This window comes from Rhinoderma darwinii, chromosome 4 (genome assembly GCF_050947455.1).
Source record: "Rhinoderma darwinii isolate aRhiDar2 chromosome 4, aRhiDar2.hap1, whole genome shotgun sequence".
NCBI lineage: Eukaryota > Metazoa > Chordata > Amphibia > Anura > Rhinodermatidae > Rhinoderma > Rhinoderma darwinii.
In genome coordinates, this window is record NC_134690.1 from 315,160,429 (window position 1) to 315,448,786 (window position 288,358).

The following is a 288,358-nucleotide window of genomic DNA, read 5'->3' on the forward strand; positions in this document are numbered from 1 at the left end:
TAAATTATATGACCAGCATGTTATGTGTGCACAAATGCTTTGCTATAATCATTACAGCATCAAGGCAGATGAATGCACTGCCATTCCATAATGAAATTCACAGAGAGGCATACTGTGACGTGCTTTTCATTAACTCAACATAAGCCACTGGATAGGGACGCCACTGTGTTAGGGCATTAGGTATCAGTCTTCCTGCAAGATAATGAGTTAGAGACTGTCGCTATATCAGTATAGCTGCACATATGCATGTACCTAAAGTCAGGGTTGGACAAATCTGAAGGGACAGGTAACCAATGTGCCTAGATATCTGCTATTGACACAACTTTCTGGATTGTTTTCTACGGATGTCTGTGAAAATTATGACTGTGGTCAATGAACGAAAATAGATCTTGAAAATAGTGTGGACTTAAATCATTAAAATTCACACAAAAATATATTTCTAGTCTGTGGGCTGTCCCATACGTGTCACTGGGGCTATTCACACATTAGTTTTTTCCTCAACGAAGTGTGTGTACCTTGTGAGAAATTTACAACATGCCCTATTCTGGTTTGTTTTTGCGGACCAGATTCACCCATTGAAACCAAGTAGTGTTTGTATAAGAGAAAAATGGATGACATGCGGAAACCACACGGACGCAACAGACATTGAGAAACGCTCGTGTGACTAAGGCCTAAGTATATGATAAAGGTGCATAACTTTTCATTATACAATAGAGATGTCCAAACATTCTCGTGTTTTGATTGTAATTCACCACCCTTGTTTTGGTTTTGCTTCAGGTTCTTGTTTTTTATGTTAATATTTTGGTTCTGTTTTTTTTGTGTGTGTGAAATGTAAAGGGAGCTTAAAAAAAAACATAATAAAAAGCGGCTTGTGGTATTTATAGGCCGTCTTAGGCTGGGTTCACACAGAGGTTTATGTGGCGTTTTTCGCATAGTTTTTCGCCCATGGCCATGGAGCGCCGCGGGCAAAAAACACGGCGAAATACGCTTTCTCTGCCTCCCACTGATGTCAATGGGAGGTCAGAGACGTAAACGCCCTAAGATAGGGCGTGTCGCTTCTTTTTCTCGCGAACCGGTTTTTCCGTTCGCCGGAAAAAACCGCCTCCACCTCCCATTGAATTCAATGGGAGGCATCTTCGGCAATTTTTTGGCGCGTTTTCTGAAGCGGTTTTCGCGTCAAAGAACTCAGTGTGAACTGACCTTTATATCTATGCCACCGTATTGCAAGTAATTGAAGTGATAGTAAAAGGTATGCTAGGAGATGATGTTTCTTAAACTGAAATGCTACTACACATTATCTTGCAGAAGACAATACAAGTGAATTCAAAACTGATCCGATGCAGTCAGAGGGCGAATAAGCAATGACATTTAGTGACTCACAGGTAGCGCTTTATCGGATTCTGGAAGTTCTCGCTACCTTTGATTTACCATTCGAACTAGACAGACACAATCTCTTCTCTGGTCCACAATTTGTTACTTGCAAGTTTTCCGCACACACCTCTGTGGCTCCTCACTTTCCCAGCAGATGCTCACCCTCTATATAGCAAGACAAATTCCTCAGTCTGATGCTACTGCCAAGACTATGCCTGCCAACAATACTGCTAGATGTACTGTGCTGCCATATGTGAATCAGAGGTATAGTACATAGACTAGATCCCAAAATATATTCAGATCCCTCTAGACTGCACCCCAATATAAATACAGACCCCAGTACATACCACATAATGAATTCAGGCCAAACTCCTTTATTTACTTACAGTTCCTTCCTGCAGTCCTCTTCACTACCAGGTGCAACCGCACACAACTTCCTGATGTTGGCAAGGTTCAGGGCATTATGTATGGCGGCTTCTGGAAGTGAAGGGTATCCCAAGAGAAAGGAAAGGTAATCAAAGTGCCCCAAAAAATAAACCGTCAATGCCTTCTTTGTCTACTGTTAAAGTCCAACAGGACCGCTTCTGGCGGATGTGATAAAATTTTACAAATGTCCAGGGTGTTGGTTCCTCTCAGATTAACCCAAATTCGGACCTTTCCTTTACATTATACAATGACTTACAAGGTTTCTGGTATGTGCCTCACGTGGCACATTCGCTATTGGCTGCTGCAGTCTCGCAACACAACATTATGGATGACATGTCATCACGCTAGATTCTAAACAACAAGTGGAAAATACCCACAGAGACTTTTTTTTTATAGTCTAGGTACACACAAAGTTTATTAATCCCTCTGGGGAGAGATTTTTACCATTATTTATTTACATATAGTTTACAGAAAATCACTTTAAAGCCAGTTTCAGCCCAAAATAGAATAAAAGCACATTGCTAAAAGACATCTTATCACAATACCAGAGCAGGAAAGACAAAGTCCTTACATCCTTAAAACAGTCATATAAAGAATGTCTTAATACATCTAAATTGACCCTTAACATTAAGCAACCTGCCTAAAATTGTCCCCCTCTTGCCATGAAAACATGTCTAACCCATTGAGGCATGGACTCCTCAAGACCTCTGAGGGTGTCCTATGGTATCTGGCACCAAGGCAACAGCAGCAAATTCTTGAAGACCTGTAAGTTGCGAGGTGGGGTATCCATGGTTTGGACGTATTTTTCCAGCACAAACAACAGATGCTCGATCGACTTGAGATCTGGGGAGCTTGGAGGCCAAGTCAACACCTTGAACTCTTTGTCATGTTCCTCAAATCATTTCTGAACAAATTTTGTAGAGTGGCAGCGCGCATGAGCCTGCTGAAAGAAGCCACTGCCATGAGGGAATACCATTGCCATGAAGGGGAATACTTGGTCTGCAACATTGGTTAGGTAGGTGGTGTCAAAGTAACCTACACAGAAACCTGGCATTCATATGGATAACAGTGCTCACATAGTGAACATCGTGGTGCCATTTTTTCTCCTTATGTAAACAACGCACACGCACTCGGCTATCCACATCATGTAAAAGAAAACTAGATAATGGAGCAATAAAAAAGGTGGCCCGGTCTGTTGAATCTTGTTTTGATGCTCACTTGCCCATTGTAGGCACTTTCAGCAGCATGGCACTCTGACCAATCTGTGTCTACCATCCCCAAAAGCAGCAAGCTGTGAAGAAGCACTGTGACACATTTATACAATGGCGGATTATAATATGGGCGTTTCGGGCGGTCGCCCGGGGCCCGAGGCTACCAGGGGGCCCATCGAAGCCCGAACCGCACACTATCTTAAAAAACTATGCAGCGCTGCTAGCTGCCGCGCTGTTCGCTTCCAACTGAATCTGCGTCTGCAGGACGCAGATTCAGTTGGGTTGAATGCTGGAGCCTCGCTCCAGCATTCACTCTGCCGTGAGCGGCTCGGTGCAGGCAGGTGCGATGTAGTGACGTCATCGCGCCTGCCTGCACGGAGTCACTCACAGCACAGCACAGTGCAGAGGAGAAGAAGCATCGCATCCCCCACCGTCGTGGGAACCGGGATAGGTAAGCAATTATGTTTTTTTTATTTATTAGGTACGTACATATGGGGCATTATGCTGTGTCAGCTATGGGGCATTATACTGTGTCAGCTATGGGGCATTATACTGTGTCAGCTATGGGGCATTATGCTGTGTCAGCTATGGGGCATTATGCTGTGTCAGCTATGGGGCATTATGCTGTGTCAGCTATGGGGCATTATGCTGTGTCAGCTATGGGGCATTATGCTGTGTCAGCTATGGGGCATTATGCTGTGTCAGCTATGGGGCATTATACTGTCAGCTATGGGGCATTATACTGTGTCAGCTATGGGGCATTATGCTGTGTCAGCTATGGGGCATTATGCTGTGTCAGCTATGGGGCATTATGCTGTGTCAGCTATGGGGCATTATGCTGTGTCAGCTATGGGGCATTATGCTGTGTCAGCTATGGGGCATTATGCTGTGTCAGCTATGGGGCATTATACTGTGTCACCTCTATGGGGCATTATACTGTGTCAGCTATGGGGCATTATACTGTGTCAGCTATGGGGCATTATACTGTGTCAGCTATGGGGCATTATACTGTGTCAGCTATGGGGCATTATACTGTGTCAGCTATGGGGCATTATACTGTGTCAGCTATGGGGCATTATACTGTGTCAGCTATGGGGCATTATACTGTGTCACATCTATGGGGCATTATACTGTGTCAGCTATGAGGGCATTATACTGTGTAGCAGCTATGGGGGCATTATACTGTGTCAGCTATGGGGGCATTATACTGTGTCACATCTATGGGGCATTATACTGTGTCAGCTATGAGGGCATTAGGGTATGTTCACACGGCCTATTTACGGACGTAATTCGGGCGTTTTTGCCCCGAATTACGTCCGAAAATAGCGCCTCAATAGCGCTGACAAACATCTGCCCATTGAAAGCAATGGGCAGACGTTTGTCTGTTCACACGAGGCGTATATTTACGCGCTGCTGTCAAATGACGGCGCGCAAATAGACGCCCGCGTCAAAGAAGTGACCTGTCACTTCTTTGGCCGTAATTGGAGCCGTTATTCATTGACTCCAATGAATAGCAGCGCTAATTACGGCCGTAATTGACGCGGCGTTCAAGCGCCTGCACATGCCGTTACGGCTGAAATTACGGGGATGTTTTCAGGCTGAAACATCCCCGTAATTTCAGCCGTAACGGACGCCCTCGTGTGAACATACCCTTATACTGTGTAGCAGCTATGGGGCATTATACTGTGTCAGCTATGGGGGCATTATACTGTGTCACATCTATGGGGCATTATACTGTGTCAGCTATGAGGGCATTATACTGTGTAGCAGCTATGGGGCATTATACGGTGTCAGCTATGGGGCATTATACTGTGTCAGCTATGGGGCATTATACTGTGTCAGCTATGGGGCATTATACTGTGTCAGCTATGAGGGCATTAGGGTATGTTCACACGAGGGCGTCCGTAACGGCTGAAATTACGGGGATGTTTCAGCCTGAAAACATCCCCGTAATTTCAGCCGTATCGGCATGTGCAGGCGCTTGAACGCCGTGTCAATTACGGGCGTAATTAGCGCTGCTATTCATTGGAGTCAATGAATAACGGCTCCAATTACGGCCAAAGAAGTGACAGGTCACTTCTTTGACGCGGGCGTCTATTTACGCGCCGTCATTTGACAGCGGCGCGTAAAAATACGCCTCGTGTGAACAGACAAACGTCTGCCCATTGCTTTCAATGGGCAGATGTTTGTCAGCGCTATTGAGGCGCTATTTTCGGGCGTAATTCGGGGCAAAAACGCCCGATTTACGTCCGTAAATAGGCCGTGTGAACATACCCTTATACTGTGTAGCAGCTATGAGGCATTATACTGTGTCAGCTATGGGGCATTATACTGTGTCAGCTATGGGGCATTATACTGTGTCGCGGCTATGGGGGCATTATACTGTCGCGGCTATGGGGGCATTATACTGTGTCACAGCTATGGGGGCATTATACTGTGTAGAGGCAGCTATGAAGGGCATTATACTGTGGGGGCAGCTATGGGTGGCAATATACTGTGGGGGCAGCTACGGGGGACATTATACTGAGCAATTACAAGAGCTGTGTAGCACTATATACGAGAGGGGGGATTGTTGTATAGCACTATATAGAAGGGAGCGCTGTGTATCACTATATCTAAGGGGGATTGCTGTGTAGCAAGAGGGGGAGGGCTATGTGACGCTATTTACAGAGGGGGAGGACTGCGTAGCGCTATTTACAGGGGGCTGTGTGTGGTGCTAGCTACAGTGTTTGACACAATTATATTCAGGGGCACAGTCTATGGTGCTATAATATTTAGGGGCACAGTGTTTGTACTATTTTATTCAGGGGCGCAGTGTTTGGTGCTATTATATTTAGGGGCACAGTGTGTGGCACCATGATAATATTATCTTTGTTTATAGGTGTGGAAATGTTGGAAAAGTGAGGAGCCAAAGACATCTGAGTGGCAAATTCTGCAGAAATGGGTCATGGCCGGGAAAAGTCGTCATGAAGTCTGGACTGGATGGAGAAGAGGAAAAAAACTACGTCGTCACCTGTGAGTCACTAAATTTATAGACAATTTGTCATCTTTACTGACATGTTTATTATAGGAAATCCTTGTATTTCACAAAGTCTTTGTGCAGTCCAGGACTGATAGACAAATAAGTGTTACTATTCCCCTTGTCAGGAGAATGTGTCCCTACACGGTGCGATACTGTCAGCAATGGTTGGAGACTTGTCAGTATGTGGGGACACAGCCTTTTGACAAGGGGAGTAGTAACACCCATTTGTTAATGTCTGGACAAAAAGGAAGTGTTAACAATAGTTACAGGGCGGCGGTGGAGAAGGGGGGCCCAACTATGGGTAACAGCCCAGGGCCCATGGTCTACTTAATCCGCCACTGCATTTATATCATAGCCAACATTAACTTTATTGAGCAATGTTTTGCTATATTAGTTCTTCTGTGGGATCGAATCAGATGGGCTAGCCTGCTCTCCCCACGTGCATCAATGAGCGTTGAGCCGCCATGAACCTATTGTCGGTTCACCAGTATTGTTTAATGCTCTTTAAATAAAACAAGTTAAAAAAAATTGTGTGCAAATGTTATCTGCAGATATACGTCTCGAGAGTAGGCAGAGGAATTGCTCATGAATTGACAAGGTAATTAGAGATATGCGGTACAACTGGGGTAGATGCGGCTGTCATACCACATATAAAATAGCAATTAGGATCATTGTAAATTAGTAACACCAATCTGATACCCTAAAAAAAAAAATTAGACCAAAGACCAAGATTAATCATGTAAAATATTTTTTATTTTTTTAAATTCAACTTGGAAAGGGCAAATTAACTATCCACAGATAATTATGCGGCAACAATAAGAACAAAAGGAAGCACAGGGTGACACTGATGAACACAGACCTAGCTGTGACAACCTGATATTTGTGCCTAATCCATACAATATAGCATCTTAAAAAAATGTTGTGTCGCCAATTTTACCATCATACTTTACTGTTGCAATATTATTTTCTATTTTAAATATCTTTTCTTCTCTAAATAATATATCTTAGAGCTTACAATGATGTATTCAGTCTATTAAGATTTTCCTGAAGTAGTTAAAAAATGTAAAATGTAGGCGCAAAACAATGCAAATAATACATGGTTTGATCTAAAAGAAAATTTCAAAAATAAAAATAATAAAAAATCGCAATGCAACAATTCAAGACACCTCATTTGCTATATAAACATTAACAAGGAAACAGGTCATTATTACATATCTTAACACGTCACAAACAGAATGGCAAATTCTCATTAAACTAATCAAACAAAAATAAATATATTTTACTATGAAAAATGCACTGGGCCAGCCAGTACCAACACGTACAGAAAGAAAAATATATTACCCTTGAAGACATGATTTATAATGGGTTATTCTAATTGTACGAATTTATCCAATTTGTGTAAAAATTATTTCATGGGTAAAAGATCATTGCTCACGTGACATCTAGCACCCATACATGATGTCTTGTATTATCAAAGCGAAGAAAAAACAAAAACAAATGTTATTTAACAGGAAGATGGAGAACAGATTAGTATTTTTCCTTTAAAATAAAAGAAAATCTACAAATTTACATCATAATCTAAAGGCTGATTGACAAATACACTTTGCTCTTCTGTGGTCTGAACACTGAAACCTGTCGCAAAACAGAAATTAAAATGACACAAAAAGAACCTAAAAAAAAAAAACACACAAAACCAGCGGGGTTTAACTCTAGACAAAACACAGACGCATTATATTAAAATGAAAGTTGTAAAAACAGTAGGTGACTTGTACATCTTCAGTGGTTTTACACCAGTCGTTGTGGGGAAACGTCTGCCATGGTGAAAGCATAAATAGTGTCCCCCAGTGGCTATAGTTATTTAAATTTCTTATTATTAATTTCAAATATTACAGCATAGACATCTTTTTTTACATCTTTAAATGAAATGTTTATAGAGTTTATAATCGGTACATAAAATCCATGTGTGAGGGAAAAAAGGAGGCTCTTTTCTGTTATGTAATGAACAGCCAGTGTTTTAACTCCTCCATGCCCTGTACAGCCTGAGTGTAGTAAAAGTCCATGTTTGCAGTAAAATCTTTACATACAGAAGACTCCATGTCGGCAAATGTGCAGTACAATGCAGTCCCACCAATGCTAAGAATCACAGTTGCAAGGCAAAGTACGATCAACAGAATGCAGGACCCCCCGCCGATCTCCTCTGAAATAAAACACATATTGATGTTCAGATGTCTGGTAGTGTGAACGACATTTTAGGATAACAATAAATCTTTAACATTTCCGAATACCCAGGCAGAAGCATAGACTTAATATACTATAGACTTAATATACTATAGGGATTTACATTGTGTTTACAGGCCTAAATCTTTACATCTGTGGCCAGCTAGGAGATCTGTTAAAGATTTAATCTGGATGCTTTTCAGGAAGGAGTTTGTACAAGCAAAAATTAGAGTTCTTTATCCTGGGTATATCATTCCCATAATTGACAATATTATATAAAATGGACCACATGAACAGTCTCCACCGATACCGGTTCCGTATCATATATGTAAAGATTTGTAACTTGGGAGAGGTTATTACGGATAGTCATAAGGCAGACGTGTCAAACTCATTTTCAACGAGGGCCACATCAGCCTTCTGGTTGCCTTCAAAGGGCCGATTGTAATTGTAAGACTATATATATATGCAACAGCTCGCTTAACTGTTGAGTAGTTACATTTATATTAATCCACAGTGCCCTAGATGGTAATAATGATCCCTCAATGCTCGACATAATAAAAGTGCCCCCTCAGTAACTGTCACTTCCTAAGAGATGCCAGCATTCAATTCTGCCTGGCTTCACTGGGTCCTGTAGGGTGCGTGCGCGCGCCCGGCATTAAAGGGCTAGTGCGCATGAAAATAATCTCTAATTAGCTCATGATCACCCTGGACTATAAAAGGGGCTCCTCTCACGGAACAGATGAACGGAAAGCCCTAGTGGAAGGCAAACAATGATGTGAACAGGCCCTTACTGACAAGCAGAGAAGGCAAGTCCCATTGTCTGGTGGCAGTTGGGTGGAACAGATCGATCATGCGCGTCCTCCCTCATTCTGATCAGTAGGGTACGTGCACTATACAGATTGAAGATCAGGAGGTGCAATTATAATGAAGTTAAGGGAATATTTGCAACTGCAGAATTTTATAACATGAGGTATAACTTACAACACTAATTACTTTTTCATTTTGAATTATATTGCAGTCACATTTAATACTGGGACAACCCTTTTAAGTGTGCAATGTGCCAGCTACAATCCAACAGCTACGAAAAGTTATAAATAAAGTTGCATACAAACCTTGGTCAAGAACATCTTCTGTCTCCAGAAATCTCACTTTTCTCTTTGACTGCTTGTGATTCTCCCCATCATTACCATTACGCTTCTTCAAAATAGAGACCAAACCAGCAGCAGGGCTCACCTAGTCAGAAAAAAAATGCAAAGGATAATTTCTTGTATTTTAACCCCTTCAGGACTGAGCCTGTTTTGGCCTTAAGACGAAGCCGATTTTTTCAAATCTGACATGTGTCACTTTATGTGGTAATAACTTGGGAATGCTTTTACCTATCCAAGCAATTGAGATTGTTTTCTTGTGACATATTGTACTTTGTTAGTGAAAAAATTTGGCCGATAAATTCCATATTTATTTGTGAAAAACACCAAAATGTAGAGAAAATTTTGAAAAATTAGCATTTTCTAAATTTAAACGTATCTGCTTGTAAAACAGATAGTAATACCACACAATATAGTTACTATTTTACATATCCCATACGTCTACTTTATGTTTGCATCGTTTTTTGAACATTCTTTTCTTTTTTTAGGACGTTACAAGGCTTAGGGTATGTGCATACGCTTACTAAAAACCGTCCGAAAATACTGAGCTGTATTTAAAGGAAAACAACTCCTGATTTTTAGCAACTCGCGTTTTTAGTGGAATTTCCTAATAAAATTTAATTTTAGCTCAGATTTTTCAATTTTCCCAATAAATACAGGAGAAAAATACCCCAAAAACACCCCATATTGCCACATATCGGGTATTGATGAGCAAAGCAAAACCCCATATGTGGCAATAAACGTCTGTTTTGACCCACGATAGAGCTTAGAAGGGAAAGAGCACCATTTGGCTTTTGGAGCTCAAATTTTGCTGGAATGATTTGCTGCACCATGTCACATTTGCAAAGCCCCTGCGGGACCAATTCAGTGGAAATCCCCAAAAGTGACCCAATTTGGCAAACTACACCCCTGAAGAAATTTATCTAGGGGTATAGGGAGCATTTTAAACCCACAGTTTTTTGCCGAATTTAGTGGAATTAAGCCATGAAATTGAAAAGCTAATTTTTTTCAGATAAAACGTGGACATTTTCAATTTTTACAAAGAATGAAGGACAAAAAGCATCCCAACATTTGAAAAGCTATTTCAGGTGCCATATCACATTTCAAAAGCCCCTGCAGGGCCAAACCAGTAGGAGCCCTCCAAAAGTGACCCCATTTGGGAAACTACACACCTTAACCTCTTCCCTCTTTGGCTACTTTTGACCTTCCTGACTGAGGCTCATTTTTCAAATCTGACATGTTTCACTTTATGTGGTAATAACTCCGGAAATGCTTGTACTTATCCAAGCGATTCTGTTTTCTTGTGACACATTGGACTTTATGTTACTGGCAAAATTTGCCCGATACATTCAGTATTTAATTGTGAAAAACACCAAAATTTAGCGAAAAATTGCAAAAATTTGCATTTTTCTCAATTTAAATGTTATACCACACAAATATGTTGACAATTAACATCCCCATATGTCTACTTTAGTTTGGCATCATTTTTTGAACATCCTTTTATTTTTCTAGGACTTTATAAGGCTTAGAACTTTAACAGCAATTTCTCACATTTTCAAGAAAATTTCAAAAGGCTATTTTTACAGGGGCCAGTTCAGTTCCGAAGTGGCTTTGAGGTCCTTCGATATTAGAAACCCCCAATAAGTCACCCCATTTTAAAAACTGTACCCCTCAAAGTATTCAAAACAGCATTTAGAAAGTTTCTTAACCCTTTAGACATTTCGCAGGAATTAAGGCAATGTAGAGGTGAAATTTACAAAGTTCATTATTTTTTTCCAGAAATTCACTTTGAATCAATTTTTTTTGTACCACAGAAGGTTTTACCAGAGAAATGCAACTCAATATTTATTGCCCAGGTTCTACAGTTTTAGGAAATATCCCACATGTGGCACTAGAGTGCTACTGGACTGAAGCACCGGCCTCCGAAGCAAAGTAGCACCTACTGGATTTTGGGCCTCCTTTTTATTAGAATATATTTTAGGTACCATGTCAGCTTTGAAGAGGACTTGTGGTACTAAAACAGTGGAAACCCCCCAAATGTGACCCCATTTGGGAAACTACACCCCTAGAGGAATTTATTTAGGGGTGTAGCAAGCATTTTGACCTGCCACTTTTTTTGCAAAAATTTTTCTTCAAATAAAATGTAGGTTTAGCTAATTTTTTTTTTCATTTAAAAAAGAACTAAAGTAGAAAAACCCACCACAACATTTGTAGAGCAATTTCTCCTGAATAAAACAATACCCCACATGTGGTCATGAACGGCTATTTGGACACACGGCGAAACTGAGAAGGGAAAGAGGGCCATTTGGCTCTTGGAGCTCAAATTTAGCAGGAATGGTTTGCGGTGGCCATGTTGCATTTACAAAGACCCTGAGGGGACAAGACACTGGAAACCCCAAACAAGTGACCCCATTTTGGAAAAACTATACCCCTTGAGGAAATTATCTAGGGGTATTGTGAACATTTTGACCGCACAGGTGTTTTGCAGAAATTTTTGGAAGTAGGCTGTGAAAATGAAAATCTACATTTTTTCAAATAAAACGTAGGTTTAGCTAATTTTTTTTCATTTCCACAAGGACTGAAGGAGAAAAAGTACCATAAAATTTGTAAAGAAATTTCTCCCGAGTAAAATAGTACCCCACATGTGGTAATAAACGGCTTTTTGGACGCACGGCGAGGCTGAGAAGGGAAAGAGTGCCATTTGGCTTTTGGAACTCAAATTTAGCAGGAATGGTTTGCGGTGACCATGTCGCATTTGCAAAGCCCCTGAGGGGACAAAACAGTGGAAACCCCCAACAAGTGACCCCATTTTGGAAACTACACCCCTTGAGGAAATTATCTAGGGGTATATTGAGCATTTTGACCCTACAGGTGTTTTACAGAACTTATTGTAAGTAGGCCGTAAAAATGAAAATCTACATTTTTTCAAGGAAAATGTAGGTTTAGCTAATTTTTTTTCATTTCCACAAGGACTGAAGGAGAAAAAGCACTGCAACAATTGTAAAGCAATTTCTCCCGAGTAAAACAATACCTCACATGTGGTCAGAAATATCTGTTTGGACACACGGTAGGGCTCAGAATGGAAGGAGCACCATTTGGATTTTGGAATGGTTTCTGGGCGCCATGTCACATTTGCTGAGCCTCTGTAGTACTAGTACAGTGGAAACACACCAAAAGTGACTCCATTTGGGAAACTGCACCCCCTGAGGAATCATCTAGGGGTATAGTGAAAATTTTATCCCAAAGGTTTTTTGCTGAATTAATTATAATTAAGCCATGAAAATATATATTTTTTTCCAATAAGATGTAGTTTTAGATCAACATTTTTCATTTTTACAAGGAATAGAGAAGAAAAAGCACCCCAACATTTGTAAAGCAATTTCTCCCGAGTACGGTAACACCAGATATGTGGTTATAATCGGCTATTTACATATATGGGAGCATTCAGAAGAAAAGGAGCGGTATTTATCTTTTGGAGCATAGATTTTGCTAGAATGGTTTGCGGACAGCATGTTGCATTTGCAAAACCCCTGATGTACCAAACAAAAATGACCCCGTTTTAGAAACTACACCCCTAAAGGCATTTATCAAGGGATGTAGTGAGAATTTAGACTCCACAGGTGTTTTTCAGAAATTAATACGCAGTGGATGGTGCAAAGTGAAAATTTGCAATTTTTCCACTGATCTGCCTCTTCACCGAACGATATGTTGTGCCCCTGGAGAATCTTACCCCATAAATTGTTAAAGAGGCTCTGTCACCACATTATAAGTGCCCTGTCTCCTACATAAGGAGATGGGCGCTGTAATGTAGGTGACAGTAATGCTTTTTATTTAAAAAAACGATCTTTTTTCACAACGTTAGGAGCGATTTTGGTTTATGCTAATGAGCTTTCTTAATGCCCAAGTGGGCGTACTTTTACTTTCGACCAAGTGGGCGTTGTACAGAGGAATGCATGACGCTGACCAATCAGCATCATGCACTCCTCTCCATTCATTTACACTGCACTAGCGATATAGTTATATCACTATGTGCAGCTACATACACAAGCCCTAACATTACTACAGTGTCCTGATAATGAATACACATGACCATCCAGCCTGGACGTCATGTGTACTCAGAATCCTGACACGTCTGAATCTTTTCTGTGAGATTTACAGCAACGGATACGAAATCTCGTTTACCTCGTAATCTCGCGAGATTTCGTATCCGTTGCTGGAATCTCACAGAAAAGAGTACACATGACGTTCAGGGGTTAATCAGCCGGATCGGAGAATAGCTCCGGTCCTGGCAGTTACAGGAGGGTGCCAGCTGTATAATACAGCTGTCACCCCGCGGTGATGGTGCCGGCTCTGCTTCTGAGCCCGCACCATCACTGCGACGTAACTGTATTGCGGTTTGCGGGAACACCTTCCCGAAAGCGCCGTATATATACGGCGGATGTCGGGAAGGGGATAAGGACGCAGCCTAGTTTGGGCTTTATGTTAGTGTTAAAATTTGGTCCTTACATTCAGTCTTTTGTGAAAAATTGCAAAATGTAGAGAAAATTCTGAAAAAACAGCATTTTTCTGAATTTAAATGCATCTGCTTGTAAAACAGATGGTTATACCACCCAAAATAGTTACTAGTTCAAATTTCCCATAAGTCTACTTTAGATTGGCATCGTTCTTTGAACATTCTTTTATTTTTCTTGGAAGTTACAAGGCTTAGAACATAAGCAATTTCTCATATTTTTAAGAAAATTTCAAAAGCCTTTTTTTAAGGTATCTGTTCAGTTCTAAAGTGGCTTTGAGGGGCCTATGTATTAGAAAACCCCATAAAACACAACATTTTAAAAACTAGACCCCTTAAAGTATTCAAAACAGCATTTAGAAAGTTTTTTTTAACCCTTTAGGCATTTCACAGGAATTAAAGCACAGTGGAGGTGAAATTTGCAAATTTCATTTTTCTTGCTAAATTTCAATTTTATTCTATTTTTTTCTGTAACACAGAAGGTTTTACCAGAGAAATACTCCTAAATATGTTTTGTCCAGATTCTGCCGTTTTTAGAAATGTCCCACATGTGGCTCTAGTGTGCTCGTGGACTAAAACACAAGCCCCAGAAGCAAAGAAGCATCTAGTGCATTTTGGGGCCTCTTTTTGAGGTGCCAAAAAAGTAGGAAACCCCCAAAAGTGACCCCATTTTGGAAAGTACACCCCTCAAGGAATTCATTGTGACCATTTAAACCCCGCAGTTTTTTCCACAAAATTTGAATTGGGCTGTGAATGAAAAAAATTTAATTCTTTCCAATAAGATGTAGTTTTGGCTCAAAATTTCTTATTTTCACAGGGAATAAAAAATACCCCATTTTGTTGCCCAATTTGTCCTGATTGTGGCAATACCCCATTTATGGTGATAAACTGCCGTTTGGGCCCATGGGAGGGCTCAGAAAGAAAGGAGCGCTATGTGTTCGTTGGAGTCCAGATTTTGCTGGATTGGTTTTCAGGTGCCATGTCGCATTTGCAGAGCCTCACACGTATGAAAGCCATGAAAACCCACTAGAAGTGATCCCATTTTAAAAATGACACCCCTTAAGACATTCATCTAGAGGTGTAGAGAGCATTTTGACCCCACAGGTACTGTGTAAAAGATAATGCGCAGCAGATGGTGCAGAGTGAGATTTGCAATTTACTATATATATATATGCCATGTCAGTGTCCGATATATTGTGCCCAGCATGTGCCACCGGAGATATACACCCCATAAACGGTAATGTGGGTTATCCCGGGTACGGCAATACCCTACATGTGACCGTTATCTGCTGCCCGGGCACATGGCAGGGCTCAGAAGGGAAAGGTGAGGGGGATAAGCTGTGCGGAGTGCATCAGGGTAAATTAAAATTCAAGGGATGTATGATAAATTCTTAAACAATCTTTCATACAGAGCCCTGGTTTTTCGGGACAAGTGCGCATTGGTATATTGTGTCCTTCCTTATCCCCCTCTTTGAGCAAACTCTGCACCTCTTTTGACTTTTTCCCTTCTTGCCAGTTTGGGGAACTTCTCCTGGAAAGTGTTGCCCTGGTACGATGCGTGCAGTCTCGCTTCCAGAAGTACTGGGTGCCCCCCCTTCCTGGTCCCTAAAGATTCGATTTTTGATAGCCACCTCTTGAAATTCCAGGAAAGTTCCCCTTCTGGCCTGCACATCGACGTAGCACGTACGCTTTGTACAATGCCATCTGTATGATGAGCACGGTGTGGCCATGTGTTGTTGTCAATACAAGGACATCTCTCTTGGTTTGTACTTGACACACAATATGTTGCTGCTAGTTTGTGCCCTGCTCTCACCCCTTCTGAGTGTTTGCCCAAGCAGAGTCTTAGGGAGGTCTCTCAGGTTTTTTCTAGCAGTGCCGCATGCCACAGTACTTCTTGAAGCGAAGCACTTGAAGAGTTGGACGCTGGTATAAAAATTATCCAGGTAGAGGTGGTAACCCTGGTCCAGCAGTGGGTGCACCAAATCCCATACAATTTTTGTGTTAATACCCAGTAAGGGGGGTGGGGGCATTCTGGGGGCTGAATACTGCAGTCCCTCCCTTCATATATTCTAAATTTGTACGTATACCCTGATGCACTCTCGCACAGCTTATACATTTTCACGCCATACCTTGCCCTCTTGCTCGGCAGGTACTGGCGGAATTGAAGCCTCCCTTTAAAATGTACCAAGGATCGTCAATAGAAATACACTTCTCGGGTGTGTATGCTTGGGCAAACCGGGCACTGAAATGGTCTAATATGGGTCTCAGTTTATACAAATGGTCAAAACTGGGGTCATCTCGGGGTGGCCACTGCTCATTATCAGCATAATGTAAGAAGCGAAGTATTGCTTTAGAACGCATCCTGGACATGGCCATGCAGTATATCGGGGTGTGGTATAACAGGTCTGTACTCCAGTAGGCCCTAATGGACGGCTTTTTCATAAGCCCCATGTTCAAGAGCAGTCCCCAGAACTTGCCCAACACTGCTGCATCTACAGGATTCCACCTATGGGATTGGGCATAAAATGATGTGGGGTTCTTAGTAATATACTGTTGGGCATATAAATTTGTCTGGGACACCATAAGCTCTATAAAATTAATCAGTGAAAAAGAACTTGAAAAAGTCCATCTCACGGAGCCCTTCCGTATTAAATTTTATCCCTGGGGTGCCTGTGTACTTGGTGATTTGGGGGTCGTAATTGTCTGGTGTGGTGGTCCAAATGGGATCACTTCGCTCGAAGGTTTCAACTGTGGTGGAGGTCGTGGGGCATCTCCTAGGGGGTCCCTCCTCTTCATCACTGGATGAGGAGGTTGATAAATAAAAGAGAGTCTCACCATCTGACAAGTCCATGTCAGAGGCAAGAAACGCATAGGCCTCTTCCAGAGAAAATGACCTTTGGGACATATTTTATTATTTATATGTTTCACGTGTAAATTGTGTGCTTATACACGTGTATTATGTATACAGCAAAACGTATTCTCCTCCACAGCACTTATTACTACTAGTAGAAGCAATAGAATGCTTTTTTTTTTTATGGAATGATTCCCTGACACTAAGAAACCCCTAATACTATCTGAGATGCTGCAGATAACTAAATATCTAAACATATATATATATATATATTTTATTTTTTTATAGAACTAGTGGACTTCCCTGACACTAAACCTAACTAGGTCAAGGGTTCCTAACACTAAAGCTATCTAGATTTTATTTGAACTTCCCCGACACTAGACCTATCTACGGCGACGATTCCCTGACAGTAAACCTAACTAGATTATTCTTTATAGCTTTTCTGACACTAAACCTAACTAGGTCAAGGGTTCCTAACACTAAACCTATCTAGATTTTATTTGAACTTCCCTGACACTAAGGGTATGTTCACACGGCCTATTTACGGACGTAATTCGGGCGTTTTTGCCCCGAATTACGTCTGAAAATAGCGCCTCAATAGCGCTGACAAACATCTGCCCATTGAAAGCAATGGGCAGACGTTTGTCTGTTCACACGAGGCGTATATTTACGCGCCGCTGTCAAATGACGGCGCGTAAGTAGACGCCCGCGTCAAAGAAGTGACCTGTCACTTCTTTGGCCGTAATTGGAGCCGTTATTCATTGACTCCAATGAATAGCAGCACTAATTACGGCCGTAATTGACGCGGCGTTCAAGCGCCTGCACATGCCGGTACGGCTGAAATTACGGGGATGTTTTCAGGCTGAAACATCCCCGTAATTTCAGCCGTAACGGACGCCCTCGTGTGAACATACCCTAAACCTATCTACGGCGACGATTCCCTGACAGTAAACCTAACTAGATTATTCTTTATAGCTTTCCTGACGCTAAACCTAACTACGGTGGCGGGTGCCTGACACTAAACCTATCTAGATTATTCCGAGCTTTCTTGGCGCTAACAACCGATTTTACGCTAAACCTAACTACAATGATCGATCCCTAATGCTAAACCTGACTACGGTGACGGATTCCGGACGCTGAACCTGACTATGGTGATGGATTCCTGACACTAAATTCCCTGACACTAAACCTCACTACGCTTTTTGACGGTTCCCTGACACTAACTAACCCTAATACTAAACTAGCTAGATGATAACTTTCTAAACTAACTTTTTTTTAATTTTAATAAATTTTTATATTTTTTTTTTCTTTATAAAATACAAAAAACTAATATAAAAAAAATCCACAGGGACTAAGAAAATTTGGCCCTGAAGACTAAGTAGTGGTCAGTGATAGGAGATCACGGACCAAAAACGGGGGGTGACAAGGGGAACACAGGAGGAGGACAGGTGTGCGAAGTAGATGGAGCAAGTGGGAAGTACAAAAAGTAACTTTTTCAAGTTTTTCTAAGACAATGCTCAGACAAAACCGCTCTGAACAACTCTCCAATGCCAACAGAGAAGTTCAGAGCGGGTGCGGATGTGACGTCTGGGGCAGGGAATGATGAATGCGATCGCTGTTATTGGTTAGTAGTCACTGACTAACCACCAGCAGCGATCGCAGGGGCGGGACCACTGCAATTGGTCCTGGAGTATTGAGCGGTTATAGCCTGCTGTCGGAAACAGCAGGTATCACAGCTGGATAAAGCGCCGGGGGAAAATGGCGATGCATTTTCCCCTGGACGTACTATTCCGTTGCTGAGCGCGAACGATGCACTTAGCGCAACGGAATAGTAAGTCGCTGAGCGCAAAGGGCTTAAGGAATCCATCTAGTGGTACAGTGAGAATTTAAACCCCACAGCTCTTTTGCAGAATTTATTGGAATTAGGCGGTAAAAATTTATATCAACGTTTATTCCACTAAAAAGTTTAATTTTTTCATTTTCGCAAGGGATAAAGGAGAAAAAGCCGCCCAACATTTGTAAAGCAATTTCTCCCGAGTACGGCAATATCCCACATGTGGTCATAAACTGCTATTTGGATACACAGCAAGGCACTAAAGGGAAGGAGCGCAATTTAGTTTTTGGAGTGTAGATTTTGCTAAATTAGTTTTCGGACACCATGTTGCATTGAGCTAAGGTACCAGTACAGTGGAAAGCCTCAAAAAATTACCCCATTTTGGAAACTACATCCCTAAAGAAATTTACCTAGATGTATTGTGAGCATTATGACCCCGCAAGTGTTTTTCAGAAATTAGTGCGCAGTGAATGTTGCAGATTGAAAATTGCCATTTGACATCTGTGACCAATATGTTGTGCCCAGCTTGTGCCACTGGAGACGCACACCCCATAAATTGTTAAGCGGGTTCTCCAAAGTACAGTAATACCCCATATGTGGTCATAAACAGCTGTTTGGGCAAACTGTCAGGCTCAGAAGAACCGCCATTTGGCATTTGGAGCGCAGATTTTGATTGGTAGTTCTTTTGTTTGGGCTTTTACTGGTATTTCAGTTTATAGTGTGGGGGCATATGTAAGCTGGGCAGGGTACATCAGGGGATATGTAAGCTCGGTGGAGTACATCAGGGTATATGTAAGCTGGGTGGAGTACAACAGGGCATAATAGGATGATGTAATAATGGGGTGAATGAATAACAAAATGTATAATCCATGGATTGGTGTAGTACGCTTTGAACCAATCCCTTATGCACAGGCCGGATTTTTTGGGTATTGTACAAAATATCTGCGCTCCAGTATTGCATAATCTTTGACTTCTTCGCTAGCCCTATAAGTCCCTAAAGTTTCCTCATGTCCGCTGCATCTACGGGGTCCACCTGTGGGGACTAGCAAATGATGATGTTGGGTTTTTACTGAAAAACTACTGGATCTAAAAAATTAATCTGGGCCGTCATTTAGCATCGTTTTGCATCATTGCGTTTTGAGAGTCATAACGTGTTATTTTGCAATTGACGGAGTTGTGTGAGGGCTTTATTTTTTGTGGAATAAGCTGTAATTTTTATTGGTTCCATGCGATTTTTTTTAATCACTATTTATTCCATTTTTTAGGAGACGAGGAACCAAAAAAACAGCAATTCTAGCACTGTTTTGTTTCTTCTTTTTTACCTTGTTCACTGTGCAGTTAACATGTTAACTTCCTTCTGTGGGTCGATACGATTACAGCGACACCAAATTATATTGTTTTTTTCCGTTTTACTACTTTCCCACAATAAAAATACTCTTTTCTAACAAAAATTATGTTTTAGTGTCGTCATTTTCTGACAGCCATAACTTTTTTTATATTTCAGTTGATATCGCTGTGGGAAGGCTTGTTTTTTGCATGACAAACTGTAGTTTTCGCAAGTACCACTTTGGGGTACTTACGACTTTTTGATCACTTTTATTACATTTTTTCTGAGACAAGGTAAGGTGACCAAAGAAAGAAATTCTGTCAATGTTTCTAATTGAATTTTTTTACGGCCTTCATCGTGCGGTAAAAATAACGTGATATTTTTAACGTTCAGGCCGTTCCAAACGCGGCAATACCTATTATGTATAGTTTTTTTTTCATTTATAAAAGGACTTGATCATGGAAACAGGGCGATTATTGTTTTTATTACCTGGGGACTTGAATATCTGATCTTCTGATCCCCAGTACAATACACTGCACGACTTATGTAGTGCAATGTATTGTAAGGCTGGGTTCACACGAGCACATTAACGTTCGTAATGGACGGACGTATTTCGGCCGGAAGTCCCGGACCGAACTCAGTGCAGGGAGCCGGGCTCCTAGCATCGTAGTTATGTACGACGCTAGGAGTCCCTGCCTCTCCGTGGAACTACTGTCCCGTACTGAAAACATGATTACAGTACGGGACAGTTGTCCTGCAGAGAGGCAGGGACTCCTAGCATCGTACATAATTATGATGCTAGGAGCCTGGCTCCCTGCACTGAGTTCGGTCCGGGACTTCCGGCCGAAATACGTTCGTCCATTACGGACGTTAATGTGCTCGTGTGAACCCAGCCTAACTGTCATTTTCCATCTGACAGTCAGCAAGACCTAATAGGCTTCAGGCTTCCATACCTGGCAGCCAGGAAGCAGTTGCTAGGCTTCCTGGTTGCCATAGCAACCATCGCCACCCACGATCAACCACTTCAATGCAGTGGACTCCATTGACCGCCACATTGAAGGGGTTAAACGGCGGTGATCAGCGGTAACTTCCATCGCCGCCGTTGCAGCGGGATTTCAGCTGTATGTTACAGCTGTCACCCGCTGAAGATGAAGCGCGCACAGCTCCTGTGTCTGCTTCATCTTCATAACGGGTCTGGTACATCGGATTGCGGGAAGCTGCCACATACCGGACCCATCATTTTGCGGGAAGGGGATAACATATTGAGTACAGATAAATATGAAAAAAAAAGCAGATTATATACAAATTCAGTATATATATATATATATCGATCTATCTATACACACACACACATATACATACATACATACACAAACACACACACGCCACAGAAATAATTGGATAATTGTCGATATTGGGAATACCACTTTAACCCCTTAACGACATGATACATACATGTGCGTGGCGGCCATTAAGGGGAAGTATGGAGCGGGCTCATGGGCTGACTGTGCTCCATACTTAGAGGGTGTTGGTTGTGTAATACAGCAGACACCTCACTGCAATGGGCGTTTGTCCCCTTAGATTCCGCAGTCAATTACGACCAAGGCATCTAAAAGCGTTAGAATGAGAGGGCAGCCCTCCGACATGCTATCAGACTATGAGTCCCCCCCGTGATGCAATTGTGGGGTGATGATGGTCATCATGGCAGCCTGGGGGCCTAATGAAGGTTCCCAGGTCTGCCATCTTTGTACACATTAAAAGCAGTGAAGTTTCTTTTTACTGTACCACAAAAAAAAAAAAAATTACAAGTTAACAAAAAACAAAGGTATCGCCACGTTCGTAAAAGTCTGAACTATTACAATATATAATTATCTAACCCCCTAGGTGAATGCTGTAAAAAAAAAAAAAAAATGCCCATATTGCTGTTTTTTGGTCAGCTTAGCTCTCCCAAAGAAAAAAGTATAAATAAAATAAAAAGTGATCAAAAAGTCCCCCAAAATGGTAGCAATAAAAACTACAGCTTGTCCCGCAAAAAAAATTAGCCATCACTTTGTTAAAATTGACAGAAACAAAGTTATGGCTCTCAGAAGAAGGCAACACAATACAGCATTTTTTTCTTCCATAAAAATGGTAAAACAAAAAAAATGAATTTGGTATCATCCGTAATTGCATTGAACCGTAGACAGCATTTACCGCACAATGAACGGCGTAAAAACGAAACCCAAAAATTTTTGGCCCAGTACTTTATTTGGTAGATTAAATGGTGCCATGAAAAACTACAACTTGTCCTGCAAAAAACAAGCCCTCAGACAGCTATGTCGACGAAAAAAAAAAAGTTATGGCTTATGTAATGCAGGAGCAAAAAAAGAAAATAAAAAAATTTAAATTGGCCGTGTCAATAATGGGTATGGGGAGTTTTTTTTCTATGACCTGTTTTTTAGTTTCTGGAATAGTTTTATGGTCCTTTTTTTTTTTTTTTTTTTTTTTTTTTTTAAATAAAGACAAAAAAATTAATAAATACAAAACATACATGTGAAGAAGGCCTAAATGCAAGGAGTTATACAATTTGGCCTTAACCTCTTCACGCGCTGCTCCGCAATAGTACATCCTGCAGAGGGGTTAGTTCCCGCATCCAGACGTACTATTGCGGAGTAGTTCCTGGCGCACACTGTCCTAACGGACAGTATCCGGGAACCGGGAGGTCAGCTGTCCCCGACAGCTGACACTCCAGCCTTGCCGGTCAGCGGACCATCGCCGCTGATTTAGGCAATTAACCCCATAAATGCGGCGACGGATTGCCGTCGCCGCATTTAAGTGGTTTGAAGCACATCGGCAGCCCCCACAAAGTGATCGTGGGGGCTACCGATGCTTGTCGTGGCAATCGGAGGTCAGACAATGACCTCCGGGTTACAAAACCTATAAATTGGAGTCTGACACACGAAAAGTTAATTAAAACAATGAAAGTTTATTAGATCAATTAAAATAAACAAACATATAAAAACATAGAGATGATGCCACAAGAAAAAATGGACAGCCAGAATATACATTACAGAGCGGCACTGTATGGACAGACTACACACACCTGGTCTAATACAAATGCATATTTGAAAAAATGGTGTGTAAGAAGCACACTATATATCAATCCCAAGTGCTGAGTACAGAATGCAACAACGATGCGTTCGCTATGTAGTTTCACTGCATGATATATCTGGGACAACAGCCCATATGTGGTTACAGTGCATTACAAGAAAGGGTATCCACATCGCAAGTGAAAAAATAACTGTTGCACGTGTAAGAGTGTCACTTACCCATCTCAAAGTACAGATGTCTGGCGTCCACCCCGACGTGCGTTTCGGCCCGGAAGCCTTCGTCTGGGGGTCAAAGTGATCGTGGGGGCTACCGATGCTTGTCGTGGCGATCGGAGGTCAGACAATGACCTCCGGGTTGCCATTTACGGAAGCCTAGGAGGAGCAGCCTCCGCCGGTCCTCCGAGGCTTCCTGTCAGTGTGACCGTCACGTCAAAATGACAGTTGGAATGCATTACACTAGGTGTGTAGTGTAATGTATTCCAGCAGCGATCAGAGCTGCAAGTCTAAGTGTCCCCTAGTGGGACAAGTGAAAAAAGTAAAAAAAAGTAATAAAAATGTTTTACAAAAAAGTGTCAAAATAAAAGTTCTATAAACAAACACTGCTTTTTTTTCCTATAATAAGTTTTTCATTATAGGAAAAAAAATGAACACGTTAAAAAAAGTACACATATCTGGTATCACCGCGTTCGTAACGACCCCAACTATAAAACTATAATGTTATTTTTCCCGCATGGTGAACACCGTGAAAAAAAATCAATAAAAAACTACACCAGAATCGCTATTTTTTGGTCACCACCACTCCCAAAATAGAGAATAAAAAGTGATCAAAAAGTCGCATGTACCCGAAAATAATACCGAGTTAAACTACAACCCGTCCCGCAGAAAACAAGCTCTTACACAGCTTTTTTGACTGAAAAATAAAAAAGTTACGGCTCTCAGAATATGGTGACAGAAAATAAATGTTATAAAAAAGTGATTTTATTGCGCAAACGCGGCAAAGCAAAAAAAAACCTATATACATATGGTAGCACCGTAATCGTACCGACCCGCAGAATAAAATATAATGGTCATTTATAGTGCACGGTGAACGCCGCAAAAAATAAACGAAAAAACATTGTCAGAATTGCTTGTTTTTGGTCACCCGGCTTGCAAAAAAATGTAATAAAAAGTGATCAAAAAAATCGCATGTATCCCAAAATGGTACCAATGAAAAGTACAGATTGTCCCGCAACAAATAAGCCCTCACGCAGCTCCAGTGGTGAAAAAATAAAGAAGTTCTGGCTCCCAGGAATATGGCGATGCAAAATGTGCAGTGTTTTCTAAAAGCGGTTAACATCCGACAACATTTATCAGTGCGACACCGGCCACATATCTATGAATAATTATTTATTTACCGCATTATGATACCCTCTTATTATATACCCTGATGTACACCGCACAGATTACATATGCCCCCACATTATAAAGTGAAATACCAGCGAAACCCAAAACAGAAAAACTACCAAGCAAAATATGCGCTCCAAAAGCAAAATGGCGTCCTTCCCTTCTGAGCCCTGCAGCGTGCCTAAACAGCAGTTTGTGCCCACATATATGGCATCGCCATAGCCGGGAGAACCCGCTTAACGCTTTGAGGTATTTGTCTTCAGGGGCACAAACTGGGCACAACATATTATGCACTAAAATGGCATATCAGTGGAAAATTGCAATATTCACACCATCCGCTGTGCATTAAGCCCTTTGAGCACTATGACTTAATAGCACGTCATGGTGCGGGGGTGATGTATGGAGCCGGCTCACGTGCTGAGCCCGCTCCATACGCTGCGGGTGTCGGCTGTGTATTACATCTGACACCCAGGACTAACGGACAGGAACAGCGATCGTGCGGTTACAGGAGTCTGTAAAAATAACAATATACTGCAATACATTAGTATCGCAGCATATTGTACCCGCGATCCAATGATCGCTGGTTCAAGTCCTCTAAGGGGACTAATAAAATGTGTAGAAGAATTAAAGTTATTAGTAGTGAGACAGAAAAAAGTTTCAAGTTAAAAAAACAAAAACCTTTTTCCATTTTTCTTCAAAAGTAATGTAAAAAAATAAACAGAATTGATATCCCTACGTCCGTAAAAGGCCAAACTATAACAATGTACCATTATTTAACTCGCACGGTGAACACCGTAAAAAACGTAAATAAGTTAAACCGTCAAAATCGCTTTTGTTTTCGTTTTTACCGCACGGCAAAAGCTTTAAAAACTAAAATCCCCAAAAATGGAATCAGATTTTTTTCCTATATTACTATAATTTCCTATTTTTTTTCAGTTTCCCAGTACATTTTATGGCACTTTAAATGGTATCAATAGAAACTACAATTCCTCCCGCAAGAAATAAGCCCTCACATCACTCTAGTGACGGAAAAGGAAAAAAGTTATGGCTCTTGGAAGGCGGGTAGTGAAAAACGAAAATAAGAAAGCAAAAAATGGATCAGTCCTGAAAGGGTTAATTCATTTCTAATGAAAAAAATGTATGACCACATGTGGGGTATTTCCGTACCCGGGAGAAATAGCTTTACAAAAATTGGTTGTTTATTTCTCCTTATCCCTTGTGAAAATGAGAAAATTGAACATTTTAGTGGAAAAAAATTGTGATATTAATTTTCTCCGCCTAATTCTAATAAATTCTGCAAAAGACCCGTGGAGTCTAAATGCTCACTATACCCCTAGAAAAATTCCTTGAGGGGTGTTTCCAAAATGGGGTAACTTGGGGGGCTTCCACTGTTTACGTCCCTCCAGGGTGTTGCAAAGGCGGCATGGCACGGAAAAACAATCCAGCAAAATCTATGCTCCAAAATCCAAATGGCACTCCTTCCCTTCTGAGCCCTGCTGTGGGTCCAATCAGCAGTTTATTACCACATATGGGATATTGCTGTAATCAGGAGACATTGCTTTACATATGTTGGGGTGCATTTTCTTTATTATTTCTTGTAAATATTAAAAATTTCTATGTTTTTTCAGAAAAAAGTAGATTTTCATTTTTACAGACTAATTCTAATAAATTTAGCGAAAAACCTGTGCGGTCAAAATACTAACTATACACCTAGATAAATTCCTTGAGGGGTGTAGTTTCCAAAATGGGGTAACTTTTGGGGTGTTTCCACTGTTTTGGCACCACAAGACCTCTTCAAACCTGACAAGGTGCCTAAAATATATTCTAAAAAAAAGGAGGCCCAAAATCCACTGGATATTTCTAAAAACTGCAGAATCTGGGCAATAAATATTGAGTTGCATTTCTCTGGTAAAACCTTGTGTGTTACAAAATAAAATGTATTAGAAACGAATTTCGGAAAAAAATATTTTTTTTGTAAATTTCACCTCTACTTTGCTTTAATTCCTGTGAAATGCCTAAAGGGTTAAAACACTTTGTGAATGCTGATTCGAATACCTTGAGGGGTGCAGTTTTCAAAATGGGGTGACTTATGGGGATTTTCTAATATATAATGCCCTCAAAGCCACCTCAGAACTGAACTGGTCCCTGAAAAAATAGCTTTTTGAAATTTTCTTTAAAATATGAGATATTGCTGCTAAAGTTCTAAGCCTTGTAACGTCCTAGAAAAATAAAAGGACGTTCAAAAAACGATGGAAACATAAAGTAGACATATGGGAAATGTTAACTAGTAACTATTTTGTGTCGTATTACTATCTGTTTTACAAGCAGATACATTTAAATTTAGAAAAATGCTAATTTTTGCAAATTTTTTCTAAATTGTGGTGTTTTTCAGAAATAAATACCAAAATTATCGACAAAATTTTTTCACTAACAAAGTAAAACATGTCACGAGAAAACAATCTCAGAATCGCTTGGATAGGAAAAAGCATTCCAACGTTATTACCACATAAAGTAACACGTCAGATTTGAAAAAATCGGCTGGATCCTGAAGGCCAAAACAGGCTGGGTCCTGAAGGGGTTAATGACCAAGTAATTGTTTTCGTCTTATTTTAAGGGTAAGGCCACACGGAGCGGCCCTGACACGGTTGCAACGCGGCCAATAACCGCACCTTTCACTATGTAGGCGCGGCTGGTTACATGCTCATGCGCACTGCCGCTCCATTCATTCTCTATGGGAGCGGAGCGCCGGAGATAGCAGAGTGCAGTGTTCAGCTTTTTCCGGCACTGACCTAGAGAATGAATAGGGGGTAACTTGTTGTAACCTGCAAAATCGTGCGCCCATAAAGGGTGTATTAATTCATGGCCGCATGATTTTGCAGATAAAGGGACAGTTTACCCACATTAACGGGCGGCCACTAACAGGCTGTTTGACAGCCGCACTGAACATGGTGCAGGCGCGGTTGTTAGCCGCATAGCGAACGTGTCAGGGCCACTCCATGTGGCCTTACCCTAAAAGCCATATCTTTTCTTATTTTTGTTGTAGACATAGCGAGGGGGGGGGTTGGGCAACTGAAAAAAACATGCAACTCCACCATTTTTTTGCGTCTTAAATATACGCCGTTCACCGCATGTTACACATAATTTATTAGCTTTATTTTGTGGGTCGTTAGGATTATTGAGATACCAAATTTTAATAGCTTTTTTATGTTTTACTGCTTTTGAACAATACATATTTTTTTTTTTTTAAGTAGCTGTTTTTGTGTGGCATATTCTAAGAGCTATAAAAATTTTATTTTTATGCCGATGTAGCTGTATGAGGTCTTACTATTTGAGGGAAAACTTGTCTTTATTCGTACCTTTTTTGGTTACATATAACTTTTTGATCGCTTTTTATTGCATTTTTTGGAAGACAGAATAAACAGAAAACAGCAATCCTAGCATTGTTTTTAATTTTATTTTTTACGGCATTCACCGTACCGGTTAACCCGGGGCAGATTGGGAGCTTAAAGTGGCCCTGAAAAAAAGTGGCTCCATGTTGCGAGTGGGGCCAGCACAAGTGGGCGGAGTCAACAAACTGTTAGCTGTAGCCACATTGATGATAGATCTAAGGGTATGTGCACACACACTAATTACGTCCGTAATTGACGGACGTATTTCGGCTGAAGGGCAGGGGATTCTACAAGGGGCGGTCTGAGTGTTAGCCAGTAAAAAGGCTAGTATTAACCCCCTATTATAAGCCCGATACTCACTGCCACCAGGAGTACCGGGAAGAGCCGGGTACGATCCAGTACCCGACCATCTGAAGTGAAGGGAGAGTACTGGGGTGGCTGCAGGGTGGTACGATAAGGCAGGGAAGGGCCAAAAACCGTGGCCCTTCCCACCCTGGTAATGCTAGGCTGCTGCTGCTTTATTGTATCTGGGTGGTTATGAAAAATGGAGGGGATCTTTTTATTCAATTATTAATTTTTTAAAAATTATGTGGGGTTCCCCTCTATTTTGCATAAATAGCCAGATACAATAAAGCAGCAGCAGCTTAGCATTACCAGGGTGGGAAGGGCCACGGTTTTTGGCCCTTCCCACCCTGATAGTGCTAGCCTGCGGCCGCCCTGCTTCCTAACCGTCGTTTCACATGGTTGTGTACTGGATCGTACTCGGCTCTTCCCGGTATCCCTGGCGGCAGTGGGAACCGGGGTAATAATAGGGGTTAGTGATAGCCTTCTTACTGGCTAATGCGAAGCCCCAGCCTTAGTAATTGAATGCTGTCAATCAGACAGCAGCTATTACTAAGGCCATAATAAAGTATTAAAAAAAAAAAAACTGATAAGAATTTTTTTTTATTGAAATCAAAAATCCCCCATGCAACCCTCTTTCACCATTTATTTATTTATTTTTTAAAAATTAGATCATCGTAGTAGTCCAATGAATCTACGACGTAGTCCAAATGGTCCAGCGGAACCTACCAAAAAAAAGTTAGCAGTATAAAAATAAGAAAAAAAATTAAATTTGCCACAATAGAAACTAGAGGTCAAGGAAAAGCAATTCCCCTTCATGTAACTCTGCTACCTATCAACTGAAAAGTCATCCACCAGAGGGAAAAAAGTTTCCCCATGGCGGAGTACAAGAAATTCTAATTCCCAGGTAAGGCTTTCTTGTACTCCGCCATCAAGAAACATTTTTCCTCCTGGCGGATGATTTTTCTGTTGACAGGTAGCAGAGTTCTTCCTCAGCGGTGTTAGGGGGCAAACTCGCCAATTGCCCAGTGCCCCCAGAATGGGCCAGTGCTGTGTGCTTGCCCCCAGACTAAAATTTGCCAGCCAACCCCTGGCAATTGGCTCCATGTTCCGCCATTTGCTCTTATAGGCCACAGCCTGGTTTAGGCCTAAGGCCTACAAGAGATCAAGATCTGGAGCACGCTGATGACGTCAACTGCCCGGCACAATGACATCACTGCATCATGCCTTCCACGCCGGGCCACTGAACTCCGTTAAAAATCATAAGTCAATTAGGTAATAATAAGGGGGCATAGATGATGTGTTAAACCATTTTCAGTGTTAATGCTGCGTTGTTGATCTACGATACTAAAGTAATACAGTAAGGCCGGGATTCACACGAACGTGATTTGCGTCCGTGCAGCCCGCATGATTTTCACGCGGCTCGCGCAGACCAATACAAGTCTATGGGGCAGTGCAGACAGTCCGTGTTTTTTGCGCAGCGTTAGTCCGCTGCGTAAAACTCACGACATGTTCTAGATTTCGCCGTATTTCGCGCATCACGCACCCATTGAAGTCAATGGGTGCGTGAAAATCACGCATGCCCCACACGGAAGCACTTCCGTGGCACAAGCGTTATGCGCGCAACAGCAGTAAAATAATGAATGTAAACAGAAAAGCACCACGTGCTTTTCTGTTTACAAACATCCAAACGGAGTGTCATAATGACGGCGGCTGCGCGAAAAGCACGCAGCCGCGCATCCATATGAACAGGCCACACGGAGCTGACACGCGCGCAAAACGCAGCATTTTGTGCGCGCGCTAAACTATCACGTTCGTCTGAATCCGGCCTAAGAAGAATTATTCAAATCTTTTCTATACTTCAAACAGCACTTTAACCCCTTCCCGAAATCCGCCGTATATATACGGCGCTGCCGGGAAGGTGTTCCTGCAAAGTGCAGTACAGTTACGGCGCAGTGATGGTGCGGGCTCAGGAGCAGAGCCGGCACCATCACCACGGGGTGACAGCTGTATTATACAGCTGGCACCCTCCTGTAACTGCCAGGACCGGAGCTATTCTCCGATCCGGCAGATTAACCCCTCAGATGCTGCGCTCAATAGATTGCTGTGGCAATTGGACGCCAGAAAATGGCGTCTGAGTCTGCCTTGTACGGGAGCCAATGAGGTCCTCATAGGCTTGCTGTCAGTGAATAACTGACAGCGCTAATACTCTGCACTACGTATGCAGAGTATACTACGTAGCGATCGGGGCATCAGGCCCTCATGTCCCCTAGTGGGACAAGTAAAAAAAGTTAATAAAAATGTGGTAAAACAATAAAAACACACACATAATTATTTCAAATAAAAATAAAGCTAAATTGACTTTTTTCCCCATAGTAAGTCTATTATGGGAAAAAACTTAAAAATTAAAAAAACTATACATAATTGGTATCGCCGCGTCCGTAACGACCCAAACGACAAAACTATTATGTAATTTATCCCGCACGGTGAACTCCGTAAAAAAAAAAAAAACATGAAAAACAACGCCAGAATCTTTGTTTTTAGGTCACATCTCCTTCCAAAAAATGCTATAAAAAGTGATCAAAAAGTCAATTTTACTCCAAAATAGTACTAATAAAAAACGACAATCCGTGCCGCAAAAAATAATCCCTGACACCGCTTTGTGCACGCAAAAATAAATAAGTTATGGGTCTTAGAATATGTCAACACAGAAAACAAAATGATTTTATAAAAGTGATTTTATTGTGCAAAAGCTGCAATACATAAAAAAAACTATATAAATTTGGTATCGCCGTAATCGTATCGACCCGCAGAATAAAGCTAACATGTAATTTAGGGCTCACTGTGGATGCCGAAAAAAAAACCAATAAAAAACTATTCCAGAATTGCTTGTTTTTGGTCATTTCCTTTACCAAAAAATGAAAGAAAAAGTGATCAAAAAGTCGTATGTGTTCTAAAATGGTACCAATAAAATCTACAGCCCGTCTCGCAAAAAACAAGCCCGCATACCGCTCAATCAACTGAAAAATAAAAAAGTTACGGCACTAGTAATGCGGTGATGAAATAACATCTCAATGCGCAGGCCGGAGGGGAACATTCCTTCAGTTTCAGGGCCCTAGTATTTAGGAACTAGGAAAGGGAATGGACATAGCACATGCGCTGGAAGCGAGGCCGCCCGTATTATACCAGCGCAAAACTTTCCCAGCATTATTTCCCAAACTACGAAGGAGAAAAAGTCCCCAAAAGGTGCAGAGCCTTACAAAAGGGGGATAAGAAAGAAAACCGTTTATCAGTGTGACACCGGCCTGTGCATAACGGATCGCTTCACAGCGTAACACACATCTATGGATAATTGTATTATTTACCCCATTATTATATCCTCCTATAATACCCTGATGTATTCCGCACAGATTACATATACTCTGATGTACTCCGCACGGATTACATATGCCACCACATTATAAACTGAAATACCAGCAAAACCCCAAACAGAACTACTACCAAGCAAAATCCATGCTCAAAATGGCGGTCTTTCCCTTCTTAGCCCTACAGTGTGCCCAAACAGCAATTTATGTCCACAAGTAAGGCATTACCATACCCGGGAGAACCCGCTTAACAATTTATGGGGTAAGATTCTCTAGGGGCACAACATATTGTGCGGTGAATGGGCAGATCAGTGGAGAAATTGCAATTTTCACTTTGTATCATCCACTGCGAATTAATTTCTGAAAAAGACCTGTGGAGTCTAAATTCTCACTACACCCCTTGATAAATGCCTTTAGGGGTGTAGTTTCTAAAACGGGTCACTTTTGTTTGGTACATCAGGGGTTTTGCAAATGCAACATGCTGTCCGCAAACCATTCCAGAAAAATCTACGCTCCAAAAGATAAATACCGCTCTTTTTCTTCTGAATGCTCCCATATATGTAAACAGCTGATTATAACCACATATGGGGTGTTACCGTACTCAGGAGAAATTACTTTACAAATGTTGGGGTGCTTTTTCTTCTCTATTCCTTGTAAAAATGAAAAATGTTGATCTAAAACTACATCTTGTTGGAAAAAAAAAAAGTATTTTTCATTTTCATGGCTTAATTCTAATTAATTCAGCAAAAAACCTTTGGGATAAAAAATGTCACTATACCCCTAGATGATTCCTCAGGGGGTGCAGTTTCCCAAATGGAGTCACTTTTGGTGTGTTTCCACTGTACTAGTACTACAGGGGCTAAGCAAATGTGACATGGCGCCCAGAAACCATTCCAAAATCCAAATGGTGCTAGTTCCATTCTGAGCCCTACCTTGTGTCCAAACAGATGTTTGTGACCACATGTGGGGTATTGTTTTACTCGGGAGAAGTTGCTTTACAAATGTTACTGTGCTTTTTCTCCTTCAGTCCTTGTGGAAATGAAAAAAAAATACCTAAACCTACAATTTCTTTGAAAAAATGTAATTTTCATTTTTACGGCCTACTTCCAATAAGTTCTGTAAAACACCTGTGGGGTCAAACTGCTCACTGTAACCCTAGATAATTTCCTCATGGGGTCACTTGTTGGGAGGTTCCACTGTTTTGTCCCTCAGGGGCTTTGCAAATGCGACATGGCCATCCGCAAACCATTCCTGCTAAATTTGAGTTCCAAAAGCCAAATGGCGCGCTTTCCCTTCTCAGCCTCGCCGTGTGTCCAAACAGGCGTTTATTACCACATGTGGGGTACTGTTTTACTCGGGAGAAATTTCTTTACAAATTTTATGGTGCTTTTTCTCCTTTAGTCCTTGTGGAAATGAAAAAAAATTAGCTAAACCTACCTAGTTTCAAAAATTTTTGCAAAAAAACTGGCCGGTCAAAATGCTTGCTACACCCCTAAATAAATTCCTCGAGGGGTATAGTTTCCCAAATGGGGTCACTTTTGAGGGGTTTCCACTGTTTTAGTTCCACAAGACCTCTTCAAAGCGGACATGGTGCCTAAAATATATTCTAATAAAAAGGAGGCCCAAAATCCACCAGGTGCTCCTTTGCTTCTGAGGCCGGTGCTTCAGTCCAGTATCACACTAAAGCCACATGTGGGATATTTCCTAAAACTGCAGAACCTGGGCAATAAATATTGATTTGCATTTCTTGGGTAAAACCTTCTGTGGTACAAAAAAAATGGATTCAAAATGAATTTCTGGGAAAAATAATGAACTTTGTAAATTTCACCTCTACTTTGCCTTAATTCCTGCGCAATGTCTAAAGGGTTAAGAAACTTTTTAAATGCTGTTTTGAATACTTTGAGGGGTGTAGTTTTTAAAATGGGGTGACTTATTGGGGGTTTCTAATATCTAAGGACCTCAAAGCCACTTCACAACTGAACTGGCCCCTGTAAAAATAGCATTTTGACATTTTCTTGAAAATGTGAGAAATTGCTGCTAAAGTTCTAAGCCTTGTAACGTCCTATAAAAATAAAATGATGTTCAAAAAACGATGCCAATCTAAAGTAGACATATGGGGGATGTTAGTTAGCACACATTTTTGTGTGGTATAACTGCCTGTCTTACAAGCAGATACATTTAAATTGAGAAAAATGCTAATTTTTGCAATTTTTTGCTAAATTTTACTGTTTTTCACAATTAAATACTGAATGTATCGGGCAAATTTTGCCAGTAACATAAAGTCCAATGTGTCACGAGAAAACAATCTCAGAATCGCTTGCATAGGTAAAAGCATTCCGGAGTTATTACTACATAAAGTGAAACATGTCAGATTTGAAAAATGAGGCTCTGTCAGGAAGGTCAAAAGTGGCCAAAGAGGGAAGGGGTTAACAAACAAACACCAAATGTTTTCCTATTTAAAAATATGTATATACTGCGTGTTTGTTGTGTAAAGCTAGTAATGAGAAAACTCGAATAGATTTGGGGGGGGGGGGGGGGGGGATGGGCATCTTTTTATAGACTGCCTCAGGGAGCAGAAGGGCTAAATTCATCCCTGGAGAGGAGGTGGAAAAAAAACAAACATGGAGATCACCAACACCCCATGATCTGAAATAGACCGGATTTAGCTAAGCCATCACAGGTGCAGTGAATGCTGAATGGGGCTTACGGGTTTATTTTAAGGTTACACATCATTTGAAGTCAAAGCCAGGACATAATAATCTACTGGATTTTGAGAAGTGCTGATTCTATGCTCAGCAATGGTATGTAAATCGGGAGGGCACAGTACAGCTGCAAAGTATTAACCCAGGCACTATAAGGCACTGTTCACACAGTGCAGATTTGATGCAGATTTTAAATGCATTTTTTTTTAGCCAAAAACAGGAACGGAACCTATACAGAAGAAATATATAAAGGAATGAATTAACAAGGGTCTCCTTTACTGCATCCAATTCTGGTTTTGACTTTAAAAAAATACATGCAATAGCTGCGGCAAATCTGCACCGTGTGAACAAGTGATCTGAATGGAAGTAATTTTCAGTGGCAGTAATTTCTGCAACACAATTTGCACAGTGTATTCAGGGGCCTAAGGGCTTATTTACACGAACGTGTAATACGTCCGTGCAACGCACGTGATTTTCACGCACCTCGCACGGACCTATGTTAGTCTATGGGGCAGTTCAGACAGTCCGTGATTTTCACGCAGCGTATGTCCACTGCGTAAAACGCATGACATGTCCTATATTTGTGCGTTGTCCGCGCATCATGCACCCATTGAAGTCAATGGGTGTATGAAAATCACGGTCAGTACACGGAAGCACTTCCGTGTGACGCGCGTGATTCGAGCATCAGCAGTCGAAACTATGATTAACCCCTTCCCCCTGCTGGCATTCTGGGCCCTAATGTCCAAGCCATTTTTTAGATTTTTCCATTGTCACATTCGAAGAGCTGTAACTTTTTTATTTTTGCGTCGGCATAGCTGTATAAGGTCTTATTTTTTGCGGGACGACTTGCAGTTTTTATTGGTACCATTTGAGAGTAGATGCGACTTTTTGATCACTTTTTATCACATTTTTTTTAAGTCAGGATTAACAGAAAACAGCAATTTTTCCATTGTTTTTTATTTTATTTTTTACGGCGTTCACAGTGCGGGTTAAATAATGTAACAGCTTTATAGTCGGGGTCGTTACGGACGCGGCGATACCAAATATGTGTAACTTTTTTGCTTTATTGTAGTTTTTTTTAATAGTAAAGCATTTTGTAAGGGGAAAAGCTGGGTTTTTCATTTTTTTTTTCACTTTTTTTTTTTTATTAACTTTATTAAACTTTTTTTTCTTTTTTACTAGTCCCACTAGGGGACTTCCCTATCCTCCGATCGCTATTATAATACACTGCAATACTTTTGTATTGCAGTGTATTACTGCCTGTCCGTTTAAAACGGACAGGCATCTGCTAGGTCATGCCTGCGGCATGATCTAGCAGGCATTCGCTGCAGGCAGACCTGGGGGTCTTTATTAGACCCCCGGCTGCCATAGAAGACACAGACACTCGGCGATTTTATCGCCGGGTGTCAGTGGGATGAGAGGGAGCTCCCTCCCTCTCTCCAAAACCATTCAGATGCGGTGCTCGCTATTGTGCACCGCATCTGAAGGGTTAAACAGGTGAGATCGATACTAATATCGATCTCACCCGGCAGAGCAGGGACGCCCCCAGCCCTCAGTTGCTTCTGGCAGCTGAGAGCAGGGAGATTTCACGGCTCCCTGCTCTGTTTACTTTATTCTACAGCAGCGACGTAGTTTGGCGGCGCTCTAGAATAAAGCCCACTAATGACCGCCGTAAAAAGACGTATCGGCGGTCATTAAGGGGTTAAAAACAGAAAAGCACCACGTGCTTTTCTGTTTACAAACATACAGAGTGTCATAATGATGTCACGCAGCCACGCATCATACGGGGATGACACACGGAGCTGTAAAGTACCTTTTGCGCTGAGCAAAACGCACACGCTCGTGTACATCCGGCCTAAGGCTGGGTTCACATTGTGTATTTTTGTTGCATTTTTAATATGCTTTTATTGTTTTGGTAGATAAACTCCAATGTCTCCCTATGCAAATGACCGTAAAATCGCCAGTAATTACGGATACATTCGTTTCTACAGCTGACTGGCCCATATATTTACGGGAAGGTGTCTGTGCCGTAGAAACTTGCCGAAAAAAAATAGGACATGTCCCATTTTTTTATATTTTACGGACCATGCTCCCATACTATACAATGGGAGCCCAGCCCGAAATAAAGGGACGGCTGTTCGCGGCCGTCCGTGCCCGTAAATACGGGTCGTAATTACAGGAACAGTAGTGTGCATGGAACCTTAAGCCCGCCGATGCACACAATTTTTTTACATCCATCCTCCGTAAATACGGAACGTAGTCATTTATAGTCATCCGTAAATCATCCGTATATACGAAAGGGTGGCCGTAAATACAGTCCATAGTGCATCCGTTTTCACGGATCCACAAAAAACAGGGAGGAATCTAGGGCAATCCCCAGGCGTTGCATAGCAATGCTTCCATAAATTACGGACAGCTACGGATGCACATCCGAAGCCGTCCGTAATTACGGAACCACCCATAGACTTCTATGGGGAGTCTGTGCTGTAATTACGGACAAAAAGGACATGTTCTATCATTTCTACGGCATGGACACCCACCTATAAAAATACGGAAAGGTGTCCGTAGCCCATAGAAATGAATGGGTTCGTAATTATGGTCCGTAATTTCGGATGAAAAATACGGTCATGTGCATTGGTCTTTAGAGTCCATTCAACTGCATCTGAAAGCATGTGTTTTTACTGCAAATTGAAGCATTTTTCTGTACAGGGTTCCTTTCCCTGTTATTTCTATGCAATTGAGGGAAAAACTGCACCACATCGAAATCTCTGGTGAGGCCACACATCATGGAATACTCGCTCAAATTGTGGTAACAACCACAACGTGTGAAAGAACACAACGGAATGGTGTGCGGAAATTCTGCAGCATTTACAATAGCAGCAAAGTGGATGAGATTTAGAAAATTTCATGCCCATACTGCGGAAAAAAAACCGCAGTGTAAACGTTAATAAATTGACCTGCGATGAGGAATTTAAATCCACAGCATCTCAATTTATGCTGCGTTTTTGTTGATTTTCCCCATGGAATTCAATGGGGATACAAAACCCGCAACAGAAAGCCAAGTGTTGCGACTTTAGTGGCGTAATAAAAAAAATCGGTGTAAATATTTTCATTATACTTTTTGAGTGCTTTGGACCCACTCCTGGTTCTGTTTTCCAAATACTGATGCTAAATATTAACCAGTAGGCTAGTTCACACAGGGCTGACACGCTGTGTAAAAAGTACACAGCATATCCAGCCTGGTCCCCGCAGGGAATTCTGGCCGAAAAACCGCACCAAACTGTGGTGCAGTTTTTGTCGTCCGGAATGTCCACGGCAGAAAACAGCAGGTTAATAGCTTATAATTAATTACCCATAGCCATGGCGACGTGTCCCTCTGATGTCCTGCAGCCCGGCCTTCTGGGATGTCGTTTTAGACCATCTGACTGCTGCAGCCTGTGATTGGCTGCAACAGTCACATGGAATGAGATAGAGAAGCATATAGATCTGGGTAAGTATAACCTTTTTTGAGAGTTGCAATTTTTGCAGCAGAATCGCAGCTTTTCCGCCGCAAAAAATCTCAAGATATGCTATTTTCTGCAGGTTTTAACGTTCCATTGAATTCAATGGGGAAAACCCACAATAGAAAAGGAGCTATTCTGAAGCATAAATGGACATGCTGCGGATAAAAATAAAATAAAAATAAATAATAATATTAACCGCAGGTCAATTTCTGAATCTTTGTTTTTTTTTTTCTGCGTATTTTTTACGCAGCGTGTGGTGGAGACTTGTTTAACCCTTTCAAGACCGAGCTCATTTTGGCCTTCAGGACCAGCCCCATTTTTTCAAATCTGACATGTGTCACTTTATGTGGTAATAACTCTGGAATGCTTTTGCCTATCCAAGCGATTCTGAGATTGTTTTCTCGTGACATATTGTACTTTATATTAGTCGAAAAATTTGGTCAATAAATTCATTGCTTATTTGTGAAAAACACCAAAATTTAGAGAAAATTTGCAAAAATTATGATTTTTCTAATTTTAAATACATCTGCTTGTAAAACAGATAGTAATACCACACAAAATAGTTACTATTTCACATATTCCATATGTCTACTTTATATTTGCATCGTTTTTTGAACATTATTTTATTTTTCTAGGACGTTGCAAGGCTTAGTACTTTACCAGCAATTTCTCACATTTTCAAGAAAATTTCAAAAGGTGATTTTTACAGGGACCAGTTCAGTTCTAAAGCGGCTTTGAGGGCCTTATGTACTAGATAGACCACATAATTCACCCCATATTAAAAACTGCACCCATCAAAGTTTTCAAAACAGCATTCAGAAAGTTTCTTTTAGGCGTTTCACAGGAATTAAAGCAATGTAGAGGGGAAATTGACAATTTTTATTTTTTTTGCTGCAATTCATTTGTAATACATTTCTTTCTGTAACACAGAAGGTTTTACCTGAGAAACGCAACACAATATTTATTGCCCAGATTCTGCAGTTTTTAGAAATATCCCACATGTGGCCCTAGTGTGATAATGGACTGAAATACCGGCCTCAGAAGCAAAGGAGCACCTAGTGGATTTTGTGGCCTCTATTTTTTTAGAATATATTTTAGGCACCATGTCGGGTTTGAAAAGGTCTTGTAGTGCCAAAACAGTGGAAATCCCCCAAAAGTGACACGGTTTTGGAAACTGCACCCCTCAAGGAATTTATCTAGGGGTATAGTTAGCATCTTGACCCCACAGGTCTTCTACTATATTTATTGGAGTTTGCCTGTGAAAGTGAAAATCTACTTTTTTTATGAAATTTTTTTTAAAAAAAAATAATATTTGCAAGGACTAAAGAATAAAAATCACCCCAAAACTTGTGAAGCTACTTCTCCCGATTACAGCAATACCCCATATGTGGTAATAAACTGCTGTTTGGACCCACGGCAGAGCTCAGAAGGGAAGGAGCGCCATTTGGATTTTGAAGCGCAGATTTTGCTGGATTGGTTTTCAGTGCCATGTCGCGTTTGCAAAGCCCTGGAGGGAGCAAAACAGTGGAAACCCCCCAAAAGTGACCCCATTTTGTAGACTACACCCCTCAAGGAATTTTTCTAGGTGTATAGTTAGCATTTTGACCCCACAGTTTTTTTGCTGAATTTAGTGGAATTAGGCAGTGAAAATGAAAATCTACTTTTTTCTGAAAAAACATAGAAATGTTTAATTTTTACAATGAATAAAGGAGAAAAATCAACCCAAAATCTGTAAAGCAATTTGTCCTGATTACAGCAATACGCCATATGTGGTAATAAACTGCTGTTTGGACCCACGGCAAGACTCAGAAGGGAAGGAACAATATTTGGCTTTTGGAGCTCAAATTTAGCTGGAATGGTTTTCGGGTGTCATGTCGCATTTGCAAAGCCCCTGAGGTACCAAAACAGTGGAAACCTGCCAAAAGTCCCTTTAGGGGACTGGAACAAGCAATCATTAGTTCGCTGGTACAATACACTGCAGTACTAATGTATTGCAGTATGATATCATTTTTACAGACTCCTGTAACAGCGCAATCGCTGTTCCTGTCCATTAGTCCCGGGTGTCAGCTGTAATACACAGCGGACACCTGCAGAATATGGAGCGGGCGCAGCGCATGAGCCCGCTCCATATAACCCCCCGCACCACGACATGCTATTAAGTCGTGGTGTGCGAAGGCGTTAATGCACAGCGGATGGTGCAAAGTGAAAATTAAAATTTTCCACTGATATGCCATTTTAATGCACAATATGTTGTGCCCAGTTTGTGCCACTGAAGACAAATACCTCATACAATGTTGAGCGGGTTCTCCCGGATATAAAATATCATATATGTGGATGTAAGCTGGTGTTTGGGCACGCTGTGGGGCTCAGAAGGGAGGGAGCGCCATTTGGCTTTTGGAGCGCAGAGTTTGCTTGGTAACTGTTCTGTTTGGGGTTTTGCTGGTATTTCAGTTTATGATGTGGGGGTATGTGTAAATTGGGCAGAGTACATCAGGACATAATAAGAGGGTATAATAATTCGGTAAATAAATAATAATCAGCAGATATGTGGCCAATGTCACACTGATAAATGGCGCCCAATCTTATCAGCTTTTGGACACTGCACAATTTCTGTCGCTATATTCTGAGAGCCAGAACTTTTTTTATTTTTTGTTCACCGTGCGGGAAAAATAGTATTATAGTTTGGGTCGTTGTGAACGCGGTCATACCAAATATGTGTACTTTTTTTTAACATTTTTATTTTTTTCTTATAATAAAAGTTATATAAAGACTTATTATAGGAAAAAAAGCATTTTTTGTTATTGTAACGTTTATAACTTGTTTTTACACTTTTATAAAACATTTTTATTACTTTATTTTTTACTTTTTACTTGTTTTACGTGAAGACTGGCAGCACTGATCGCTGCTATAATACATTACACTACCTAGGTAGTGTAACGTATTATAAACTGTCAGTGTGACGCTGAGGCTGGGTTCACACGACCATGTTACGTCCGTAATGTACGGAACGTATTTCGGCCGGAAGACCCGGACCGAACACAGTGCAGGGAGCCGGGCTCCTAGCATCATAGTGATGTATGACGCTAGGAGTCCGTGCCTCGCTGCAGGACAACTGTCCCGTACTGTAATCATGATTACAGTACGGGACAGTAGTTCCACGCAGAGGCAGGGACTCCTAGCGTCGTACATCACTATGATGCTAGGAGCCCGGCCCCCTGCAGTGTGTTCGGTCCGGGTCTTCCGGCCGAAATACGTTCCGTACTTTACGGACGTAACATGGTCGTGTGAACCCAGCCTGAGAGTTACACTGACAGGAAGCTTATGAGGACCGGCCTCCGGCTGGTTCTCGTAGGCTGCTGTGCATGGCAGACCCGGGGGCCTGTACTAAGCGAAACATTCGGGACTGCTTCCATGATATCTGACCATTGTTCTTCAGAGATGGGACCCATATCCCGCTCCCATTTTTGAGAAGCAATCAAGGGATCCATATCCAAAAATGTACCGAGCAACAGCTGATAAATGGTTGAGATAACCCCCGAGGTACCACTCCCAGTATGCAAGACAGCCAATAACCCATCTGTATGTATATTCAAATCAACAACAACCTTCTTTTGGGCATCATATGCATGTCTTATCTGTAAATATTGGTAAAAAGAACTTCGAGGCAACCCAAATTCCTCCTGAAGCTGTTGATAAGTTTTAAATATATCATCATGGAGCAGCTGCGACACACGGGAGATGCCCTTCGATTGCCAACCCTCAAAGCCTTCAAGAGAAAAGAACTCCTGAAGTGCCCTATTACCCCATATAGGCGTAAAAGCTGTGCATACCCAGATATCTCTAATGGACCGGACCTTATCCCAAACTTTGCACATTAGCGCATATGTGGGCATGTTCTTACCCAACATCAAAGAATGACCCGCTTCCAAGACTGACAGTAAAGCGGATGAACCAAACTGTAACTGCAAAATCGTACCATTAGATCCATTCGGTATCATTTCCCCCCATCCCTTAAAATGCTGACATTAGGATGCAAGGAAGTATAACCAAGGATTGGGCAGGGCCAAGCCACCGTCATGCTTTGCACATTGTAGAATTTCCCATTTAAGTCTGGGGTGACCCTTACGCCATATTAGAGCCCTAAAAAGTGCATTAGCATAGTAAAAGTAGCGTAAAGGAATCCATACAGGGAGTTATGCAAAATGTACAATAATTGCGGCATCAGGATCATCTTGATAAGATTAACCCTACCTACAACTGACAAATATAACTTACACCAAGCCGATATTTTCATTTTGAATTTGACCAAGAGGGGTTGCAAATTAAGGGCAATATTATCAAGAGGAGAAGCCGAAACCACTATCCCCAAATATTTAAAGTGCTCAACACACACTACAGAAACATCATGAACCCTTGGGGTAGAGCACATTGGATCCACAGGGAGCAGGTGTGACATCCCAATTTATTTTAAAACCAGACAATGCACCAAAATTCTCAATTAGGGATATTGCTTCTGCCAGTGATCTACCTACATCCCCCAAATAGAGAAGCATGTAGTCAGCATAAAGCACCACTTTTTCCTGAATGGAGCAATATGAAAATCCCTTAATATCAACAGACAAGCATAGGAGCGCTGCCAGGGGCTCCACTACCACAGCAAACAGGAGGGAAGACAATGGGCACCCGTCTAGTTCCTCTTTCAAGAGCAAACCGAACAGATAATCCACCATTTGCCCGTATTCGAGCTGTAGGACAAGAATACAGGACCTTAATCCATGCTATAAAGGACGATCCAAAACCCATAGCCTCCAAGGTGCACCAAAGATATTGCCACTCTACGCTATCAAACGCTTTAGCAGCGTCCAATGAAAGAATAGCTCTTTCCCCTACATTATCTACCTTCAGCTGAAGATTTAAAAATAAGCGTCTCAGATTGTGGACCTAGCACGCAAAAAGCCGATCTGATCCGGGTGTATAATGGTAGAAATAACTTTATTCAACCTCAAAGCTAAGGCCTTCGCCAAAATCTTAACATCAGTCGTCAGTAACGAAATCGGTCGGTAAGAATCAGCTAGTTGAGGATCCTTCCCGGGTTTCGGCAAGACCACAATAATCGCCTCTTGCATAGAAGCCGGCAAAGAGCCATGGGCCAGGGAATGGTGAAACACTTCTAATAATTTGGGTAATAGCACCTCAGAGTATTTTTTATAAATTTCAACTGGCAACCAATCCACCCCAGGCACCTTATCGTTAGCCATCTGTTTGACCGCTTCTTCCAATTCCTCCAGCGTAAGTGGAGAGTCCAAAAGTGCCTTAGCCTCCGCTGACAATTTAGAGTTGTGCTTTAGCTAAGAATGAGGAAATATCATTTGTGGATGGATGCAACTTGGCGGCATACAGATCAGAATAAAAGTCCCCCAAAAGCTCCGCCACAAAAGACATGGCTTTCAGCAATACACCAATTTTCACAGAAGTTTCCTAAAAATGCACAGAAACATGACAGGTGTGATCAGTGGAGTCATTGAACTGGCATTTGTCTTTTTTAAGATGTTGATACACCATCAAACACACTACAAGCCATTACAGTGTACAGTACGATGTGGGAAAACTTTAAAACATAACATTATGTAGACAAAAAAAAGGAAGAAAAATCAAATAAAATATATATTTTTTTAAAAATGGCTGTTTCAAACCTGGCAAGACATTCTGTTCATGAAAGCACCAAAATGCACAATGATTTCATCCACTGGCAAAGATTTTGTGCGTGAGAATAGTAACCGGTTGTACTGCATAGTGATCTCATCTCTGCTTCCATGAATAATTACTACTCAAAGCAAGTGGCATTAAAAAAGGGTTGTCCGTACTAGTTGCGTTAAATAACCATGGGTTAACTTCCAAAGAGCTTTTGAAATGTCAAAGTGACATGTCAGAAGTTTTAATCGGTAGGAGTCCAAGCACTGGGACCCCCCACTGATCACTAAAACGAAGCAGCAAAGCGCATAGGTGGGACCCACATCTATCTGGCATTTATGACATATCCTGTGTATATGTCATAAATGTTCCTCATGGGAAAACCCATTTAAGAAGAAATAAGAGCAAAGTTGTATAGTGAGAGAGTTTTAGGCTAGGGTTACACGGCAACTTTGACCGTGACACAGGTCGGGTAGCCAAAGATCACTGTGTTGCCCTTCATTTTGAATAATGAAAGATCTGCAGAAAGTCCCTAAAAGCCGTGTCTGCAGCTGGTACCTCGGACATATCAAGCACCGGGAGAGGAATTCGTGGGTGTTGGCTGTAGACAATGAAGAACAGTGTCTTCTGTGTGGACTCGCTGGTGTGATTGTTGTATGAGAATTCAGCCCACGGAACCAACTGCACCCAGTCATGCTGCTTGGAGATGAAGTGGCGTAAGTTGTTCTCCAAGATCAGATTGATCCTCTCGACCAAACCATTGGACTGAGGATGGTAGGCAGAGGAAAAATAGTGCGTCTGCGTGGTCTCTCCTTGGTGGATAGCTTACATTGGTCCCTCCTCACAGACTCCTTAGGAGGATCGGCATCTGAGGACGACAAGGGTTGCTGGAAGGTAGGGACCAGACTAGGCAGACCTCCCTCCCGACGAACCTCTTGGAGCCGTTCTCGGAGCCTTCTATCAATCCGGGCAGCCAGTGAGGTCATCCAGGGTAGATGGCAGGTCTCGAGCGGCAAGTTCGTCTTTAATTTTAGGAGACAGTCCATGCCAGATTGTAGCCACCAGGGCCTCATTGTTCCACAACAGTTCTCCCGCCAGGTTGCGGAAGTGGATGGTGTACTCGCCCAGAGAGATGTCTCCTTGGCGTAGGTTCAGCAAGGAAGCCAATGCAGAGGAGACTCATCCAGTCTCCTCAAACACCGTGCGAAATTTCCGGAGGAACCCCTGGAAGTCACGGGTCTCTGTTCCTTGTCTCTCCCAGATAGGGTTCGCACATGTAAGGGCCTTGCCAGTAAGAAGAGAGATGATGAAAGCGACCGTTGCGCCATCAGATAAAAATGCCCTTGAATACAGACTTGAGTGGATCTGGCACTAGTTCAATAATCCACGACAGGTACTTGCGTCTCCATCACAGCGGTCAGGAAGTGGCAAAGAAAAGTGAGGATCAACACTGCCAGGAGGTGTAGTCTGAGGAAAAGTACTGCTAGGAGGAGTAACGGCAGCTCTGCCTCCTGCCGACGTGCAAGAATGTTTAAGGCCTGGAGGAGTTGGTCCTGTCGAGACCGGAGGTCTAGCATATTCGCCCGCATCTCTTGTGACGTTGTCATGGACTCGGATCGACCAACGGGGTCCATGGCCTGAGCGTACTGTCACGTTGGGTTCGTGGACCCACTGGGCCATACCGCCTTGGCGGTATGGCAGCTGGCCAACAGGGTGCAGATCACAGTTCGTATAAGGTACCTGTGGCAGCTCGGACAGTAGCAAGGCAGGCTCGGCTGGGACTAGGCAGCGGGTAGATGTCAGGCGTGGAGCAGCAGGACAGGCATAGATACAGCACAGCACGACTACAGCACAGCACGGCACTAGAACTGGATAGCACGCGATACAGGATACGGGATACAGGAACAAGGAACACTGGAACTGGAAAACACTAGGAGACCATTTGCTTAGACAAACTAGGATATGACAAACAACGCTCAGGCATCGAAGCAAGGAGCTGGGCCCCTCTTATAGTCCAGGGCACTCATGGGCTAATTAAAACATTAAAGTCTGGTGTGCGCGAGCTGCCCCTTTACGAGCGGGCATGCGCGTGCGCGCACACCCTACGGGACCCGGCCGAGGTGAGTGGAAATGAGCGCTGGTGTCTACTGAGGAGGAGACTGGGGCCAGCGCTCGCAGAACAATGGCTGCGGCCGTCAGGGGGAGAGTGAACCTGACGGCCCGCAGCCACGGACATGACACAGACAATAATAAAATGTCAGGAAAGGTGACAAGTTTCCTTTTAAAGAGGACCTGACTACAAGGCAATTCTTCCAGATGCTCAAAAATGTTAACTATCAACTGTCCCTGCGCCCATTGGGTACCTGGTTCTCCTTTCAGACATTCATCAGGGCTCAAAGGCATCACATGATACAATTCCCTAGTTTCTTGACCATTACTTAGGAGTGGTGAGTTATTTCTTCTGCCACTCCCAGTAGGAAAAACCGTAGCCGCTAGTCCAAATTACTTTACAAATACGCTCATCTAAACCCATCCTGTGAGAGGTTCCCTTTTAAATGAAATCTTGGTATGCAAAGGGTTCTATCATAGCATGACACCAAGTGTCCAATTGTGGCGCTTTAGTTACAAAAACTTTTCAATGTATAAGATGCTTTGTATATACTCAAACCATAATTCACATGGAGTTTTTTGCAGGCAGAAAAAAATCTGCTTCAAAATTAATAACATGCCTGCGCGTTTTTCGCCTGCGGCTATTAAAGCTAATGCAAGGACCGCAAGCAAAAAACTGCGAAAAACTTTTGGAAACTAGTACCACAGTTTTGTTCTGCCTTCCATTGATTTCAATGGGATGTCAGAGGCGGAACCACGGAAAGAAAGGACATGACACTTTTTTTTACCCGCGAGTGGCCAAAAGCCGCTTGGGAAAACAAAAACGCATCTGTCTGCCATTAAAAACAAAGGAAGGCAATTTCAGAAGTTTTTTGGCGTCGATTCAGACGCGGTTTCCGCATAAAAAAAACCTCCTTGTGAACAGGGCCTAACCCTACCATGATCTGTAGTGACATTAATACATAGTAGTTATGGACAGATTTGCTCTTACTATAGTATTCACACATATTCTGGTACTATACAATAACTTACCTTTACCTCATACGGACTAATGTCCTTCCTCATTAAGTAATGTGACATATACAAGCTGTAGCTAGGAATCAAAATGTTTGCACTGTACCCGTGGAGCAGTATGCCATTCACCCAGATTGGCATCCTTGGAGGGTGGAATGTTGACTTATTGTTGAATGCACTAGAGTGTCATAAAGGGCAGACTTTAGACGCTGCACTTTGTAACCCTTTCATTATCACACGAGACTGCTTCATTAAAAAGGTTGTACAGTAATAGGTAAATGATTAATGTACAATGAATTTGCATTTCTTTCATATACGGAGTGTAGCAATTCCTAACTGTACTCAAGATCTCTGCTTGCGGTCGGAACCATGGGAACTTCTTGGTTACATTCAGGAGGCTGAAAACCTAGTCTTGCTCACACAGTTGCAGTTTGTTACAATGTATATAAGTGTAGGTAAGAGAAATCCTCCTTGAGTCTAGAACAAGAGAGATTTCTGCTGCTGATGTATTTAGCGCACAAGGGATTGACCGAATACAATGTGCATAACGCTCATTTAATGTATCTCAAAATTGGCACTTCACTTAAAATAATTAAAAACACTACAGCAAAGCCTGAACCTGTACTATGTGTACACAGGGTAGTGCCACCCGTTCTGTACACAGGACACAGATATGTAAAAAATGTCTTATCAATTTGCAAGCAGTTATAAATTTATATTTGCTGTATTAAATTAAGACTTCAAGCAAAATAAATACATTCCCAAGCCCCCCAAAAAAAGTTCAGAGCAGCACTGAAATACACTCAATCTGCAGAGCAGGTGCATATCCCAAGATCTAGGCCAAGAATCTTCTTACAATAGAGTGAAGCAAAGGCAACACTCCAAATTCCAAGTCTGAAAAGAGGTTCTATACAGGACCGAAACGTCACATATGGAACAAACCACTTTTTTTTTTAACTTTTGCAAATTTGGAGTGCTGCCTTTCCTTTATTCTATAAAACATAATAATAATATATATTATATACCACTGTCGTAGTGACAGTGTCCCCTATCTATACATCTATCTATCTATCTTAGGGCCTGTTCACATCAGTGTTGCCTTTATGTTGAGGGGATCCGTTGGAGGTTTCCGTCAGGTTAACCCCTCAACGGAAAGGCAAACTGAAACCTTAGGTTGCGTTTACCATCACCATTGAGATCAATAGTTTTGCAAAGGTTTCCGTTTGTCACCGTTGTGACAGGGTTCCGTTGTTTTGACAGAATCAATAGCGCAGTCGATGGAGATCAATGGTGACGCAAATGGAAGCTAAGGTTTCCGTTTGCCTTTCCGTTGAGGGGTTAACTCGACAAAAACCTCTGACGGAACCCCTCAACGTAAAGGCAACGCTGATGTGGACACAGCCTTACAGAGGAACGGTCACTAGGACAATCTCTGGGCGGCTCATGATCATAATAGCTCCTCATAGTCCATGCCTCTGAACAGGATTTCTAAAAAAATGTTTTAATAATTTCAAACATATTGTGGCAGATTTACTATCCATATGTTGTGCACCACCTTTTAATTTATTTGTAGATTTTGTTTAATTTTTTAGACACTTTCTGCATTTAGCTTAACAATGGCATAGCAGGGATGAAACGGTGTCTACCAGAAAGAGGCGTGTCTTAAATGCACCACCGTGTCACAAAATCGTGCCAGAATTTTGTTGCAAAAATCTGGCGTTAACTAAGCTAACCAAGAGGTAATATAAGGAAAAAATGTCTAATATGTTTAGCAAGATGCGCCAAATTTATCATACAACATGCACCACGATGACATGATTTGGCGCATCTTCTGACTGCCTGGTCTAAGTCCTGTGGTTCACCAACATATAGCTTGGTGATCAGATGAAAAAAAATGTTTTTTTTGCCCGATAGGGTGATTAATACGACCAACAAAATGGTGTAAACAAGGGATGTGCTGCCTGCAAAATGCACCCCCTTCAAAGCAGCTGATCAGTGGGGGGGGGGGTCCCGGGAGTCAAACCTCGACCGATCAGCTGTTGATGGCCTATCCCGAGGATAGGCCATACATTTTTAGGGAGTGGAAAACTCAGTTAATGTCTATGGCCCACTTGCTTTTTATCAGTCATTTTAAAAGTTGGCCGGCTGGTGCACCTTTCATTCCATATGGAAACATTTGAAGGTTGTTGCAGTACCTCACCAATAATTACATATACATGATGAAACAATCAGCAATATGTTATTCTGAATCCGTGCTGATCACCCGAAGACACTCCATAGGTAAACACCTCACAGAATAAACAGCTCTGGCATCACACACCATGTCAGTGCTACATTTTATGTAACCCCCTTGACAGTGCTCATCTCTATAAGAAATCAATGCCGCTTGTTGCAATGTTCCCTTACTGTCTGCAACGCTCATATTTTATATTCTTCATTCAGCACTTGCACAGAAAGTCACGACACGCTAGAATCCAATGGCCTATCGGCTGGCACAAGCTGTTTTATGGCAGCCTGAATTCATCTGACAGCTCATTTCCAATCACAGATCGTTTCATATGACGAAGTGCGTAATATCTTCGTTATCAAGTGTGCAAAGATGGAGCTTTACTGGAACAGCATTGCCATGTCCTCATCTGTCAAAATATTTTTTTGTATATATAAACTTTTTCTACCTTTGTGATAGAAAATGAACAGAATTCCATGTATGATGCCAATAACATTGCTTATGTCAGGCTGGAAGATAGTTGTAACATGCAAGGACCAAGCTGCTGCTAGAATAGCGATATAAATGATTTTGGTATCATGCAAGGAGTGCTGTTTATTGTTAATAGTATACCACGGGGGTTTCTGACAGTAGACCCTATGAACGTGCACCCCAAGGGTATGTTCACATGCAGTAGCAAAATACGTCTGAAATTACGGAGCTGATATCGCCTGAAAACAGCTCCTAAATTTCAGACGTTTTTGTAACTACCTGCGTTTTTCGCGGCGTATTTTACGGACGTTATTAGAGCTGTTTTTCAATGGTGTCAATGAAAAACGGCTCCAAAAACATCCCAAGAAGTGACATGCACTTCTTTGACGCGCGCGTCTTTTTACGCGCCGTCTTTTGACAGCGACGCGTAAAATGACACCTCGTGGGAACAGAACATGTTCTTTTCCCATGAGGTGTCATTTTATGCGTTGCTGTCAAAAGACGGCGCGCAAAAAGACGCCCACGTCAAAGAAGTGCATGTCTCTTCTTGGGACGTTTTTGGAGCAGTTTTTCATTGACTCCATTGAAAAACAGCTCCAATAACGATACGCTGCAAAAAACGTCTGAAAATCGGGAGCTGTTTTCAGGCGAAAACAGCTCCGCAATTTCAGACGTATTTTGCTACTGCGTGTGAACATACCCTTACCCTAAGCTAGTGCTGCTTATGGATATACCCTGACTTCTAATAAACAGCTCTTCAGGTTTCTAGCATGTCGGTTCTGCAGAGAAGAGTGTCACTTACGACTATCAAGATGGGGCATATGTGGCCAGCTATTTTAAAGTAGGGAGGCTATTTAGTCGATGTAGCTACTTACCTGCAAACGCCGATGCTGCTGCAGAATCAACTGTAGCCTCTGGTGCCGATGTGTCCTCGCTCGTCCGACACGATGCAGGACCTGTGAGTGACATCACAGCGTGATCTCTCGAGAACACGCATTGTGTCTGCACTGCCAGAAGCTGGGCGTTCTGAAGAGAAGTGGATGATACTTCTCGTCAGAACGCCCAGCTAGTAAAAGTAGTAAAAACGCCCCGATGTACGCACATAATACACGCCCAGTTGGACTTTTACTTTAAACACGCCCACTTGGACTTTTGCAAGCCTCATTTGCATAAATACAAAAATGGTAATAACTTGGCCAAAAATGCTCGTTTTTTAATAGCAGATACGGGTTGCAAAATCTGGTGACAGAGCCTCTTTAAATTGGGGCCTCTAGTCTAGAGTTGTTAGAACATCTGTAAGATGCTGAAAAATAAAACGTATCTGCAAGTGAATCTGGTTCCATTGAAAAGGGTCCGGGCACCATAAAGATAAAGTATATTATCACATGTCATTAGAACATGTGAGAAGATGGCATTTATGGGGATCCGTGAACTGGGCCCCCATCCAAGAGACTGAAATCAATGAGACTATACTGCACACATTGATTTTTACAGGAGCACAGTCAGCATAACTGGGAGATACATGTAAGGCCAGCATGTTGTGCAGATTGCAACAGCCCCGTTGTATTAGAGCTAGTCTCTGGTCCCAGCTCACGAACCCCCATTGATGTCGTCTCCTGACCAGTCTCAATGACTTTACAGAATATGTTCTAACAGTGCAGAGTAACTTCTATGTTGTGCCCTTTATGGAGCTTTTCATGTCTATCGTGTAAAGCTGCCAGATGTAAAACACGTGTGAAAGACCAAGAAGACCTAGAGACGGCAGAGAAGGACAACTGTGAGCAGACCGGTGGCATGGGACCAGAGGTCACATTTTCCTGTTGCTGAATGCATGTTTCTGCACTTAAAGAGGCTCTGTCACCAGATTTTGCAACCCCTATCTGCTATTGCAGCAGATCGGTGCTGCAATGTAGATTACAGTAACGTTTTTATTTTTTAAAAACGAGCATTTTTGGCCAAGTTATGACCATTTTTGTATTTATGCAAATGAGGCTTGCAAAAGTCCAACTGGGCGTGTATTATGTGTGTTACATCGGGGCGTGTTTACTTCTTTTACTAGCTGGGCGTTCTGACGAGAAGTATCATGTGCACAGACACAGCGTGTTCGAGAGATCACGCTGTGACGTCACTCACATAGCAGATAGGGGTTGCAAAATCTGGTGACAGAGCCTCTTTAACTATTCTTATTATTCTTTTACTAGAATATAATGGACATGTTAGAGCAGATTTTATGACAGCGAGTGAGTAATAATGATAGGACCTTCTTTTTGACTGAGGACATAACAGAATTACAAAAGCACATTCCTAGGTCATGATGTCCAGACATCAAATATATGTCATTGTATCATACGATTCTAGTTATGTACCTTTCGTAGAACATGTGTCCTGAACATCACAGCTTGCACATGTATGTAGTCTGCCAGAATTGCAGACGAGACTTCTAATAACAATAGCCGTCATAAGAACACGTATTAACTATTCTGTTGTCATAAGTAGAAAGCTGTAACGCTACATATAAATGGTGTATTTGCAGAGTTTTGAGACGTGACCTCCAAAATCCTGATTGTTGTAGCTCGGTATCGAACTAAAAATATCGAACTTTCCCAGCAAGCGTAACTATGTGATGTGAGTGGCAATGTCATGTGACAAAGCTCAGTGACCGTGGACTTGTGCCTCAGGTTATATCATAACGTTTCTTTGCCTACGTTAGACGTATACATCGGGAAGAGTTCCTGGCCTATACGTTAAATGCAGGCTGACCAATGCCTAAACAGTGGCATCTGTCACCCGTAGACTACAATGGTATCCGTTTAACAGATACATCATGAAAAGGGGTCATGAGAGTTTATGACGTATCCGTTGAAGGGATACCATTGGAGTCTCAGAATGAAAGATGCCACTGTTAAGTCATGAAAAGCTATTGAAAAGCTCATAAACGTATCTGTTTAACGGATGCCTGTGGCTGATGCCACATTGTGGCATCCGTCACCCATAGGCTGCTATGTTAAAATAATGTATACTTTTTTTTACGGGACTCTGCGTGATGAAATAGCGTAGTCTACTACTTTAGTCCATACTTCTTCAGTCCATGCTCACTTCTAGCAGTCAAGCAGAGGCTAAAGGAAACTCTTTTGGCCTATGTCTAACATTTAGGCCCTATGGACACGTCGGGAGTCCAGTTTGAGGCTGCGTTCAGATAACCGTAATACAGCTCTGTATGGGAGATGTATATTTAGTGCCAAGAATGGATCAGACCTGTCAGTAATAGAGAAACCTTTCCTAAATAAAACCTTTGGCAAAGGTCTCCCTGCATTGTCCTGATGGAAATCAAACTTATCTAAATATATGGCTCCCATACACGGCCATATTATGGCCATCCAAATGCAGCCTTAGCACATGGGTTGCTGTCACATTAGGACAATGACATCTACACTGACATCTCAATGGTGAGATAAGAATGGTGAACTGTGCGGCTCTTCTCAAGCTGTACCTGCCCCAATTTAGACTGCCATATAAATTACCGTAGATTTTTTAGAAAGATCTAGAAAAGAGAACCCGTTTAATTGAGAATAATTTAAGGGGAGCGCATTATTCCTGTTTTATTCTATCTTAATTCACAGAATGTGCTCCAATAATGTCATCCTGCAAGGCTGCACAAAACCCAGAAGCTACTTAGCAAATGCGACAGTACTGGTTATGGTTATTTTCCATTAATGTCTATGGATGTTTTTATTGCATGGCTACTGACTTTAAAGCAATAGTGTTTATTTTTTACAATATTTGGCATAGGATAAACTAACTTTTCAAGAATAAGAAGGCATTGAGTTATAAGCTTTTGACCGGTTCCAATAACAACCAGAAGTAATGATAATACAGATCTTGGCTATGATAGATGAAGTAGCTCAGGATAGGTACAAGATAGATAATGCAAAGCGTTTACAGTTATTTAATTATTATGTAGATTATATCTGTATGGAAACTGCAAAATAGTCTTCAAGAGCGGACACCATCTTTTCAGCTTCAGAACACAATATTAGTAGTTATTTGATACTTCTTCGGATATTGAATATACATCTAAAGGAAATTTAGCATGGTGGAGAGGCCGCAGACTATAACCTACACTATTGTTTTCGCTTAAAAAAAACAAAAACTAAAACCTTACGGAACGGAGACAAACGGAAACAATTTGCAACGGAAGCATTAGCATTGAAATCAATGGTAATGCAAACGGAAGATACGGTTTCCTCTTGTCTTTCCGTTGATGGGAAGGTCTGACGGAACCCATCAATAGGAACCCTGACGCTGATGTGAATAGGCCCTAAGAAAATATAAACCCAAACAAGACACATAATATAAAATAATAAATAATCCAAAAACACAATAACGTACCTCCTCTATCTCTATCCTCTTTGCTAGTTCATCCAGTGATAGAAGATTATCCCCCAAGACAGATTCCCCTGGGCTTGGTGACATTTCTTCTTCAGAATATGTCTCCTCCTGGAAGTCCAAGTGAGCTAGGAAATTCTCACTATCTTTCAGGTCCCCGTTGAGGAGACTTGCTATAAACTCAATTGTTGCTTGACGCTGAGACTTGTTCGGTTCTTCCAGGCATTTCGGATTATCATTGCCTTTTTGGCAAAGTGATTTTTCATCTTCTTGGCTCTCTGTAGTAATAATCCTTTTTGTATCGGCATCTCCTACAGCTGAGTAAAACTCTTCTGAGCTTCTCACAGTGTGGACAGTTTGGATGAAAGTAATGCATTCTAGGGAACTACTCCCTCCAGTACTGTCATCCTGCGTTTCCAAATCACAATCTGAGTGAAGTACAGATGCGGTCATTAATTTGTCTACCATTGGGTTACCGGCTTGTTCTTCTGTCCTGTCCTTGGAGATCGGTCCTATTTCTGACACATTATTGCCGTGTGGTGTTGCTTCTGGTTGCAGCAGGTTGTTATTCTTCCCAGCATCCCCAGAAGGAAAGCTGCTGTCAGGATTAGCTCTGCCTCCTGTCCCTGTAGACTGGGTGGGTGACTCCAAGGTTGATCCACAACTGATAAACTGCTGCTCCTCGGTGTGGCTCTTCCCGAGGACAGCTTGGTGGTCAGCTATACTGGACAGGTTGCCTGCTGTGCTGACATCAGGAAGTGAGTGCTCGGTCATCTCTGCCATGCCAGGCTTCCTGCCTGCTGATGTCTTTATACCAGCTCCACTTTCTCTATCTGAACAGAAACAGGAAGACAGTTTTAGTTTCTTTTGAAAATTCTGCCCGACTGCATGGATTAAAAACACAGCACACCAAACAGAAACTTGACAAGTACAGACCTCATTGTTTAGGGCACATTGTATCCTGAGCTAGCCATGACTAGACTATAGCTAAATTTAGAAATCTGACAATTAATAAATAATGAGTAGCCTCTCTCTCCTGCTATCCTGGCACGTGTCATTTGTACAGATGTGGGATAATGTACAAATAGCAATGACACATTACGGGATCATCACAGCAGCAGGCACTTGCTGTTCAACAGCTGTGCGAAAATGTGCCGTTCCCTCCCACCGTGTGCCGTTCTGCCCTGCTTTCATCATAGCAGTTTCCTCATTATGCTCGCACTAAACAGTCCAATGGAAATCGATACTGCTGTGAGATGCAGACACGGTACAGAGCAAAGGTCAAATTAAATGGAACAAGAGAAATATTATTGGCTCCCTGTCAGCTAAGCATATATCACAAGATAAAGCCTCATATAAAATGGCATTTCCCATAATGTTCTCAATTTTGTTCACTTTTTATTTTTTAACTTTAAGTGATTTAAGCCATAGATGATGGAGGCAATGTTTAACAGGTTAAGGTTTTTACGCCTTATCTTTTGTGACAAACAGGTCTTGATTTCGAAGTTTGTAAGGGAAAATTAATAACTAAAGAGTAACATTATTCAATTCGTTTCTAACTAAGCTAATTCCATGCATCCAGCATTAGGGTATCTGACTGATACTCAGCAGTTGACCTCAGCATTGAGATACTCCAAGACAGAGACAACATAAAAACAGTACTCCACAGGTAAGGCCTGCGTTCATGCCCGGATGTATATGCTTAATCATGTCCATAGAGTTGCATTGGCTTGACGGAGACCAAAAGAGAGTATTTTTGGCCTCTATCAGGCCGGTATACCTTTTTTTGGAGGATGGAATACGCTATTCCATCCTGAAGGATCCTGCAACAAAAAAACAAAAAAAACAAAAAAACACACCATGTACAGTATACCGCGTAGTATTCATTTTTTTTTCCTCTTAACATGGGAGCCTGTGTTTGACAAGATACGACAATGTCTTCCGTCAGAATTGTACATTAACCATATCTCAGGAAACTTCCCCGAGCCGGAGTCCTCGGTCAGAAAATCACTCTGGCCGAGGACTCCAGAACTGGAAAAGCCCTTGACCTCACTGTCCATATATTGACAGTGACGTCATGGGCTTTTCTAGGGGCAGGATTCCCAGCAAGAGCTCTGCCGATGCACTGGCCGGGGATTCAGGCATCGAAAAACTCCTAACATCAATGTCCATATATGGAAAGTGACATCAGGGGCTCCTCCAGAGTCAGAGTCCGCAGCCAGAGCGCTTCCAACACTTTGGCCAGGGACTATGGAATTGTAGCTCCTGACATCATTGTCCATATATGCTTTGTCTAGAGGGTTCGGGGGACATATCTTACTGTATATGTCTATACCGTCGGATATATACGTTCGAACTCCTCCCAACGTATACCTCTGACGGAAGGAAAAAACATGATGTGAATGAGGCCTAAGCTCCCTTTCACACTACATTTGAGGTCTCCATTTGACATATACGTTGGGAAAAGCTCCTGACATATGCGTTAAACGGAGGATGTGGCAGATGAATAAAGGCGGCAACCGTCACCCATAGATGGTTATGGCATCCATTAAGTGGATATGTCATGAACTCTCTTGACCTTTTCATGACTTATCCGAAAAGCTCATGATGTACAGTATATATTAAGCAGATGCCTTCCTTTGGCTCCCATGTTTAAAAAAACAAAACCAAAAACTGTATACTGCGCAGCATAGTTTTATTTTTGTGGGATACCTCTGGAAAGAAAATGCTCCTTTATTGGGAATGTCCAATTTGTTTTCTCCCTCTGGTCAATTACCTTCCGGCTCATCTCTACAATCTTGAAATCTAATGTAGTGGCTTTTCCTGGATTGGCCTTGTGCTTTCTGGGTTTGGAGCTCCTTCCTGCCTTTGGGCGTATAGTTATGTCGCATGTTATTCTGATGCGAGACTTATGATAGAGCGTAAGTGGAAGATGTCTGATCCTCTGACTAAAGCGGAGTTAATCAGGTTCAGTTTTCCTATCATATGGAGAAGTCATGGGCTACGAAGACCCACTCGCTAGCTAAATTTGAGAAAGCCTGAAAACCTTCGAGCGAATTTGCTCTAGCCCCGAATTTGATCTGAGCTCCACTTTCCCTTTTGCTTGATTCTGGGTGTAAGGTCTATATTTCGAAGGTTGTCAGTATATTCTGTATTGATTTGTATCCGGTCATAAATATGTGTTATATGTTAAACAGAGTTGTTGTTCTGTATAATTTACTTGATTACATATGAATCCCTGTAATGGCAGTGGCCAAAACAACACAATTTTAGCCTCCGTCTGTATAATTGGAGCCTATGGGTATGGTTGAAGAATGCCCTGGGAGCTTTACCGATGCATGTCTCAAGCATTCTGGGAAGAGACAGTTTTTAAGGGGCCTAAGTGCATATGTGATACAGTGTGTTATAATTGGGGCTGCATTTTATGGTTGCTATGAAGACAAAGAGTTGCATCAAATAGATTATGCAACATGTGCCGCTTTGCGAAATTTTACACAATTTCCGCCAATTTTTCAGACAGAAATTGTTGCATGCTACAACACCACTGATAAATCTTGCCCCCATTGAGTTCATCTGGATTGAACAGCAGTGACAGAAGGTTGGGCATATGGCTCAATATCTTCTGATGCCTCAATCTCTACAGTGACATACTGGGCCAATGCTTCAATGGCAGGGATTATCGCCGGGACATTAACATATTCTTCTGACACTAAAATGATATCGCAGGTAAAGCCGTCCTAGTTCTGTGTTGAGAATATATTTTCAAATAAGTCCAGGGGTATTGCTTTTAATCCATTCCAGCTACAAGTCTACTAAATTACTTGGTGCCCAAAGCTTGGCAAAAACAAGAGCCTGTTGCGCTCGTGCAAAGGGAGCTCTGAGCATGAAACCTGCGTGATTAATGTTGATCTTTTTGGGATTAAGAAGAAAACACCAGCTGCTGTTTCTGACTGCATCCAGTGTAGTCATGGTTAGCAAGCAAAAACAGTTGCTGAGCACAAGTGATAGTAACAAACAAGTGGATGTTTCATGCTGTAGAATAGGAAATACAAATAGCATAACAATGAACATCATCACTGAAGTTTATAGAGGTGAAGAGATTTCCTGCCTCACGATGAGCATTTGGCAAAGAGCACAACTACAAGAGGACTCAGCTTCTGAAATTTCTATCTCAAAGCTAATGCTCTATTCACCTGGTGTTATTTTAATGCAGGTTATATGAACGGTTACATTTTCTGCATTAATTATTCAATTTATGGGTTATTGACGATAATAAAAAACACTAAGCAGATCAGTTGCATACGCTTCAGGTAGTAATTTGGAGAAGTTTTCCAATAGACCTATTAATATATGCCGTTTTGTAACAAACTTGACTAAGGAATTTAAATCCTTTCAGCAAAAAGTATAATAATAATAATAATAATAATAATAAATAATAAATAGTAGTGACCCCTTATGGGGATTTACTTTTAGATATGAATTTTTAAAGCGCATCTGTTTGCAACAATTCTATGTGGAAGAGAACACCATAACGGTCTTGGATCAGTGAAGGATGCAAGTCGGTACTGTTAACAGAGCCTAAGAGCATGCTAGAAAACATAGTCCTGCATTATTGGGTCTACCGATTTTAAGCTCCAAATAAGAAGCAACATAATGTTCTGGCTATAGCATATAGGTGCACATAACTTTGTCAGGATATTAACACAGAGGCTTCCGAGAGTCAGCTCCCTCATTAGAGACAGAACACAAAGTCCTCGCTGAAAGGTTACAAAACACTGCTTCTTGTATTCATAGATGTTCTAGCCAGAAACAATGTTTCAGATAAAACAAAAAAATTATCTTGTGGTCTATAAAAATCTTACAAGCATACAGCCAAAATCACAAAAAAAAGTCATACACGGAAGCTACAAAAAGGAAGAACCACGCAACCCCAAAACCTATCCAGAAAAAGTGTCAAAAATCTTTAGAATTGGAATCGGTTTAGTTTCTATTTTACATGAAGCTTCTCATAAAGAACAGTTATATCTCATGCCTATGGGAGATCCAAGTTTTTAAACCCCTGACATTTTTGCTATCCCAAGTGTACTCTGACTCCCTTAGAGAAGCTGTGTTAGGTGTTTTGAGCATAAATTCCTTAATTTAACAATTCAAGATCTCTGCTTGTAGTCAATAAATTGTTTTTTATATCCATGAGGCTGAAATTCTGCCCTGCTCGTGTGATGAGCACACAGATATTCAGAAGTGCTTACAATTCATTCCCTGGAAGTAACCAATAAAAGGTTAATGGTGCATACAAGCAGAGATATTGAGGAATTTATACACAAAGTAGATTAGAAATTTCCATAATTTCTATCATTATACAATGAATAATTGAATAAAATTTCCTATATAAGAAAAACTCTGGGTCAATGAGACATTACAATGATCAGTGGCCAGCTTTTGTGTGCAAAACTTTCATTGATTCAGTCCTCCCTATTACCAATTTCTCGTTCTACCGCTTTCAAGCCATTATTTTATGAAGGTACCTTTATATTGCAATGGCTTCATTTGACATATTGCATATTCAATGTATTGTGAAGATTATATCACCTAGCCAGCCCCGTCAAAAACCATAAACATGGAAAAAAAAAAAATCTAATTAAAAAGACAGAAAGTAGTCCCAATTTTGCTCATAAGTTATAAGTGATATGTCATATAGGTATCTATGAAATTAAAGGGGTTCAGACAAAATGTAGCAAAAATGTATAGATTAGTGAAGAAACATGTAAAAAAATGTATTGTCTAAAAAATGGAAAGAATTTTTTTTTTAAATATTATATTATTTTTCAGATGGAGACCCGTCCTGCTTAATGGTATAAAAGCTGCAGTAACCGAAACCAAAGATCAGAAGTGTGGGCGGAGATCTGCAGGGCATTGTAACCAGCTGTCGTCACAGTCATCACACTGTAACCAGCCGGCTGTCAGTCTGAGCAGGAGGGTTATCAGTGAGTATTCGGCAATATCAAATCCCCTTGTTTTCCAATGTTTTCCTTTCTTTCTCTACGGGAATCCCACTGCAAGCTTCAGTGGTCATCATGGTCTTGAACGCTTGTGAAGAGCAATGCAAATGTACCATGGAAATACATGCCTAAATTATTCATGCACTGTGACTGTATGGTACGGTTGTTTTGACTCATCATAGGCGCTCACAAGATAGTTAAAAAATGTCAAATGTACCATAACAATCAGTAACTTTGTCACAACTGAACCTTACAGTGTTGTAGTGAATCACAGATGAGAACCCCACTGATTTCACATGTTTTCGTTTTTTTTAATTTTGGAAAAAAACATATGGACAAGGTGCAGGAACGGATCTTCAAGTGCCTTGTACCCAGTAAAGAAGTGGGTTCTCTCCCTTCAATCACCCAAAGTGCCTATACTATGAGGGGCTGCTGTTCCTCAGGCTTTGCCCGTGAGTATATAATGCCTTGTATCTACTTTTCTGTCAACCTTATTTGCACTTTATAATATTTATTTCCTGCAGATCTGAAGGCAACAATAGTGGAAAAGAAAAACCTGAAGCCAGGGGCCCCTAAAGCGCAAGAGAAGCAGCAGCAGAGGCAGCCCACTCCACTACAGACAGTAGTGTCCCTAAAAGGGGAAGAAAGAACAGGCGTCCCGCGCCTCCATCCACACAGGTCCACCCCACACAAGGAATCTGAGAAACCTCAGGACAACAGACAGGCAATTTGAGGTAAAAAGTGAGGCCTTATGCAAAGGATAGATTTTGACTCATTTTTTGAAAACGAGATAACGTCACGCAGTCACCAGATGCGTCCCAAAGTCTGAAATTATTTCACGTCGTATGTCTATGCCGTGATGACAGACTTCGACTCTGCAGACTCCCTGCCAGAACTCTTAGACCTCATCAAACACTTTAGGTCGGTCACTAGCCTCAGTGGGGCTCCGCCTCCTTCTGAGCAGCCAGAGGTCGTGTCCACCTCCACACAGATATACCCCAATTATTTTCCATGACAATCCACGTGACAAATAAGAAACCTGCATAAAAAACATCTGCACAAAATAGTGTGGATTTCTGCCGAAAATTCCCTTGAAATCTGTTGAGGATTTTCTTCTTGAAAATCCTCAATCTGTGATCACTTTCTTTCTTGACACATGAAAGAGCACACACCATTCATTCAGAACATTAAAACCACTGATAGATTTAAATAAAATGTATTATCTCATTACAAGGGCACCTGTCAAGGGGTAGGATATAAAAGGCCGCAAGTGAACAGTCAATTCTTGAAGTTGGTGTATTTTAAGCAGAAAAAATTGTCAAGTGTAAGAATCTGAGCGACTGACAAGGGCCAAATTGTGATAGCTAGAAGACTGGGTCAGAGAATCTCCAAAACGGCAGGTCTTGTGAGGTGTTCTTGGTATGCACTGGTTAGTACCTATCAAAAGTGGCCCAAGAAAGGACTACCGGTGAACTGGCGACAGGGTCATGAATGCCCAAGGCTGATAAAGCACTTTATTTATTGGGAGCAGACGAATCTTCAGAGTCTTCTTTAGTATACAGTGTACAGTAAATCATAAAATGGAGCCCCTTTTATTTGGTGTCCAAAGAAGCAGCTTGTTTTGGTACAAGTGGAGAGCAGTACGACATGTAGAATTATACTGTACTAGAGAGGCACTACTAGACAGTCAGTACATTAACTTCACTCCTGCTGATTGGCTCGACTTGCTTCTAATGGGATAAGCCGATTGGTGGTTCACTATGGCCAATCACAGGCACTTAACCCGTGAAATGTGCATGCCGATTAGCTCGGTCTTTCAGCCAATTGCCTGCCTGGGCATTTTAAGTTAAATTTGGTTTTGCTTTACAATGGCCTGAAGCTCAAGAATGCTTGGCATGGGCAAAGGCTAACCAGACAACAAAAATGGCCAAAATAGAGTATGCTTTTCCGGCCCCTACATCAAGTTTCTTTGAGGCGAGAAGGTGACTAGGTTTCCCAAACGGTTGACATTTTTTTCAGGAATTTCTCCTTGGTAATAAAGGTTGGGAATCATGGCTTTAGAAAATAGGCATGGTGTTATCTGATGCTTTAACCATATTTGCTTTCAGCATTAAAAATTCCAACATTAAAGAGGCTCTGTAAACACATTATAAGTGGCCTATATTGTACATAATATGATCGGCGCTCTAATGTAGATTACAGCAGTGTTTTTGATATAGAAAAACAATTTTTTACCTATATTAGCTTTATGCTAATGAGTTTCTCAATGGACAACTGGGCGTGTTTTACTTTTTGACCAAGTGGGCGTTGTACAAAGGAGTGTATGACTCTGACCAATCAGCGTCATACACTTCTCTCCATTCATTTACACTGCAGATAGCGATATAGCAATATCGCTATGTGCAGCCACATAAACGCACTATAACGCTACTCATGTGTCCTGACAATGAATATACATTACCTCCAGCCAGGACGGGATGTGTATTCAGAATCCTGACCACTTCTGTAGCGTCTGTGTGAGACTACAGCACAGCACAGCGAGATCTCGCTGTAAATGACCGCTTATAGCATAATCTTGCGAGACTACGCCTGCTATGCTGTAACTCACAGAGAAGTGGTCAGGATTCTGAATACACATCACATACTGGCTGGAGGTAATGTATATTCATTGTCAAGACACTGCAATAATGTTATAGTGTGTTTATGTGGCTGCACATAGCGATATAGCTATATCGCTATCTGCAGTGTAAATAAATGGGGAGTAGTGTATGACGCTGATTGGTCAGCGTCATGCACTTCTCTCCACAATGCCCACTTGGTCAAAAAGTAAAATACGCCCAGTTGTCCATTGAGAAACTCATTAACATAAAGCTAATATAGGTCATAACTCCGTCAAAAATGATAGTTTTTCTAAATAAAAAACACTGCTGTAATCTACATTACAGCGCCGATAACATCATCTACAAGATAGGGCACTTATAATGTGGTGACAGAGCCTCTTTAACAAATAATTTTGCCTGGATGAATAAAAATCAATCAAACCCAAGTCTTAATTTCCACTTTCAGAAAGGATTATAGATCTTTCCAAACTCTCAACAACATTAACAGGCGTCTGGAAATAGCTTGCCTGGAAGAGGCTGCAGCTATCATATTGCACTGTGTGTTTTTTGTCCAAGAAGGTATCAAGGCAAAGTAAGTATAATCTGATGGTATGCTTAGTAAGGCTTCGGAGCGGTGACCTTTATATTTCGAGACTTATTGTAACATGGTCACTAAAATTCCTGTGGAATATTCACCCATTATAGACTGTAAAAACCAGTACTAGAGGGTCCAGGGATAGAAATGGATTTAGAAGAGGTCATGTTAGAACGCCTGGAATACATTGTACTCATGCTATCATTTTCAGAACAACTTATCCGATGGTTCCCCGAACATCTCCTTTTTCTTAGGCCTCGTGCACACTTCCGACACCGTTTTCACGGCTGTTTTTGATGGATCCGTGTGCCCGTCTTAGCGGCAGTGTGCACTCCCGTGTGCACTCCGTGTTTCCATTTCTGAGCACCGAGCATGGTACTGTCCAGGGTGATGAAAGAGTTCATGGGCTGCACTGATCGGCGGTAAGTTTTTCAGCACCCTGGATAGTACCACGCTCGGCGCTCGGAACATACAATTTTAATGAAATAAAAAAATAATAATAAATAAGTTCATACTTACTTTCCTCCTGTCCGGCCTCCAAGGATGACGTTTCATCCATGTCACCGCTGCAGCCAATCACAGGCTGTAGTGGCGGTCACGCACGTCAGGATGACGTCAGAAGGCCGGCCTCCAGGGATGACGCTTCATCCCACGTGACGGCCTCTGCAGCCAATCACAGGCTGCAGCGGCCTCTGCAGCCAATCCAAGGCTGCCGCGTCATACAGGAAGGTCATACTGGAGGAAGAAGAGGTACTCGTCACCAAGACAACGACCGGGTATATATGAACTGCTTTTTATTTTATTTTTAATTAGCAGCCTCTTTTCTCTATCAGTGTTTGATAGAGACAAGAGGCTGCCGATTAGTGTATTATATCTGTAATGTATTTGTGCCCGCCCGGCCGTTGCTAGGCAACGGCTCCGTCACATACGAACAGCACACGGATGCCTTCCGTGTGCCTTCAGTTTTTTTGACGGCCACATTGACTTGCATGGACCTCACTGTCACGGAATCTCGGACCAAAGTAGGACATGCTCTACTTTGGAACGGAGCAACGGGACCGTCAAATAAACTGAAGTGTGCATGGCCCCATTGAAATGAATGGGTCAGGGTGCTAGCCGTCAGAAAAACAGCTAGCACCCTGAAGAAAAACACTGAAGTGGGCATGAGGCCTTACTCTTTCCAGTTCACCTCTCAGCATTAAAAGATCAGATAAATGTAATTGTGATCTAGCTAATAATCACAAGTATTCTAGTGCTGCACAGATGTCATATCATCCACCCCTTCATCCTCACCGCTTTCTTCCTACATCAGTTTAAAATAAACGTCCCTTTTTAAGGAGGAGGACAGTTTGAATTGAATTTGGACAATTGCCTTGAGGACAGTGTGGTGGTACGGGTCACAGCATCTCCAGCACACCCAGTGCTCAAGACATGTACACGGCAGAGACAGGTCAGAGATCAGAAGAAACTCAATATTAACTGGATATAAGCAGTGCTGGACTCTCAGCCCATGCAGAAAAACAAAGCATTTTGTTATACACGTTACTACATTTCTCGGTTTATACCCCTCTAAACTTTGAGCAAACGTTACCCAGAAGTGGAGGCTCGCTTTGAAACTTGATAGGAACCTCACATCACTACTTTTTTAACACACTCTCATTGATTTTATTTTCAATTACCCTAGATTCATCTATCGGATTCTGATGCTGCCAGTATCACATGTAGAACCGGCCTTCCCAAAATATTCATGCAAGTGTTGCTGTCTCCAGCAAATATCCACACCTTCATCTCTTATTGCTGTGACTAGTCTTATAAAACGATTGGATGTATTGGTGGTTCTTTTCCGGTTAGATGATCTAAAGATGGAAACTGAATAAAACGAGGAGCTCAGAGCTTATAGAACTTCAAAATAATAAATCTGAATAAATAGTCTCCACTGAACTTCAGGTCCTGCTGTAGACACCATCCATGTTATATGTTGTGTGTTAGATTATAAAATAGATTGCTTAACATTTTCAGAAAAAAAACTTCAGTACGGATTTGAGATGTTATCTAAACAATATACATTCAAGTATAAAATGTATCACAGATTTGATGCTATCCCCAGTCTTACAAGGCAGGCAAGACTAGACATTTAGGAGCTCAAGTTTCACTTGCAAGTGAAAAACTCCCAAAGCTTTTCCCAAATGTGTCCAGAATAAGTAAAATTATTTTAAATCAGGGGTGCAGAACTTTTTCTGGTCCGAGGGCCTCATTGTCCGCTTTTAACACTTCCAAGGGCCACAGTAAAACTTAAAGGGGAATTCTCATCGATAGTATATATCATAAATGTCTGAGTGGTGTAAGGTCCGTGGTCGCTGACCACAAACACCTTCCATCCAGTTGACGCCCTTCTCTCAAGAGATGTCTGCACATACGACCGTCCTGCTCCACAGTGACCACCAGGGTGCGCTCACGAGCTCAGTCCAGACTTTAGAAGCCAGAGCGCAAGCATGTTGGTGATTGAGCTATTTGGTCCAGAGCACCCTGGGCTATAAGAAGGTCCCAGCCCCATCCTCTCATGCCTGAGCTTTGTTGTTGTATTCCTAGTCTGTCTTGCAAATGGTCCCCTAGTGTTTCCTGTCCCTGTAATCTGCATCCTGATCTAGTGCTGTGCTTAGCTGTAGCCGTGCTGTGCTGTATACGTCTGTCCTGCTTCTCCACGCCTGACGTCTACCTGCTGCTTAGTTCCTGCCAATCCTGCCTTGCTACTGTCCGAGCTGCCACAGGTACCCTATATAAACTATAGACTCTGACCTGCGCCCTGTTGGCCAGCTGCCATACCGCCAAGGCGGTACGGCCCTGTGGGTCCACGAACCCAACGTGACAAGTGGTGGGGTTTCAACTATGGACTAGCCCATCAGGAGAATCAGAGGAGACAGAGGAGACTTGGTGACTGTACATGCACAATGCTATCTCCATTGTAGTTTATAGGACTTACAGAAACAGCAGAGTGTTTCACAACTCCCTAACTACAATTGAGAGAGCCACACGCATGCACAGCCCCCCTCCTCTTTTCCTCTGTGGACTGCCTTTTCCTGTTGATATACCATTAATATTTCAGTTGGAAATACTCATTTAACCCCTTCCCGACATCCGCCATATATATACGGCGCACGTCGGGTGGGGGATGGGGTATGGAGTCGGCTCACAGGCTGAGCCCGCTCCAAAGAGCTTGCGTGTCGGCTGTGTGTAACAGCAGACACTTCAAGGCAACAAGCAGGATCCCGCTAGTTTAACTTGTTAAATGGCGCAGTCAATAGAGACCGCTGCTTTTAAATTACTAGAAACAAGGGGGTGGCCACCTGTAACGTTCCAACGTTGGCATGGCAGCCTGGGCGGCATCTTTCTACTCCGACAGGGCTCCATAGGAGAGAGTGTCAGTATTATGATATACTGCAATATATTGGTATTGCTGTATACCGTGCAAGCGATCCAACGATGGTTCAAGTCCCCTAGGGGGACAAGTAAAGAAAAGTTAAAAACCGTGTAAAAGAAAAAAAAATTCAAAATAATTCCCCTTTTCCCTCAATCACAAAGTTAAAAAAAAAAATTAACATAACTGGTATTGACGCGTCCGTAAAAGTCTGAACTATTAAAATATATCATTACTATTTTTTTCAAAATGCTTTTATTTAGTTTTAACAAAGCTTTTAACATAACAAGGGTAGGGAAGGGAAGGGGAGCGGAAAGAGGAGGTAAGACATAAATTGATATTGATGTCGAACACTTACACACCAGGTAGTCAATCAAAATATCTCAAATAGTAAGAGCATCATAACAGATAAGTCCAAACATGAGCTCACACTAAAAACAGCACAGAGAAGAGTATTGTGTATCATTTAGATATAGATCAACCATAGGGGTGGGAAAGAAGGTTCAGCATATGAAGGAAGACGGGCGAGCCATTTACCATGTGAGTGAAAAGGCTTATTCATCAAAGTAGTGTAGTTCAGGTGATTACACAATCTTTTATCATACAGTGATTGGTGGAGCCCCAGCTACTGATTGTCCAAGATACCATGTGGTATATTGAAAGCAGTCATTAAGTTTTTGTTTGATCCTGGGTGGGAGCGTGTCAATAAAGAATTCCCATAAGTAAAATAATTTTTTAACTTTTGTTTCTTTATGCAGTGCAGCCTCTACTCTACTAGTCCATCCTGAAAACATGGCAAAGTTTTTCCAAAAACAATTTTAAGGGTGAGGCCTGAGGCAAAAGCCAGTCTTGTAGGATGGTCTTAACGAGCTGCACTAGAAATTATAAAAACATTTTTGTTTTTGCATTGGAAGCGCACGGAGGAGCGTCTGAATCCAAAATACCAAAAATTGTCCAAGCAGGAGAGAGCGGTACAAAATTAACGAAGTGTTGTAGTGCAAAGTTTTCAACTCTCTCCCAGAACTGGTGGATAACGGGGCAGCCCCAGAAACAATGGTAGAGGTCAGTGTTCAATTGTGATGATTTTAGGCAGGCTGACATAGGAATTCTGCCCATTAGGAAATTTCTCATTGGGGATATTTAGCCACTTTGGACAATTTTCAGTGCCATATCCCAGTAAGAAGCTGATGGAAGAAACCACGATGCAGTGTAACGTAAAAAAAAGTGTTGTAACCAAGAGTGTACACCTGTCGGAGGGTTAGTATAGTCAACAGCAAATCTCAGGAAGTTATAATACAACGATATTATTCTTCTGGTATTTTTAGTCTTGAGGATTAAGTTGACCACTAGGTCTTGGGTGAGATCAGGGGGCAGATTAGGTATGATTTTTCTTAAGTAGCTAGAAGCCTGTAGGAATGGAAATAGTGCCTGAGAAGAGAAGTTAAATTAGTCTTGAAATTCTCTGAATTCTAATAGTCGAGTGACATCTGTCAGCATCAGATCAGCGAGATATCTCACACCCCTCCTCTCTCAGTGGGTAAATATTCCAGCAGGGTGTCCATGTTGAAAGTCAGGATTACCCATAAATGGTAGTAAGAATGAAGCATGGGGAATGAAGTTGGCTCTTTTGGGCAAAACTTGCCATGTTTTGATAACTGTGGAGAGTAGAGGGTTGAGGCGCACCTCGTCCGACAGGTTTTTACAAGGGGCATGTAGGATGTATAATAAAGACTGGGGTTTGACAAATTGTGTCTCCACGATAGGTTCAGAGTAATGTGAGGTGTTGTGTCCAATCTGCCACAATTCCCAAATTAGCCGCCAGGTTATAATCTCGAATATTTGGAAAGTTCATGACCCCATTAAATTTTGTTTGTTGGGGAACTTTCATGGCTATCCGAGGTCGACCCCCATTCCAGATAAATTTTCTGTAATGGGCCGTGATTATCTTTTCATCCTTTGGTTTTAAATATATGGGGAGGGATTGTAATAGATACAGAAGTTTTGGGAAGGCCACAGATTTAAATCAGACTGGCTCTGCCTGAGAAGGAAAGGGTGGAGGATTGCCAAATGAGTAGTAGGTGTTTTAGGTGTTCTATGTGTGCGTTTACGTTGTCGGCATATAGATTTTGCGGGTCCTTGTGAGGATTGTCCCTAAATAGGCGATGTGGGATCTCGACCATTTGAGTGGGTGTCCCGCAGCCCAGGAGGGTGGGGATGGGCCCTTGAGGAGTAATGCCTCTGATTTTTGTACGTTAATGGTGAATCCCGATTGTGGTCCATATGTCTCAATAAGTGAGAGGGACAGAGGGGAGCGATTGTCTATGGTTGGAAAGAAACAACAATACGTGGTCAGCAAACGCCGAAACAGGTATCTCCTGGGAATTGACTTTAATTTCCTGGATATCTGCATTAGAGTGTAACAAGCGTAGTAGGGGGTCTAGAGATATGTTAAAGAGGAGCGTGCAACCCGGACGTGTTCCTCTAGGAGGTCTCGAGAATCGGTATTCAGTCTATTTAAAGTGAAGGATGTGTATACATCAGTTTGCATCAGTTGTACAAAATGTGAAAAAATGGGCCCAAAGTTTCTGCAGTGGAGAGACAAGTTTATGAACGTCCAAGAGACTTTATCGAATGCTTTCTCAGCATCTAGGCTGAGAAGCATGGATTGGGGAGCAGATCTAGATTGAGCGGCTATGGTGCTTGCTATTGCTAGTCTAATACCTTTAGAAGAGTGGTGGTTTTGCAAGAAGTCTAATTGGAAGGATGTGAGAAGTGATGGGAGTATTTGTTGCAATCTATTAGCTAAGATTTTAGTGAGCAGTTTATAATCCTGATTAAGAAGGGATGTGGGTCTATAGGATTACACTAAAGTAGGGTCCTTGGCCGGTTCAGGGATCAGGATAGTCCGGGGGTCATGAAAATGAGGAATTGGAGTATTGTTTACGGAAATTAAATTAAATAGGGACACGAGTCTAGGTACTATTTGTGGTTTGAGAATTTTATAGTATTCTCCCGATAGTCCGTTCGGAACAGGGGATTTGTTGTTTGGGAGATGTGTGATGGTCGATTCGACCTCCTCTTCACCTATTGGCTGGGAGAGCAAGGTTTGCTGATCTGAGTTCAATTTAGGAAGGGACGTGGCATTTAGTAAGCTTTGGGTTAGCTAGGGGTCCGGCACTGAAGACGAGTATAGTGTTCAATAATATTATAAGAATGTTTGTTGGATAGTGACAGGGTCAGTGGTGGGGGAGGTCACTTCATTCGTTTTTAGTTTTAGAATTCTATAGTTAGATTTGTTTTTTTTTATAAGATTGGAGAGCAGACATCCCATTTTGTTCCCCCATCAGAAATATTTGTTTTTAACGTAGTCATTAGACCATTGTGCCTCTCTTAGTAAAAAGGTGTCAAGTAGTCGATGTGAGTCCAGGTAATGTTGTTTCATTTCCGGAGTGGGGTTAGCTATGCGCTGGGCGTGAGCGTCCGTCAAACTGTCATATAGTGAGTTATACTGGGCAGTCCGTGCACATCTCTTATGAGAGACATAGGCTATAATACATCCTCCAAAAGAGGCTAGTTTCATCCACATGCTGTAAGTTGTCATCTGCATAATTCGCCCACTCTCGAATCAGGAATTGTTTAAAATCATCGGAGTCCATCAGATATGCCGGGAAGCGCCAGTTCCTGCTAGTGGTTTGGGTAGCTCTGAGGTTAACGGTCAGTGATATGGGTGCATGGTCCGATATGATTATATTATGTATGGTAGTGTCTAATATGTCAGAGGATAGTGAAGTGGATACAAGGAAATTATCTATTGTAGAGTGGGAGTCGTGAACCGTGGAATAAAATGTAAAGTCTTGGGCTGTAGGGTTATTGATTCTCCATGGGTCACAAAGTTGTAGAGGAGTCAGCATAGATGCCAAAATCCTAGCGGGTGGGGCATCGTGTGTGGAGTTATTTGAGCAGTCCAAAGAGGCGTCCATCATTGTATTATAATCCCCTCCCGATATTATTGTAGAGAGTGGTTTGGTTAAGAGGAAATTGTGAATGTGGGAGAAGAAGTCAGCATTGGGTGAGTTTTGGGCATAAATGTCAAGGAGAGAGTATCTCCGGGTATTGATTGTGATATCCACAAAAATATACTTGGCCTCGGGGTTCACAGTATGTATCATGTATCACATATTCTACGTTTCTGTTTATGAGCCCAGCTACTCCTCTGGTCTTGGAATGAAACGAAGCCGACAGACATTGACCTATCCATGGTTTTTTTTTTCTTTATCAAAGTTTATTACATTTTTCAGTACAAACATATAACAGTGTTATTGCACATAAACGGGTGGCAGTTCAACTTAACCACTTCAAATAAAAAATTTGAATACAATGCAAATGCAATACAGAAAGAGTATATATAATGTCAGCATCAAGAAGTGTACATTAGCATATGAATCATCAAATGGGAAGCAAATAAAAAATAAAAAAATAATAATAGAAATATAAAAGAAAAAAAAAAAAAAGGGGGGGGAGCGGGAAAGGAAGGAAGGAAAGCAGAGCAGGTAAAAGGTGGAGAGTGGAGAGGGATGGCCGCTACCCAAGACGTAGGACTGACAAAAGAAATTTAGGTGTGTTCTTCCAGCCAGCGTAGAAGGGCCTCACTCTCCGCAAACAGAATCCAGCTCCTCCATGTAGTCATGAATCTGTCTCATTTGCCATTGTCTCCTGCCAAGAGGTCCTCCATTCTCATGATGTGATTCAATTCGGTTACGCAGTCACGAAGAGAAGGGCATCCCATAGATTTCCAGTGTCTAGGAATCACACACCTAGCTGCAGTGAGAAAATGTCTGAAAATACCTTTTTTCAGAATTGTGACATTGCCTGGCAAAAGGGACAATAGTCCAATGGCAGGTTCAATAGAAGTTTGAGAATCAAACAGCACATTATACAGTTTGAATATGTTAGTCCAAAATGGGGACAAGATGGGACATTCCCACCATATGTGCAACATGGTTCCCAAAGCTGAAAGGCAGCGCCAACATTGATCAGACACGGAGGGGAAGGCTCTATGTAGCAAGACCGGGTATCGATACCAACGGGTGAGAATCTTAAAATTCTTTTCCTGGGCGTAACAGGCTGATGGCAATTTATGGGTGAGCAAAAAAATTTTTGGCCAATCCTCATCCTGTATATGAAACCCCAATTCACGATCCCACGCCTGTACGTATCTAAGTTGCGAAAGCTCGGGGCAGGCTCGTAGGAAAGCATGTAGTGTTGATAAAAGTTTAGTCAGCATAGAGGGTATCAATAGGAAGGTTTCCAATGCTGTTTTGTCCAAAGCGAGAGCCTCACACTCTGAGAAAGAGGAAATGTATGCTCTAAACTGTAGATATTCCATCCAAGATAATCTTTTGTGAGGGCAAGATTCCCTCAGGGACAATAAAGTGGGAAGCTCATGAGTGTCTGCAAGTGTGGAAGCGAGTCTAACATTGTCCTGTTTCCTCCAAGAAAGAAATTCCTCAACTCCCACCGCTGGTGTGAAGTCTGGATTGTCAAATAAAGGAGTGAAAAATGTTGGGTTAACAATGGTAGCATGAGAGTATTTCTGTGCTGTTTGGCAATCCACGGGAGAGATGTTAGTCGTAAAGGTGAAATTTCAAATTCCAGGTGAACCCATTGTTTGTGAGTAAATGATCTAAACCAATCAGCAATTCTCATCAACAATGCCGCAGAATATTATTTTTTAAAATCCGGTAACCCCGCCCCATCCTCCGATTTTGGTCTGCAGAGCACCTTCATGCTTATTCGAGGTTTTTTAGGGCCCCAAATGAATTTATTTATGCCTCTGTGTAGTTGACGAAAGTAAGATTGAGTGGCCAGAATCGATACCGTCTGAAATACATGTAAAAATCTAGGTAAAATATCAATTTTTCACCGCATTGATCCGGCCAAACCCGGAAAGGCAAGCCGAGGAGTACTGCTCTACATCTTTCAGTGTGCGATGCAATAAAGAGATGTAGTTCAGACGGAACAACGCTGTCAAATCCTTTGGGATATGTATCCCCAAATACTTTAGAGACTCTTGTTGCCATTTAAATGGGAAGTTTTGTTTTAAGTATTCAACCAACTCACTGCTGAGGGAAACATTTAAGGCTTCAGTTTTAGAGTAATTAACTTTGAAATTGCTGAGCTGACTAAAACGTTCAAATTCCTTAAGTATGGATGGCAAAGTCACAATAGGTTCTGTTACATACAAGAGGAGGTCGTCAGCATACAAAGCAAGCTTGGTATGCAGTGATCTCATGCTTATTCCTTTTATGGAGGAGTTATTTCGCAGAGCACTAGCCAAATGTTCCATGGTGAGAACATATAGAATAGGGGACAACAGGCATCCCTGCCTAGCACCATTTGAAATATGTAGTGGATCCGATAATAGCCCGTTCAAATGGACCCGAGCTGTAGGCTTCGTGTATAGAGACATGATTTTCCCGAGCATATTGCTACCCAAACCAATTTGCGACAATGTCCTCCGAAGGAATTGCCAACTAACCCTGTCGAACGCCTTTTCGACGTCCACAGAGAGCAGGCATGTAGGAATATGCTGTCGTTGTGCATAGGACATGAGAAGGATGGTTTTGTTCGTATTACCTCTTGCCTCTCGCCCCTTAACGAATCCCACCTGGTCGTCATGAATGAGAGAAGGCAAGATCGGAGAGATGCGTGACGCAATGGTCTTCGCAAATAGCTTGACATCCACATTGATCAGTGAGATCGGGCGGAAGTTAGGGCAAGACGTAGGATCTTTCCCAGGCTTTGGTAACAATGTGATGTGTGCCTCAAGTGACTGTTGGGTGAAACCGCACGCTGGAGTGATGGAATTGAAAACCCGTGTTAAAAAGGGAATTAGTAATGTTTTATAAAATGTATTATTGAAACCATCAGGGCCAGGACTCTTTCCCAATGGAGAATCCTTTAACGCTTGCAGCACTTCATCTTCCGTGAAGTCAGATTCCAATGTATCAAAGTCTGTATGGGAAAGAGTAGGGACCGGGGTCTCGTTTAAATACTCATCTATTTTGGACTGTAGCGCTTCAACCGGGATGTCATGTAAACGGCCTTTAATATTGTATAGCGAGGAATAGTATTCTTGGAAGCATGTGGTAATGTCCTTTGGATCAGAGACCACCTGCCCCGACGCTGTATGTAATTTAGGGATGTAAGCAGCCTGCGACCTAGGATGCAGCGCCCTTGCAAGAGGTCGTCCACACTTGTCAGCGAATTCATAAAAGAACTTCAGATTCCTGTCTCTGTACCTCGTGTAAGCTTGATCAAGAAGGGCCTTGAGTTGATTCCTCTATCCATGGGTTTTAAGGGTGCATTGATCCCCCCCATCTCCAATGCGTCTCTTGTAGGAAGATGATATGGTGTTTACATTTATGTAAATGTGTGAGAACTCTCTTTCGTTTAATCGGGGTATTCAATCCCGCTACGTTCCAAGATAGGAATTTTAGATTCAGATGTGTCTTGGTTGTTCTGATCATGTGTATGGTGAATAGCCATTAACCTATACCAGTGCGAGAGAAGAATAAAAGATTAATAGATATGTATGACCCGAGATGTCTGTCCCAGTCAGCCAACTCCTATGGTCGCGAATGGATGAAAGGTGACTCACGCATGATCCTAGGAAAAAGGTTAAGGGGGGGGGGGGCAAAAAAACAACAAATAACAGATTGGAACTGTGATAATAACGTAATGGAGTTTAGTGGACATCATGTTCTCCAGCAATGTAGTAAGCACTAAAGCGCATGGTCAGTCCAGAGAGCGCTCCTTGTATGATAAAATCAGCCTTCTGGGAGAAAGTGACTTTCAGCTCTAGACGGGTCATCAAACAAAAAGGTGCGGCATTCCACAGTTACCCGTAACCTGGCCGGATCCCGAGGTTGAAATCTGATGTTCTTCTCCACAAGATATTTTGCAGATATCGGATCAGGTCTTTCTCTTAAGGGCCTCAGATGCTGAAAAGTCCTGAAATATTAGAATTTTGTGAGCTCTTACTTCTAGATTTCTTATTTTCCTGTAATTCTGAAGAATTCGTTCCTTGGTGAGAAAGTGGAAGAATTTGGCTATTGTAGGGCGGGGGTTGTTTCTATGGTTGTCCGGTTCTTTGCCCAGACGGTGGGCCCATTCAATGGGAGGCATAGGGTGATCTGTGTGTAAGCCGAGGGCTTGCATGAGGTCTTGTGATAGAAAGAAAAACAGGTCGTCTCCTTTAACCGACTCAAGAATTCCAATAAAGCGCATGTTGCTCAATCAGTTTCTATTCTGAAGGTCCTCCAATCGGTCAAGTAGAAGTTGCGCCTGCTAAAACTTGTTGAGCGGAGGACTGTTGTATAGTGTGGATGGTGTCCTCGCAGGTACTGAGCCTTTGTTCAGCTTCTCCCCATCTTTGGGAGTTGGAAGTAATTTGAGACAGGGCGTTATTGATGGATGTGTGAAGTACCCACAGGCGTTTGTCGAATATCAGGATGAGGCGGGAAACTTCCTGTGCCACTGAAGCTGCCTGGTTTTGGTCAGTAGGAGACCGGTCCGCAGTGCTGGGCAGAGGCGTTAATGAAGGCGAAGTGTCTGGGCGAGAGTTAGCGTGGTTTGAACGAGGTTCCTCCGTCTGCGAAGGCATGGTTGTGGTAGTGCCTTTGCACGATTTCAGTTTTCCGGCTTTTTTACTTCAGTGGGAAGAACTTGGAGTAATAGAAGACCTACTGTTACGTTTGTGCACAACACTAGCTGATGGGTGGAAGTATTTGTCCATATCTAGAAGGCAGTGGGTATATGACACGAATAGCGAGCTCCGACAGACCGCCTGCGCGTTTTTGTTATGGCGACATGGTGTCTAGAGTTTTAGGCGGTTGAAGAATGGAAGGTCCACGAGAAGCAATGTGGGCTCTTCAAGTCGGGGAGGGGACAAACTTTGTAGAGTGAAACTCTAGGGTATCTAAGTCATCGTATATGAGGTGTATCCCAGGTCAGGAAGAGAGCCGAGCAAGGGTGTTTCAGTTAGTGAGAGTAATATCTCAGGCTTTTCCAGGTGTAAAGCAGAGTCTGAACTATTGTAGTCCTGTATCAATATGTGATCTCAGCCTTGTAGTCCTAGTAGAAAAGGATCCTTTGCAGTATATATACCGCCGGGTAGGCGTGCGGGGTCTGCAAGATATGGTTTTGGAAGGTCCGTTGATGCAGGGTAATTAAACTGGCAGAGTGTCAATGAGTTGGGTGAGGGGGGGGTAAAATGGCCGTCGACTGTTGGCGCCAAGGAAGTGAAGGCCATGTAGCTCTCGGACCCCGGGGAAAATGGGGCTGTTGTCGTGCTCAGCTCATCCGTCGATGAAGTTAAGATGTGTGGAGCCGAAGTTGCAGTCTTGCAATGTGTAGGGCTCGTTTGGTGGGGAGCTGGGATCGCAGCCAAAGTAAAACGCGGCCACTCTTGAAGGTACCGCCCCCTGGAGTCCCAAAAGTCAAAGGATTTATCAGATTATAACTTCTTGTATTTGTGGCCTAGAGGATAGCCCTGGGTCAATGTGATCACTGAGGCTAGAGATGTGAAGCCTCTGCTGGGGTGTCCAGGCTTCTATGCAGGCCTGCAATGGGAGCACCAAGATGGCGGCCTTACCTCCAGTTCACCACTTTGTGGGGTCAGAGTGCTTTTTGGGGTACTCACGTGGACCCAGGGGGGTGTGTGGAGAACTTGGAGGGATTCTGGATCGTGTCTCCTCACTCTGTTGTGTCAGGGGCTCCGGAAGAAGCAGGCCATGGGACTCGCATGTGGAGGAAGCCGGTAATCCAGCACACGGCTTCGGCGTGGGAGGGCCCCAAAATAAAATATTGTAGATTGGGCCAACATTGTTCTCCATTTGTGCGGTCCGTGCAGACTGTAGCCTCAGAACCCTCAATATATAGTCGTAGAGGGGAGGATCGTTGTGGATTCAGTCTGCTTCCCAGGAGCTCACGAGGAATGTGTCCGTCCTGGTCTGCTGCTAGCCACGCCCCCAAAATATATAATTATTTAGTCCGCAAGGGTGAACGCTGTAAAAACGAAACAAATAATAACGCCAGAATTTTTTGGTCACTTCATCTTCCACAAAAAATGAAATAAAAAAGCGATCAAAAAGTTTCATGTACCCCAAAATGGTACCAAAAGAAACAGCTCGCCCCCCAAAAAAATTAGCCCACATATCGCTCAATCAACTACAAAATAAAAAAGTTATGGATCTCAGAATATGGCCGAAAACGTAAACTTTATTTTTAACTATCAGTTTTTTTTCCTTGTAAAACATAAAAAAAACAAAAACTATATGAATTTGATATTACGGTCATCGTATTGACCCGCAGAATAAAGTTAATATGGTGTTTCTTCCGCACGATGAACGCCACAAAAACAAAAAAAATCCACACGAGATTGAGGAATCGCTGTCTTTTTCCCTATTCCATCACACAAATATTTTTTCTTCCAGTTTCCCACTACATTATATAGTACAATAAATGGTGCAGTGAAAATCTACAACTCGTTGCGCAAAAAAAAAGCCCTCATACGGCAATATTGATGGAAAATTTTTAAAAAAAGTTATGGCTTTTGGAATGTGGGGAAGAAAAAAGTGAAAATACGAAAAATGCCTACCGCAGGAAGGGGGTTAAAGTAGCGATCTGGGTAAAATTGATGCACTGTTATGACTAATGCAGGGCCTGGGGGATGGCGCATGACACAGGGCTTGAACTCATACAGCCCCACAGAACCTTCATAACTGTGCCCGCCATTCAGTGTCCCCTATAAGAGTGCCAGCCAAACAGTGTCCCCTATAACAATGCCATACACACAGTGCACCATTAGTACTTACCTGCCCCTGCTCACACGCAGCAGGCCTCTCCTCGCCACTTTCCTCACTGACATGGAAGATGCATGTAAAAAGTCACTAGAGGGTGTTCAGATGTATCGTCCAAGTTCTACACTGTTATCTACGATCAATGAAGGGAAGAGAGAACGGAGCTAACCTCTTAATGGCGATACTCGTTGTTTTGGATAAGAATATTGCGGCTGTCTATTTACAATTTGTTCTTAACCATCAGGATACAGACAGGTATGGAGGCCGAACAAAACATCATCGTGGGCCACAGGTTGTACACCATTGGTTTAAATGAACAATTTCATAGTGCACTCTCTTTCAATCTTGGACAGTTTTAGGTCATGTTCACATTCTGCAGTAGTGACTACAGCAAAAAAAATTAAATAATTCAAATAAAATAGTGAACCTCTGCATCAACAAATCATAAGGCATGCTGTGGAATTAAAACACTGCAGCATGGAAAGAGGTGGCCGCGGACGCGGTGGAAGGCCTAGTCGTGGATGGTAGAACTGACAAGTCAAGTGTCTCCGCTCCTGATGTAGATGACCCTGAGGCTTTCCCAGCTCTGTTGTAAACTGGATTACTAAAAGTCCCATCCTGGTGCCCTTGTGGCCCCTCCCTTCTACGAGGCTTGCATGTTAAGGATCCTAAACAACTACAAAATGAAAGACTGTTGATCATACCATTCACACCTATGGACTTTATTTTATTCGTTTTAAAAGAAAAAATAATTTTGACTTCTCTCGCTACACAGAAGCAACCATACGGTAGTTCAGTTTTGTATTTAGATAAGTACTGGTAGCAGGGACGTTTTCAAAATTTTTCCAGAGATTATGCATTCTTCATGGATTCTATTTTGTATGGCTGCTTGAAAATATGCGTTTCCAAACTTGAAATATAGGTGTGAAAAGTGTGTACCAGTTAAAGCTTAAAAAAAAAAAAAAAAAACACTGTAGCATGCTCTCAAAAACTTATGCCTACAGCTACATTTTTTTTCTATGTCCTGTTCATTGCAATGTAACATCTGCCTATTGTGGTAAATTACTGCAGCATCCAAGTAACAAACAAAATAGGACTTACAAACCTACCTGGCTAAAAAGTTACATAGCTATAAAACATCTCCTACCCAAGACAAGAGTCTTCATGGTCGAAAATGAAGTAACGTCTGACTCCTGCAGTTTAAAAAGGGGTATTCTGGTTTCAGCAAATCAAGGCTATTCATTATAATGAAAAGTTCTAAAGTTTTCCAATATATTTTCTGTATCACCTCCTCAGTTTTCAAGATCTCTGATGGACCTGGTCATGTGATGGACACAAAAGGTACTGGACTAACTACAGGTACAGTACAGTTATCAGAGCTCTCTCTTGTAATAAGCTATTACCTCTAACTGTATGGCATTTCCTTACACAAAGAAGGACCTACCTTGACAACTGTTCTCAGGCCACGGGTACAATGGGGGCTCAATCATTAAATTTTCAATAACAAAAAAAGGACAATTGCAACGTGGTCCCTCATCACGTTGTGCAAAGTCAAGTCCTTATTATCAGAAGCACTGGATGGTTCCCTAAACACAGAGACTCCGCTAAAATATGATACCATTATGTTGACGTGGAAGTCTCTCTTTACATTCTATATGCTTAAGTTTTGACATCCAGAAGTTGTATATGGAAAAAGCTGTAGTATCTACTGAATGAAACTAATTAAATCCCAACACAAGTAAATATTTAGGTATAGACACCCTCGCCATCCTTTGAGGTTGATATCCATTGATATCACTCAATAACCCAATAAAATATTTTCAGAAGCATCAAGCCATATACAAATTCAAAAATAACGCAAGCTAATAAATACACATTTAGGCCTCATGCACACGTACGTGCTTTTGCGGTCACAATTCACCCGCAAATCTGCGGGTGAATTGCAGACCCGTTCATTTCTAAGGGCCCATGCACAGGACCACGGTTTCCACGGTCCATGCATTGGCCGGATGCCCGAACCGCAAAAAGATAGGACATGTCAATATACGAGCCACATCTGCGGTCTAGGCTCATTGAAATCAATGTGTGCATGGTCCGTGATTTGCGTGGGGCCCGCAGATGATACCTCGCGGTCGTCCGTGCTACTATCGAGTGCATGAGGCTTTAAAGTTATTTTCTCAGTGCAAAACAACAGAATAATTAATCCTACAACTTCAAGATAACCCAGCAAAATTAGAATCAAAAATACATATCAGGACACTCACCAGGTAGGCCATCAACATCATCTTCATCTGATCCCTTTAACTGATGGAGGTTTTGACTTTTCTCTGCAGTAGGCAACTATAAACAAGCAACAATGAAAGCAACATAAATTTAAAATTCAGATAAAAATAAACTAAAAAAACTTGCTACAATTCCTATACAGAACATAGCAGTAAACTGAACAAAAAATGTCAATGAACGATGCACTTACCTGCCATTTAGAGGCCTGAGGGCTGTGAGGGAGAAACAAAATGAACATAATCAGAATGGATTTTCATACCTACACTTCTTACACTGCACAGAAACTGGCACGAATACTACAAGCTCTACATTTCCTGTCTAAAATTAGAATGGAACTTGTCCAATACTGAATATTAGTACTGTTAAAAACCAGCTTATATGGAACAGCTGTGCCTACTGCTTTAAATCATATTATTTCTTAGTTTTATTCTGTTGAACAGTGACTATATGTACCATGGTATAAAGATTTTCAAAAATGTGGTGCGACGCACAATGAAACGATCTTTCATGTGTTAAGGAAGCCTGTCACATTGACCATGCTGTCTATGGGTGGAATGTTATACAGCAGATTGTAATATAATGGGTGGTTCTACTCAGTGACTGTGCGCACAAATCGGAGAGAAGGCTATCAATCATTCAAGGAGACCGCCCACTGGACTCAATTCCAGTATTCACATGTGTTTAAATCTATAAATATTTTCTAAACAGTGTCCTGCAACCTTGGTTTACTTCCCTAAAACCTCCTACTAACCTTCTAACCAGTTTCTCTTTGATCTCAATCGTGAGATCTCAATCACGGTCCATATATGGACAGTGATGTCAGAGGCTTCCCCGGAGTCCCAGAGCAGAGCCTATACCAGCCCACTGCCCGAAACTCCGGCTCTGGGGAAGCCACCGACATCACTGCCCTCCTATCTCGTATTCGACACCCCTCCTCCTTCGGAGTTCCCTCACTGCCTGGCCGCTGCTTCTGTCCTTGTACACACCTCCTCCTATTCTCTCATCGTCCGCGCTGCGGCTAGGCAGTGAGAGAACTCAGAGAGAAGAAAGTAGGGGTGTGAACGACGAGATACGAAGAGGAGGGGGCATGTACTTTGAGAGACGACGCTCCGTGTCTTTGGAACCAGAGGCGGAGCTCTGAAGAGCTCATGAAACATCCGCCCGGCCCACTGCCTGTAAACCTAGTTGAAGACGCGCCGTGCCTCTGCTGAGCTGGAAGTGCTGGCTGAGAAAAGACACGGAACATCACAGGAAATGAAAAGTTTACTCTGGATGTGGTCACATAACCGCTAATTAGAAGGAAGTAGCCGCTCCAAAAATAAAAATACATTATATTACAAAATTTATTGTACATGTCACCATAGGTTAAAATAGAAATAAAATATATTCCCGGCCAACCCCATGTGAGACATTTATGACATATCCACAGGATATCAAGAAAAAAAGAATTTTTGAAGCAGCACAAGTCAAGCCAGGCAAACCCACTCCGGCATGATGTAAATTCCAAAAGAAATAGTAGGACAACAGCACACGTCTCCAAATCTTCAAAGTGGTTTTATTGTCAAGACATCCACAATAGACAGGCAACGTTTCGACCCATAGTGAGAGAGGGGTCTTTGTCAAGCCAGGCTTGACAAAGACCCCTCACTCACTATGGGTTGAAACGTTGCCTGTCTATTGTGGATGTCTTGACAATAAAACCACTTTGAAGATATGGAGACGTGTGCTGTTGTCCTACTATTTTCTTTGGAATATCAACAGGATATGTCATAAATGTCAGATAGATGCGGGTCCCACCTCTGGGACCCACACCTATCTAAAGAACGGGGCCCCCTAAACCCCGTTATAGCTTTGTCTGATCTCGCTGACTCCCGGGACTTACGAAAACATCATAGCACGCTGAGCTACGCTGTTTCCGTAAGTACCATTCAGTTCTATGGGACTTACGGAAACAGCATAGCTCAGCGAGTGACTCCGTTTTCGTAATTCTCGACCATATAACAGCTTTTTCATGGTCGGAATACCCCTCATTAAGCCGCAACACAGAGTGGCTGAAAGGGTTTAGGGGGACCGTTCTGGAGATAGGTGCGGGTCCCAGAGTTGGGACCCACATCTATCTGACATTTATGACATATCCTGTGGATATGTCATAAATGTCTCTCACGGGAAAACCCCTTTTATCTTTTTTCACTTTGTAATAAAAGCTTACCTAACTTTTCAGAATAAGCTGTCATGGGTGTATGTACAGGAGGAACAAAACAATTTCTGGCCATTATAGGACTTGTCTGCATTTTTTAGCCGTTTCCCCCTCTGAAGGCTCGGTCTCTAATTCTTATTTGTCTCTGAGCTAGTGGGCGAAGTTCAACTGCTTTCATGTCTTCTATACACTTCATACAGAGAAGTGGAGAATCCTACTCTTTTATCACATATACAGTTAGGTCTAGAATTATTTGGACAATGACACAAGTTTTGTCATTTTAGCTGTTTACCAAAACATATTGAATATACAGTTATATAATCAACATGGGCTTAACGTGCAGACGCTCAGCTTTAATTTGAGGGTATTCACATCTTAATTTGAGGAAGAATTTAGGAATTACAGCTCTTTAATATGTAGCTGCCTCTTTTTCAAGGGACCAAAAGGTAATTGAACATTTATCTCAAAAGCTCTTTTATGGGCTGCATGGGCTATTCCCTCGTTAATCCATCCTCAATTAAGCAGGTAAAAGGTCTGGAGTTGATTCCAGGTGTGGCATTTGCATTCTGAAGCTGTTGCTGTGAACCCACAACATGGGGTCAAAAGGAGCTCTCAATGCAAGTGAAACAAACCATCGTTAGGCTGAAGACAAAAAAAATGAAGAAATTCATCAGAGAGATAAAACAAATGTTAGGAGCGGCCAAATCAACAGTTTGCTAACTTCTTGAAAAGAAAAAAAAAAAGGAGCGCACTAGTGATCTTGTGAACTCCAAAAGGCCTGGACGTCCACGGAAGACAACAGTGGTGGATGATTGCAGAATCCTTTCCATGGTGAAGAAAAACCCTTCACAACATCTACCCAAGTGAAGAACACTCTCCGGGAACTAGGTGTATCAGTATCTAAGTCTACCATAAAGATAAGACTTCGTGAGAGCAAATACCAGAAGGTGCAAACTATTAATCAGCCTCAAAAATAGAAAGGCCAGACTACACTTTGCCAGACAACATCTAAAGAAGCCAGCCCAGTTCTGGAACAGAATTCTTAGGAGAAATGAACTAAAATCAACCTGTACCAGAATGATGGGAGGTAGAATGTATGGAGAAGGCTTGGAACGGCTCATGATCCAAAGCACACCACATTCTCTGTAAAACATGGTGGAGACAGTGTGATGGCATAGGCATGCATGGCTGCCAAAGGCACTGGGTCACTAGTGTTTATTGATGATGTGACTTGACAGAAGCAGCCGGATTAATTCTGAAGTGTTCAGGGATATACTTTCTGCTAAGATTAACCCCTTCCTGACATTTGATGTAAGTATACGTCATGGAAAGCCAGTGCTTCCCGCAAAATGTCGTATACTTACGCCAAATATTTGGCACCGGCTCAGAAGCTGAGCCGATGCCATCATCGCCGGATCTCAGCTGTATCTTACAGCTGACATCCGGCTGTAATGGCGGGTACCGAAATTAGCTTTGATCCCCGCCATTAACCCCTTCAATACAGCGTTCAAACGTGATTGCTACATTTAAGCTGTTTGCAGTTCATCGGAACCCCAGCAATGAAATTGCCGGGGTTCCGGTGACTGCAATGGCAACCGGAGGCCTAATACTGGCCTCCCGGTCTACCTAGCACGGAAGCCGGTCAAGATCCGCCCGGCGGCGGAGCCTGACCGGCTTCCATAGCCTCCAGCAAGATTGTGCCGGCTCAGGAGCTGATCCGGTATCATCAGTGGTGGAAGTCAGCTGTATGTTACAGCTGACATCCACCTGTAATGGCAGGAACCGGAGCTAGCTCTGATCCCTGCCATTAACCCCTTCGATGCAGCAATTGAGACCGATTGCTGCATCGTAGCGGTTACTAGCAGATCGCCGGCCCTGACAGGCAATCAGGACTGGCGACTGCTGCTATGGCAACAAGAGACATAATGGCCTCCTGCTCTGCTATTACGGAAGTCGATTAGGCCCCGTCGGGAGGCGAAGCCTAATCGGCTCACTGTCAGTGAATAACTGACAGATCTAATACATTGCACTTCGTAAGTAGTGCAATGTATTAGAAAAAAAACATCAGACAGTTGGAACTTCAAGTCCCCTAGTGGGACCTGAAAAAAATTGTACAAAAAAAAAGTATAAAAAAAGTGTAAAAAAAAAAAAGTGAAAAAAATAAGAGTTTGAAAACAATAAAAGTTTCAAGTTATAAAATAAAACGCAATCTGCCTTTTTCCCTTATCAAGTTCTTTATTATTGAAAAAAAAAATAATTAACCATACGTATTTGGTATCGCCGCGACCGTAACGACCTGAGGTATAAAAATATTATATTATTTATTGCACGCGGTGAACAGCGTAAAAAAAAAACATAAAAAAAAATATACCAGAGTTTCTGTTTTTTGGTCACTTTGCCCTACAAATATTGGAATAAAAAGTGATCAAAAAGTTGCACGTATCCAAAAATGGTACCTATAAAAACTATAGCTGGTCTTGCAAAAAACAAGCCCTCATACAGCTCCGCCAAAAAAAATATTTAAAAGTTATGGTTCTCACAACTTGGCGACAGAAAAAATAAATTCTTTTTCCAAAAGTAAATTTTATTGTGCAAAAAGTTGTAAAACATAAAAAAGTTCTATAAATTAGGTATCGTCAGAATTGTACTGACCCGCAGAATAACGTGAACATGTAGTTTATAACACATGGTGAACGCTGTATAAAAAAAACTGAAAAGAACTGGACAGAATTGCAGTTTTTTGTTAACCTGGCCTCCCAAAAAGTAGGATAAAAGGTTATCAAAAAGTCGCATGTACCCCAAAATGGTACCAATAATAACTATAGCTCGTCCCGCAAAAAAAAGCCCTCATACCACTACGTCTATGAAAAAATAAAATTAGTTAAGGCTCCAATAAGTCAGGAAATAAAAAATATGCAGTTGTGCCGGCCCGAGGGGAACATTTCTTCTGTTTCAAGAGGCGATTTATCAAGGACCTAAAATTAGGGTACCAGGAAGGGTAGGGCCCAAACATATCTGCTGGAAGGGTGCCCGCATTATTGCAGGACAACACTTTCCCAGCAAAATTCCCCAAACGGCAAAGGTGCGGAGTGTGGACCAAAAGGGGCATAAGAAAGGACACCATATATCAGTGTGACACTGGCCTGTGCAGAAAGGATTGTGTCACAACGTAACACACATCTATGGATCATTTTATTGTTTTTTTACCCCATTATTATACCACCTGACTATGCCCCTTATATACTCCACCCGGCTTACATGTACCCCCACATTATAAATGGAAACACCAGCAATAATCAAACAAATCTACTACCAAGCAAAATCCGCTCTCCGAAAGGCAAATGGCGCTCCCTCCGCTCTGAACCCTACAATGTGCCCAAACAGCAGTTTCCCTCCACATATATGGCATAGTCATACCCGGGAGAACCCTTTTAACAATTTTTGGGGTGTGTGTCTCCAGTGGCATATCTAGGGAAAAGTATAAATTTTTAATTTGCACCATCCGCAGTGCAATCATTTATGGAAAATACCTGTGGGTGAAAATGCTCACTACACCCCTTAATAAATGCCTTGAGGGGTGTAGTTTCCAAATGGGGTCACTTCTCAGGGGTTGCTTTTTATTATTTCACATCTGAGCCTCCGCAGTTGTGAACCAATACTTTGTAAATCCCCAAATTAGGCCTCAATTTTACATGGTACGCTTTTACTCCTAAGCCTAGTCGAATGTCCAGGCAAAAGATTAGTGCCCCATGTAGGGTGTTTCTAAAACCGGGAAACACTGCATAATAATTAGAAAGCTGTCTTGTTATGGTGGCACAAGCTGGGCACCACATATTGGCATATCTATGGAAAAAAATCCCATTTTCACTCTGCAACATCGAGTGCACACTAATTTCTACAAAACATCTGCAGGGTTAAAATGCTCACTACACCCCTAGGTAAATGCATTGAGGGGTGTCATTTCCAAATTTGGGTCACTTCTGGGGGGTTTCCACTGTTTTGGGCCCACAGGCTCCCAGAAACCAATCCAGCATCATCTGCACTCCAAATGGCGCTCCTTCCCTTCGGAGCCCTGCCGTGTGCCCAAACAGCAGTTTCTGACCACATATGGGGTATTGCCGTACTCGGGAGAAATTGCTTTACAAATGTTGGGTTCTTTTTTTCCTTTATTTGTTGAGAAAATGAAAAATGTTGCACTAAAGCTACGTCTTCTTGAAGAAAAAGGATTGTTTTTATTTTCACTGCCCAATTCTAATAAATTCTATGAAAGATTTGTGGGGTCAAAATGCTTACTACACCCCTAGATGAATTCCTCAAGAGGTGTCATTTCCTAAATGGAGTCACTTTTTGGGCGTTTTCATTGTTTTGTCCCCTCATGGGTTCTGCAAATGTGACCTGGCCTCCGCAAACCATTCCTGCTAAATGTGATCTCCAAAAGCCAAATGGCACTCTTTCCCTTCGAAGCCCTGCTGTATGTCCAAACAGCCGGTTATTACCCCATGTGGGGTATTGTTTTACTCGGGAGAAATTGCTTTACAAATTTTGCGGTGTGTTTTCTCCTTCAGTCCTTGTGAAAATTAGAAAAAAATTAGCTAAACCTACATTTTCTTTGAAAAAAATGTAGATTTTTATTTTCAGGGCCTACTTCCAATAATTTCTGCAAAAAAACTGTGAGGTCAAAACGCTCATTATACCCCTAGATAATTTCCTCAATGGGTGTAGTCTCCAAAATGGGGTCACTTGTGGGGGGTTTCCACAGTTTTGTCCCCTCAGGGGCTTTGTAAATGTGACATGGCCTCTGCAAACCATTCCTGCTAAATTTGAGCTCCAAAAGCCAAATAGCGCTCTTTCACTTCTAAGCCCTGCCGTGTGTCTAAACAGCCGTTTATTACCACATGTGGGGTATTGTTTTACTCGGGTGAAATTGCTTTACAGATTTTGCGGTGCTTTTTCTCCTTTAGTCCTTGTGGAAATTAGAAAAAAAATCACTAAACCTACATTTTCTTTGAAAATATGTAGATTTTAATTTTCACTTCCAATAATTTCTGTAAAAAATCTGTGCGGTCAAAATGCTCACTATACCCCTAGACAATTTCCTTGAGATGTGTAGTTTCCCAAATGGGGTCACTATTGGGGGATTTTCACTGTTTTGGCACCGCAAGAGCCCTTCAAACCTGACATGGTGCCTAAAATATATTCTAATAAAAATAAGGCCCCAAAATCCTCTAGGTACTCCTTTGCTTCTGAGGCCGGTGCTTCAGTCCAGTAGCACGCTACGGCCACATGTGGGATATTTCCAAAAACTGCAGAACCTGGGCAATAAATATTGAGTTGCATTTCTCTGGTAAAACCTTCTGTGTTATAAAAAAAATTGTATTAAAAATTTATTTCTACAAAAAAATATGAAATTTGTAAATTTCACCTCTACTTTGCTTTAAATCCTGTGAAATGTCTAAAGGGTTAAGACATTTTCTAAATGCTGTTTTGAATACTTTGAGGGGTGAAGTTTTGGGAGTTTCTAATATATAAGGCCCTCAAAGCCACTTCACAAGTGAACTGGCCCCTGTAAAAATAGCCTTTTTAAATTTTCTTGAAAATGTGAGAAATTGTTGCTAAAGTTCAAAGCCTTGTAACGTCCTAGAAAAATAAAAAGGATGTTCAAAAAACTATGCCAATCTAAAGTAGACATATGGGGGATGTTAATTAGGAACAATGTTGTGTGTTATAACTGCCTGTCTTACAAGCAGATACATTTAAATTGAGAAAAATGCACATTTTTGCAATTTTTCGCTAAATTTTGGTGTTTTTCACAATTAAATACTGAACATATCGAGAAATTTTGCCAGTAACTTAAAGTCCAATGTGTCACGAGAAAACAAATCTCAGAATCGCTGGTAAAAGCATTCCAGAGTTATTACCACATAAAGTGAAACATGTCAGATTTGAAAAATGAGGCTCTGTCAGGAAGGTCAAAAGTGGCCAAAGAGGGAAGGGGTTAAACTAAATGCAGAAAGGTTGATTGGACGTCACTTCACAGTACAGATGGACAATGACCCAAAACATACTGCGAAAGCAACCCAGGAGTTTAAGGCAAAATAAGTGGAATATTCTGCAATAGCCAAGTCAATCACCAGATCTCAACCCGATCGAGCATGCATTTTACTTGCTTAACCCCTTAATGACCGGGCATGTTTGTACCTTAATGACCAAGCCAGATTTGTCAAATTTGGTATGTCTGACTTTATCAGAGAATAACTCTGTGAAAGTTTTAAATATCCAAGTAATTCTGACATTGTTTTTTCGTCACATGTTGTACTTTATTTTAGTGGTAAAAGTAGACTGATACAATTTGCGGAAATAAAAAAATAGAAAAATGGAAGAAATTTTGTAAAAATTACCATTTTTCCCTATTTTTAACTGCAATATGTCACATATGTACACACATACTGTACAATTTTTTTAACTAAATATATATTTCCATCTCTTTACTCTATTTTGGCAGCACTTTTGAAAAAATAAAATAAATTTTCAGCAATTTATAGGACTTACAAATTGAATAATAATTTTAGAAATTTTGAAGTACATTTTGTTTTCCTGCACCAAGCCAGGTTTTCAGAGGCTCATAGGTCTCAGAGTGACAGAAACACACACAAATGACCCCATTTAGAAAACTAGACCCCTTAAGGTATTTATCTAGGGGTATAGTAAGTATCTTGACCCCACAGTTTTTTGCTAAATTTAATGCATAACAGGTGAAAAAAATAATTATTTCACTTTTTTTCATAAAAGTATCAGTTTGAAGAACGATTTCTTTGTAAAGCGAACAGGAGAATGAAGAAACACACCCCAAAATCTATCACCCTGTTTCTCCTGTTTTCAAAAATACCCACATTGTGGCCCTAATGCGCTGCCTGGACACACGGCAGAGCCCAAAAGAAGGGAGCACCCGGAGGCTTTCAGGACTCATATTTTGCTTGAAAATGTTTTAGGCCCCACTGTACATTTGGAGAAGCTTTGAGCTGCCAGAACGATAGAAACTCCCCATAAACGACCCCATTTCGAAAACTACACCCCTTAAGGTATTTATCTAGGGGTATAGTTAGCATTTTGACCACACAGGTTTTTCGCTAAATATATTGGAATTAGTCTGTAAAAATTAAAATGTACCTTTTTTCTGAAACATAGAAATTTTTAATATTTACAAGGAATAACGAAAAAAATGCACCCCAACATTTGTAAAGCAATGTCTCCCGATTACGACAATACCCCATATGTGGTAATAAACTGCTGTTTGGACCCACAGCAGGGCTCAGAAGGGAAGGAGCACCATTTGGATTTCTGATTTTGCTGGAATCGTTTTCGGTGCCATGTCGCATTTGCAATGCACTGGAGGGACCAAAACAGTGGAAACCCACCAAAAGTGACCCCATTTTGGAAAAACCTTCAAGGAATTTTTCTAGGGGTATAGTGAGCATTTAGACCCCACGGGTCTTTTGCAGAGTTTATTAGAATTAGGCCGCAAAAATTAATTTCAAAAATTTTTCCACTAAAATGTTTAATTTTCTCATTTTCATAAGGGATAAAGGAGGACAAAAAACCAACCATTTTTTTATAAAGCAATTTCTCCCGAGTACAGAAATACCCCACGTGGTCATACGTTTTTTTCATTAGAAATGAATTAACCCTTTCAGGACTGATCCATTTTTTGATTTCTTATTTTAGATTTTCACTCCTCGCTTTCCAGGAGCCATAACTTTTTTATTTTTCCATCAATAGAGCGGTGTGAGGGCTTATTTCTTGCGGGAGGAGTTACAGTTTTTATTGGTACCATTTTTTGGTACATAAAGTGATTCAAAAGTTGTATTACCTTTTTTTTTTAGAGCTAAGGTGACAAAAAAAACAAAACAGCGATTTTGGCAGCTTCAATTATGACATTTTTTTAAGGTGTTCACTGTGCAAATTAAATAATGGTATATTGTAATAGTTCGGACTTTTACGGACGTAGCGATACCAATTTTGTTCATTTTTTTTACATTACTTTAGAAGAAAAATGGGAAAAGGTGTTTATTTTTTTTAACTTAAAAAAAAATTATTCTCACTACTAATAACTATAATTCTTCTACACATTTTATTAATCAATCCCCTTAGGGGACTTAATACAGCGATCATTGGATCGCTGGTACAACACACTGCAATACTAATGTATTGCAGTATACGGTTATTCTTACAGGCTTCTGTAACAGAGCGATCGCTGTACCTCTCCGTTAGTCCCGGGTGTCAGCTGTAATACACAGCTGACACCCGCAGCGTATGGAGCGGGCACAGGACATGAGCCGGCTCCATACATCAACCGCCGCACCATGATGGGCAATTAAGTCATAGTGCGCAAAGGGGTTAGTGCACAGTGGATGGTTCAAAGTGAAAATTGCAATTTTCCACTGATATGCCATTTTAGTGCATAATATGTTGTGCCCAGTTTGTGCCACAGAAGACAAATACCTCATAAAACGTTAAGCGGGTTCTCTCGGGTATGGCGATGCCATATGTGTGGGTGCAAACTGCTGCTTGAGCACGCTGCAGGGCTCAGAAGGGAGAGAGCGCCATTTTGCTTTTGGAGCGCAGATTTTCCTTGGTAGTAGTTTTGTTTGGGGTTTCGCTGATATTTCAGTTTATAATGTGGGGGCATATGTAATCTGTGCGGAGTACATCAGGGTATAATGAGAGGGTATAATAATGCGGTAAATAAATAATAGTTCATAGATGTGTGGCCGGTGTCGCACTGATAAATGGCGCCCGATCTTAACCGATTTTGGAACACTCTGCACATTTTGCATCACCATATTCTGAGAGGCAGAACTTTTTTATTATTTTTTCACCACCGGAGCCGTGTGAGGGCTTATTTGTTGCGGGACAATCTGTAGTTTTCATTGGTACCATTTTGGGGTACATGCACATTTTTTTTTTATCACTTTTTATTCAATTTTTTTGCAATCCTGACAAAAAAACAGGAATTCTGACACCGTTTTTTAGGTTTTCTTTATGCGGCGTGCACCGTACGCTATAAGTGACATTTTTACTTTATTCTGCGAGTTGGTACGATTATGGCGATACAATATGTATATAGGTTTGGTCCTTTTTTTTAGCGTTTGCACAATAAAATCACTTATTTATAAAAAAAAACTATTTTCTGTGTCACCATATTCTGAGAGCCATAATTTTTTTATTTTTTAGTCACAAAAGCTGTGTAAGGGCTTGTTTTTTGCGGGACGGATTGAAGTTTTTATCGGTACTATTTTCGGGTACATGCGACTTTTTGATCACTTTTTATTCTTTATTTATGGAGCGGTGGTGACCAAAAAAATTGCGATTCTGATGTAGTTTTTTATTGATTTTTTTTCGGGTGTTCACCGTGCGGGAAAAATAATATTATAGTTTTATAGTTGGGGTCGTTACGAACGCGGTGATACCAAATGTGTAATTTTTTAAACGTGTTCATTTTTTTTCTAGAATAAAAGTCTTATTATAGGAAAAAAAAGCATTTTGTATTTATATAACTTATAAACTCATTTTTACACTTTTTTTTTTTTTTTTAAACCTTTATTACTTATTTTTACTTTTTTTACTTGTCCCACTAGGGGACATTGAGACTTGCAGCTTTGATCGCTGCTAGATCACATTACACTACACACGTAGTGTAATGTACTCTGTCATTGTGACGTAACGGTCACTCTGACAGGAAGACGAGGAGGACCGGCCGGAGGCTGCTCCTCCGAGGCTTCCGTACATGGCAACCCGGAGGTCATTGTCTGACCTCCGATTGCCACGACAAGCATCGGTAGCCCCCACGATCACTTAGTGGGGGCTGCCGATGTGCTTCAAACCACTTAAATACAGCGACGGCAATCCTTCGCCGCACTTAAGGGGTTAATTGCCGAAAGCAGCGGCGATGGTCCGCTGTCCGGCGAGACTGATGTGACAGCTGTCTAGGACAGCTGTCAGCGCGAGCCTGTCACTCTGTGTTTACACAGAGTGACAGTTTGAAATACTGACGAAAATGAACGCATGGTGTGGGAACTAGCAGCCGACCATGACGTTCATTTTTGCCATTGGTCGTGAAAGGGTTAAGACAAAACATAAGGCAGAAAAACCCACAAACAAGCAACAACTGAAGACAGATGCAGTAAAGGCCTGGCAAAGCATCACAAAGCAGGAAACCCAGAATTTGGTGATGTCCATAGGTTCCAGACTTCAGGCAGTCATTGGCTGCAAAGCATTCTGTACAAAGTATTAAAAAAGATTGATTACTTACCGGTAATCGGTTTTTCATAAACCTATGACAGCACCCCTGGAGAGACATCCCATTCACTGGACAGGAAGCCTGAAGATATAAAAAAGGACACATCTCTCCACACCCACCCAGTCTTCGGAATAACTCAGGATGAGAATTAGTTTATTATATATATATATATATATATATATATATATATATATATATATATACACACATACACACACACACACACACACACACACTACCGTTCAAATGTTTGGGGTCACCCAGACAATTTTGCGTTTTCCATGAAAACTCACACTTATATTTATCAGATGAATTGCAAAATGACTAGAAAATATAGTCAAGACATTGACAAGGTTAGAAATAATGATTTTTATTTCAAATAATAATTTTCTCCTTCAAACTTTGCTTTCGTCAAAGAATGCTCCATTACAGCAATTACAGCATTGCAGACCTTTGGCATTCTAGCTGTTAATTTGCTGAGGTAATCGGGAGAAATTTCAACCCATGCTTCCAGAATGCCCTCCCACAAGTTGGATTGGCTTGATGGGCACTTCTTGCGTACCGTACGGTAAAGCTGCTCCCACAACAGTTCTATGGGGTTGAGTTCTGGTGACTGCGCTGGCCACTCCATTACAGATAGAATACCAGCTGCCTGCTTCTTCCCTAAATAGTTCTTGCATAATTTGGAGGTGTGCTTTGGGTCATTGTCCTGTTGTAGGATGAAATTGGCTCCAATCAAGCGCTGTCCACAGGGTATGGCATGGCGTTGCAAAATGGAGTGATAGCCTTCCTTATTCAAAATCCCTTTTACCTTGTACAAATCTCCCACTTTACCAACACCAAAGCAACCCCAGACCATCACATTACCTCCACCATGCTTGACAGATGGCGTCAGGCACTCTTCCAGCATCTTTTCAGTTGTTCTGCGTCTCACAAATGTTCTTCTGTGTGATCCAAACACCTCAAACTTCCATTCGTCTGTCCATAACACTATTTTCCAATCTTCCTCTGTCCAATGTCTGTGTGCTTTTGCCCATATTAATCTTTTACTTTTATTAGCCATTCTCAGATATGGCTTTTTCTTTGCCACTCTGCCCTGAAGGCCAGAATCCCGGAGTCGCCTCTTCACTGTAGACGTTGACACTGGCATTTTGTGGGTACTATTTAATGAAGCAGCCAGTTGAGGACCTGTGAGGCATCTATTTCTCAAACTAGAGACTCTAATGTACTTGTATTGTTGCTCAGTTGTGCAGCGGGGCCTCCCACTTCTTTTTCTACTCTGGTTAGAGCCTGTGTGTGCTGTCCTCTGAAGGGAGTAGTACACACCGTTGTAGGAAATCTTCAGTTTCTTGCATGGAATAGCCTTCATTTCTAAGAACAAGAATAGACTGTCGAGTTTCACATGAAAGCTCTCTTTTTCTAGCCATTTTGAGAGTTTAATCAAACCCACAAATGTAATGCTCCAGATTCTCAACTAGCTCAAAGGAAGGTCAGTTTTATAGCTCCTCTAAACAGCAAAACTGTTTACAGCGGTGCTAACATAAGTACACAAGGCTTTTAAAGTGTTTTCTAATCATCCATTAGCCTTCTAACACAGTTAGCAAACACAATGTACCATTAGAACACTGGAGTGATGGTTGCTGGAAATGGGCCCCTATACACCTATGTAGATATTGCATTAAAAACCAGACGTTTGCAGCTAGAATTGTCATTTAGCACATTAACAATGTATAGAGTGTATTTCTGATTAATTTAATGTTATCTTCATTGAAAAAAAACTGGATCTTTTCTTTCAAAAATAAGGAAATTTCTAAGTGACCCTAAACTTTTGAACAGAAGTGTGTATGTTTTGTATTATTTTTTTTGCACCACCCAAGTGGAATTACCTCACACCTTCATACAAGGAATCAATTTGTATTCATGTTGGCGGACTATATCCGCTACAAGAATTAGGGAGGGTAACAGAGGGGTGCTGCCATAGGTTCATGAAAAACCGATAACCGGTAAGTAATCAATCTTTTACCCTTTCACCTATGACAGCACCCCTGGAGATGTACAATAGAAGTCAATATTTAGGGTGGGACCACAACTTGTAGTACCTTTCTACCAAAGGCCAAGTCAGGGGCTGTATGCAGTTTTAATCGGAAATGCTTGAGGAAGGTGTGAGGAGAGCTCCATGTAGCAGCCTTGCATATCTGATCTAAGGATGCCTCTGCTCTCTCAGCCCAGGAAGTGGACACAGCCCTGGTGGAGTGGGCTCCAAAGAAATCTGGAGGCTGGAGATTCTGACTTACATAGGCTAAATGTATAGCCGGTTTAATCCATCTCGCTATAGTGGATCTACTGGCTGCCAAATCCTTGTTGGGACCCTAGAACTGGACAAACAAATTTTCTGAGGTTCTTAAATCTTTAGTGATTTCTAGGTATTGGACTAGGCACCTCCTTACGTCCAGGCAGTTAAACTGCTGTTCCCTCAGATTTTTCGGTGAATTACAAAAAGAGGGAAGAATAAATACTTGGTCTAGATGAAACGGAGAGACCACTTTAGGAAGAAACCCCGGTAAGGTTTTTAAGATGACTCTGTCATCTAATAGTAGAGTATATGGAGGAAAAGCAGAAAAGGGCCTGAATCTCACTTACTCTACGGGCCGATTTAATGGCTAACAAGAATGTCATTTTGAGTGTCAGCATCTTTATGGTTATAGAGTTTAGTGGTTTTAACGGTGGATTTGTCATGGCCTGGAGAACAATATTTAGGTCCCAAGGAGGAACGGAGGATCAAATCTGGGGCTTAAGTCTAGAGGAGGCGGTCAGGAATCTCCTATACCAGGGATGTTCCACCAATCTGAAATCAAAGAATGAACTTAGTGCGGATATCTGAACCTTTAGGCCACATGAACACGAACGTGCTTTTGCGGCCGAAATTCCCCCGAAAATCCACGGGAGAATTGCGGCCCCATTCATTCCTATGGGCCCATGCACACAACCATGGTTTCCACGGCTCGTGCATGGCCATGGAGCCCGGACCGCAGAAAGAATGGGCAAGCCTTATTACATCAGTATTCTGCTGTCCGGGCTCATTGAAAATAATGGCCGCGGCCGTGTGCACAGCCCGCGATTTGCGGGTGGCTCGCGGCTGACACTCCGTGGCCAGCCGACCCGACAAACGCGGCCGTGCACACGGCTATGGTCGTGTGCATGAGGCTTTAAGGTGCTAGGCTTGAGGTTCTTATTTAATCCTGCCTAGAGAAAATCTAATATCAAAGGGATATCTGGTTTGGTTAGAGGATTTATGTTCACCCCTGCAAAATTTGTACATACTTTTCAGGCCCTTAGATATATTTCAGAGGTAACCTTTTTCCTACTTGCTAGCAGAGTATAAATGACAGACTCTGAGAACCCTCTGTGTCTAAGGATTACCCTTTCAGTCTCCAGGCTGTCAAATGAAGCTTTTCTGGGTGCATGACTGGTCCCTGGTATAGGAGATCTGGTGTGGTCGGGAGAATCCAAGGTTTGTCTGAGGATATTTTCCTTAAACATGTGAACCATGGTCTCTTTGGCCAAAAGAGGGCTATCAGGATTATTGAAGCTTTGTTTTCCCTGATTTTTCTAATCACCCTTGTGAGAAGACATAGGGGGGAGGCATAACCCCTCTCTTGACTCCAACATGGGGGGAATGCATCTATTGATGTTGGGTGTTCTGATGGATCTAGGGAGAAGAATCTCTTGACCTTCCTGTTTCCTCTGGACGCAAACAGGTCAATTGAGGGAATTCCCCACATGTAAACAATCTTCTGAAATATTTCTGTATTCAGAGCCCATTCTCAGTTTGGGAAGTCTGCCACCTGGTTGTCCCTTCCCTTTAGGTGGACAGCTGAGAGGGTCAACAGATGGTGCTCTGCCAGAGAAAATATCTGGGAAGATAAATCCTCCAGTGCAACAGATCTCGTTCCCCCTGATGATTTATATAAGCAACGGTCGTCGTGTTGTCTGAATATATCTTTAAATTCTGACCTGAAATTGCTGGTATAGAGTTTCATAGTTTGAATCAGACGATTTTTTTAATAGGTCATCTAGTGGGGGCCCAAATAAATAATCACCAGAGCAGGGAAAAGCACATAGCTTCCCTATTGACCCAGTGTCCCCATTCCAGGTTTTTAGCCAGATAGCCCTCCTGGCGGAGTTTGAGAGAGACGCTGATCTGGCAGAGAAGCGCAAAGACTCTAACGAGGAGTCAGCCCAAAAATATGCTGCCTTAGATAACATTGGAAGGGAGGAAAGGATCTGATCCCTAGAAGTCTGATCTCTAAGGTGGGGCTCTAATTTTGCTAGCCATATCTTTAGAGACCTAGCCACACAAGTGGCTGCAATGCCTGCCTTAAAAGCTAAAGCCCCCGTAGAAGCTTCCCAGGTTCTCTTGAAGTAGTAATCGGTTTTCCTATCCATGGGATCGGATAAAGAGCCTAGATCCTCAATGGAAGAGCATTCCTCCATGATATTTTTGCCACTGGGGCGTCAAGTGTAGGGGTATTATCCCAGTCCTTGCAGACCTCTTCCTCAAAGGGATATTTTCTCTTAAGACATTTGGGATTACCAACTTCCCTTTTAATGAGGCCTAATACATTCTTATGAATGGGAAAAATTGTGTTTTCTAGGCCCCAAGCCTTCAAACATTATGTCCTGGACGGAACGAGGTTCTTTAGGGTCATCGATGTTCATAGTTGCTCTTACGGTTTTAAGAAGCTGGTCTACGTCTTCTGCTAAGAACAAATTCCCCCCGTCCTTGTCCGATGAATTATCTGAGGAGCTCAGCTCTCCTCCTAGCTGAAAACCTCTTCAGCAGAGTAAGCTGATAGATCTACCAAACTAGAAGAGGTGCATGGAAGATCCTTCTTTTTCTTTAGGGAGTTTAGGGAGTTCCTAACTTCTGCCAATCTCTTTAATGCTTCAGGCCAGACTTGTAGATTCTTCCGTGATGATTTTATCGAATCAATTCTGGCAAAGTCTTTAATTATAAGAGGCTGCTAGTTTTTTTTATTACAAACTCTGCACTCCTTGTTACAGGTTTTATCCAGTTTTTTTCCTAGGACCTTCAATGGCCTAAACATATGTACAAGAGAAGAGAACATTATTAGCAAGAAATAGGTTTTATTTGCCATACCCTGTAGTCCTGCCTTCTCCTCAAGTACCGGACTGGAGGATCTTGTGGCATCCGAGCATTCAGCGCGTCCTGTTGCTTCTCCTGGCGTTTCCATTATGGAAGAAGATGCTAGAGACTGAGGCTCCAAATCGTTCAGGCGTAAATAGGCCTTGGATTAGCTGGGTAGGTCCTCTGCTCCGGACACCTCGAGCCCCTCCTCCCGGTTGGGGCCGCCGGAACCAACGCTTCCTGGAGTGTAGCATGCGTCACCTTGCCGGAAGTGATGCGTTGCGGCAACCATAAGTTTTTCAGAGTGCACTGGAAGCCGCCAACACTGGGCATGCGTGCCGGCCCCACTAGGGAACAGAGTATGACCCTGGGAGAACCGCTCTCCCGCCAGAGGAAGGTCTCACCTCGTGGAACCTAAAACCACCTCCAGTGAGGGAAGCGATGGACCGGGAGAGGAGGGAGTAACCGAACCCAGACTTAAGGTTGCTCCCTCCAAAGGAGACTTACACCTTTCAGAGCACCCCTAGGCAGAAAAGGTAAGAACCTTGCTAGGGGGTCTGCAACCCATGGAGAAGTGCTTCTTTTCCTAACAGGACAATCCCATTCAGAGGATAGGAGACCTGACTGGGTGTGTGGAGAGGTGTGTCCTTTTTTTATATCCTCAGGCTACCAGTCGAATGGGATGTCTCTCCAGGGGTGCTGCCATAGGTGAAAGAGTAAAAAATATATTTTTATTTATGGTAATGTTAATTTGTCCAATTACTTTTGAGCCTCTAAAATGAGTAGACTGTGTAGAAAAATGATTGCAATTCCTAAACATCTCACAGGATATTTTTGTTCAACCCCTTGAATTAAACTTGAAAATCTACACTTCAATTGCATCTCAGTTGTTTCATTTCAAATCCAATGTGGTGTCATGCAGAGCCCAAATCATGAAGATTGTGTCACTGTCCAAATAATTCTGGACCTAACTGTATAAGAGCTGCAGCAGCATGGGGGACGATTATACAGCAGTACAGACCAGTGTAGCCTAGAATCCAGCACTGGGGTGATATAAAGCTTACAATCAGCCTGCGACTTTCTCACTCTACTCCGGCTTACTCCCCCTGCTCACCCCTCCCCTCTCAATAGACTTGTATGAATTGTGTCTGTTGCTAACTCTCTCTGCCTGCATATAAAAAAATCTATGGAGAGGGCAGGGGGGAGCAGGAGGAGGGTTCAGTGAACAGACACACCCCCACCATTTGCAATCCATCTCCTCCGCTCTGTTACAGATGGGGAGACACCCTCTGCCACTACGGAAGACACCTAGTGGCAGTAACTTCACACAGAATTTGCATGGTTGAAACAACTACATTTTAACAATAAGTAAATTACAAAGTCTAGGTATACTATTCTATTAGAATAACTTGTTTAAAAAGTTAGGGTCCGCCCCTCATGTCCAGCCGACCTCTTCATCCTCGTTGCACCAGGGGTCTCCCCCACATCGTTGGCCCTTACCTCTCTCACATGCCCACAGCCAGGGCTCCAGGATCCTTGCTCCAATTCACCGTGGTCTGGACTCTACCTGCAACCCGGACTACATTCCGTCCGTTTTCAGATTAAGTCATACAGACCCCTTATCCGTACCAGCCTGTGAAAATAGACCGGCAACTCTTTCTGATATTCGTCAGATGGTTCAAATGCTACCCACTAGGTCTGATATGACTTCCTTTGCCAAGCAGATTGTGGAAGAATGTAAATTGGAGTTTACCCAGTTCGAGCTGTACTTTCCTCACTTTCTACGAGAGTGGATACCCTCGCTCATGACCGTGTCACTGACAATGCAACGCTTGCCACTATGCAATCAACTCTGCAGCATCATTCTGCTCAATTGTTCACTCTGCAACAACATCTTGACGACATTGAGAATCGTAATCGGAGGAACAACCTCCGTATTCGGGGTCTGCCTGAATCTATTCTTGCATCCGATCAGTTCTCTACATTGTCTACCATCAATAATTTATTGGGTCGTCCACCAAATACCCATACTGAACTTGATCATGCCCAAGGAGCCCTACGTCCACTAAGTCTTGATGACCAGCGGCCCAGAGATTTAATTTGCAGAATACATTTTTACACCATAAAAGACGCTATTCTGCAAAAAACGAGACAACAGCCCACCATATTTCATCAAGGGACGCAGATACGTATATTACCGGATCTGTCTAGGCACACCCTGGCGCAAAGATCAGCTCTCAAACACCTTCTGGATGTACTTCGGAATCGTGGCATCATCTATAGATGGGGCTTCCCCTTTGCGTTAATGGTCAGACGCGACGGTCACACCTATACTTTGAGCTCTCCACATGACTTGCCGGATTTCCTCCAGGATCTAGGCCTTCCTTCCAATTCAATACAAGAGTGGCCCTCGCTGTTGTCTTCTGCTGGCAGAGGATCCAAAATAGGACGCCCTCCTTATTTACACCCGAATTCTATCGGAGGTCGGCCCCCGAGAGTTCCCAGAAGATGGTCTGGACGCGGACGGAACCGGGAACTACACCGCCTGATGAGACTGCCCGTTCAGCCTGATGACCTGAGGTGCACGGTGCCATGTTTGTGTACTCCAGGACTTATTTTGCCTTAAGTAATTTTTGGAGTTCCTGGAAGTCCTCTTTTGTTCTTGCTTAATGTGGGATGTCTAGTTTGCTTTCTGCCTTAGGCATTGTACTTTCTGCTGTTACAACATGCCTTCCCCTCTATTTTCAATACGTCTATCATAATAGCGGTTTATATTTATACTTATATTATTATACGCTGGGGAGCATGAGTTGCGCTTATGCGTAACGGTCACCTTCCCCCCGTAGGTACTGGATCAACCCGGAGCGCAACGGACGCTTCATGGTCCTTCACATTTTTGTGCTTAGCTTGTGCGGCAGTGTCTATTTTGCTGCCTTTTTTGTTGATCTTTTGGTTTATCTTTCATGCAGTGATTTCTCTCCCTAGACTGTCCCTCCCCCCCCCCCTTCTCTTCCTTGTGGTGATCCTGGACTCCTGCCTTTCCTGTTTTATCCAGAACATTTCAGAGGGCGGTTCTGCTTACGTCCATGGCTGACCTAACTATAGCCTCCTTCAATGCGAAGGGGTTGAATACGCCTAAAAATAGAGCGCAAACCCTCCAGCACCTCCATAAGCGTAAGGTACATATTGCATGTTTCCAGGAAACTCCCTTTAAAAGGAGGCTCACCCCTGCTATTAGACATAAATTTTACACACAATGGCATTTTAGTAACAATTCACATTCCAGATCTTGTGGAGTTGCCAAAGCGCTTCATAAATCCCTCACTCACCAGGTCGTCAATGTGGTCACTGACTCGGAGGCTAGATTTATAATCCTAGTTCTAAACATTGGTGGGCGCGAGTTCACTGTGATTAATGCCTATGCCCTTAATTCTGGTCAGGTCCCTTTCCTTCTTCATCTTATAGACACTGCCCTTCCGGTGGTGCGGGGAACTGTGGTATTATGCGGGGACTTTAATCTTACTTTAGATCCGACTGTAATGATGGGGTAGGGAGACAGACAGGTGAGCCCTAATCTACCCGCCACTCAGTCCCTGCCTACTTGCACGGCCCGTCCTAGGCGACGGTCCCTACGCTCAATATGTGCACGATAGACAAATAGACAAGGGTACACAGAAGCTAAGGGAAATGGGGCAGTTGCCCACGGCAACACCGTGAGCAACAAGAGTAGTGAACAAGCCGAGTCAAACCAGGAGTGTACGACGTACCAAACGCAGAGCAGGAAAGTAGTCCGTAAAGCCAGGGTCAATATGAAGCAGAGGTCGATAGCACAAGCAGCAGCAGCAGAGCCGGGAAACAGGCAGAATCACAGGCAAAGGAGGAGCAGGAAATGAAGGTATAAATAGACAGAGGGCGGGAGCTAGCTCCGTCTGGCCAGGCTCTCCCACTTCTCAGCCTCCCAGCCCGAGTGGTAGATGATCGAGTCACTCTATCAGACTTAGGAGCAGGTGCAGACTGATTAACCATGGGCGTCGACACAGAAGCTGTGTCTGGCAGATCCTTTACACCGACACTGGATAATTCGACTGGTCGCTCCAGTATTGCATATAATGCTATCAAACGGGTGAAACACGCCATTTCACAGCTTCAACTCTGTGATGTTTGGCGCCTTCAACACCCTTCTGACAAAGATTATAGCTTTTACTCTCATCCGCATGGCACCTACAGTCGCTTGAACTATATCCTCCTTCAACATCATGACCTTCCCTGGGCTGTGTCCACGTCCATTGGCAAGATATTATGGTCTGATCATGCCCCGGTGTATTGTACCTTACACCTCCCTTTTCTCATTAAAGGTTTCTGGTCCCTGAGACTAAATGAGTTTTACTCCTGATGGGGTCTGCAGTGCTGAACTGCTGCAAACGGTTGAGCACTTCACATCCGATCATATCCATGATACCACATCCCCTATGATGGGAGGCCCTTAAATTTGTGTGGAGCACGCCTTAAAAGAGAAAGGGTCCATTCCCTGAAACATGCTCTCCAAAAAATTAGCTCCCTTGAACTGGCTCACAAGCATGCGCTTTCTCTTCCGCTCTTACGGGAGTTACAGAGTGGCCGACAAGAAGCTTGACGTCTGTTAGACTCGCCCAAAAGAGTCTCCTTCAAGTCTGTCGGAGCAAGTTTTACGAATTCGGTAACAGAAGCGGGTGCAAGTTAGCCAGAGCGTTAAAGGCTTAGTTGGCCCAATCCCATATACGAAATCTTCCTCTGGCCCTGTGGTCCATACGACCCCCGAGATTCCTTATTGCTTTCACAAATTTGATTCTGACCTTTATAACCTTCGACCATCCACTGACTCTTCCTCCCCGGACCGGGCCTCTCTCCCCACTCCTTTGTCTAGTGAAATGGCTGAGGAGATGGATGCGGATTTTTCCTTGCCGGAGATCCTTGCAGTTATGAAGGACCTCCCGGGGGAAAAAAAAAAAAGAGTCAAGGACCGGATGGATATACTGCCAAATTTTATAAAACATTAACGGACTGTCTGGCACTACTTCTGCTCCAAGCCTTTAATGTTATCTCTCCTAAAGTCTTGTTCCCCACTGGCTCCACCTTGGCCCATGTTACAGTCATTCCTAAATCGAGCAAATATCCTCAGCTCTGCTCCAGTTATCGCCCCATCTCCTTGATAAACGTAGACCTAAAAATCTATGCCAAATTGCTTGATAACAGATTGAATATACATCTCCCTAACTTAGTCCATCCAGATCAGGTGGGCTTTGTGCCTGGTCGGGAGGTGCGTGATAATACCCTTAAAGGGAATGTGTCGCTAGAAATTATTTGAAAAAATTTCAGTTAAACAATTAGTATTTAAGTGATTACACATTGTGGTAAAGCAACGTCATTGATGTATGCTGCAAATTTGGGGTGGACACTCTCCTCAAGTGTCCTCACACAATCCCCCCATCCTTCTTCTGGCTAGTAATACACGAACATAATATACACGAACATAATACACACAAACATACACAAACATAAATTACCTGCTCCTGCTGCCGCCTCCGCTGGTCTACGCTCCTCTTCCCTGCGCCTCCGCTTCATTGAACATATGGCCGGAAGCTGCGGCCGGAAGTAGTCATCTTACTGTCCGGCAGCGGCTTCTGGTCCACATGAAAATGGCACCGGATTTCGCTCTGCAAACTAGCTTCGTTTTGGTCTGTGTAAGAGCGGCGCATGCGCCGTTCCCACACAGATGGCGCACGCAACTGAGAATGGAACGGCTCCCGTTCGCATTCTCTATGGGGTTGTATGTGCCGTATTCCATCTCTGTATGTGTTGTTAATCGACACAGAGATGAAAAAAAAAAATTACAGCCCCCATAGAGAAGTAAAAGTCAGAAAACTTTAAAAAGAGTAAAACATGAGAACGCAATTAAATAAAAAATTATAAAATATTATATTAAAAGCAATATGATAAAAAAAAATACAAAATTCATGACACTTTTCTTTTAAAACCTTAGATATTATCCATCATGCCCAGACTCCCCACATCCCCCTCATGATCCTGTCTCTAGATGCCGAAAAGGCGTTTGACAGGATATCCTGGCCCGCCCTTCAAATTCTTCAACATATCGGACTATGGCCTTCCATTATGAGTAAAATAATGGCCCTATTTCATTGTCCATCCGCCCAATTAAAAATAAACGGCTCCCTCTCTGCACCATTTGCTATTCATAATGGTACCAGGCAAGGGTGCCCTTTATCCCCATTGTTGTATGTCCTCGTTATGGAGAATCTCCTGGCATCCATTCGGAGCAGCACGGATATTAAGGGTATTCTCATAGGCGGGACGGAATAGAAGTGTTCTGCATTTGCTGATGACCTATTGGTTTATCTCACTAAGCCGCATATGTCTCTTCCATCGTTGATGTCCGAGTTGTCCCATTTTGGAACATGGTCTAATTTTAAGATTAACTTCTCCAAGTCTGAGGCTTCGGATTTATCCCTCCCACCCTCGACACCATCACTCCTCAAAAGTAATTTCCCCTTCTCCTGGCTTGAGGGGTAGAACATATCTTGTAGTACGAATAAGCTCTGATCTCTCACAACGGTTTACTAATAACTTCATCCCCTTACTGGCCAAATTTCACACAGATCTGGCCTCTTGGCATAAAAGGGAATTCTCCTGGTTTGGCCATATTAATATTATTAAAATGTCACCCCTCCCCAGATTGCTGTACCTCCTGCAGACAATCCCTATCTCCATCCCATCATCTTATTGGGTACGTATCCAACAATGTTTTGGATCCTTCATTTGGCCAACGGGTCGTCCCCGCCTGAGTAGGACAATCCTAACTCGCACAAGGGACGCAGGTGGGGTTGGTCTGCCGGACTGTCGTCTTTATTATCGGTCGTCGTGTCCTTAACTTTTTCCACAATCAGGATTTTAAACCCTGCGTTCGTTTAGCCCAACAACTCTGTACACGTACCCTATCAACTCTGCCGTGGACCCTGCCTGAGAATAGACTGACTCCCGCCTCCTTTGTTGTTTTCCACACCCTCCTGGCACTGTGGTCCTCTGGGATAGGGGGCTCACTCATTGACCCACTGGGTCCATTGACCCCTATTACTGACAACCCTGCCTTTCCTGCTGGGGAGGTGCGTCTCTCCTTCCTGGGTAGGTCTTCCACCAACCCCATGTACTTCACTCAGGTCCTCTCTGATTCTTCTCTACTCCCATTAGCCACTATCGGCCCAGCTGCTACGCCCTCACGTCACATATTTGAATACTCCCAGTTGAAACATATCTAAAGTGTTACTAAGCGCCAGGCTCACCTTCACCGACCACTTACTGACTTTGAGCGCTTATGTGTTTCCACCCTGTCCCCTCTCTATAAACTACTCCTCTCCCAGCGATCACCTCAAGGCTTGTGAGACAGAATTGAACACGACATTCTCTGACGCACAATGGAGACTATGTTTCTCCCTTTCCCAGAAAGCCTTGATAGCCATAGCTACAAAATTATCTCTAGGTGGTATTGGGTCCCCAATGCCCTGCATAAATGGTATGTACCTGATACGTGTTGGCGCTGTGGGGCTCCAGGTCTCATATTTGGTGGAATTGTCCCTCCTTCCAGAGTTTATGGGAGGTGGTTCTTAAAATTATATTGGAAGTTACTGGGGTCTCGGTCCCGAATTTCCCCAAGGTGGTCCTTTTATTCATGCTCCCTATGCCGCTATCCATTTACAAAAACGCCCTAATTAGGCACCACCTCCAGGCTGCCAAATCGGTTATCCCTCTCAGGTGGAAAACGGCAGTCCCTCCACTGTTGGATGAGTGGTTCCAGGAGGTTGCATTAATGCAGTGAATGGACCACCTCCTGGCTCATTCCCCGACTGCTTCTACACAATACCAGATACTTGGTCTCAATGGCTTACGTTCCGCTCTTCTTCCACATACCGTACTGCAGTGACTTGAGACACAATACCCATTCTTTCCCATGAGACGTCATCTGAGAGAGGACTACATGCGGGTGCATGGGGGTTTGCTTGCTCCTCCCACATCTCTGCCAGGTGCATAGCTGCTTCTTCTTATTTACCCATGATGGTCGGGAACTGGAGTCCAGGTTCACCAGAAACTCTCCTTTGCCCTGGTTTGTTTCCCGTTCTATCTTTTCCTTCTCTTCTTGTGTCTATTTTAAGCAGTCATTTGCTTCCTGTGATTGTGCTCATCTATTATTACCACTGCATTTTAGTATGCATATGAAGCTGAATTATTGTATTTCTATTTCCTTTTTTTTTTTTAAAGTAATGCTCCTTTCCATTATGCTTACTCAGACTGCTGTCGTATTTTGCGCTTCTCATGGGTTGGGATGTTCACCCTCCTATTTGAGCTGCGCCCTTATTCGTCATGTTCTTATCATTATAGGGACACATCTTCCCCAACTGTGTTTGTACTAGTTTATATTGAAACCAATAAAAATTACATGGCCCGAATTGGGCCGTGTAAACGAGTGCCGATTAATGAGACAGCTCGTTGATCGGCATTTGCTCCTTTCACAAGAAGCTATGATTGGGGATGAGTGATCATTACTACTTCTACCACGATTACTCGTCCTCATGTATTTCTTTCATATCAACGATCATATTTCTTGCAGCATAAATGAATCAAATCAGCCATTGAATGCGCGTTTATTAGTTAATCGGCTGATCGTTGCCCTGTTTACACAGGACAATGATCGGGAATGAACGCTCGTTTGCTCGATAATTGGCCCGTGTAAAAGGGCCTTTAGGGTCCATTTAATCTGCTCAGCTACTCCTTCGCTATAAAATGCCTGCAGATGGCAGCATGTTCAACATGACAGGTTCGCTGGTGACTATGACAAGGACAGGTCTGCCCTTACCCTCCATGCGATATTGTTCGCCTTTACAAAATGCATGTTAGGAAATGCAACATTTCAGGCATTTATACACCATTTTATGGAGTGCTACACATTAATACATGTGTCCTAATGTCTCTGTACAATATGTATGTTATATGGCTGCCTTTTCTCCAAATGTAACAATACTCAATACATTTCTTCTGCTGTGAGTGGTTGTATGAGATAGACCTGTAACAAGCACATCTACATATTAAGCAGTGAGTAATGAGGTCACCACCTTTTCTTGAATGAAGAACACACTTATCCATATTACACAACAGCATTCTGTAAATTAGATGGATATTACCTTCAATTTTTCAATTATATCAAGGAGCATGTAGTTTTTTTTTTACACCTGAAAATCGCTAGAGATTAAGATTATAGCTTTTATTTCAGAAACAGATCCCTACGATGCGAATAGTCCGAAACATTAGACCGGCGGTGAGGCTGGTATTTGTTGGTCATAATACGGGCACTTTTTTGTTTTTTTTGGCTCTTGTAAAATTAGCTATAGGATGAAATCACACCTTGAGTATTTGGAGCCAAAGCCAGGATTGGATCTAAAAGTATAAAGCAAAAATGTATACTAAATTCCTCTGTTTTGTATCCACTCGTGAATTTTAGTTAACAAAAACTGCATGTGTGAATTCAACGTTAAAAGGGGTATTCCAGGTCACAACAAATAATCTATCCGCTGGATAGGTGATAACTGTTAGAAGGGTGGGTGACCAACTGCTGGGGCTCCCACCAATAAATAGAAGGGGGAAACCTTGTCCCCGTTTCCCCCCAGCCGAAAGCCCACTACCAGGAGGCGTTGATTGGAGCGCAGGTTCGGCAAGCGCCCTGACGCACAATTTAAGCCGTTAGTGACCACTCATAGATGTTATTACGGCAGGCTTTGTTCTAAGATGCGGCGGTCACTATTGACCGCTGCATCCCAGTGGTTTTAGGGGGAGGGGGCTCCCTCTCTCATCCCATCGGCATACCATATCGTGGAGTGAAGATTGTTTTTATGGCAGTCGAGGGCCTAACACAGGCCTACAGGTCTGCCTTTAGTGAATGCCTGTTAGGGCATGCCAGAAGCATGTCCTAACAACTGCCTGTCAGTTTTACACTGACAGGCAATAATACACAGCAATACAGAAGTATTGCAGTGTATTACAAAATCGATCAAATGGTCACATAGTGAAGTCCCCTACCCTAGTGGGACAAAAAAAAAAAATTTAAAACCCACCTTTTTCCCCTTGCAAATTGCTTTCTTATGAAAAAACTAAGTATAAAAAAAACCAAGACAAAAGTACCACAAGTAACATTTAACCCGCACGGTCAACGCAATAAAAAATAAAATAAAAATGCGGGAATTGCTGTTTTCTGTTCATCCAGTTTTCAAAAACATCCTTCATAAAAAGTGAACAAAAAGTCGTATTTACTCCAAAATGGTACCAAAAAAATTACAAAGTTGTCCCGCAAAATAGAAGGCCTCCAAAAACACGTCAGCAGAAAAATAAAAAATGTATGGCTCTTAAAATATTGTGACACAAAAACAAATATTTGGAAAAAAAGACATGTTTTTTACTGTGTAAAACATAACAAACATAAAAACACTATATAAATTTGGTATTACCGCAATCGGAATGACGTGCTGAATAAAGTTATGATGTTATTTGTACCATACAATCAACGGCATTAATTTAAGATGCAAAAAGGAATGGCGAAATAGTTTTTTTGTTTGTTTTTTTCTATTCCCCCCCCAAAAAAAGTTGATCAAAATTAAATCAATAAATCATATCTACCCTAAAATGGTGCTATTAAAAAAACAACAACTTGTTCTGCTTTAAAGAGGCTCTGTCACCAGATTTTGCAACCCCTATCTGCTATTGCAGCAGATAGGCGCTGCAATGTAGATTACAGTAACGTTTTTATTTTTAAAAAACGAGCATTTTTGGCCAAGTTATGACCATTTTTGTAGTTATGCAAATGAGGCTTGCAAAAATTCAAGTGGGTGTGTTTAAAAGTAAAAGTCCAAGTGGGTGTGTATTATGTGCGTACATCGGGGCGTTTTTAATACTTTTACTAGCTGGGCGCTCTGAAGAGAAGTAACATCCTCTTCTCTTCAGAACGCCCAGCTTCTGACAGTGCAGATCTGTGACGTCACTCACAGGTCCTGCATCGTGACGGCCACATCGGCACCAGAGGCTACAGTTGATTCTGCAGCAGCATCAGCGTTTGCAGGTAAGATCGACTTACCTGCAAACGCTGATGTGAGTGACGTCTGGTGCCGATGTGGCCGTCACGATGCAGGACCTGTGAGTGACGTCACAGATCTGCACTGTCAGAAGCTGGGCGTTCTGAAGAGAAGAGGATGTTACTTCTCTTCAGAGCGCCCAGCTAGTAAAAGTATTAAAAACGCCCCGATGTATGCACATAATAAGATCGACTTACCTGCAAACGCTGATGCTGCTGCAGAATCAACTGTAGCCTCTGGTGCCGATGTGGCCGTCACGATGCAGGACCTGTGAGTGACGTCACAGATCTGCACTGTCAGAAGCTGGGCGTTCTGAAGAGAAGAGGATGTTACTTCTCTTCAGAGCGCCCAGCTAGTAAAAGTATTAAAAACGCCCCGATGTATGCACATAATACACACCCACTTGGACTTTTACTTTTAAACACACCCACTTGGATTTTTGCAAGCCTCATTTGCATAACTACAAAAATGGTAATAACTTGGCCAAAAATGCTCGTTTTTTAAAAATAAAAACTTTACTGTAATCTACATTGCAGCGCCTAGGATGTTACTTCTCTTCATAATAAGATCGACTTACCTGCAAACGCTGATGCTGCTGCAGAATCAACTGTAGCCTCTGGTGCCGATGTGGCCGTCACGATGCAGGACCTGTGAGTGACGTCACAGATCTGCACTGTAATCTACATTGCAGCGCCTAGGATGTTACTTCTCTTCATAATAAGATCGACTTACCTGCAAACGCTGATGCTGCTGCAGAATCAACTGTAGCCTCTGGTGCCGATGTGGCCGTCACGATGCAGGACCTGTGAGTGACGTCACAGATCTGCACTGTCAGAAGCTGGGCGTTCTGAAGAGAAGAGGATGTTACTTCTCTTCAGAGCGCCCAGCTAGTAAAAGTATTAAAAACGCCCCGATGTATGCACATAATACACACCCACTTGGACTTTTACTTTTAAACACACCCACTTGGATTTTTGCAAGCCTCATTTGCATAACTACAAAAATGGTAATAACTTGGCCAAAAATGCTCATTTTTTAAAAATAAAAACGTTACTGTAATCTACATTGCAGCGCCTATCTGCTGCAATAGCAGATAGGGGTTGCAAAATCTGGTGACAGAGCCTCTTTAAACAAGTCCTTATACAGCTATGTGGAAAAATAAAGTTATAGCTCATTGAATGCGACAATTGAAAAACTTTAAAAAATGCTGGTCATTAATTCCTAAAATAGGCTGGTCACTAAGGGGTTAAAGTCTATGGAACTAATGGAAATTGCAGAGTGCAAACGCATGTTGACGATCGAATGACAGAGCGGAGTCTCCATTCTGTGTCTAACCACTTCGAAGCCACAGTTGATAGTAACTGCAACATTGCAGCAGTGTATCAGCTGTATGTTACAGCTGACACCCGCTGCAGTTGGCGTGGGCTCAGTTCCCTGCAACAAAACTTACGCCGCAGCGCGATAAGGGCTTAAAGGTTAATGCCCACCCTAAATATTTATGGCATATCCACGGAATATGCCATCAGTGCCTGATAGTTCTTCAGCCTGGTGCGGTGGCCACCGCATCCAGAAGGAGAATGAATGGAGAGGAGGCTGCTCATGTGCGCAACTCTCTCCATTGATGCCTAAGGATATTACGAAAACAGCAAGGCAAGCGAACTTGCCATAAATGTTCAAGGTGGGAATACCCCTTTAACTGATTTTAGACAAAAAAAAATACCAAAAACTTTTTACATAAAATGAAATCCCTTGAAAAAGTACAAATCAACAATTTAAAAAAAAAACACAACATAATTAAAATATAATAATAATTTGCCCCTTAACCCCTTAATAACAAAAGGTATTTTAAACCTTAATGACCAAGCAATTTTTTTAGTTTTTCCATCGTCGCATTCAAAGAGCTATAACTTTTTTATTTACCCGTGGACATAGCTGTATAAGAAGGAGTTGTATTTTTTAATAGCACCATTTTGGGGTATAATTTATTGATTAACTTTTTTGGTGGGGTAATCGAAAAAAAACCTGAATTTCACCATCCTTTTTTTATGCCTTAAATTTACGCCATTTACCGTGTGGTATAACTAAAATAACTTTATTCAGCGGGTTGTTATGATTGCGGTGATACCAAATTTTTTTATATTTTACTACTTTTACAAAAACCGGTTGGGAGAGAGAGGGAGCCCCTTCCCTCTAAAACCACTCCGATGCGGCGGTCGCTATTGAGTGCCGCATCTAAGGGATTAAACATGATCAGAGACCACTGCTAGTAGTTTCCAATTGATGCCCAAGGCTGTTCGCAACAGCCCGTGCTTTAGGAGCAACCCGCCCGATGCGGGAAAACTTCCTCTGAAGAACTGACTTCAGAAGAAGTACCCTTAACGGCTGACGTAGAACAACACTATACGCCGGTCGTTAACCCCTTTGTGACCATAATACACTTATTCACGGCGGTCACTAAGGGGGCTAGGCCGTCACCTTTTCACGGCAGCCCAGTAAGTCCTGCACAGGTGACCCGTGAAGGCTGGAGCCGGGGCTTGGCTGTCTGATCACAGCCGGACTCCTACTCCAATGGCCGAGATCGAAGTTTACTTAGATTGCGGCCATTTAACCCGTTAAATGCTGTGGTCAATAGCGACTGTGACATTTAACTTGTTAACAGAGGGAGGGAGCTCCCTCGCACACCCATCGGCGACCCGCAAATGCAATTGCGGGCCTCCGATGGGGTGCCAAGGCAGCCCGGGGCCCTGATAAAAGCCCCCAGGTCTGCCCTGGGCATATGCATATTAGGACATTCTGGAGGCACGTCCTAATATATTGCCTGTCAGATTTACACTGACGGGCAATAATGATATGGTATACTAAGTATACCAAAGCATTATAGCAGCGATCTAAAGATCGCATGGTAAAGTCCCTTAGTGGGACTAAAAAAATAAGTAAGTAATGTGAAATAAAAATTACATTAAAAAAATAAATAAAACCATTTTTTTCCTATAAAGTGTTTTTATTTAGTAAAAGTGTAAAAAAGAAATTAAAGTACACATATATGGAATCACCGCGACCTTAAGGACTCAAACAATAAAGTTAATATGTAATTTAAACCGCAAGGTGAACACCGTAAAAAACAACGCAAAAAAACAATGGCGAAATTGCTATTTTTGTTCATTACCCCCCAAAAAAGTCATAACAAAAGTTAATCAATAAGTCCCATGCACTCCAAAACAGTACCAATCAAAAACTACGTCTTGTCCTGCAAAAATCAAGCACAAAAAAAAAGCACTACATTGACGGAAAAATACCAAAAATTACTGTTCTTGGAAAGAGACTATGCAAAAACAAATAATTTTAGTTCAAGTGTTTTTATTGTGCAAAAGTCGTAAAACATAAAAAACCTATACATATGTGGTATCGTCGTAATAGTACCGACCCATAGAATAAAGATAACGTGTTATTTACACCGCACAGTGAACGCCGTCAATTTAAAATGCATAGAATAATGGCGGAATTCAAAAAGTACAACTAACCCCGCAAAAAACAAGTCCTCAGAAAGCTATGTCAAAGGAAAAATAAAAAAGTTATAGCTCTTTGAATGAGACTATAGAAAAACTGAAAAAAATATCTTGGTCATTAGGGCCTAAAATAGGGTGGGCACTAAGGGGCTAAGGAAAATAATGTTCTTTTTACAATATATTGTCTAACAAATAAAGGACAAAACAAATCTATGTTTAGGTCAAATAAACTTACTTTTGATGAGATCCACAAATATTAGACAGTAAATCTAGCTCTTGGTGGCTTAGACCTTTCTCCAAGTTCTGGGGTGAGGGCAGTGATGGAGATTTGGTTGTCTTCCATTTTGTTTCTATACGGTTGAAGGAAGAGCAAGATTTCAGCATTACTAAATAAATCCCAAATTTGTAAGTTCTGTCTTTATTGAATTCTACAAGCACTTCCAATGCAAGGCAAAAGGTATACATGAATTAAATTTATGCAGGAAAAACCAGAAGGCAAGATTAGAAAGCAAATATTTCATAGTCCACCCTGAAAAGGAAAAAACAATAGTAGCATAAAACAAGTATACAAGAGCCCTCAACACTACAAGGGCCAATGATCGGGTAAAAAGAGTTCAAAGGCTGGTACGTTCCCAATCATCTCCCAAACCAAAATGCGGTTCACAAGGATAGAGAGGTTTTCCACCTGAAAGACTAGTTATTAACATCAACATTCTCACCAAGACTAACAAGTCATTTAGATCAGTAGACAATAGGAGAGTGGCCAAGACGCAGACAGGGACGGATGTCTTTTAACAGAGCTCCGCTGGTAGACCGGGGTGTCTGCTCCTATCCTTCCTCCATATGTCACCAACGGAATCACCCCTATGATCGCTAAGCTTCTCATCTCTGGTGGAGCATTTTGAGGCCCTCCTTGCCCGGGTCCGAGAACCTGGGGAGTGGGGGCATAGTTGGCAGGCCGGATCCCCAAACTAAATTTTATAGCAGCGTGTCGCTGCAGCAGACATGCACTTGTCTGTGGGTGTTGGGAGACACAGTAAATCAGTCGCGGGCCTGCCCAACATCCTCCCTATCTGCTCCAGGATTCACCTTCCCTGCACAAACCACCGTAATTCCTGAACTGCAACATGTATATGTATATATCTCTATCAGCCTCAGCAACCATATTGTGCTGAACAGAGGAACAGTTGCTCCATTGCATACAGTCTAGTGCCTGAACGCTGGAAATTAAAGGGTGTAATTGTGCCCTAGGAAAGTTGCTACCGCCTGCTGGGCTCTAGAGGACACAGACTTGATTTCTAACATTTGCGTCCCTGAGGGCCTTTGTTCTGACCCTTGAAATATGCTGTAATACCTGCAGGACTTTTCCCTCTTCCAATGCTGTTAATCATCTGTATATACCATCTTGTGCGCCGGCCTGAGTTTTATTTTTAAACTTTTGCGTCCTGATAGTTGCCTTTTGTAGACCTATAATGGCTCCCTCTAAATAGTCCAAAATTACTGACAAGCTGGATAAGAAGTCTGGCAGTGCAACTGGACCCCGTACTTCCACTTCCACCTTGAGGCTTCCACCCCTACAATTTTGCTGAATCGCCTGCAGAACGATCCATGTTGGATGTCCCAAGGGCCATTACTGACTCTCGTATGGTGCCCACCGAAAAAATAGACACTTTAGACAGACTTTGGCCTCCTCAGGGCTGATGTCGATACCCAGCAGGAGAGAGCTGCAGAATCGGAGCATCGTATAAATCTGATCTACATATAGATCCCATTCGCTCTAAAGTTGATAATTTGGAGTCTCAGCACTCCGAATGGCCAACCAAGATCGACGACATGGAGAACCAATTACAGGGATGTAATGTCTGCTTTGTTGGTCTACCAGAAGGCATGTAGAGACTAAACCCTACTGCTTTCCTGGAGGGCTGGCTTACAACTGCTTTTAGACACAATGCTTTATCCCCTATGTTCTGTGTGGAACGTGCTCACCTATCCCATCGAGGGCCTCTCACCCTGGTGTGCACCCGCACACGTTCATAGCCAAGTTCCTCAACTACAAGGACAAGCTGCTGGAACTAGCAAGATGACGAGTTATTCCTGACTATTCTCTGGAAGTGCAAAAGCAACGCCAAAAATTAGTGGAGGCAAAAGAAACATCTGAGGGACAAACAAATTCCCTATTTTATGGTCTATCCTGTGAAGCTCAGGCCAGTGAACAATGGCTCTACAGTATTATTGGACAAGCCGGAAGACATCTTCACCTGGATGTTGGAACGCAATGTAAAACCGTTTGTAACGTTTCTGATCTCAGGAGATCTTGTCGCTTCTCACTCAAGTCTTCCACTCTGTAATGGTGGTGGGGCCATTTTTCTTTTACAGTGCTCTTTGACAAGTCGGGAGATGCCTCTACCTGACTCTCGAAGGACTTGTGCTCCGATGCCATCACTGCGTCACATATTCTATTTCTCGGTTGTCTCAAAAGTAGTGCACTGCATTTTATATTGGTGTATTCTTATGCTCCGGTCATCCACGTTATAGTATTACAATTTTTGTGTTCTTTACTCCCTGATAGGACGATGTTACTTAGGAAGGGGGGGGGGGGGGTCGCCCCCTCATTTAATCTTACTATTTTGTTCAGTTTCTCACTGTTTTTATACGGTACAGGTCTCGTTGTGCTTTTGGGTATGCATGTCTCCTGTTCGGGGTGGGGGGAATGTGTTGGGGGGGTTTGTTTCAGCTTTTCAAACTTTTATGCTCTACCGATCGTGGTCTTTGAACTCTGGTGGACACGTGGGTCGATCTCGTAGTTATTGGTAACCCCGATTATGGCTACAGACCTGACTCCTACGTATTTTTTGTCTTTTGGGGCTTCTCCTATGCTTCCATTTACTCTTTTATTCCTCATTGAGTCACTGACACATCTTAAGATCATCTCATGGAATGTTTGGAGGCTTAATGGTAATTTTAAAAGGTCTCTGGTCTTTCATTTTCTCTTCTTATAGCCCACATGTGTTTTTTTCTTCAAGAAATGCATTTATTGGGCTCTAGAGTATAAACCCTCAGGCGCCCATGGGTGGGTCACAGCTATCGCTCGGTTCTCTCCAGCTACTTCCCTGGGGTCTCCTTCCTGGTCCACAAATCTCTTCAATTTGCCGTTACCTCTGTAAAGTTAGACCCTTGGGGTAGGTTTTTGGTGTTGCCATGTCAAATATACTTCAATTATTCTTGTCAATATTTCTAATCCTCTGCCAGCAACCACTCAACTGCACCTGATACCGGGTGATTTTAATCTACTACTCAACCCTGTATTAGACCATTTGGGGAGCGGGGGGTGGCGGCTAGTGCTCCAACTCCTCTGACACATTGGGTTACCACTTACCACATTCAGGAGGTGTGGCGTACTAGTCATCCCCTCTCATTTGCTTGATTGTGCAACTCTCCTGGCCACAGGTAATTCTCTCGAATTGATCTATCTGTTGTGGATGCCCAATACTTACCCTGGGCTATCTCAGACCAATCCCCATTAATGGTCACTCTAGGATTCCCGGAAATGGCAAAACGTAAAATTCAGAGGTGGCGTCCCCTATGGTGATCTTGTAGAGAAGAGGCAAGCTCCCTAGAGCGTGAAACAATTTTGGGATTCTAATATGGGTATGTCAACTCCGGAGAGGACTCGGGTTGCCTTCAAGGCCTATACTTGAGGGGTTGTCATTCGTTGTCAAGACTGCATGGGGAGACTGAACAAGCGGCCGTGGAAGATAATTTACGTTCTAGGGAACCCTTAACCTTCTCCCTTTTCACGGCGAAGCAACGCGACTATAATTTGTTGCTCACCAAATTCACTAGGAAAAAAGCATTGTGTAGCGTCCATGCCCGCGGGCCGTCGGGTTTACTCACCTCCCGACGCCAGCAGCCATGGATCCTTCCTAGGAAACGCCAGCACTCATTTCCACTGCGGTCTGCTGTGTCCCATAGGGTGTGGGCGCACATGTGAAACAATCATCATCAACTACACATGATTCCTGGACTATAAGAAGGGCACTGCCCTTCTGATCCTTGCCTGAGCGTTGTTAGTGTATCCCAAGTCTGTCTTGCAAATGGAACATGAGGCTGGATTCACACGAGCACATTACGTCCGTAATGGACGGAACGTATTTCGGCCGCAAGTCCCGGACCGAACACACTGCAGGGAGCCGGGCTCCTAGCATCATAGTTATGTACGATGCTAGGATTCCCTGCCTCGCTGTCCCGTACTGTAATCATGTTTTCAGTACGGGACAGTTGCCCTCTTGCCTTCTTCTACTGCTCCACCCGAGGTTTCGATGCTGGTGGATCGGCTTAAACTGTCCATTGAACAGCTGCTATGCCACTACGCGGTACGGCCAAGTGGGTCCACACCCCGCGCTGTGACTATTGTGGCCTAAAGGATAATTTTGTGCTCCAATGCCCACAGAAACCGGGAAACTCCAGTACCTAGGGTTGGCTGGAGACGCAACTCTAGGTGGGATGTCTCAAAATGTTAAAACCTCTTCCAAATGATCAATTCCTGTGGCCATAGTCTCCGGAGAGACGTCACATCCCTCCCCCACCTATCTGGACTGCGGAGCAGCTGCTAATTTCATCCATCAGGATCTAGTGGAACGTTTAAATCTACCCACAGTTCTTCTGGAGAGACCCCTGGGTGTTGCCTCTGTGAATGGTCTACCATTGCCCGATTCGATCGTGTTCATCACGGAGCTGTTGACACTACGGGTCGGAGCTCTTCACTTGGAGCAGATCGCCTTCCTGTACTACCTAAGGCTATCAATCCTATCCTGCTGGGTCTGCCATGGCTTCGCCCACACGCCCCGGTTCTTGACTAGAGTTGAAGAATTTCTCCGGAATGGGGTCCCAGATGCCATAGCCATTGCCTGTCACAATTTCGTCCTGTTATGCCACCTCTGCCTCAGTCACTCTCCGATCTACCACCATCTCAGTATGCCAGTTTTGCAGATGTCTTCAGCAAGCGAGAGGCTGAGACGTTGCCTCCACATCGGAATTATGACTGTCCCATTTAACTGGTTCAAAAAGCTTCTCTTCCCCGTGGACGGGTATATCCTCTCTCCTTGGAGACTTTATCCATGTCAGCCTATATCAAGGAGAATTTGGAGGGGTTTTAATACGAAAATCTTCCTCCCCGGACAGGGCCGGGTTCTTCTTCGTTAAGAAGAGAGACAGATCTCTTCGACCCGGCATTGACTACCGTGGTCTCAATCAGATCACGGTAAAATACCCATTACCACATATCCGAGCGGTTTGACCGTATACGAGGAGCTCGAATTTTTTTCAAAATTCGACTTGCGCGGGGCTTAGAATTTGATTCGAATCCGCCAAAAGGGACGAGTGAAAGACCGCGTTCAATACCAGAGACGGGCACTACGAATACCTGGTAATGCCATTCGGACTGTGTAACGCTCCCAGATCTGATGACCCATCGGAGGCATGTCTGTCAGGTTCTACTGCGACTAAGGGAGAATCGCTTATATGCCAAGTTGGAGAAGTGATTCTTTGAAAATAAGTCTTTGTCCTTTCTGGGCTACATCATCTCGGATCAAGGTCTTAAGATGGATCCAGAGAAACTAAAGTCTGTCCTGGAATGGCCACGTCCTCAAGGCCTGAGGGCCATACGGCAATTCATGGCATTCGCCAATTTCTATCGGCAGTTTATTCCAAACTTCTCATCTTGGACGTCTCTAATCTCTACCCTTACCAAGAAGGATGTGAACGCCAAGGTATGGACTCCAGAGGCAGAGTCCGCATTTATTAGCTTCAAGAAAGCCTTCATTTCAGCCTCGATCATCCTGATGTATATAGGCAGTTCTCATTGGAGATGGATGCTTCTTCTGTTGGTGCAGGTGCAGTTCTGTTCCAGAGGAGCTCCAAAGGAAAGGCAGTAGTATGTGACTATTACTCGAGACTATTTTCTTCTGCAGAGTGCAATTACTCTATTGAGGATCGGGAGCTACTGGCCACCAAATTGGCTCTGGAGGAGTGGAGACATCTTCTAGAGGGTGCGGCTCACCCAATCTTGGTCTGCACCGACCACAAGTATCTGCAGTCCGCTCAACGACTAAATCCTCGTCAAGCCAGGTGGTCACTGTTCTTCACCCGTTTCCAATTCGTGCTCCACTACCGTCCCGCTGACAAGAATGTGAGGCCCGATGCCCTGTCCAGGTCATTTGAGATGGATGGCACGGTGGAGTCCATTCAAAGAATCATAGACCCGTCCTGCATTATCACTGCCAATCCTTTGCAGGTTAGAGACATCCCCCCGGGGAGGACTTTTGTGCGGTTGGCAGACAAGACAGGAGAAGGATTCTCCGATGGCGACACAGTTCTAAACTGGCTGGACAACCTGGTGTTCGGAAAACCCGAGACCTGATTGCTTGTCTCTTCTGGTGGCCCACATTACCCAAAGATGTTGTGGACTTTGTCTCTTCTTGCACGGTGTGTGCTTCTAACAAGGCTACTCACTCCAGGTCTGCCGAACTACACCAACCTCTGCCTGTACCCAATGCCCCCTGGCAGCACATTTAGATATAATTTGTCACAGACCTTCCTCCCTCAGCAGGATGCAGCACTGTCTGGGTGGTGGTGCACCCGTTCTCGAAGATGGCACATAAACTCTGTCTCCTATAAGCTGCAGCTGCCTCCTACCCTCAGAATCCCCAACTCCTTTCATGTGTCCCTCCTGAAACCAGGGGTCCTTAACCGCTACAGTAAGACTTCCAGTTCCACAGTTGCTCCCAGCGGTTCTTCTGATGTGTTTGAGGTGAGGGAGATCCTTGACTGCAAAAGGGTAGGAGGAAGGACTTTCAATTTGGTGGACTGGAGTGGGTTTGGTCCTGAGGAGAGGTCCTGGAAGAGAACCTCAGTGCCCCTGTTCTCATTAAGAAGTTTCTTTCTCACTCTGTTCCCAACAGGAGGGGGCATAAGAGGGGGAATACTGTAGCATCCATGGCCGCAGGCCATCGGGATTACTCACCTCCCGACGCCCGCAGCCATGGATCAGTGAGCTCTGGCTTGCATCTCCTTCCAAGGAGACGTAAGCGCTCATTTCCGCTCCAGTCCGCTGCGTCCCATAGGGTGCGCGTACACGCTCGTTCCCGGTCTTAAATGGCCAGCGTGCGCACATGTGAAACAATCATCAACTATACATGATTTGTGTACTATAAGAAGGGCACTGCCCTTCTGATCCTTGCCTGAGCATTGTTAGTGTATCCCAAGTCTGTCTTGCAAATGGTCGCTTAGTGTTTTCCCGTTCCAGTTGTTACCCGTATCCCATGCGGTGTTCTTGTTTCTGAGCCTCTTCGTGTTGGAGTCGTGTCCTACTGCACCTGCTGTCGTTTTCCACGTCCAGTGTCTTCTGCCACGTCTTGTACTGTCCGCCACGTCTGGCGCAACCTGCTGCACCTACCTCCATCCATGCTGAAGCCACAGCCACTGTCTCGACTAGTTCAGGTACCCGTGTGTTACAAACTGCTATAGACTTTTGTATAGACTGTGACTAGACCAGCTGCCTCTCCGCTACGGCGGAGCCGCCTAGTGGGTCCACATACCCTGTGATCGTGACACATTGTATTCCCAACAAATAATTTTTGACCAAGAAGATAAAAATGGGCTGCTGCTAGCATATTTACCCAGGGATGATATAGACCCACACCACATTATTGAGATATCCTCAAGGGAAGGAGAGTTCATCACTGATCCTCTAGCTGTAAACCGTGAGTTCGCTCAATTTTATAAAGATTTATACTCCTTTAAGGTGGCATATACCCCATCTGACCTGGAAGATTTTCTGGACACTATACCCTTTACAGCCCTAGATAGTGAAGATATTAGTTTCCTTGAGGTGGAGTTCGATATCCAGGAGATCACTGCATTGGCTCTTTTCCTAACAGGAAGACTCCAGGCTTAGATGATTTACTAATTGATTGGTATTAGGCCCATTTTGAGCCGATTGCTCCTTGTCTCCACTCCCTTTTCCACTTTATATTTGTAGAGGAGGCCCTCTCCCCCTCCATGAAAGTGGCACTCATTGTCCTTATTCTCAAACTTCACAAAGTCCCTAAAGAATATGGATCCCATATATCCATATCACTTCTCAATTGCGACATCAAAATCCTGGCAAAAGTTCTAGCCATGAGCTTGCAAAAAAATAATTTCCCATATTATCCACCCTGATCAATCAGGCTTTATGCCAAATAATGCAACGGTTATCAATTTACACAGATTTTTTTTTTTTTACAAATTTATCGTTCACTCATACTAATTCTCGTACCAGAGTCATTGCCTCATTAAAATTGAAGAAAGCCTTTGATTCAGTGGAATGGCCGTATCTCTGGTATGTTTTACGTAGAATTGGCTTTGGTCCTAAGTTTATTCAATGGATACAGCTTCTATTACCAAACCATAGCCAGTGTTGTACCAATTCCCACATGTCACGAAGGGTCTGTGGATCCACTGGGCCGTACCACCTTGACGGTATGGCAGCTGGCCAACAGGGTGCAGGTCAATGTCTATAGTTCGTATAGGGTTCCTGTGGCAGCTCCGACAGTAGCAAGGCAGGCTCGGCTAGAACTAGGCAGCAGGCAGACGTCAGGCGTGGTGAAGCAGGTCAGGTGTGGTATACAGCACAGCACGACTTTGGCTCAGCACAGTACTTGACCAGGATAGTACGGAATGCAGGGAACAGGAACACGCTAGGAGGCCATCACATAGACAAACTTAGGAAGCAACAACAACAACACTCAGGCATCGAAGCAGGGGGCTGGACCACTCATAGTCCAGGGTATTCATGGCCTGATGTTCATCAAAGTACGGTGAGCGCGCTGCCCCTTTAAGAGCGGGCACGAGCATGCGCACGCACCCTACGGGATCCGGCGGAGGTGAGTGGAAGCGAGCGCTGGCGTCTCCTGAGGAGGAGGCTGGGGCCAGCGCTTGCAGACTCGTGGCTGCGGCTGTCAGGGAGAGACTGGAGTGGATGGCACGAAGCAACGGACTTGACACCACATCTCCTCCAAATTTTCCCTGAGACGGAGTACTAGACAGGGATGTCCCCTCTCCCTTTCCTTTTTGCCTTGGCCATAGAACCCGTGGCTATTGCCATACGTCACTCTCCTGTTGTAAAGGGTTCCCTACTAGGAGGGCATGAGGAACGTCTCTCTATGTATGCCGATGATCCACTTCTGTTCCTCAATGATCCTGAACCCTCCTTGTAAGTTGTACTGGCCTTATATAACATGTTTGCTTCCTACTCTGGCTTGCGTCTCAACTGGTCCAAGTCTCTATCTTTGGCATTAGATGGTACAGCCTAGGCTGTGGGAGTTTCCCCTCCTTTACAATGGGCAGATATTTACCTAGGAGTGGTGATTGGTGTGGATATGCATACTTTCATACCTGATAATGTAGCTCCTCTGCTAAAAAGCCTCAAAACTGATTTTGAAAGATGGAAACACCTTCCTCTTACAGTGACTGGTCACATAAAGCTTTTTAAAATTAAATCTCTCCCCAAGTTTTTATACCTGTTTCATAACTCCCCTGTGTGGTTGCCTCTATCATTGTACTCCAATATAGATAGGTATATTAGATCCTTTATTTGGGCAGGTGGACCTCCTCGGCTTGCGCTCAGTACTACCTGTTGAAAAAGGCGGCTTGGCCCTCCCAAATCTTTACTTATATTTTCTAGCAAGCGAGCTGGTATTTGTTTGGTGATGGTTTACTATAGACATACAAACACTTTTACAGACCTCTGGGCATTGTTCCTGGGTTCTTATAAAGTCCCTATTGAACTCTTTGTATAGATTGGCTCCCCCGCCTGATCATTTCCTCTCCACTCCAATGCAAACTACCCTAAAGGTATGGCAGAGGTCGGTGTTCTTCCGCAATGTGGAGGGGACTTGGTCGCCTGCTACGCCGTTTTGGTACAATCCACTACATGTACGTAGGATCCCAGACCCTGGTGAGTGTGCGCCTTTAGGTATTTTGACTTTATGAAACGTTGTCGTGGAAAACCAGGTAGCCACATTTACACAGATTAGCTCTAAACATCAGGTTCCTTCCCATATGAGATTTAGGGACTTTCAACTTTGACATTATAATCAGCAAATTAGGACAATAGAGCATGTCTGACTGTGTACTTCCACTTTGGAGGATTGGGCAACGCAGGAACACATTGGTTAAACCCCTGTAAGCAGCTATTAAGTGTTTCCTCTAACAAACTTAATACGGCTTTACACCGATAGTCCTAAACTATCCCCTCTCTATCTGCCGATCAGCATGAGGAAAAATTAGCATCCTTAACTGGCCCTCTCATATCTGCCAGGGATCGTCTTTTTCGTCAAATCTATTACACTCCTGTTTAAAAATTTTAGAATGGGGAGGGCAGCCTCTCCAACTTGCCCTTGTTGCTCTAGAGCAGATGGCTTGTTTGTTTTTTTTTTACACGTTTTGGGACTGTCCGGTCATCACTGGCTTCTGGATAGACATTATGGAATATACTGAACTTAAGATAAGCCTTCCGAGAGTTCTGGACCCTAAAGTCTGTTTGATGTTCTTGGTTGAGGAACTTATTCACGCTATGGCGTCCAGGTCGCTTACAATCCTTTCTATTTTATGCTAAAAAGACTATTCTCATGCACTGCAAGCATCCCAAATTTCCTACATTACTAGCGTGGATTTCTATAGTTAACTCTAATCTCCCCCTATTTAAAAACTTACATATGAGGCCAGGGGATGCCCAAATAAATTCTCCAAAATTATGGCAGTCCTGGATAGCTAACCCGCACACTAGTCTTTAGCCCTTAGTGATCTTTTCTCCTAATTTAGAAATTGGTCATGTGAATGGGGCCCTTTGTGTCTTCTGCTTTGTTCGGTCCTTCATCTGGAGTTTTGTAGTGGACTGCATTCATCTCTTGATTCTATTAACCCCTTCCCGCACCTTGACGTAACTGCACATCGAGGTGTGCAGTAACTTCGCAGCGGCGGTTAACTGTGCAGGGTGTCTGCCCTGCATTCCCCGTTGCCGATCAGTGGCCTATCGCCACTGATTTTGGCAGTTAACCCCTTCGATGCGGCGTTCGATTGAGATTGCCGAATTTAAGGTGTTAAGCGCAGATCGGCAGCCCCCACGTGAAATCACAGGGGCTGGCGATGGTACCCATGGCAAACGGACGCCAGACAATGGCTTCCGGGCTGCCATGTACAGAAGCCTAATGAGGACCAGGCTGGTCGTCGTAGGCTTCCTGTCAGAGTTACTGTCACTTCACAATGACAGTTGGAATACATTACACTACGTAGGTAGTGTAAAGTATTCCAGCAGCGATCAGAGCTGCAAGTCTAAGTGTCCCCAAGTGGAACAAGTAAAGAAAAGTAAAAAAAAAAAAAAGAATAAAAAGGTTTTCAAAAAAGTGTAAAAATAAAAAAAAAAAGTTATAAGTGACATAAACAAGAACCTATAATAAGTATTTTACTATAGGAAAAAAATGAACACGTAAAAAAACAAAAGTACACATATTTGGTATCACCGCGTTCGTAACGACCCCGACTATAAACCTATAATATTATTTTTCCCGCACGGTGAACACCGCAAATAAAATAAACAAAAAACAAATGTCAGAATTACTATTTTTTGGTCACTACCCCTCACAAAATATACAATAAAAAGTGATCAAAAAGTCACATGCACGTCAAAATAGTACCAATACAAACTACAACCCGTGCCGCAAAAAACAAGCCCTTACACAGCTTTTTTGACTGAAAAAAAAAAAAAAAAAGTTATGGCTCTCAGAATATGGAGACACAAAAAAGAATTTATTTTATAAATAAGTTATTTTATTGCGCAAACACTGCAAAATGTAAAAAATAACTATATACATATGGTATCCCCATAATCGTATCGAACCGCAGAATAAAATATAATGGTCATTTATAGCCCAGGGTGAACGCTCTAAAAAATAATTAAAAAACGTTGTCAGAATTGATGGTTTTGCTTGCCGAAAAATGTAATAAAAAGTGATAAAAAAAAATAAAAAAAAATCGCATGTACCACAAAATGGTACCAATAAAAACTACAGATTGTCCCGCAACAAATAAGTTCTTCCCTTCTAAGACCCAGTGTGGGTCCAAACAGCACTTTATTACCACATATGGCAAATTTCCATAATCTGGAGAAATTGTTTTACAAATACTGGGGTGCTTTTCTCCTTTATTCCTTGTAAAAATTAACAATTTTGTCTGATTTTTACAGACTAATTCCAATGAATTCAGCAAAACAACTGTGGGGTCAAAATGCTAACTTTACCCCTAGAAAAATTCCTTGAGGAGTGTAGTTTCCAAAATTGGGTCACTTTTGGGGGGTTTCCACTGTTTTCATCCCTCCAGTACATTGCAAACGCGATACGGCACTGAAAGCTATTTCAGCAAAATCAGAAATACAAAAGGTGCTCCTTCTCTTCTGAGCCCTGCTGTGGGTCCAAACAGCCGTTTATTACCACATATGGGGTATTGCTATAAATCGGAAGAAATTGCTTTACATATGTTGGGGTGTTTTTCTACTTTATTCGCAAAAAAAGTAGATTTTCATCTTCACATACTAATTCAAATAAATTTAGCAAAAAAACTGTCGGTTCAAAATGCTAACTATACCCCTAGATAAATTCCTTGAGGGGTGTAGTTCCAAAATGCGGTCAGTTTTGGGGAGTCTTTACTGTTTTGATACCACAAGATCTATTCAAACCTGACATGGTGCCTAAAATATATTTTAAAAAAAGGAGGCCCCAAAATCTACTAGATGCGCCTTTGCTTCTGAGGCCGGTGTTTCAGTCCATTAGCACACTAGAGCCACATGTGGGATATTTCTAAAAACTACAGAATCTGGGCAATAAATATTGAGTTGCATTTCTCAGGTTAAACCTTCTGTGGTACAGAAAAAATGTATTCCGAATGAATTTTGGCAAAAAAAAAAATTGTAAATTTCACCTCTACTTTGCTTTAATTCCTGTGAAACGCCAAAAGGGTTAAAACACTTTCTGAATGCGGTTTTGAATACTGAGGGGAGCAGTTTTCAAAATGGGGTGATTTATGGGGAGTTACTAATATATAAGGCCCTCAAAGCCACTTCAGAACTGAACTGGTCACTGAAAAAATAGGCTTTTGAAATTTTCTTGAAAATATGAGAAATTGCTGCTAAAGTTCTAAGCCTTGTAACGTCCTAGAAAAATAATAGAATGTTCAAAAAAATGATGCAAACAAAGTAGACATATGGGAAATATAAACTAGTAAGTATTTTGTGTGGTATTACTATGGGTTTTACAAGTAGATACATTTAAATTTAAAAAAAATGCACATTTTTTGCTAGTTTTCTCTAAATCTTGGTGTTTTTTACAAATAAATATTGAATTTATGGACCAAATTTTAACATAAAGTACAATAGGTCACGAGAAAACAATATCAGAATCACTTGGATAGGTAAAAGCATTCCAGAGTTATTACCACATAAAGTGACACGTCAGATTTGAAAAATCGGCTTCGTTCTGAAGGCCAAAACAGGCTCAGTCCTGAAGGAGTTAATTTGCTATATTGAAAAGCGGTTTGTTTCTTTGTTTTTGTTCTTTATGTTATGTTTTATATGGCTCATCATGACTGTATATCTCCTGCTACTTATTTCCTGATCTCTGCAATTTGGTACCTCTAACACCTTTTGTACCTCACAATTGTTCTATGTTTTATGTTTACCTTTGTTTTTTGGAGGTCTTAATAAAATTTACCATTAAAAAAAAATAGGGAGACTGTTGGACATCTAAATATCATCCTTGAGTTATAGGAAAAAGACAAGAGAGCGCATGACTTAACATGCTTTAAGGGAAAAAAAAAGGGCAAAGTAAAAATGAAACTGAATAATTCCACCTTATTTTTATAGTTTTCCAAAATGTATGATGAATTCATGTTTTTATGCAACAAAATGGGACGAAGTCTCTGAGCCCGTTATTTTGTTTGTTTATTTCTTATTCTCAATTATACGGTGCATTGTCGGACACATTTACATGTTAATCACTTCACAGACTCATGCATGGAGCCTCAGCATAGAGTTACTGGGCACCCAGAAGGCATTCACAAAATAAATTAGAACATTAAATAAAAAATTTATTGATCCACAAAAGCATAGTTACATAGTTTGAAAAAAAGACACAGGTCCATCATGTTCCAGCTTTCTCAAATCAATTACACGTCATTCATTGCTTGATTAATTATAAACCTCCATGCCATTTGTCAGTAAATACGGTAATCATTTAGCCCTTTTTTAAAAAAAAAATGCTGACATAGTATATGCCATCACTACCTCTTGGGGAAGGGCATTCCATAGTTTGACTACTCTAACTGTAAAGAACCCTTTCCTATATTGATGCCTAAAACATCTTGCTTCCACATGCAATGAAAGTCCCCATGTCCTTTATATACGTAAATACGGGTCCGGTGTCACCAGTATTGCACCCGTATTTACGGGCACGTTTTCGCTGCAAAATTGCACTGCACTAATCGGCAGCCCCTTCTCTCTATCAGTGCAGGATAGAGAGAAGGGGCAGCCCTTTCCGAGGTAAAAGTAAAAGAAATTAATATCTTAATTGCCTTGGTGACGCTTCCCTCTCTTGACATCCAGCCCGACCTCCCTGGATGACGCGTCAGTCCATGTAACCGCTGCAGCCTGTGATTGGCTGCAGCGGTCACATGGGCTGAAACGTCATTCCGGGAGGCCGGACTGGAGGAAAAAGAAGGGAGTTCTGGATAAGTATGAACGTTTTTTTGTTTTTTTTACAGGTTGATCTATATTGTGATCAGTAGTTTCTGTCCAGGGTGCTGAAAGAGATACGGCCGATCGTATAACTCTTTCAGCACCCTGGACAGTGACTATTTACTGACGTCGCCTAGCAACACTCCTGTAATTACGAGTGCACACACGTAGTCACCCGTAATTATGGGAGCCCCATAGACTTCTAAGGGCCTGCCCGTGCCGTAATTACAACCTAAAATAGGACATGTTCTATATTTTTTAACGGCCCGGGCACCTTCCCGTAAGCATACGGGGAGTTACCCGTGGCCAATAGAAGTCTATGGGCCCGTAATTACAGCCCGTGATTAAGGGTGTTTTTACGTTCGTGTGCATGGGGCCTAAGACGTCTTTTATCCAAGCTGAACAAACCTAATTTTTCTAGCCTTTCATTGTAAGAGAGACATCCCATTTAATAATCTAGTTGCCCCCCTTTGAACACTCTCCAGGTCTCCTATATGCTTTATACAATGTGGAGAGCAAAACTAAATCCCATATTAAAGGTGCGGTCTTACAAGGGATTTATACAGGGGTATATTACATTTAAGTCAAAAGGTTTTTATCTCTTTTTATACACCCGAAAATCTTAATTGCTTTTGCAGCTGCTGCCTGACATTAAGTGCTGCTGCTTAGCTTACCTGTAACCAGAATACTGGGGGTCCTTCTCTTGTTCTGTTATCCCCAGTTTCATTCCATTTAATGTATATGCATTAATACTTTTTCTGCAGCCTAGTTGTATCACTTTACATTGATCAACATTAAAATCCATCTGCCATATTTTTGCCCACTCTGCCAGCTTATCTAGGTCTTTCTGTAATAATTTTCACATGTGAACAGCATCTAATTAATACATTCCATGAGGCAAAGAACAAGATGTACATAGTAATGGTTTACTCACCCCACTGCTCCTGAATAGCAGACAGATTTGCAAGTAACTGCTCGTGATAGACTCGTTCCAGCTGGATGAACTGCATTGCTTTCTCATCTGAATGAGCAGTTAAGAATAATTTCATTGTAATGCAAAATATGAAGCAGGAAAAGCACATGCACCATGTTAAATAACAGAACATAACAGTGTGTTAAATAACATGGTCTAAAATATCACTGTTCAAATAAAAATGTATAATATACCCTTGCAAAGATCCAAATGCTTAACCCATGTGCCAATGCAAAAGCAAATTGCTGCTCTTTCACTCTTCCAACCGACAGGTATTTGGCCTTGTTTTTCTCAGAACGAATTGGGCTTCCATATTGTGTAAAAAAAAAAACACAGCGAAAAACGCTCCGTCGGAACAGAACGCCGTTTTCCCATTGAAATCAATGGGCAGATGTTTTGGAGGCGTTCTGCTTCGATTTTTCGGCCGTTTATGGGCTGAAAAACGGCCGAAAATAGGCCGTGTGAACATACCCTTACAGCGTTCGTAACGACCCCAAGTATAAAACTATAATATTATTTTCCCCGCAAAAAATAATTAAAAAACAATACTAGAATCACTATTTTTTTTGTTCATCACCCCTCCGAAATTTAGAATAAAAAGTGATCAAAAATTTGCATGTACCCCAAAATAATACCAATAAAAACTACAACTCGTCCCGCAAAAAACAAGCACTTACACAGCTTTTTTGACTTAAAAATAAAAAAAATTATGGCTCTCAGATTTTAGCGACACAAAAAAATAAATAATTTTATAGAAAAGTGATTTTATTGCGCAAACGCCACAACACAAAAACAATATACATATGGTATCGCCGTAATTGTACCGACCTGCAGAATAAAGTAAAATGTCATTTATAGCGCACAGTGATTACTGTAAAAAAAAAAAAAGGACAAAAAATATTGTCAAAATGTATGTTTTTTTTGTCACTTTGCTTGCCAAAAAAATCGAATAAAAAGTGATAAAAAAAAAAAATCACATGTACCCTAAAATAGTACCAATGAACACTACAGATTATAACATAACAAATAAGAACTCGCACGGCTCCGGTGGAGAAAAAATAAAAAAAACTTCTGCCACTCAGAATATAGTGACAGAAATTGTGCAGTGTCCAAAAGCGGATAAGATTGGGCACCATTTATCAGTGCGACACCGGCCACACATCTATGAATTATTTATTTACCCCATTATTATGCACTGATGTTCTCCGCACAGATTACATATGCCCGCACATTATAAACTATAATACCAGCAAAACCCCAAACAGAACGATTACCAAGAAAAATCTGTGCTTCAAAAGCCAAATGGCGCTCCTTAACTTCTGAGCTCTGCCGTAGGTCCAAACAGAAGTTTATTACCACATATGGGGTATTACCGTAATAGTGAGAAATAGCTTTACAAGTTTTGGGGTGCTTTTTATTCTTCATTCCTTGTAAAAATAATTTTTTTTATATTTTTTCAGAATTTCATTTTCACAGACAAACTCCAATAAATATAGCAAAAGACCTGTCTGGTCAAGATGCTAACTATACCCCTAGATAAATTCCTTGGAGGTGTGTAGTTTCCAAAACCACTTTTGGGGAGATTCCACTGTTTTGGCACCACAAGACCTCTTCAAACCTGACATGGTGCCTAATATATATTCTAAAAAAGCGAGACCCCAAAATCCTCTAGTTTCTCCTTTGCTTCTGAGGCCGGTGCTTCAGTCCATTATCACACTAGAGCCACATGTTGGATATTTCTAAAAACTGCAGGCAATAAATATTGAGTTGCGTTTCTCTGGTAAAATCTTCTGTGTTACAGAAAAAAAATGTATTCCAAATGAATTTCAGCAAAAAAAATTAAATTTGTAAATTTCACCTCTACTTTGCTTTAATTCCTGTGAAACGCCTAAAGGGTTAATAAACTTTCTGAATACTGTTGTGAATACTTTGAGGGGTGCAGTTTTAAAATAGGGTGATTTATGGGGTCTATCTGGTACTTTTTACACCTCGAATTACGCCTGAAAAAAACTCTCCTAATACGCCTACAAACATCTGCCCATTGCTTTCAATGGGTTTATGGGTTTTACGGTGTTCTGTTCCCACGAGGCTTAATTTTACGCGTCGCTGTCAGAATACGGCGCATAAAATGAGTGCATGTCACTTCTTGGGACGTTTTTGGAGTAGTTTTTCATTGACTCCATTGAAAAACAGCTCCAATAACAGACGTAAATTACGCCGCGAAAAACGCGAGTTGTTAAAAAACAGTCTGAAAATCAGGAGCTGTTTTCGCCTGAAAACAGCTCCGTATTTTCAGACGTATTTTGGTCACTGCGTGTGAACACACCCTAAAACTGACAGGCAATCTATTAGGCCATGCTTCTGGCATGGACTAATAGGCAGTTGAGGAAGGCAGACATGGGGGCCATTGTTAGGCCCCCTGGCTGCCATGGAAACCCGACGGCGCCCCGCGATTTCTTTGTGGGGGCGCCGATGGGGTGACAGAGGGAGCTCACTCCCTCTGTCAAACACAATAGATGCTGCTGACGCTATCAACAGCAGCATCTAATGGGTTAAACTGCTGGAAATTGACCGTGCTTCTATTCCGGCAGTTGGGGCAGGAGCCAAACATCCATGATCCTGCCGCTGATCACATGGGTACACTGGCAGTACCCACCCGATCAGAGTGACGGATATATCCGTCGCTATGCGGGAACGAACACCTGCTTGCGACGGATATATCTGTCGCTCATCGTTAAGGGGTTAAAAAAACGCTATTAAAAATAATAGATTATTAGTGTCATGCGGCATGAAAAATTGTGCTATACAGTACCCAAATAAATTTTCTCAATAATAGTGTCACAAGGCGCCCCACCCCCAGAAAAGTAATATAGGGAGTATTTAACAATACTAAAACCAATAGTTCCATTTAGTACCATTAACCCTTTCGGGACTGAGCCATTTTTTGATTTTTCATTTTCGTTTTTCACTCCCCGCATTCCAAGAGCCATAACTTTTTTATTTTTCAATCTGAGTGGTGTGGGGGCTTATTTTTGCAGGGGGATTTGTAGTTTCTTTTGGTACCATTTATAGTTCCATATAATGTACTGGGAAACTGAAAAAAAATTATTTGCGGGTTGAAGTTGGAAAAAACTGCGATTCCTCAATTGTTGTTTGGGTTTCGTTTTTACGGCTTTCACCGTGCGGTAAAAACAAGAACTTATCTTTATTCTGTGGATCAATACAATTACGGTGATACTAACTTTATATACCGTATTTTTCGGACTATAAGACTAACGTACTGCAGTATACTGTCATTTTTACAGGCTTCTGTTAGCAGAGGCAGAGTGAAGGCAGTCCTGGGGGCCTTCATTAGGCTGAACTGCCATGACAACCGTGGTCACCCCCCGATCTCGTTGTGGGGGGGCGATGAGTTTTCAGGGTGGGCCGCCCCCCTCTTTTCAACACCTCAGATGCTGCGGTCATAATTGAGGGGTTAAACAGCCAGGAACAGCGCGATCGCTGCTCCTGGCTGTCATACATCAGACACCCGCAGCATATGTAGCGCGCTCCAAATATCACCCCCTCGCACCCGGACGTAATAACACGCCTGGGTGTGCGAAGGGGTTAAGAGATGTTCACACTGGTCTGACCCAGATACGACAGGGAATTCCGGGCCGAAAGTTTGCACCAAATCATGTTTAACATGATGCAGACTGGCACCAGATAAGGGGATTTTAAAAAGAAAAAGGCCATACTCCCCTCTCCTTGGTCTCCTATAGCAACATGTCACTCCTGCCAGGGCTGGTGCCAGTGCTGCCGGCCTCCTGGGATGATGATTTCTCCTCCCTTTTCAGCCTGTGATTGGCTGCAGCGGTCATCCCAGGAGGCCAGCATCACTAAGACCAGAGAGGGAAGAGTGAGGAATCACTATGAGAACGCCAGAAGAGGCAAGTATGTAGCATTTTTTATTTATTTTTTATTTTACTACTTTTCTGGGAATATGTAGCTTTACTGCAACAAAAAAAAATTGCAACATGTATTTGTTGTGGAATTTCACTTTGCCACTCATTGTCTGCGTTTTTTTCTGGGGGAAGTCTGCAACAAATATGCAACTATTCTGCAGCAGAAATTGACGTGCTGTGGATTAAAAAAATCTGCACCATATACGCACGCACGCACGCACGCACACAGTAATTGCACACTCCAGTCACCCTTTTCGATCCCATATACTGATACTTTCCTCCTGTAGTCTCGGTTCTTCTATAGTCTCGGTAACTTCAGTCTCCTCTCACTCTTTTAGCAGGGGCCAGGACTCCGTGTTAGGGGGGAGGAGCGTGCAGAGGGAAAGTAGTAGCTGAGGTGTCTAACAAGGAAAAACAAGCTGCATTTTAGCATCAGTGCAGACACAGTGAAGGAGCAGTCGACTGCGCTATTGATTCCGTCAAAACGACAGAACCCTGTCACAATGGTGACAGACGGAAACCATTAGCTAGGTTTCCATCACCATCGAGTTCAATGGTGAGGGAAACGGAAGCTGAGGTTTCCGTTTGCCTTTCCGTTGAGGGGATAACCCGACGGAACCCCTCAATGAAAGGGCAACGGTGATGTAACCCGGAAAACTTGTAAAATGCCGGCGGCTATAAGATTTACTGGGAGATCGGCCTTGGGGGCATCTGCCCCCCGGCCCAGCCCGCCCCTGGGCTCCTGCATACATCTGTGTTTGTGGGGATTGCTTTATATCACGGATCAGTGCCCACATACACAGATGTATGCAGGCCTGTACAGGAGAGTGGCCCCTGAGCAGCGGAGCAGCCGGTCCACCGGGAAAATTCCCGGTATAGTACATGGCCAATCTGCCCCATGTAATATAATAAAATTCACCGGCAGAAAATGTCTAGCTGTACAGGCTACTGAATTCACCATTGCACAGATGTAATGTGAAAGGATACAATCTTCTTCCTGGAGATAAGTCTCTGCTATCTAAAGAGAAAACAGCATTATGGGTACATTTATTACAGAATGCACATTAAATGATATTACCATTTATATCCATTTCTTTCGTTCTGTTCAGTCATTCACACATTACCCCATTATGGCAACTAATTTATAGCAATTTTATGAAGCAAGCTGAATTCATCGCGTCACATCAGAATTGAAACAACCGCCCAATTTTGTCTTCAAACTGAATAGTATTTTTGCTAAATTAAATAGACTCCGTTACAAAGTTGCTATAAAAAGCACACGTCGAGTGTGCACGTTTATTTTAATAGGCAGAGAAATAAAGCGCTGCCAGACTCAAATGCCCAAGCGCTTCTTCTTGACATCTGCCATCAGGAACCTCACATACACATCTGATTGCCAACTGAGCTTCACAAAATTGGCAGCTTCAGACAACTATTATCTTATGTGTATGGCCAGCTTTACTGTTGTGGTCACTGACAGTACTTCAAATAAACAGGGCTGGAAGGCTTCACCCCTAAAACCATTATGGAAGATGAACTAAGGGATGAAGTGCAGGCAAACATAGCAAAATTTAGTATGTGTATAAAGCTAGGGGCTCTCTTAATTTGATAAGGACACTTTTTGAGGCAGCATTGGGCTTTAAGGAGTCATTCTATTGTGAGAAAATAGAGGAACTTGACTTTTTCTGGAAAAGAGCTATTAGCTGATATTTGTGAAGTGTAGCTACATTTTAAATACATCCACTACAGTTTACTATATCAGTTGCTCTCTCATATGCTGGAAATTAAGACATATCACACTTTAAAGGGGGATTACCAATTCAGACATTTATGGCATTTCCACAGGCTATGCCATAAATTTTTGATAGATACAGGTCCCAGAAATTTGATATAGGTATGGGTCCCAGAGCTGGGACCCGCATCTATCAACAATGTATGGCATATCCTGTGGATATGCCACAAATGTCTGAGTTGGGAATAATCCTTTAAGATTTTGGTTAAATGTGTTGTCCCAGAATTGCCAATTATCCCCTATCCGCAGCATAAGTGATAAGTGTCTGATCGATGGGGGCCTCAATCGCTAGCGCCCCCACTGATTGCAGGAACAGAGTTTCTGAAACCCTCTCTCTTGCTCATTGCTCGACCACGGTTTGCATCAGTCCCATAAACATTGAATGCAGCAGTATGTGTATTGAAAACCACCGCTTCATTTAAAGGGAGTCTGTCACCATAAATTGGCCTATAAGAGCAGCAGCACAGTAAGATAGTGTAGCCTCACCTGAATATAATGTGGTCTTTCTTTTCAGATGCGTCGCTCCGTTGCAGAAATATACGTTTATTCTGTATATGCAGATGAGCTGTTAGAAGCAACGGTGATGACCTCGTTGCTCCAAACAGCTCTATCTGCTCTCCCCAGTCCACCCCTCCCTCCCCTTCTTCTCTGATTGACATGGCCAGGCATTCTCCTGAGCGTGCCTCGGCTTCTGAATCGGCGCAAGCGAAGTACTGCACTGAAGTGTCACGGGTCGAATCGGCTCTACTGCGCATGTGTCAATTAAGTCACACTAATCTGGGTATAGTGTGACGTAAATCGGCGCATGCACAGTAAAGCCGATTCGACCTGTGAGACACTTCAGTGCTGTACTGCGAATGTGAAGTGTGCTCAAGAGAATGTTTTTTTCAAGGAAAATTTCTGGTGACTGACTCCCTTTAAGCTCAAGCTCCTCTCACCGCGTTCTAGTGATTAGCGATTTATTGCTTGTTGCCCAGATCACGAGAAAAGTGCCACTATGGTCGCTATAGAGTGGTATTATTCAGTTACAGTTCTGTAACAGTATGCTGGTTTTGGTAAGGAGGGGGGGAAATGCGGTCTTGGGTCTTGTTCCCCTGATCTTTTAGGAACCTTGCAATGCCCCTAGCCTACCAGCTACACAAATCACAACTCTGAGGACCAACATGCAAAAACATACCTGATGAAGGCACATAGGAAGCATACGACCATCAGTCTGTTCCAACCCTTCTCGAATAAGGGAAAACAGGGAGTCTCGGAGTTGTTTCCGATTCTTGTGTTCCGGGCTAACATGCGAGTCAAGTGTGGTCATGTCATGTGCAGAATCCGCACACTTGTCGTCTTCTGAAACAGATGCATCAGCTAATGACGAAAGCCCTAAAGGAAATATAAAAATGGGTTAAGCAATTATACTGGGACAAGGTTTCGGATGAAAGGCGATTCATTGTAAACTCGACAATAAAATGCTAAGGGTCAAAGTTATAATTTTATCAAAACTCGAGATAAATATTGGAGTATCAGAACTGAATTGCTTGCATAATATTACGATTATAGAAATGTAGTACCAGTAGGAGGGCGCTGAAATCTGTAAGCAAGCCAATGGGTTAAGCTCAGGGACAAAACAACATTTGTCTTCGGTAACAGATATAAAATGGCATGTTACACGACTGCAGTAATTATCCTGTGTGAGGAACCTTATGAAGAAAATGGTTTGTCCTTCAATGGTTGCGCCGATTCTCCACGGTTTTCTTCATAAAAGTTGCATCTATTGTGAGTTGGGATAGTACCTTTAGATCCTGCCGGCATTTACCCTTTGGACGGCTGCACCTCTAGGCTTGCCGAGATATATGATATTTAGTTGTTATGTCGCACACAACCAAAAAAGGTTAGCAAGATTCTACCTACCCTGTCTGAAGGATTTATATCACAGAGAAGCACTGTCCTATATAGCGCTCTGCCCTCTTATCGGTTTTGGTTATTTTACTATTTTCCCATGATGCTCCAAATGCTGTCCGACTGTCTGCATTTGTAAATCATGTGCCAGCACTTCCGGTCTTACTGACCACGGGTTTTAGTCTCCTAACAGACCTAACCATCGTGGTTACAGACAATAATTTAAGCGGTTTGGGTCAGAATAGGGCAGGGAGGCTCTACAAAATAAGCCAGAAGCCGTTATTGAAGATAACCACTCAGTGGCATAACTATAGGGGTCGCAGAGGTCGTAATTGCGACAGGGCCCCGATGCCAGGGAAACCTGCGGACCCCCGCACCACATCAATGAAAAGTTACTATAGTAACTGGTGCCTATGAAATAAAATACACCGGCCCCCGTTACTATAGTGACTGACGGCAGTGACCGTCCTTGTTCCGAAGCGCAGCGGAGGTCCTGACGTCACAGCACTGTGCGCAGCGCATGACATCAACGCTATGCACTGCGCACAACAGCCCGACCCTGGATGGAGTCAGGACCTCCGTTGTGGCCAAAGAGGAGGGTAAGTTTAATACCACTGTCTGCTGGAGCTGATTGGCGGGGGTGCCGGGAGTCGGACCCCGACCTATCAGCTGTTTTGAAGGGGTGCAGCTACGAGCGCTACTTCCCCTTCATTCCGGTCACTTTCTCACACTGTGAATCGCCGACACGGACGTGTCAGCGATTCACAGCATGAGCAAGTAAGGGAAACGAAGGGGAAGCAGCACTTGTACGAGCGCTGCACCCCCTTCAAAACAGCTGATTGGCGGGGGTACCGGGATGGCCTATCCGGAGGATAGGCCAGTAATGTTTAGGGACTGGACAACCACTTTAAGCCTACCATGTGGTAGGCTTAGATACAGGGACCAACAAACAGTATCACACATGCACATGGGCCTACTATATGCATTAGGCTGTGTTCACATCGCCATTGCTCTTCCGTTGGGGGTTTCTGTCACCATTGAGATCAATGGTGAGGGAAACGGAAGCTGAGGTTTCAGTTTGCCATCCCGTTGAGGGGTTACCCGACGGAAACCTCAGATGGAACCCCTCAACGGAAGGGCAGCGGCGATGTGAACTGGCCCTAATGTTTTCTTTTTGTGGTTTTTTTTTACAGGTTCGGTTGTTGGACTATGTCGGATTAGAGGACGGCTTTTTTTTTTTATAATCAATAAAAATGGTTAACGAGGGTTGTGTGGGTTGTTTTTTTTTAATTTCAATAAACCTTTTTTTTCTATGTCTTTATATTCTTTTTAAACTTTACTACTACCGCCTTAGTAATGGCCGCTGGCTGATTGACAGCGTCCATTACTGAGACGGGACTTAGTGTTAGCCGGGAAAAAGGCTAACACTAACCCCCACTATTACCCTGGTACCCACCGCCACCAGGGGTACCGGGAAGTCTTGTACGATCCAGTACCTGAACATCTGCCGTGATGGTCGGGTACTGGAGCGGCCACAGGCTGGTATTATTAGGCCCTTCCCACCCTGGTAATGCTAGCCTGCTGCTGCAGTGTTGTATCTGCCTGGTCATGAAGAATGGGGGGACCCCACGTCATTTTTAAAAATAAATAAATAAAATAATTGGAAAAAACGATGTGGGGTTCCCCCATTTTTGTAACCAGCCAAACACAACATAGCAGCAGCAGGCTAGCATTACCAGGGTGGAAAAGGTCATTGTTTTTGGGCTTTCCCAGCCTAATAATACCAGCCTGTGGCCGCGCCGATGCCCCTCCAACATTATAGATGTTCGGGTACTGGATCGTACCTGGCTCTTCCTGGTAGCGGTGGGTACCCGGGTAATAATGGGAGTTAGTGCTAGCCGCTTCATGGCTAACATTAAGCCCCGCCTTAGTAATGGACTATGTCAATCGGCCAGCAGCTATTAATAAGGCTGTAGTAATAAAGTTTAGAAAAATAAAAAGACATAGAAAAAATATTTCAGTGAAATAAAAATCCCACACACAACCCTCGTTATCCATTTTATTGAGAATTAAAAAAAAATATGCCGTTATTAAAGTAGTCCAACAACCGAAGTTGTAAAAAAAAAAAAAAACAAACAATAATTAGTAACACATAAAAAGGAAAAACAATTATTATTCTTACCTTTCCTGGGTCCAGCGCTGGAGCCGCAATGTCAGTGGGCTGAGTTCCTATGTCTAATCCTATCGTGTGATATACTGTCTGCTGAGCCACTAACTAATCCAATCATGTGTGATACTGTCTGCTGAGCCACTATATCTAATCCTATCCATAGCTATAGGTTTGTAGTGCTACAGATATGCGGTCTCCTATATACACATATACATACATGCACACACAATTTTTTTTGGGAGGGGGGGGGTATATGTATTGGGGCTATTTCCCCTGACGTTTCAAGACCTTAGTGACGCCCCTGGCTGCTAGTGCTGCATCATTGGGTCACTTAGGAGACCCAGCGATGCAGCTGAAAGCTGCGGGCCATCGGCCATGAGAAGTTTGGGGGGGCCGCAAGAAAAACCTTTGCAACGGGCTATGCCCCTGCTCCCACTGCTGTCCTAAGGTAGGAGAACATGTGCTTAAACCAGGTGATAGAATGAGGACAAGGAGTAAAACAAGATACTGATGAGCATAGAGCTAAGTGGTATTGTTAGATTGGCAGAGGGGAGTTTTTGAGGGGGGATTTACAGCCAAGTGGGAGACAGCAATACAAAATAACTCTGCCAGTGGATGTTTGTACAGTAATGCCAGGTTTACATACGTAGTTAAGAAATCGTTATATTTGCAAATGCCCCACTCATTTATGACCTCCGTCAAGTGATATTTTTATACATCTAGGATTCGCGTGATTCCTATGATTGCAGTACTGCCATGTACTAAGCAGCAATGAAATAATCACTGGGTCGAAAGATCTGCAATGTTGAATCTAAAAATACACCAGTGGTCTAACGGTATTGAGGGCAATGATTAATTTAAGTTTAGACTCTACAAGCTATTTAAAATAATTTTATAGAACTAAAGGTTTACCTTACTAATCTATCTGACATTAGAGTGGAATTATGTAATGCTGGCTATCAAAGAAATGAAAACAGCGCCACACACTGACTAAATCACGGAACTATACCAATCCTCCTGAGAAAGGTTATGAATGTATGTAGGTGTTTCTGGACCTTTTTGTAAATGTTTTTTGAGGGGTAAGTGTATAAAAAAAAAAAATACACTCAGCCGATCCTGCATGTTTATAGGATAGTCTGGAGAAATAACGGTCAACTGAACACTCGCAGATATTTTATAATGTGTAGAGCGGATTTCAGGGACTGGCTGTAGGGTAAGGGGGAGCCCACTGGTACCAATATCTCAGCTCCTGTGGGATACATACATAGATCTGTAAAGTGCCTTTCCTAGAACAGAGCGCTGCCTTAGACACGTTCTGCTTACAGTCAAAAGTTTTAAGAAACTAATGATCAACTTATATGTTTTAAAGGGGTTGTCCGATGACCGAAAACGCGCCTAATTGATTAGGAAATGTAGAATTAAACAGGTTGTCCCAAGATTAAACGTTCCCTCCTAAACAAATGATAGGTGATAACATGCTGAACAGTGGGGGGTCCGACGACTGATCACGAAAGGGGGTCTCGTTCCTGAACAAATGAAGCGGCATGTCGAGCATGCTCCCTGCTGCTCCATTCATTCCTATTGCACTGCCGGAGATTAGAAGAGTATAGCGCTCACCTATCTCTGGCTGTCTCATAGATAGTGAATGGAGAGTCAGTGCGATCTGCTCTCAGTGTGAGCCGTACAAAGAAAAACATAACAGCAATCATAATAATAATAATAATAAAGATGGCTCACACTGAAAGCAGATAGCTCATAGTGCTGACAGTCAAGGGGGGAGGTAAGATAACAGAGAATAAGGAGAGCAGGATGAGAACACTTGCAGTCAACCCCTTTAAAAAGGGAGTCTGTCACATGAAATTTGCAGTCATCAACGAAGAACAGTAATGAGGTGTAGCCTCACCTTAATCTAACACGGTTTTAATTTTTCAGCTCCGTGGCAGTGATTATCACTTTACTCCTTATATGCACATTAACTTTTTAGAGCAACTGCTCTAACTTCTGTCCCCAGTCCAACTTTTTTTGATTTATTTTTTTAGTCCCACTAGGGGACTTCACAATGCGATCTTTTGATCGCTGCTATAATGCTTTGGTATACTACGTATAGCAAAAGCATTATTGCCTGTCAGTGTAAAACTGACAGACAATCTGTTAGGACGTGCCTTTGGGTGATAGAGACAGCGCAATAGGTTAATAGCGACCCCAGCATTTAAGGGTTTAAACGGCCGTGAGCACCTGCTCCAGCCTGCACGGAACACCCATGCAGGACTTAGACTAGGCTGCCGTGTGAAAAAGTGATGGCCTAGCCTAAGGCCCTATAGTGACAGCCGTGAAAAGGCATATTGGTAGTCACTAAGTGGTTAAGGATGAGCTTATAATAACTTTTAGCATGAGTTTCTAATAAGCTAGTTCAAAGGCGACAACAATATCAGAATATCACTAAGGCCGGATTCACACGAGCGTGTGCGTTTGCGCGCACAAAAAACGAACTTGATAGCTGCATGTGTCAGTCCCGTATGATGCGCGGCTGCGTGCTTTTCGCGCAGCCGCCATCATTATGACACTCCATTTGGATGTTTGTAAACAGAAAAGCACGTGGTGCTTTTCTGTTTTCATTCATCCTTTTCACAGCTGTTGCGCGAATCACGCTTGTCCCACGGAAGTGCTTCCGTGTGGCATGCGTGGTTTTCACGCACCCATTGACTTCAAAGGGTGCTTGATGCGCGAAAAACGCTCAAAGAACGGACATGTCGTGACTTTGACGCAGCGGACCAACGCTGCGTAAAAATCACGCAACTGTCTGCACGGCCCCATAGACTAATATAGGTCCGTGCGACGCGCGTGAAAATCATGCCATTGCACGGACGTATATCCCGTTCGTCTGAATAAGCCCTTAGTTTGTGAACTCAGACCCCCCCCCCCCCACTGAGAAAGAAAGGGCTATATAAAGCGCTTAAACCCATTTGACACTGGATTGCTGGATTGTTACTAAAAATCTGACATATCATTCTAAGCAAATGGTTACTAATTTTTAAAAAAAGGCTCCTTGTTTAGAATATTGCGGTTCCCAGCAAAATGAATCTCAAAGCAAAGCCAAAGGGGTTTAAAAAGGCTCTGTAACCAGTTTATAAGTGCCCTATCTCCTACATAAGCTGATCTGCGTGGTAATGTAGATAAGTGATTTTTATTTTGAAAAACGATTATTTTTGATCAAGTTATGAAAAATTTTAGATTTATGCTAATTAGTTTCTGAATGCCCAACTTGGCGTTTTTTAATTTTTGACCAAGTGGGCGTAGTAAAGAGAAGTGTATTACGCTGACCAATCAGCGTCATACACTTCTCTACATTCATGGCCTTCTGTACTCACAGCACAGCGTGATCTCGTGAGATCATGCTGTGTGGTCACTTACTCACACATTAACTTTGGCCGCCATGGTCAACACCCAGCTTGAAAAGTTTCCCCCCTCCCATATACTAATGTGCCACAAACAGGAAGTTAATATCACCAACCATTCCCATTTTATTTAGGTGTATCCATATAAATGGCCCACCCTGTATATAATGTGTATATCATCAAAAAGTTAATTTATTGCAGTATTTCAATTGAATCTATTTAATAGGAGTTTCACTTTTTCATCTATTTCCAGCATTTGTTTTTTTTTTTTTCAAATGTTGATGAAATGGTGACAGTTCATGAAAACCCAATATTTAGTGTCTCAGAAAATGCAAATATTATATAAGCCCAATTTCAAAAATGATTTTTTAATACCAAAATGTTAGTCTACTGAAAAGTATATGCACACAATACTTGGTCTGGGCTCCGACTCTGCATGAATTACTGCATCAATGCGGCGTGACATGGAGGCGATCACCCTGTGGCACTGCTAAGGTGTTATGCTTTTGTTAGCAGCCTTCAGCTCGTCTGCATTGTTGGGTCTGGTGTCTCTCCTCTTTCTCTTGACAATACCCCATAGATTCTCTAAAGGGTTTTGGTCAGGTGAGTTTGCTGGCCAATGGTTATTAAACCAGGTAGTGGTACTTTTGGCAGTGTGGGCAGGTGCCATGAAATCAGCATCTCCTTTAAAGCTTGTCAGCAGAGGGATGCATGAAGTGCTCTAAAATGTCCTGGTAGACAGCTGCGTTGACTCTTGACTTAAAGAGGCTCTGTCGCCACATTAAAGTGCCCTATCTTGTACATAATATGATCGGCGCTGTAATGTAGATTACAGCAGTGTTATTTATTTAGAATAACGATCAATTTTGACGAAGTTATGACTTATTTTAGATTTATGCTAATGACTTTCTGAATGCCCAACTGGGCGTGTTTTTACTTTTTGACCAAGTGGGCGTTGTGGAGAGAAGTATATGACGCTGATCAATCAGCGTCATACACTTCTCTCCATTCATTTACTCGGCACATAGTGGTCTTTCTAGATCATGATGTGCAAGTCACACACTCACACATTAACGTTACTGAAGTGTCTTGAGAGTTAATAGACATCGCTTCCAGCCAGGATGCGATGTCTATTCACACTCCCGACACTTCGGTAAAGTTTCTGTGGGACTTACTCATACAGTGTGATCTCGCGAGATCACGCTGTGCTGTCATTCATTTCCATCTGTACTCACAGCCCAGCAAGATCACGCTGTGCTGTGTGAGTAAGTCCCACAGAAACTTTACCAGCGAGATCACGCTGTGCAGTGAAGGAAGCTGGGCTGGAATGAAAGAAGTGTATGACACTGATTGGTCAGCGTCATACTCTTGTCTTTACAACGCCCACTTGGTCAAATGTTAAAAACGCCCAGTTGGGCATTAAGAAATGAATTAGCATAAATCTAAAATTGTTCGTAAACTTGCTCAAAAATTGGTCGTTTTTCAAAATAAAAACCATTGTTATCTACATTACAGAGCCGATCAGATTATGTAGGAGATAGGGCACTTATAAACTGGTGACAGAGCCTCTTTAAAGTTAAACTGTATTACAAGGCTGCCTGCTTTCAAGGTAGAATAGCATGTAGACAAGTCGGCTACACTATTAGTTCGAATGGCGCAAAAATGATTGTAAAAAAAAAAAAAAATTACCCTATTATGCTAATAATTATGGCCCGTCATTGCTGGCAGCTTGGAAACAAAGACCAGAAGAGCTGGATCGGCGAGTAGTGTTTTTTTTTTTGGTTTTTTTTGCAATTTTATAAAACATTTGCGTTATAGGTTTTTTTCCCCCTTTTTCAACACCCCTTATGATTCTACCTGTGGATTTTCCATTTGGTGTTTTCTTATTTCTATTACTGCGTCTTCCAGCCATACGTTTTCCTTTAGTGGAGGCACTGTCCTTGGCGGACAGAGGAGCAGATGCTAAGCTTTCCACCACTGTAATATCCTCTTCACAGCTCTTCCTGCAGCTAAGTTGACCACACATTATGTTGCAGTTTTCATTATTATTAATGCTATCCTGGGCATCTCTATTTTGAAGGCTGATCTCAGTGTTCCTACTCAAGGGTTGGTCTCTATTTAGTTTGTTCTCATTCTTGTCAGAAGCCATTTGCAAAGAGGTTTCCTCTGCTTCAGCATTAGGACAAACCACCAAGCCATCCTCTGCGTTGGTTTGCAAGCCTGTTTGTGGGGCTTCCTCTGTGTTCATTGTGGCAAGTATTAGACCATTTCAAATCGTGCCTAAAAGTTTAATGGGAACAAATAAAGAAAAATAAGATCATAATACATATACACAACCACTTGCAATGTCAATCACAGAAAAACAGGTGACAAAATGCTCCTTGTGAATAGTGCATGTACATAAGACCACGCTTATAGTAATAGCTTCTTTATATGAGCCATAATGTTGAGACAGACAACAGTGCTAGCTCACACTTTGATAATAAATTAAACAACTAACGTTTTAAATCCAAATTTCATTGTAATAATAAAACGCTTTGATAGGACAATAGTAGGACTCCCTTAAATGGATAAACACCACGGTCTCATAAATACCGGTATATGAATGTTGAGCCAAGAACCTGCTCTGCTCAAACAAGCAAAAAAAAATTCAAATTCTAACTTTCATTCACTTCTGACTTGTGTCCAACAGGTATAAGGAAATGACATTCAAGAAAAAAAACAAATTGCGAGGTGCTGTAGTGTGCGGCTTGAACGCAAATCATGCCCCAAAAAAGTCGTTCAATCATGATTTCATGAGACACATATCGTCATGTAGTCCTAGCCTTAAGCTCGCTATACACATTAGATTTTACAGGGATGCTCCACCAAGTCTCTGACAGCTTGGATTTTATGATGTCTGATACTTTGTTCCTCAGAAAAATAATAGAGTCAGAGATGCCACTTTACCCATTTCCCTATTAAATTTAAACAGATACACTCAGCCCACTTACACGTGCATGTATCTGGAAACAATTTAGCAATTACAGCAAACGCATTCAAACTAAAGTAATGACACACAAACAGATGCGAACGTCACAATGCATCCACAGTGCAGGGAGAAAAAGTAAGGCAACCTCTGTGTTAATTACTTCTCCAATAGTGAATTGGCAAAAAGTGTTTCAATTAAAGATAGGAGATTGGAAGTGTGGTTTTCACAGGTGCTTTGCCCATTAAATAAAGGCACACAAAGCCTGGTTATTGACACATCTGTTCTTCTCAAGTAAGATTGGTTTGTGTGAACTATGCATCAAGAAAAACAATTTTCAGAAGACCTCAGAAAACGTCTTAGGCCTCATTCACATTGTGTTTTTAACCTCCGTTTAGCATGTACGTCAGGAATGCTCCAGACTTAAGCTATTGGAGCCCTATGGACACGTTCAGCTTAACGGATGCCAAAAACAACGTCCTTTTGTACTCCCATCGGGCTTGTATACATCGGTGTACCTTTCTTTTTCGAGGATAGAATAACGTAGGAGACTACGCTATTCCATCTCGAGGGATCAAGAAAAAAAATTGATAACGCATGGTATACTTTTTTTGAAACATGGGAGCTTCTATGTGACGGATGCCACTGTATGGCATTCGTCAGAGGTTTACTTTAAACATATACCTCCGGAAGCTTCCCCAGGCCAGAATCCCCCATAAGAGCATCAGGCAGCGTTCATCCCGAGGATTGCAATGGAAAAAATTACAAATGTTTTTCTGCATTCCACCACCCAAAAAAATTATAATCAAGACAACAAAATACGACGTTATCCAGACATCTAAATTTAAAATTTTATTACAAAAATATAATAAAATAACAAAAAGTAGTAATATTAATTTTACCAATCCCCTGCAGCTCCTGTGCTAAAGCTTATCAGGTCCCCCTGCTGGTTTCTGTTCTTCCTGCTCCAGTGATGGCACATGACCGCTGTAGCCAATCACTTGCTAAAGCGGTGAACACCACTGAGATCACCATTGCACAGTCACATGTCGTGTTAACACTACAGTATATACAGACAATGGCGGCCATTGCTAATATGTCAGTACCTGGGTGCAACACACTATGAACAAATGTGCAAAATATACCCAAGAGAAGGAAGAGACTGTAGGAAAAGCACTTGCACTCCAATGTCAATGTAAAAAAATATACAGAAAGTTTTAGACTCTAAGTACAAGCACATGTAAACTACAATGCATTAAAAAAAAAACAAAAAAAAAAAAAAAAAACTGTCTCTCACTTGGTTATCCATAAGGAGAAAAAAAACAACATCTCCTCTATGGACATTAGTAATGAATGCAAAGTAAGCTGTCTGCCCAAGCTGAATAAAGTTTTAATACAACATTGAATATAGCGCAATGGTATTGACCGGAGAATGATGCAGGAGGCAGCGATACGTGTAGGGTGCTAGATGGACGTTCTACTTACAGAGATGTATTGATTATATATATTAACCCCTTCCCGCTTTGGTCACTTTTGACCTTCGTGACAGAGCCTCATTTTTCAAATAGGACATGTTTCACTTTATGTGGTAATAACTTTGGAATGCTTTTACCTATGCAAGCGATTCAGAGATTATTTTCTCATGACACATTGGACTTTATGTTACTGGAAAAATTTGCTCGATATGTTCAGTATTTAAATTATGAAAAACACCAACAATTTGCGAAAAATTGCAAAAATTAGAATTTTTCTCAATTTAAATGCATCTGCTTTTAAGACAGGCAGTTATACCACACAAAATTGTTGCTAATTAACATCCCCATATGTCTACTTTAGATTGGCATCGTTTTTTGAACATCCTTTTATTTTTCTAGGACGTTACAAGGCTTAGAACTTTAGCTGCAATTTCTCACATTTTCAAGAAAATTTCAAAAGGCTATTTTACAGGGGCCAGTTCAGTTGTGAAGTAGCTTTGAGAGCCTTATATATTAGAAACCCCCAATAAGTCACCCCATTTTAAAAACTTCACCCCTCAAAGTATTCAAAACAGCATTTAGAAAATATCTTAACTCTTTAGACGTTTCACAGGAATTAAAGCAAAGTAGAGGTGAAATTTACAAATCTCATATTTTTTTTTTTTGCAGAAATTAATGTTTAATCCATTTTGGGGGGCGTGTTCTCGGCATGTGAGGAAGGAGGACGCATTCTCAGGAGCTCCCACCGACCTGTGATATTAACGCTAACAGCGACTTACAAACAACCCGGTACCTCGCGTTATGCCCCGAGGGAAGCCTCTGAAGACCGTGGATAAAAATATTCCGGCATCCTCACTGTCTCGCTTCCTATGGCCACGTGTATCTCAGAAGCAGGAAGAAGCCAACATGGCGGCCGCAGCTACAGGTGGAACGCCTCAACGACTGGGAGCGTCGACATCAGCACAATCCCACGAGCTATCAGGTGTGTCTACTCCTTATAAACCCCTGGAGAGTGCCCCAGCTATCAGCCCCAGTCTGGAGAGATCCCATGAGGGAAGTTCTTGGTCACCGGGCCCTGTCTCCCCGCCTTGCATGGAGACGCCATTAACTCCACTAACACGATTAGATCTGGCGGAAGCCCTTAAGCATCTCCCATCACAGAACTTTTTTGACACCATGTTAGAAAGAATGGAGAAAATGCAACGTACGTGTTTAGAGGAGGTGAACCGTACCATTGAGCAGATGTGCTCTCCAGTCTCAGCCATTGAGCAACAGACATCTTCTCATGGCGACAGACTAGATAGGTTGGAGGTCCAACTGCGCTCACAACATGCATTGATTCAAGCTAGGACTCTGGACCATGATGATCTGGAGAACCGCAACAGGCGCAATAATGTCCGTATTAGGGGACTCCCGGAGGATAAGGAAGGCCATAATCTACGCGCAATAGTTGCAGAACTGTTTAACGGTATTCTGGGAGAGCCACTGAGAAATCATATAGAACTGGATCGGGTACACAGAGCGCTGGGCCCGGTGTCAGTAGATCCGGATCGTCCACGGGACATTGTATGTAGGATTCACTACTTTACAGTGAAGGAAAATTTAATGCGTAAGATGCGCACCATGGGCCAAGTGAAATTTAGAGGGGCTGAAATTCATATTTTACCGGACCCATCAGCTCGTACACTGCATATGAGACGGGTGATGCGACCACTACTGGATATCATCAGAGAGGCTGAAGCGACATATATGTGGGGGTTTCCGTTCCACCTTATCGTCAAGAAACAAGGCTTGGTGATTGCTATTCATTCACCACAAGATCTGCCCGCCCTTTTTGTCTTCCTGGATGTCCCCCCGAGCGCCATTCCGGACTGGATTGCGGCATCCGTGAATTATCGTCCTGCAAGACGCAGCAGAAACCGCCCTTTCAACCCTCTTGAACCCAGACCGCAGCGCATCAGACCGGCGAGGCAACAACTGCCATAGAAGGGAATCCAAGATCTGTGATTGTTTGGCCGTGCAGTGGAGCCATGATTTCACATGACACGGGACTCCCTGTTCAACCTGGTGCAAATGTTTGGTTTCCTGATCGAATGCCTAGATGGTCAGATAACGTATCCTTATAAATGGAGTCATACTGAAGGAATAATCCCCTAAAAATGTTCTTCTAGTGGCTAGATATCTCTCTCAGAACAAATCACTGAGCGGGCCGCATGTGTGTAGGGGGGGAAGAGATAGATTCCCAAACGCAGCTGGATAATGCGGGCCTCAAGGATCATGGTGCGTCATTTGATGGGATATGCATAGGATTATGCCACATAGTTGAGTTAGGATTTAGTAGTTGGGACTTATTGAGTATGGAGAGGTTTGTGTTGGATAACGGTGTACGTTCATAAACACCCCCTGGGGATGAGAGAAATTACAGGATTCCATTGCAAAGGGTGAAGGGGCCTTATGTTATCACGTGGGTCGCTGCAAAAGCTAGTACATAGGGTTAGACTCATTGTGGAGTTTATGGGCCTATTGGCGGAAACGGGTTAGCCAGGGCTGAGAAGTGGTTTGAGATTCCTTCGGAGCTGGGTTTTACCTTTATTTTTACAAGTTTTGAAGTAGCATCACTTCATTGATCCCCCTGGTAAATTACTAATAGAGCTTGGAGGTGGGTGTTAGGGTTCGCTGAAAGTGTACTATTTGCAGATAACTACACGGGAGGTGGTCTCCACTTCCTTAGATTCCTTACCAACTCTCCCCTATAGGTATTCCCTCCGAGGTGTCTCACTGGCTGAGTATCCTCGGTTTCTTTAACCTTCCTTAGAGATTTCCCTGTTTTTTCTTATATACGTATCTGTCTTTGATTTCTATTTTTGTTTTCTTTTCTTTCCTTCTTCTTCTTTCCTCCCTTCGGTTTCTTCCCTCGCAGCACTTGGGAACCATGAACACGGATACGAAGTTGCTCTCCTACAATGTCCGAGGTCTGAGGACACCGGAGAAGCGCGCCATGATTCTCGCTGAACTGTGGAGACTTAAAACCCAGGTGGCGTTTCTTCAGGAAACACACTTCCGGAAAGATAAGGTACCACGGTTTTCCAATAGACGTTTTCCATATTGCTATCATGGTTGCTCAGAGGACTCCAGATCTAGGGGTGTGAGTATTCTCATTGCACAACATGTACCTTGGATTTACACGGATTCGCTAGCAGACCCTCAGGGTAGATTTCTGTTTGTCAAGGGCACTCTATTCTCACAGGTAGTCACACTAGCTAACTTATACTTACCGAACACGGGACAATCAGCCGCTCTAGCTGCATATTTGGAACAGCTCCAGACTTTTGGGGAAGGCATGATTATAGTTGGAGGAGATTTTAATGTAGCAATGGAACCTCACCTTGACGTCTCAAGGGGTGCATCCCATCTTCCTTACTCTCAACTCAGCGCCATTAGGAAAATTATTCATGATCACCAACTAGTGGACGTATCGAGGACTCTGTACCCGGGAGCGAGGGATTACTCATATTACTCAGCAACCCATGATATGTTCTCCAGAATAGACTATTTTTTCATCAGTCATTTCCATCTAGATAGCGTAGGGGGGGCAGACATTCACACATCTCCTTTGTCGGATCATTCGCCAATTGCGCTCTCCTCTTTCGCCCCGCCCTCACAGGCACAAGGTCGGTGGAAACTCAACGAGTTTTTACTTCAACACCCTGAGGCTCAATCTGAAATTCACCGTGAGCTGGAGCTCTACTTCGCTACCAATACTGGATCGGTAGCAAATCCGCTCATATTATGGGAGGCCCATAAATGCTACATAAGAGCTTTTTTCATAAAGTGGGGGGCGCGGCTCAAGAGAGAGAGAGTGGCAAAAACAAGTGACCTGTTGACTAAGATTAGCGAAGTAGAGGTCAAACATAAACATTGTCAGACAGCAGAAACAAGGGGAGTCTTGTGGTCTCTTCGAGAAGAACTTCGAGCTCTTTATGAAGTTAAGGCTAAAGCCACATTAGTTAAGTGTCGGAGAATATTTTATGAGTATGGAAATAAACCGGGGAAAATACTGGCAAATGCTTTAAGAACCCAGAGAGCTTCAGCTTATGTTCCTCATATTACTTCCCATACAGGGGTAAAGATAACCTCTCCGAGGGAGATCGCACGATCCTTTCGGGAATTCTACTCCTCCCTATACCAATTAACACCTCATTCTCCTCCCACTAAGGTAGCCATACAGGAATATATATCCTCCTCAAGTTTTCCACGACTACCTGACGATGCATGTGACACTTTAGATCATCCAATCACTCATGAAGAACTTTCTGGAGCATTGCAGGATACAAAAAAGGGTAAGGCCCCAGGTCCGGATGGACTGTCGGTTGGTTATTATAAAATGTTCCTAGATCAGTTAGCAGATGGCTTTTTGGGAGCTCTTAATGCGATATCACCAGGCAGCTCGGTTCCCTCAGATTCTTTGAGGGCTACCATAGTGGTTATCCCGAAGCATGGCAAGGATCCCTCCTCATGTGCCAGTTATAGACCGATTTCGTTACTCAATGTAGATCTGAAATTGTTTTCTAATATACTGGCGAATCGGCTAGCTCCATTGATGACTACCGTAATTCACGGAGACCAAACAGGCTTCATCCCGTCAAGGGAAGCGAGAGATAATACGACTAAGGCTCTCAACCTTGTCCATTGGGTCAACTCACAAAGGAGCCCTGCTGTCATCTTATCCACAGATGCGGAAAAGGCTTTTGACCGAGTTGGGTGGCCATTTTTATTTGGAACATCTGGGATTAGGACCTAACATGCGCTCCTGGGTGGGGGCACTGTACTCATCGCCTTCGGCTTCTGTGAGAGTGAATGGTACTTATTCTTCCCCGTTTATGATTCATAACGGGACAAGACAGGGATGCCCTCTTTCACCCCTGCTTTTCGCCTTAGCTCTGGAACCTTTTCTATGTAAGATCAGAGGCAATGTTAATGTGAGTGGCGTAACCATGAGGGGTAAAGTTTTCAAGGTGGCGGCTTATGCAGATGATCTGCTATTTTTTGTGACCTCTCCTCACATTTCAATGCCCAATCTCATGAAGGAATTTCGAGAGTATGGCCTGATGTCCAACCTGAAAATCAACTTTCAGAAGTTGGAGGCGATGATGTTACATATTCCACATGATCTAGAGAATTCCCTACGGGCTAGTTTTTCCTTTAGATGGGCGCGGGAATCGATCAAATACCTGGGTATCCAATTGCCGGCCAATATAGATCGGACATTCCAGCTAAACTTCCTACCTCTGTTACAAACATTGAGATCTGATTTGGCCCAATGGACAAGGGGGATGTTCTCATGGTTTGGGAGAGTGAGTATTATTAAGATGAATGTGTTACCCAGATTCCTATACCCGATGCAGGCATTACCAATTAAATTACCTACGTCCTTTTTTAAAACCGTATATCAATACATCACTTCCTTTATATGGGCGGATAAACCGCCGAGATTGCAGAGGAGAATTCTAGTGCTTGCCAAGAGGCGTGGAGGGATTGGGCTGCCTGATGTAGAGCAATATTATCAGGCCATACACTTGACTAGGATAGTCGACTGGTGCCGCCATGCTTTTCTTAAAGATTGGATAAATGTGGAACAAGGCTTTACGGATTTCCCACTGAAATGCTTGCCATGGATACCTATGTCTTACCTAAAATCCCTGAGGGACCACCCTACTATATATCCAACACTACAGGTGTTCAGGAGGGTGCGGGGACGGGAAGGGGTTTCATCGACCCCTTCGCCGCTCGCGCCGGTCCTGGGGACACCAGAATTTGGACCAGGATTATCAGAAGTGACATTTAAGACCTGGCTTCAACAGGGTCATTTTAGGATTAGTCACTTTCGTAGACAGGCGATTTGGCTACGCGAGAGAGAACTCGCTGGACCTGAGGGTATGCCGGTAGCATCACAGTGGCAGACCTTACAGCTATCTCACTACTTGGCTCATATACCGGCACCTACTGCCTACGATCGCAGACTAACCCAGTTTGAAACACTGTGTTCCCAGACGGGACATGTGAAATGAGCATTGTCTAAAACTTATGGTATACTGATTTCTCCGGTAGAAGATTTCACGCCACCGTTTATCGGGAAATGGGAGCGTGATCTCCAGATCTCCCTAACGCAAGAACAAAAAGAGAAGGTCATGCTCCTTTCACATAAAGCGTCTATTAGTAATGCTTATCAAGAAACGAATTATAAAATATTATCCCGGTGGTACAGAGTCCCACATGCGCTTCACAAAATGTTTCCTGAGGTCTCTCATCTATGTTGGAGATGTGGCAGGGAAGAAGGTACACTACTACATATATTTTGGGGCTGTGACAGTCTTCGCTCCTTTTGGGCAGAAGTACAAGACGTCATATTTGAGATTACGGGACTCGCCCTGGGGGACGATCCGGCGTGGATTTTGTTACACCATCATGACATCTCCATAGGGACGTATAAGAAATCGCTGGTGAGACACTTGTTAAATGCAGCTAAAGCATGTATTCCAGCGAAATGGCAGTCCTCTGAGCCTCCATCGATTAGACAATGGTTGAAGCGGGTACAAGATATTCGGAGAATGGAGGAGTTGATCCATTACTCTCCTGAACAAGCAGGTAGATTCCGGAAAACATGGATCTACTGGCTTGAATTTTGTAGCTCAGACAGGTACAAAGAAGCCATGGGTGAACAAGTGGGGAATGATGCTGGGAGCTCTTAGAATATTTGGTTTGAAGATACGTGCTGCGGGGGGGGGGGGGGGGGGGGGAGAGAGCTGGGAGAGAAGACTCACCTCTTCCCTCATATCTTTTAATCTTCTCTGTTTCCCTTTTTTCTTTCCTTTTTATCGTTCTTTTTCTGTAATCTGATTCTTGACTATCGTCACAGATGGTCTATTGCTGGGGGGTGACAGGAGGGTAGTGGGAAATGTCGGAAAGAGATATTAATTTTCTGATGCAAGTCTATATATATTAACACTGGTAGATGTATTTCGAAATAGTGGCAATTTTGGAAATCAAACAGACTTGTAGAGTTAACTGTGGACATCTCGCATTGTGCTCAGATTTTGTTTTTGTACCCTTGTCTCCCCTTTTTTCCCTTCTGTATCCTTACTTTCTTTGTTGAAAAAAAAAAATGTGAAATACAAAAAAAAAAAAAATGAAAATGTTTAATCCATTTTTTTTGTAACACAAAGTTTTAAGAGAGAAATGCAATTCAATATGTATTGCCCAGGTTCTGCAGTTTTAGGAAATATCCCACATGTGGCCCTAGCATGCTACTGGACTGAAGCACCGGCCTCAGAAGCAAAGGAGCACCTAGTGGATTTTGGGGCCTTATTTTTATTAGAATATATTTTAGGCATCATGTCAGGTTTGAAGGGCTCTTGCGGTGCCAAAACAGTGGAAATCCCCAAAATTGACACCATTTGGGAAACTACACACCTCAAGAAAATTATCTAGGGGTATAGTGAGCGTTTTGATCACACAGGTTTTTTACAGAAGTTATTGGAAGTAGACCGTGAAAATGAAAATCTACATTTTTTTCAAAGAAAATGTAGGTTTAGCGATTTTTTTCTCATATCCACAAAGACTAAAGGAGAAAAAGCACTGCTAAATTTGTAAAACAATTTCTCCCAAGTAAAACAATACCCCACGTGTGGTTATAAACGGCTGTTAGGACACACGGCAGGGCTTAGAAGGGAAAGAGCGCCATTTGGCTTTTGGAGCTCAAATTTAGCAGGAATGGTTTGCAGATAGGGATGCACGATGCACCGAAACTTCGATACTGTTTTGATACTCTGCATCCCCAAACGGTTCGATACCACTATTTCCTGTATTTCGATACTTAGCTGCGCAGCCGCACAGCTAAGTATAGTAATACATGAATGTATGAGAGCGGGGGAACGGCTGTGTAATTCAGCCATTGCCCTGCTCCTGAGTCCTGATAAAAAGTGCGCGGGGTCAGGATGATGAGATGCGGCCGGCGCTGCACTAATGAGCGGCGGCACTGAAGACAGAACATGGCGGCCGCACTGCAAAATACCCCCATGTTCTGTCTTCAGTGCCTGAACCGCCGCTCATTAGTGCAGCTCGGGCCGCATCACCTCATGCTGACCGCGCACGTACTTCCTGTCAGGAGCGGGGCAAAGGCTGTATTACACAGCCGCAGCCCCCCTCTATAACGGCGGAGATCAGAGAAACCTCTCATCTCCGCCGTTATGCCCCTGAATGCTGCCATCAAAGCTGACTGCAGCATTCAGGAGAAAATGAGAAGGGGGATGCCCATGGATCGAGTCACAGGGAATTCCTGTGACGCGATAGAGGGCCATACCATATATGGGCAGACAGCCCAGGGTCTATTGACGGACCCCAGGGCTGTCCTACCATATTTCCTGTTGTTAGGGCATACTTAGGTATGTCCTAACAACTGCCTGTGTACTATCCGTACACAGGCTAATGTACTGGCACATATCTGATATATGTCAGTACATTAAAATTTAAAAATAAAGTAAAAACAAATTAATGTTAAATAAAATAAAAAAAATACACCTTTTTTTACAATAAACATAAAAATAAGTCTCAATACATAAAATATTCACACATTCGGTATTGGCGCGGCCGTAATAACCTGCAATAACAACAATTTTTTTGCATCATTTATGATGTGTACGCTGTAAAAAATTAAACACTGCTTTCTTTCACTTATTAATGTGAGGTGCGAGGTGCGATGAATTTAACCTCCATGTTCTTCACATTAATAGTAATTAACTCCATCATGTACCTCACACATTAACCCATTATGACTGAAAAACATGATGGGATTACTTACTATTAGGCTGGATTCACACGAACGTGTATTGCGTCCTTTCTGCACAGGCCAGTGTCGCATTGATAAATGTCCTTTATTATCCCCCTTTTGGTCCACACTCCGCACCTTTGCAGTTTGGGGAATTTTGCTGGGAAAGTGTTGTCCTGGTATAATACGGGCACTGTCGCTTCCAGCGGATATGTTTGGGCCCTACCCTTCCTGGTTCCCTAATTTTAGGGCCTTGATAAATCGCCTCTTGAAAGAGAAGAAATGTTCCCCTCGGACCTGCACAACCGCATATTTTTTTTTATTTCCTGACTTATTGGAGCCTTAACTAATTTAATTTTTTCATAGACATAGTGGTAAAAGGGCTGTTTTTCTGCAGGACGAGCTGTAGTTATTATTGGTACCATTTAGGGGTACATGCGACTTTTTGATCACTTTTTATCCTATTTTTTGGGAGGCCAGGTAACCAAAAAAAACGCAATTCTGGCATAGTTTTTTAAGTTTGTAAGCATTCACCATGCGTTATAAATTACATGTTAACTTTATTCTGCGGGTCAGTCAGATTCCGGCGATAACTAATTTAGAGCACTTTTTTATGTTTTATAACGTTTTGAACAATAAAATTACTTTTGTAAAAAGAATGTATTTTTTTCTGTCGCCAAGTTGTAAGAATCATAACTTTTTAGTCGACGGAGCTGTATGAGGGCTTGTTTTTTGCGAGACGAGCGATAGTTTTTATAGGTACCCTTTTTGGATACGTGCGACTTTTTGATCACTTTTTATTCCAATATTTGTATGGCAAAGTGACAAAAAAAAACAGAAATTCTAGTATAGTTTTTTAAGTTTTTTGTTTTTTTTTACGCTGTTCACCACGTGCAATAAATAGAATATTTTTATACCTCAGGTCGTTACGGTTGCGGCGAGACCAAATACGTATGGTTTATTCCTTTTTTTTCAATAATAAAAGGACTTGATAAGGGAACAGGGCGATTGGGTTTTAATTTATTACTTGAAACATTTATTATGGTTTTCAAACTTTAATTTTTTTCACTTTTTGATGCTTTTTTTCAAGTTCCACTACGGGACTTGTAGGTCCAACTGTCAGATTATTTTTTTCCTAATACATAAGACTACCTACGTAGTGCAATGTATTAGATCTGTCAGTTATTCACGGGCAGCAAGCCGATTAGGCTTAGTCTCCCGGCGGGGCCTAATCGGCTTCCATAATGGCAGAGCAGGAGTCCATTGTGTCTCCTGTTGCCATAGCAGCAGTCGGCAGTCCGGATTGTATGTCAGGGCTGGCGATCTGCTAGCAACTGCTAAGATGCAGCGATCGCTTTCGATCGCTGCATCTAAGCTCCGGTTCCTGTCGTTACAGGTGGATGTCAGCTGTAACATACAGCTAACATCCACCTCGGATGACGCCGACTCCTGAGTCGGCGACGTCTAGCCGGCGGCTACGGAAGCCGTTCAGCCTCCGCCGCCGGGCGGGTCCTGAACAGCTTACATGCTAGGCAGACTGGGAGGCCAGTATTAGGCCTCCGGTTACCATTGCAGCCACCGGAACCCCAATGAAATTGCCGTGGTTCCGATGAGCTGCAAACACCTTAAATGTAGCAATCGCGTTTGATCGCTGCATTTAAGGGGTTAATGGCGGGGATCGAAGCTAATTTCGGTCCCCGCCATTATAGTCGGATGTCAGCTGTAATACACCGCTGACATCCGGCAATGATGGCACCAGCTCAGCTTCTGAGCCGGTGCCATGCATTTGGCGTATGGATACGGCAAAATGCGGGAAACACTAGTTTTGTATGGTGTACCCATACGTCAAATGTCGGGAAGGGGTTAAATAGAACTATAGTCTGCCATTGCCTATGCCATATTGATACTTTATTCATCTAAGGCTTCGTTCACATCTGCGTTGGGGCCCCGTTCTGACGTTCCGTCGGAGGTTTGCTTCAGAACAGGACGCTGAGCAGACACAAACGGAAACCAGAGGTTTCCATCACCATTGATTTCAATGGTGACGGAGCCGGTGCGTGTGGTTTCAGTTTGTCTCTGTTGTGCACTGGATCCCTCGTTTTGCCAGAAGCAATAGCGTAGTCGACTATATATGATGCATGATGTCGTATATTATGATGCAGCTACCAGGTGACAATGTTGGATCTGTGTTGTTTTACGCATTTCCAGTGTTGCCACCTTTATTTATACGGCCCCCTCAGTACTTCTGGACCCCAAAGTGGATTGCAGGGTATTTTTTGTTGTTGTTATTATTGTTACAGAGGTCTCTAATCCTGGACTGCCAAACACTTTCCCTTGGCACAGTTTAATTATTTTACTCAAAAAAGTTAGTTTGCTTATATCATTGCCCTATTGTTTACATAGATTGTAGGCAACCAAATTCTACTTCAAAAACAGTTTAAGGCCGAGCGTTGGCAACTATTTTTAGTGCTTGAGGCAAGGGTGTTCCCCTACAGCAGGATTAAACTTCAGCTGAACGGAAATATTCTGAAATGTAGTTACATCAGCACAAAATAAAACCAGTCAAGACTTCTTTTATGAATATTATTAATACAGTTAAAAGTAAGTCATTCACCCAGATAAAGTGCATGCAACCAGTGGCTTTAAAAAATCACAATGGCACTCATGTTTAGGTGTAGTAAATATATTTTATTATGCAATCCACTCATATATTATGAACGTTTTCGGCCACATTAGGCCTTCATCAGATCACTCAGGAACAAAATATAATAAACAATACTCTGGGACTCGGTAGAACGCTCTCCTACCACATCTACTGTTTGGAGAAGTCTGGCCCGAAATGGTCTTCATGGAAGAATTGCGGCCAAAAAGCCATACCTTCGATATGGATACAAAGCCAAGCTAGTCAACTCGCATTGGAGCTGGGGTACCGAAAAAGGGCAGCAGGTGTTCTAGACTGATGAGTGAAAACTTTAAATATTTGGCTTTAAACAGTAGGCAATTTGTGAAATCCTAATAGAACAGATGAACTTTATATGGGGTTACTCAGAATCACTTTAAATAATGGCAGCTGTGTACGGACTACTATTTAACAGGAGTTTAAATGTGATTGCCTAATTCTGAACACAACCACATCCCCAATTATAAGAGGGTGTTCACATTTATGTAACCACATTATTGTAGTTTTGTTATTTTTATTTTTCCCCACTAAATGACTTCAGTTTGTTTTCAATGGGTCACATTAAAAAGGTGGAAAAAGTTCTGAAATTATTCAGGTCGTACTGATTTTTTGACATGACAAAGAACTGCCATTTTAACAGGGGTGTGTAGACTTTTTATATCCACTCTACATACCTCAACATTGAAATTGCAACACCAAGTAGGAAAGGTTTTGAAATGGTGGAAATCAAAGGATCGATAGACATGTTAATGATACGTAAATTATAAAAAAAAACTAACAAAATATTCCAAACATCTTGATGTATTCAGTATAGAGTATGAGCACCACGCACAGAAATACACGCATTTACATGCCTTGGCATGTAATCAATGAGGTTATTAATGGTTGTCTGAAGAATGTTATGCCACGCTGAATGCACTTGGGCATGCAAATCATCAAGATTGGCTGCTGGCAGCTCCCTTTGCAATCGCTGATCAAAGGCATCCCAATGTGCTCGATAGGAGACAAGTCCGAAGACGCTGCAGGCCATGGTGGCACATTTAGGTCATGCAGGCTGCTCAAAGAAGCACGAGCAACATGCAGCTTGGCATTGTCCTGTTGAAATATGGCTTCTGCGACACTTGAGAAATGTCTTTACCACTGGTTCCACGACCAAATCAATGTAACCCCAAGCTGTTAGTGTACTTGATATAAAAACGAGTAGTCTGGCTACTGTACATTATGCCACCGCACACCATAATCCCGGGAATAGGACCAGTACGATGTTCCCTTGTGAAGGCATCTTAATGGCATTGCCTACTGTCTCCAGACCAATCTCCAGCCATCATTGCGTCCGAGACAAAAGCGTGACTCATCGCTGAAGAGGATAGACCTCCATTCCAGCCTCCATTGCCGTCTTGCTGTGCATCATGACAGCCTTTGAGAGCGGTGCCGTGAGGTCAATGAAACACCTGTAGCTGGATGTCTGGCTCGTAGCTCAATGTTGTGCAAATGCTTTCCGATGGCTTGTGTCGACAATGGTTGCCACCCTAGGCTTGGGATGTTATGTCTAATATCACTTGCAGTACAGAATGGATCACTACATGCCATTCATCCTATCCTTCGCGCACCTCTTGCTGCCATTCCCGTTTGTTGTTGTTCTCCCAGCCTCTGGGACACGCAACATTAAACAGTGCTGACATCACTGCTTAGGAACGTAGCGATCTGCCGGAGTGACAAACGAAGGGCTCTCAGATCAAGGATTCTGTCCCTCTCAGTTTGCGATGAGTGGCACGTCGACAAACAGGAGGCATCGAACAATCATCCCACACCACTTCATCTGATTTTTGAGGTTTCATGTGGCTAAGAAAAAAAATTTGCTTTCAACCTGGCTTTTAAGCCACAGATTGGAGCCAATATTAGATATAGATATATATATATATATATATACACACACACACACACACACACACACTATATACTGTATTTTTCGGACTATAAAATGCAGTTTTTAGCAAGAATAAATCTTGCTAAAAAGTCCCTGCATCTTGTAGTCGGCAGTCAAGGGACCCAGCAGCACCGGGCCCCCTGACCGCTCCTTACTTAACCCTTCCCGACCCATGATGTGCTGGCACATCATGGAGCGGGGAGGGGATGATGTTTTGAGCGGGCTCACGCGCTGAGCCTGCTCCATACACTGCAAGTGTCAGCAGCTGACACGCTGCTCTAAAGGCCAGGAACAGCGATCGCACTGTTCCTGGTAGTTTAATTAGTTAGGGCACTAATAATGTGGTGACAGAGCCTCTATCTCTTACATAATGGGATCGGCGGTGTAATGTAGATAACAGCGGTGTTTATTTTATTTCAAAGTTATGACCTATTTGAGATTTATGCTAATGAATTTCTTAATAGACAACTGGCCGTGTTTTTACTTATTGACCAAGTGGGCATTGTAAACAAGTGTATGACGTTGACCATTGAGCATCATACACTTCTCCCCATTCATGTACTCCCAACACAACGTTATTTCGCGAGATCACGCTTGCGGTCACTTACTCACACATTAACGTTACTGAAGTGTCTTGAGAGTGAATAGACATCGCTTCCAGCCAGGATGTGATGTCTATTCAAAATCCCGACACTTCGGTAATGTTTGTGTGGGACTTACAGCACAGCAAGATCACGCTTGCTGTCATTAAGTCCCACACAAATGTTACCGAAGTGTCGGGATTGTGAATAGACATCGCGTCCTGCCTGGAAGCAATGTCTATTCACTTTCTAGACACTTCAGTAACATTAATGGGCAAGTAAGTGACCGCAAGTGTGATCTCGTGAGATCACGCTGTGTGTGAGTACATTAATGGAGAGAAGTGTATGACGCTGATTGGTCAGCGTCATACACTTCTCTTTACAATGCTCACTTTATCAAAAAGTTAAAAAAAACACACCCAGTTTGTCTATTAAGAAAGTCATTAGCATAAATCTCAAATAGGTTATAACTCCGTCAAAATTGATTGTTTTTCTAAATAAAAACCACTGCTGTGATCTACATTACAGCGCCGATCACATTATGTAAGAGATAGGGCACGTATAATATGGTCACAGAGCCTCTTTAAAAGCGACCGTGGCATTTATAGTGGTTGTCCCATGAATGACATATCCACAGGATATAGGTCATAAATGTCAGATAGATGCGGGTCCCACCTCTGGGACCCGCATCTATCTCTAGATTTGGGCCCCTTAAACCCCATTCTATCTTACCCGGCTCCGCTGTCTTCCAGCCACTTCACTTCCTGGTTACATGGGTCGAGTTACGCAAACATACAACTGAAATAGTAGTTACGGAAACAGCGTAGCACGCTATGCTGCTTCTGTAACTGCCATTCACTACTATGGGAGTTTACGAAAAAAAGCGTAACTCAGCGAGTTACGCTGCTTCCGTAACTCATCCATGTATTGCAGTGTATTGTACCAGCGAACTAATAAAATGTGTAAAAAAAAAATAAGTTAGATACATTTTCAGGAGAGTAAAATTACTTAAAAAGTTAAAAAAAAAAAATAAAAAAAAAACTTTTCCCAAAGCACAATGTAAAAATAAAAAAACATAATAAATAAATTGGTATCGCTGCATCCGTAAAAGTTTGAAATTATCACAATATAGCATTATTTGACTCGCGTCACTTGAACGGCGTAAAAAAAAACCCGGAAGAGTTTTCTTTTGATCACCATAGCACTAAAAAGAATGAAATAAAAAGGGATAAAAAAAAAAAAAACGAAACAAAAATCGTATGTACCAGGAAAAAACGGTGATTATAAAAAACTAAGCCCTCACACTAATAGTTTTTTCTTTGTAAAAGTAGTAAAATCTGAATTTTTTTCCTTTTTTCTGTTGTCTAAAACCTGGGTCCGTCTTATAGTCCGAAAAATACGGGTATATATATATATATATATATATATATACATACACATACACACATACACATATACACACACACACTACCGTTCAAAAGTTTAGGGTCACTTAGAAATTTCCTTAGTTTTTTTCAATGAAGATAATAATAATAATAATAAATAATAATAATAATGGTTGTGATGGTGCATTATATGTGGTTTATTGTGAGTCCTCAGCAGAGAGGGATAACTCTCTAATCAAGTACCACAGGTCGTGTCTCCAGCCTATGGACAATTGGACGAGTCAGAGGTGAAGTCCACAAGACAAAGTGTTGTCATTGTCCACTCTCCACAGGGGGTCATCAGGAGGCACCACAGTTATATTCAGCTCAGGTGCAGACCAGCAAACAAGGGTGATCCAATTATCTTCCCCATTGTGTTCTCATCCTGACTGTGGCAATACACATCATAGCACAAAGGACCACAACTCACTTACAGACAGTGTATGATTACAAACTAAAGTCATTATAATGATGGTGACTAGAAACTGCCAAGATGTTCCTCCCCCTGAGTGGATATAAGGGCTTGTCCTGGGGAGGATAGGATTTCTTCTGGATTTAGACCTGAAGGAGAGCTGAAGCTGAGGCCAGCACTCTGAAGATGTTCCTGTGACTACCTTATTTTGTGGACTGTGTGTTGTTCCTGCGTTGAACGTGACTTGTTCTGTCAACATTGGATGCAATAAACCCTGTTGGAGTTGCCCTGTCGTCTCTGGCTCTGTTGATCGTGTATTAATGTAACGAACCCCATGACAATAATAATAAATAATAATCTTTATATAGCGCCAACATATTACGCAGCACTTTACAATTTAGAGGGAACATGAAACAAACAATATCAGACATTACATAGTGACAAAGTTCATTTACAATTCAAACCTGGGGAGTGAGGACCCTGCTCGCAAGAGATTACAATCTATGAGGAAATAAGGGAGACACAAAGTGTAATAGTGTTTGTTCTGTACAATAGTCCAGCCATTTTTATACACATGGGGTGGTAACATAAAGCGGCATGAGCCGGTTACCAACCAGTATCCGTGTATGACGGACATGAAGAGAAGGAGTGTGAGGGAATCTTATTCTGATGACTAATCTAAAAGGAGGGCCATGGAAAGGAGTCAGATTAGGGAATGTTATAGGTCTGTCTAAAGAGATGTGTTTTCAGGGCACGTTTAAAACTGTGGATATTGGGAATTAATCAATCATTAAATTAATCAAAAATACACTCTATACATTGTTAATGTGCTAAATGACTATTCTAGCTGCAAACGTCTGGTTTTTAATGCAATATCTACATAGGTGTATAGAGACCCATTTCTAGCAACCATCACTCCAGTGTTCTAATGGTACATTGTGTTTGCCAACTGTGTTAGAAGGCTAATGGAGGATTAGAAAACACTTGAAAACCCTTGTGAAATTATGTTAGCACCGCTGTAAACAGTTTTGCGGTTTAGAGGAGCTATAAAACTGACCTTCCTTTGAGCTAGTTGAGAATCTGGAGCATTACATTTGTGGGTTTGATTAAACTCTCAAAATGGCTAGAAAAAGAGAGCTTTCATGTGAAACTCGACAGTCTATTCTTGTTCTTAGAAATGAAGGCTATTCCATGCGAAGAAATTGCCAAGAAACTGAAGATTTCCTACAAAGGTGTGTACTACTCCCTTCACAGGACAGCACAAACAGGCTCTAACCAGAGTAGAAAGAGAAGTGGGAGGCCCCGCTGCACAACTGAGCAACAAGACAAGTACATTAGAGTCTCTAGTTTGAGAAATAGATGCCTCACAGGTCCTCAACTGGCAGCTTCATTAAATAGTACCCGCAAAACGCCAGTGTTACGTATACAGTGAAGAGGCAACTCCAGGATGCTGGCCTTCAGGGCAGAGTGGCAAAGAAAAAGCCATATCTGAGACTGACTAATAAAAGGAAAAGATTCATATGGGCAAAAGCACACGGACATTGGACAGAGGAAGATTGGAAAAAAGTGTTATGGACAGACGAATCGAAGTTTGAGGTGTTTGGATCACACAGAACAACATTTGTGAGACGCAGAACAACTGAAAAGATGCTGGAAGAGTGCCTGACGCCATCTGTCAAGCATGGTGGAGGTAATGTGATGGTCTGGGGTTGCTTTGGTGCTGGTAAAGTGGGAGATTTGTACAAGGTAAAAGGGATTTTGAATAAGGAAGGCTATCACTCCATTTTGCAACGCCATGCCATACCCTGTGGACAGCGCTTGATTGGAGCCAATTTCATCCTACAACAGGACAATGACCCAAAGCACACCTCCAAATTATGCAAGAACTATTTAGGGAAGAAGCAGGCAGCTGGTATTCTATCTGTAATGGAGTGGCCAGCGCGCAGTCACCAGATCTCAACCCCATAGAGCTGTTGTGGGAGCAGATTGACCGTGTGGTACGCAAGAAGTGCCCATCAAGCCAATCCAACTTGTGGGAGGGGCCTCCTGGAAGCATGGGGTGAAATTTCTCCCGATTACATCAGCAAATTAACAGCTAGAATGCCAAAGGTCTGCAATGCTGTAATTGTTGCAAACGGAGCATTCTTTGACAAAAGCAAAGTTTGAAGGAGAAATTTATTATTTCAAATAAAAATCATTATTTCTAACCTTGTCAATGTCTTGACTATATTTTCTAGTCATTTTGCAACTCATATGATAAATATATATATACACACATATATTACACACACACACACACACACACACACACACACATATATATAGATCACATAAAACACAAAAATTTGAACAGCACATTCCAACTAAATGATATAAAATGTGTATGCAGGAACACCTGTGACTGCAAATATACAGCAGAAAAAGAATGACGACAGCACACTGCGACACTAATGCCACCTAAACCACTAAATATAACTAAATATGCAGAAATGCTAAATCTACTTATAATAAGGAGGTTCTTAGTGCACATTTTGATCAAAAAGTGTTTGCCCACCTGCCACGACAACTCGACCTCTGTAAGGTGGGAACCTACGCTGCACATACACCCAGAACTGGGACTAAACCTACATATATACTTGGGTATGGTAGGATCCAGCATTGAACGAATTAAAATCACCCAGGGCAAAAGGGGATGAGTGCAAGAACAAAAATGGAGGCAGTCACTAACCCCACATATATGGATCACATCGACACAAAAATTTGAACAGTGTATGTGTATATATATATATATTTTTTTTACAGCGTGGATGGAAAGACGGCGGGGCCTCCCTCTAGGAGAGGAATGGCCGGGGATTCCGATGCTGGAGGGAGATTAGGTGGGGCTATCTACAGAGGGTTTTGCGGGGATTGTGGGTGGCACTATCTACAGTGGGGGGAGTATTCCAGGGCTCTCAAAGCCCCGGCAAACATGAGAGTGCAGTGCTGCTCACAGTGAAGCAGCACTGCACTCATTAAACGCGTTCCAGGCTGCCGTCGTCTATACACGTGCTAACTGCACTGGCATGGTCATCAGAAAGACCTCTGACCTCCATCGCTATTCCCCTGAATGCTGCGATCAAAGCGGACCGCAGCATTCAAGGGGAAAATGAGAAGGGGGGGGTGCCCTTTGGATGAGTCACAGGGAATTGAAGGACCCTAGGGCTGTCTGAGCATATTTCCTGCTGTTAGGTCATACTTAGTACACAGGCAGTTGTTAGAACATTGCTATCAGTGTTTAATGTACTGGCATATATTTAAAGTTTAAAAGTAAAAATAAAGTAATGTTAAATTTAAAAAGTGTGTGTGTGTGCGTGCGTCGAGCTTTCTGCCGCTCGTTCGCTCTCAGTGCATGTGAAGTGGAGGAGGGTATTTTTTGCTCCCTATAGGAGCGCAATCCACAATCCCCGGCCACAGCGTTGCCGAAGCTGTGGCTGGGGATTCCGCTCCAGGAGAAGTCCCTGACTTCATGGTCTATATATGGACAGTGACAGCAGGGACTTGTCTTGGCCCAGTTCCCTACTCATGAAACGGAATAACTGGTAGTGTGTACTGGTGTTTCCGCTCCAGGAGAAGTCCCTGGGTTCACTGTCCATATATGGACACAGTGACGTCAGGGACCTCTGAAGCGGAATCCCCAGCGTTGTGGCCAGTGTTTCCACGCTACAGAAATCCCTGACTTCACCCTCCATATATGGATATTAAAGTCAGGGACCTCTCCTGGAACGGTCCCCTACAGTGGAGCTATCTACAGGAAAGTAGGGGGTGTCATCTATAGGGGGGTGCTATGTAAAACTACCTAAACGGGGGCTGTGTGTGTGTGGGGGGGGGGAGGGGAGAGAGAGAGAGAGAACAAGCTCTTCACATAGTCTTATCAACTTTTTTTATGTACTTGGCAGATGTTGAAGCTTGTGAAGATACAATACATATCCTACTTGTTTATTTTTCAATTAAATACCTTAAAAAAAATATGAACAAATGTAAGTACTTGAGTGTGAATAAATAGCAAAATGCAAATAACAGAATATGGATATCTCAAGTCGTTTAGGTTATGTATACACATTTGTTAGTAAAATAAAACATTTGCATAGAGAGCTTCCATATTTGTCTAACAAAATATCTACTGTATCTGACCTCATTATCCAACTATCAAAACCCTGTGTGTCTTGAAAACTAAGGAATTACTTAATATATTCTAAATAGAAACATTTACTACAGCAGTGGTGCTGAGGGGAGAGAAGACAGACGTCTACCCCATATGGGCTTGTCCACACGTAATGGATTTGGTGGAAAATTTCCGCATCAACTAGCAGACAATCCGCACCATTTCATGTGTTTTTTTTATTGCGGAAAATAGTGGGATTTTTGGTGTTTTTTTTCTCCAAGTGCTGTGTGATGCTGATATTTCTTCATGTGACGTCACTTCCACCAATTGTAAGAAATTCCAGAGTTTCCATAGGAATTTACGAAGTACATCAGAAAAACGCAGGAAATCAGTCCACTTTCCGCAGCAATACTTGACATGCTGCAGAAAGAAAATTACACACCACAGGTGAATTTCTGAATTGAATTTTTTCGCAGCATGTGGATGACATTTGTTAAATCACACACACGTTGCTGCTACTGTATTCCGGACGAAAAATACTCAGCAATTCCATTACTTGTGGACAAGCCCACAATCGTCCTATCGTTTGCACCATTAGGGTATGTTCACATGAGCATGTTCGGTCCGAAAAGGGCGGAACGTATTTCGGCCGCAAGTCCCGGACCGAACACACTGCAGGGAGCCGGGCTCCTAGCATCATAGTGAGGGGGGATTCACACGAACGTGATTTGCGTCCGTCCAGCCCGCGTGATTTTCACTGGATTTTCTATGGGGCAGTAATTTCGGGCCCATAGACTTCTATTGGCCACGGGTACCACCCCATATGCTTACGGGAAGGTGCCCGTGCCGTTGGAAAATATAGAACATGTCCTATTTCAGACCGTAATTATGGCACGGGCAGGCCCATAGAAGTCTATGGGGTTCCCGTAATTACGGGTGACTAGGTGTGTGCACCCGTAATTTACGGGAGAGTTGCTAGGCGACGTCAGGGGATAGTCACTGTCCAGACGATTGGCAGTAACTCTTTCAGCACCCTGGACAGTGACTTCGGATCACAATATAGATCAACGTGTAAAAATAATATAAGTTCATACTTACCCAGAACTCCCTGCTTCTTCCTCCAGTCTGGCCTCCTGGGATGACGTTTCAGCCCATGTGACCGCTGCAGCCAATCGAAGGCTGCAGCGGTCACAAGGACTGCCGCGTCATCCAGGGAGGTCGGGCTGGATGTGGAAAGAGGGACGCGTCACCAAGACAACGGCTGGGTAAGTATGAATTTATTTTACCACGGAAAGGGCTGCCCCTTCTCTTTATCCTGCACTGATAGAGAGAAGGAGCTGCCGATTAGTGCAGTGCAAATTATACACTTCTCATTGTTCCAGCCCAGCATGATCCACAGCACAGTGTGATTGTGCAGTGAAAGAAGCTGGGCTGGAACAATGAGAAGTGTAGGACACTGATTAGTCACCGATTGGTCAGCCTCATACACTCCTGTGTACAACACCCAGTTGGTAAAAAGTAAAAACACGCCCAGTTGTCCATTGAGAAACTCATTAGCATAAATCTAAACTAGCTCATAACTTGCTCAAAAATGATCGTTTTTCAAAATAAAAACCACTGCTATAACATTACAACGCCAATCAGATTATGTAGGAGATAGGCCACTTATAATCTGGTGACAGAAACTCTTTAAGAAGTCCAATCACGTGCCAGCTACAATAGATCACACTCTAAGGCTGGCCAAACACGAGATAGCACTTGGTAAACAAACGTTTGGCCAACAGCAGTCTCCCCCATCTCACCTAGAAACATGAATGCGTGCATCGTTAGAGTATGCATGTTAATTGCTATAAAGAAAGACACGTCTGGTAGTATTTATTTGCCAGGGGAAAATAGAACCGGAATTAAACAACTTCAATAACAAAGACAAAACAAAATTGAGGGAAAAGCCTTAGATATTTGATACATTCACAAACCATTCCTAGCTTGGGGAAGATGTAGGTGATGCTAGTCTGAAATGATCTGTTCTAAACAAAAGTAAAACAAATATGTAAAATGCAATTCTAGAAGTTTAACATAACTAGAAAGATTAAAAAAAAAATTAAAAAAAAGAAAGGAAACTGATAGCAAAATACTGGTTGCAAGCGGATCCTCCGGGAGTGTCTGAGCTAGTGGGTTATGTTAACCATACGGTGTTTTTGGAACAACGGATATATATGAAACGTGGAGCAATACACAAATATGATAAACAATGGGGTAAATGGTCGCACAGTCATGGAACGGCAAGTCAGTAGGAGACTCCTCAAGGGCTTTTGTTCTGAATGTATAAAGTGCTGAGACGGTTGGCCGGAAGTGCCTGGGAAAGAAGGGGGTACTGCGGGGGGGGGGGGTGGTTGGTTTGGAGGGGATAAGGGTTCACTGTAAGATGCAGTGGATTGCTTACAACTGGAAAATATAGCCGTCTATTACCATAGGGTAGGGAGTGGGTGAAAAGAAACGAGGGAGGGAGGGATATGGTATAAAAGTACTGTGAAGGAGGTCTAGGTGGGCTATGCATGCATTTTGTATATTATATCAAAAGAGAAAATTTTTTGTATGTACCAGATGTTTATCTTGTGTTGTCAAAAATCTAATAAAAAGTGGTTTGATTTAAAAAAAATAAAAAAATAAAAAGAAGATGAACATTGTCCTTCAGCCAGAAGTTTTCTGTCAAGAGAGTTAAGTTCCAATCGGAGAAGGAAACCAGATACAGTTTCTGGAATAGAAACATAATGAGGCGCTTCCACTGGTACATGGATATGTGCAAAAGATACGCATCAATAGCTTCTTGAGACTATGGTTACGGAGCAGCGCAACAAAAGAATTTGTGCTTGAAACACAAGGAGCATTGGAAGACTCTGATTGTTATCTATGTCACAATTACAGACAAACACTACAATCCCCTAAACAAAAAATTTCCTGTAGCAGAAAATAAGGTTTGCACAACATTGAGGAAAATTTTGGACCATTCCTACCTGAAAATTTGTTTCAGTTCATTAATATTTCTGGGATGCCTTGCCTGCACAGCCCTCATGTCAGGCCAAAAAAATCTCAATATTCCAACGCAATTTTTGTTTTTCAATCATTCTTCTATTGATTTACTTGTATGCTTTGGGTCATTGTCTTTTTGCATCACCTGTCGTCTCTTCAGCTTGAGGTCACAGACTATTTACTCTACGTTCTCATGTAAAACATTTTGATGCATCTTTGAATTAATTGTTCCCTCAATGATGGCAAAACATCCAGGAACTGAGGCAGCAAAGCGGCCCCACACCACAATGCTCCCTCCACTTTGCTTCACAGTGAGGGTATGTGCACACACACTAATTACGTCCGTAATTGACGGACGTATTTCGGTCGCAAGTCCCGGACCGAACACAGTGCAAGGAGCCGGGCTCCTAGCATCATACTTATGTACGACGCTAGGAGTCCCTGCCTCGCTGCAGGACAACTGTCCCGTACTGTAAACATGATTATACTACGGGGCAGTTGTCCTGCAGCAAGGCAGGGACTCCTAGCGTCGTACATAAGTATGATGCTAGGAGCCCGGCTCCTTGCACTGTGTTCGGTCCGGGACTTGCGGCCGAAATACGTCCGTCAATTACGGACGTAATTAGTGTGTGTGCACATACCCTTAGAGTGAGGTTTTGGTGTTGGTGTGCAGTGTTCTTTTTCCTCCAAACACAACATAGTGTATATCAAAAAGTTCTATGTTTGTCTCAATTGTCCATAGACCATTTTCCCAGAAGCACTGTGGAACATCCAGATGGTCTTGGGAAAACATCAGATGGGCCGAAACAATTTTTTTTATTTTTTTATAGCAGCAGTTATGTGGTGTGTTCCACGAACACCATTCTTGTTCAGTGTTTGGACACAAGAACTCACCTCTTTCAGAATTGCCCGTCGTGCCTTTGGAGTGATCATTACTGGGTACCCACTCCAAGGGGGGGGGGGGGGGGAGTAGAAAAAAAAAGCCCTTACATTTTCTCCATTTGTAGACAGTTTGTCCAACCATGGATTAATGTACATCCAGGTCTTTAGAAATGCTTTTGATTACTTTTCAGCTTCTTGCGTATCTATAAGGCTAAGTTTACACTACCGTTCGTACAACTTTATCTCTCTTCCATCAGAGGAAGAGAGGATCGAAAGATTAAACGGAGAGCAACGGTTCTGTTAGAATTACAATTGATTTCCATGGTAATTCTTTTGTTTCAGTTGCTTTCCGTTTGTCTCCGTTCGCTAGGTTTCCGTTTTTTTGACAGTCATTAAGTCCCAAACAAACGTTCCCGAAGTGTCGGGATTGTGAATAGACATCGCATCCTGGCTGGAAGCGATGTCTATTAACTCTCAAGACACTTCAGTAACGTTAATGTGTGAGTGTGTGACTTGCACGTCATGATCTAGAAAGACCACTATGTGCCGAGTAAATGAATGGAGAGAAGTGTATGACGCTGATTGATCAGCGTCATATACTTCTCTCCACAACGCCCACTTGGTCAAAAAGTAAAAACACGCCCAGTTGGGCATTCAGAAAGTCATTAGCATAAATCTAAAATAAGTCTTAACTTCGTCAAAATTGATAGTTATTCTAAATAAAAAACACTGCTATAATCTACATTACAGCGCCGATCATATTATGTACAAGATAGGGCACTTTAATGTGGCGACAGAGCCTCTTTAAGTCAAGAGTCAACGCAGCTGTCTACCAGGACATTTTAGAGCACTTCATGCATCCCTCTGCTGACAAGCTTTAAAGGAGACTGCCAAAAGTACCACTACCTGGTTTAATAACCATTGGCCAGCAAACTCACCTGACCAAAACCCTTTAGAGAATCTATGGGGTATTGTCAAGAGAAAGAGGAGAGACACCAGACCCAACAATGCAGACGAGCTGAAGGCTGCTAACAAAGCATAACACCTTAGAAGTGCCACAGGGTGATCGCCTCCATGCCACGCCGCATTGATGCAGTAATTCATGCAGAGTCGGAGCCCAGACCAAGTATTCTGTGCATATACTTTTCAGTAGACTAACATTTTGGTATTAAAAAATCATTTTTGAAATTGGGCTTATATAATATTTGCATTTTCTGAGACACTAAATATTGGGTTTTCATGAACTGTCACCATTTCATCAACATTTTTAAAAAAAACAAATGCTGGAAATAGATGAAAAAGTGAAACTCCTATTAAATTCAATTGAAATACTGCAATAAATTAACTTTTTGATGATATACACATTATATAAAGGGTGGGCCATTTATATGGATACACCTAAATAAAATGGGAATGGTTGGTGATATTAACTTCCTGTTTGTGGCACATTAGTATATGGGAGGGGGGAAAGTTTTCAAGCTGGGTGTTGACCATGGCGGCCATTTTGAAGTCGGTCATTTTGTATCCAACTTTAGTTTTTTCAATGGGAAGAGTGTCATGTGACATCAAACTTATCGAGAATTTCACAAGAAAAACAATGGTGTGCTTGGTTTTAACGTTACTTTATTCTTTCATGAGTTATTTATGGTGCACCACCACATTATGGGTGTCAGGTCCGAGCATTCCTAGATGAACAGTTTCCTGGAAAGTGGATTAGTCGTCGTGGGCCAGTTGAATGGCCCCCTAGGTCTCCCGATCTGACCCCCTTAGACTTTTATCTTTGGGGTCATCTGAAGGCAATTGTTTATGCTGTGAAGATACGAGATGTGCAGCAACTGAAACTACGGATACGGGAAGCCTGTGCTAGCATTTCTTCTGCGGTGTTGCTATCAGTGTGTGCTATCAGGGTTGCATTGACAATCCAACACAATGGGCAGCACTTTGAACACATTTTATAAGTGGTCAGAAACTTGTAAATAACTCATGAAATAAAGTAACGTTAAAACCAAGAAAACCATTGTTTTTCTTGTGAAATTCTCGATAAGTTTGATGTGTCACATGACCCTCTTCCCATTGGAAAAACTAAAGTTGGATACAAAATGGCCGACTTCAAAATGGCTGCCATGGTCAACACCCAGCTTGAAAAGTTTCCCCCCTCCCATATACTAATGTGCCACAAACAGGAAGTTAATATCACCAACCATTCCCATTTTATTTAGGTGTATCCATATAAATGGCCCACCCTGTGTGTGTATGTGTATGTGTGTATGTGTATGTGTGTATGTGTATGTGTGTATGTGTGTATGTGTATGTGTGTATGTGTATGTGTGTATGTGTATGTGTGTATGTGTATGTGTATGTGTGTGTATGTGTATGTGTGTGTATGTGTGTGTATGTGTGTGTATGTGTGTGTATGTGTGTGTATGTGTGTGTATGTGTGTGTATGTGTGTGTATGTGTGTGTATGTGTGTGTATGTGTGTGTATGTGTGTGTGTATATATATATATATATATATATATATGGTATTGCTCTAATCGTATTGACTAGTAGAAGTTAACATGCCATTTTTACCGTATGGTGAAAGCCGTAAAAAAACGAAACCCCTCAAAAGATTGAGGAATCGCAGTTTTTTCCTATTCCACCCCCAAGATTTTTTCCCAGTTTCCCAATACATTATATGGTACAATAAATGGTGTCGTGAAAACTACAACTCATCTCGCAAAAAACAAGCCCTCATATGGCTATAAAATCGATGGAAACAAACCCAAAAAGTTATGGCTTTTGGAAGGTGGTGCGAAAAATATATTTTAAAAAAACTAACAAAAACTCCACAATGGTGACGACCTAATAAGGGTTAAAGGCTATGTACGCCTTTGACATAGTGGATTTTTTTTTTTTATATAAAATTGTGAATCAGTGTGATTGGTCTAACTTCTTAAACACATTTTATTAAAAATTATTTTCTTACTTTGAGATACAGCTGCTTTGTATTCTGTATAAAGAAGCTGTGTCGTACACTAGGCGGCACTGACGGGTTCAGTGTCAGCGGGTCTCTGACACGCAGGATGCACCTGTAAACGATCAAATCTAAGTTCTGAACTTCGATGTGATAGTTACCCACCGTCACTGAAACAGTCAGTTTTGCGGACCTGACGAATACAGGACAGGATTCAGTGCAAGATACAGCTGCTCTGTATACAGAATACAAAGCAGCTATATCTCAAAAAGTAAAAATAATTTTTAATAAAATGTGTTTAGGAAGTTGCACTAATCACACTGATGCACAATTTGATTAAGAAAAACAAAAAAATGAAGGATGGGGTATCTACCAATCCCAGCTGTATTTAGCAGGCTGCTCTTAGTACAGGAGCTGTTAGTAACAGCTACTACTTAGGGCCTGTTCACACCAGCGTTGGCTTTCCGTTCCAGGGTTCCGTCGGGTGAACCCCGCAACGGAAAGTCAAACTGAAACCACAGCTTTGTTTCCGTCACCATTGATATCAATGGTGACGGAAACGTTGCTAATGGTTTCCGTTCGTCACCATTTCAGCAGGTTTCCATTTTAATGACGGAATCAATAGCACAGTCAACTGCGCTATTGATTCCATCGGGAAAAACGGAAACCTGCCGGAATGGTGACGAACGGAAACCATTAGCAACATTTCCGTCACCATTGATATCAATGGTGACGGAAACGAAGCTGTGGTTTCAGTTTGACTTTCCGTTGCGGGCTTCACCCAACGGAAACCTCAGACGGAACCCCGGAACGGAAAGCCAACGCTGATGTGAAAAGGCCCTTAGAGCAGAAGTGGAGCATTAATAAGTATTTTCAACAGCTATGCCTAAAGACATTGCTGTAGACTCTGGACCTGCACTGCCTGCCATCAGTAAGCAGTCGTGAACGGGTTGAATGACAAACCAGAACACATTTTACTAGTAACCAATGCAAAAATGAGGGTAATTCAAAAAGCATTCACTTGCTGTATTTACAACTAAATCATTACATACAGTGCCCACCAAAAGTTCCAGGTAAAATCCTAAATGTGTGTGGTTGCGTGTGTGAGCTTCGGAATGTTAAATTACGCATTATTACAGATCGGCCTTAGCGATACAAAATGGACCTTGTCTACGTGTACCATGATTTCATGTGTACACATTTCAGAACTCGCTTGTGAATTTCAGAGTGCGCTAATTCGGAGTAATTTTCAGTTTTGTACATTTCTATTGTCATATCACAAAATGCATTTGCCTGAAACGGAAAGGATAATTTTAAGTGTATAGAGCTATACTTTCTGCTCACATTCAGTCAAATGCTGCAAGATTTATAGGACGGAGCTTCACAGTAAGTTCACACGTTGCGTAAATACTGCATTTTTTTCCGCAATGGAATTCGTTGCGGAAAATCTGCAGTAAATACAGTAGCAGCAGAATGGATGAGATAGAACAAATCACATCCACACGCTGCATAAATACAGAGCGAAAAAACGCTCAGAAATTGACCTGCGGTACAGAGTTTTATTCCGCAGCGTGTCAATTGTATTTGTGTAAACTTTGCTTATTTGTTGCGGGTTTTCCACATTGAATTCAATGGGAGGTAAAACCTGCAACAAATAGCAGTTGTTGCGTTTATTGGGTTCGAAGCGATTTCACCGCAAAAAACGCCACTCAGGAAAATCAAATTAAAAAAAACCTTACTTACCCAGAATTCTGTGTTCCTCCCTCCAGCGCAGCCTCCCGGGATGACGTTTCATCCCATGTGACCGATGCAGCCAATCACAGGCTGTAGCGGTCTTCCGGCCGGCTACGTGCTGCAGTTTTTCTCAGCGGGCATTCCGGGCGAAAAACTGCACCACAGGTGTCTTTTTTTGCCCGGAATTCCCTGCAGCACACCGCGTGGATACGCGGTGTGCTATTACGAAGCGTATCTGCCCTGTGTAAACTTAGCCTAAAGATAATGACCCAAAACATACCATAAAAGCAATCCAGGAGCTTTTTGAAAAGGTAAAGAAATGGAATATTCTTCAGTCACCTGAATTCAACCCGATTAAGCACGCTTTTCACTTAAGGGAAAAAGACCTGTAAATAAGCAGCAACTGTGGCCCTGAAGCAAACACTAAGCTACCTACTATCAATAACTGGCCAAATATGACTTCCATGCTTAATGAGGTGTTCCGCCCTAGAATTGAGAATTGTATTCGGAGGCCACACGTAGCATGCAGCACAGCAGTTTTACATTCAAAAACGCCAAAGCCTTCTTGCCCATTCTTCAGGAAGACAATTCACCTTTGAGTTCAGGACCCGATTGATGCACATCGGACTGGTTGTTAGGGACGTACTGCCTAACAACTGGATGTTAAGAAGTGTAGCCATAAAAACCAGTTTCCCAAGACTGCTGTTCAGTTCTATACTCAATCGGCACTGTGCTGACCGCAGATAAGGGAAAAAAAAAGCAGATTGGCATCGGTTACGCCATTCTTCATCATCTGATATATCATGTGTATTGTGAATGGTACTGATGAGGTGGTGATTGTTTCTATCTTGGATGTAAATAGTAGTTATGGAAGTAGCGCAGGTTAACCCCTATCCGCACCAGGACGTAACTGTACGTCGTTGCGGGAAGTTACTTCCCGCACGAGGACGTACAGTTACTGAGTTAATCCCGGTGCACACTGTCGGCGACAGTGTGCATCGGGAACCAGGAGGTCAGCTGTCGCCGACAGCTGACACTCCCCTCTTGCCGGCCAGCGGTCCTTTGCCGCTGATTTCGGCGCATTAACCCCTTAAATTCGGCGATCGGGTGCAATCGCCGAATTTTAGGGGTTTCTAACATATCGGCAGACCCCCGTCCGAAATCGCGGGGTCTGCCGATAGTTAGTATGGCAAACGGAAGCCAAACAATGGCTTCCGGGTCTGCCATGGACAGAAGCCCATCAGGACCAACCTTCGGCTGGTCCTGATAGGCTTCCTGTCAGAGTGACAGGAAGTCACTGTGTCGTTCCCGATGCACACTGTCGGCGACAGTGTGCATCGGGAACTTGGAGATCAGCTGTCCCCGACAGCGGACACTCTCCAGTGTTGCCGATCAGCGGCTCATCGCCGCTGATTTCGGCAATTAACCCGTTACATGCGGGGCTCGATTGCAATCTCCGCATGTAGCGGGTTTGTAGCGCATCAGCAGCCCCCATGCAATCGTGGGGGCTTCTGATGCTTGTGATGGCACCTGGGGGCCAGACAACGGCCCCCAGGTCTGCCATGTATGTCAGCCTATGAGGATCAGCCTCTGCTGATCCTCGTAGACCAACTGTCAAAGTGACTGTGACGTCACACTGACAGTTGGAATACATTACACTACCTAGGTAGTGTAATGTATTCTAGCAGCGATCAGAGCTGCAGGTCAAAAAAAGAAAGTGTAAAAAGTAAAAAAAAAAGTTAACAAAAATATAAAGTGTAAAAAGTAAAAAAAAGTTAATAAAAATGTTTTATAAAAGTGTAAAAATAAAAGGTTTTGTTTTCCTATAATAAATCATTTATTATAGGGAAAAAATGAAAACGTTAAAAAAAAGTACACATATTTGGTATCGCCGCGTTCGTAACGACCCAATCTATGAAACTATAATGTTAATTTTTCCGCACGGTGAACGCCACAAACAAAATAAACTGAAAACTGTCAGCATCGCTATTTTTTGGTCACCACCCCTCCCAAGATATAGAATAAAAAGTGATCAAAAAGTTGCATTTACCCCAAAATGGTACCAATAAAAACTACAACCCGTCCCGCAAAAAACAAGACCTCCCACAGCTTTTTTGACGAAAAAATAAAAAAGTTACGGCTCAGAATAGCGTGTCCCAGAAAATAAATTATTTTATAGAAACTTCATTTTATTGTGCAAACGCTGCAAAACGTAAAAAAAACTATACACATATGGTATCGGCGTAATCGTACCGACCGGCAGAATAAATTAAAACGTAATTTATTGAGCACGGTGAACGCTGTAATAAAGAATTTAAAGCGCCAAAATCGCTGTTTTTTGGTCACCCTAGCTCTAAAAAACATCCTGAGGGGCCAAAATGCTCACTATACCCCTAGAAAAATTCCTTGAGGGGTGTAGATTCCAAAATAGGGTGACTTTTGGGGGGTTTCCACTGTTTTGGTCCCTCCGGGGCGTTGCAAACCCGACATGGCACTGAAAACCAATCCAGCAAAATCTGCTTCCAAAATCCAAAAGGCGCTCCCTCCCTTCTGAGCCCTGCTGTGGGTCCAAACATCAGTTTACGACCACATATGGGGTATTGCCGTAATCGGGAGAAATTGCTTTACAAATGTTGGGTGGCTTTTTCTCCTTTATTCCTTGTAAAAATGAAAAAATTCTATGTTTTCACAGAAAAATAGGTGATTTTCATCTTCACAGACTAATTCCACTAAATTCTGCAAAAAAACTGTGGGGTCAAAATGCTAACTATACCCCTAGAAAAATGCCTTGAGGGGTGTAGTTTCCAAAATGGGGTCACTTTGGGGGGGGTTTCGGCTGTTTAGGTACCACAAGACCTCCTCAAACCTGACATGGTGCCTAAAATATATTCCTAAAAAAAGGAGGCCCCGAAATCCACTAGCTGCTCCTTTGCTTCTAATGCCTGTGCTTCAGTCCATTAAGACACTAGGGCCACATGTTGGATATTTCTAAAATCTGCAGAATCTGGGCAATAAATATTGAGTTGCGTTTCCCTGGTAAAACCTTCTGTGTTACAGATTTTTTTTTTATTACAAATGAATTTCGGCAAAAAAAATGAAATTTGCAAATTTCACCTCTACTTTGCCTTAATTCCTGTGAAACGCCTAAAGGGTTAAAATATTTTCTGAATGTGGTTTTGAATACCTTGAGGGGTACAGTTTTCAAAATGGGGTGATTTATGGGGACTTTCTAATATATAAGGCCCTCAAAGCCACTTCAGAACTGAACTGGTCCCTGAAAAAATAGCCTTTTGAAATTTTATTGAAAATATGAGAAATTGCTGCTAAATTTCTAAGCCTTGTAACGTCCTAGAAAAATAAAAGTACGTGAAAAAAAATCATGCAAACATAAAGTAGACATATAGGAAATGGTAACTAGTAACTATTTTGTGTGGTATTACTATGTGTTTCACAAGCAAATACATTTAAATTTAGAAAAATGCTAATTTTTGCACATTTTTGCTAAAATTTGAAGTTTTTCACAAATAAATATTGAATTTATCGACCAAATTTTTTCACTAACATAAAGTACAATATGTCACGAGAAAACAATCTCAGAATCGCTTGGATAGGCAAAAGCATTCCGGAGTTATTACCACATAAAGGGACACATGTCAGATTTGAAAAAATAGGCTGTGTCCTGAAGGCCAAAACAGGCTGTGTCCTAAAGGGGTTAAAATATTCAAGGTTTGCATATACATTATAACATCATTACCTTTGAGGTGCTGAAACATCTTTGCATTGGTTTGCTTGTGATTTTTCTAAATATATATTTAGGTGGAAAAGCTTCTTAAAATACAATTTGTAATTTATTTCAACCAAAATAAGAAATTAATTTGCCCAATAACCTTGCAGGCAGATCTAGAATACTATCAAATTACGAATTGTTGTTACTAAGCACTCTGGGAAAGCAACCAGATTTGCCCCTGCAGTGCCAGCTTAGAAGCTACTGAAACGTGCAGCCCTGTCATTTAGAGACTTATTCCACTGTATTAAAGAAGCTCAATTTGAAAATCTTTCGACATTAAAACATGTGTAATTTATTTAAAGGCCCTAATTCAGCTCAATCAAAAACAAATGGAACAGAAACATAAAAAGGCATTTTGCTTACACGACTTGAAACATAAATCAACTGGCACAGTCTTCTGGAAAAAAAAAAGCGCTGCTAGTTAATGCATTTGTAAATAATTCATCAGGCAATTACAACTAAAAACACCAGCACGGCAGAAAGGAAATAAAGAAAAGATAAAAGGATGACAACATTTTGCCAAGTAGCAGCAGACGTCACAATTATGATTAGTCATCTCAGTAGAAATTATGATTGTTTAGGCTTCGTTTACAACTGCGTCAGGGTTCCCTCAGACCTTTCCCTCAGGGGAACCCATAGCTTTCTGTTTGCATTGCCATTGATTTTTCAATGGAAATGCTTCTATTGCGAATGTTTTACGTTTATCTCCGCTCCATAAGGTTTCAGTTTTTTTGGCAGAATCCATAGCATAGTCGACTACGCTATTGATTCCGCCCAAAAAAATAAATGGAAACCTTACGGAACGGAGACAAGCGGACCCCATTAGCAACGGAAGCATTAACTATTGAAAAATGAATGGTAATGCAAACTGAAAGATATGGTTTCCGTTCATGGGTTCCCCAGACGGAGTGGTCTGACGGAACTCACAAACAGACCCCCGACACAGATGTGAACGAAGCCTTAGATTGGTAAGAAAATGTTGGTACAGGTAGATGGATACATTAGTATTTTATTCGAAATATAAATTTCAATTCTTCACTGCGGTTATTGACTAGTCAGATATTAGGACAAAAAAAATACAAATGACAGAATTGCCTATAAACAGTACCAGCCATAGTGGGAGCTTTTATCCCCATGAAAATTCATTCCTATCATTGCACATATCCTTCAGTGAATGCCCCTGTAACCGCCAGCATTCAGATAGTGAAACCACTAGGACCGCTTGTTGGATAGGGGGATAGAGGGTGTGCAAGGAAGAAGTGGCCTGTCTCCTCTGCATATAGATTATAGTGATTTAATATGCTCGTACTATTGTATTACAGTTATTATTCATCTGTATATAGGAACATGCAAAAATAAAATAAAAAATTATACCTCCTGCATAATACATTTTGAACAGGCATCAGGTGCTTATGCATTCATAAGTTTATATCACACATACTGTGTGTTACACCAGGGCTCCCAAAGTTTAGTTATTTGTTCAGCCCTGCAGTATGGGCCCATATTTTTCTATGGGTACCATATTCTGAAACCGTGTGCATGACGACTAAAGGTGGACATACACATACAACAGTTATCGGGCAAATACTCTTTCCACTAACAACTATTACTCTGGACTTTGCCATTCACATGTACACTCCGGACAGCTGTGCATGCACAAGTTTTCAATGGTGAGAGGAGAATAAGCCGCTGCCAGACTCTTTTGCCACTAGAACAAAAGATTGGGCATGTTGAAATAGAACACGCCTGATCCTTCTTTCCATGATAACAGATTTGGGACAAATCCATACACAAATTTGGGACAAACCGTTAGCAAGTCCCAATAAAGTTAGCAGGTTCGTCAGACTTTGATCTAATGTGTATTGCCACCCTAATAGTTTTGCTGTATAGGTCTGCTGTATAGCTGCAAGCTTTGCCTCTCAACAAGTCGTGTCGCTAGCCCTGACCCGATTACCCCAATATAGACGTGTAATATATTAAAATTTACGGTAGATAAGGACGATCAATAACAAAAGGTCTATTTTAATGTAAAACTGTTATTACCAGAAAAAAATGGCTAAAAAGTAAAATTATTTTCAAACTTTAAGCCTAAAAATTCTAAAATAGCAAAATCGGTGTATAGAAAAATTAAAGAAAAAAAGAAACCTGTATTGTCTACGTAAAAAACATTGCAAAAATCACGTCGCTAGTCCAATAAATAAAAAAAAAAGTTAGAGACGTTTTACTAACGCATGCTAAAAAGGGCTAAACCGTGTCTGGTCCTGAAGGCTCAAAATAGCCCGGTCCTGAACCAGTTAAGGAAATGCAGTGAATATATGAATATTAAACTGCTCCGTGTTCCTGAGTAGGCCTGGTATAATTACATACGGGCAATTCCATCAAGTGGTACAAAAGTATAATGTGCCCCACTGTATGCCAGAGCGGCCGTTGCCTGCCTATCCTCACCTGCTGCTTTACATCAGAATGTGTCGGCCATACTTATGACATGTCATCTAGCCACAGTGGACCACAGAAGTGCTGTCACTATGGATGACATGATCGCCTTCAGACCTTCAGATGTTCGGACCTTGATCTACATGACTAAGGAATTAAAAATGTTTCTTTGTATACTTTTAACACAGTGCACAAATAGGCTGCAGAGGTTCCTGTATGGACTAAGAGTAGGGTTGATCAAATTATTGAATATTTAAGGAGGTTTTCCCACCATACACTTTTATGGCATACTGACCTAATATGCTATAAAAGAGTGGGAGTTCAACCACTGGGACAACACAGGGGTGCCCAGTCTTCATCCCTGGCCAATCTCGAAGAAAACAAGCTGAGACCACAGCCTAAGGCCGGATTTACACGAGCATGTGCTTTTTGCGCGCGCAAAAATGTGGCGTTTTGCACGCGCAAAAGCCACTTAACAGCTCCGTGTGTCATCACCATATGATCATTATGACTCTTATGACCACGTGCTTTTCTGTTTTCATTCATACTTTTTACTGCTGTTGCGCGAATCACGCACGTCACACGGAATTGCTTCCGTGTGCTGCGCGTGATTTTCTCGCACCCATTGACTTCAATGGGTGCGTGATGCGCGAACAACGCACAAATATAGGACATGTCGTGAGTTTTACGCAGCGGACGCACGCTGCGTGAAACTCACGGACAGTCTGCATGGCCCCATAGACTAACATGATTTTCACGCGCCTCGCACGGACGTATTACACGTTCGTCTAAATAAGCCCTAAAGTAGTAGTAAGGGCAAAGATTCAATATCTAAATTCTCTGGCCAAGACAGAGGGGCTTTTTGGTGACCACGTCACCAGGGGCACATGTCCTGGCAGCACCTGTACCCTCCATGCTACACCGCTGCCACAGCACTCACTGCTAAATAAAATCTCCTAACAACCGCCCACCAACTTTTGACGGCAGGCGGTGCAGGTGCTTCGCCTACAGCGACGTCTTTTGGCGTCGCTGTAAAAGAGGCTGATGAGCGCTTCTTTGAGCGCTCATCCTCTAAGCAGGAGCTGTAACGAACAGCTCCTGATCTTACAGAAGCCTGCTAAATACAAGAGGGGACGGAAAACATTCGGACCCCAGCTGTTTAACCCTTTGATTGCCGCGGTCCGTGACATGATCAAAAGGGAACTTCCCTCTTTGATCGCGTTACTGGAAGCTCGGTGACGTGATCAAAGAGCAGGGAATCCCTCTGCAGTCAGCCCTGGGGATGTAGAAAGGATCCCAGGGCTGTCTGGTCAGCTTGCCTGCTGATAGGGCACACTATGTGCTGCCGTAACAGCAGCCTGTGTCAAAGTGACACAGTGTAATGTATTAGAATACAAGAGCATGCTAATACATTATAAGTAAAAAAATAAAATAAAAAATTTAGTTGCAAGTAAAAAGTTATTATTTTGCATAAGTTATATTTTATTGCCCCTACATGAAATAAAAATCCTACACATATTAGGTATCTAGACTACCGTAATAACCTGAAAAATTAATCTAACAAATAAAAACAATGGAGAATCGCTTTTTCCTATATTCACGCCGTAAAAGAAAAAATTTAAATTCTACCCCCAAACGGGAAAAAAGTTACAAATTCTCCCGCATAAAACAAAGCCTCATACAGGCACGTCAATTAAAAAAAAAAAAAAAAAAAAATGTAAAAAAAAAGTTATGCCAGAGAGGTAAAAACGGAAAAATGTAGCTGGTCATTAACCCCTTCCCGCTATAGGGCGTGACTGTACGTCCTGATTCACATGGAAAACGGCAATTTTCAATCTGCAACATCTATAGTGTACTCATTTTTGCAAAATACTTGTGGGGTCAAAATGCTCACTACACCCCTAAATTCCTTGAGGGATCTAGTTTACAAAATGGGGTAATTTTTCGGGGGTTCCACTGTACTGATACTATAGCTCAATGCAACATAGTGTCAAAAAACTAATCTTGTAAAATCTCCACTCCAAATACTAAATGGCGCGCCTTCCCTTTAGAGCCTTGCTGTGCGTCCAAATAGCAGTTTATGACCACATGTGGGGTATTGCCTTACTCTGGAGTAACGAACGAGGTGCTCTTCTCCTACAGTCCTTGCGAAAATTGTGCATTTCTCATATACTTTGTGAAAATGCTAAAATTTTGGACTAGAACTACAGTACATCTTTTCGCAAAAAACTTTACATTTTCTTATTTTCACATCCCAATTCTAATAAATTCTGCAAAAACCTGTGTGGTCAAAATGCTCACTACACCACTAGATTAATTCTTCAAGGGGTGTAGTTTACCAAATGGAGTCACATTTCAGGGGTTCTTACTGTACTGATACCTCAGGGGCTTTGCAAATGCAACATTGCACCCAGGAATCAATCCTGCAAAATCTGCGCTCCAACTGCCAAATGGCACTCCTTCCCTTGTATCCTGCCGTGTATCCAAACAGCAGTTTATGACCACATATGGGGTATTTTCCTACTCTGAAGAAGTTGTTTTACAAATGTTGAACTAATGCTACGTCTAATTGGAAAATAATGTAATTTTTCATTTTCAATGCCCATTTCGAATAAAATCTATGAGACACCTGTGGGGTCAAAATGCTCACTACACCCCTAGATGAATTCCTCAATGGGTATAGTGTAAAGGATCTGCCAGGCACAGATTCGGGGTTAACGCCCATAGATAATCAGTCTGCACCTGCTTCTATGTCTGTGAGACTGACTCCATCTTCCACCACTCAGGGTGGCAGGCTTAGGAGTGGGAGAACCTATCACAGCCTGGCCAGACGGAGCTAGCTCCCGCCCTCGGTCTATTTATACCTGCCTTTCCTGTTCCTCCTTGCTAGTGATTTCTTCTCGTACTATTGTCCTTGCTTCATATTGACCCCGGCTTGCTGACTACACTCCTGCTCTGCGTTTGGTACCTCGTACACTTCTGGTTTGACTCGGCTTGTTCACTACTCTCCTGCTCTGCGTTTGGCACCTCGTACTCTCCTGGTTTGACTCGGCTTGTTCACTTCTCTGTTGCTCACGGTGTTGCCGTGGGCAACTTCCCCTTTCTCCCCCTAGCTCTGTGTACCCTTGTCTGTTTGTCTGTCGTGCACTTATTGAGCGTAGGGACCGTCGCCCAGTTGTACCCCGTCGCCTAGGGCGGGTCGTTGCAAGTAGGCAGGGACCGAGTGGCGGGTAGATTAGGGCTCACTTGTCTGTCTCCCCACCCCAGTCATTACATATAGTTTGCCAAATGGAGTCACTTTTGGGTAGTTTCCACTGTACTGGTACTTAAGGGGCTATGCAAAAGCGACATGGTGCAGAAAAAACAATCCAAAATCGGCTCTCCAAAAGCCAAATGGCGCTCCTTCCCTTCTGAGCCCTGATGTGTATTCATACAGTGGTTTATTACAATAAGTGGGGTATTTCCGTACTCTGGAGAAGTTGCTTTACACATAATGGAGTGCTTTTTCTCCTTTATTTGATAAAATGAAACATTTTGACCTAAAGCTACGTCTTAGTAGAAAAAAATAAATTTAATTGTTCATTTTCACTACCCAATTCTAATGAAATCTATTAAACACTTGAGGGTTCAAAATGCTCACTACACCCCTAGATGAATTCCTTCAGGTGTGTAGTTTCCAAATGGAGTCACTTTTGGGGGTTTCCACTGTACTGGTACCTTAGGAGCTTTACAAATGCGACATGGTGCAGAGAAATCAATCCAGCAAAATCTGTACTCCAAAAGCTAAATGGTGTGCCTTCCCTTCTGAGCCCTGCCGCTTGCCCAAACAGCAGTTTATGACCACATGTTGGGTATTTCCGTACCATGGAGGAGAAGTTGCTTTACAAATGTTAGGGTGCTTTTCCTCATTTATTTGTTGAAAAAAATAATAATAATAATAATAATAATAATAATAATAATAATAATAATAATTCGGAGGTAAAGCTACATCTTATTGAAAAATAATGTAATTTTTCATTTTCACTGCCCAATTCTAATGAAATCTATGAAATACCTGTGTGGTCAAAATGCTCACTACACCACTAAATGAATTTCTCTAGGGGTGTAGTTTCCCAAATGGAGTAACTTTTGTGGGGTTTCCTTTGTTTTTGCACCACAAGACCTCTTCTAACCTGACATGGTGCCTGAAATATAATTGAAGAAAAGGAAGGCCCTAAAATCCACTAGATGCTTCTTTGCTTCTGGGGCTTTTGTTTCAGTCCATTAGCACACTAGGGCCACATGTGGGATATTTCTAAAAACTGCAGAATCAGTGCCATAAATATTCAGTTGTGTTTCTCGGGTAAAGACCTTCAGTATTACAGGAAAAATGTAATTTCTGCAAAAAAATATGAAATTTGCAAATTTCCCTTCCACTTTGCTTTAATTCCTGTGAAATGCATAAAGGGTTAAGAAACTTTCTAAATGCTATTTTGAATACTTTAAGGGGTGCAGTTTTTAAAATGGGGCGATTTGTGGGGGTTCCTAATATATAAGGCCCTCAAAGCCACTTCAGATCTGAACTGTTACCTAAAAAAAAAAAAAAAAAAAAAAAAATAGGCTTTTACAATTTTCTTGAAAATGTGAGAAATTGCTGCTAAACGTATAAGCATTGTAACGTCCTAGAAAAATAAAAGGATGTTCAAAAAATGATACCTACATAAAGTAGACATATGGGAAAAGTTAATTAGTAACTATTTGGTGTGGTATTACTATCTGTTTTACAAGCAGATATATTTGAATTTAGAAAAATGCAAATTTTCTCTAAATTTTGGTGTTCACAAAAAATATAGAATTTATCGACCAAATTTTTTCACTAACATAAAGTACAATATGTCACGAGAAAACAATCTCAGAATTGCTTGGATAGGTAAAAGCATTCCAAAGTTCTTACCACATATAGTAACACGTCAGATTTTAAAAATGAGGCTCTGTCATTTGGTCCAAAAGTAGCTTCGGCAGGAAGGGGTTAAGGCCTTTTCAGGCCCGGCCATTAAGGGGTTAACGAGATTACGCCATGAAGATTAAATCAAACTTCCATACAGGTTGAATACTGACGAGTAAGCGCCAAGCAGCGCAACAGAAGCTTAGCTTGAATCTAGCGCCTTATCCAGACTTGGTGAATGGAAGAGAAAAGGAAATTGCCAAGTGTAAACACAAAATGTTGGTGATATCATATTAGATAGCTGCATGATCAAATCTAGTCAGAGACATTATACAGCCTTCAATCAAACCAACTTTTTCCCCTCGAACTCCCTATTGATGGGCAGAACATATATTATATTTAAATAGTACGGGGGTAAGTGGTTGCCTGACAACTCTGGCACCACTTAGCAATTGGGAAAAAATTGTGACCTGTAAAAACCCAACATATCCAATCTTTGTCTCACATAGAAATTAGATTGTTCCAAGATCCCATAAAAATCAGCAAGATCTGCCAATTTACATTTATGGCCATCTTAACCCATTAGGCGCACCACGACGCAACTGTACGTCCTGGTAGCCAGTGTCTTAGCGCACGAGGACGTACAGTTACTGCACGGTTCGCGGTGCACACTGTCGGTAACAGTGCGCACCGGGAACCGGGACGCCAGCTGTCCCCGACAGCCGACACTCCACTGTTGCCGATCAACGGCTCATTGCCGTTGATTTCGGCAATTAACCCCCTTAAATTCAGAGATCTATTGCAATTTCTGCATTTTAGGGGTTTCTAGCACATCAGCCGACCACACAATGAAATCGCAAGGTTTGCCGATGGTTAGCATAGCGACCGGAGGCCAAACAATGGCCTCCTTGTCTGCCATGTACGGAAGCCTATAAGGACCAGCCTCCTGATAAGCTTCCTGTCAGAGTGACAGCAAGTCACTGTCGTTCCCGATGCACACGGTCGGTGACTGTGTGCATCGGGACTCGGGAGGTGAGATGCCCACGATAGCAGACATTCCACTGTTGACGATCAGCGGCTCATCGCCGCTAATTTCGGAAATTAAAAAATCCTCCGGGTCTGCCATGTATGGAAGCCTATGAGGACTAACCTCTGGCTGGCCCTCATAGGCTTACTGTCAGAGTGACTGTGAATCACACGGACAGTTGGAATACAGTACACTACCTATGTAGTGAAATGTATTCTAGCAGCGATCAGTGCTGCAGGTAAAAAAAAAATAAAAAAGAAGTGTAAAAACAAAAAAAACAGAAGTTAATAAAAATGTTTTATAGTTTTTTTTTTCCTTCCTAGAAGTCTTATATTATAGGAAAAAAACAGTACACATATTTGGTATCACTGCGTTCGTAACGTCCCAAACTATAGTTATTTTTCCCGCACGGTGATTACCGCAAAAAAAAAAAAAAAAAAAAAATACACATTTTTTGGTCACCACTCCTCCCAAAATATAGAATAAAAAGTGATCAAAAAGCCACATGTACCCCAAAATAGTACTAATAAAAACTACAACCCGTCCCGCAAAAAGCAAGCCCTTACGCAGCTTTTTTGACTGAAAAATAAAAAACTTTTTGGCTCTTAAAATGTGGCGACACAATTTTTTTTTATAAACAAATGATTTTATTGTGCAAACGCTGAAAAACATTTAAAAAAAACAACAAAAAAACTATATACATATGGTAACGCCGTATTCGTACCGACCAGCAGAATAAAGTAAAAAACTGTTATTGTAGCGCATGATGAACACTGTAAGAAATAAAGAATTTTAAAACGCCAGAATCACTGTTTTTTGGTCACCTTAGCTCTAAATAAAAATGTAATAAAAAGTGATCAAAAAGTTGTATGTACTAAAAAAAAAATGGTACCAATAAAAACGACAGCTCGTCCCGCAAAAAACTAAGCTCACACCACTCAATCGACCAAGAAATCATAGTTATGCCTCTCAGAATGTGTTGATACAAAAAATTTTTTTTTTTAACAAATAGGTTTTTCTTTGTAAAAGTAGTCACATATAAAAAAAAAAAAAAAGAAAACTATATACATTTGGTATCACCATAATCGTTTTGAGATGCAAAATAAAGTTAAGTTGTCTTTTTTACCGCACGGTGAAAGCGGTAAAATCAAAAACAATGGAGGAATCAGTTTTTTCCAATTTCACCCCGCAAATAATTTTATTTTCGGTTTCCCAGTACATTATATGGTACTTTAAATGGTGTCAATAGAAACTACAACTCTTTCCGCAAAAAATAAGCCCTCACACCGCTTATTGGCGGAAAAAAAAAAAAAAAGTTATGGCGTTTGGAAGGCGGGGAGCGAAAAGCTAAAATGGAAAAGCAAAAAAGAAAAGTCAGTCCTGAAAAAGTTAAATAATTTCTAATAAAAGAAACAATTACCACCACATGTGCGGTATTGCCGTACTCGGGAGAAATTGCTTTACAAAGGTTGGGGTGATTTTTCACCTTTATCCCTTGTGAAAATAAAATTTAAAAAAAGTCAACATTTTAGTGGACAAAAATGTGGATATTAATTTTCACGGCCTAATTCCACTAAATTCTGCAAAAAAACTGTGGGGTCAAAATGCTAACTATACCCCTAGAAAAATACCTTGAAGGGTGTAGTTTCCCAAATGGGGTATTTCCACTGTTTTGGTCCCTCCATTGTGTTGCAGACGCACTGAAAACCAATCAAGCAAAATCCAAATGGCGCTCCTTCCCTTCTGAGCCCTGCTGTGGGTCCAAACAGCAGTTTATTACCACATATGGGGTATTTCCGTAATCGGGAGAAGATGCTTTACAAATGTTGGGGTGCATTGTCTTCTTTATTCCTTGTAATTATTAAAAATTCCTGGGTTTTGTCAGAAAAAAGTAGAAAATTGAGGGTCTTTACAGGTTTTATTGGGGGGGGGGCCTCTAGGACCCTTGACAATTAGCACAATGACTATACCACGGCACTGCTGAGAGGGGAGCTTCCACCTTGATTATTAATATATGCACAGCAGGTTGTCCGCACTACCGGCTGTGCCTGGAACTGTGGTTGAATTCAAAAAGTTGCCTGCCGGCAGAAAGAGCCCTGTTTTCCAACTATCATTCAAAAATAACAAAGTCTTTATTAGATTTGCAACAAGGACAGACTACATAAAGTTTAAAAGTTAACTGTGGTTGGTCCAATTCGCTTGAAGGAGATAACCTACAAAACTAATCTCCTTGTAAATTAAATTTAGAAAGAGTATCTAATAGATGTTCCCTCTTAGGCCCTGTTCACACGGAGCATTTGAGCGGAAACCGCTCCGCAAAACTCGTCAAAAACCGTGCGAAAATGCCTCCCATTGATTTCAATGGGAGGCGGGGGCGGTTCTCCCGCGAACGGTAAAACCGCCTCGCGGGAGAAAGAAGGGACATGCCCTATCTTCCTGCGTTTATGCCTCTGACCTCCCATTGGACATCAATGGGAGGCAGAGAAATCATATTTCGGGGAGTTTTATTGCCCGTAGCACTCTGGATGAGAGCAAAAATCGCGGAAAACGACGTGCAGGAAGGACAAAATCTGCCTCAAAACCCCAAACGGAATTTTGAGGAAGAATTTTCCTCCTGCAAAAAAACTCTGTGAACCCAGCCTAAGGCCTCGTTCACACAAAGAGTTTTTTGCAGGCGTAAAATCGGCCTCCAAATTGCGTTTTGAATTTTGAGGCAGATTTTGCTCTGCCTGCGGCCATTGACCTCCGCGGGCAAAAATCGTCGAGTAATACGCTTTATCTGCCTCCCAGGTCAGAGACGTAAACGCCCGAAGACAGAGCATGTCGCTTCTTTTTCCCCGCTCGCAGGAAAAAACGCCTCCGCCTCCCATTGAAAATCAATGGGAGAAATATTTGGCAATTTTTTTACGCAGTTTCCGCGTAAAAAAAACTCAGTGTGAACAGGCCGTTAAGGGGGTCTGTCTGGTGACGGTTTTTGAAAATTAATGATTCTTTAGGGAATCCTTCAGACTCCACAAATAGTGTTCTAGCCCTGCTGTTTGCTAAGAATCAGACCAAATAGGTTAGAGCCTTTACTTAGCAACACAGGCCATCCAGTGACACGTTTGGCTCTACAAGCTTCTGATTGGGTCATTAAAATTAAGAGGAAGTGCTGATGGCGCCTATAAGAAGACAAGATGCTCGCCACTCCAAGCTGGGGAAAAAAACGTTGTTTTGTTTTTTTTTCTTAAAATGTCTTTATTAAAAAGTCATGACATTCTTTTTCTCAACAGGATAATGGTAATCCTGGCATAATGACCCTGTCACTCCAGACTACTGTTTCCCCACCAAAGCAATATGGAGGATAATCTGAGACCCTCTCTAATTAGACGCCAGTTTTCGTGAATGGAGCAGACTAGCACAGCCGATGAGATATATATATACACACACACACACACACAGTACTGTGCAACAGTTTTAGGCAGTTAGGGAAAAATGCTGAACGAGTAAGAATGCTTTAAAAAAATAGGTGTTTATTTTATGAATTGAAAAAAAAAAAAAAAAACTCAAAGTGAAAGAACAGAATAGAAAGATAAAATCAAATAAATATTTGGTGTGATCAACCTTTGTGTTCAAAACAGATTAAATTCTTCTAGGTACACTTGCACACAGTTTTTGAAGGAAATCGGCAGAGAGGTTGTTCCAAACATCTTGGAGAACTAACCACAGATCTTCTGTGGTTGTCGGCTTCCTCAAATCCTTCTGTCTGTTCATGTAATTCCAGACAGACTTGATGCTGAGATCAGGGCTCTGTGGGGGCCATATCATCACTTCCAGGGCTTCTTGTTTTTCTTTACGCTGAAGTGGGGATGAGCGATTTTGCCAAAAAATTCAATCTAGATTTTTTTCAACACTTTGGAAGATTTTCGATTTTAAATCACAATTTTATTATTTTTCCGCTAGCGCTGAGCGGGCACTCTGGGGCGAGATTACATTTGAAGTATGAGCAAGACCCTGTGCTGTATGGGTTTTAATAAATGACATTTAGGCTGCAGTCATACGGCCGTAAAAAAAAAAAAAAAAGTCCATTAAGAACTGATCAAATGTCAGTTTTTCATGTACATTTTGCATCAGTGTCTCCAAATTCTCATCCATTTCCAGTCAGTCTGTCTGTTTTGCATGGCCGATAAAAAAAAAAAAGAAAAAAAGAAGGGGAGATGGATTTCATGTCAGGGTTTTTGGATTACTCAGCTGAAAACAGCAGTGCCCATGTAGATAGTGCCACAGTGCCCACATACAGTGGTAGTGCCCACATAGTCCGGACCAGTGCACCCTTGCAGATAGCAACTCATTCCCCATGAAGATCGAAGCACAACCCCCACTCCCTTGGAGGTAGCAACCCCAGGGTTCCGTGCTGGGACCACTATTATTCAACTTGTTTATTAATGATATAGAGGATGGGATTAATAGCACGATTTCTATTTTTGCAGACACCAAGCTATGTAGTAATGTTCAGTCTATGGAAGATCTTCGTGAATTGCAAGCGGATTTAAACAAACTAAGTGTTTGGGCGTCCACTTGGCAAATTAAGTTTAATGTAGATAAAATGTAAAGTTATGCATCTGGGTACCAACAACCTGCATGCATCATATGTCATAGGGGGAGCTACACTGGAGGAGTCACTTGTTGAGAAGGATCTGGGTGTACTTGTAGATCATAAACTAAATAACAGCATGCAATGTCAATCAGCTGCTTCAAATAACAGCAGGATATTGTCGTGTATTAAAAGAGGCATGGACTCGCGGGACAGGGATGTAATGTTACCACTTTACAAAGCATTAGTGAGGCATCATCTAGAATATGCAGTTCAGTTCTGGGCTCCAGTTCATAGAAAGGATGCCCTGGTGTAAAGGATCTGCCAGACACAGCTTCTGTGTCGACGCCAGTGGTTAATCAGGCTGCATCTGCTCCTAGGTCTGATAGAGTGACTCGATCTGCTACCACTCAGGCTGGTAGGCTGAGGAGTGGGAGAACCCATCACAGCCTGGCCAGACGGTTCTAGCTCCCGCCCTCGGTCTATTTATACCTTCATTTGCTGCTTGTCCTTTGCCTGTGATTCTCTTGTTTCCTGGCTCTGCTGTTCCTGCTATACTATTGACCTCTGCTTCAAATTGACCCTGGCTTTACTGACTACTCTCCTGCTCTGCGTTTGGTACCTCGTACACTCTTGGTTTGACTCGGCTCGTTCACTACTCTTGTTGCTCACGGTGTTGCCGTGGGCAACTGTCCCATTTCCCTTAGCTTCTATGTACTCTTGTCTGTTTGTCTGTCGTTCACTTATTGAGCGTAGGGACCGTCGCCCAGTTGTACACCGTCGCCTAGGACGGGCCGTGCAAGTAGGCAGGGACTGAGTGGCGGGTAGATTAGGGCTCCCCTGTCTGTCTCCCTACCCCGACATTACAGAACCTCCACAGTTTCACTGTTGCCTGCAGACACTCATTACCATTGTCCAGCAAACAAACTGCCTTCTGTTACAGCCAAATATTCAGCGCAATTGACTGACGTCATCTTGCACATTTAGTTTATTTACATTTTTTTCCCCCGGTTTCAACTGTATGTGCATCCTCGGGACGCGGATAGCGTTAAATCCGATGGTAGAGCAGGGAGTCGTAGGGTCCCTGCTCCACCATTCACTATGTATCTCGCTAGACGCTCACGGCTCAGCGCACAGGCATGAGGTAGTGATGTTATCGCACCTGTCTGTGTCGAAACACACAGACCAGGAGGGATCACCTCCCCTCATTGTTGGAATGGGGTTATGTGAGTATGTATTTTATTAGGCACTATTGGGGCTGTGTTAGGGCAATATACTGTGTGAAGGGCAGTTAGGCTGTGTTCCATCTGCGTTGTGGCTTCCATTTTAGCGTATCCGAGGACCACAAGAACAGAAGTTAACATTAGCGTTTGACAAAAGAAATAGCGTAGTCTGCTGCGCTATTGTTTCCATCAAAAATTACGAAAACCTGACGGAAAGGAGCTTTGCGATTTTGTTTTTATTTTTTTTAAAATTTGTTTTTATTAATTTTCCATATAAACAACACAATAACAACATAAAGTGATCTCAGGCGACTTAGTGCACTTGAAAAGCATATACTGACTTGCAAGTCAGGCAGATAAGTACATACATTCTCTGTGCCTTTATACAGAACGAGAATTTATACATGTCATTACCACGTCTCCATTGTGCTTATCTCGTCTCAGCGAGGGAACAATCGTGCACTTTAGCCCCCTTCTCGGCCACACAACCGTGGGCCATACTGCTCGGACACATAACCAAACATAAAAACCAACATACTATCCAAAAAATAAAACCTTCATTGCCCGCCGCCTCTCCTGTTTACCACGTGTTATCCCCCCCAGTCCTCCTTTTAGAAGTCTGTTGCATCCATTTCCTGTCCCTCGTTGTCTACACTCCCCCCTATCTCAGGCATGTATGGAAGTCCTATTGCATAATATCCCCAGCCAGCCTCCTCCTCCGATACCATGTAGTGGGTTGGAAGCAGGTATGTATTTTATCTTTTACTCGTTGGGGTAGTAGAGAAATAAAGCCCTCCCAGATCTGAAAGAAAGTCTTAACCCTCTTTTCCTTCTGGTGTGAAGCCTCCACCCAATCCATCTTCATCATGAAGGATAATTTTTCCAGGAAAACCTGAAGTTGTGGGGCCTGGGTGTGGTTCCACACTTGCAGTATTGCCTTCCTGCCTGCTGCTGCCAATAAATGTAGGATGCGAAGTTCGTGTCGGGTATGATCCTGTGTGCCTGTTTCCACATACCCCAGTATTGCCCATTGGGAGGTCAAAGCAAACTGCCCCGTCATGTTGGTCTTTGCAAAGTCTCCAACCCTCTCCCAGAACTCCCGGATACGAGGGCACGCCCATAGGCAGTGGTACAAGTTTGCCTCCGTCTCACCACATTTAAAACAGTCCGAGGTCTCATACAGTCCCATCCTGTGGCCCCTTTGGGGTGTAATATATGCTCGATGGGCCACCTTTAGCCACATTTCCACATATCTTGCTGAGGGCAAGAGTTTGTGCGCAAAGATTGTGGCCTGTAGTATAACTGTGGGGGTTAAAGTCGCATCGTCCGCCTCCCATTTCGCTAGGCCTGAGTTAGGGGTACTATATTCTATGGAGGGATGGAGAAATCTGTACAATCTAGATATTCTCGCCAGATGTGTTCCTGGCTCTAGTATCAGTGATTTAAAAGGGGAAGTCCATTCCTCAGGTGGGATGTGACCCAGCACCACCTGCGCATAACTCTGGGCCTGTATATAGTTAAAAAAGGGGAGAGAGATGTGTGGGTATTTAATTTGTAAGTCCTGTAGGGAGAGCATTGTATGGAGCGTGGGATGCAAAAGGGCCCCCAAGGAATTAATACCATTATCATGCCAAAAGGTAAACATACGGTGTGAGGTACCCTGCTGAAACCGCAGGTTCCTGACCAGGGTCAGTGCTGGTGAGAATTGGGTGTTTAGGTGTAGCATGTGGCGGATCTTAAGCCAGGTCCTCCAAATTGTAATTATGAGTGGGTTGACCCTAGAGTCAGTAGGCAACATGTCATATGGGAGATGTAGAAGGTTTATAAGGGATATCCCCGGGGTAAAAGACTGATCCACCTGAGGGGTAGTGTAGTATGAGGTGCCTTGTGCCCAGTCCGATATCACCCTGGCCAACGCCGCCAGATTATAAGTCCTAATGTTGGGGAAGTTCAGACCGCCGTTAGACCTGTGTTGTTGTAAAACATGAAACGGGATTCTCGGCCGGCCCCCCGCCCAGATAAATTCCCTGTAAAGTTTATTTATAAGCTTTTCATCCTTCGGTCTCAAGTACACAGGCAGGGATTGAAAAAGATAAAGAAGTTTAGGGAATTCCACCATTTTCAGTAAATTTGCCCTGCCCATGAATGAGAGAGAGAAGTGTTGCCAAGATTTCAATGTGGATTCTAAGGCTACAATATATTTAGAAAGATTGCAGTTATAAAGGGTAGAAGGCGCTCTAGTGATCTCAACTCCCAGGTATTTTATCGAAGAAGTGCACCATTTCAGGGAGAACTGCGATGACCATAGGGGCGTGCAAGGGCCTTTTAGAATTAGGGCTTCACTTTTATCCACGTTCAGGGTGTAGCCGGAAAGTTTCCCCAGCGTTTGTAGTTCCTCCAGGGCCCGGGATAAAGTGTGTCTGGGGTCCTTGAGCACAAGAAGAAGATCATCCGCATAAGCCGTCATCTTCAACTCGTATCTCCCCAGATGTACACCCCTGAACGTGGATGACATGGAAATGTGGTATAATAGGGGGTCTAATGACATGTTGAATAGGATAGGGGAGAGGGGACAACCCTGTTTTGTGCCCCTGAATAAATCTATCGTTTGAGAAAGGTGTCCGTTAATAAATAGGTTTGTAGTGGCCTGCGTCTGTAAGGAGTGCAGGTACGTCAGAAAGGTCTGACCAAAATTCCTACCCCGCAGCGTTTCGTTTAAAAAGGGCCAAGAGACCTTATCAAAAGCTTTTTCAGCATCTAGGCTGAGTAGCATGGTCGGAAGTTGGTCAGCCTCCTGTGCCCGCACTGTCGCAGCAATCACCGCCCGGATGCTTTTAGAGGAGTATCTGCCAGAGACGAACCCCATCTGGGAAGGGTGGGCAATTGCGGGAAGGAATGTCTGTATACGATTAGCTAAAATTTTTGACAGGAGTTTATAGTCCTGATTAAGCAGGGAGATAGGTCTGTAGGACTGGGGTAAGACTGGGTCCTTATTTGGTTTAGGGATAATTATGGTTCGAGAGTCAAAAAACGAGTCTACTACCAGGTTGTTGCGGTAAATGTCATTGAGTAAGCGAGTTAGATGTGGGACTATGTCTGGGGATAGCATCTTGTAGTACTCACTCGGAAAACCGTCTGGCCCTGGGGATTTGTGGTTGTGTGAAGAGGAGATAGCTAGGCGGACTTCCTCTTCCGAGATGTCCGCCTCTAAAAGCGTGTTTTGTTCCTCAGAGACCCTAGGAATGGAAAGAGTTTCCAAGAAGGCCTTCACTTTTGGCATATCAGTGGGAGCTGCCCTGTAGAGGTCTTCATAATACTCCGCAAATATTGCTTCAATTTTCTCAGTTTCCGAGTGTAGTGCCCCTGAGCGTGTATCCCTTGCCAGAAGCACGCGGCCCGTGTTGCGTGGGGGTCGCGTGAGATATGCCAATAGGGATCCTACCCTGTTGCCCCACCTGTAAAATTTGTTTTGGGAGGTCTTCACCTGCCACATTGCGTGCCCCTGTAAGAAAGTGTTCAGTAGGCCCTGCGCATCTAAGAATTCTTTTTTAGAGTCAGGGGTGGGGTTGCCCGCGTGTATGGATTGTGCTCTAAGGAGATTAGATTGTAAATCGAGAAGTTGTGTCTGTGTTTTCTTACGTTTTAAGTTTACATAACTTATTATATGCCCCCTCATCACTGCTTTAGAAGCCAACCATATCAAGGCTACATCATCTAGCTGCTGGCTGTGATCTTGGATATAGTTATTCCAGTGTGTTTTTAGGTAGCTTCTGAAGTCCTCTGACTCATAAAGGTATGATGGGAACCTCCACAGATTCGTCCGGGGCATAGGGGGCAGCCCCTCTAAGGTTAGGGATACAAGGGCGTGATCTGATATGGCGATGGGTCGGATATCCGTCCGTGTTACTCTTGAAAACAAGCCTGTAGTGAGCATTATATAATCGATTCTGGAAAAAGAGTCGTGTACTGCAGAGTAAAACGTATAATCTCTCACTTGTGGATTATGGAGTCTCCAGGGGTCACATAAGGAGAGATGCTCCATGAAGAAGGCCATCTGCGAACTGGGAGGGGAGTCAGCATGGTCTCCACTCGATCTATCGAGGGGAGGGTAAGAAGCTAGATTATAGTCTCCAGCCACAATCAGGTCCGAGCATTCCCTTTGCAACAAGAATTCCAGTAGTTTAGGATAAAAACCGTCAGTCGTCAGGTTGGGGGCGTAAATGTTAAGAAGAGAGTACGATTTGTCAGCTACCATAAGTCGGATGTATACAAAACGGCCATCGGGGTCAGAATACCTATCTTGGATGGAGTATGGCAGGCCTTTCCTGAAATATACAGCGACCCCACGTGTCTTGGTGGAGTACGTGGAGACCACTGGCGCATCTAACCAGGATGCCCGGATAGGAACATAGTGGTCCGTTCTCCAGTGAGTTTCCTGCAAACAGATGATATCTGCGCGTTGGCGCTTTATATGTGCGAGCACTTTGCGCCGTTTTTCAGGGGTATTCAGACCTGCCACATTCCATGACACTATGTGTAGGGTGGGGGGTGTATGGGACTCATGTGATGTGCTTATTAGGGTACTCATCCTGTGTCTAGACGTATGACTTCTGTCAATATGATCCAAACGCTATTACGACGCCACTTCCCGTCCCAGCGAGCGCGAAGTGTAGTCAGCATACAAGAACGGGGGGACCGTTTCCGGTCACAAGAGGCTACAGGTAACCTATAAGAGAGAGGCGGCAAGCATGAAAACCTAACCATAAAAAAACAAAAATAACATCATCATACCAGTAAGTACATTACAGTGAGTGAGGTGGGTACTATAAACCCTCCCCCATCTACAGGCGAAGAAAAACAGATAGCTTCCATAGAGCAAACCAAGGATCTCACGACCCATTTAACCAACAAGAAGCCAATAGGCCAGAAAGTGAACCGACTCCGCCACAGTATAATGAATATATATCAGTCCGCCACCACTGGAGGATATCTTCTGGCAGCTTCCTCCGGGGAGTCGTACAGCCGGGCCCGACCATTCTCCACCACACGTAATTTTGCCGGATATAACAGCTGAAAACGGATATTGTGATCATGGAGATGTTTACAGATCGGTGTGAAAGCTTTGCGCTTCTGGGACACTTGAATCGAAAAGTCCTGAAACATTAGGATTTTGTGGCCTTGAACCCGAAGCTCTGGGGCCTGTCTGTACGCCCTGAGGATCCTTTCTTTAACTGTCCAGTTATGGTAGCGGGCTATGACAGCCCTCGGCCTGCCCCCCCCACCCTGGTCTCTCCTCTGTCCCAGGCGGTGGGCCCGCTCAATGGACAGGGGATCTTCCGGCGTTTGGACTCCAAGAGCCCTGGGCAAATCAGTGGACAAATACTTGGCAAGTGTTTCTGCCGTAACCTCCTCCGGGATACCAACAAATCGCAGGTTATTGCGCCTTTCTCGATTTTCCAAATCATCTAGTTTTTCTTGCAGTGTGTGAATAAGGACATCTTGATGGGTGGTTAGACCCTCCAGGCGAGTCACCTCCGTCTCACAGGACATGGTTCTGGTCTCCAAGTCCCCCAGCTTCTGGGAATTTGCGGTCACCTGTGCCAGCACCGTGTTAATAGAGGATTGTAGAAGGTCCAATCTTTTGTCAAAGATAGGGATGATGAGGCGGGATACCTCTTGTGCCACTTCAGCGGCCTGGATGTGCATTAACGATACTTGGGAAGACGGACTCGGAGGCCCTGAAAGATTTGGTGGTGTTATGTCTCCAGACACTGACTCGCCGGAAGGCGTCCCCTGGTGTGATTGTGCGGCTGCCACGGCCAGGCCCTTTGATGAGCCCTTTTTCCGCTGTGTAGACTGCATCGTGGAGGCTGTCGCGGCAGAAGGAAGCGCCGTCGAGGAGGATCGGGTGGCTCTAGCCTGCCCAGATTTATTCAAGTACTTGTCCATCCAGCAGATGGTAAAGGCCAGGCGGGCCGAGGGCTTTTATATACGGGATAAGTGCACTGTGGGGGAGGGCCGCTCAACTCACATATACAGCGGCATGAAGATCATCAAAAGCAGGAGAGGGTCCCCCAGAAAACCAAGCACACGTCCCAGGAGGGATTTTCTATGGTTATTCCCACCGCTCTTCACAGGTCTCACCCCAGGATGTCTAGGCAGTAGGTGAGGTAGTGGCTATGTCAGCAGAAAGTTATAAATTAGGCATCCATACAGCGTTTCAGGGTATAATTTGCCACGCAGACTTTGTCCCCTCTCAGTGGGTAGTGAGTGCAGGGATATAGAGCAGTCCTGTGTTATGTGTAATTAAGTCCTCAGCAGCCTGCAGGGTGTATTTGCTGTGTAGCAGGGTCTACCAGCAAGGGGATAGGGAGATATGTGCCTCCTCCTCCCCCCCCCCGTTTAACTTATCTGTGCCGGTCCGGATCGGCTTGCTCACCGACTCCCTTCTCCCCTCGGTGTCCTCCTGCGGCAGCTTCCTCACATCCAAGCCCTGCTATGGGCCGAGAAGCAGGCGTTCAGGTCCGCGGCCCGCCCGTGCTCTGCGATCTCCCGCCTGCAGTGGGAACACCACGTGGTCCGCTCTCCAAGATGGCGGGGTCCAGCCTCACCACCGCGCGCGGCGTCTCTGTGCCCACTCTCCGGGCCGACTTCCAGTGCCCTTATGTCGCTCCCGCGACTCAGCAGACCGGGCTCCTCTGCTTCTGCCCAAAGTCCACGCTGTGCGGCTCCGGTTTCTCGTCCGCCGGGCCGAGTTCTCAACAGCCTGCGGGAGCTCAACTAAAATGCGGCCACCTTGATGCCCCGCCCACCGGCGATTTTGTTTTTATTAACATTGAAGCAAACAGATGACGGATACAAACTGATATGCCATCAGTTGTGCATTATGTTTAACGAATCTGCTTTTTTTCTGCTCAGACTAAAAATGAAAGCAAGAAAGATGCAAAGATGAAAACGGATCCGTTAGAACGGATTTAAGTTTTTTTGACGGATCAAAAACATATTTTACCTTCTGTTGCATTCAGTCTAACGTCAGTCAGTGCGTTGGTTTTTATAAATTTCAACGGATCCGCTAAAATGGATGCATCAACGTAGATGTGAATGAAGCCTTATAGGGGCTAATACAATGTGTGGGCGCAGTGTCAGGAGGTATATTATATACAGTAGGTTCAGGGGATAAATAATAATTCAGTGGCGCAGAATGCAAAAATGGGTGTGGCCTAAATAATTGTTAATTTATCGGAATCGAGGCTACACATTCATGATTTTTTCATAAATCGCCCAGTCCTAGTCAAAAGGTATGGCCTTTTGGCTGCAATTCTTCCATGGAGAACACTTCTGGCCAGTCTTCACCGAGCAGTAGATGGGTGTACTTGGGTCCTACTGGTTTATTCCAGTTCTGAGCTGATGGTACTGCTGGACATCTTCCAATTTTGAAGGGAAGTCTGATGTGTCTTTGATCTGTTGCACTAAGTTTCCTTAGCCGACCACTGCGTCTTCGGTCCTCATTGTTGCCCGTTTCTTTGCGCTTCTTCAAAAGAGCTTCAACAGCATATCTTAAAACCCCAATCCGCTTTGAAATCTTTGCCTGGGAGAGACCTTGCTGATGCAGTGTAACTACTTTGTGTCTTGTTGCTGTGCTCAGTCTTGCCAATAGTGAACCTGTGACATGAAACGGTCTTCCACAACCTCAAATTTGTAGCAGTGTTTGGCTGTTCCTCACCCAGTTTTAAGCCTCCTACACAGCTGTTTCTGTTACAGTTAATGACTGTTTCAACCTACATCTGAAAATCATCATTATCACCTGCTTGGTATAACCAGTTAATTATACACATAGGACTATAATCCTACAAAATTCATAGCGGTGGTTACACCAAATATTGATTTAGATTTCTCTTCCTTTCATTCACTTAGGTTTTTTATTTTTTTAATCAGTGAACACTTCTGTTTTTTAAAGCATTCTTACTTGCAGATTTTTACACAGCCGCCTAAAACTTTAACCCCTTAAGGACGCAGCCTAGTTTGGGCCTTAAGGCTCAGAGCCCATTTTTCAAATCTGACATATTTCACTTTATGTGGTAATAACGTCGGAATGCTTAAACCTATCCAAGCGATTCTGAGATTGTTTTCTCGTGACACTTTGGGCTTCATGTTCGTGGTAAAATTTGGTCGATATATTCAGTGTTTATTGGTGAAAAATTGCAAAATTTAGAGAAAATTTTGAAAAAATTGCATTTTTCAGAATTTAAATGCATCTGCTTGTAAAACAGACGGTTATACCACCCAAAATAGTTACTAGTTCACATTTCCCATATGTCTACTTTAGATTGGCATCGTTTTTTTAACATTCTTTTATTTTTCTTGGACGTTACAAGGCTTAGAACATAAACAGCAATTTCTCATATTTTTAAGAAAATTTCAAAAGCCTTTTTTTTAAGGTACCTCTTGAGTTCTGAAGTGGCTTTGAGGGGCCTATGTATTAGAAACCCCCATAAAACACCCCATTTTAAAAACTAGACCCCTCAAAGTATTCAAAACAGCATTTAGAAAGTTTTTTAACCCTTCAGGCATTTCACAGGAATTAAAGCAATGTGGAGGTGAAATTTGCAAATTTCATTTTTCTTGCTGAATTTCAATATTATTCCATTTTTTTCTGTAACACAGAAGATTTTACCAGAGAAATACTACTAAATATGTATTGTCCAGATTCTGCAGTTTTTAGAAATGTCCCACATGTGGCTCTAGTGCGCTCGTGGAATAAAACACAAGCCTCAGAAACAAAGGAGCACCTAGTGCATTTTGAGGCCTCTTTTTTATTAGAATATATTTTAGGCAGCATGCCAGGTTTGAAGAGGTGTTGAGGTATGAAAGCAATGGAAACCCACCAGAAGTGACCCCATTTTGGAAACTAGACCCCTCAAGGAATTCATTTATGGTTGTTGTTATCATTTTGACCACACCGTTTTTTCACAGCACCTATTTGAATTGGGCTGTGAAATTAAAAAAATGATATTTTTTCCATTAAGATGTAATTTTTGTTCAAAATTTCTTATTTTCACAAGGAATAAAACACCCCATTTTGTTGCCCAATTTGTCCTTAGTGCGGCAATACCCCATTTGTGGTGATAAACTGCCGTTTGGGCCCATGGGAGGACTCAGAAGGAAAGGAGCGCTATGTGTTTGTTGGAGTCCAGATTTTGCTGGATTGGTTTTCGGGTTCCATGTCGCATTTGCAGAGCCCCAGAGGTATGAAAGCAATGGAAACCCACCAGAAGTGACCCCATTTTGGAAACTAGACCCCTCAAGGAATTCATTTATGGTTGTTGTTATCATTTTGACCACACCGTTTTTTCACAGCACCTATTTGAATTGGGCTGTGAATTAAAAAAATGATATTTTTTTCCATTAAGATGTAATTTTTGTTCAAAATTTCTTATTTTCACAAGGAATAAAACACCCCATTTTGTTGCCCAATTTGTCCTGAGTGCGGCAATACCCCATTTGTGGTGATAAACTGATGTTTGGGCCCATGGCAGGACTCAGAAGGAAAGGACCACCATTTGGCCTACTGGAGCTTTTCTTGTGCTAAGTCATGTAGGCAGAAGCCCCTGAGGTACCAGTACAGTTAAAACCCCCGAGAAGTGACCCCATTTTAAAAACTACACCCCTTAAGACATTCATCTAGTGGTGTAGTGAGCATTTTGACCCCACAGTTATTGTGTAAAAGGTAATGCGCAGCAGATGGTGCAAAGTGAGATTTGCAATTTCCTATGCATATATGCCATTTCAGTGTCTGATATATTGTGCCCAGCATGTGCCACTGGAGACATACACCCCATAAATTGTAATGTGGGTTCTCCCGGGTACGGCAATACCCTACATGTGGCTGTTATTAGCTGCCTGGGCACACGACAGGGCTCAGAAGGGAAGGACCACCATTTAGCCTACTGGAGCTTTTCTGGTGCTAAGTCATGTAGGCAGAACCCCTGAGGTACCAGTACAGTTGAAACCCCCGAGAAGTGAACCCATTTTAAAAACTACACCCCTTAAGACATTCATCTAGAGTGTAGTGAGCATTTTGACCCCACAGTTATTGTGTAAAAGGTAATGCGCAGCAGATGGTGCAAAGTGAGATTTGCAATTTCCTATGCATATATGCCATTTCAGTGTCTGATATATTGTGCCCAGCATGTGCCACTGGAGACATACACCCCATAAATTGTAATGTGGGTTCTCCCGGGTACGGCAATACCCTACATGTGGCTGTTATTAGCTGCCTGGGCACACGACAGGGCTCAGAAGGGAAGGACCACCATTTAGCCTACTGGAGCTTTTCTGGTGCTAAGTCATGTAGGCAGAACCCCTGAGGTACCAGTACAGTTGAAACCCCCGAGAAGTGACCCCATTTTAAAAACTACACCCCTTAAGACATTCATCTAGTGGTGTAGTGAGCATTTTGACCCCACAGTTATTGTGTAAAAGGTAATGCGCAGCAGATGGTGCAAAGTGAGATTTGCAATTTCCTATGCATATATGCCATTTCAGTGTCTGATATATTGTGCCCAGCATGTGCCACTGGAGACATACACCCCATAAATTGTAATGTGGGTTCTCCCGGGTACGGCAATACCCTACATGTGGCTGTTATTAGCTGCCTGGGCACACGACAGGGCTCAGAAGGGAAGGACCACCATTTAGCCTACTGGAGCTTTTCTGGTGCTAAGTCATGTAGGCAGAACCCCTGAGGTACCAGTACAGTTGAAACCCCCGAGAAGTGAACCCATTTTAAAAACTACACCCCTTAAGACATTCATCTAGTGGTGTAGTGAGCATTTTGACCCCACAGTTATTGTGTAAAAGGTAATGCGCAGCAGATGGTGCAAAGTGAGATTTGCAATTTCCTATGCATATATGCCATTTCAGTGTCTGATATATTGTGCCCAGCATGTGCCACTGGAGACATACACCCCATAAATTGTAATGTGGGTTCTCCCGGGTACGGCAATACCCTACATGTGGCTGTTATTTGCTGCTTGGGCACATGGCAGGGCTCAAAAGGGAAAGATGAGGGGGATAAGCTGTGCGGAGTGCATCAGGGTAAATTAAAAATCAAGGGATGTATGGTAAATTTTAAAACAATCTTTCATACAGAGCCCTGGTTTTTCGGGACACGTGTCGCATTGGTATGTTGTGTCCTTCCTTATCCCCCTCTTATAGCACACTTTGCACCTCTTTTGACTTTTTCCCTTCTTGCCAGTTTGGGGAACTTCTCCTGGAAAGTGTTGCCCTGGTACGATGCGTGTGGCCTCGCTTCCAGAAGTACTGGGTGCCCCTCCTTCCTGGTCGCCAAAAATTAGGTTCTTTATAACCACCTCTTGAAATTCCAGGAAAGTTCCCCTCTGGCCTGCACATCGACGTAGCACGTACGCATTGTACAATGCCATCTGTATGATGTGCACGGCCAGCTTCTTATACCACACCCTCGATTTCCGCGTAGCGCTGTAGGGCTTCAGGACTTGATCTGACAAGTCCACCCCTCCCATGTACCTATTGTAGTCCAGGATGCAATCTGGTTTGGGGGTCTCTGTACTGGTACCTCGTACAGGTACATGGGTACTGGTGTGGCCATGTATTGTTGTCAATACAAGGACATCTCTCTTGTCCTTGTACTTGACACACAATATGTTGCTACTAGAATGTGCCCTGCTCTCACCCCTTCTGAGTGTTTGCCCAAGCAGTGTTTTAGGGAGGCCTCTAAGATTTTTTCTAGCAGTGCCGCATGCCGCAGTCCTTCTGGAAGCGAGGCACTTGAAGAGCGGGACGCTGGTATAAAAATTATCCAGGTAGAGGTGGTAACCCTGGTCCAGCAGTGGGTGCACCAAATCCCACACAATTTTTGCGTTAATTCCCAGTAAGGGGGGGCATTCTGGGGGCTGAATACTGCTGTCCTTCCCTTCATATATCCTGAATTTATATGTATACCCTGATGCACTCTCGCACAGCTTATACAACTTCACGCCATACCTTGCCCTCTTACTTGGCAGGTATTGGCGGAATTGAAGCCTCCCTTTAAAATGTACCAGGGACTCATCAATGGAAATACACTTCTCGGGGGTGTATGCTTGGGCAAACCGGGCACTGAAATGGTCTAATAGGGGTCTCAGTTTATATAAACGGTCAAAACTGGGGTCATCTCGGGGTGGGCACTGCTCATTATCGGCATAATGTAGGAAGCGAAGTATTGCCTCATAACGCATCCTGGACATGGCCATACGGTACATCGGGGTGTGGTATAGGATGTCCGTGCTCCAGTAGGTCCTAATGGATGGCTTTTTTAGAAGCCCCATGTTCAAGAGCAGTCCCCAGAACTTGCCCAACTCTGCTGCGTTTACAGGAGTCCACCTCTGGGATTGGGCATAAAATGAGTTGGGGTTCTTGGTGATATACTGTTGGGCATATAAATTAGTCTGGGTGACCATTAGCTCTATAAAGTTATCAGTGAAGAAGAACTTGAAAAAGTCCATCTCACTGAACCCTGCCGTGTTAAATTTGATGCCTGGGCTGCCCGTGTACTCAGGGATTTGGGGTTCATAATGGTCTGGTGTGGGCGTCCAAATGGGGTCACTTCGCTCAGGGGTATCACTTGTTGTGGGGTCACTTCTCTCAGGGATTTCTACTATGGTGGTGGTCCTGGGGCGTCTCCTAGGGGGTCCCTCCTCTTCATCGCTGGATGAGGAGGTAGACAAATAAAATAGTGTATCGCCATCCGACGAGTCTGTGTCGGAGGCCAGAAATGCATACGCCTCTTCAGCAGTAAATGTCCGTTGGGACATGCTTGTTGTGCGAAGACAAAATTTATATACTGCAAAAAAATAAATCCCTAACTGGGAGCAATAGGATAGCACAACTAGCACAAATGTGTGTTTTGTTTTTAGAGAGCAAGTGGACTTCCCTGACACTAAAGCTAACTAGGGCGAGGGTTCCTAACACTAAACCTAACTAAATTTTATGTGGACTTCCCTAACGCTAAACCTAACTACGGCGACGATTCCCTGACACTAAACCTATCTAGATTATTTCAAGCTTCCCTGACACTAAACCTAACTACGGTGACGGGTGCCTGACACTAAACCTATCTAATTATTCCGAGCTTCCCTGACGCTAAACCTAACTACGGTGATGGATCCCTAACGCTAAGCCTATCTACGGTGACCGATTCCTGACGCTAAATTCCCTGACACTATACCTAACTACGCTTTTTGACGGTTCCCTGACACTAACTAACCCTAATACTAAACTAACCAGTTAAATTTTCAAAATTGGCTAAACTAACTATTTTTTTTTGTTTCTTTTTTTTCTTTTTATATTTTTTTTTTTGTTTTATGTTTTATATAGAAAAAAATGAAAAAAAAATCCCCAGGGACCAAGAAATGTGGTCCTGAAGACTGAAAAGTGGTCAGTGATAGGAGATCACTGACCAAAAAACGTGGGTAGAACTCAAAGAGGAAGGGAACAGGAGTGGGTAGTGGATGGGGTGGTGGGAAGCAAAAAAAACGTTGTTTTAGAAACTTTTTTTCACTTTTTTTCACTTCTTTTCTCTCTGACTCTCTGCTCACAACCGATCTCAACGCCTCGCTAACTCCAACAGGGCGTTCAGGGCGGTTGCAGCAGGATGTGAGGTCAGAGAGAGGAAGTGACGAGAATGATCGCTGCTATTGGCTAGTTACTCACTGACTAGCCAATAGCGGCGATCGGCGAGGCGGGACCATAGTAAATGGTCCCGGCCCATTATGCTGTGATAGCATGCTGTCAGAAACAGCAGCTATCACAGCTCAGGAACGCCGGGCTCGAGCACTGCTGTGCTGAATGAGACCGATCGCTGCTATTGGCTAGTTACTCACTGACTAGCCAATAGCGGCGATCGGCGAGGCGGGACCATAGTAAATGGTCCCGTCCCATTATGCCGTGATAGCCTGCTGTCAGAAACAGCAGCTATCACAGCGCATGAACGCGCCGGGCGCGCGCACCGCTGTTCTAACTGCAAGACGTACTATTACGGCATGGAGCGCGAACGATAGAGCTGCCATGACGTAATAGTACGTCAAGGAGCGTGAAGGGGTTAACAGTACAAAAATATATAATATTCGGAAAGTCTTCAGAACCTTTCAATTTCACATTTTGTTATGCTGAGGCCTTGTGCTAAAACAAAAAGTTTTTTCCCCCATCATTCTGCACTCAGTACCCCAAAATGACAAAGTAAAAACAAAATGTTAGTAATCTTTGCTAATTTACATTGATGACCTGTTGATAATCTGGACAGGCTCAGAACATGAACTGCTTTCTTTCCATAAAAACTTTAACAAGTTCCATCCTACCATCAAACTCACTCTCAACTACTCTACATCTCAAATACATTTCCTGGACATGACCATATACATGAGAGACAATACCATACAAACAACTATCTACCATAAACCTACAGGCCGTCCAGCATATCTGAGATGGAACAGCTTTCATCCGAGACACAAAGAAATCCTTCATCTACAGCCAGGCTCTGCGCTACATACGAATCTGTTCAGACAGTGAAGACAGAAAACAACACCTGATATCACTGAGGTATACATTCTTACAACAGGGATACCATCCACAAATTATAGATGATCAGATCTAATGAGCAACAAGAATTCCAAGGAGCAATCTTCTGGAGTACAAAAAGAAGGAAGACAACAGCAGGGTGCCCCTAGTGGTCATATACAACCCACAAATGAACATCTTGAGGAAAATTGCTGATGATCTCCAACATGTATTCAACAAAGACAATAAACTGAAGGAAATATTCCCGGATTTACCTCTCCTTGCATACAAACAGCCACCAAACCTAAGGAATCTCCGGGTCAGAAGTGCCCTCTCACCACCATCAGAGACTGGCACTTTTCCTTGCAACAGTAGAAAGTGCAAGACCTGTACCAACATCTTGTCATCAAACACCATCCACATACCAAACACGCAGCAGGACTATAAAATCACTGGCACGTTCTCCTGTACATCCTCCAATGTAGTATACATGATTCTATTATGTACAAGGTGCATCAATAAAGGAATCTACATTGGAGAAACCATACAAAAACGACAAACCAGGATGTATCTTCACAGACATACAATAAAACAGGAGCTGGATACACCCGTGGGAAAACACTTCTCTGGACCTGATCACAGTTTGGCAGATTTAAAAGTCCTAATACTAAATTCAAGATGATGATAAAATTCCAGGTCATTGACACAAGGCCTCAATCTAACACCAGGATTTATGAGCCACTACATGGACACACGTCACATCCCCCATCAGACTGACTCCAGATGCCTTAACTCCTAAGTCATCACCCCTATAACCCCAGTTTTATTGCCCCGGCTTATCTTAATGATGTATCACCTCATGTACTAATTGTCTTTGTGTAACATCTTAATGTTGTGCTATTTTCTAAGTCATTCATTTGTAAACTGCCTGAAGGAGCTTCTGTGCTCTGAAAGCTTACATATAGAACTTTTATGGTTAGCCAATAAAGGTATCATACCTTCTATACTTTTGTCTTTTTTGACACAAAGGTATTTAACATTGCATATTGTTTCTGGCTAACACAGTACTACACTATTTTTTATTGCTAATTTATTGAAAGCGAAAAACTAAAATATTGCATTGACATTAATATTCAGACCCTTTACCTGTACTTAGTTGAAGCACCTTAGGCAGTGATAACAGCTTCCAGTCTTCTTGGGTATGATGCCACAAGGTTTGCACACCTCGATTTTGGGATTTTCTTCCATTCTTTGCAGATCCTCTCAAGCTCCGTTAGGTTGGATGGGGACCGTTGGTGGGCAGCCATTTACAGGTCTCTCCAGAGATGTTCGATTGGGTCCATGTCAGGGCTCTGGCTGGGCCACTCACAGAGTTGTCCCTAAGCCACTCCTGTGTAATCTTGGCTGTGTGCTTCGGGTCATTGTCTTGTTGGAAGGTGAACCTTGGGCCCAGTATGAGATCTTGAGCACTCTGGATCATTTTTTCATTAAGAATGTTTCTGTGCTTTGCTCCATTTATCTATCCCTCAACCCTGACCAGTCTCCCTGTCCCAGCTGCTGAAAAACAACCCCACAGCATGATGCTGCCACCACCATGCTCCACTTAAGGGATGGTATTGGTCAAGAGATAAGCAGTGCCTGGTTCCCTCCAGACATGAGGCTTAGAAGGGAGGCAAAAAAGTTCAATCCTAGTTTCATCAGACCACAGAATCTTGTTTCTAACAAGAAAATTCCTTCAGGTGCTTTTTTTGTAAACTTGAGGCAGCCTGTCACGATGGGTGTGTGGACCCACTGGGTCGTACCGCCGTAGCGGGATAGCAGCTAGCCAAACAGGATACCAAGGCAAAGTCAATAGTTCGAATAAGGGTAGCTGTGGCCATACAGACAGTAGCGATGGCAGGCTCGGATGGGACCTTGGAAGCAGGCAGACACCAGGTGTGGTGAAATACAGCAGGTGTAGTATACAACACAACTCTAACTCTCTACGGCACAGGAACAAGGTAGCACGGGATACAGTATACAGGAACGGGAACACTGGGAACTGGAAAACACTAAGGGACCATTTGCAAAGACTAACACAACAAAGCTCAGGCAATGAAGGAAGGATGGGGCCCTTCCTATAGTCCAGGGTGATCATGGGAGCAATCAGTCAATCTAAAACAGGTGTGTGCTCTGGCCCATTAAGGCCGGGAAGGAGCTTGAGCGCACCCCCTAGTGGTCACTGCAGGACAGGACGGCCGCGTGTGCTGGCATCTCCGGGGAGGAAGACGTCTGCAGGACGATAGGAGTCTGCGCTCGCGGACATTACACAGCCTTTCATGCGTCTATTACTGAGGACAGACTTCTTTCTGGCCACTCTGCCATAAAGCCTAGATTGGTGGAGTGCTGCAGTGATGGTTGACCTTCTGGAAATTTCTCCCATCTGTACACAGGATCTTTGGAGCTCAGCCAGAATGTCCATCGGGTTCTTGGTCACCTTTCTTACCAAGACCCTTCTCCCCTGACCACTTAGTTTGGTGGGGCAGCCAGCTCTAGCAAGAGTCTTGGTGGTTTCCAACTTCCTCCATTTAAGAATCATGGAGGCCACTGTGCTCTTGGGAACTTTCAGTAGATTTTTTTTGTACTCTTCTCCCGATCTGTGCCTCCACAGTCTCTGAGCTCTACAGGCAGTTCTTTCCTCCTAATGGCTTGATTTTTGCTCTAGTATGAATGGTCAGCTGTTAGACCTTATATAGACAGGGGTGTATCTTTCCAAATCATGTCCAATCAAATTAATTTACCAAAAGGTGGACTCCAATCAAGGTGTATAAACATTTCAAAGATGATTTATAGAAATGGGAAGCCCCCAGAGAATTCATACACTGCCAGCAACTGGCATCACGGAAGCTACATTGGGTATAGAGAGTATTTGCGACCAGTCCTACAATATTTTCTGCTCGCCTACTAGTGCATGTGTTAGGTGTACAATAACATGTATGTATATACACACACAGCTGCTCATGTGGAGTTCCCAGGGGGGAGCAGCTCAAAACTGTTCCACACCATTTCTATTTTTATCACTCTCCACAGAAAAAAGTATTGCAAGCAATTTCCCATTAGATCGACAAGCCCATTTTACAACCAACTGTCAAACCAAGAAATAATTCTATAGATCGTGAATTTAGTTGTAAAATACGTTATGCCACGTTCCAATCAATCTCATACAACCCCATTAGGTGCATGGGTTTTGTTTGCTTTTTTGTAAATGTTCCTGTTATGGAAACGCAAGTGGAGCGATACCTCAAAGTTGCTGGAGTCTGCCGGAAGAGAGTGTGCACGTAAACCCGCAACCTCAAATTCATAACCACTCTGATCGACAGTATCTTAGGAGACTCTAAAGATGTTCGCCAGAGCCAACCGCAAGGTGGGATGGACTTTGCTGCTTGGAACCCAGGTTGTCTTGAGAGTGTCGTTTTGGATAAGAGGTGTAATGCAGGCAAACCTGAGCTGGAAACCAGACAGCCAATAGGTTAACTGAAAGTTCAGAAATGAAGTAGAGGTAATCATGCAAGCCACGGTCAAAACCAGCCGGGAGCGGATACTTAAATCGGTAAGCAGAGGCTTAACAAGGGACAAGCAAAGGCAGGTGGGACAACACAGGTACAAAATAAAACACCACAGCTGATTGGCAGAAGGACAGAAGAGAGATAGGGTCAAGGTAAAAGAAGAACAACATAGAATCTAGAAAGGTTGTCATAGAGACCTTAAGGGAACAAGTGTTTTCCTAACAGTTCACTTGGGATACCAAGATCGACTAACCAAATGTAAAAACTTTGATCATTAATTGGTTGCCAAGTCTACTTTTCCCCTTTTCGTCTGCGCTGGTTTTTATACGTAAGGCTCAATGTTTAGCAACACTTTCTCTGAACAAGAACATTTCTCCATAGCTTAAATTATTACAGAGAGCAAATGAGCCATTTTGTTTAATTTGCCATAGGGTAAAAAGGAAAACCGCACAGATTGTGGTTGCTCCCTAGAACAATCGATACGACAGTTTAAAAATAAAAAAGCATCATATAACTCATTTTGACTGGAACTCATGAGCATATCCTAAAAATCACCCATTTGCTGAGGTTGCAAATAACAAGTAACAATTAACATGCCTACGTGTATGACGATGAGGAGATATAATGTGGCAGATAAATATAGACAGGGGTCACACCTAGATCATGTTCTTTACAGTTGACAAATCACCTCTGCTAGGGTTGACTCACAGTTTGTGGCTTGATTAAATAAGCACTCTGCTGAAAACAAGTGACCCACATACATTTTATAAATACTCTCCAGTTACCGCCCAACATATTAAAAGGTGTCGTCACCGATGGATGTCCATAACCTATTAGGGCATATCGATATCCTGGAGGGGGTGCTTCACTCGTTAATTCCACTATTAGACAGAGCAAATTGCCTCTGCAAACAGCTCTCACCCTGAAGGATTTGTCTCAAACTTTGTCTCAACACGGGTGTTCATTGACCTCAACTGGCGCATGCAGGACAAATGTGGAATGCGACAATAGCTTCCCCAAACAACAAATATGATCGATGGGGGCCTACTCACTGTCAGAGAAGATGCCTCAAGAAAATTGGGCTGAACATGTCTCCATTTATGGGTTATACAAGAGCCACTGTGGGGGAGCCCTCCACAACCGAGATGTGCAGTAAAGTGTTAGAATTAGACAGGCTTAGGCCTCATGCACAGAACAGTGCCTTTAGGCTCGACACACACAGATTGTTTTGCTGCGTTTTAACGCCACCGAAAACAGCATAAAAAACCCTAACATTTTAAATAACACTGGTGGTTTAAAAAGTAAAAAAAAACCTGTGTGTGAAGTAAGTCTAATGCAGGCATACTACGAAGATATGGGCACTCTATAGGGTCCATATGGGATATTCTCCCCTAGAAGTGAAGCTCCTAAAGAAAATCCCTGTAATATGTCAGCATTTTTTTCCTGTCCGAGTCATATTAAATTTAACAGAAGAAAAAAAGTCACCATATATAACTCACATTAGTACAGTAGTGCCCATAGACTTCTATCGTCCACATATTACAGCTCTGTATGACTTGGAGTTGTTGTGCTGTAATACGGTAGTGAGCATGGTCTCCTTGCATACACTTATTATTTGGAATTATATACAGTGCTGAATCAATTGCGATGAACATTCTGCCAATTAACATGCGGCTCATGCAGGAATACTGAACCGGCGTGAATTTTAGGCCATGCTGCAGATTTTAAAATCCATAGCAGGCCCGTTATATCACGGCTTTGCTGCACATCTGCGTCAAAATCAGTCTCATTGGATTTTTAGAAGAAAAAAAATCTGTTGTATCTGAATTCTCCCAAGGCTTTGTTCACACAGCATATGTAACAGGCTGAGAAACATAGTGCTGATTTCAAGAGCATATAGCCTCTCAAATCCAGGGATTTTACTAGCGGATTTTCAAAACGTTTTTCAATTTTTCAGCCGTATTTGAGTTATTTTTAAACGCATAGGATTTTCAAAAGGCGAAAAAAATAATAAATAAATAAAACGCTCGTAAAACACCACGTCACTTCTTTTTTACAAAGCTTATTTTTACTCGGATTTTAATTAAGCGGTGTACAAATACATCTCGTGTGAATGTCACACGTATTTCCCATTGAAACCAAAGGGAAGATGTACGCAGGAGTATTTCAAGTGTATTTAGGTGCATAATAGGAGCGTTTTACATCGGCCATGAGAAGTTTGCGGGGGGGGGGGCCCAATAAGAACTTTTGCATCGGGGCCCATGAGCCTTTAGCTACGCCCCTGACTTGAACTATACATCCCAGCTTTCTGTTGATGAAGGGAACTTGTTTACAATCCGGATCGTACATCCCAATCTGCCAACCTTCTTTAAGAATGTGTTCAAAATATTAAAAGGAGCATTCACATTGTAGACATGTACGGCATATCCACCGGATATGCCAGAAGTGTCTGACAGATGAAGATCCCACCTTTGGTACCTGCACCGTTCTCCAGACGGCCACCTCACCATGCATAGAATCAACGGAGGGGTAGCTGGAAATTACGGAAAAAGCTGAGCTGAGCTGGCTGTGCTACGCAGCTTCCAGAACTCCAACAGAAGACTGTAAATGTTCTATGGACAATCCCTCTCAATATGCTTTATTAAAGTGGCACCGCCAATAAGGAAAAAAAGTGTCTACAAAATATATGCCCCCCTCCGGGGGAACTAAGCGCCTCCATACATCAAATGAACAGCCTATTACATTGAATGGGCGTTGTATACACGTCATTTACCTGCTGAAGGGAAAACGCTCACACGCTGGGCAGCTAGGACGAAATAAAAAGGATATGCCCAAAGTAGATAATTGTTCCATATATTCCACCAACCAACATTATAAAGGTGCAATGAAATAACTAATGTAGCTGAAAAATATGCAACATCAGGATCTGGGCGACATTTTTGTAGCGGATCCGGAGCGCTCAATTCTTCAATACATGATCTATTAGGAATTGGTCCCACTGAAATATCCTGATACATGACTGATCTTGAGCAAGAACAATTTTTTCGGTGAAGGAAAACATCACACAATTGTAAAGCACGGATTCCAGTTTACAAAATGCATTCACTAGGAAAATAAAATAGGAGCACAATTGAAGTATGGGGCATCCTCAAGGACAGGGGTGCCGCACTAGAACCAATCCCCCCGAATTTACAGCTGGAAGCGTCTTCCCCGTCTCCCATAGAGCTCACAGCCTCCATTCCTGCTGAGCAGTGTCTTCCCTGTCACCCAACCTTCATCCATGCCCCTCAGCACTGTCACACGTATACATCACATATCTTTATCATCATCATTATTATTCACCTACCACGTCTCCGTTACCCACCCCTCATCTCCAATTTCTGCCGAAACGCTCCTTCTCCGGGGTTTCCGCTCGTTCTGTATCAACTAGTAACCGAGATAACAGTGCAGATGACACACAAGCACCACGTGACACACCCGGGCCCACGTCACCACAGGGAGAAGGAGGAAGCTAAGGCTTAAGGGAGGAGGTAGCGCTAAAAGCCCCTGCGCTGCATGCCGGGTAGTTGCAGCTGGAACGCACACGTACCTTGTTTTGAATACGTGATTCAACACGTGACTTTGCAGGTTTACCCAAATAGGAGGGCGCAACCTAAAGTAAAACGAAGCTAATTTCACACCACGTTTTAAAACATATATTTTTAGTGTTAACATTTATTGCAAACGTATAGCCACGAAAAAAAACATATGCAAGTTTGAGGCCAGCTGTGTTGAAGCCTCCGTTCTGAGTCTTCCTTGCAGATTCTGTAATATTTTAATGAAAAAATAGAGCAGCATGCATCCCTATGTTTTCCATCAAAACTTTAGAACCCAATAAAACACATTATAAGTCAATGGGGTCCATCAGGTGCCATTGGTGTCAATTTCGTTGTTCTGCTCCCATGACAGAACAGAACAACAGAATTGGAGAATGCGGATGTGAACGAGGCCTCAGGCCGGGTTCCCACGTAGCATAATTTCCGCAACGGAATTTAATTTACAGTGGCAGCAAAGTGGATTAAATTTTGAAAATCTCATGCCCACACTGTGTAAACAAACCGCAGTGAAAGCGTTAATAAATTGACATGCGGTGTAGAATTTAAATCCGCAGCATGTCAATTTATGCTGCCTTTTCGTTGCTTGCGGGTTTTCCCACATTGAATTCAATGGGCACGCAAAACCCGCAACACATAGCCAAGTGTTGTGACAGTTGCGCATACCTCCCAACCGTCCCGATTCTGGCGGGACAGTCCCGATTTCTCACTGCTGTCCCGCCGGTCTTCAAAATATCTCGCTGCGCGCTGCATCAAAACAGCTGATCGCTGCTGACTACAGCAGCGATCAGAGAAGGCAGGAGTCTTGCGGCGGTGTTCTCACTGGGATCGATGCTGGCCCGGGAGTGGACAAGTCCAGTCACCTGACCTGTCACCTGACCTGTCATCTGACCTCACCGGTCAGGTGACTGGACTGGTCCACTTCCGGGCCGGCATCGACACCAGTGAGAATGCCGCTGAAAGACTCCTGACTTCTTCTGACGGTGAGTGAAAGCAGAGCGGAGAGTGGCAGCAGTAGGGCCGGCTACCTCTACTGCTCTCCGCATAAAGTATAAGGGGCTGTGTGTTGCGCTACCTACAGGGGGCTGTATCTGGCGCTATGTACAAGGAGGCTGTGTTTGGAGCTATCTACAGGGGGGCTGTATCTGGAGCTATCTACAGGGGGCTGTGTGTGGCGCTATCTACAGGGGGCGGTATCTGGCGCTATCTACAGGGGGCTGTATCTGGCGCTATCTACAGGGGGCTGTTTCTGGCGCTATCTACAGGGGGGCTGTATCGGGCGCTATCTACGGGGGGCTGTATCTGGAGCTATGTACAGGGGGGCTGTATCTGGAGCTATCTACAGGGGGACTGTGTGTGGAGCTATCTACAGGTGGGCTGTATCTGGTGCTATCTACAGGGGGACTGTGTGTGGAGCTATCTACAGGTGGGCTGTATCTGGAGCTATCTACAGGGGGGCTGTATCTGACGCTATGTACAGGGGGGCTGTATCTGGCGCTATGTACAGGGGGGCTGTGTCTGGAGCTATCTACAGGGGGGCTGTGTGTGGCACTATCTACAGGGGGGCTGTATCTGGCGCTATCTACAGGGGGGCTGTGTGTGTGTAATGGGGGTACCAGCCTCCTGCACCCTCATGACATGATAGGGGTCGCAGCCCCCTCGCCTCCCACCATCTCCACGAGCCTTAGGTGTCCATTTGTGCTCTCAGCCCCTTCTGGGCCTCGTGTTTTCCCCCGTTTGTGTGACGTCAGGCCGCTTGCAGCAAAGGTTAGACATATGTCTTAGAAACAATGTGTAGAAACCGTAAAGTTAACAATGACCACTGGGGGGCAGTGGAACACAGCAGGAGTGAGAAAACAGACAGGCCATTAGGACAGAAAAAGGGAGGAACAAAAGCACAGATGAAGAGAGAGGGAAGGGGAAATTGGCAGGACCCCAGGAAGAGGAAGGAGGAGGAAAAAAGGGAGGAGACTTGGGCAGGAGAGAGGATGCAGAGCGGAGTGGGGACAAGAAAAAGAGGACTTGCAGTGTGACAGAGAGAGAGCACAGTGACCAGGCTGCCGCCATTTGTAGGAGAAGTATCCTTGGCTCAACGTTCCTAAAAGAGGACTAGCTGGACATTCACTACAGCTCAGCGGTGTCAGGAGACACAAGGGAAAAGACGTCATCTTCATCAACAGAGGAGCAGAAATCGGAGGTAAGGGTGGTATGCCGCGTGGTAGTGAGTAGCTCTCACTCTGACCCGCGGAGGCGCACGCGGTAATATATCCGCCGGACTCACGCCGTAGCCAAAGGGCGAGGGGCATAGCTTCCACCTTTGGGGATTCCGCAGTGTGAGTGGTAGCACCACAGTGATCCGCGGAGACGGCCCATTCCTTCTTGAGACCCGCCGGGCCGGGTCAGTGAGCGCCAGGCGCAGCCACCCAAGGACGAGTGGGACTCCCACGAGGGCGAGGGCCCCAGCTACTGAGAGACTTGACTTGAATACTGCATTGTTTCTATTTGGCCTGTTTGAAATTGTGATTTTTCAGTAAACCGTTGATTAGAAAAGAACTGAGTAGTGTTGTGGTGTCCACGTTTAGTCTTACCTAACATGTGGAGCGATCTACAGGGGGGCTGTATCTGGCACTATCTACAGGGGGGGCTGTGTGTGGAGCGATCTACAGGGGGGCTTTATCTGGCACTATCTACAGGGGGGCTGTGTGTGGAGCGATCTACAGGGGGGCTCTGGTGGATGATTTTTCCATTGAGCGGTAGCAGAGTTACACAACTGGAAAGAAAAAATCCCCATCATGTAACTCTGCTACCTGTCAATTGAAAAGTCATCCACCACAGGGTCTCCCTCTTGACTTTCATTGTTCTCAGCCTTTTGGTTTGTCCTGCAGCTGCTGCCGCCGTGATGAGCAAATGTTATACCCAAGATAGGAAAAGTGACATGAAGACGACATAACCGGATCCATAATGTCTGTGATATCCGGACAGTCCAGAGATCCGCAGTGAGAATTTGCGCGTGTTATTTGCAGAAGGATCTGGCCGTGATTTAATGTGTTGATGCAGGATATTGGGCGTGGTTAGGGGCGTTGCTTAAAATGTCCCTCTTTTCCGAATTCAAAAGTTGGGAGGTATGCAGTTGCGACAGAATCTCAACGATTCTTCTGCAAAAAACACAACTCAGAACAGTTTATACTTACCCAGAACTCCCTGCTTCTTCCTCCAGTCCGGTCTCCTGGGATGACGTTTCATCTCATGTGACCGTTACAGCCAATCACAGGCTGCAGCGGTCACATTGTTTGAAGCATCATCCAAAGCTTTTTGGGAGGAAAATCTCCATGTGTTTGTTGATTTTGGAGAGGAATATCTCGCCGGATTCACACGAGCGTTGCGCATCTCGGACATGAAAAACTGCAGTTTTTCACGTCCGAGATGCATCCGTGCTCTGCGCTGCGGGACACGATGTCATGCATCCCTCATAGATTAGACTCAATGGAGGGATGCGTGAAGTGTGAAAAAATAGGACATGTCCTATTTTCTCACGGACCCTTCACACGGTCCGTTGAAACAACGGCCGTGTGAACGGCCACATTGAATTATATAGGTCCGTGTGACGGCTGTTGTTTCAACGGCCGAAACACGGACGTTTAACACGTTCGTGTAAATAAATCCTAAGGGTATGTACACACGCGTACTAAAAAACGTCTGAAAATACGGAGGTGTTTTTTCGGCCACTCGAGTTTTTCGCTGTGTTTTTTTACGGCCGTTTTTGAAAAACGGCTCCAAAAACGGCTCAAGAAGTGACATGCACTTCTTTTTCGCTGGCGTTTTTTTCAAAACGGCCGTGTAAAAAAACGGGCCGTCGGAATAGAACGCCATTTTGCCCATTGAAATCAATGGGCAGATGTTTGGAGGCATTCTGCTTACGATTTTTTGGGCCGTTTTTCGTCCGTTTACGGCCCCGAAAAACGGCCGAAAATAAGCCGTGTGAACATATCCTAATACTGAGTGTGTGATATACTGTAGGAGAAATGTGTCCATGTGTATGCTGATTCTAAGAGGAATGCCTCTAACTCTGAGTGTGTAACACATACCTCCCAACTTTTGAATCCGGAAAAGAGGGACATTTTAAGCCACGCCCACTAACCACGCCCAATATCCCGCATCAACACATCATATCACGGCCAGATCCTTCTGCAAATAACACGCACACGTTCTCACTGCAGATCTCTAGACTGTCTGGATATCACAGATATTATGGATCCGGTTATGTCGTCTTTATGTTACTTTTCCTAACTTGGGTATAACATTTTCTCATCACGGCAGGAGCAGCTGCAGGACAAACCAAAAGGCTGAGAACAATGAAAGTCAAGAGGGAGACCCTGTGGTGGATGACTTTTCAATTGACAGGTAGCAGAGTTACATGATGGGGATTTTTTTTCCAGTTGTGTAACTCTGCTACCGCTCAATGGAAAAATCATCCACCAGAGCCCCCCTGTAGATAGCTCCAGATACAGCCCCCCTGTACATAGCGCCAGACACAGCTCCCCTGTAGATAGCTCCACACACAGCCCCCCTGAATATAGCTCCACACACAGCCCCACTGTAAATAGCTCCACACACATCCCACTGTAGATAGTTCCACACACAGCCCCCCTGTACATTGCGCCAGACACAGCCCCCCTGTAGATAGCTCCACACACAGCCCCCTGTAGATAGCTCCACACACAGCCCCCTGTAGATAGCTCCACACTCAGCCCCCCTGTAGATAGCTCCACACACAGCCCCCCCTGTAGATAGCTCCACACACAGCCCCCCCTGTAGATAGCTCCACACACAGCCCCCCCTGTAGATAGCTCCACACACATCCCCCTGTAGATAGCTCCACACACAGCCCCCTGTAGATAGCTCCACACACATCCCCCTGTAGATAGCTCCACAAACAGCCCCCTGTAGAAAGTGCCAGACACAGCCCCCCTGTAGATAGCTCCACACGCAGCCCCCCTGTAGATAGTTCCACACACAGCTCCCCTTGTAGATAGCTCCACACACAGCCCCCCTGTAAGCAGCTCCACACACTGCCCCCCTGTAGATAGCTCCACACAGAGCCCCCCTGTAAATAGCTCCACACACAGCCCCCTGTAGATAGCTCCACACACATCCCCCTGTAGATAGTGCCAGACACAGCCCCATGTAGATAGCGCCAGACACAGCCCCCCTTTAGATAGCTCCACACACAGCCCCCTGTAGATAGCGTCAGATACAGCCCCCTGTAGATAGCGTCATACACAGCCCCCCTGTAGATAGCGCCACACACAGCCCCCTGTAGATAGCTCCAGACACAGCCCCCCTGTACATAACTCCACACACAGCCCCCAGTACATAGCGTCAGATACAGCCCCCTGTAGATAGTGCCACACACAGCCCCCCTGTAGATAGCGCCAGACACAGCCCCCCTGTAGATAGCGTCAGATACAGCCCCCTGTAGATAGCTCCACACACAGCCCCCTGTACATAGCGCCAGATACAGCACCCCTATAGATAGCTACACACACAGCACCCCCGTAGATAGCTCCACACACAGCCCCCTGTAGATAGCTCCACACACAGCACCCCTGTAGATAGCTCCACACACAGTCCCCCTGTAGATGCCACATTGCCGCCAGAGCGTAGAGCGGTAGAGGTAGGCTTTATTCACACGACAGGGTCCGAGTGTGGGCCGATAAAAACTGCCGTTTTTCCCGGCCGTTTTGCATCTGTTCCGATTCTGTTCCGAGCCGTGTTGCCGTTTTTTAACGTCCGATTTTGATCTGTTTTGCATCCGTTTTTTTTCCCTGTCCGTTTTAAAACACGGCCGTCACCCGGGACACATTCCGGTGATGGCCGTGTTGGGAGCAGGGCGGCCGGGTAAACGGCCGAAAATAGGGCATGTCCCATTTTTGACGGCCAGGTTTCCCGGGCCGTGAAAAAATCTAAATTAAATATAGGAATAATTGCACAGTTGGTGGGAGTAGATCCTTTGCTTTGAATATACAAATCCTCGTGTTTGAATATAACGTACAAGTAACAATTTATATGTATACATTTTTTTATAACCTCAGTGTAATGGTGGGGGTAAGGAAACAGACAAGTGAGCCCTAATCTACCCGCCACTCAGTCCCTGCCTACTTGCAACGACCCGACCTAGGCGACGGGGTACAACTGGGCGACGGTCCCTACGCTCAATAAGTGCACGACAGACAAACAGACAAGGGTACACAGAAGCAAGGGAAAAGGGGCAGTTGCCCACGGCAACACCGTGAGCAACAAGAGTGGTGAACGAGCTGAGTCAAACCAGGAGTGTACGAGGTACCAAACACAGAGCAGGAGAGTAGTGAACAAGCCGAGTCAAACCAGAAGTGTACCAGGTACCAAACGCAGAGCAGGAGAGTAGTCAGTAAGCCAGGGTCAATATGAAGCAGGGTCAAATGGTACAAGAAGCTGCAGCAGGGCCAGGAAACAAAACGAGAAGAATCACAAGCAAGGAGGAACAGGAAAGGCAGGTATAAATAGACAGAGGGCGGGAGCTAGCTCCGTCTGGCCAGGCTGTGATAGGCTCTCCCACTCCTAAGCCTGCCATCCTGAGAGGTGGAAGTGGAGTCAGTCTTACAGACATAGAAGCAGGTGCAGACTGATTACCTATGGGCGTGGATACAGAAGCTGTGCCTGGCAGATCCTTAACAGTACCCCCCCTTTTATGAGGGGCCACCGGACCCTTTCTAGATGGACCTGGTTTATTGGGGAAACGAAGGTGGAACCTCCTGACCAATACCCCAGCGTGAACATCCCGGGCGGGTACCCAAGTCCTCTCCTCAGACCCGTATCCTCTCCAATGGACCAGGTACTGGAGGGAGCCTTGGACCATCTTGCTGTCCACAATCTTGGCCACCTCGAATTCTACCCCCTCAGGGGTGAGAACGGGGACAGGAGGTTTCCTCGAGGGAGCCAAGGACGGGGAGCAGCGTTTAAGGAGGGAGGCATGAAACACGTCGTGTACTCGAAAAGATGGGGGCAACTCCAGTCGGAAGGAGACAGGATTGAGGACTTCAATGACCTTGTACGGCCCTATAAACCGGGGAGCAAACTTCTTGGACGGGACTTTAAGGCGCAAGTTCTTTGACGATAGCCACACCAGATCCCTGACCATAAACAAGGGGTTAGCAGAACGTCTTCTATCTGCCTGAGTTTTTTGTATGCTCTGGGACGCCTCTAGATTCTTCTGAACCTGGGCCCAGACTGTGCACAGTTCCCGATTAACGACCTCTACCTCGGGATTGTTGGAACTACCAGGTGAAACGGAGGAGAACCGTGGATTAAACCCAAAATTACAGAAAAAGGGGGAGACCCCTGATGAGTTACTGACCCGGTTATTAAGGGAAAATTCGGCGAGGGGAATGAATGAGACCGAATCATATTGACAGTCAGAGATAAAACACCTTAAATATTGTTCTAGAGACTGATTAGTCCTCTCGGTTTGGCCATTAGTTTCAGGATGGAAGGCAGAGGAGAAGGACAGATCAATCTCCAACTTTTTACAGAAGGCTCTCCAAAACAAAGAAACAAATTGTACCCCTCTGTCAGAAACAATATACAGGGACCCCATGGAGACGCAGGATGTGTTTGACAAACAAGGTAGCTAACGTCTTAGCATTGGGTAGTTTTTTGAGGGGCACAAAGTGGCACATCTTACTGAAGCGGTCAACTACAACCCACACCACCGACTTGCCTTGAGATGGAGGCAAATCGGTGATAAAATCCATGGAGATATGGGTCCAAGGTCTCTGGGGAATGGGCAAAGAACGTAGTAAGCCCGCTGGTCGGGACCTGGGAGTCTTGGACCTAGCACAAACCTCACAAGCGGCGACGCAGGCCTTAACGTCTTTAGGCAACCCAGGCCACCAATAGTTTCTGGCAATGAGGTGCTTGGTACCCAGGATGCCTGGATGACCAGATAGTGCGGAGTCATGATTTTCCCTAAGTACCCTTAGCCGGAATTGCAGGGGAACAAACAGCTTGTTCTCAGGAAGGTTCCCGGGAGCTGAACCTTGATCAGCAGCAATTTCAGAGACTAAATCAGAATCAATAGAGGAAATGATTATACCGGAGTTAAGGATCTGCCAGGCACAGCTTCTGTATCCACGCCCATAGGTAATCAGTCTGCACCTGCTTCTATGTCTGTGAGACTGACTCCATCTTCCACCACTCAGGATGGCAGGCTTAGGAGTGGGAGAGCCTATCACAGCCTGGCCAGACGGAGCTAGCTCCCGCCCTCCGTCTATTTATACCTGCCTTTCCTGTTCCTCCTTGCTTGTGATTCTTCTCTGTTGGTTTCCTGGCCCTGCTGCAGCTTCTTGAACTACTTGTCCCTGCTTCGTATTGAACCTGGCTTACTGACTACTCTTCTGCTCTGCGTTTGGTACCTCGTACACTCCTGGTTTGACTCGGCTTGTTCACTACTCTCCTGCTCTGCGTTTGGCTCCTCGTACTCTCCAGGTTTGACTCGGCTCGTTTACTACTCTTGTTGCTCACGGTGTTGCCGTGGGCAACTGCCCCGTTTCCCTTTGTTCTGTGTTTCCTTTTCTGGTTGTCTGTCGTGCACTTACTGAGTGTAGGGACCGTCGCCCAGTTGTACCCCGTCGCCTAGGGCGGGTCGTTGCAAGTAGGCAGGGACTGAGTGGCGGGTAGATTAGGGCTCACTTGTCTGTTTCCCTATCCCTGTCATTACATAATCACAAGCCCATATACCTACTCTACCCTGGTCCCTCACACCACTATGGACCCCCTTGAGACCCTGGTTCAGCAAATGCAGGGTCTCTCCCTACTGGTCCAGGCCCTGGCTCAGAGGGTCAACCAGCCTGATGCTACCATGGTAGTGCCCCTCACCTCACCTCTTGAACCCCACCTCAAGTTGCCTGACCGGTTCTCAGGGGACCGGAAGACTTTTCTCTCCTTTCGGGAGAGTTGTAGGCTCTATTTTCGTTTAAAGACCCACTCCTCAGGTTCTGAGAGCCAGCGGGTGGGTATAATTATGTTCCGGCTCCAGGAAGGGCCCCAAGAATGGGCCTTCTCCTTGGCTCCTAACGCCCCTGAACTTTCCTCCGTTGATCTTTTCTTTTCTGCTCTCGGACTCATTTATGATGAGACTGACAGGACTGCTTTTGCCGAGAGTCAGCTGGTGATCTTACGTCAGGGTAAGAGACCTGTTGAGGAGTATTGCTCTGACTTTAGGAAGTGGTGCGTAGCTTCTCGGTGGAATGACCCTGCCTTAAGGTGCCAGTTTAGGTTGGGTCTGTCGAGCGCCCTGAAAGACCTGCTAGTTAGCTATCCCTCTTCTGACTCCCTAGACCAGGTTATGGCTTTAGCGGTACGACTTGACCGACGTCTCAGGGAACGTCAACGTGAACGTTTATGTGTTTTCTCCTCTGACTCCCCCATGATGCCTCCCGAGGTTCCGTTGCTTCGTTCTTCCACGGAAGACTCAGAGGTACCTATGCAACTCGGGGCCTCCGTGTCCCCCCAACAACGTAGAGAGTTCCGCAGGAAGAATGGTCTCTGCTTCTATTGTGGGGATGACAAGCATCAAGTGAACACCTGTCCTAGGCATAAGAATAAGCAGCCGGAAAACTTCCGCGCCTAAGTGATCATCGGGGAGGTCACTTGGGCGCACAGGTATATCCCGTAAATATGAAACGTAATAAAATCTTGCTTCCCTTTCAGGTCTCTTTTGGTGGTAGGTCTGCTACCTGCAGTGCCTTCGTGGATTCAGGGTCGTCTGCTAATATCATGTCTGTGGAATTTGCTATGTCTCTAGCTATGCCTTTGATTGATTTGCCTAAACCTGTCCCGGTAGTGGGTATCGACTCCACTCCTCTTGCTAATGGTTATTTTACACAGCATACCCCTGTTTTTGAACTCCTTGTTGGCTCCATGCATTTGGAGCAGTGCTCTGTACTGTTGATGCAGGGATTATCATCCGATTTGGTTTTAGGCCTTCCCTGGTTGCAGTTGCATAATCCCACGTTTGACTGGAATACTGGGGATCTTACCAAATGGGGTAATGAATGCTTGACGTCATGTTTTTCTGTTAATTCTATTTCTCCCCCTGAGGAGGTGAACATGCTACCTGAGTTTGTTCAGGACTTCGCTGATGTTTTCTCTAAGGAGGCCTCCAAAGTGTTACCTCCTCATAGAGAATACGATTGCGCTATCGAATTGGTACCAGGAGCTAAGCTTCCTAAGGGTAGGATATTTAATCTTTCTTGTCCCGAACGTGAAGTCATGAGAGAGTATATCCAGGAATGCCTGGCCAAGGGTTACATTCGCCCCTCTACTTCTCCGGTAGGTGCTGGCTTCTTCTTCGTAGGGAAGAAGGATGGTGGTCTTAGGCCATGCATTGACTACCGTAACTTGAATAAGGTCACTGTAAGGAACCAGTATCCCCTTCCTTTGATTCCTGATCTCTTTAATCAGGTTCAGGGGGCCCAATGGTTCTCTAAGTTTGATCTACGGGGGGCGTATAACCTTATCCGCATCAAAGAGGGGGATGAGTGGAAGACTGCGTTTAATACGCCAGAAGGTCATTTCGAATACCTCGTCATGCCCTTTGGGTTGTGTAATGCTCCTGCTGTCTTCCAGAATTTCATAAATGAAATTTTAAGGGATTACCTGGGGGTTTTTCTTGTAGTGTACCTTGATGACATACTGGTGTTTTCCAAGGACCTGTCCTCCCACATTGAGCATGTCAGGAAGGTGCTCCAGGTCCTTCGGGAAAACAAACTGTTTGCGAAAACCGAAAAATGTGTGTTTGGGGTACAGGAGATACCATTTTTGGGTCAAATCCTCACTCCTCATGAATTCCGCATGGACCCCGCCAAGGTCCAGGCTGTGGCGGAATGGGTCCAACCTGCCTCCCTGAAGGCGTTACAGTGCTTCTTGGGGTTCGCTAATTATTACAGGAGATTTATTGCTAACTTCTCGGTCATCGCTAAGCCTCTTACGGACCTCACTCGCAAGGGTGCTGATCTCCTCCACTGGCCTCCTGAGGCTGTCCAGGCTTTTGAGGCCCTTAAGAAGTGCTTTATCTCGGCCCCGGTGTTGGTTCAGCCCAACCAAATGGAGCCATTTATCGTGGAGGTTGACGCGTCAGAGGTGGGAGTGGGGGCTGTCTTGTCCCAGGGTACCAGGTCCCTCACCCATCTCCGTCCCTGTGCCTACTTCTCCAGGAAGTTTTCGCCCACTGAGAGTAACTATGATATTGGCAACCGCGAACTCTTAGCCATTAAATGGGCATTTGAAGAGTGGCGCCACTTCCTGGAGGGGGCTAGGCACCAGGTTACGGTCCTTACCGACCACAAGAATCAGGTTTTCCTAGAATCTGCCCGGAGGCTAAACCCGAGACAAGCTCGATGGGCGTTATTTTTTACCAGATTCAACTTTTTGGTCACCTATAGGGCTGGGTCTAAAAATATTAAGGCTGATGCACTGTCGCGTAGCTTCATGGCCAGCCCTCCTTCGGAGGAAGATCCTGCTTCTGTTTTGCCTCCAGGTATAATCATTTCCTCTATTGATTCGGATTTAGTCTCTGAAATTGCAGCTGATCAAGGTTCAGCTCCCGGGAACCTTCCTGAGAACAAGCTGTTTGCTCCCCTGCAATTCCGGCTAAGGGTACTTAGGGAAAATCATGACTCTGCACTATCTGGCCATCCGGGCATCCTGGGTACCAAGCACCTCATTGCCAGAAACTATTGGTGGCCTGGGTTGCTCAAAGACGTTAAGGCCTACGTCGCCGCTTGTGAAGTTTGTGCTAGGTCCAAGACTCCCAGGTCCCGACCAGCGGGCTTACTATGTTCTTTGCCCGTTCCCCAGAGACATTGGACCCATATCTCCATGGATTTCATCACCGATTTGCCTCCATCTCAAGGCAAGTCGGTGGTGTGGGTTGTAGTAGACCGCTTCAGTAAGATGTGCCACTTTGTGCCCCTCAAGAAACTACCCAATGCTAAGACGTTAGCTACCTTGTTTGTCAAACACATCCTGCGTCTCCATGGGCTCCCTGTCAATATTGTTTCTGACAGAGGGGTACAATTTGTTTCATTGTTTTGGAGAGCCTTCTGTAAAAAGTTGGAGATTGATCCATCCTGAAACTAATGGCCAAACTGAGAGGACTAATCAGTCTCTAGAACAATATTTAAGGTGTTTTATCTCTGACTGTCAATATGATTGGGTCTCATTCATTCCCCTCGCCAAATTTTCCCTTAATAACCGGGTCAGTAACTCGTCAGGGGTCTCCCCCTTTTTCTGTAATTTTGGGTTTAATCCACGGTTCTCCTTCGTTTCACCTGGTAGTTCCAACAATCCCGAGGTAGATGTCGTTCATCGGGAACTGTGCACAGTCTGGGCCCAGGTTCAGAAGAACCTAGAGGAGTCCCAGAGCATACAAAAGACTCAGGCAGATAGAAGACGTTCTGCTAACCCCTTGTTTGTGGTCGGGGATCTGGTGTGGCTATCGTCAAAAAATTTGCGCCTTAAAGTCCCCTGTCCAAGAAGTTTGCTCCCCGGTTTATAGGGCCATACAAGGTCATTGAAGTCCTTAACCCTGTCTCCTTCCGACTGGAGTTGCCCCCGTCTTTTCGAGTACACAACGTCTTTCATGCCTCCCTCCTTAAACGCTGCTCCCCGTCCTTGGCTCCCTCGAGGAAACCTCCTGTCCCCGTTCTCACCCCTGAGGGGGTAGAATTCGAGGTGGCCAAGATTGTGGACAGCAGGATGGTCCAAGGCTCCCTCCAGTACCTGGTCCATTGGAGGGGATACGGGCCTGAGGAGTGGACTTAGGTACCCGCCCGGGATGTTCACGCTGGGGTATTGCTCAGGAGGTTCCACCTTCGTTTCAACAAGAAACCAGGTCCACCTAGAAAGGGTCCGGTGGCCCCTCATAAAAGGGGCGGTACTGTAAAGGATCTGCCAGACACAACTTCTGTGTCGTCGCTCATAGGTAATCAGTCTACACCTGCTTCTATGTCTGTGAGACTGACTCCATCTTCCACCACCCAGGATGGCAGGCTTGGGAGTGGGAGAGCCTATCACAGCCTGGCCAGACGGAGCTAGCTCCCGCCCTCTGTCTATTTATACCTGCCTTTCCTGTTCCTCCTTTGCTTGTGATTCTTCTCTGTTGGCAGCTTGTTGTACTACTTATCCTCTGCTTGTGTTTGACCTTGGCTTTTGTGACTACTCTTCTGCTCTGCGTTTTTGTACCTCGCTCATCTCCTGGTTTGACTCGGCTCGTTCACCTCGCTTGTTGCTCACGGTGTTCCCGTGGGCAACTTCCCCATTTCCCTGGCTTCTTTGTACCCTTGTCTGTTTGTCTGTCGTGCACCTATTGAGTGTAGGGACCGTCGCCCAGTTGTACCCCGTCGCCTAGGGCGGGTCGTTGCAAGTAGGCAGGGACTGAGTGGCGGGTAGATTAGGGCTCACTTGTATGTTTCCCAACCCCGACATTACAAAGGGAAGGCCTAAAACCAAATCGGACGATAATCCCTGCATCAACAGTACAGAGCACTGCTCCAAATGCATGGAGCCAACAAGGAGTTCAAAAACAGGGGTATGCTGTGTAAAATAACCATTAGCAAGAGGAGTGGAGTCGATACCCACTACCGGGACAGGTTTAGGCAAATCAATCAATGATATTAGCAGACGACCCTGAATCCACGAAGGCACTGCCAGTAGCAGACCTACCACCAAAAGAGACCTGAAAGGGAAGCAAGATTTTATTACGTTTCATATTTACGGGAAATACCTGTGCGCCCAAGTGACCTCCCCGATGATCACTTAGGCGCTGAAGTTTTCCGGCTGCTTATTCTTACGCCTAGGACAGGTGTTCAGTTGATGCTTGTCATCCCCACAATAGAAGCAGAGACCATTCTTCCTGCGGAACTCTCTACGTTGTTGGGGGGACACGGAGGCACCGAGTTGCATAGGTACCTCCGAGTCTTGCGTGGAAGAACGAAGCAACAGAACCTCGGGAGGCATCATGGGGGAGTCAGAGGAGAAAACACATAAACGTTCACGTTGTCGTTCCCTGAGACGTCGGTCAAGTCGTACCGCTAAAGCCATAACCTGGTCTAGGGAGTCAGAAGAGGGATAGCTAACTAGCAGGTCTTTCAGGGCATTCGACAGACCCAACCTAAATTGGCACCTTAAGGCAGGGTCATTCCACCGAGAAGCTACGCACCACTTCCTAAAGTCAGAGCAATACTCCTCAACAGGTCTCTTACCCTGACGTAAGGTCACCAGCTGACTCTCGGCAAAGGCAGTCCTGTCAGTCTCGTCATAAATGAGTCCGAGAGCAGAAAAGAAAAGATCAACGGAGGAAAGTTCAGGGGCGTCAGGAGCCACATTCGTTTTTTCCTCCCCACATTCCAAAAGCCATAACTTTTTAATTTTTCCATCAATATTGGCGTATGATGGCTTGTGTTTTGCGGGCCGAGTTGTAGATTTTCAAAACACCACTTATTGTACCATATAATGTATTGGGAAACTGGAAAACAAATATTTGTTGGGTGGAATAGGAAAAAACAGCGATTCCTCAATATTTTGGGGGGTTTGTCTTTACGGCGTTCACCCTGCAGTAAAAACAGCTTGTTAACTTTATTCTACAGGTCAATATGATTACGGTGATACTTATATAGTTTTTTTTTTATGTTTTACTACTTTTACAAGGAAAAAACTGATTGTTAAAAATAAAATTTGCGTTTTTTTTCACCATATTCTGAGTGCTATAACTTTTTTATGTTTCCATCGATTGAGCGGTATGAGGGCTATTTTCTGCAGGGCATTGGTACAATTTTTAGGGTACATGAGACTTTTTGATCACTTTGTATTCCATTTTTTGTGGGAGATTAAGTGACCAAAAAACAGCGATTCTGGCATTTAAAATTTTTTCTTTTTTACGGCATTCACAGCGCGGACTAAATAATGATATATTGTAATCGTTTTGACTTCTATGGATGCGTCGATACCAGTTAAAAAAAATTACATTGTGCTTGAGAGAAAAGTTTTTTTTTTAACTTTTAATATTTACAAATTTTGTTTAATCTAAAAAACGGTATTTTACTGTTTTTTATATGTCCTCCTAGGGAACTTGAACCAGCGATCATTGGATTGTTTGCATGATATACTGCAATACTAAATCACATAAAGCATCACTGGATTGATTGTTCACCAAAAATTTAGCTATATAATTATTTTTTTCTTAGTGTTCCAAATATAATTTTTCATACCTTTCTTGGAGTGTGAGAAACAGTCCCTGGTGCCACAATAATAATAAGGCAGACGCTAAAGCCCCCAAACATGGCTTAACAGGTTCCCGACCGCTGGCCGTATTTTTACGGCCAGCGGTCAGGGTCTCTGAAGTCCGCCGTATAGACAAATTACGGCGGCACTTCAGAGACTGTGCACGCGCGATCGCGTGCACACAGCTCTGTGCCCGGGCTGTTGCTAACAGCCATGGGCACTGGGCAGAATGTCAGGGGCCAATCTTTTGGCCCCTGAACAAGTGATCGCTGTGACAAACAATCACAGCGATCACATGCATTTGTACGTATAATACAGTTTGCACGCGATCGCGTGCACACAGCCCTGTGCCCACGCTGTTACCAACAGCTCTGGGCACTGGGCAGAGTATCAGGGACCAATCTGATGGTCCCTGAACATGTGGTCGCTGTAAAAACCTATCACAGCGACCACATTTGTTTTATTTTGACTTTTCTGGCAGCAAATCTCCTGCCTCTTTTCTTCTCCTCAAACATTGTTTCAGTGTAAGGAGAAGAGGAGACTTGAGAGAATTGCTGCCAGAAGAATACAGTTACAAAAAAAATACAGTTAGGCTATGTTCACACGGAGTATTTTGCAGGAGGAATATCTGCCTCAAAATTCCATTTGGAAGTTTGAGGCAGATATTCCTCTCCCTGCACGCCGATTTTCGCAGAGTTTTTCGCGGCATTTTTCGCCCGCGGCCATTGAGCGCCGCGGGCATAAAACACCGCGAAATACGCTTTCTCTGCCTCCCATTGAATTCAATGGGAGGTCAGAGGCGGAAACGCCCGAAGATGGGGCATGTCGCTTCTTTTTCCCGCGAGGCAGTTTTACTGCTCGCGGGAAATAGAAGTCGACGCCTCCCATTGAAATCAATGGGAGGCATTTTCTGGCCGTTTTCGCAGGGTTTTGCGACGCGGTTTCCGCGTCAAAAAACTCGGCAGAATACTCCGTGTGAACATAGCCTTACACTCCATAAAACATTCTCTGTATAGATAGATTTCTATCTATCTATACAATCTATCCATCTATCTTTTTTTCTATCTACCTTTCTTTCTTTTATTCTATTAGAGTAGGCAGGTAGGGAGTATATAATTATATATATATCCACATATATATATTATATATAGCAATAGCGGTTTATTTTTTTGTTAGCGGTAGTGTAGATATATATACCAGTTAGTTTGTGTGTTTTATATTAAAAAAAAAAGTTTGTTTAGTTAGTGTTAGTGTTAGTGACGTTATGGCGAGGAAGTTGTTTAGCGCCGAGGAGGCATACGCCATGCTGTGGTCTGAGTCGGAGACCGCATCAGAGATGGCGTTAGAGATGGAACCTGTTTTGGGCAGTGACGATGATAGCGTCACTTCAGGTTCATCTTCAGGGGACGTTGTCCCTGATGCAGTTGAAACTGCAGAACATGAAAGCGCAGGGCCAAGTAGCGCTGTAGCACGGGACAGCCTGGTCCCTCCAGTCCAGGCTCTTATATGGGCACCTGCCCCATCTTTTGGGCCTAGAATCCACGGATTTACTGCCACTCCTGGCATAACCGTGGACAATACAAATTTTGTCCAAATGGATTACTTCCATTTATTTATAACTGACGACATCCTAAATCTGATTGTCCACGAAACTAATTTATATGACGCTCAATATATAAGGCAGAAACCTTCATCCACCCATGCCAGAGATTGGACGCCCACCAATTTGCAAGAATTAAACAAATTTTTGGGGCTCACCCTAAATATGGGTATTGTCAAAAAGCCCTCCATTAGGTCTTACTGGTCAACAAGACCCGCCCAAGCCACCCCAGTATATTCTGCAGTAATGCCCAGGTCTCGTTATGAGGCAATAATGAGGTTCCTCCACTTCAACGACAACACACAGGCCCCCCCAAGTACCGATGCAAACCGTGATCGGTTGTTCAAAATAAGACCACTGATAAATTCCCTCAATAATTTATTCCTGCAACTCTACACCCCTGAGCAGAATCTCAACTTCCATAGAAGACTTAGCTTTCGCCAATATCTACCTTCCAAAAGGGCAAGATATGGCGTCAAGCTTTATAAACTGTGCGAAAGCGGGTCAGGATATACCACCGCCGTCAGAATTTATGAAGGGCGGGACCGCTCAATAAATGTTCCTGGATGCCCCCCTGATCTTTCCACCAGCAGTAAGATCGTTTGGGAGATAATGCAGCCTCTGCTTCACAAGGGGTACCACCTGTACTGTGATATAATTTTTATTCCAGTGTGCCCCTGTTTAGGCATTTGCATGCTGCAAGGACTGGGGCATGTGGTACCATGCGCAAAAACCGAATTGGTTTTCCACAGCAATTAGTGGGGAAGCGCATAGTAAAGGGGGATTACTGTGCTTATGCATCTGAAGAATTGCTGGCGGTCAAGTACAGGGATCGCAAAGACGTGTATGTGCTAACCACGATTCATACCGCAGGAACAGTGGCAGTGAGGGAAAGAGGGGCAACATCGGACAAGCACAAACCAGTGAGCGTGTCCGAATATAACAAGTACATGGGGGGGGTGGTGGATTTAAGCGACCAGGTTTTACAGCCCTATTTAGTGAAGTGAAAAACAAAAACCTGGTACAAAAAAGTGTCCATTTATTTGTTACAGGTGGCAATCCACAACTCATTTGTGCTCTACAAAAAAAACAGAGGCAGACACACATACCTGGATTTCCAGGAGAAAATTATTGAAGGCCTCATTTTTGACGTTCAGGACACTAGAGAATGCCCCCAGTCTGAGGATGTCACGCGACTGACTGAAAGACATTTCATCACTCGCATTCCCCCAACACCAACCAGAAGCAACCCGGAGAAAAAGTGCCGCGTCTGCAGAAAAGACGGGCACCGCAAAGATTCCCGATATTTCTGTCCATGTCAACCAGGCCTGTGCATTGAGCCATGTTTTAAAAAAATACCACACTGTTCTGCATTACTAGATTTTAGTTAATTAGTTGAAAATATATTTGCCCTACATTACATTTTTATTTTCCCCCTGATTTTACCCCAAGGGTGAGGGAGGGAATGGGTGGGGGATGGATGTCATGTTTGCATGTTTTCTAAAGTTCATCTGCTGGAGAGCTCCATGCTGCAATTTCTTATTTTAGAAAACCCAAACAAATAAATTCCCATTATACCCCTAGATGAATATTTTGGGATTTCTGCTTCAAGGGCAGATATTTTGGAAGTGTTCTAGAAACTCTGTTGAGTTTTGTAAAACCAGCTTTGAAAAAAGGCGATTTGTGAAATAAGCTTCTTCTATCGTCCGCCCTCCTACATCTCTATGTGATAATAAGGCCCACATATTTGGTATCCCCATGCACGGGAGAAGTGGCAGAATGTGAAAGGAGATGAATTTTGTCCGTGGTCTATACTGTGTGTGAAAAATTCTAGCATAAACTGACGCATTTGCTAAAAAAATTGCTAATTTTATTTTGTTCCATCTTATTCAAGAAACTTTCAGAAGAAAACTGGACTGTCTAAAAATATGATAAACCCCTTGAAGGAAACCTTGTGGGGTCTACTTGTGTGAATGAAGTCATTTATGGGGTGTTTCTAATGTTTCAGCAGCATTACGCCCCCAAGAAAACAGTATGCTGCTATAAAATCAAATGCAAAATTCCTGGACCGAAAAGGCCAAAAAGCCTCCTTTTATGCCAAGCCCTGGCACATGCCCGCACAGTGAATAAGGCACACATATTTGGTATCCCCATGCACGAGAGAAGTGGAAGAATGTGAAAGGAGATTAATTTTGTCCGTGGTCCATACTGTGTGTGAAAAATGCTGGCATAAACTGACGCAATTGCTAAATTCTTGCATTTTTTTCCAATTTTGCCCACTTTAGAGAAAAAAATAAAAATGATATATACTGACAAATGCCACTAAAACAAAGCCCTATCTGTCCTTTAAAAAGATTGTAAAATTCAATGATGAACTTTATTCACCTGCAGAGTTATAGTCATCTAAAGAAGCGCATAGCAAAATTGTGAAATTTGCTCTGGTCATTTAGCTGTAAAATAGCCTAGTCCTTAACCGGTTAAAGTGGTTTTACCAGGTACAGTGCTGTACGTATTCGTAGTGGCTGCATCTGGGATTGCAGTTCTGGTCCCATTCAGATGAGCACCGTCAGTCAACCGATCAGTGAGGTTGCCGGGCGTTGGACTCCAATCGATCTGATATTGATGACCTATCCCAAAGATGGGCTATCAGCCTAAAAGTCCCAGAAAAACCCCTTAAAAAAGCTGAACTGAGTACACCTATTTAGAGCTTATGGACTGTCCATGTATCTTTTTTTTGTAGATAGTTGCCTGTCACTTTAACCCGTTAGTAACCGCCTTTTCACTGCACTCGCTAAAGGTACTTAACCCCTTAGTGTCCAAGCCTGTTTTGGCCTTGTGGACACAGACGATTTTTGCAAATCTGACATGTGTTACTTTATGTGGTAATAACTCCAGAATGCTTTTGCCTATCCAAGCGATTCTGAGATTGTTTTCTCGTGACATGTTGTACTTTATGACACTGAAAAAATGTTGTCGTTAAATTCAATATTTATTTGTAAAAAATACCAAAATGTAGAGAAAATTTGCAAAAATCTGCATTTTTCTAAATTGTAATGTATCTGCTTGTAAAACACATTGTAATACCACACAAAATATTTACTAGTTAACATTTCCTATATGTCTACTTTATGTTTGCATCGTTTTTTGAACGTCCTTTTATTTTTCTAGGACGTTACAAGGCTTAGAACTTTAGCTAGAATTTCTGCATTTTCAAGAAAATTTCAAAAGGCTATTTTTTCAGGGACCAGTTCAGTTCTGAAGTGGCTTTGAGGGCCTTATATATTAGAAAGTCCCCATAAATCACCCCGTTTTAAAAACTGCACACCTCAAAGTATTCAAAATAGCATTCAGAAAGTATTTTAACCCTTTAGGCATTTCACAGGAAATAAAGCAAAGTAGAGGTGAAATTTACAAATTTCAATTTCTTTTTAATGAAATTCATTTGTAATACATTTTTTCTGTAACACAGAAGGGTTTACGAGAGAAATGCAACTCAATACTTATTGCCCATATTCTGCAGTTTTTAGAAATATCCCACATGTGGCTCTACTGCGGTAATGGACTGAAACACCGGCCTCCGAAGCAAAGGAGTACCTGGTGGATTTTGGGGCCTCTATTTTATTAGAATATATTTTAGGCACCATGTCAGGTTTGAAGAGGTCTTGTGGTGCCAAAACCGTGGAAACCCCCCGAAAGTGACCCCATTTTGGAAACTACACCCCTCCAAAGAATTTTTCAAGAGGTATAGTGAGCATTTTTAGCCCACAGGTTTTTTGCTAAATTTATTGGAACTGGTCTGTGAAAATGAAAATCTACTTTTTTTCTGAAAAAACATAAGATTTTTTAGTTTTTACAAGGAATAAAGGAGAAAAAGCACCCCAACATTTGTAAAGCAATTTCTCCCGATTACGGCAATACCCCATATGTGGTAATAAACTGCTGTTTGGACCCACGGGAGGGCTCAGAAGGGAACGAGGGCCATTTGGATTTTGCAGCGCAGATTTAGCTGGAATGGTTTTCGGTGCCATGTCGTGTTTGCAAAGCCCTGGAGGGACCATAACAGTGTAAACTACACCCCTCAAGGAATTTTTCTAGGGGTATAGTTAGCATTTTGACCCTACACGGTTTTTGCTGAATTTATGGGAATTATGCCGTGAAATTGAAAATCTAAATTTTTTATAATAAAATGTAGTTTCAGCTCAGATTTTTTCATTTTTACAATAGATAAAGGAGAAAAAACACCCCAATATTTGTAAAGCAAACTCTTCTGAGCACAGCAATACCCCATATGTGGTAATAAACTGCTGTTTGGACACATGGCGGAAGTTAGAAAGGACGGAGCGCCATTTGACTTTTGGAGCTCAAGTTTTGCTGGAATGGTTTGCGGCCCCATGTCACATTTGCAAAGCCACTGAGGGGCCAAAATAGTACAAACCTGGCAAAAGTGACCCCATTTGGGAAACTATACCCCTTGTGGAATTTATCTAGCGGTATAGTGAGCATTTTGACCCCACAGTTTTTCTGCTGAATTATTGGAATTATGCAGTGAAAATGAAAATCTACATTCTTTCAACTAAAATGTTGAATTATTTTCATTTTCACAAGGAATAAAGGAGAAAAAGCGTTCCAACAATTGTAAATCAATTTCTCCCGAGTACGGTAATACCCCACATGTGGTCATAAACTGCTGCTTGGATACACCATAGGGCTCAGAATGGCAGGAGTGCTACTTGGCATGTAGATTTTGGTTGATTGTTTTTTGGGCGCCATGTCGCATTTGCAGAGCCCCTGAGGTACCCGTACAGTAGAAACCCCTGAGAAGTGACTCCATTTTGAAAACTATACCCCTCTGGGTAATCATCTAGGGGTGTACTGAGCATTTTGATCCCACAGGTGTTTCATAGATTGTATTAGAATGAGGCAGTAAAAATGAAGAAAAAAAAAAATGTCAAAAAAATATGTAGTTTTGCACCCAATTTTTTTTTTCACAAGGGGTAATAGGAGAAAAAACAACACATAATTTGTTACCCAATTTCTCCCGAGTACGGCAATACCCCATGTGTGGCCCTAAACTGCTGTTTGGGAACATGGCAGAGCTCAAAATGGAAGGAGTGCCATGTGGCTTTTAGAGCACAGATTTTGCTGGATTGGTGTATGGGCGCCATGTCGCATTTGCAGAGCTCCCTTAGGTACCAGAGTAGAGTGTAAAACCCTGAATAGTGACCCCATTTTGTAAACTACACCCCTCAAGGCATTTATCATTTGCCTGGACATATTACAGGGCTTAGGAGTGAAAGGCGCATGTGAGACCTATTTTGGTGATTTTCGCAGCATTAGCCCACAATGGCAGGGCTCTGGGGTCAAATAGTAAAACAAACCCCCAAGAAGTGACCCCCATTTTGGAAACTGCACCCCTGAAGGCATTTTATTAACGGGTGTAGTGAGCATTTTGACCACACAGGTTTTTTTTTTCTATAATAAATGAATGCTCAGTGGATGATGCAAAGTGAAAATTGCAAATTTCCACAGGTATATGTCATTTTAGTGTACAATATTTTGTGCCCAGTTCATGCCACTGAAGACAAATACCTCAAACTGTTAAGCGGGTTCTCCCGGCTGCAGGGCTCAGAAGGGAGGTAGCGCCATTTGGCTTTTGGAGCGCAGATTTTGCTTAGTGGTAGTTTTTGTTTGGGGTTTTGCTGGTATTTCAGTTTATGATGTGGGGGCCGGTGTCGCACTAATAAATGGTGCCAGATCGTATCCGCTTTTGGAACACTCTGCATATTTTGCATCGCCATATTCTGAGAGCCAGAACTTTTTTTTTTCTCCACCGGAGCTGGGTGAGGGCTTATATATTGCGGGATAATCTGTAGTTTTCATTGGTACCATTTTGGGGTACATGCGATTATTTTTTTTTTGATCACTTTGTATTTCATTTTTTTTTGGCAAGCAAGGTAACCAAAAACCTGCAATTCTGATGTTTTTTATAATTTTTTTTTTTACGGCGTTCGCCATGCGCTATGAATGACAATTTATTCTGCGGGTCGGTACGATTACGGCGATACCAGATGTATATAGTTTCTCTTATGCTTTGCAGCGTCTGCACGATAAAATCACTTTTGTTTCAAATAATTTATTTTTGGTGTCACCATATTCTGAGAGCCATAACTTTTTTATTTTTCCGTCCAAAAAGCTGCGGCAGGGCTTGTTTTTTGCGGGACGGGCTGCAGTTTTTAATGGTATAATTTTGGGGTACATGCAACTTTTACATCCCTTTTTTTTATTCTGTTTTGCGAGGGGTAGGGACTAACAAACAGCGATTCTGGAATATTTTTTTATACATTTTTTTTACGGTGTTCACCCTACGGGTAAAATAGCGTGATATTTTTATAGTTTGGGTCGTTACGGACGCGGGGATACCACATATGTGTACTTTTTATGATTTATTTTTTTTCCTATAACAAGACTTATTATAGGAAAAAAGGCTGTTATAGTGTTTTTTGAAACTTATTTTTTTCATGAAACTTTTTTTTTTATACTTTTTTACAACATTTTTATTAACTTGTTTTAACTTTTTTTTGTGTCCCACTAGGGAACTTGAAGGCATGAAGCCCTGATCGCTATTCTAATAAACTGCACTACCTACATAGTGCAGTGTGTTAGAGCTGTCAGCTATTCACTGACAGCAAGCCTATTAGGCTTCGCCTCCCGGCGGGGCCGACCAGGCTTCCGTACTAGGAAGTGATTGTTAGGCTACGGTTGCCATAGCAACCATCGGAACACCCGCGGGTGCCGATGGTTGTCATTAGCAACCATAGCGTGCGATCTAATCACTTAGATGCAGCGATAGCTGCATTCAAGGGGTTAATCGGCCGGATCGGAGCCTAGCTCCGGTCCTGGCCGTTAGAGCACGATGTCAGCTGTGACAAACAGCTGACACCCGCGCCCGTGGCAACCATCGTGTTTCCCGACAGGCTACAAGACCCTTCGATGCATCGATTGCGTTGATCGATGCATCGAAGGAGTTAATCGGCCGGATCGGAGCCTAGCTCCGGTCCTGGCCGTTGCAGAGGGGTGCCGGACAGATGATTACCAGCGGTGATAGCGCTGGCTCAAGCTGAGCCAGCGCCATCACATACACCACATCATGGAGCTGTGATTGGTCAGTCTGCTTTGACTGACCAATCACAGCGATCGCCGGCAGGAGACCACTGTGAATGGTCCCCTGCCGTCTTACTGTGCCGATCAACTGTCATAAACAGTTGACGGCACAGCTCTGTCACCTTGTCCTTTGACAGGGTGACAGTTTTTAGCCAGGACGCACCGGTATGCCCTGGTGCCTTAAAGCACTTCAATGCAGGACGTACCGATGTGTCCTGGTGCGGTAAGGGGTTAACAGCTCCATGTGTCAGCCGCGTATGATGCGTGGCTGCGTGATTTTCGCGCAGCCGCCATCCTTATGACACTCTGTATGTTTGTAAACAGAAAAGCATACTGCAGTTGCGCGAATCACGCGCGTCACACGGAAGTGCTTCCGTGCGCTGCGCGTGATTTTCACGCACCCATTGACTTCAATGGGTGAGTGATGCGCGAACAACGCACAAATATCGGACATGTCGAGAGTTTTACGCAGCGGACACATGCTTCGTGAAACTCACAGACAGTCTGCACAGCCCCATAGACTAACATAGGTCCGTGCGAGGCGTGTGAAAATCACGTGCGTTGCACGAACGTATATCACGTTCGTCTAAATAAGCCCTTACACTTGCAGTGTATTATAAAAGCAATCAAATGATTGCATTGTGAATTCCCCTAGGGGGACTAAATTTTTTTTAATAAAGTAAATAATGAATAAATAAAAATCCCAAGTAAAAAAAATACAAAATGCTTTATTATGGAAAAAAAAAGATAACAGCTACACATATTTGGAATTGTCGCATCCGTAACAACCCCAACTATAAGACGATTACATTATTTAACCCGCACGGCATACGTCGTAAAAAACTAAAATAAAAAACAATGGCAGAATTGCTGTTTTCTGTTCATCCTGCCCTCATAAAAATTTTATAAAAAGTGATAAAAAAGTTGCATGTACTGCAAAATAGTACCATTAAAAACTACAAGTCGCCCCGCGAAAAAAAAGCCCTCATACAGCTGCATCCGTGGTAAAAAAAAAAGTTTTGGCTCTTAAAATATGGCGACACAAGAACAAATATTTTAGAAAAAGTTTTTACTGTGTAAAAGTAGTAAAACATAAGAAAACGATATAAATTTGGTATTGTCGCAATCATAACGACCCGCTGAATAAAGTTATTATGTTATTTATACCACATGGTAAACGCAAAATAGAATGGCAAAATTGCTGGTTTTTTTTATTCCCCCCCCAAAAAAAACTTGATACAAATTTATCAATAAATTATATGTATCCAAAAATGGTGCTATTAAAAAAAAAAACTTGTCATGCAAAAAACAAGTCCTAGCTTAAAGTTCTAGCTCTTTGAATGCAACGATGAAAAAACGTAAAGAATAAAATAGGCTGGTCACTAAGGAGATAAGAGGACTTCGGAGTTTTACGGAGAGACTGCTCAGGTATTCATCTATTTATGCCGACTGGCTGTGTCACGTGTGTAGTGCAGTAATTGGATACAGACTGTTACTGAGTGACAGTTACAGGGGAGGTATGCAGGACTGGCTAGGCCCAGGAAAAGCCTGGTGCTGACAGGAGACGGAGCTGATGCACTTCGCCACCATGTTGACTGGAGGGGGCAGAAGAGAACCCATGTAAGGAGAAGGTTTGGCAACAATAATAGGAGAGGGGGTGAAATACGTGAGGCTCTAGTTCTGAGAGCTGTTGGTCCCTTCAGGAATTAGACCTGTACCTGGTTGCCAACTTGAGCAAGCTTGTCCCTCTGCATTGAGACGCGGAAGACTGGAGGTTGCAGGGGCGGTGAACCGAAGGTTGGGAGATGTGACACGGGCCTATGCAGAGCTGAAAAGGAGAGTGAGTGAGTTCTTCGTAGGAAAGCAGTCTGGCGATGATGGTTGCAGTTTCGGAATCAGTGGTTCTCTCTGTGGAGTTTGTTGGCGCTTTTGAAATAGTCTGCCCGGTGTGGGTACCAGTGTGCGAGTAAGGCCTCAGGCACACGACTGCATGGCCGTGATTTTTGAGTCGGACGGCCGCAAAGTGTCACCTGCAGGCCGTCCGAAAATCGCGGGCACATGGCTGCGTGCATTAATTTCTATGAGCCTGGACCGAAGAACACGGTCGTTATAAGACATGTCCGTTCTTTCTGCAGTCCAGGCTCCTGGGTCATGTCCAGACGGTGGAAACCACGGTCGCGTGCATGGGCCCATAGAAATAAATGGGGCCGCAATTCTCCCGTTTTTCGGGGGAATTGCGGCCGCAAAAGCACGATCGTGTGCATGGGGCCTAAGCGGTACTGTGGAGGCTGTAGTTGGTTTCTGTTGGGGATTCAGAAGTAAATCTCCAGGAGTAAATCTGATCCCTGGTGGTTTGGTGAGTTAGCTGCCATAAGGACTAGTCTCCCTGTAGGCCTGAAACGTGGCCTAGGAAGTGCAGTCCTAGATTATACTTGACTGAGTGGAGTAGTCATTGGGAGGGGTAGCAAAGTAGGAACCATTGGGAGTTGGGGCCCTAGATAGAAGGCTGACTTCATCCAGTTGTGAGTTGGTACATAGGAGTAGACCTGAAGTGTGGTCTGAATGTCTTATGGTAGATGTGCCTGTAAGGCGTGATTAGGAGAGAAACGTTGGAAAACTTAGGCTGGGTTCCCACGTAGTGTAAACGCTGCAATTATTTGTGGAAAAAAAACTCAATTTTGAGAAAATTTGCAAAAATTATGATTTTTCTAAATTTAAATGCATCTGCTTGTAAAACAGATAGTAATACCACCCAAAATAGTTACTAATTAACATTTCCCATATGTCTGCTTTATGTTTGCATCATTTTTTGAATGCCTTTTTATTTTTCTAGGACGTTACAAGGCTTAGAACTTTTGCAGCAATTTCTCACATTTTCAAGAAAATTTCAAAAGGCTATTTTTTCAAAGAACAGTTCAGTTCTGAAGGGGCTTTGAGGGGCCCACATATTTGAAACCCTTATTAAACACCCCATTTGAAAAACTGCACTCCTGAAAACAGCATTTAGAAAGTGTTTTAACCCTTCAGGCGTTTCACAGGAATTAAAGCAAAGTAGAGGTGAAGTTTACAAATGTCATTTTTTTTCCAAAATTCATTTGTATTACATTTTTTTCTGTAACACAAAAAGTTTTACCAGAGAAATGCAACTCAATATTTATTTTGCCCAGATTCTGCAGTTTTTAGAAATATCCCACATGTGGCCCTAGTGTGCTGATGGACTGAAGCACAGGCCCCAGAAGCAAAGGAGCACCTAGTGGATTTTGGGGCCTCCTCTTTTTTACAATATATTTTAGGCACCGTGTCAGGTTTGAAAAGGTCTTGTGGTGCCAAAGCAGTGGAACCCCCCAAAAGTGACCCCATTTCGTAAACTACACCCCTCAAGGAAATTTTCAAGGGCCATAGTTAGCATTTTGACCCCACAGTTTTTTTTTGCTACATTTATTTGAATTAGTCTGTAAAAATGCAAAAAACTTTTTCTGAAAAAACATTCAAATTTCTAATTTTTACAAAGAATAAAGGAGAAAAAGCGCCACAACATTTTTAATGCAATTTCTCATGATTACGGCAATACTCCATATGTGGTCTTAAACTGCTGTTTAGACCGACGGCAGTGTTCAGAAGGGAAGCAGCGCCATTTGGATTTTGGAACGCAGATTTTGCTGGAATGGTTCGGTGCCATGTCTCACTTGTAACGCACTAGAGGGACCAAAACAGTGGAAACCCCCAAAAGTGACCCCATTTTGGAAACTACAACCCTCAAGGAATTTTTCTAGGGGTATAGTTAGCATATTGACCCCACAGTTTTTATGCTGAATTTATTGGAATTAGTCTGTGAAGATGAAAATCTACTTTGTTTCTGAAAAAACATAGAATTTGCACATTTTTACAAGGAATAAACCAGAAAAGCACCCCAAGATTTGTAAAGAAATTTCTCCTGGGTACGCAAATATCCTATATGTGGTCATACACTTCTGTTTGGACACATAGTAGGGCTTAGAATGACAGGAGCGCTACTTGGCATGCAGACTTTGCTTGATTGGCTTTTAGGCGCCATGTCGCATTTACAGAGTCCCTGAGGTACCAGTACAGTAGAAACCCCTGAGAAGTGACTCCATTTTGGAAACTACGCCTCTCAGGGCATTCATCTAGGGGTGTAGAGAGCATTTTTGACGCTACAGGTGTTTCATAGATTTTATTAGACTTAGGCCTGATTCACACGAACGTGTTAAACATCCGTGGGACGGCCATTGAAACAGCGGCCGTCCCACGGACCTATGTAATTCTATGTGCCCGTTCACACAGCCGTTGTTTCAATGGACCGTGTGAAGGGTCCGTGGGAAAATAGGACATGTCCTATCTTTTCACGCATCACGCATCCCTCCATAGACTCTCAACTATGGTGGATGCGTGACACCATGTTTGGCCCTGAACTGCTGTTTGGGCACATGGCAGAGGTCAAAATGGAAGGAGCGCCATTTGGCTTTCAGAGCTCAGATTTTGCTGGATTGGTGTACGAGCTCCAAGTCGCGTTTGCAGAGCCCCTGAGGTGCCAGAGTACAGTAGAAACCCCTGAGAAGTGAGCCCATTTTAGAACCTACACCCCTTAAGGCATTTATCATTTGCCTGGACATATTAAAGTGCTCAGTATTGAAGAGCACCATGCACATTTGAGGTCTATTTTGGTGGTTTTCACCACATTGACCCACAATTGCAGGGCTCTGAGGTCAAATAGTTAAAACAAACACCCAAGTAGTGACCCCTATTTTGGAAAACTTCACCCCTTAGGGCATATTAACCCCTTAAGAACGCAGCCACTTTTTTTATTTTTTATTCTGTTTTTATTTATTTATCAAAGGTGAATGACAGAGAAATAAAACATTTCACAACTCTGTGATACACAGTTAGGACATAGGAGCACCAATAAAAATTATACAGACATAGAAAATACAAAAGAAAGAGAGTGAACCGGAAAAGAGAAGGGAAGAGGGGAGGGGAAGAAGGGTATAGAGGGTGAACCTATCCTCAGCATCCACCCCATAAACAGATGTTTCTTAGGAGGAATACGTAAATACAGTTACACACTATTGGGACAGCAGATCAATATACTCCGCAGAATTCTCAAGCGATTCTGAGATTGTTTTCTCGTGACATACTGTACTTTATGTTAGTGAAAAAATTTGGTCGATAACTTCAATATTTTTTGTGAAAAACACCTAGATTTTGAGAAAATCTGCAAAAATGTGCATTTTTCTAAATTCAAATGTATCTGCTTGTAAGATAGATAGTTATACCACACAAAATAGTGACTAATTAACATTTCCCATATGTCTACTTTATGTTTGCATCATTTTTTGAACATCCTTTTATTTTTCTAGGACGTTACAAGGCTTATAAGTTTAGCAGCAATTTCTCACATTTTCAAGAAAATTTCATGCAATGTTAAATACCTTTGTGTCAAAAAAGACAAAAGTATAGAAGGTATGATACCTTTATTGGCTAACCAGTTTACAAATGAATGACTTCGAAAAAAGCACAACATTTAGATGTTACACAAAGACAATTAGTACATGAGGTGATACATCATTAAGATAAGCCAGGGAAAAAAAACGGAGGTTATAGGGGTGATGACTTAGGAGTTAAGGTGTCAGGTCCGTATATCAGGGAAGCTCCTTTCTCCCTGTCATTTCACACCGAATAACCACCTCTGTAAATTGAAAGCTGAAGGCATGCCTGGAAAGAAGTAAACCAGTCAGAGATGTTTGGTACACAACTTTCCCTCAATCAGAAAAGAGGAGAACTGAACTTTATTCAGAACAAAGAAACACACAGAGAAGACGCATGCCCCTCCCTAGAGATGTGGGACTTGCTTAAGTCCCATTGGCTCCTCAGCTGTAAGTTTTCCTGTACATTCTTCTGCACACTCCTCTTTGCATTCCAGGGGGCGGTGTCTTCCATAGGCGTGTTATGCAGGCTCTTTGTGCTCCATGAATCCAATCTCTTTGTGTAATATACTGAATATATATATATATATATATATATATATATGTAAGGATAATATTTTTCAAACAATATACATAGTAATGATCCCTGACAAAGGTATCTGGAGTCAGTCTGATGGGGAATGTGACGTGTGTCCATGTAGTGGCTCATAAATCCTGGTGTTAGGGCAGATTCAGACGAACGTTGCGTTTTTGCGCGCGCAAACAACGCGGCGTTTTTTTGCGCGCAAAAAACATTTGACAGCTGCGTGTGTCATCCGTGTATGATGCGCGGCTGCGTGATTTTCGCGCAGCCGCCATCATAGAGATGAGGCTAGTCGACGCCCGTCACTGTCCAAGGTGCTGAAAGAGCTAACTGATCGGCAGTAACTCTTTCAGCACCCTCGACAGTGAATGCCGATCACAATATACAGCAACCTGTTAAAAAAAAGAAAAAGTTCGTGCTTACCGAGAACTTCTCTCCCGGCCGTTGCCTTGGTGACGCGTCCTTGGTGACGCGCCTCTCGACATCTGGCCCCACCTCCCTGGATGACGCGGCAGTCCACGTGACCGCTGCAGCCTGTGCTTGGCCTGTGATTGGCTGGAGCTGTCACTTGGACTGAATTGTCATCCCGGGAGGTCAGACTGGAGGAAGAAGCCGGGAGTTATCGGTAAGTCAGAACTTCGTTTTTTTTTACAGGTTCATGTTTATTGGGATCGGTAGTCACTGTCCATGGTGCTGAAACAGTTTAACTCTTTCAGCACCCTGGACAGTGACTATCTCCTGACGTCGCGTACCGGAATTTTTTTTGCCGGGTTCGGCCAAAACGATTTCGGCCGAACCCGGTGAAGTTCGGTTCGATTGTCCGGGTTCGCTCATCTCAAAGACACTCCATTTGGATGTTTGGAAACAGAAAAGCACGTGGTGCTTTTCTGTTTACATTCATCCTTTTGACAGCTGGTGCGCTGTTCCAGTCGGTTCGCACGGAAGTGCTTCCGTGCGACCTGCGTGGTTTTCACGCACCCATTGACTTCAATGGGTGCGTGATGCGCGAAATACGCGGAGATATTGAGCATGTCGCGCATTTTGCGCAGCTGACAAACGCGCAAAAAGCACGGACTGTCTGTACTGCCCCATAGACTTGTATTGGTCTGTGCGTGGCGCGTGAAAACCACGCGGCCCGCATGGACCGAATATACGTTCGTGTGAATCCCCCCTTAGATTGAGGCCTTGTGTCAATGACTGGAATTTTATCATCATCTTGAATTCCCAAATTTTTCTTTCTCTGTTGTTTTTAAAATGACCCTTTAGTATTAGGACTTTTAAATCTGCCAAACTGTGATCAGGTCCAGAGAAGTGTTTTCCCACGGGTGTATCCACCTCCTGTTTTATTGTATGTCTGTGTAGATTCATCCTGGTTTGTAGTTTTTGTATTGTTTCTCCAATGTAGATTCCTTTATTGATGCACCTTGTACACAGGTTCATGTACACTACATTGGAGGATGTACAGGAGAACGAGCCAGTGATTTTATAGTCCTGCTGTGTGTTTGGTATGTGGATGGTGTTTGATGATAAGATGTTGGTACAGGTCTTGCATTTTCTACTGTTGCAAGGAAAAGTGCCAGTCTCTGATGGTGGTGAGAGGACACTTCTGACCAGGAGATTCCTTAGGTTTGGTGGCTGTTTGTTTGCAAGGAGAGGTAAATCCGGGAATATTTCCTTAAGTTTATTGTCTTTGTTGAATGCAGGTTGGAGATCAGCAGCAATTTTCCTCAAGATGTTCATTTGTGGGTTGTATATGACCACTAGGGGCACCCTGCTGTTGTCTTCCTTCGTTTTGTACTCCAGAAGATTGCTCCTTGGAGTTCTTGTTGCTCTGTAGATCTGATCATCTATAATACGTGGATGGTATCCCTGTTGTAAGAATGTATACCTCAGTGATAGCAGATGTTGTTTTCTGTCTTCACTGTCTGAACAGATCCGTATGTACCGCAGAGCCTGGCTGTAGATTATGGATTTCTTTATGTGTCTCGGATGGAAGCTGTTCCATCTCAGATATGCTGGACGGCCTGTAGGTTTATGGTAGATTGTTGTTTGTATGGTATTTTTTCTCATGTATATGGTCATGTCCAGGAAATGTATTTGAGATGTAGAGTAGTTGAGAGTGACTTTGATGGTAGGATGGAACTTGTTAAAGTTTTTATGGAAAGAAAGCAGTTCATGTTCAGAGCCTGAACTTTTATGGTTAGCCAATAAAGGTATCATACCTTCTATACTTTTGTCTTTTTTGACACAAAGGTATTTAACATTGCATATTGTTTCTGGCTAACACAGTACTACACTATTTTTTACTGTACAAGAAAATTTCAAAAACCCTATTTTTTTTAGGAAACAGTTCAGATCTGAAGTGGCTTTGAGGGCCTTATATATTAGTAACCCCCTCAAATCACCCTATTTTATAAACTGCACCCCTTAAAGTATTCAAAACAGCATTTAGAAAGTCTCTTAACCCTTTATGCGTTTCACAGGAATTAAAGCAAAGTGGAAGGGAAATTTGCAAATTTCATCTTTTTTTTGCAGAAACTCCATTTTAATCCATTTTTCCTGTAATATTGAAGGTTTTTACCAGAGAAACACAACTGAATATTGATTTCCCTGACTCTGCAGTTTTTAGAAATATCCCACATGTGGCCCTAGTGCGCTACTGGACTGAAACAAAAGCCCCAGAAGCAAAGGAGCACCTATAGTGGATTTTTGGGCCTTCCTTTTCATAAATTATATTTCAGTAGGCACCATGTCAGGTTAGAAGAGGTCTTGTGGTGCAAAAACAAAGGAATCCCCACAAAAGTGACTCCATTTGGGAAACTACACCCCTAGAGGAATTCATCTAGGGGTGTAGTGCGCATTTTGACCACACAGGTATTTCAAAGAATTGGGCAGTGAAAATGAAAAATTACATTATTTTCCAATAAGATGTAGCTTTACCTCAGAATTGTAAATTTTTTCAACCAATAAATGAGGAAAAGCACCCCAACATTTGTAAAGCAACTTCTCCAGAGTACAGAAATACCCAAAATGTGGTCATAAACTGCTGTTTTCGCAAGCGGCAGCACTCAGAAGGGAAGGCACGCCATTTAGCTTTTGGAGTACAGATTTTGCTGGATTGATTTCTCTGCACTATGTCGCATTTGTAAAGCTCCTAAGGTACCAGTAGAGTGGAAACCCCCCAAAAGTGACTCCATTTGGGAAACTACACCCCTAGAGGAATTAATCTAGGGGTGTAGTGAGCATTTTGACCCCGCAGGTGTTTCATAGATTTCATTAGAATTGGGCAGTAAAAATGAAAAATATTTTTTTTTCCACGAAGACATAGCTTTAGGTCAAAATGTTTCATTTTCTCATCAAATAAAGGAGAAAAAGCACCACAACATTTGTAAAGAAACTTCTCCAGAGTACGGAAATACCCCATATGTGGTAATGAACTACTGTATGAATACACATCAGGGCTCAGAAGGGAAGGAGCGCCATTTGGCTCTAGGAGAGCATATTTTGCTGGATTGGTTTTTCTGCACCACGTCGCTTTTGCAAAGCCCCTTAGGTACCAGTACAGTTGAAACTCCCCAAAAGTGACTCCATTTGGCAAACTACACCCATTAAGGAATTCATCTAGGGGTGGAGTGAGCATTTTGATCCCACAGGTGCCTCATAGATTTTATTAGAAATGGGCAGTGAAAATTAAAAATTACATTATTTTCCAATAAGATGTAGCATTAGTTTAAAAAAAATTCATTTTCTCAACAAATAAAGGCGAAAAAGCACCGTAACATTTGTAAAGCAACTTCTTCAGAGTAGGGAAGTACCACATATGTGGTCATAAACTGCTGTTTGGATACACGGCAGGATGCAAGGGAAGGAGCGCCATTTGGCAGTTGGAGCGCAGATTTTGCAGGATTGATTCCTGGGTGCCATGTTGCATTTACAAAGCCCCTGAGGTACCAGTTGTAAAGGATCTGCCAGGCACAACTTCTGTGTATACGCCCATAGGTAATCAGTCTGCACCTGAGTCTATGTCTCTGAGACTGACTCCATCTTCCACCACTCAGGATGGCAGGCTTAGGAGTGGGAGAGCCTATCGCAGCCTGGCCAGACGGAGCTAGCTCCCGCCCTCTGTCTATTTATACCTGCCTCTCCTGTTCCTCCTTTGCTTGTGATTCTTCTTGTGTGGTTTCCTGGCCCAGCTACAGCTTCTGACTATTTGATCCTGCTCCATACTGACCCTGGCTTACTGACTACTCTCCTGCTCTGCGTTTGGTACCTCGTGCACTCCTGGTTTGACTCGGCTCGTTCACCACTCTTGTTGCTCACGGTGTTGCCGTGGGCAACTGCCCCATTTCCCTTAGCTTTCTGTTCCCTTGTCTGTTTGTCTCGTGCACTTACTGAGTGTAGGGACCGCCGCCCAGTTGTACCCCGTCGCCTAGGGCGGGTCGTTGCAAGTAGGCAGGGACAGAGTGGCGGGTAGATTAGGGCTCACTTGTCCGTTTCCCTACCCCCATCATTACACCAGTACAGTAAGAACCCATGAAATGTGACTCCATTAGGTAAACTACAGCTCTTGAGAAATTAATCTAGGGGTGTAGTGAGCATTTTGACCACACAGGTTTTTGATAAATTTATTAAAATTGGGATGTGAAAATAAAAATAATTCTAGTCCAAAATTTTGCATTTTCACAAAGACTATATGAGAAAAGCACCTCAATGTTCGTGAAGCATTCTCTCCAGAGTAAGGCAATACCCCATACGTGGTCATAAACTGCTATTTGGACACACAGCAAGGCTCTAAAGGGAAGGAGCGCCATTTAGTATTTGGAGTGGAGATTTTACAAGATTAGTTTTTTGACATCATGTTGCATTGAGCTATAGTACCAGTACAGTGGTACTGTAAAGGATCTGCCAGGCACAGCGGGGTTAACGTGAACGTGAAGCCATGAGAGAGTATATCCAGGAATGCCTGGCCAAGGGTTACATTCGCCCCTCTACTTCTCCGGTAGGTGCTGGCTTCTTCTTCGTAGGGAAGAAGGATGGTGGTCTTAGGCCATGCATTGACTACCGTAACTTGAATAAGGTCACTGTAAGGAACCAGTATCCTCTTCCTTTGATTCCTGATCTCTTTAATCAGGTTCAGGGGGCCCAATGGTTCTCTAAGTTTGATCTACGGGGGGCGTATAACCTTATCCGCATCAAAGAGGGGGATGAGTGGAAGACTGCGTTTAACACGCCCGAAGGTCATTTCGAATACCTCGTCATGCCCTTTGGGTTGTGTAATGCTCCTGCTGTCTTCCAGAATTTCATAAATGAAATTTTAAGGGATTACCTGGGGGTTTTTCTTGTAGTGTACCTTGATGACATACTGGTGTTTTCCAAGGACCTGTCCTCCCACATTGAGCATGTCAGGAAGGTGCTCCAGGTCCTTCGGGAAAACAAACTGTTTGCGAAAACCGAAAAATTTGTGTTTGGGGTACAGGAGATACCATTTTTGGGTCAAATCCTCACTCCTCATGAATTCCGCATGGACCCCGCCAAGGTCCAGGCTGTGGCGGAATGGGTCCAACCTGCCTCCCTGAAGGCGTTACAGTGTTTCTTGGGGTTCGCTAATTATTACAGGAGATTTATTGCTAACTTCTCGGTCATCGCTAAGCCTCTTACGGACCTCACTCGCAAAGGTGCTGATCTCCTCCACTGGCCTCCTGAGGCTGTCCAGGCTTTTGAGGTCCTTAAGAAGTGCTTTATCTCGGCCCCGGTGCTGGTTCAGCCCAACCAAATGGAGCCATTTATCGTGGAAGTTGACGCATCCGAGGTGGGAGTGGGGGCTGTCTTGTCCCAGGGTACCAGGTCCCTCACCCATCTCCGTCCCTGTGCCTACTTCTCCAGGAAGTTTTCGCCCACTGAGAGTAACTATGATATTGGCAACCGCGAACTCTTAGCCATTAAATGGGCATTTGAAGAGTGGCGCCACTTCCTGGAGGGGGCTAGGCACCAGGTAACGGTCCTTACCGACCACAAGAATCTGGTTTTCCTAGAATCTGCCCGGAGGCTAAACCCGAGACAGGCTCGATGGGCGCTATTTTTTACCAGATTCAACTTTTTGGTTACCTATAGGGCTGGGTCTAAAAATATTAAGGCCGATGCACTGTCGCGTAGCTTCATGGCCAGCCCCCCTTCGGAGGAAGATCCTGCTTGTATTCTGCCTCCTGGTATAATCATTTCTTCTATTGATTCTGATTTAGCCTCAGAAATCGCGGCTGATCAAGGTTCAGCTCCCGGGAACCTTCCTGAGGACAAGCTGTTTGTTTCCCTGCAATTCCGGCTAAGGGTACTTAGGGAAAACCATGACTCCGCACTATCTGGTCATCCAGGCGTCCTGGGTACCAAACACCTCATTGCCAGAAACTATTGGTGGCCTGGGTTGCCTAAAGACGTTAAGGCCTACGTCGCCACTTGTGAGGTTTGTGCTAGGTCCAAGACTCCCAGGTCCCAACCAGCGGGCTTACTACGTTCTTTGCCCATTCCCCAGAGACCTTGGACCCATATCTCCATGGATTTTATCACCGATTTGCCTCCATCTCAAGGCAAGTCGGTGGTGTGGGTTGTAGTAGACCGCTTCAGTAAGATGTGCCACTTTGTGCCCCTCAAGAAACTACCCAATGCCAAGACGTTAGCTACCTTGTTTGTCAAACACATCCTGCGTCTCCATGGGGTCCCTGTCAATATTGTTTTGGACAGAGGGGTACAATTTGTTTCATTGTTTTGGAGAGCCTTCTGTAAAAAGTTGGAGATTGATCTGTCCTTCTCCTCTGCCTTCCATCCTGAAACTAATGGCCAAACTGAGAGGACTAATCAATCTCTAGAACAATATTTAAGGTGTTTTATCTCTGACTGTCAATATGATTGGGTCTCATTCATTCCCCTCGCCGAATTTTCACTCAATAACCGGATCAGTAACTCGTCAGGGGTCTCCCCCTTTTTCTGTAATTTTGGGTTTAATCCACGGTTCTCCTCCGTTTCACCTGCTAGTTCCAACAATCCCGAGGTAGAGGTCGTTCATCGGGAACTGTGCACAGTCTGGGCCCAGGTTCAGAAGAACCTAGAGGCGTCCCAGAGCGTACAAAAATCTCAGGCTGATAGAAGACGTTCTGCTAACCCCTTGTTTATGGTCAGGGATCTGGTGTGGTTATCGTCTAGGAACTTGCGCCTTAAGGTCCCGTCCAAGAAATTTGCTCCCCGGTTTATTGGGCCGTATAAGGTCAATGAAGTCCTCAATCCTGTCTCCTTCCGACTGGAGTTGCCCCCATCTTTTCGAATACACGACGTGTTTCATGCCTCCCTCCTTAAACGCTGCTCCCCGTCCTTAGCTCCCTCGAGGAGACCTCCTATTCCAGTTCTCACCCCTGAGGGGGTGGAATTCGAGGTGGCCAAGATTGTGGACAGCAAGACATTCCAAGGCTCCCTCCAGTACCTGGTCCATTGGAGAGGATACGGGCCTGAGGAGAGGACTTTGGTACCCGCCCGGGATGTTCACGCTGGGGTATTGGTCAGGAAGTTCCACCTTCGTTTCCCCAATAAACCAGGTCCACTTAGAAAGGGTCCGGTGGCCCCTCATAAAAGGGGGGGTACTGTAAAGGATCTGCCAGGCACAGCGGGGTTAACGCCCATAGGTAATCAGTCGGCACCTGAGTCTATGTGTCTGAGACTGACTCCAGCTTCCACCACTCAGGCTGGCAGGCTTAGGAGTGGGAGAGCCTATCGCAGCCTGGCCAGACTCAGCTAGCTCCCGCCTTCTGTCTATTTATACCTGCCTTTCCTGTTCCTCCAGTGCTTGTGATTCTTCTCGTGTGGTTTCCTGGCCCAGCTACAGCTCCTGACTACTTGATCCTGCTCCATACTGACCCTGGCTTACTGACTACTCTTCTGCTCTGCGTTTGGTACCTCGTACTCTCCTGGTTTGACTCGGCTCGTTCGCCTCTCTTGTTGCTCGCGGTGTTGCCGTGGGCAACTGCCCCATTTCCCTAGCTTTGTGTACCCTTGTCTGTTTCGTGCACTTACTGAGCGTAGGGACCGCCGCCCAGTTGTACCCCGTCGCCTAGGGCGGGTCGTTGCAAGTAGGCAGGGACAGAGTGGTTGGTAGATTAGGGCTCACTTGTCCGTTTCCCTACCCCTATCATTACAGGTACCCCCGAAAAATTACACCATTTTGGAAACTAGATCCCTCAAAGAATTTATCTAGGGGTGTAGTGAGCATTTTGACCCCACAAGTGTTTTGCAAAAATGAGTACACAATAGATGTTGCAGATTGAAAATTGACGTTTTCCACAGATATGCCATTTCAGTGCCCAATGTGTTGTGCCCAGCTTGTACCACCGTAGACACACACCCCATAAATTGTTAAGCGGGTTCTCCAGAATACAGTAATAGCCCATATGTGGTCATAAATTCCCGTTTGGGCACACTGCCAGGCTCAGTTGGACCACCATTTGGCTTTTGAAGCGCAGATTTTGCTTGGTGTTTTACTGGTATTTCAGCTTATAATGTGGGGGTAGATGTAAGCTGGGCGGAGTACATCAGGGTATGTGTAAGCTGGGTGGAGAACATCAGGGTATATGTAAGCTGGGCGAGGTAAATCAGGGCATAATAGGATGATGTAATAATTGGGTGAATGAATAATCCATGGATTGGTGTGGTACGCTTTGAACCAATCCTTTATGCACATGCCGGGTTTATTGGGTATTATACAAAATATCTGCGCTCCAGTGTTGCCTAATCTTTGACTTCTTCACTAGCCCTATAAGCAGCACAAGGCCCTAAAGTTTCCTCATCTCCGCTGCATCTACAGTGTCCACCTGTGGGGGCCAGCAAATGATGATGTGGGGTATTTAGTGAAATTCTTTTGAGAGTCATAATGTGTTATTTGTCAGTTAACGGAGCTGTGTGAGGGCTTGTTTTTTTGTGGAACGAGCTGTCATTTTTATTAGTTCTATTTTGGGGTACATGCGATTTTTTTTTATCACTATTTATTCAATTTTTTAAGGAAACGAAAAAACAGCCATTCTAGCACATTTTTTTTTTTTTTTTTTTTTTTTTTTTTTTTAGTGTTCACCGTGCAGTATAAACAACATGTTAACTTTTTTCAGCGGGTCGACACGATTACAGCGACACCAAATGTATATTGTTTTTTTTACGTTTTACTACATTTCCACAATAAAAATACTCTTTTCTAAAAAAAATCATGTTTTAGTTTCGGAATATTCTGACAGCCATAACTTTTTTATTTTTTATTTTTTAGTTGATATCGCTGCGGGAGGACTTGTTTTATGCGTGACTAACTGTAGTTCCTATTGGTACCATTTTGCGTTACTTGCAACTTTTTGATCACTTTTTATTACATTTTTTTGAGACAAGATGACCAAAAAATAAAATGCTGTCATTGTTTTTTATAAAAAAAATTAAGGTTTTCACCGTGCGGTAAAAATAATGTGATATTTTTATAGATCAGGCTGTTCCGAACGCGGCGATACTTATTATATATAGGTTTTTTTCATGTTTTACATTTTTTTTCTAATTATAAAGGAGTTGATCAGGGATACAGGGCGATTGTGGTTTTTATTTATTTATTTTTCTTTAACATTTTTTTTTTACCTATTTCACTTTGTTTTTTTACACTTACCTGAGGACTTGAACATCTGGTCTTCTGATCCACAGTACAATACACTGCACTACTTATGTAGTGCAGTGTATTGTAACAGTCATTCTTCATTTGACAGTTAGGGCTTATTCAGACGAACGTGATATACGTCCGTGCAACGCGCGTGATTTTCACGCGCCTCGCACGGACCTATATTAGTTTGCGGGGCCGTGCAGACAGTCCGTGATTTTTATGCAGCGTAAGTCCGCTGCGTAAAACTCACGACATGTCCATTCTTTGTGCGTATTTCGCGCATCACGCACCCATTGAAGTCAATGGGTGCGTGAAAATCACGCGCACCACATGGAAGCACTTCCGTGGGACGCGCGTTATTCGCGCAACAGCAGTGAAAAGTATGAAGGAAAACAGAAAAGCACCACGTGCTTTTCTGTTTACAAACATACAAACGGTGTGTCATAATGATGCCGGCTGCGCGAAAAACACGCAGCCGCGCACCATATGATCACGGCACACGGAGCTGTTAAGTGCCTTTTGCGCACGCAAAATGCCACGTTTTTTGCGTGCGCAAAACGCACACGCTTGTGTGAATCCGGCCTTAGCGTATTAGGTCTTGCACCACAGCAATCGGCATCAGAACCATTACACATCACAATGAACTTATATTTACGCCCCGGAATCAGAGAGAGGATAAAATATGTAAGCAGATCAAGAGAACCCAAACATCATCTAACGGATCAGACCAATCAAATCCCCCCCCTCCAGCCCAGCCACCTCCCCCTCAATACAGTGCATGTGCTCCCCCTGCTTTCAGCTAGCGGACTTCTCCCTCAAGCTGCCGGGAAACCTATCCTACACACCCCGTGGGACCTATGCATACAGCAAATAATCCTCTGACTCACAGAACTCCCTCCAAGCCTGCGAGACCAACCCCGCAGTCCCAGAATTTGTGTGTTGGTCCCGTATTGCTTCCTCCATTCTCTGCAGATGCAGTATCTCCTGAAACCAGTCAGTAATCGTCAGTGGCGGATTAAGTAGACCATGGGCCCTGGGCTGTTACCCAAACTTGGGCCCCCTTCCTCACCGCCGCCCTGCCGCGCCGTAACTATTTTTGACACTACTTTTTTGGGCAAGCATTAACAGTGTTACGATTTCCCTTGTCACAGGGCTGTGTCCCTACATACTGAGAGTATCACACTGTGCAGGGACACAACCTCCTGACAAGGGGAATTGTCTATCAGTCCTGGACTGCAGAAAGACTTTTTGTGAAATACAAGGATTCTTATAATAAACATGTCAGGAGAGGTGACAGATTCTCTATAAATCTAGTGACTCACAGGTAACGACGTCTCAGATTCTAGTCGTTTTTTTCCTCTTTTCTTCTACATCCGGTCCAGCGCTCATGACGACTTCTCCCGGCCATGACTCATTTCTGCAGAATTTGCCACTCAGACGTCTCCTCACTTTTCCAACATTTCCACACCTATAAACGAAAATAAAGTTATCATGGTGCCACATACTGTGCCCCTAAATATAATAGCACCAAACACTGCGTGCCTGAATATAATAATACCACACACTGTAAAACAACACATACACACAGCCCCCTGTACATAGTGCCCCTGTAGATATTACACACCCCCATAGATATCGCCATACACAGCCCCCTCTATATATCACACATCCTCCCCGTAGAGAGCGTTACACACAGCCCCATATAGATAGTGCCATACAGCGCCCTGTAGAGAGCGCCACACAGCCCTCCCCCTCTTGTAAATAGCACCAAAAAGCCCCCCCCTATAAAGAGTGCCACACACATACCACTGTGGATAGCACTACACAGCCCCCCCCCCTTGTATATAGTGCCACACAGCGCTCCCCCTTGTATATAGTGGCACACAGCGCTCCCCCTTGTATATAGTGGCACACAGCGCTCCCCCTTGTATATAGTGCCACACAGCGCTCCCCCTTGTATATAGTGCCACACAGCGCTCCCCCTTGTATATAGTGGCACACAGCGCTCCCCCTTGTATATAGTGGCACACAGCGCTCCCCCTTGTATATAGAGGCACACAGCGCTCCCCCTTGTATATAGTGCCACAAGGTTATGTACACATTTAAAAACTTTATATCATAATTTTATATATATATATATATATATATATATATATATATATATTACCCAATTACCCTAATATAGACATGTAATATATTACAATTTACGGTAAACAATGACGATTACAAATAAAAGGTCTATTTTAGGGTAAAACTATGTTATTACCAAAAAAAATAGCTGAAACGTAAAAAAGCTTATTTTTTTACTATTATTTTCAAACTTTATGAAAAAAAATTGTAAAATAGCAAAAAAGGTGTGTATAAAAACGATAAAAAACGAAACCTGCATTGTCTATGGAAAAAACGTCGCAAAAATCACGTCGTTTTTATTTATTTTTTATAAAAATGTGTGTTTGGTGCAACTTTGTAATTACGTTTTATTAAAAAATATTTTTACTTTTTGAGATACAGCTGCTTTGTATCCTGTATCCGTCAGGTCAGCAGGACTGACAGGATCAGTGACACGCAGGATCCACCTCAAATCTATCACATCTAAGATTATAATTTAGCGCAGGGCCCGTTTCACTGATCCCGTCAGTCCTGCTGACCTGACGGATACAGGATACAAAGCAGCTGTATCTCAAAAAGTGAAAATATTTTTTAATAAAACGTAATTACAAAGTTGCACCAAACACACATTTTTATAAAAAAATAAAAACGACGTGATTTTTGCGACGTTTTTTCCGTAGACAATGCAGGTTTCTTTTTTTTTATCGTTTTTATACACACCTTTTTTGCTATTTTAGAATTTTTATTCATAAAGTTTGAAAATAATAGTAAAAAAATAAGCTTTTTTACGTTTCAGCTATTTTTTTTGGTAATAACATAGTTTTACCCTAAAATAGACCTTTTATTTGTGATCGTCATTGTTTACCGTAAATTTTAATATATTACATGTCTATATTAGGGTAATTGGGTCAGCGCTAGCGTTACAACAATGATTGGCGGGGGGACGACGACGGTTTTTATTGGGGTGGGTATTTTATGTGTATTTATTATTTCATTTTTTTTGCACTTTACTTTCCTATTTTTTTATTACTGTGGTCTGTTCCTCAAAGGTCAAAAAAGACCTTTGGGGAACTTTATATATATTTTTTCTTTCTTTTACACCATGTTTTTCCACTGTAACTGGAGCTGCACAGCAGCCCCAGTTACAGGGGAAATCAGCCCTCTCATAGTGACGATTGTCACTAATAGGGCTGTGCTGGGTCTAGTTAGACCCAGCAGTAGTCTGTCAGTAACGGCACCCTGCGATCATGTGACCAGTCACATGATCACCGGGAGGAATAGAGACAGCGCCGCTGCTGCTGTCTCTATTCCTATACACAGCGTTCATTGAACGCTGTGTAAGAAGACATCGGAGAAGACAGAAGCAGCGAAAGCTGCTTCTGTCTTCTCCTCAGGGTCCCCGGCAGTCACTGACAGCCGGAGACCCGACATTCAGCTGCCCGATCGCGCGGGCAGCAAGTTAAAACCCGAGCCGTAGAAAGTCTATGACTCGGGTTTTAAGGACCCGTCCCTGACCACTGGCCGTAAAAATACAGCCAGCGGTCGGGAACCAGTTGGGCAGGAGGCTAAGCCTGCTGTACTGACCTCAGCGCCGGTGACCGACCGCCCGGCTCTTGTCTTGCAGATTCGGAGTAACAGAACAGCCGTCCGTCGCTGTTCTGTTACTCAATGGCGGCGGCCCGCACTTGTCAGGGAGGCGTGTCCTACCCCTTTCCCGGCCAATTCCCTGCTCCTCCCCTCCTCATCTTTGTTAGTTAGCAGCGCTAGCGCGCTGAATAGGTAGCTTTGCAAGATGATGTGCGGTTCGGGCTGCCATGGGCCCCCTGGGAGCCTCGGGCCCCGGGCGGCCGCCCGAATCGCCCATATGATAATCCGCCACTGGTAATCGTTGGCACGCTACTGGTCTTCCATAAACGTGGGATAACAGTGCGCGCTGCGATCAGCAGGAAACTAATCAAGGTTTTCGTGTATCTTTTGACCGCTCCGGGGAGCATGGAGCATAGCAACACCTCCGGGGTATTGGGAAGCACCTGACCCGTGATCCTGTGTATCAGGTCCACTACTGTAGACCAGAATGCGTTGATTAACGGGCATCCCCACCAGATGTGCAGCATAGTTCCACCCACCCTGCTACACCGCCAACATTCATCAGGTACCGCCGGATTAAATGAGTGAAGCAATGCTGGAACCCTATACCACCTAGACAATATCTTGTAATTAGTTTCCTGGGCTTTACAAGAAATAGAGAATCTATGGCACAAGGCAAATGCTTTTGACCAGTCAGCCGGCGACGGGGGCAAAGTAAGCTCCCTCTCCCTCTCCCAATCCCTTCACAAAGGATGGAGGAACGTCATGACTTAAAGAGACTCTGTCACCACATTATAAGTGCCCTATCTCCTATATAAGGAGATGGGCGCTGTAATGTAGGTGACAGTAATGCTTTTTATTTAAAAAAACGATCTTTTTTCACAAAGTTAGAAGCGATTTAAGTTTATGCTAATGAGCTTTCTTAATGTACAAGTGGGCATACTTTTACTTTCGACCAAGTGGGCGTTGTACAGAGGAGTGCATGACGCTGACCAATCAGCATCATGCACTCCTCTCCATTCATTTACACTGCAATATCGCTATGTGCAGCCTCATACACAAGCCCTAACATTACTAGTGTGTCCTGATAATGAATACACATGACCATCCAGCCTGGACGTCATGTGTACTCAGAATCCTGACACGTCTGAATCTTTTTTGAGTGAGATTCCGGCAAGTGAAACCAAATCTCGTTTAGCTCCGAGATCTCGCGAAATTTCGTATCCGTTGCTGGAATCTCACAAAAAAGATTCAGAAGTGTCAGTATTCTGAGTACACATGACGTCCAGGCTGGATGATCATGTGTATTCATTATCAGGACACTAGTAATGTTAGGGCTTGTGTATGAGGCTGCACATAGCGATATATCTATATCGCTAGTGCAGTGTAAATTAATGGAGAGGAGTGCATGATGCTGATTGGTCAGCGTCATGCACTCCTCTGTACAACGCCCACTTGGTCGAAAGTAAAAGTACGCCCACTTGGGCATTAAGAAAGCTCATTAGCATAAACTTAAATCGCTCCTAACTTTGTGAAAAAAGATCGTTTTTTTTAAATAAAAAGCACTTCTGTCACCTACATTACAGCGCCCATCTCCTTATATAGGAGATAGGGCACTTATAATGTGGTGACAGAGTCTCTTTAAGTCCTGTAAAAAATTGTAAATGAGGGAGATAGTTTTAACTGGGGGGATGAAGCAACACATAACTGCTCCAGCGGTGTCAGATCTCTATGCAAACACAGCCTCGTTTTATTATCAGTTTAGAAATGCTGCAGCTTCAAAAAATCCCACCGCCCAACCAATGATCTCTCCAGTTCCGGGACCAGTGCCTCAAAAGACCTAAGACCCTGACTCACTAGCACATTGCGAAAAGTCAGAGGCGAAGGTCTGGATGCATAGGCTAAGAAATTGGGATGCATCCCAGGGGGAAAATCAACATTATGTGATATCGCCACCAGCGGACCATCAGGAGGTATCACTATCGCTAAAGCCCGTAAACGTTTATACGTGAGTACCACTTGTCCCGCCACCAGAGGGAGCAGAGCACTGCCTCTCACTGTATAGTACCTCAACCGAAGCCATGGGAGTGCAGTAAGGGGAACCGGCGACAAAAAGTCCTCCAACCTCACCCATAGCTTAGAGTTCGCATGGTGGAAACAGTCTAATACTCTAACACTCACCGCTGCAAAGTAATAGGCCAGACAGTCAGGCAATCCCAATCCCCCACACCGCTTTCTCTTGAAAAGAGTAGCTTACACAATCCTAGGTGGTCTACCTCGCCAAAGAAACCTGTTCAGTGCTTTATTTAACTGAAGGAAAAAACCCCTAGGAAGTACACACGGAACCGTCTGAAAGAGATACATCAATCGAGGCAGGACATTCATTTTTACCGCACTTATTCTTCCCAGCCAAGAAAAATCCTTGGCTTCCCACTTGGCCAAATCAGCTCTAAGTGTTTGGAGAATAGGCAGGAAATTGAGAGAGTAGGAATCCGCAAGAGCAACAGGTATCCGCACCCCTAGATACTTCAGAGAGCCCGTCTTCCATGAGAAAGAATAATTACTACGCACCTGATGAACTTCAGAAGCCGGCAATGAAATGTTCATGGCCTCGCTCTTAGAGATATTCATCTTATAATTACTAAAATAACTATACGTCCGTATGGATTTCATCAGAGGCGGTAATGATGGGTGTGGTTGTGTAATATAAAATAGTAAGTCATCAGCAAACGCAGATACCTTAAAGTGCATATTTCCTACCTTAACACCCCTTTATGTCAGTATTTTTCCTCACCGCTACCAAAAGATGTTCCATAACCACTGCGAATAACAGGGGTGAAAGTGGGCAGCCCTGTCTAGTACCATTCCCAATCCTAAATGGAGCAGATAGAGAACCATTAATCCTAATTCTCGCCTGGGGATTATTGTAGAGGGACAATATACGCGTCAGCATTAACTGACCCACTCCCATCTGACTTAAATCCGCTTCCAGGAATCCCCAATCCACCCGATCAACTGCCTTCTCCGCATCCAGCGACAAGAGCATACATGGAATGCTACTCTCCTTCACGTGATGAATCAGGGAGAAGGTCTTAAAGAGGCTCTGTCACCAGATTTTGCAACCCCTATCTGCTATTGCAGCAGATAGGCGCTGCAATGTAGATTACAGTAACGTTTTTATTTTTAAAAAACGAGCATTTTTGGCCAAGTTATGGCCATTTTTGTATTTATGCAAATGAGGCTTGCAAAAGTACAACTGGGCGTGTTGAAAAGTAAAAGTACCACTGGGCGTGTATTATGTGCGTACATCGGGGCGTGTTTACTACTTTTACTAGCTGGGCGTTCTGATGAGAAGTATCATCCACTTCTCTTCAGAACGCCCAGCTTCTGGCAGTGCAGATCTGTGACGTCACTCACAGGTCCTGCATCGTGTCGGCCACATCGGCACCAGAGGCTACAGTTGATTCTGCAGCAGCATCAGCGTTTGCAGGTAAGTAGCTACATCGATTTACCTGCAAACGCCGATGCTGCTGCAGAATCATCTGTAGCCTCTGGTGCCGATGTGTCCTCGCTCGTCTGACACGATGCAGGACCTGGGGAAGTGACGTCACAGCGTGATCTCTCGAGAACACGGCTGTGTCTGCACTGCCAGAAGCTGGGCATTCTGAAGAGAAGTGGATGATACTTCTCGTCAGAAAGCCCAGCTAGTAAAAGTAGTAAACACGCCCCGATGTACGCACATAATACACGCCCAGTTGTACTTTAGAAAGCCTCATTTGCATAAATACAAAAATGGTCATAACTTGGCCAAAAATGCTCGTTTTTTAAAAAATAAAAACGTTACTGTAATCTACATTGCAGCGCCTATCTGCTGCAATAGCAGATAGGGGTTGCAAATCTGGTGACAGAGCCTCTTTAAGCATATTATCTCCGGCTTCGCGCCTTGGGACAAAACCCACTTGATCCGGGTGAATCAGTGATCCCAGGAACCCGGCCAGTCTATTTGCTATCAGCTTCACATACATCTTAGCGTCCGTATTGATGAGAGAGATCGGCCTATAGCTCGCACAGTGTTGCGGATCCCTACCCTCTTTTGGGATGACCGTGATATGCGCCTGCAAAAATGAATCCGGGAATTTAGCCTGGTCCGATATGGAATTAAACTACTCCTGCAACGACTGTACCAATTCCTCCACTAATGACTTGTAGAAACCCGCCGTGTACCCATCTGGCCCCGGACTCTTCCCAACTGGTAAAGCTTTAATAACCTGCATTATCTCCTCTTTAGTGAACGGTAAATCTAGACTCAGAGCATCATCTCGGGACAACCCTGGCAACGCTGTTTCCCTAATATACTCCGATAGAGAGGGCAGCTGCTCGGGAGGAATATTACCCGAAGTTGGAGAGGGCAGATTATAAAGCGATGAGTAGTATGCACAAAAGGACGATGCTATATCCTCCGTCTTGTACGCCAGCTCCCCCGACTCAGTTCTTATAGAGGGTATAAAAGAAGACGCCCCACGCTCATGCATCGCTCCCGCCAATGCCCTTCCCACTTTATTACCCCACTCATAATAATAGCGGGAGCAAACCTGACGGAGCCGAGCGATATTCTTGTCCAACATAAGTTGAATGTCATGGCGTGTCCTAGTAAGTTCTCGAAGTGTACGTTCTTGCAATGCCTGCTTATGCTGGGATTCTAGAGACTGCAACTGGACTAGTAGCACATTCAGCTTCACACCCCGCTCCCTCTTAAGGCAAGAACCATGCTTGATAAGGACCCCCTAAGCACACATTTGAGGGCCTCCTATTTCACCGCCGGAGCAGTTGCGTCTCCACTGTTTTTTTCAGCTCTAGCATACACAAGGAATCCTTCAGCAAAGACTCGTTGAGCCGCCAGGTAAATGCTCTGCATCGCAGCGGTGAAAAGCGCAGTGCACAAGACACCGGAGCGTGTTCAGAGAGAAACACACTGCCTATGGAAGTATCCACCACAAAAGATAGTAAGCTATGGTGAACCAGGATATAGTCTATCCTGCTGTAGGAGTTATGGGCAAAGGAATAAAAGGTGAAATCTCTATGAGCTAAATGCCACGCATCACAAAGTTGCATATCTCTGAGCCTCTTTCTCAATTTATTCAACTTATTATATGCCAGGGAGGTCTGCCCGGAGGACGTATCAATCAAAGGGTTAATGGCCAAATTAAAATCCCCACATAGTATAGGTATGCCCAGTGCCGCACCTGCCATGAGGCCAGGTGAGCCGACGGCCTCAGGCGGCACCACCTACACAAACGGGGGGGGGGGGGCGGCATTTTCAGCCCGGGACGGACTGGACCGGAGGGGAGGGGCCATGCAGACGCACATAGCAGACGTGCCGAACGTCTGTAACACTCCTCCTCCTCTCTGACGCTGTACACAGCACATGCAGCCAGAGAGGAGCAAGTCTGCAGGAGGGACGAGCGACGAGAAGCATGAGGTAAGTAAGTTCCCTTGCTGGGACCGGGACCCGTGACGTGAGTATACTGCAAGGGGGGGTCTGGGCATTTTACCGACAGCAGAGGGCTCTATGGGGCTGGAATAATCCACCCCATAGAGTCCTCACATCACTATAATGGAAGTATTCGTGTGGGTGGGGGAGGGTCTGAGCGTCTGACTTACTGCATAGAGCTCTATAGGGGGGGAATCTGACCCCCCCCTTTAGAGCAGTCAGTCAGATGCTCAAACCCCCCTAACCTTTCAGTATAGTAACTAGTCAGGGCTCTATGGTGGGGGATAATTCCCCCCTATAGAGCCCTCTGCTGTCAGTAAAACGCCCAGACCCCGCCCCCCTTGCAGTATACTCCTGGCTTTGTAGCTTTCCTGTGCTTCATTAGCGTGGGAAAGCTACAAGCAGAGCTGTGACTGGTGAGTCTCACAGTCACTCCCAGTGCACACTGTATGCGGCAGCGAGTCTGACTGTGAGTCCTCTGACCAGTCACCACCCACACGCAGCAGAGACAGGATAAAATGATAGTGCCTGTCATTTTATTTTTTATTTAATATTATTAATATCTTACTTGTATTGGGCTTTGTTCACACTAGCATTAATATACATTTACCTTTCTTCCGTCAGAGGAAGAGAGGATCGATACGTTAAACGGAAAGCAACGGCTCCATTAGAATTACCATTGCTTTCAATGGTAATTCTTTTGTATCAGTTGCTTTCCATTTGTCTCCATTCGCTAGGTTTCCGTTCTTTTGAACGGAAATAAAAGTTCTGCAGACTGCACTTTTGTTTCCTTTAAAAAAAACGGAAACTTAGCGAACGGAGACAAACGGAAAGCAACTGATACAAAATAATTACCATTGAAAGCAATGGTAATTCTAATTGAGCCGTTGCTTTCCGTTTAACGTATCGATCCTCTCTTCCTCTGACGGAAGAGAGGTAAACGTGTATTAATGCTAGTGTGAAAGAAGCCTTAGTGCCTGTTCACATCAGCGTTGGCTTTCCGTTCTGGGATTCCGTCGGAGGTAACCCCGCAACGGAAATTCAAACTGAAACCACAGCTTCCGTTTCCGTCACCATTAGCGCAGTCGACTGCGCTATTGATTCCATCACAAAAACGGAAACCTGCCGGAATGGTGACGAACGGAAACCATTAGCAATGTTTCCGTCACCATTGATTTCAATGGTGACTGAAACGGAAGCTGTGGTTTCAGTTTGACTTTCCGTTGCGGGGTTCACCTGACGGAAACCTCCCACGGAACCCCGGAACGGAAAGCCAACGCTGATCTGAACAGGCCCTAATCCTTCCCCATAAACCTGCCCCCGCTAATTAAAATAAATATATTATATAATGTATATAGCGCTGTATTCGTCAGGTCAGCGGGACTGACTGATTCAGTGTCAGCGAGTCCTGCAGGATCGAGCTGTTACCGATCACATCTAAGTTCATAACTTAGATGTGATCGGTAATAGGCGACCTAATGGATTCAGGTCTCAGCGCAATATACAGCTGCTCTGTATACAGGATACAAAGCAGCTGTATCTCAAAAAGTGCAAATCATTTTCAATAAAAAGTAATTAAAACTTGCACCAATCGCATTAATAGATATCTTTATATATCATGGTGACATGTCCGAAGTTTTCATCGGTGGGGGACCGAGCACTGAGGCCCCCACCGTTCGCTAAAACTAAGCAGCAGAAGTGCTCGGGTGAGCGCTGTGCCGCTTCATTTATGATCGACTTTCAGCCGAGTGAGCGGTGTACGGACTCCTAGACTTTCTATTGAGCCCGTACACTGCTCCAAGGAAAGCCAAACAGAATTGAAGCGGCACACCGCTCACCCAAGCACTTCTGCTGCCTCGTTTTAGCGACTAGTGGGGGGTCTCAGTGTTCGGACCCCACTGATCAAAACTTCTGACATGTCAAACGTTTTTAAAAAAAGTTGTTACACTTTAAGCGGGGATTCACACGAGCGTGTATTCGGTCCGTGCGGGCCGCGTGGTTTTCACGCGGCACGCATGGACCAATACAAGTCTATGGGGCAGTACAGACAGTCCGTGCTTTTTGCGCAGCGTTTGTCTGCTGCGCAAAAAGTGCGACAGGTTCAATAACTCTGCGTATTTCGCACATCACGCACCCATTGAAGTCAATGGGTGCGTGAAAACCATGCAGGTAGCACTTCCGTGCGAACCGACTCAAACAGCGCACCAGCTGTCAAAAGGATGAATGTAAACAGAAAAGCACCACGTGCTTTTCTGTTTCCGAACATCCAAACGGAGTGTCTTTGCGATGAGCGAAGCCGGACAAGCGAACCGAACTTCACAGGGTTCGCCCGAACTCGTTTTGGCCGAACCCGGCAAAAAAATTGTCAATGGTGCTGAAAGAGTTAAACTGTTTCAGAACCATGGACAGTGACTTCCGATCCCAATATACATGAACCTGTAGAAAAAAACCCGAAGTTCTGACTTACCGATAACTCCCGGCGTCTTCCTCCAGTCTGACCTCCCGGGATGACAATTCAGTCCAAGTGACAGCTCCAGCCAATCACAGGCCAAGCACAGGCTGCAGCGGTCACATGGACTGGCGCGTCATCCAGGGAGGTGGGGCTCGATGTCGAGAGGCGCGTCACCAAGGACGCGTCACCAAGGCAACGGCCGGGAAGTTCTCGGTAAGTACGAACTTTTTCTTTTTTTTCAACAGCTTTTTCGATATTGTGTTCGGCATTCACTGTCGAGGGTGCTGAAAGAGTTAGCTCTTTCAGCACCTTGGACAGTGACGGGCGTCGACTAGCCTCATCTCTATGATGGCGGCTGCGCGAAAATCACGCAACCGCGCATCAGACACGGATGACACACGCAGCTGTCAAATGGTTTTTGCGCGCGCAAAACGCAGCGTTGTTTGCGCGCGCAAAAACGCAACGTCCGTCTGTATCTCCCCTAAAGAGAATGCTTCACCTGCCCACAGATTTGCATTTGAGTCCAGCGTGTAATGGTCAGGGCTGCACAAACTCTGGGGCACTTTATATATTTTTTCCTACCCTCTTTCCTTACTTAGGTATCGGTGCTGTAATATTTTGCGCCCGATATTTAAATAACCCCATGAACTGCAAATGGGGCGGTAATTGGCAAGGGGGCGTGTAACATCGCTGTGACACTGCCCAATCCGCTACGGACAATGTCAACAGCAAGAGCTGGAGAAAGGAGATCATGTGCGCACGCACGCTCTCACTCTTCAGTTCTCGGCAGGCAAGTACAAGACTGTGATCTCAGGTGAGAGATTAGTCTTGTCGTCGTTCTTGTCTGCCGAGAGCTAAAGAGTGAGAGCGTGCGTGCGCGCACAGCTCCGATGCCATGGAACAGAAGAAGAAGAATTCACACTCTTCTCCTCTTGTGTTCCTTAGTGGTGGCGGAGCTGCGCGCACGCTCTCTCTCTCCAGCTCTTGCTGTAACGCTGACCGTAGCTGATTGGACAGTGTCACAGCGATGTTACACGCCCCCTTGCCAATTACCTCCCCATTGACAGTTCATGGGGTTATTTAAATATCGGGCGCCAAATATTACAGCACTGATATCTAAATTACGAAGGAGGCTAAGAAAAAATTGGAAAGTGCCCCAGAGTTTGTGCAGCCCTCCCCATTACATGCTGCACTCAGCTGCACATGTATGGGGAGTTGAAAGGTTCTCTTTAAAAGAAAGGTGTTATAATTATTTTTTTTTATTTGATATGTTTTATTTTATGGGCCTAATTTTTCTAATTATTTTAATATGTTTCCGAAGGTAGCTATTTATTCATATGTTTGTACGTCTGTGGGGGCAGCCATCTTTATTTTTATTTTTCATACTGCTAATTTTTGTTTTGCAGGTTCCGCTGGACCATTTGGACTACGTCGTAGATTCGTTGGACTACTTCGCTGATTTAAGCTTTATTTCTTTTTTTTTAATAAAATGGTTAAAGTGGATTGTGTGGAAGAGTTGTCATTTCAATAAAATAAATTTCTTTGTCTCTTTTTTAATACTTCATTACCGCCTTAGTAATGGCTGCTGTCTGATTGAGAGCGTCCATTACTAAGAAGGGGCTTAGTGTTAGCCAGTAATAAGGCTAGCACTAACCCCTATTATTACCCCGATACCCACCGCCACCAGGAGTACCGGGAAGAGCTGGGTACGATCCAGCACCCGACCGTCTGAAGAGAAGGGCGGGTACTGGGGTGGCCGCAGGCTGGTACTATCAGGCTCGGAATGGCCAAAAACCATGGCCCTTCCCACCCTGGTAATGCTAGGCTGCTGCTGCTTTATTGTATCTGGCTGGTTATGAAAAATGGAGGGGATCTCACGTAATTTTTTTTCTATTATTTATTTTTTTTAAAAGACGTGGGGTTCCCACTATTTTTCACAACCAGCCAGATACAATAAAGCAGCTGCCGGCTAGCATCCCCAGGGTGGGAAGGGCCACGTTTTTTTATCCCTACCCAGCCTGGTAAAACCAATCTGTGGCCGCCCTGCGGCCTTACCGTCGCTTCAGATGGTCGGGTACTGGATCGTACTCCCCTCGCGGCAGTGAAAACCGGGGTAATAATAGGGGTTAGTGATAGCCTTTTTACTGGCTAACACTAAGCCCCTTCTTAGTAATGGACGCTCTCAATCAGACAACAGCCATTTCCAAGGCCATAATAAAGTATTAAAAAAAACAGACATAAGAAAAACTTTTATTGAAATCTAAACTCCCCCATGCAACCCTCTTTCACCATTTTATTTTTTTTTAAAAAGTAGATCATCGGAGTAGTCCAAACGCTCCAGCGGAACCTACCAAAAAAAAGAAGTATAAAAATGTAAAAAAATTTGCCACAATAGTCACTCGATATAACTATACTGTAATCACTTATATGGTCTGCAGATATCTTGTGTATAACTGGCATCTACCTCTATAAGGTCACTATATGGTGGTAATATTGGTCTATATATAGTGTGATTTATTCACTAACAGTATGGTGGATTTTTTCTGACACTATGTTGTAGTAATATGTGATCATGATTTGGTAGTTTTATTCAGTAACAGTATGGGGGTATTATTCAGTAACAGTATGGGGGTATTATTCAGTAAAAGTATGGAGGTATTCAGTAACAGTATGAGGGTATTATTCAGTAACAGTATGGAGGTATTCAGTAACAGTATGGGGGTATTATTCAGTAACAGTATGGGAGTATTATTCAGTAACAGTATGGAGGTATTATTCAGTAACAGTATGGGAGTATTATTCAGTAACAGTATGGGGGTATTATTTAGTAACAGTATGGGTGTATTATTCAGTAACAGTATGGGTGTATTATTCAGTAACAGTATGGGGGTATTATTCAGTAACAGTATGGGAGTATTATTCAGTAACAGTATGGAGGTATTATTCAGTAACAGTATGGGTGTATTATTCAGTAACAGTATGGGTGTATTATTCAGTAACAGTATGGGGGTATTATTCAGTAACAGTATGGAGGTATTATTCAGTAAAAGTATGGAGGTATTATTCAGTAACAGTATGGAGGTATTATTCAGTAACAGTATGGAGGTATTCAGTAACAGTATGAGGGTATTATTCAGTAACAGTATGGAGGTATTCAGTAACAGTATGGGGGTATTATTCAGTAACAGTATGGGGGTATTATTCAGTAACAGTATGGAGGTATTATTCAGTAATAGTATGGAGGTATTATTCAGTAACAGTATGGAGGTATTCAGTAACAGTATGGGAGTATTATTCAGTAACTGTATGGAGGTATTATTCAGTAACAGTATGGGGGTATTATTCAGTAACAGTATGGGTGTATTATTCAGTAACAGTATGGGAGTATTATTCAGTAACAGTGTGGAGGTATTATTCAGTAACAGTATGGGGGTATTATTCAGTAACAGTATGGGGTATAACTGGCATCTACCTCTATAAGGTCCCTATATGGTGGTAATATTGGTCTATATATAGTGTGATTTATTCACTAACAGTATGGTGGGTTTTTTCTGACACTATGTTGTAGTAATATGTGATCATGGTTTGGTAGTTTAATTCAGTAACAGTATGGGGGTATTATTCAGTAACAGTATGGGGGTATTATTCAGTAAAAGTATGGAGGTATTATTCAGTAACAGTATGGAGGTATTATTCAGTAACAGTATGGAGGTATTCAGTAACAGTATGAGGGTATTATTCAGTAACAGTATGGAGGTATTCAGTAACAGTATGGGGGTATTATTCAGTAACAGTATGGGGGTATTATTCAGTAACAGTATGGAGGTATTATTCAGTAATAGTATGGAGGTATTATTCAGTAACAGTATGGAGGTATTCAGTAACAGTATGGGAGTATAATTCAGTAACAGTATGGGGGTATTATTCAGTAACAGTATGGGGGTATTATTCAGTAACAGTATGGGAGTATTATTCAGTAACAGTATGGAGGTATTATTCAGTAACAGTATGGGAGTATTATTCAGTAACAGTGTGGAGGTATTATTCAGTAACAGTATGGGGGTATTATTCAGTAACAGTATGGGGGTATTATTCAGTAACAGTATGGAGGTATTATTCAGTAACAGTATGGGAGTATTATTCAGTAACAGTATGGGGGTATTATTCAGTAACAGTGTGGGGGTATTATTCAGTAACAGTATGGGTGTATTATTCAGTAACAGTATGGGGGTATTATTCAGTAACAGTGTGGGAGTATTATTCAGTAACAGTATGGAGGTATTATTCAGTAACCGTATGGAGGTATTATTCAGTAACAGTATGGGGGTATTATTCAGTAACTGTATGGGGGTATTATTCAGTAACTGTACGGGTGTATTATTCAGTAACAGTATGGGGGTATTATTCAGTAACAGTATGGGAGTATTATTCAGTAACAGTATGGAAGTATTATTCAGTAACAGTATGGAGGTATTATTCAGTAACAGTGTGGGGGTATTATTCAGTAACTGTATGGGGGTATTATTCAGTAACTGTATGGGGGTATTATTCAGTAACAGTATGGGGTATTATTCAGTAACAGTATGGGGTATTATTCAGTCACAGTATGGGGGTATTATTCAGTAACAGTATGGGGTATAACTGGCATCTACCTCTATAAGGTCACTATATGGTGGTAATATTGGTCTATATATAGTGTGATTTATTCACTAACAGTATGGTGGGTTTTTTCTGACACTATGTTGTAGTAATATGTGATCATGGTTTGGTAGTTTTATTCAGTAACAGTATGGGGGTATTATTCAGTAACAGTATGGGGGTATTATTCAATAAAAAAGTATGGAGGTATTATTCAGTAACAGTATGGAGGTATTATTCAGTAACAGTATGGAGGTATTCAGTAACAGTATGAGGGTATTATTCAGTAACAGTATGGAGGTATTCAGTAACAGTATGGGGGTATTATTCAGTAACAGTATGGGGGTATTATTCAGTAACAGTATGGAGGTATTTTCAGTAACAGTATGGAGGTATTATTCAGTAACAGTATGGAGGTATTCAGTAACAGTATGGGAGTATTATTCAGTAACAGTATGGGGTATTATTCAGTAACAGTATGGGATATTATTCAGTAACAGTATGGGGGTATTATTCAGTAACTGTATGGGGGTATTATTCAGTAACAGTATGGGGGTATTATTCAGTAACAGTATGGCGGTATTATTGGTAATGTTGGTGTTACAATCTATGTAATTTACTATGGTGTGGGCTGTGGGGAAGTGTGAGTGTGGCAGCAGATGATCAGGTAAGAGACAGTCTGCTGAGGGGCATGTGATGTACTTTGACATGTAGGTGATACTTACGTGTGGGATGTGGGCCCATAACTTGTGTACAGCCCAGGGCCAAAGATCATATTAATCCACCACTGGCATCAAGCCAGCACAGGCAGACCACTACAATACAGCAGGTAGAGCAAAGAAACCAGCCCAGGACGTGCCGCTTCAAAACAGCGCTAAGTGTGATCCGTCCTGGACTTGCCTGAATGTAATTGCAGAGAGTGACGCCGCAAATGAGACTGGCTGCCGAGGAGAGATATGGGGCAGTGCAGACCGTACTATTTGCAGTGCACTGATTGGCAGTAAGAATAATTCTTTAAATATTTTCCATACTTCAAACAGCACTTTAAGGCTATGTTCACACTGAGTTTTTTTGCAGGAGGAAAATTCTGCCTCAAAATTCTGTTAGGGATTTTGAGGCAAATTTTGTCCTTCCTGCACGTCGTTTGCCGCGATTTTCACCGCGTTTTTCGCTCGCGGCCATTGAGTGCTACGGGCAAAAAACTCTGCGAAATACCCTTTCTCTGCCTCCCATTGATGTCAATGGGAGGTCAGAGGCGTAAACGCGCGAAGATAGGGCATGTCCCTTCTTTCTCGGGAGACATTTTCGGCCGGTATTTGACGAGTTTTGCGGAGCGGTTTCCACGCCCAAAAACTCATCAAAATACTCCATGTGAACAGGGCCTAACAAATAAACATCAAATGCTTTCCTATTTAAAAAATGTATATATTGCGTGTTTGATGTGTAAAGCTAGGAATGAGAAAACGCCGATAGATTTGGGGGGGGGGGCCTTTTTATAGTTCGCCTCAGGCGGCAGACAGGCTAGGTTCACCCCTGGGTATGCCCGACGAGAAAGAGCCCAGATCATCTAACATTTTAAGGAGAAAAGGGACTTGGTTAGTGTTAGGAGCATAAATATTGGCTCCCCCAATTCACATTTCAGAAAAATAAACAGGGCCTCAGAGTCCAGATAGGAATCTACCACCCTACCCTGAAAGGATTTATGCAGGAATATAGAAACCCCTCTAGTCTTACCATTCAGGTTACTGCAATGATACCCTACCGGGTAATATTTATTTTTAATTATCGGAACATGATCCGTCTGAAAATGGGTTTCTTGTACACAAAGACTCCTCTTGTGCGAAGCATACAAGATCTGCGACCTCTTCTCCGGAACATTAAATCCCTTCACATTCAGGTATGAGATGGTAAAATCAGCCATTATCCATGAACGCAAGGAGATCCATGATGCCACTAATCTCAAAATAAATTAGATTCACAGCCGACGCCGACGTGCCCATCAACATTTCAATTACATAAATTATATCAAAAAACACTCCATGCGTATATTGCATTTCTATAGAACAGCATAAATAAAGTAAAGCATCCTGTCAAAACAATTCTGCTATGTTGTGCCACTAAGCACCTGTATCACTGGAGAGAACCGACCAAGTCTTATCGATATTCCTATGTGGGGGACACGGAAGACTACCTTCAAACAATAAGACTCTACCTATAACAGGAAGTACGTGTATCGGCCTACACTCCTCAGCCTATGTTATCACCTCCTTCTAGATAAAAGAATATACAAACTTCTTTTAGGAACAGACCTACAGTATGCTGACTTCGACAAGTTATGGGTAACAAAAGTGCCTAGCAAAAGCCCACTACGGGTCCTCACTGTCTACCATAGATAATACCCCCAGCATTGCACATAACAGTATCAATACACAATCCCAACATGGATCGACAAGTTATTGTATTACAAACTCACGGGAATGGAAATCTAGAGAGTCCCCGTCTAGACGAATACCTGCAACATAACGGGGTTAAGAGGAAAGCATACAGATTCAAGGCTCCCGATACCTTGATGGGGAGGATCTGTCTTATAAGCAGATACATTTAAATTTAGAAAAATGCTAATTTTTGCAATTTTTCGCAAAATTTTGGTGTTTTTCACCATTAAATACTGAATGTATCGAACAAATTTTGCCAGTACCATAAAGTCCAATGTGTCATGAGAAAACAGTCTCAGAATCGCTTGGATACATAAAAGCATTCCAGAGTTATTACCACATAAAGTGACACATGTCAGATTTGAAAAAATTGGCTGTGTTCTTGCCAAAACATGATGTGTCCTTAAAGGGAATGTGTCGCTAGAAAAAAATAAATTTCTTTAGTTAAACAGTTATTATATACATGATTAGACATTGTTCTAATTTTTAAAATTTTTTCACAAGTCAGGAAATATTGTAAATTAGATTCTAATTTATAACATTTCCCTGTGCTGGTCACTAGAGGGAGAAATTCCCAAAATTGCAGCATTGGCATGTGGTAAAGCAACCACATTGCTTTATGCAGAGGCGTAGCTAGGTTCTCCAGCACCCGGGGCAAAGATTCAGTTTGGCGCCCCCCCCCCCCATCCTCTTTCCCGACATCTCCCTCCCCCTCGCCGTGTTTGTTTTCTCTACCAATCGATGTGTCATTTCTTTTTATGTAATGTGAGCATAAAATTATTTGTACATTTCACAAGCAATATGGTCCTATACACAACACAAGAACCAAGCTCGGTACATATATACAACACCAGCACAAATACAGCTCAATTTAGTGCAACCCCTGCCGTATAGGTGTGTACGGCGTAAAACTACAGCTCCCAGGATGGCCCGAACAATGGTAAGGATATGCTGGGAGATGCTGTTTCACGAAAAATAAATCCTATCATAATCATACCACCCATCATCTCGCTGCAGATCTTACAGTGACTACATTACTGATTAGAGGCAGAATGAACATTTACATTAAGTGACTCACCGGTGACGTCTCAGATTCTAGTTATTTTTCTCCATTTGGTCCAGACCTCTATGATGACTTCTACCGGTCCATTTCTGCAGTTTGCCGCTTAGATGTCTTCAGCTTCTCACTTTTCCAACATTTCTGCACCTATAAATAAATATAAAGTTATCATTATACCACACAGTACACCCCTAATATAATAGCGCCATACACTGCACCTCTAATAATAATAGCACCATACACCGTGTCCCACACACACACACTGTGCCCCCTGTAGATAGTGCCTGCCATAGAGCCCCTGTAGATAGTGCCCCCATATAGACCACCACTGTATATAGTGTCCCACAAATAACTCCCCCTATAGTGCTCTACAGATAGCCCACCCCTGTATATAGACCCCTGTAGATATAGCCCACCCCTGTATATAGAGCTCTACAGATAGCCCAACCATGTATGTAGCCCTCCTGTAGATATAGCCCACCCCTGTATATAGTGCTCCACATATAGTCCACCCCTGTATAGCGTTTCACAGATAGCCCACCCCTGTATATAGCCCCCCCTTGTACATATAGTCCACCCCTGTATATAGTGCTCCACTAGATAGTCCACCCCTGTATATAGTGCTCCACAGATAGCCCACCCCTGTATATACTATATACAACGGTGGGCTATCTGTGGAGCACTATATACAGGGGTGGACTATATGTACAAGGGGGCTATATACAGGGGTGGGCTATACACAGGGGGGCTATATCTACAGGGGTGGGCTATACATAGGGGGGCTATATACAGGGGTGGGCTATATACAGGGGGAATATATCTACAGGGGGCTATATCTACAGGGGGGGCTATCTATGGAGCACCATATACAGGGGTGGGCTATATCTACAGGGGGCTATATACTATATATCCCACCCCTGTATATGGTGCTCTATAGACAGCCCACTCCAGTATATAGCCCCCCTGTAGATATAGTCCCCCTGTATATAGCCCCCCTGTAGATATAGTCCCCCTGTAGATATAGTCCCCCTGTATATAGCCCAGCAGATATAGTCCCCCTGTATATAGCCCAGCCCTGTAGATATAGTCCCCCTGTATATAGCCCAGCAGATATAGTCCCCCTGTATATAGCCCAGCCCTGTAGATATAGTCCCCCTGTATATAGCCCAGCAGATATAGTCCCCCTGTATATAGCCCAGCCCTGTAGATATAGTCCCCCTGTATATAGCCCCCCTGTAGATATAGTCCCCCTGTATATAGCCCCCCTGTAGATATAGTCCCCCTGTATATAGCCCAGCAGATATAGTCCCCCTGTATATAGCCCACCCCTGTAGATAGTCCCCCTGTATATAGCCCCCCTGTAGATATAGTCCAACTGTATATAGCCCCCTGTAGATATAGTCCCCCTGTATATATCCCCCCTGTAGATTTAGTCCCTCTGTATATAGCCCAGCAGATATAGTCCCCCTGTATATAGCCCAGCCCTGTAGATACAGTCCCCCTGTATATAGCCCAGCCCTGTAGATATAGTCCCCCTGTAGATAGACACCCTCGTAGACAAAGTCCCCCCCCGCAGATACAGCCACACTTCTATTACAATTAAAAAAAAAAAAAAATAATCAAACTCACCTTATTCCCGCTCCCACGCCGTCCGGCAGCCATGGAGACCTGCTCTCTTCTGCGCAGGTCTCCTGGGGGTTGAACGCGGCGTCTATGAAAGGCGCTGATTGGCTGGGCAGGATGACTTTCCCTTCCAGTCAGTCAGCGCCTTTCATCGATGGAAGCGTCACTGGTACAAAAGGTACCAGTCGCTTCATTCGTGGAGAGGCGCTGAATGTCCAGGCACGGAACGTGCCCGGTCATTCATTGCTTCTAATTGTACCTGTGTCCTTGCGACACAGGTACAATTATAGTGCAGGAGGAGGGGGCGCTGGCGCCCCCCTCTGAACTGCGCCCGGGGCAAGTGCCCCGCCTGCCCCCCCCTAGCTACGCCCCTGCTTTATGCTGCAAAATTTGAGAAGACACACTCGCTCTAGCGTCCTCAAACAATCCCCCCTCCTTTATCCTGGCTAGTGCCAGGAGAAAGGAGGGGATTGCATGTTCACACCTCCTACACTGTGTGCCGCCATTTTTTGAGCGAATACACAGTGTAGTAGGCTTACATACAGTTGTAATCACACACTAAAACACGAACATACACAAACATAACTTACCTGCTCCAGCCGCCGCCGCTCCCTCCGATCCGTCCGGTCCGCCCGCTCCTAGTGCTTGCTTCTAATCACATGTCCGGAAGCCGCGACCGTAAGTAGTTGTCTTACTGTCTGGCCGCGGCTTCCGGTCCACAAGAAAATGGCGCCGGATGTCGCTCGGCCGAAGACCTTCCATTTGGACTGTGTGGGAGCGGCGCATGCGCCGTTCCCACACAGACGGCGTACACCATAGTGAATGCGAACGGCTCCCGTTTGCATTCTCTATGGGGATGTATGTGCCGTATTCCATCTCTGTATGTGTCGTTAATCGACACATACAAAGATGAAAAAAAAAATATGACAGCCCCCATAGTGAAGAAAAAGTTAGAAAAAAAAAATGTAAAACACAAACACACAAATAAATAACATTTCTTTTAATAAAACACTAAAAGCAAATGAATATAAATTATTTTTTTTCGCAACACCCTTCCTTTAAGGGATTAAGGCAGAGTTCTAAGAAAAGATTTTCCAGAATTGCTATTTCATGGGGAATAGAGTTGCCAGATCCTCTTTAATTTTTCAGTTGTGCCCTTACTCACATCTGAACATTGCTTTACGGCAGGGGTCTCAAGCATGCGGCCCCTGGGGCTGTCATCTGCGGCCCGCGGGACACAGAGCCGCTAGTATCGACTCTGCTCCGAGACTCTGGAATTCCCTGACATCGCTGTCCACATATGAACAGCGATGTCTGGGGCTTCCCCAGAGCCGGAGTCCCGCGCAGAGCGCTAGTATAGGCTCTGCTCCAGGACTCTGTGGAATTCCCTGACATCGCTGTCCATATATGGACAGTGTGTCAGGGTCTTCCTCAGAGCAGAGACCCGGGCAGAGCGCTAGTATCGGCTCTGCTCCGGGACTCTGTGGAATTCCTTGATATCGCTGTCCATATATGGACAGTGTGTCAGGGTCTTCCCAGAGCGGCGTCCCGGGCAGAGCGCTAGTATCGGCTCTGCTCCGGGACTCTGTGGAATTCACTGACTTCGGTGTCCATGTTTGGACACACAATGTCTGGGGCTTCCCCAGAGCCAGAGTCCTGGGCAGAGCGCTAGTATAGGCACTGCTCTGAGACTCTGGGGAAGCCTCATACATCGCTGTCAGGGGCTTCCCCAGGGCAGGAGTCCCAGTGATGTCAGGAGCACAGCTGGTGTCCAGGGAAGAGCCTACTAGCGCTCTGCTCGGGACTCGAGCTCTGCGGAGGGCACTGTGGCAGCATCTAGGGAGGGCACTGTGGCAGCATCTATGGAGGGCACTGTGGCAGCATCTATGGAGGGCAGCATCTGCGGAGGGCACAGTGGCAGCATCTGCGGAGGGCACTGTGGCAGCATCTACGGAGGGCACTGTGGCAGCATCTACAGAGGGCACTGTGGCAGCATCTACGGAGGGCACTGTGGCAGCATCTACAGAGGGCATTGTGGCAGCATCTACAGAGGGCACAGTGGCAGCATCTACAGAGGGCACAGGGGCAGCATCTACAGAGGGAACTGTGGCAGCATCTACAGAGGGCACTGTGGCAGCACCTACAGAGGGCACTGTGACAATATGTACAGAGGACACTGTGGCATTATCTAGGGGTGTGTTGCATTATATACAGAGGGCACTGTGGCATTATCTACAGAGGGCACTGTGGCATTATCTAGGGGTGTGTTGCATTATCTACAGAGGGCACTGTGGCATTATCTACAGAGGGCACTGTGGCATCATCTACAGAGGAATATGTGGCAGCATCTACAGAGGGCACTATGGCAGCATCTACAGAGGGCCCTGTGGCAGCATCTACAGAGGAATACGTGGCAGCATCTACAGAGGGCACTTTGGCAGCATCTACAGAGGGCCCTGTGGTAGCATCCATATAGGGCACTGTGGCAGCATCCACAGAGGGCACTGCGGCAGCATCCACAGAGGACACTGCGGCAGCATCCACAGTGGGCACAGCGGCATCATCCACAGAGGGAACTGTGGCAGCAGCCACAGAGGGCACTGTGGCAGCATCTACAGAGGGCACTGTGGCAATATGTACAGAGGACACTGTGGCATTATCTAGGGGTGTGTTGCATTATCTACAGAGGGCACTGTGACATTATCTAGGGGTGTGTTGCATTATCTACAGAGGGCACTGTGGCATTATCTACAGAGGGCACTGTGGCAGCATCTACAGAGGAATCTGTAGCAGCATCTACAGAGGGCACTATGGCAGCATCTACAGAGGGCACTGTGGCAGCATCCATAGAGGGCACTGCGGCAGCATCCACAGAGGGCACAGCGGCAGCATCCACAGAGGGCACTGCGGCAGCATCCACAGAGTGCACTGCGGCAGCATCCACAGGGGCTGCCCAATCTTGACATGTGTGTCTGTCAAACGCTGCTAACTGAGCCGCCGGACTACATTTAGAGACACTTAAACTGGAAAACTGGATTGTTGAAATAAGCATATGGAGAAATATCTCAAGTTTTAAACCTAGCGCTATTATTATAGTAATGTAGTATTATTATTATAGTAATGTAGTATTGTTGTAGTAGTTCAAATAACTAATTGATTAACAATAATTTTGCATTGTATCAAATTTGAAAGTAATGCGGCCCGTCAACTTCCCATTTTTTCTATATGTGGCCCATCTACCCTGCCGAGTTTGAGACCCTTGCTTTACGGCATCATTGTGTCTGTCACAGCAGTGTTTTTTATTTAGAAGTTTTTGACGGAGTTATGACCTATATTCGCTTTATGCTAATGACTTTCTTAATGGACAACCGGGAGTGTTTTACTTTTTGACCAAGTGGGCGTTGTGGAGAGAAGTGTATGACGCTGACCAATCAGTGTCATACACTTCTCTCCATTCATTTACTCTGCAAATAGTGTTCTAGCTAGATCACTATGTGCAGCCACATACACACACATTAACGTTACTCAAGTGTCCTGACAGTGAATATACATTACCTCCAGCCAGGACGTGATGTCTATTCAGAATCCTGACACTTCGCTAACGTTTGTGGTTGATTTACAGCACAGCAGGCGTAGTAACGCGAGATTACACTGTAAGGGCCTGTTCACATCACCGTTCGCTTTCCGTTCCGGGGTTCCATCGGAGGTTACCGTCGGGTAAACCCTGCAACGGAAAGTGAAACCACAGCTAGAACACTATTTGCAGAGTAAATCAATGGAGAGAAGTTTATGACGCTCATTGGTCACTGATTGGTCAGCGTCATACACTTCTCTCCACAACGCCCACTTGGTCAAAAAGTAAAACACGCCCAGTTGGGCATTAAGAAAGTAATTAGCATAAATCTAAAATAGGTCATAACTCAAAAATGATCGTTTTTCTAAATAAAAAACACTGCTGTAATCTACATTACAGCGCCAATCACATCATGTACAAGATAGACCACTTATAATGTGGTGACAGAGCCTCTTTAAACCCTGTTCATATCTAGGTTGGAGGCTCCGTTAGGGGCCTCTGTCGCAGATCAGGCTGAGATTACCAACAATTGCGCAGCATGCTGCGCTAATGTTTCCGGTAAAACTACGGACCCGGATGGAAAGACAACGAAATCCATTAAAGTCAATGGGTTCCGTCAGCCGCCGGTGGTGCTCCTTGATGGAGCAGAATAACAGAACAGCCAGAGCCAGATGTGAACAGGGTCTTATGCTGCATTTTGTCGCTTCAGATGTGGCCAATCAGCGGAAGCTCTCTGCGTCCTAAATTCAGAATGCTTCATTACAAATGCTGGAGACAGGGAGATTCGGATATTAAGCTAATTTTTTTTTAATTCAGCCAGGAAAAAAATAGGAATTTTGTGGTAGACATCAAAGACGTTTCATTTTCAAAAGTTGTTTTATTTTAGAATATAGCCACAAAGAAGGTGAGAAAGATCTCAGACTCTCATCAGCAAATCACCAGCTGCTCAAGCAAAGCCGAGCAGGGAGCATCACGTGGTACGCTGGCATCGCGGTTGTTTCCGGTCATGTGACTTGCGTCACCTCGCGTAGCACTGCTACTACTACCAGAGCTTACGCGGGAATTCCGAAGCCGCTACGGAGAGATGGAGGGCGAAGACGCATGCAGATTTAGGCTAAGCGACCTTAATCGTAGAATTGACTATGGGACAGTGTACGTTTGTGAGTACTGCCAGGTGCCGATAGGTGACACAAACGACTGGAGCGGCGAACACGTGGATGATAATGTTGTACTTCTGAAAGGTGCGGATCTCAGTGCAAACTACTGTGAATAGCAACGGAAACACCAAGTTTTCCTATTCCTAGACTTCTGTCTTCTTGATATAAGCGCAATTCATTTAAAGAACATTTCCCATAAAATTACTGGTTAAAGTGGATGTCCACTCAGGACAACCCCTGTCTATATGTTCTCCTTCAGGACATCTAGATGGCATAAAGAAGTTTTCCAGTTTTATCTAAATAAAGCTAAAAGGGGTTTTCCCATAATCAATATTTATTGCCTAACCACAGGATAGGTGATAAATATCTGAACGGTGCGGGACCGATTGCTGGGAGCCCCACGGATCACGTGAATGAGCTTACCCCGCCGTTCCTCGGAGCCCCGTAGGAATGGAGCTGTAATGTGCATGCTTAGCCACTGCTCCATTCGTTTCTATGGTGCTGCTGAAGATCTCGCTCGGCAGTCCCATAGAAATGAATGGAGCGGTGATCGAACACGCGCACTACAGCTCCATTCCTATGGGGTTCCCAGGAACGGCGAGGTAAGCCTGTTCGTTCTCGTGATCAGTGGGGATCCCGGTGGTTGGACCCACACAACTGGTTGGTGAAGGTTCTTTCTGGCTTGAAACAAAGCCCTTCTAATAAAGCAAGTACTGTGGAAACAGAAAAAACCTAGCTTGATTTATTTGGTTAGTGCTTTCTGGATGACTTCACTTGTTCTCCTCTGTCTGCTTTCTAATAACCCTTTAGCATAGCCACCCATTTTTCATGCCCTGGTTTACCTGTGTCTCTACAGCTGTATCATGGTTTGTTAAACGTGGTATACAGGTAACCTCCGATGACCCCGAAGATGCCGGCAGGTATGTCCTGCTTTTTCAGATTTATTTTTTTTGTGCTGTATGGCTGGACCACCCTTCCCATCTTCATTCTTTAGACTGGGTAGCTCACACCTCTTCAAAAAAAGTTGATCTTGTCCTAATCCTGTTCTAGCATCAATTATAGCCCAGAGCTGCATTCACTGTTCTGCAGGTTTGCTATTAAGGGTATGTGCACACGATAACTGCAATTACGTCGGAAATTACGGAGCTGTTTTCAGGAGAAAACAGCTCCTGAATTTCAGACGTAATTGCATGTACTCGCGTTTTGTGGGGCGTCTTTTACGGACGTAATTTGGAGCTGTTCTTCATTGGAGTCAATGAAAAACGTCTCCAATTATGTCCCAAGAAGTGTCCTGCACTTCTTTTGACGAGGCTGTAATTTTACGCGCCGTCTTTTAACTGCGACGCGTAAAATGACAGGTCGTCGGCACAATACATCGTAAAGCCCATTGAAAGTAATGGGCAGATGTTTGCCGACGTATTGGAGCTGTTTTTTCAGATGTAATTGGAGGTGTAAAACGCCTCCATTATGCCTGAAAATAGGTCTTGCATCAGTGTTCAAGGGGTTTTCCAGGTTCTCTCAACTGATGACCTATCCATCAGTACATGATCTGCGGGGGTCCGACACCCGGGGCCCGCACAGATCATCTGGTCCAGTGCCTCCGTGCACCGGACATACAAGCCAGAAGCAGTTATCTCTGGCCACGGAATAGCGGCCAAGTGAATAGGAGCAGACCTGCAGTTCTGCAGCATGGCTGCTATGCTATGTACGCAGCCAACAGCTTCCGGGCTCTGTACATAGCATATATCGGTGCCCAATTACAGACAAATTCTACGGTTGTGTGTATGGGGCCATAGCTGGAGTGGAGAACTGCTGCAGTGAGCGTCTCCCTCTGTAGGAACCAGATCATCTGTATAATTTGCGATTTGTGATGCTTAAATTTTACTTAACTGGTTGCCGACACAGGACGAGTATGCTCGTCCTGAGCGGCGAGCTCTTCGCGCATTAGGACGAGCATACTCGTCCTGTGACACAGCCGTCTGTGTGCGAGATCGAGAGCGGGGCAACGGCTGTAATACACAGCCACAGCCCCGCTCTGACAGCGGAGAGGAGAGAAACATCTTCTCTTCGCTGTTAACCCTTTGAAGGCCGCGATGACAGCTGATCGCGGCGTTCAAAGAGAGGGGACTGCACATTGATCGCGTCACAGAATATAACTGTGACGCGATCAAAGCCCACAACTCGTATGGCCAGACAGCCCAGGGTCCAGTGAAGGACCCCAGGGCTGTCTGAACATATTTCCTGTTGTTAGGGCATACTGAGGTATGCCCTAACAACTGCCTGTGTACGATCAGTAACAGGCTAATGTACTGGCATATAGATCTATGCCAGTACATTGCAGTTACAAAATAAAAATGATAAATCCCTTTATGGGATTAACAAAAAAAGTTAAATGAATGTAAAAAAAAAATAATGGTAAATAAATAAATAAAAAGTAAATAAAATACACAGAAACACATTTTTTATAATAAATCAACTTTTTAAAATATAAGTCCCAAAACATGAAATAATATAGACATATTTGGTATCGCCACGACCGTAAAAACGTGTACAACAAATGTATACCATTATTTATGATGATCGGTGTATGGTGTAAAAAAAATAAATATTAAAACTGCTGTGCAACTGCTTTTTTTCTACATTTTAATCTAATTAAAAATGTATACAAATTAAACGATAATGTATTTGTACCAAAAAATGGTACGTACATAAAGTACAACTCGTCCTGCAAAAAACAAAGTCGCATACAACTACGTCGTACAAAAAATAAAAGCGTTATGAGTGTCGGGATGCAAAGAGGGAAATGTAAAAAAAATTGCTCTGTCCTCAAGGCTAAAATTGGCCGTGTCCTTAAGGGGTTAAAGAGGTTCTGTCACCAGATTATAAGTGCCCTATCTCCTACATAATCTGATCGGCGCTGGAATGGAGATAACAGCAGTGGTTTTTATTTTGAAAAACGATCATTTTTTAGCAAGTTATGAGCAATTTTATATTAGTTTCTTAAAGACCAACTGGGCGTGTTTTTACTTTTGACCAAGTGGGTGTTGTAAAGAGGAATGTATGAGGCTGACCAATCAGTGTCATACACTTCTCATTGTTCCAGCCCAGCATGATCCACAGCACAGTGTGATTGTGCAGTGAAAGAAGCTGGGCTGGAACAACGACAAGTGTATGAGGCTGATTGGTCCGCGTCATACACTTCTTTACAACACCCACTTGGTCAAAAGTAAAAACACGCACGTACGAGCGTATATCATCCGGTATCAGCACCACTAGCGCTCGTCTATGCAGTTTTCCAGCACTGCTCACTGCCTGATGAAGGTCACTTAGACCAAAACGTTGCACTCTGCCACTGGCATTAAAAACAAAATAAAAATACCTTTGTTTCAAAATTGGTGTGCCTTATACTCTTTTATACTCTTATTTGGGTTGGGCCCCTATCCGTGCAAAACCCCATCCTTCCACGTATCTGGTGCTGTCTGAACTTATACACAAATAGGTATACTATTAGATCAGCATAAGTTGTCTGAAAAGTTAGTATCACACGGGAAGGTCCTTGTCCGTAGTTAAGGTGTAGATGACTGCACTTATGCTTTTACCAGTTTTTTTTTTTTTTTTTTTACTTTTTCCATTGTAGCAAGTATCTACCTCTATCCTGCAGAAAGTGCGACAATCTCCTTGGGAAATTTTACTCTTTTACACCAACACATCTGAACTACAAACTTGATCTGTACAATATTGACAACACTGTTATTAGGGGGTGAGTTATAAGTAACATTGTATTATTGTCAGGCCTCATGCACACGGCCGTTCCCAAAATCACGGTCCACGATTACGGGCACTGCTGGTGGCTGCGGACAGCCATCCGCATTTTTGATGTGGATATGCCATAAATATCGAAATTGAGAATACCCATATAATGCCAAAATAGGTTTGGTACTTAACCCGTTAGTGACCGCCCCATAGTGTTTTTACGGCGGCCACTAAAGGGCTTTATTCTGATGCATAAGCCTTTTTACGGCGCTGCATCGGAATAAATAAACAGAGCAGGGAGCCGTACTGGTGAGATCAATATTAGTAACTATCTCACCCGTTTAACCCCTCAGATGCGGCGCTCAATAGCGAGTGCCGCATCTGAATGGTTTTGGAGAGCACGAGGGAGCTCCCTCTCGTCTCACTGACACCCAGCGATAAGATCACTGTGTATCTGTCTTATATGGCAGCCCGGGGGCCCAATAAAGGCCCCCAGGTCTGCCTGTAGTGTATGCCTGCTAGGTGATGCCTGTGGCATGACCTAGCAGATGCCTGTGGCATGACCTAGCAGATGCCGGCATGACCTAGCAGATGCCGGCATGACCTAGCAGATGCCGGCATGACCTAGCAGATGCCGGCATGACCTAGCAGATGCCGGCATGACCTAGCAGATGCCGGCATGACCTAGCAGATGCCGGCATGACCTAGCAGATGCCGGCATGACCTAGCAGATGCCGGCATGACCTAGCAGATGCCGGCATGACCTAGCAGATGCCGGCATGACCTAGCAGATGCCGGCATGACCTAGCAGATGCCGGCATGACCTAGCAGATGCCGGCATGACCTAGCAGATGCCGGCATGACCTAGCAGATGCCGGCATGACCTAGCAGATGCCGGCATGACCTAGCAGATGCCGGCATGACCTAGCAGATGCCGGCATGACCTAGCAGATGCCGGCATGACCTAGCAGATGCCGGCATGACCTAGCAGATGCCGGCATGACCTAGCAGATGCCGGCATGACCTAGCAGATGCCGGCATGACCTAGCAGATGCCGGCATGACCTAGCAGATGCCGGCATGACCTAGCAGATGCCGGCATGACCTAGCAGATGCCGGCATGACCTAGCAGATGCCGGCATGACCTAGCAGATGCCGGCATGACCTAGCAGATGCCTGTCCTTTTTACACGGACAGGCACTAATACACTGCAATTCAGAAGTATTGCAGTGTATTATAAATGCGATCGGATGATCGTATATTGAAGTCCCCTACTAGGACTAGTAAAAAAGTGGGGAAAAAAAAGTATAAAACCCACTTTTTCCCCTTACAAACTGCTTTATTATTAAAAAACAAAATAAAGTAAAAAAGTTACACATATTTGGTATTGCTGCGTCCATAACGACCCCAACTATAAAGTTCTTACATAATTTAACGTCGAACGTCCGAGAAAAAAAGAGCCATGCAAAAATTGCTGTTTTCTTTGAATCTAGGCTTAAAAAAAAGTAATCAAAAAGTCGCATCTGTTCCAAAATTGTACTGATAAACTACAACCGCATCGGCGAAAAAATAAAAAAGTTATGGCTCTTGAAATATGGAGACACAAAAATAAATATTTTTGAAAAAAAGTGTTTTCACTGTGTAATAGTAAAACATACAAAACCTGTATAAATTTGGTATCGTTGCAATCGCAACAACCCGCTGAATAAAGTTATTGTGTTACTTATACCACACGGTAAACGACGCAAATTTAGGACGCAAAAAAAAGTGCCGAAATTGCAGGGGTTTTTCCTATCCCCGCCCCCCCAAAAAAGTTCATGAAAGTTAATCATTAAAGGGGTTGTCCCAAGTTGATAAATGGAGCTATAAAGCTCCCCCATGTAAAAATGAGAAGAATTCTAATTACCTGTCCGTCGTCCAGCGATGTCGTTTTCTTGATATCCTTGATTGAAGTTGCGGTCGGTCCCTCTTTGTATCCTGCTCGTTGCCTAGGTTCCCGGCCACCGCTATTTACCTTTAGCGGTGGTCGCGCATGCGTAATGACATCCTCTGCGTCCTGAGCAGAGGATGTCATTTACTCATGAACGTGCATCTCGGCGCATGCGCAGGAGATGCAGTGGAAGGCACCCGTCGCGAGAAGTCTGCGCTCCGCTAAAGGTAAGTGTGTGTGTGTGTGTGTGTCTGTGTTTGTGTATATATGGATGTGTATGTGTGTGTGTGTTTATGTGTGAGTGTATATATGGGTGTATTTGTGTATATTTTTGTGTTTGTGTGTGTGTGTGTGTGTATGTATATGTTTGTGTATGTGCTTGTGTATATATGGGTGTGCTTGTGTATATATGGGTGTGTGTATATGTGTATATGTTTGTGTGTGTGTGTGTTTTTGTGTATATGTGGGTGTGTTTGTGTACATGTGTTTGTATATATGTTTGTGTATATATGGGTTTGTGTACATATGTGTGTGTGTTTGTGTATATATGGTTGTGTTTGTGTATATGTTTGTGTGTATATGTTTGTGTTTTTGTATATGTGTGTGTTTGTGTATATATTGGTGTGTTTGTGCATATATTGGTGTGTGTGTGTGTGTGTGTGTATATATATATATATATATATGTATCGGTATTGTTCACATTGATAACTTTTTTTTTTAATGTTGTTGCAGGTTTTGATGTACCAATTGGACTACGTCTTCGATTCGTTGGACTACTGCGTAGATCTACGTTTTTTGAAAATTTTAATAAAATGGTTAACGAGGGTTTTGTTGGGGATTTCTTATTTCAATAAAAAAAAATTGTACCCAGCTCTTCCCGGCACCCCTGGTGGTGGTGGGTACCAGGGTAATAATGGTGTTTAGTGTTAGCCTCTGTATCGGCTAACACTAAGCCTCCCCTTAGTAATGGACCTTGTCACTCAGACAGCGGCCATTACTAAAGTGATAGTAATAAAACTTGAAAAGAAAAGACAAAGATATAGATAAAATATTTTATTGAAATAAAGCACCCCCAACACAACCCTCATTAACCATTTTATTGATGAAAAAAAAGCGTAATCTAAGTAGTCCTCGAAACCGACGTAGTCCAAACACCAAACCTGTAAAAAAATCAAAAATATAAAAAAAAAAATGAAATAAAACATGTCGTAGGCTTAGTTTCACTTTCATGTGTGATACTGACTGTTATACCATGTATAGAAGCCTGCGGCAAAGTTGGCTTAGATACAGGGCGCCAGCAGACAGTATCATACATGGCCATACAGACATTTATACAAACATACATACATACATGCAAACATACATGCACATATACACATACAAACATGACAACATACATACATACATGCAAACATACATACATGCAAACAAACATATACACATACAAACATGACAACATACATACAAGCAAACATACAAACAAGCATACATACATGCAAACATACATACATAAATGCAAACATACATGCACATATACACATACAAACATGACAACATACATACATGAAAACATACAAACATACATACATGAAAACACATACATGAAAACATACAAACATGACAACATACATACAAGAAAACATACATACATGAAAACATACATACATACATGAAAACATACATACATGCACATATACACATACAAACATGACAACATACATACATAAAAACACATGAAAACATACACACATGACAACATACATACAAGAAAACATACATACATGCAAACATACATACATACATGCAAACATACATACATACATGCAAGCATACATACATGCATACATAAAAACATACATGCACATATACACATACATGCACATATACACATACAAACATGACAACATACATACAAGCAAACAAACATACATGCAAACATACATACATGCAAACATACATACATGCAAACAAACATACATGCAAACAAACATACATGCAAACAAACATACATGCAAACAAACATACATGCAAACAAACATACATGCAAACATACATACATGCAAACATACATACATGCAAACATACATACATACATGCACATATACACATACATGACAACATACATACAAAAATAAACTCATCTAAGACGTTCCCACGAAGAGCTGAACAGTCCCGTCACTTTTCTTCTCCCATTCACAATAACAGAGCGGGGGGCGCAGATGACGTAATCACGTGGGCCTGATATGATTACGTCATCTGCGCCACAACGCATTGTTACTATGAATGCGAGCGGCGCCTAGAAGAAGGAAGATGGCAAGTGACGGGACCGTTCAGAGTGCCGTTAGAACGTCTTAGGTGATTATTATTTTATTTTATATATTTTTAGTTGTTCGCCGGGTGCTGATGCAGCACCAATGCGGCGGGTACAAAAATGTAGTGACAGGGTGGGGGAGGGAAAAGTGGCTTGCCGAAACGGGGTGAATGTAGTGTAGTGTACAGTACATTCACGGTAAGTTCGTCTCAATCGGGCTTACCATGCCCGCTTGAGACGAACATACTCCCGATGTTGCTAGAACTACAGTATCTAGCAACATCGGGAGCGCGCACACTGCAGAGCGGAGCGGCTTGATTGACATCGAGCCGCTCACGCCCCTTTTTAGAAAAGATAACCAGCACTAGCTGAGTTATCAAGTGTAAAAAAAAAGGCACTTAGGAAATGAATTTTTAAAATTTTTTAACACCAAATGTTTTCAAATTCATTTCCTGCTTAGAATGTATAAAAAAAAAAACATTTGAGTCAACTTGGGACAACCCCTTTAAATTCTAGATACCCCAAAATGGTGCTATTAAAAATAACTTGTCCTGCAAAAAACAAGACCTTATACAGCTATGTCGACGCAAAAATAAAAATGTTCTAGCTCTTTGAATGAGACGATGGAAAAACTTAAAAAATGGCTTGGTCATTAAGGTCTAAAATAGGCTGGTCATTAAGGGGTTTTGCAGGCCTAAGAAATTGATAACCTATCCTCATCCTGATCTATGGGGGTCCAACTCCCTGAATCTGAAACCCCATTTACTCTTGAGACAAAGTATGGGAGCACGGTCCGTAAAAAGCTAAGATGGGACATGTCCTATCTTTTGCGGAGGCTTTCTACGGCCCGGGCACTTTCTTGTAAATATGTGGGAAGGTGTCCGTGGTCAATAGAAATTAATGGGTCGATAATTGCGGAGCGTAATTACGGTCCGCAATCACGGGCGAATTCTTCGGTCGTGTGCATGGGACCTTAGTGTTGTGTTTGAGTCTGAGAGGTCATTAGATGGTCCTTGTCTTTTTGATGTATTCTTTATTTTAGATGCAAACTTGGAGAGAATCTTCAGAAAAAAATCTCTGCATCTGAAACCCCATTCACTCTTGAGACATGTCACTAT

At 43.3% G+C, this 288,358-nt stretch overlaps 2 protein-coding genes and 1 long non-coding RNA gene across 6 annotated transcripts in view; 2 read left to right on the plus strand and 1 right to left on the minus strand.

Annotated features, from left to right (window-relative positions):
• Positions 1 to 6,761: 6,761 nt before the first annotated feature.
• On the minus strand, positions 6,762 to 213,246 carry CNST (consortin, connexin sorting protein). Of its 2 annotated transcripts, none has more exons than XM_075862744.1 (11): positions 213,126 to 213,246; positions 142,499 to 142,921; positions 134,364 to 134,560; positions 132,382 to 132,412; positions 127,412 to 127,498; positions 111,889 to 112,003; positions 79,530 to 79,551; positions 79,321 to 79,396; positions 53,589 to 54,418; positions 9,360 to 9,480; positions 6,762 to 8,227 (listed from the first exon to the last, which is right to left on the minus strand). In XM_075862744.1, exons 2-11 carry the CDS (start codon positions 142,887 to 142,889, stop codon positions 8,022 to 8,024), a joined length of 2,076 nt encoding a protein of 691 aa, XP_075718859.1. In that variant the 5' UTR covers positions 142,890 to 142,921; positions 213,126 to 213,246; the 3' UTR covers positions 6,762 to 8,021. The 2 variants fall into 2 exon arrangements, with proteins under 2 accessions (XP_075718859.1, XP_075718858.1); XM_075862743.1 differs by having other exon boundaries at positions 213,108 to 213,246.
• On the plus strand, positions 46,746 to 64,674 carry LOC142759943 (uncharacterized). Of its 2 annotated transcripts, XR_012883219.1 has the most exons (5): positions 46,746 to 46,775; positions 59,415 to 59,569; positions 60,109 to 60,318; positions 62,651 to 62,776; positions 64,464 to 64,674. It is a non-coding gene; the product is annotated as an uncharacterized LOC142759943 (long non-coding RNA). The 2 variants fall into 2 exon arrangements; XR_012883220.1 differs by lacking the exons at positions 46,746 to 46,775; positions 59,415 to 59,569 and adding an exon at positions 59,951 to 60,036.
• Positions 213,247 to 279,074: 65,828 nt separating the features above from the next.
• Positions 279,075 to 288,358, plus strand: part of LOC142761218 (protein Mis18-alpha-like) — a 36,806-nt gene continuing 27,522 nt past the window's right edge. Inside the window, exons 1-4 of one of the 2 annotated variants that reach the window (XM_075864408.1) lie at positions 279,084 to 279,331; positions 280,104 to 280,167; positions 282,885 to 283,007; positions 288,283 to 288,358. The exon at positions 288,283 to 288,358 is cut by the window's right edge and continues 21 nt beyond it. In XM_075864408.1, coding sequence (XP_075720523.1) covers positions 279,175 to 279,331; positions 280,104 to 280,167; positions 282,885 to 283,007; positions 288,283 to 288,358 — 420 coding nt within the window. In that variant the 5' untranslated portion in view covers positions 279,084 to 279,174. Of the gene's footprint in view, positions 279,332 to 280,103; positions 280,168 to 282,884; positions 283,008 to 288,282 lie in introns of both variants that reach the window. The other variant, XM_075864409.1, reaches the window with a different exon arrangement.

Excerpts from the sequence above, each read along its gene's own strand:
- CNST (XM_075862744.1), bottom strand. The coding sequence starts at position 142,889 with ATGAACACAGAGGAAGCCCCACAAACAGGCTTGCAAACCAACGCAGAG. Across the intron at positions 134,561-142,498 it reads ACCAAATGGAAAATCCACAG|GGCTTTCGTCATTAGCTGAT; the intron begins GTAGAATCATAA and ends TATTTCCTTTAG. Across the intron at positions 79,397-79,529 it reads CTCAGGCCTCTAAATGGCAG|TTGCCTACTGCAGAGAAAAG; the intron begins GTAAGTGCATCG and ends GCTTGTTTATAG.